Here is a 288,358-nt window from a genome sequence, read left to right on the forward strand (position 1 = left end):
GAGGCTCAAGCCTCTGAACTCCTCCTGTAGATAGATTGTTCTGTGGATTGCAGTTAGTTGCCTCATGTAAGCTGTCCACTCTGTTCGCACCTGCTCAAGTGGGAACTGAGGTGCCGGCCTGGGTCGATTCAATTCACTTTCACTTTCCAGGTTCCTTTGATCCTCTCAACCATCCCTTGACTCTGTGGATGATAAACGGCCCCACAGCGCTGCTTGATTCGCAGCTGCTGCAGAATGCCTCTTGCACTTTTATAAACAAACACTTAACCATTATTTGAGCTAATCTCTGATGGAAAGACAAACAGATGAATCAATTCTCTTACCAAAAAAAATTTACGACTATTTATCCAATATGTATGACCAATATCCTTGTGATGGCGCGACCTCTGGCTCCAGTAACACCATTGGTGCCAAAACAGCAAGCTGGCACTTTGATGCTACTTTCGCTACTTCATCAGCCGCGCTGGACTTCCGTCTGACCTCCTGAACCCTCTCTGCTTCAAAACTGCTTCAAACAAATAGCAAATATCATGAGCATATGCAGAATCTGTGTACACATTCGTAACCTTACCTTTCACCAGTCAACATGCTTCCGTTAGTGCCTTCAGTTCAGCCAACTGTGCCGAACATGGCCGTTCACACTTCTCAGCTTTCACCGTCACAAAGTTTTCCACCGTCCTGTTTCACAACTGCAAAACCTCATGATTACCCAAATGATCTCACAACATGAACCATGCACAACATAAGTGACATCAGCCTGCACCAGTGGAGTTGCTCCTAAGTCAGGTCTCATTTTAATGTATCTCACAGCTTCTGACACACGCTCATGTGGTTCTCCTTCAAACTCACGTGGAATGACATCTGCAGGATCCGATGTAGTACACTTCTGTATTCTCACATCTGGACGTGTCAAAAGATGCACAACCTGCAAACATCCTGTCCGAGTCACAACATACCTACTCTGATTTATTAGTTCTGAAATCTTATGGTTTTTATTGGAGACATATAAGAAAAATGGCTTCTCATAGACTAGTGTTGGCCGTTTTGGATGACTTTTGCTAATTTCGTTTCAAATTTTCAAAGGCTAACTTAGCCTCGGTTGTCCTCTCCAGTTGTGCTTTCAACCTTTGATCTTTGGATTTTTCATGATTCCTTCCAGAGGAAGCGCATTTTATTGCATAATCCTCCCAAAAGAAGATCATACTTGTTGTATTTTAATCTTACTTATTTATTCATTAGTTATTTATTCATTTATTTTGGACATGGCGCTTTTCTTACTCCCTCCAAGTGGGATGGAGAGATATCAGTAATTCCCTATGGGCTAAATAGATACTCTAATTCAGACTATCAATGCTAAAATTTAAATTAGAAACTTTGTTCCGTTCAAATTTTAGAACTTCATTATAGTGGCACATTTAAATTTTAAATTCAGAAACTTTGTTTTGTTCTGTCCTAGTAACAGTGACCTATTTACATTCAAGTTTTAGAAACTTAGTAGTCGTGACACATTTAACTTAAAAACTTTGTTTTGTTTTGTAATGATGACACACCTGAGGGCGGTTTTTAAACCCTTTTGAGTACGTCCGATGTAAGTGTACTTCTTACCTCTATATGTCAATGTAAACCAATACTGGGATTCCTCTGCCAGAGGAACGCCTTGGACCTGCCGGGCCACTTGCTCCGCCCCGCAGGGACTGGCCACGGTCCTGCCGAACACTCGGGTTTCTCGGTGCTCTCGGACAGCTGTAAACAAAGTGTCCCCTCTCGCCACAGGCCCAACATGCCCCCGAGGACCTTCGTCCTCCAGGTGCACCTCTTCTTGACCTTTGACAGGGTCGACGATGGACTTGCCCCTGTAATGGCTGTTCAGCGGCCCCCGCTGTCATGGCCTCATTTCGTACTTCTTGCTTCGCTTGCAGTTCTTCTAACTGCAACCGTGCAAGTTCCCTTTGCATATCCTCCTCCTGCTCCTCCCGTTTCAGTTCTTTTCTGTATTTGTTTACTGCATGCACCACGTGGTCTCGGAATTGTCCATGTGACATTGAATTCAACCCCACCACATCCTCCAGCCTCCCCTGAACTGGGGCAGGCAGAGCCTCTTTGATGGAAACTCTGAACAATGTCACCCAAGCTGGGCTCTTCTCGATTTCTCCCTCAGACTCTTTTCTTCATTTCTTCAATTGTTGTGCAATGTACACAGCTGGACTCTCTGTTCCTGACAGTGGCTCCCCCTTTAATGCTTCGAGGTCCACTCCCACAGGAAACTCACCTCGTAACGCTCTCCAGAGTGCAGCTCGATATGCATTAAAATCAGTTCCATCAGCTCGGTGGCTCAACATCCAGTCATTCTCACTGTGTCTCAAAATGCCCTCCATGGTAGAAGTTCCCAAACACAGTGCCCACACTGCCTTAATGTGTCCCACAGACAACAGTTTATGCACAGTCTCTTGTTCAAAAGCTCTTATCCATCTACTTGCACCTGTGTGAATGTCCGGCAATCGAGCAACCAGCCCCCCTAGGACGAGCGTCTGCCACGGCACATACTGTCCCCGCGTCATTTCTATCAAACTCGGTGCTGACGCTGTTGGACTCTTATGTTCTTCAGAAGATGCCTTTTGAACTGGAGATGCCAGTTCGGGTGATTTTTGGTATTGTGGGAGCTGTCCCCTTGCCTGATCTGAATTACAGACGGCGTCTGGCTCAGGAGCTCCATGACTGCTTGATGTAGCTATTTGTGGTTCTGGACGTTCATGAGATATTTTATAATCTTTTATTTCAGAATCTCCTTGTATGTTTGCTGCTCCTGGCAGTGTTGGATATAGCTCTGCATTTGCAAAGAAATGTAAAACTTTTAATTCAAGTTCTCTCTTTTCCTATCTCTTTTTGCTTTTGTCCTTTGGTTTGTAAGCTTTAATCCTTTGTTCCATAATCTTACAGGTAGTTTCATTGAAAGTGCCACCTTTTGGCCAGGGTGAGACGTTATTTTTTGTTCGTTTTTCCCATTTTAGAGATATCTTTTTAATATCTTTGGAATGTTCAGGATGTTTGGCGCTGATGATTATTGTTGGTGTTCCATCCATTGTTTCACCTAGTTAGTTCCCTTCTATTGACTTTTGACTTTTCCTTTTTATTTACTTATCTATTTTCTAAATTTTCCTTATTTATTATTCGTATTCCCCCTTTTTTTTTTTTTTTTTGAAAGTCAATTTAAATTAACTAATTATTTAACTCTAATCAATGCTAATTTAATGCTCGGCTAAATTTAGCTTAGATGCAGCTAATTATTGGATTGGATGTTGTCAATGCTAATGTTAAGGTTAGCCTACGTTAGCTTTGAAAGCTTATGCTCTAGGTTGTTTTTTTTTAAATTAAACCAATGTTAATTCAATGTTAGGCTAATTTAGCTTTTTGACTTCTAATCAATGCCAATTGATGTTAGCTTCCTATCTGTTGCTAATAAATACTAACCTATTGCTAATTAAGATTCAAACCAATATTTGCCTTATTGCTATTGCTAATCAATGCTAATTGTCTTTCTGATCAATGCTGATTATGGCTAACGAAATGCTAACAAATGCTACTAATGCTAACCAATGCTAACTATTGCTAATCAATGCTAATTGTATTTCTGATCAATGCTAATTATGGCTAACGAAATGCTAACAAATGCTACTAATGCTAACCAATGCTAACTATTGCTAATCAATGCTACTTATTGCTAATCAATACTAGCTTCCTTGTTGACCAATGCTAATTGAATGCTAATTATGCTATTCAACGCTAGTGATTGCTAATCAATGCTAGTTATTGCTAATCAATACTTGCTGTATTGCTAATGCTACCCAATGTTAATTTATTGCTAATCGAAAGCTCAGTTAATGCTTACTCTGTTTGAAGTGACTCAGGCTGAAGGCGTTGCCCCAACTTTTGCTCACATCCGGATGTTGCCGATCCAATCCACACACAACGTCCTCCACCAATCCAGATGATCCAATGTACGTCACAGCTACGTCAATTCTGACCAATGAAATAAAACTTTTTTTTTTTTTTTTTTGAAAGTCAATGAAATCTGAACACACCTCTAAATCTATCTCCAATGAAACACGTCTGAGACACGTAACTTCTAACCAATAAAATATGAACACACCTCTAAGCCTGCCTCCAATGAACCACGTGAATTTCTAACCAACCAAATATGAACACACCATTACATCTACTTCCTAGACTGTTATTAACTCCTCCCAAGCATAACAATTGAACCAGACATAACAATTGAACCACACCCCAACTAAAAATGGCGTTTGTCACACTTTTTGTTACAAGTTGAGAAAAAGGAGGAAATACAAACTTTCAGCTGGACAGAGAAGAAATACAATTTAACACAGAAATAACAGTTGCACTATTCTTCACCTCGAAATGGCATTTGTTAAGAAAGAGAAAGAAATACAATTTAACATGCTGTGGACAGGGAAACTACAAATCAAAAGATACAGAAACAATGCATAAGTGAAAAACTTTCTTTATCAGGAATGTCACATTCAACTTGACTAGAGACAGAAACTCTCCTCTAGAATTGCGAAACCCTCATTACTCGACTGATAACAACTCCGCAATTAGCACATTACCTAAAGAAAACTAATAATTATTACAGTTCAACCATAAATTGCCCCTGGAAGACACAAGGAAAGAAAATGTGATCACACACGAACATTTGCAGCAGCAGGAAACTCTCAAGGACAGAGCACGCGCCTTCACACCGGCCTCGTGAACGCGCAGCACCCTCTGTCCCCCTGAAAGCCAAAACACCTTCACTCGCCTGTTGAGAATAGAACTTTAGAAACTTAACACCAATCACAGCAGTATTCAATAATTCAATAATAACAAGATGCACGCAACGAAAATACAGAATCTTAAAGAAATAAACACTCAGCGTTTAAAAGTCATAGCACATTACTGCAACAACTCCTTATCTCCTCAAGTTATTAATGTGGCAACTATAACAATGAAGCAAATTATAACAATGAAGCAAATTATAACAATGAAGCAAATCTGAGTTTAACTTAAAATGCTACGAATACTCAAAAGTCAAGGGATGATATGAGTCAGAACCTTTTTTCTTTTCTTCTCTTTCTTGATTCACACAAACCAGCAGGACTCCACACACATTGACACACACATTGACACACACATTGACACACACATTGACACACACATTGACACACACATTGACACACAAACAGAGACCGGTCCCACGCACCCACACCAAGTCAGTCGATCACCAAGTCGGTCAATCAAAGTTTTGTCAGTCACCGTTCAAATCTTCACATTTTTAAATTATCAATTTCTTTCATTTAGACTTTTAATTTTTCAGGAGATGTGGGTGTCGGCAATATATGGAATACAAAATGTGTTTTCCCTACAAGCCTTGTGATATGGTTTCTTGACCAAAGCAACAGATGCTGACGTGTACTTTACCAGCTTCGCTGTGACCTCTCAATAATAATCTCCTGTGGCCAATTTCATAAACGAATTTGAATTTTCTTCTCAAAATGTCTTTATACTGAGGTCTCGGATAACTCCAAAGAGTTCTAGGCAGATATATAAAATGATATAAACATATATACTTAAAATGTGCCCGTATAGAACTGGAATTGACTTTTTATGAGTTTTCTTGAACTGCTCTTTTGATTCCACCTTCAAACTTTTATGTTCGCAAGTCAATCAATTACCAGCATTCGTCTACTCCTTGACTAGTGAAAATAATTTTCACATATATTAATGACTAATGCGAACCATAGTCCCACGGTAGCCCGAACCCTCCATGCATAAAAGGTCGGCCGTTGGCTCTATGACATCACTATGAACGAGTGATAACCACTCTGCCCGCTCTAAAAGCGTATCCACTATTCCAGTTTAAACTCATCGATTTATTCCCTGCCCGAGCATTAGCGACTAGCCCTTCTTAATTACCACAAAAAAAATACAACCACACAAGCCAGACCAACTGCTCACAGCTGTCTGCTTTACAACTCTCACAAGCTGCTGTTTACCCAATTTTATCTTAATTCACACATATGGCACCTCTTGGCCCAAAATTTCAACAATTACAATTTCAGCAGCCCCCCTGCGCAGAGGAAAGCAATGGAAGAGCTTACCGAATACAGGATCCGTCTCTCTCCTGTGTTCTTTTAAATTTGGGTAAGCCGGAAGAAGCCGTCAGCTGTGCTCCACTAACAGAGATCAACTGTAATGGTAGGAACAAAATCCCACCTGCCGGCTTATTACAGCTGATGTCGGTTGTCGGGGCACAGAGGACACGCTCCGCCGGGATCCCGATGCAAACTCTCACGAATTCGGGGTCACCATTATGTTGTGGAGAAATTAGAGTCGAATCCCGCGTTGGTCAGCCGTCCATTGGGGAGTTTATTGAACAAACCGTCACAGCAAATGTGCATACAGAATGTACAAAATGTCCGCCGTCTTCATACTGTGAACCAACTTTATACTGGTTTAATCATAACATGCATGCGTCATCCGGACTCAATCTCTTTCTGCGACGCCGAGCGTCTGCCCTAAATGTAAACAGCCCATACTACCTTTTACCCATATTCATATGAACCAGTCAACAAGGCCCAGGATGTAACTAGGCCAGAAGTCATGAGCATGTCATGACATCCTTCTCCCACATCATTACATAAGAAAGATTTCCTTTGCCAAAACCTTTCTCTAACCACTGTATTCCTGACCTGTATTGGCTGCTGTGAAGGCTGTTTAGCAACAGTAAGATAAAGGCATGAACAGCTTTGATGAATGAGAATTCATCAGTGTTTGGCAAAACAACACAGATTTGCTGACAAAAGAAATCATACAGTTTGGATGAAAACTGCTCCATGTTTGTTTGCTTTTCATGGTCAAGTAAAATGTTCTTTGAGCCAATGTCAATGGAGTTGGTGTCACCAATTAAAATGACCCTGAGCTCAGGCATCGCTGAAAAAACTAAACAAATCGAAACAAGTGGTTAAACTTTGGAATTGATCGTAACTTCACTGTATAACACTGATGTTACAACTCGTGATTCAAATTATTGCTTCCAACCTTGCTTCTCAAATTCCTGTCACTACCCTTATGTAACATGAGACTAGATGCTTGCTGTTTTAGTACTTGTTCAACCGGCTTATAGCTTGCTTTTTTTAAACTCCTCCCACTGTTTGGGCAATGAAATGCACTTTTTTCTTTTTTTTAAATGAGAAAAGTGAAAGTAAAATAAATACAGCTTGTTTTCCCTGAACCATGTGACTTGAATAAAACAGTAGTTAATGCTACTGGATGCATCAGAAAATATAAAAACAAACATATGTGAAAAAGTATATCGGCTTTGAGTCTTAAGAGGAAGAACAGTCCCTGCATTGGAACCACCTTTAGTGCAGTAACTTTAAGTAATGTTTGACATCACCAGTCTGGCACATCATTGTGGAGGAAAACTGGTCCACTCTTTCAAAGTTTATTCAGTTCTCTGAGGTTTACAGTATTTCCTTATGCACAAATCTCTGAAGGTTCTACCACACCATTTCAATCAGGTTGAGGTCTCGACTTTGACTGGACTATTGCAACATCTTGAATCTTTTCTTTTTCAGATATTCTGATGTAGATTTGATCATTCTCCTTTTGCATGACCCAGTTTCAGCCAAACTTTAACGCTCAGACAGATGGCCTCACATTTAAATATAGAACATTATGGTACACAGAGGAGTTCATGGATGACTCATGACATCCCAGATTATGAATCTGGGAAAGTTCAATCGGTGCAGATGTAATTGTAGTTTCAGAGACGAAGCTTACAAAATCTATTCAAGATAATGATGTGGCATTAACAGGCTTTAATATCTATCGTTCAGACCAGCAGAGGAGAGGTGGTGGTGTGGCAGTGTATGTTAGCTCTAGCCTTACTGCACACAGTCTGCTCAGTGAGTCTGTTTCTAAGAATTTTGAAATTTTAGTTTTCGATATTGATTTGCCAGATGGTCAAACTATAACTTATTCCTTGTTGTGCTACCTCTGACACGTTAGCATATTTTGTGCAACTTTTATCTATGCTTCAGTTTAAGGAACTCATCGTTGTTATTTTAACTGGAACCGGCTCTCACCTGTGTCAGATGATTTTTGAAGTATTCCGCCTGTCTTTCCAACTTTCCTAAATATACATGAATACTCAGCAAATGGAGGTTTTGCTAACGACCTAAGTGATCACTGTGTAATTGTTGCAATCAGAGATATAAAAATTTCTCAATTTAAGCCTTGAGTGCCAAAAGGAGCCTGATGCAATTTTATGAGCAGGCCTTCTATCAGGATCATTCTAACTGGCACGATCACTGTTTTGCTGTGGTTTCTGAGTCTGAGGCTGAGCAGGTTTCCTGGAATGCCGGGGTGGAGTCTGGATTGTCCTGCTTTACCACTGTGAAACATACTGCAAATGGAAAATATTTGCAGAATATCATTTGGAAATATTTCCATGCAAGCTTTAGTTCCCTTGTGGACAAACATGTCCCTTTTTGTAAGTTCAAAGATAAGGGCTAGAACACTGGTTCACTGCTGAGCTGAAAGCCTTGTGCACAGAAGGAATGAGCTGTGGGCAACTGCAAGAAAATCAGACACTGAGACTGGCTGGCACCATTTTAGCCAATCTCAGAACCTTTGCATTGCTGCTATCAAAAAAGTGCTTCCCCCTCCCAGACCACTAAGGTCTTGAATAACCCCAGGATTTTCTGGCAAACCATTAAGTCCTCTGGTAGCTCTCCTTCAGAGTTATGTTCAAGTGTAGGAACTGTTTGAAGAGCCTGTTTGAGCTGACTTAGCTTCAGAAGTCCATTGAATGTGATCAGCTAATAGTAGCTAATAGTTTAGCCTCTTCAACAAGCTGTGAAAATGGAGAGGTGGGGAGTTTCCACTCATAAGCATATGTGAGACCTGATGAGTCAAACTGCACTGCTGAGAGAACAGAGTCAGACTGACATGACTCTAACACCTTCTGGTGTTGAAATGAGAGTAATGCCTCACTTACACATTAAGGCCCCATCCACACGTAGCCGGGTATCTGCTAAAACGAATATATTTTTCTACGTTTGGACCTGTCATCCACATGAAAACGCATAAAAACGCACCGTAAACAAATGTTTTTAAAAACTCTGGGCAAAGTGAAGATTTTTGAAAACTCCGTTTATGCAGCTGCGTGTAGACAGAGATAACCGGAGATTTGCGTTTTCGAGCGTCACAATATGCGCCAAAACAACAACAAATCTGCTTAAAAGTCTAAAGTGCGACCTTTGTTTACTGAAGAAGCATGGATGTCTTGAGAACTGTGGTGGTTATTATTGTGCAGGCGCTGTTTACAGCCTTGATTTTACACGCCCAAGTCGTACTCCTCACTCCTGTCGCTGTCGGAATTATTACGTCCTCATATCGAGGGGCAGTCCACTGTCATACGATCACCTGTCCGTGTGCTCAAAAAAGTGGCGTGCACACTTTATTATTTAGCTGACGAGGGCAGATTGCGCAAAACAGCAAATGCATTTGGGTTGTCAAGACAGGTGAAAACGCAGATGTTCGGTTATGTGTGGAAGGTGTTTTTTTCGAAAACGAGGTAATGTGGATACAGATTTTTTTATAAACGGAGGGGGGGAAACATTCGGTTTTAAAAATACCCGGCTACGTGTGGACAAGGCCTAAGTCACGGCCCATGAGATTAATGGGACACAGTTCTGACAACGAAAATTAATGTTTGAAGGAGAACCTACACAAGCAATACGGGTGGAAAAAGTAAAAAATTCCTCTGCTTTTAGAAAAGACGATGTGGCCCCAGAATTTACCATGAAAGTAACCTGTTTTCCTAAAATTATTAACTGAAAGGTGGGAAAAGCTTTGTAAGCCTCAGACGTTAAGTGAGCATAAGTTCCTGTCTGTATGGAGGAGAATTTCTCTTCTAACACAGAAATGGCATATAAAACTTTGTTACGTGAGTTAGAGTCAGGAAGCATTTCTTTATTGCAGATAGCAGAAAAATGTGTGTCAGCAAGCTGACCGCTCTGCTTGTAAAACTACAAGTTAAAGAGGGGCCCCTTATTTTTCTATCAAGGTCTTTTACCTGATTCCAAAGAAATCTCAGCTCGCTGACCTATCATTCCCAGAGTAGAAAATATTTTCACCTTTATATCTGACTTTAGGTATTTTACCGAATTAGTGCCTCACTGGATTACAGTGGTCTTATTGAGTTTGTGGATTGGCCAAGACAGTGGTTCGTCGACATCCTCGGAGACCAGCCGAGGGATCCTACCAACAACGCCAAATTGGAACCGGAACATCTTGTGACTGAGAAAAAAAGACCAACTCTCACTAATAATGTAATCATGATAAGACACAAGCACAAGGCTAACTAAAAAACAAAATGGCTGCAAAAATTCTTGTTTTTGGGTAGAATATGTTAGAAAGTACCCCTTTTCCGTGGAAATAAATGTTTTCTAACACAATTAAAGTACCCTGAATTCAGCTAGCCCAGTATTTTGAGTGTTTGACGATGAAATGACCAAAAACAAAATGGCCGCCAAAATTCTTGATTTTGGGAAGAATATGTTAGAAAGTACCCCTTTTCCATGGAAATAAATGGTCCCATGTTTGCATTTTACATGTATTCCTACACCAAGAAATCAAATCAAAGGCAAAATGTCATGGCAAAAAGATTAAATGACTATAATTATGCCTTTTTAATGTTGTGATATCCTCGTAAGCTGGCATTCAATAGCAATAGCCTCTGTAAAGTACATCATCATACACAATTGTCATTCAATAAGCTTTGGAAAGAGAAAGAGAGAGTAAGAAGATAGTATTATCTAAAAGACTGTAGATAAAAAAACCCTAATCAAAGGCAGATGAAAATAAAGCATAAATTGAATGACCTGAATGACTTGAATGAACTAAATACCAACAAACTATGTACAAAGATGGATTTCAAGGATCAAGTGACTTGAATGAACTAAATACCAACGAACTATGTACAAGGTGGATTTCAAGAACACATTTAAAGCATTTTTTAATTAATTACAGTTGCTCGTAATTATTAGAGTACCGGTATAAGAACACCCCCACCCCCATCCCCCCAACCCCCCCAACACAGGTAGGCCTTAGGCCTATATGAACTGACTAGGCCTATAGGATAAGTGACAAACGCAAACAGAAAATGGGAAACCAGAACAGGCCAACAGAAGACAGACAGAATGCATCACACAACATAGATTAATAGTTTTTTTTTGTTCATGTTGTTTTTCATTTTATTTATTTATTTTTTTGCATTTTTTTTTGTATTTTTTGTATTTATGCATATACATATCAAATCAAATCAAATTTATTTATATAGCACATTTCATGTACAAACAGTTCAAAGTGCTTTACATAAAATAAAAGCATTGCAGCAGGGAGTGTAAGAAGCATTAAAAATACATATAAGAATATAAAGAGAAACAAATAAAATTATTTAAATTAGTTTAAAAACAAGCAACAGTCTAGATAAGTTAAAAGATATTTTATGCATAGAAATGTCTTTAACCTGGATTTAAAAATGTCTACATTCTGTGAAAGTTTAATCTCCACTGGCAGTTTGTTCCACTTGTTTGCAGCATAACAGCTAAATGCTGCTTCTCCATGTTTAGTCTGGACTCTGGACTGGACCAGCTGACCTGAGTTCTTGGATCTAAGAGCTCTGCTGGGTTTATATTCTCTGAACATATCACAGATGTATTTTGGGCCTAAACCGTTCTGGGATTTGTAAACCATCAGCAGGCTTTTAAAATCTATTCTATGACTGACTGGAAGCCAGTGTAAAGATTTCAAAACTGGTGTGATGTGTTCAGATCTCTTAGTCCGGGTTAAAACTCTAGCAGCAGCGTTCTGGATGAGCTGCAGATGTTTAATGCTCTTTTTGGGAAGTCCAGTTAAAAGAGCGTTAAAGTAATCGAGTCTACTGGAGATGAATGCACGGATGAGTTTCTCCTGGTCTTTTTGGGAGAGGAAACCTTTAATTCTGCTGATGTTTCTGAGATGGTAAAAAGCTGCCTTGGTGACAGCTTTGATGTGGCTGCTGAAAGTCAGATCTGAGTCTATCAACACTCCTGACAAAAGTGTGCACATTATACTATACTATACTATGTTGAGAGAGAGAGAGAACTTTTAACCATCACTAAACTGTTGTATTCAGGCAGTGTGTCTGGTCATCAGTGCTGTCTGCATGCACACATAGCTGTGCATTTTAACCCTGATTCGAGGCATCTACAGCGTCTACTCCTGCATTGCTTCTGGCATTTACACGTTATCATCTCAAGGCAACTTTCTGGAATTGGACTCAATGACATTAATGTTGGCTGTAGTACTGACTCCTCATGTCTCCATCCCATTTCAGAGGGTGCAGGAAGCTCAGGTGTGGAGCAGTTGGCATTCCTCCAAATCATGGTTTGATAATGTGCCCTCATCACATGGAAACGGAATGAATCACTTGTTGGGGGCATGGCTTCTGGTTTCCCCTTTTTAAAGAACAGCAGATGACGAGCTTTGTCAACAGAATCTGTTGTATGCACATTGTACATTCTGCAGATAAATGTTTCAGAAGATTGGATGGTGTCCTCTGTCAGTTCACCAATGCCCATGTTCTTCAGCAATGCATGGTGCTCCTTGAAGATCTTCCATGATGACCGCTTGGTGTGATTAGATATGTAAGAAGTGGTGTCACATCCAGTTAATGTATGGAAAGGTAGCAAGGATTCTGTTGAGCCTTTTGGCAAGTTGTCGAAAACATCCTTAATGGGTATGTATCGTCGTTTCTTAGACATGCCTGACATCAACCAGAGATGCCTACATTGCATGTGTGGAAAGTGAGATACCAGAAGGAGGAGCACATCAGTGTCCCTGGAAGAGACAACGACCGTGTCAAACTGACAATAGATGGCATGCAGAACCAATCTTGTGTCTGCTTCTTCATGTGTGGATTTCAGAGGTGCCAAATCAGTCACACTCTTCGATGATTTTACCATACATTCCTCTCTGAATCCCCCAGCAACAACAACTTCTTTATCGTCAGGTGCCTGCAAGCATAGTTCATCAGACAAAAGGTGTGCTAAGTCTGCTTTGTTTTTAGAGTGCTCTCAGCTAAGGAAGTGTCTACTTGGAGGACCTGGTCATAACTCAGACAATGACCTGCCTGGTTGAATAGTGCAAGCAAGACCGACATGTTTCGGAGTCCATTTTTTGCCACCACTGAAACAATAAACAAGGTCTTGAGCCACGCTCAGAACTCTGCTTTGAACAAGTTTTTCATTGCTCCCAATTCCATCATCCTCAAGAGATGTCTGGCCACCAACAATCAGGCTGAGTAGCATGTATAGACTGTGTCTGGAATGCATGCAATAGCATCTGCTTCACTGACAGAGAAACCTTTGTGTCCTGCAGTTTCCATCATATCTCCACGGATCTTAAAAGCTACATTAACAAGAGAAAGGAAAATGTCATCATGGGGCTCATACTTGGGGATGGCCAAGTTTTCCTCACTGTCATGTTTGTCAATCAGTTTCACAACTGCAGCTGGCTGGTACTTTGTTGGAATCAATAAGGTTTTTCTCTCTGATACACACCTGTCAAGTGGTTGAAAGAAGGTGAAAGTGTCACCAAGGTTTGACTGTAACTTTTATTTGAATGTTCCTCTTCTGCTTTGATAGCATGATGGAATGGTGGTTGAGGACTCCTCAGCTAGCTCCTTGTACCTTTCCCATACATCATCTAGAAGTACCACATGGCCTTTCACAGAGAATTGACTCAACTCTTGGCAAAGCCAGATCATGGCCAGATCTGTGGTAGTGGCATCCTGCTTTGTTTTTAAGATTGACCTGTTAAAGGCACTAAGGCAGGGCAGATGGTATTTACCTTCAGATGCAATAAGGTCAATGACTCCCGCCAGTCTTAAACCCACAGTGTGGTCCAGCTTAGAACCTTCAAGGATCTGATCACTCATTTGAGTAGTCATTATGGAGATCAGACGCTGTTTGTTTTTGGAAGCCTGGCAAAAGATACAATGGTTCCAGTTCATAGGATGCACACCTTTTCTAAGCGAACGGCCTTTAACACCATTTGGTTCGCTACTATCTGTCGACTGACGTGAACACTCTAATTGAAATTTCTTTGTTTCACGTTCTAGTTTTGTTTTGTCTGTGAAATGTGCATAACATGTTTTGTGCCATACAAGCGATGACGCAGGGGCAGAATCTAGTGCACATTCAACCTGATCTACGTCTACATTTTTGCAACCCAGACTTTTCCTGATAAGGACTGCATTCCTGACAGTCGTCAGGCCATGCTCGGTAGCTGCACTGACTTTTGTTCGTGTGTGCTTTTGACAGAAAAGGCAAGTGTTATTACCACGGGATCCATTGGAAACTCAAATCACACACAGTTCATTTGAGGATGACTGAAAGAGCAAAATAAAAAAGTTCCACACGTAAACATACGTTCCACATGTTTTTCAACAATTAAACTGTCACTTTATATTAATTTTAAATCACAAATAGCAATTATCAAGTAAAAAAATATGTAATGATTATCATACAAAAGGTCAATGAACATACAGCAAAAAATATTGCTCCCGGTAAAGCGGGTACAAGAAGAGTTATGAAGACCAAACTGTCAATAATCTCATTACATTTGAGCCTACAACCATTCAGACTGTCTGCTTACATAACACACCAATACTGTATGACAGGGTTTTCTATAACACATTGGGCCTCATGCAAGAACCGTTCGTACGCACAGATTTGTTCTTAAATCGTCCGTACGAGTGATTTAAGAGAATTTGCGCATTCACCAGTCTTTTCGTATCTTACGTTTTCTTTCAGGTACGAATAGAATTTACGAGTGATCCAGACCTGTTGTAGGAGTTTCGTAAAATAGTCCGCTGTTATTCAAATCAAGTTTGCTTGACTAATGGATTGTATATTTAATTACTTTGAAGAAAACATAAATAAATATACATTATACCCCATAATTATGCTGACATTATTCTGTTTGACTTAAATTGTGCACTAATTGAAGGTTCATTTGAATCTGTATATAACGGGAAGCGTAACCAGCGGCTGTCTTGCTGCTTTTGGATGCCTTAGCGCGTCAGGCTCTTGGAAGAGACCGTGTGGAGACAAACGAATGACTGACATCGCAAATAAGATTCCCAAGGACTGTGCTGCTACAAATATGCATCTTGCTAGAGCCACGACTCCAGAGAAACAAGCCTATCAAACCCAATTCCACCACACGTCTAGGTCCTCACCACCCTTGGATTTTTGGCCACGGGAACCTTTCAGAGCGAGATTGGAGACAGATCGGGGGTGTCCCAGTCCTCTGTGAGTCGTGCGTTCCCCTTGGTCATCAAAGCTCTCATCAGTTTATCACCCATGGTACATCAGATTCCCACACACCGCTGTCCAACAAGTACAAATTAAGAGGGACTTTCATCCCGTGGCTGGACTGCCAATCATAATAGGAGCACGAGACACATATACGCATCAAAGCACCCGTGCTGTCGGGAGCGCACTGAGCTGAAGGCCAGGTGGGTGTGTCTCGATACCTCGTTCATGGCACAATATTGTCATGAACGAGGGTCTCCACCTGAACCAGCCCAGGCAGACCAGAAGGTGTGGTGCCAGAAGACCCCCCTCATGGACCACCCCATCAAAGTGCCATCATGATGAGGCAGCAACTGATCAAGGCCTAATTAACTATATGGGCCTGCGGCACAGTGCCCAGGGGCACCAACCATTCACAGCCAGTGGGGGGCACCACACGACAAACTTTAAAAATATTTTTTTCACGAATTTTTTTACACTTAAAATGGTTACACTTGACACTTGACATAAATATTCATATAAAATTCATTATTAAAACTAATGTGATAAGAACAGCAACGATATATCATCATTCTGAGCAATAGTGGCCTAATGTGAACAATAACCCCCCTCCCACCCTCAACCTGTCAGTTGAGCCAGTCCACCTATGGTGAAATGCATCAAGTTTTTTAAAAAGCGCGGTAAAAATAAAAAATAAAATGGATAGACATCAGTTGAGTGGTTGTGCGAAGAGAAAAATAAAAAAAGAGAAAGACTCCAAACGTTTAGCTGCAATTCAAAATGTTCCACTGTTAGATCGTTTCTTTCAAAAAACATCGACAACTGCTGTCACAACCAGCGCTGAAGTGGAAGCTAGTGGAATCAGCGATGCTAGTGAGGGAGATGGCCCTGCCACTGCCAGCACTAGCCGGGGAGATGCTACAATGCTACAAGGGATGCTGATATCACAGCCAGGGGTCGGTGGCGACGATGAGGATGATGGTCCCCTTCAGGAAGATGGGATCGAAGGAGAGGAGGAGGGATGTGAGGAGGATATGTGCAAAGCCACCTTAAGCCAGACACACCGTTGTGACGAGAAGGAAGAAGAGGATGTCATGGATGTCAACCCAGCGCAGCCGATGGATGCCTGTACCGATAGAACACTTTGCAACTGATCCTGCGCTATGGGGAGAGCTAACGGAGTGGAAAAAAGAACTGGCTATTGCTAACGGTCCCACCATCTACCACAACCGGGCGGCTAAATATGCAGCATCAGCACGGCACGACGGTAAGAAAACCAGGTTTCTTACAAACGATCTCTTCCAATGCCAGCTGCCAAACAAACAGTCAGTGTCTAGAAATTGGCTAATCTATTCCCCTTCAACCGGCATGGTGTACTGTTTTACGTGTAAATGCCTGGCCGGGCAGCAAAATGCTTTCACCGAGGGGTACAGTGACTGGAAACACCCGGACAGAGTCACAGCCCATGAGAAGAGCGCAAGCCACCGCGAGTGTCTGCTCGCACTTCTCAGGAGGTCACGGAATGCGGGTACAGTTGATGTTGTTCTCAGACAACAAAAAGAGGATGCGGCGAAATATTGGAGAGAGGTGTTGCGACGCATTGTGGCCGTGATTAAATTTTTAAGTGTGCGTGGTTTGGCATTCCGGGGAGACAACGAGCTGCTGGGGTCGTCTGGCAATGGCAATTACCTTGGGCTGATTGAACTACTGGCAGAGTTCGACCCATTTCTGAAAGATCATCTGGACAAGCATGGCCAGAAGGGAAGAGGACACGCGTCTTACCTGTCATCTACAGTGTGCGATGAGTTGATCTGCTTGATGAGCGAGAAAGTGAAGCGGAAGATAGCATCCAAAATTCAGCATGCAAAGTACTTCTCCATCATTACAGATTCAACACCCGACATGTCGCACACTGATCAGCTGACTTTCATCTTCAGGTGTGTGAGTGAAGGAGAAATACTTGAGCGGTTCATTGGCTTCGAGCCCATCTACAGCCACACAGGAGCGAGCCTCGCTGGGTGTGTCATGAAAATGATAGCCAATCTCGGCTTAGATCTTTCAAACTGCAGAGGCCAAAGTTACGATAACGCCAGCAATATGTCCGGGAAATACAATGGCCTCCAGGCTCACCTGAAAAAAATCAACCCCTTAATTCATTACGTACCCTGCGCAGCCCATTCCCTCAATCTCGTGGGGGTCAACAGCATTGAGGACAGCTGCCAAACTGCAAGGAATTACTTCGACTTTCTTCAGTCACTTTATGTGTTCTGTGCAAAGTCCACCCACCGCTGGGATAAGATGTTCCACAATACTGATGTGACGAGGACTCTAAAGCCACTTTCCAATACGAGGTGGACCTGCAGAGCGGATTCCACGAAGGCACTGCGAGAAAACTACAAGGCCATCAGAGAGGCTTTGGGGAGATTTTCGACCGACCCGGAGGAGAGGGGGGAAGCCAGGCGTGAGGCCTCATCACTATGCGCACATCTCGACAAGTTGGAGACAGCGGTCCTGACACATGTGTGGGATAAAATACTGGCAAGATTCAAGACCACCACAGAGGCGTTGCAAAACCCTAGCATCACACTGGACACCGCAGAACGCCTTTTGCAGTCACTGCGTGCATATGTGGCATCAGAGAGAGATGAGTTTGAAAAATACGAGAATGCTGCTCGTGACATTGAAGGAGTTAGTCATCTGTACAAGGAGGAGATTAAACGGGTCAAAAAAAGAAAACGTTTTCCAGATGAATCGGGAGACAGCGATGTCCTGCTTGGCCTGCACGGCAGCAGAAGATTCCAGGTGGAAACCTACTATGTGATCTTAGACAAGTTGCTGTCTTGTCTTGACAAACGCATCGGTGCATACACGGAGTTGAACGAATTGTTCAGTGTTTTGTTTAACATGGATACTGACTGTGATAACGTGCGTAAATGTGCTTCTACCCTCTCCACCGTGTATCCGGATGATCTAGACAAAGACTTCGGGGAAGACCTCATCCAATTGAAGACCTTCGTCCGAGAAGAGAAAAAACATTCTCCAGCAACACTGCTGCAGCTTCTTCACACACACGGACTCCAAAGCACCTTTCCAAACGTCTACGTGGGACTCAGACTCTTCTTAACCCTGCCCGTTACCAATGCAGAAGGCGAGAGGTCGTTCTCCCGGTTGAAGCGGGTGAAGAATGAACTGAGAACTACAATGACACAGAAGCGTCTCACAGCACTCTCACTGCTCACCATTGAATCGGAGTTGGTGAAAGAGTTGGACTTTAAGGATGTAGTCGACACCCTTTCTTGCGCAAAATCAAGAAAGAAGCAGCTCTGTTAAAGGTAAGAAAGCTTATTTATTTATCTCTGTTTTTTAGACGTCAATTGACGCGGTCAATTTACTGGTTTTCTTTGCCTGATTCCTGCCGACCATAACTTATGGTGCTCTGGGACGTCCCCCTGGATGATAAGAGTGTTGTTAGTGCTGCATAGGTGGATGCTCTTTGAATTGATAATATATTTCAATACAGACAAATGCTCTTCGAATTGATACACATTTTGAATCTGTACATTTTAATGTATGGATGCTGTTTGGATTGATAGTGAATTGAATTGATTGGTTTTAAATGGAGATATTTGAATAATCCTACATACTGTATATAGATGGATGCTGCTTTAATTGTTACTGATTTTGAATGAATACGTTTGAGAATGTAGCCTAGATGATTACTGTTATGTTGCTTCCTTATAGTGTAAGTAAACTATTTTGCCCGAGACACAACAGGGAGGACATGTTGCTGGTTCAGTCCTTTTATTCTGCTGTAGAACTCGTGGTTACAAAGTATGCCCCCAGTGGCGGTCTGCTATCTACTGGTGATAATTGATATGTCTAGGTTCATACAGGACAGATACTTTTTGAATTTATGCACATATGTAAATAATTGTACATCTGAATATGCTGTACTGGATGATATTTGAATTTATATTTCGAATTTTCAATTAATTTCAATATGCGTATCCTTGGTTGTTTTCAGTGCATTTGATGGGCTGGTGTAGCCTACTTAATTAAATTTCAATGAGGAATGTGTACTCTTGCTTATGTACATGCTACTATTTCAGCAAAGGTCAAAGTTTGTGAGTGCAGTAGGTTACTGAAGGCGCGCGCAAGGTGTGTGTATGTGTGTGGGGGGGTGGGGCACTTGAGGTTTAGTGCCCAGGGGCACCACATTGACTTAATACTGGCCTGCAACTGATTGCACGGCTTTAGTTGCAGTCATCGAGCGCCTGCCCAGGGCGAGACGTTTTATTTAAGCCATTTTCATATCAAACCATTTATTTTTTTTATTTCGGTGACATTACGAACTACAGGTGACATGGTATTAACAGCACTCGTAATTGCTTCCCATTTCTTCGCTTTAGCAGGCCCCGTAATTCCATTGCTGACACTGCTAAAAATGACAGATTTTCCTTTTTGGATCACTGAAAGCAGAACTTCAATCTAAGAGCCCGTAAAGTTGTTATTTCTGCACCTTGATGCTTTTCTCATGACTCGACACTCAACACATTTCCTGGCACAGGAGCGAGGAAGCCCAGCCTTATATGGTATAATTTAGGGCGTGGAGTATGCAAATCTACTATCCACGTGCACGTGAACTTAGATACGCACGAGTGTGATTCATCATTTACGCAGGTCGTTTACACACTTTTTCCGAAGTTAAGAGCACTTGTTGAATCTGACGTGGAGTGTTCATACGAGACCTTCTTACGAAAAAAGTAAGAGAAATTTAGAATAAAAATACGAAAATTTTCTTGCATGAGGCCCAATGTTTGTCAGATAAATCCTAATTTGTCTCCACCCACCCAAGAGCCCAAAAGTTCCAAAACACTTAAATAAATTCATTTTACTATTTCTATATATGTTAAAATCATCTTAGATGTGAGATATGTCTGAACATTTAAAAAAATACTAAAAATCATGACACTGTATAAAAAATGAAAATATGTTCTCACAACCAACTAAAAATCTCATCCAGCTACTTTAGCGACTTTTTGGCGATTTAATGTTAGCTCAGCTGTCTAAAAAGTAGGTAGCAGCACTACCCTTTTACATTATGAACCTAGCCATTGACACAGGTTTTCTGATGTCTGAAAATTTTTCAAAATGACACAAAATAATATGTAAGATCATGGCGTCATCTATCGACTTCTGGCCAGTTTTAAGAGCCAATAGCGACTTTTGCTGATTTTTTTTTGGCAACACTAAATACTTCACCTTGATAAGTATTCTTAAATCTTAGATTTACATCTTAGATGTAAAAAATGTCTGAACATTTTTCAAAATGACACAAAATAATAACTTATGTTATATAACTTATGTAATAACATATGTAAGATCATGGTGTCATCTAGCTACTTATAGACAGTTTTCAGAGAGTCACTAGCAACTTTCAGCGATTTTTTTTTTTTTTTTTTTCTTTTTTTTTTTTGATGCATTCCTCAAGAAACATTAATGGGACACAAAATGTTTATTTATTATTTATGTTTATGCATTTATTTCCAAGTACAGCAATACAGCAATGCTCTGTCAAAAATCGCATATTTTGGCAGCCATTTTGTTTTTCAAATTTAACTGTCAAAAACTCAAAATGCAGCTTGGGAACCGGTCTAGTTGAATTCAGCACACTTAAACTATGTTAGGTACATAGGTTCCCAACTTTTACTAAAAAATGCTTCTAACATTCACAAATATCAAAAATGTGTCTAGACTATTATCTTTTGCAAGAAATCTTATGCATTTTTCTCTATTTGTAGCTTTCTGAGTTGAATGGTACCCTTTTTTCACCAGCCAACAATAATAATATAAATTGTTATAATAATAACAAAAACTCAGAGGCTTGGCTCTAGGACACTGTACGAATGAACTCATTTCAAGGTAAGAGTGGGTCCCTGGGAAGAGAGGTTGAGTTAGTTCCCTCCAGGGTAAAAGGTAATCCAAGCAAAGGACCAGAACAGAGATTGAAAAACTGAAGACTCTCCTGTGACACGGGGGCTGGGGCTGTGGGGAATGGTGGCTGAGACAAAGCTGCAGCTGGCAATGGTGCACTTACCAAATGCTGTGGCACGGTACAGAGAAGCCAGAGATCATTTGGTTGGCATAAAGCAGCTCTGAGCAGTAAGTCTTCTGTGAACAAAGGTACAGATACTTTAAGCATAGATTTGGGCAAGAAAAAAGACTTGATTTTACTATGAAATGACCTGGTTGTACCACAAGGGTGAAAACAACGATCTGGCGATGAGCAGCCAGGCCCCTGATCAGCACAGGTGAGTGGAGTCAGTAATTAGAGTCACATCAGCTAACCATCCACCCTGCCCACAGGAGAGCAGGGGACCACATGAAAAATAAAATAAAAACAAAACTAACAGTAAATTACAGATCCTGACAAATCAGGCATAACAGCTGCCAAAAAAGTCTTTCACTAGACCCCTGAAAGTGTTCTGTGGTATCTCCCAAGGTGTTAACCAGATCCTTTAAGTCCTGTAAATTGAGAGGTGATGCTCACATGTCCAATGCTGGCACTTTCAGCTGTGGACAGGGGTCAGGATGGGCACCCTGACTGGTCTGAAGCTATGCAGCCCCAGGCACGACAAACTGCGATTCACTGTGTATTTCAACACCTATCAGAATTAGCATTAACCTCTTCAGCAATTTGAGCTACAGTAGCTTGTCTGTTGAATCAGACCACACAGTCTGGCCTTCACTCCCCACGTGCATTAATGAGCCTTGGTTAATCCTGGCCCTACTCAGCCAGTTCACCACTGTTCCTTCCTTGGACCACTTTTGATAGACCACTGCAGACCAGGAACACCCCACAAGAGCTGCAGTTTTGGAGATCCTCTGATCCAGTCATCTAGCCATAACAATTTGTCCCTTGTCAAACTCGTTTGCTAATTTTCCTGCTTGTAACGCATCAACTTGGAGGACAAAATATTCACAAAACATTCATGAAATTCACTTGCTGCCTAATGTATCCCACCCACTAACAAGTACCATGATGAAGAGATAATCAGTTATTCACTTCACCTGTCAGTGGGCATAATGTTATGTCTGATCGATGTATAAATGCATTTAAATCAAATAAAACAACTACACAACTAATCAAATCAACAAATGTAACTAAGCAGAAAACTAGTCTTTATCACTTCAGTGTTGGAATGTTTTCTCAGACTTGATGTTTCATGGGTTGACACGGCAGTACCAGAAGATATTATAAATAGTGTTCTCACTATTGAATTAGATAATCCTCGATATGGGCCACCATTCCTTCGATAAAGGAAAAAAAAGTCATTCATTAATGTTAATCAGTCTCACAGTGCTACTTCATGAGTTCTTGTTTTTATTGACTGAAATGACATAAAGAAGCGTTCAACAATGACTAATTACATATATATTAACTATTTATTGAATCATGAAACCAAAAACATGAACCTTAAAGTACAAACAGGAGAAATGTGTGGACAATGTATGATTGTATATGGAACACTTTATGGTTTGGAAAAGGGGCAAGAGAATGGAGAAATGTACCGGAATTGCTAAACCTTGGTCTTAATTTTAGTCACTATTTACGGTTAAAGTCTTTGGATTCATTTTTAACAGTGAATTCTCTCGACACCTTTGTACTGTCTGAAAAAGAGAAGAAGACAGTAGACCTTACTTTGATTGTCCCTTATCCCATTTAGTCAGCTATGAACTCTCTCGGGTCTGCTGTCTCTGGACCTTTCTTGGTAGTCAGCTGGTTGTGGGTGAATTTCTGTGGACCTTTAAGGCGCCTGGCAAGTTGTGGTAGGTCTCGCTTCTCCACTGGGGGGCTTCTCATTGCCAAGTAGATGGAGGTTTAATATCAAGACTTCACCATCAAAAATTACACAATTCTAGATCACCTGAGTGTGGGGGGTTGGTTTGTTTGTTTGAAGATATTGCTTTATTTGTCACATACCCAATCATACACAATGTACAATGTGAAGGGAAATTTTGTTTGGTCAAATAGCCAACTCTGGTGAGGTGAACTTCCCTTTTCAAAAAAACAAACAAAAAGTGTGACAGACATGTGGAGTGGAGAGATGTCACTCTTGCCTGTTTGCAAAACTGTTTCCGAGTTTGATTCCCGAAGGCGGGGCATGACGCAGGCTTAGGCTCAACTTTCAGCCAATAATATGCCTGACAACACAATGACGTTTGCCTCGGCGTGTAAAGTAGAAGTTTTAATTCTAGTGTTAAGAGTTTGGTAAAACAAAGAATCAATTTCTCCATTCTTTCGTCTTAACACACGTTTGTTCAGAGAGTCCTGAAAATGCCACACCTTATTAGGATATAAGAATAAAGACACGGAATAAATAAATAAAATATTCTGAACTAAAATAACATACGTTATAGTGTGGATCTCGAATAACTCTCAAATTCAGATGGCTATCTGTAAAGTTTCAACATATGAACAAAAACACAAACAATTTTATCTTCCTGTGTTTAACAGTGGAGCACAGAAAGAAACAACAGGGAATATCAGTTAGCAAATGTCTAATTATTTTAGGTACAGATCTCAGTGCTAAAGACCACTAGGGGGCAATGAGGCTCCATGGAAAAGTCAGTGATATTTCTAAATAATAATTTCTTCCTTCTTCTTATACCACGTACAACCTTGAGAAAGGTACCAAAATGGAGCTAGATGTCAATGAAACCTTAAAGAACTTGAACAAAGGTATGGAAAACATATTTACACAAAAAAAAACATAGAGAGTCCTCAAAATCGTCACCAAAGGACAAAGGTTTTGGTAAATAAGGTGATGTTTGTCTATTCCTGGTGTGGAAATCCCTCATCTGTATCTTTGAACCAATGTTACCACACAGGAATGTTGATGGGGCCTCCCAGAGATTAAGTTTCATATTAAATGCACCAACATATTTAACAGCTTTCATTTAAAAACAGGTTGAAACTATAAATTGCTTACCAGGCAGGTTTATTATGAGGATTCTTTAAGATTAGTCTTTGCTTCTCTATTATGTGACACAGAATCTATTCATTACATTAAAAAGAAAAATATCTTTTCAGAAAGAGATTTCTTTGGATTTAACTTTATTAAGTCAAAATATGCTGATTATTACATGGGCGATATATCATTTAAAAGGTATCAAGTACATAACTGCTGAATATAACATGAGAAAGAAGCCATTCATCAACTGAACAAAAAACTAAACATTCAGTGAACAAAACTTGATCAAAACAAAAGATTCACAAAAAAAGAAAAATAAACTTTAAAATGTTGAAATAAGAAGTTTGCTGCTGTGGGGCCAAATACTTTCTTACATGAAAGCTCACAAAAATGCCACAATTCAGAAATGCATGTTCTATTAAACTCTGTAATGAGACCAATACTATAAGAAACAAAATGTAAAAACTCCAACAAACTGTAGTTAACATGTCCTCTTTCAAATGAAGTAAATCAAACACTTGAGACACCAACTCCCAACATGACATCCTGCATTCTTTCCATTTCAACCTGGAGGGATGACATTCTGCTTCTTGAATTTTGTTCTATTTTCAAACTCAACTTTGATGACATGCTGATGAGATTAGAAAGATTTAATAAAAAATTAAACAATAAAAGAAATATACAGTAATAGTAAAAAAAAAAAAAAAAACAAGAGTCCAGTCACAGCCAACAGCCTGGTTTCATCAGAATCTGTCCATGTGATGAACTCAGAAATTCTCTTTTCATTTCTTCTTTAAATTGACTCCTGATGAATTTTCATAAAGAAAGTGAAAAACATTGTATGAACTAGAACTTCTTATTCTGATCTCTTAACCATGACTCAAAACCAAAAAGAACTTGGTACATATATTCATTCAGACGGGAAGAAAGAGATGAATGAATTCTAGAAAGCAAAATGAACTCTGCACACAGTCTGAACTTGCATAAAGCATGGATCTGTTATATTTAAGTGTCAGACCTTCACAAAAAAATCTTCATTCTGATCTGTGCCATCATTTTTATCATCATCTTAAAATGAATCACTGATAATCAGACGGACCACATGTTGAAGTTCCCTTCAAGCCATATCCACAGATCCTTACACATCACAATCTAGCATAACTAACTCTGTTTAGAACTGAATTAAACTCAACCAGATAATATGTGGTTTATTCTCGGCTTCATCCTGAATATTTCCATCTGCTTAATCGAAGGAGAAAGAGCTGCAATCTGCTGCAGTTTTATCACAATCTGCACATTTCATCCAGACTTTTAATAGCCTCTTTTTTAGTGTAGTTTCTCCATTCACTGGGAATTTCTCCTCTGCCCTGGAATTTCAAGTCATAGTGGTCTTCCAGTTCCTTTTGAAAGTGACAGACAAACCATTTCCAGTATGCCAGCATAGATGCATCCGCTGTAATGCTCCATGATGCAAACCTCTCCCCAGCAGTTGGATACTGTTTGTAAGGGACAGACTTCCTTGAGTCATGATTGGGGTAGAAACGTCTGTTACTTCCTACTAATGTGGTGCAGAAATCAATGACCAGATCCACTCTGTCTCTTACGTGGATTCCATTAACTGCAGAGGGTCGATGAAAAGGAACACTGTGTTTTTCAGGACTGTGATCCTTAAGGGTGTTGATGCAAACGGCTGCACAGAATGGACATCGTTCCCAGCAGCAGTTACACAGCTGATCAATGAGAATTTGGTCGGGCTTCTGCCTGCACTCCTGAACCATCTCCAGAGAGAGGCGGCTCATCTCTTTAACGATACACACAAGGCCTTTCTCTATCTCTTCTTTAAGAAAATCAAAATTGTTGATGTCTCTAAAGTTTTTACAACAAATGGTATCAAATGCCAGCTTGTTCTTCAATAAAGCAGAAAATTCCTTCATCCACATGTCTACATCTCCTGACTTCTTTTTGACTTTCTCCGTTGCTTCATATAAAGCTTGACTGGCGAGCTTGCTGATGTCGTCTGCGTTTTTCTTGAGTATCTTCAGTCCTTTGTCTTTGTGATCTGTGAACATGTATTTCTTTACTTCTTCTTTTATAAAAGCCTCTACTTGCCTTCTTGGATTTTGTATGTAGGTGATGTATCTACTGAACTCCGCTTTCTCTGCTAGAGACTTCAACACGTGTTTCTCCAGGTTCAACCTGTTCCCACTGAATGCTGGGTAATTGCACCTCATTTCTCCTGCGAGATCAACAGCAGTCATGTTGCAGACAGCCTCGTGGACAGAAACCTTCAGTTTTTCACAGATCATTTCTCCAAACACCACAGCAGATGAGTTACCTTTGCAATAGCTTCTGAAAATGTTGTAATACTCCTTTTTCTTGCTGTCCAAATATGTGAGAGCATCATTGTTGCGTTTGTATGTGTTGTGAGACTGTAGAAGCCAACTTGCTGTCCTGTCAAAAACATACAGTGAGAGATCAACTGTAAACTTTTTCTTAAATGTGAATTTCTTGCCTGATTCAAATTCTGTCACTTTCTTTTGAACATGTTTGGCCACTTCTTGCAGATAAGTTGAACTGTAGCCTCTTGTTGCAACAGGTTTGCTCTTGATGATCTCCAGGGATTGCTGTTCTACATCATTAATGAAGGATCTGATCTGCTCCTGTTCTTCATGTGGAAAAGGATTCCTGGATTCATTTTGTCCCACATTTTGTTGTGCTGGCGAGGCAATTCCTATCATTTGTTTGAAATAACCGAATGCAGATGCAATGACACCTTTGCCTTGTCTGCTTGTATCCTTGGTTTCCCTCTTACTTTCTTGATATTGTTGGCTTTCACTATCAAGTTCTTGGCACTTCTTTTGGGTTGTATAATCACAGTAATTCCCAACTTCTGACAGCTTTTTGTATCTCCCATTCCTTTTTGACTCATTGATGAGAGACCATTCAGTCCCAAGGTCTTGAAGGACAACTGACTGATCTTCTTCCATGTTGATGTCCTCAAAGGGTTTCGTATCTGAGGTTAATTCAGCAACCAAGTGACTCCAAACAGAGTCAAACTGTGCTTTGAGTTCTTCTTCATCTTTTACCACATCTTTTAATGTGTGTGCAAGTTCTTTGCTCTTTTGCAGCAGCTTGGTCTCAAACTCCACCTTCTTATTGTCCATCTTTTTACGAGCATTCTTCTGCTGAATAACTTCATCCAGTTTTCTTTTCACTCCTCTGAAATGCTCCTCGTGAAACTCCTTGATTTTGTTCTCAAATCGGCCCCGCCACTGAACCAGGATTTCTTTGTCACTGTGATCCTCAAAGTATGCCGTCATATTTTTCTGAATTTCCTCATATGTTTTGCTCATTTCTTTGGAAAGATAACTGAGCTCAACCTTGTCAAGTTGTCCCTTTTCAATTCTGGGATAAAGCTGGTTTTCAATGGTCAGCATCTCTTTCCTCAGGTCCCAGGTCCAGTTCCCATACTGGACCTCAAGTTTTCTGTACACTGCAATTTCTTGCGTGTTTTTGAAGCTGAAAACAAATTGTTCATTCATCAATGCCTTCCACAGGTCCTGAATTTTGCTGCTTAAATGGGACAAAGTGATCCCAGCAGACTTTGAGGCCTTAGATAGGATGGTTTTCTTCAGTTCTTGGACACTTTCACTGTAACCAGGATTTGGAGGTGCCATGGGTGGACTTCCCTCCCATAACTGGGCAAAGTATTTCACATCTTCTTGCACATCAAAAGCAATGACATCACTGAAGCACTCAACATCACACACCTCCTCTTTGGCAGCTAGTTGAGCCATCTTGTCCAGTTTTTCTTGCAACCGTCTCTTTCCATCCATGTTTTTCTCTGCAGCTGCGATATCTGTAACATTCTGGTGAACAAACACACAACTTGGAGAAAGCTTAACTTTCTTCATCCTCATGAAAGCCTGAACAACAATCTGCAGGACATCTTGCATGTCAGCTGGATTCTCACCAAAGATGTTGATCAATGTCATGTTTCCCAAGCCAACAACAAAAGTTGCCAGCTCGTTGTCATGGTGAAGAGTGGCGTTACCGGCCAACTCAAGAGCACGCAGTCCTTCAGTGTCAACTACTAGGACATAGTCAAACTGGAAACCTTTGAGTTCCTCTGACAGTTTGACCAGCTGCATGTAGGCACCTTTGGTGCACCTGCCAGCACTCACTGCAAACTGCAATCCAAACATGGCATTCAGCATGGTTGATTTTCCACTGCTTTGTACACCCAAAACTGACAACACAAACACTCTCTTGTCACCCAGTTTCTTGATGACTTCTTGTAAAAGACTAGAGATCCACATCAAAGGTACCTGACCAGCATCGCCATCCATCAGCTCCATCGGGTGTCCTGATATCATCAGATCTGCAGCCAGCTCAGGGTATTTAACCCAGTCAGCCTGTTTTCTGTGCGTTTGTTCCTTCTGAGATTTATGGGCTTCGTAGATCTGTCCCATTTCTCTAAAGATGTGCTCCAAGCCAAATGTTGCTGACTGCAGCTTTTTTGATAACTGTTCAAGCTCAGTTTGTTTGTCCTTTAGCAGAGCAGATTTGTCATGATTCTTCTTCAAAGTTAAAACCTCAGACCACGTTTCGTCATAGTTTTGGAGAATTGAAGAAAGATCATCTGTGGAGAGGCCATCTATTAGGATCTGAGTCCACTTAAGAAAGTATTCTTTGTCTGTTGGTGGCAAACCCACGAGGCTTTCAGTGAATGACTTCATCAGTTTACTGTTAGAAACAGCACATTGTTCCTGTCGAATGTCCATGAGTTGCTTTTCTTTCTGACCTTTTTCCTTCTCAATGTGACCTTTCAGGTGATACAGTTCTTTGTTTATTCTGCACCACTCATGCCAAAGTTGGCCTTGACAAGGAAGAAATTCATCTTTGATCTTGGAAACATCCATCCCCTGAATCAGTTTTACTATTTGCATTGCAGCAGATTTCCCTTCCTGGCAGTCTGTGCCATCTTCATCCACTCTGATTCCAGACACCTCGGCCATAGATTCAAGCTGGAAGGATTTATGAGGTGCAGACAAAATTTTTCTGATTATGTCTTTCAGCTCTTCAGAAACATCTGACTGGCTTCTGTCTTTCAGCCCCAGTTTGTATTTTTGTGCTTTCATCTGAGATGCACCACAGTCACTGTCAGCAATGAGAATAATTAGAGGCTTTGGAGACCTGTAAAGTGTTGATATGACTGCACTACTTCCATGGATTTTTTCCAGAGTTGGTACCAGAACAACAATGACAGAAGATTTTTCTGTAAGTATTTCACGCTGCTTTTCAGTTGATAGAGAATCTCCGTGAAGATTACAGAAGGAAATGCAGTCATTGAATGACTCATTGGGTGTTCCAGCAGGGCAGTACCAGGCTATCTCTGCCACACCATCCATCAAATGACGAGACTTGGTGCTACCTGGACAGTTTCTGTGGAAGAAGGCGCTGTGGCGGTTGTTGATCAAAGTGTTCATGAGCTGAGATTTAGACTGAGACAGTGAACCCAGGCGGAAAAATGACACCAGGGGTGTCTCAGCTTTGCAGATCGGCATGCTCTTCATGATTGGCTTGGAATCTTCTTTGCCTTGATTGGATGTTATCTTCCATGTTTTTGTTAGTTGCCTGAACGTCCACAGAGGACACTTAATGTCCATTGTGATGGGGTCAGGAACAAGTAAAGGTAAGGCATACTGGCACTGTGACACCTTTGTGATCATGTTTTGCTTCAGGAAGCTGTTTGAGCAGTGAAATACTGCCATTTGAACATCCATAGGGTGCACGTGAGCCTGTTTTGACTGATCAATGTCTACACTGGTTGCAAAGAGAGCATCTAAGTCACCATCATCTGCATCAACAGTGTCAGATGTTGGAAAAGACTCTGAATGGCTCACCTCAGAACCATCTTGCAGTACAGGGATATATCTCGCTCTGTGATCTAATGTCATTAACCTCTGAAGAAAAGTATGAGCCAGATCTTTTTCAAGTGTATCATTGCTCTGCCTCACAGGTGGACCTATTTTAAGAAAGTCTGCTGGGGACATCTTGTGTGGACATTTGTCCTGAAGGTGAAGTCTGCTGAGCAGCATTTCAGTTTCTTTATGCCGTTTCTTTCTGTTTTCTTCAGAAATGTCCCGTGTCTGCTGAAAATAATAAATTAATAATTTATATTTTACCGTCTATAAAAAAAACCCTAATAGATTATCCAAAAGATCATGTGAAATAATTAAGTGACTGACCTTTAATTCCTTTCCACTTATATCCATGTTGAAAGTACCTGCAGAAAAGAAATGATTTACCAGATTACCAGGACAGATCAGTGTGATGTGGAATTAGACAGTAATAGTAAAAAACTGTTGACACATCTATACTAAAATATGCTAAACTCGACCTAAAAGACCAACAGTGAACAACAACAACAAAAGAACTTTTAAACACAACTAGGTTTCATATCAAAGGGATATTCTTTATTCTTTCTTTCTTTTTTTTTTTCTTTTAATTAGATGGCATTTGGTACCCTCTCAGTTTGGAAAAGCAGGGAGGAAATCTATCAGGGGAACAGAGCTAACAGCTAATCAGAATAGGATCTTCAAAAGAGCTCATTTCTAACCGTCTGAAACAACTCAAACCGTAAAATTTCCTGTACTGGAGAAACTATCTTCACTACTTAATGCTTAATGCTAATAAGTGTTATTTCCCAGCACCGTTCTAGAATGTGGAATGTATAACAATAGTAGTTTGATCTTGTACCAATTGTACAATTCAAATCTTTCTGGAAATGCTACCTTTCTCCTTTGTTTCATGTGGAACAGATTTGATTTCAGACTGTCCTGGTGTGTTGTCGTCATTCTTCTCTGAGCGTTCAGCACCATCATGTTCCTGTAATGGATCACAGGAAGAAATGTACACATTTAACTTTACTTATGAAGAATGACTGTCAGGAATAATCACATCCGCAAAATAAAACAATTATTAGACAAGCAGTTAATATCGAAGTTCAGTACTTTGTTATTGCCTAGGCTAAAGAATAAAAGAGATTTGTAAATCTTTTTTTTTATATATATTCTTTCTGAAACAACATTTTTGGAATTGAGGTTACAGATGTGTGGCTGTTTAGTTCAGTAAATTGTGAAGAGTGCTTTTAGGTGAAGGTTAACAGAATTCCAAAGTAAGAAAGTTCTATTTACATCGCCAATAATTCTGAAATCTGGGCAAAATGTAAATTTTTGATGAAAGCATTAAAATAGACTTATACTCTACTAAGATTTCACCTCTGAACCAAATTCATCCCAATTTTAGCCAAGATGTCTGTGGACCTTAAAGATGTTTTTAAGACACATTTTCAGTTGAAAAAATAAATAAATAAAAAAGACTTGGTTTAAATCATCTAAACTGCAACATAAAATCAATTTATTCAATTGTGTCTGGAAACAATTAATTGGCAGTTTTTTTATATTGGGTTAACATACCAAAGATTAGCATAAAAGATTAAATAAAAGTCTGAAAAACACTGTGAACTAAAATTATATAAATGAATTCCTACATAAGTTAAACTTACCTTTGACTTGATTTCAGTGCCCGTCTTCATTTCTTCTGCTGCACGATGATGAAGGAAAAAAAGCTGATTGCATTAGTTCAATATTTGAAAAGTGACAATTCAAAGCGCAGCATCCTACAATCCACAAGTATCTGTTCTTCCTGAATTCATTTTACTCCATTTTATTATGATTTTGCTTCCTTGAAAAGTTGAGCTATTTGCAATACACAGGTCTGCATGTGGTGTGGTAGTTAGCAGATTAATAGTTGATTCTAAATTGTCCGTAGGAGAGAGCGTGCTCTGTGTGGCCCTGTGATGAACTTGCAACCTGCCCAGGTTATACCCCACCTCTCCCACAATGGTAGCTGGGATAGGCTCCAGTGAGCAGAACTCCCTTTAGTGTTGATCTTATCTTTTGTAATATTGCAAACATTTTACATGCTTAGAAGCTATGTGAATACAAAGGGCAAAATGTGGTATTTTTAAGCAGAAACTGTGCATTGAAACATGTTAATTCTTCAGTGCTTCTCCATTTTTTTGTGTGTCACAGTGTCACAGTATTAATCTATACTCATGCTAATAGAATTGTCAAATGATATATGTATTTTGGCCATCAGGAAAACCAGATTCACTTAAAAGTTGCTACGACATTGTGAATGAAGTGGATGCTGTAAACTTTGTGCCTGGTTCTGTTTCTTACAACTTAATAGGATTTTTTATTCAAAGCTCAAAATTTGACTGGCAGAGTATTGATGGAACCCTGCAGCTGATTAAAAGCAGGCCTGCTTGTTTGTGATCCAGGTTAATTTGTGTTAGTCTTGGTAGATTGTTTTGGTCATTTCTGAAGTCAGATAACTGCATTTATATTAACAGATAAGCACAATATTATTTGATCCCACACATTACTGGACACACCCATTAGGCATTTTTTTCTGTATTTTGTTCAACTTGGTAGAAAGTAAATCAAAGTTCTGTCCACACTGGAATCTTACCTGTTGTCACTCTTTCCTCTTTGTGGTTTTTGGGATCCAGCTGTTCTTTCTGCTCTTCAACATTTTCAAAAATCTGTCTGTTGTAGCATTGTGGGTTGTTTTCAGAGACCATGAGATCTATTTTTTCCAAAAGAGCAATTATCTTGTTTTCATCCATCATACGTCTTGTACATGTGTGGTATCTTTTTTCAGAAAAACTGCTCTCAGCTTTCAGGTCTGCCAGTGCACTTTCACAGCTTTCATCTGACTTGTGAATCACAACTGTCATTACATAAGAAAGATTTCCTTTGCCAAAACCTTTTTCTAACCACTGTATTCCTGACCTGTATTGGCTGCTGTGAAGGCCGTTTGGCAGCAGTAAGATAAAGGCATGGACTGCCTGAATGGATGGGATTTGGTCAGCATTTGGAAGACCAAGCATGTTAATAACACAGATGTGCTGACCACACAAATCATACAGTTTGGATGAAAACTGCTCCATGTTTGTTTGCTTGTCATGGTCAATTAAGATATTTTTTTATCCAATCTCAATAGAGTTGGTGTCACCAATTAACACAAGTTTGAGTTTGGGTATTACTGAAAAAGAAAAGGAAAAAAAAGAGCTTCGGTAGTTAATCCACAGAGTTCATTATAATCTGCTGAGACAGCCCAAGTATGAGTTGTAAAATAAGCCTTCCAACCAATCATCCTAAAGTATTACCTTTCTCATCGCTTGCCTCAGATGCAGTTTTGGTTTCAGCCTCCCCTTCTGTGCTACTTTCACTCTTTCCTGAGTCCTGAGCATCATGAGGATCATTCACTGGATCACTCTAAGAAAAATGGGATTTTATTTGTTGATTAGTTTCAGTTTTGAACAAATTGGGAATATGATGTGTAAAATAGAAGCACAGTCAAACAACAAATAATCACATGGAAATGTATTTTTTAAAAATTCAGGATTGCACATGTATGTTGTGCAATAATCCTGACCTGATAGAGAAGAAGTCATCACTTAAAAGCTATGGAAATATTTTGTGTTGTAAAACTGCTGTAAGGATATCTAAAAGAGGGAGAAAATATCTTGTTCTCACCTTGGTGTCATCATTACTCTCCAGGTGGACTGCAGGGCCATAAAAGAAAGCAAAGTACACATAGGATTAGTCTAATATTTGAAAAGTGACAATTCAAAGCGCAGCATCCTACAATCAGTGCATCTACAAGTATCTGTTCTTTAATTCCACAACTCTCAACCTCCCCGCATAACACTCATCCCACACATTTCTGTTGATACAAGTCAGCACAAAATATAATATATATATAATATAATTTATTTATCCTGAATTATTTTTATTACATTTCATTCTTATTTTGCTACCTTGAAAAGTTGAGCTATTTGTAATACACATTTCACTGCTGGTGTACGTGCACAGCTGCAGGGGACAAATAAAGATTCTGGATTCTTCTTGATAAAGTTTCTTGAGTATGACATCTGCTCTGATGTGGAAACAGTGTTTCCTTTCATGCCCTGTAGGGGGCAGTAGTGCATAGGGCACCATTATGAGTCATATTTAGGGGAATCAACAAATGACACATGATTCCTAATAACTGGAAGACATATTGGGGGAAAGTGCTTTAGAAATTAAGATTTTCTCCTTTTTCGTTCACCCAACCACAGTACATAGTTACAGTTACAAAGACTATAAATTAGAATTAAAAATTATTGTAATTAGAATTGGCCTCATAGTCCATAACTAGTTAGCTTCTTGTAATGTTAGATTGGATGTGGTGTGCATTGTTGGAGGAATATGAAACCCTTGCAGTTCCAGGATGTTGATTACACTTTGCATCAAGTCGTGATAAAATATCAGACAAAACAAAATATATAATTTGTTTATTCTCCAAGAGGAGCTTTCTGCCCGTACATGATCACAGCAAAAAACATCCAAAATTATTTGGGGAAGGTTAAAGTGAGATTGCTGTTTTATCCCCACAATTAGACAGGTCTGCATGTGGTGTGGTATGTAGCAGTCACAGTGCCGTGTGGATTAAGAGGCTTTGAAGCCTCTGACACACCAACATTCCTATCGGGGGAATGTTTACCAATGTGGATAAAACCCAGATCTGCAATTCTTCTCCACCAAGGAAAAAGAGACAGAAACTGGCTAATTTACAACAACCTTCGGCCCTTTAAAAGCTTTTGGGAATGGAAAAATAGCAACAGACGCTTGCCATAAAATTGGAATAAAACTCGAATGAACACAGAATCTTTCTGTTGGAGAAGTTGGAGACTTACTATCTTATCTTGACCATAAATCGAAGTTGACACCTTAAACCCCTCTTCCACCAGAGAAAGAGACCAGATGGCTACACACGAACTGAGAATACTCACTAAAGACTCAATTTTAGTCGAATCTTAAACTGTATTAAATATGTTTGATTACCATATACAATTTCTTTCAGGTTTCCAGCTTGATCACAAGACGCATATAGAGACAATTTGTACGATTCTGGCTTAAATATTAACAAAGAACTGATCGTGGTGGAAAATGCCCAACCTGCCTGATGGAACCACATTGCCCCCTAGTGGTCTGCAGTGTTGATTAGTTGAACATTTAAATCCCAGAGGACTCAGTAAAATGGACGAGATATATGCAACAATTTAACTTTTAACGATGTCCCTTCGGTATCTATTTGTTATTTATTTGGCATCGCCATTGTTAACAGAAAATTAACATTGTGTGGTTCCCAGTGATGCCAGTAACGCGTTAATTAGTAACGCGTTACTGTAGTCGGACTACTTTTTTCAGTAACGAGTAGTCTAACGCAACTACTATTTCAAAACTAGTAGTCAGATTGAAGTTACTTATCTAAAACATCGTGCGTTACTATTTCTGCATTTCAGGGGAACATATATTTGACTTTTGTCAACATATATTCACGATTATTACAACCATACATTTGTATTGAAATAATTTGGGATAATTTTGTTTTCTTATGAGTTATATCAGTGTCCGCGACGGGAGCGGGGTTCGCCTGAAGTCACTCGTTATTTTACATGATCTGTCCCACTAAAATGTTGAACACCAGCGATATCATTTGTTACATTTTACTCACTTTCCCTAATCATTTTAAATAAATACACCAATCTAAACCACAGTTTTCATCAGTGCCTGTCACAGACGATAGTTGATAGGTTTAGCCATTCGTGCTAACTTTATAACATATAGCCTACGTTTCAGGCAGTGCTATGGAGAGGGCTAGCTAGCTGTTTATCTTACCTGATCGCAATTGATGACTCAAAGATGACTTGTTAACGTCTTTGTACTGTATTACATCTTCTACGATATCTGAATGAGTGTACGGATGTTTATCTATATGTATACTTCGTCAGGTGTAGCTTTGGGTAATCCAGTAACAGCTGCAGTTGTAGGCGACTAGCATACAAACATTTCTGCAAAGCGACGGGTCTGACGATCAATCAGGTTTGTTTAAACTTTTATTGGTCAACGAGTAGATACAGCAAGATAAACGTGACATTTTTCGGTCAAAAACTTGACTGTCATACTGGCTTGGGCCCATAATTATCAGCAGGTTACGTGTTATGACCGTCCGTTTGTCTTTGTTTTTTTATACTGTTTTTGTTTCATAAAACCACTTCTTGCTGCTCTAATGTTAGACAACTACAGGTTCAAGGGATGTTCAATATAGGTATTATGTATTACTTTTTTTCGTAAGAGGTTTTTTATATTTTAAGTAAAGTCAAGAAAGACTGTCTTATTTTTTTTTTATTTAAAAAACATGTAAGCCTATTTCAAGAAAAAGTTTGCAAATGCCAGTGTCATTTTTGATGTTCCGGTTAAAATACATGTCAATAAAGTGAGTATTGGCAGAACTGGTAGTCATTTTCATGTTATAGGGGCGGGGGATAAGCCTCTGCTGAAAGTAACTAAAAGTAATCTAACTTAGTTACTTTTGAAAGCAAGTAGTCAGTAACTTAACTAAGTTACTTTTTAAAGAAGTAGTCAGTAGTCAGTAGTCGGATTACTGTTTCAAAGTAACTATGGCAACACTGGTGGTTCCCCTATTCATATGTCATGACTCTACAGATATTCATCTGAATTTTGAAACTCATAATTGTCTGTATTATGTTGTGTGTTATTTTGATGTCTTTATATCACAAGTCTATGTTATATCTTTAATCTGCATATCTTAACAAGTTGTGGTGTTTTCAGAATCACCGAGACAAATGTTCTATGAGACGGAGTAATGGAGAAATAAGAATTTCTTTGTCTCATCCAGAAATCCCCCATAAAAGCTGAGTAGATCGGCTTACAGAGACACACAGGCAGACATCACCACAGTCCAGGCATATCATTGGCTGAAAGAGTAGTGTAAGCTTACGTCATGCCCCGCCTCCGAGAGTCAAACCGCGGACCCCGCGAAAACACACTCAGTTTCAACGCAGTTTTTCAACACAGAGTTTCAGAACAGAGAACACAGTTGCTCAGAGAGATTTGGAGATGACTTAAGAAGAAAAGAAGAGCTCACCAGAGTTTGGGAGTTTCCCGAGTCTCAGGAGAGAGCGGAAAGACGAGAGGATGAGCGATGCAGAAGACGACAGGAAGAAGCCCTCCATGAACCAAGGGAGACCCCGGAGACGAGAAAGAAAGACCCGAACAAAGATAGGAACAGGATGAAGTTTTCCTACCAAGAAAGCCAACTCCAAGCAACCTTTTATTAATCTTCTGTGAACTTAAGTTCGCTTCATCAGAGAAAGCAGCAACGGACCAACTCTGACACTCGGAGGATTTGATCATCTAACATCACAGCCCTCGGCACCATCGTTCCCGTTTCCCGGTGAAGAGAAGCAACTACAAAGTCCGCTTAAACCAGCCACAACCAGGCCCTGAGAGCAGAACCCAGAGGGAATCCACTCGGGCTGCGTGGCTACCTGCTGTGTTCCGATCTGACAAAAAGGGAACTTCAGTACAGTAAGACCGACCCGTTTTCACCTTAAAGTGGGTTTGATGGATGTCTCGAGGTTTTCACAGAATGATAAATGAATCCAAAATGTCAGTGTTTAGCGTCAAATAATCAGCCAACCTGAACTATTTGAATGAATCCAGTATCTCTCCATTCCCATATTTTATTTTCCATTCACTAAGTGTTTTATATAATCACCCATATTCAATGCATCTCCTGTTTGTTTAAGGTTCATGTCCTTGGTCATACCATTTTAATAAATAGTTCATATATCTATATATATATGTTATAATCACAGATTGTGTCGTATGCATTCTTTACGTAATGTCTGTCCAACCAAACGAGAACTTTCACGAAAGTCGCGAGATATGAGACTGATTATTAATTGATTATTAATTGATTATTAAATTGATTATTAATTTAACATACCAGGATCGTAAGATTTTAACAGTTTCCCTCCCTGCTGTAACTTAAAACAAGTTAAAATAAAGGAGGTGGTGCCCTTATATTCGAGGTTTAAGGTTTATTGAGACTGTGCAGGACATCTTATAAATCCTTATATTTAATACATATATAAATACCCAATAACGCTACATGTAGTTAGCAGATTGATAGTTGAATCTAAATTGTTTGTAGGAGAGAGCGTGCAATGGTAGCTGGGATAAGCTCCAGTGAGCAGAACTCCCTTTAGTGTTGATCTTATCTTTTGTAACATTGCAAACATTTTACATGCTTAGAAGCTATGTGAATACAAAGGGCATAATGTCGTATTTTTAAGCAGAAACTGTGCGTTGAAACATGTTAATTTGTCAGTGCTCCTCAATTTTTTTTGTTTTTTCCTCATTTGCAGCAATACGTGTCACAGTATTAATCTATACTCATGCTAATATAATTGTGAAATGATGTGTGTGTATTTTGGTCATCAGGACACCAAATTCACTTAGAAGTGACAACAACATTGTGAATGAAGTGGATGCTGTAAACTTTTTGCCTGGTTCTGTTACTTACAACTTTAAAGGATTTTCAATTCAAAGCTCAAAATTTGGGATCCAGGTGTTCTTTCTGCTCTTCAACATTTTCAAAAATCTGTCTGCTGTAGCATTGTGGGTTGTTTTCAGAGACCATGGCATCTATTTTTTCCAGAAGAGAAATGATCTCGTTTTCATCCACCATACGTCTTGTACATGTGTGGTATCTTTTTTCAGAAAAACTACTCTCAGCTTTCAGGTCTGCCAGTGCACTTTCACAGCTTTCATCTGACTTGTGAGTCACAACTGTCATTACATAAGAAAGATTTCCTTTGCCGAAACCTTTCTCTAACCACTGTATTCCTGACCTGTATTGGCTGCTGTGAAGGCCGTTTGGCAGCAGTAAGATAAAGGCATGGACTGCCTGAATGGATGAGAATTCATCAGTGTTTGAAAGACCAAGTACATTAATAAAACAGATTTGCTGACCACACAAATCATACAGTTTGGATGAAAACTGCTCCATGTTTTTCTACTTTTCATGGTCAAGTAAAATGTTCTTTGAGCCAATGTCAATGGAGTTGGTGTCACCAATTAAAATGACCCTGAGCTCAGGCATCGTTGAATGCAGGGAATGTTCTTCCTCTTAAGATTCAAAGCCGATGTACTTTTGCACATATGTTTGTTTTTATATTTTCTGATGCATCCATTAACATTAACTACTGTTTTATTCAAGTCACATGGTTTCAGGGAAAACGAGCTGTATTTATTTTACTTTCCCTTTTCTCATTTAAAAAAAAAGAAAAAACTGCATTTCATTGCCCAAACAGTGGGAGGAGTTTAAAAAAGCAAGCTATACCTTACCTTTGTCATTTGTCACAGAAGTAACAGATTTGGTTTCAGATTCTCCCTCTTTGTTCTCCTCCATCTTATCTGCTCTTCATACAACTGCAGAAATAAAAAATACATTTTACAAAACTTTTTAATGCTTCAACATTAAGATCAATATCAACATTCACAGTATTTTGTGTGATATTGTAATGAGGTAATGATCATTTAGAAATATAAAGTCCATTTGAAAACCACTGAAATTTCCTTCTTCCTGGTTTATTTAGCATTACATACCGAGGAAGTATGTCACGCTCATATAGTTTATGGGTGTGACATTAAAAGTTCTTTTAAAATATTTACATTGTATTCAAAGGAACTGCCATAAAATACATGTGGTGTGTTCTGTGTGTTTGTCCAAAAAAGATGATCATGATCAGGGCAGACGGCCCAAATGTTTCAAAAAGTCCAATTAAGAAAAAATACAACTTTATGTTTATCAACTTGCACTGAGACATCCCATTTAGGCTATGAGACACATAATGAATGTAATTAGTGGAATAAAACATATATAGAAGTATATCAATAATTTGCCTCTCATTATAAGTTAAATGTGTATAAACTAATTGTTAAATCAATCTGAATCCTATTCTTACGTTATCTTGGTCTGTAAAAGTAGTTTTCCTGTATGATGCACGGCATCAAATGCTTTCTCTAAAAATCACATGACATTCACTCTAAATGAACAGACAAAAGACCACAGCAAATGTGCGTCTGGGAACAGGAATCATATCAATACAAATCACAAGCAAGACTTAAAATGAACATTTGGTTTGCAACACAAACTGCACACACTCCAAAATCTATCTGAAAGAAAAAACAGAATATTGTTACTCACCTTGCATAATATGTGTGTGTGGTTTTCTTTTTTGTCTTGGCTCTATCTTCCCTTCTCAAGTTCTGCTTCTCAAATTCCTGTCAGTACCTTTATGTAACATGAGACCAGAAGATTGCTGTTTTAATACTTGTTCAACCGGCTTATAGCTTGCTTTTTTTAAACTCCTCCCGCTGTTTGGGCAATGAATAGGAAATAAAATGCACTTTTTTCTTTTTTTAAATGAGAAAAGTGAAAGTAAAATAAATACAGCTCTTTTTCCCTGAAACCATGTGACTTGAATAAAACAGTAGTTAATGTTACTGGATGCATCAGAAAATATAAAAACAAACATATGTGAAAAAGTATATCGGCTTTGAATCTTAAGAGGAAGAGCATTCCCTGCATTGGAACCACCTTTAGTGCAGTAACTTTAAGTAATGTTTGACATCACCAGTCTGGCACATCATTGTGGAGGAAAACTGGTCCACTCTTTCACATATATTCAGCTCTATCTTCCCTTCTCAAGTTCTGACAAGTCGTCATAAAATATAAGACATAACAAAATATGATTTGTTATTCTCCAAGTGGAGCTTTCTGCCCCTATATGATCACAGCAAAAAATATCCAAAATTATTGCTGTTTTATCCCCACAATTAGACAGGTCTGCATGTGGTGTGGTAGTTAGCAGATTAATAGTTGATTCTAAATTGTCTGTAGGAGAGAACGTGCTCTGTGTGGCCCTGTGAGGAACTTTCAACCTGCCCAGGTTATACCCCACCTCTCCCACATTCTCCTGAATACAAAGGGCATAATGTGGTATTTTTAAGCAGAAACTGTCATGGTTTTTCCAGATTTGTGTGACCCAAACGCAGAGAACTTCCAGGAGACCAAAGAATGTTTTTAGGAGGTTTATTGTACGAATAAAGGTGAGCTTAGTTGCGTCTATCTGTCAAGGTTTGCTTGGTCAGGAATCCGGACGGGAACTGGAACTCTGAGGGAAACACAGGTTAGTATGGGTTTTGAGGTTGGATGAAGATCAGCTGTAAAACGTTCAGCTTACAGGAATCTCGGTGACTTTCGGCTGGGGAGTTGATGGGGTGATCCAGGAGGTGCGAAGGTTTCAGGAAACCTTTGGCGTCTTTTCCTTAGGGAGCACAGTGGAGAGCGGACAGGGTTCGGCCTCAGCCACGGAACAAAGATAGGACACAGGACTGCCAGTCAGAGACTTGAACAGGGTTTCAACGGGAACTGTGATAAGTAATCTTCGCCACACTAGTGGCCAGGCAGGATCAGGATATCGATTTCATGCGATAACTCTGTCTCTCCAAGTCCAGCGCTGATACTTGAAGAGACAGAGTTATTGCATGAAATCCGTCCGACCAAGTCCCGAGATCCGGAAACATTTCATATTTATGTTCACCCTTATCTCAGAGGTTGTACCTACATTTGACGACGCATCATTGAATATTTACTCATGATGTGAGCAGGCCATCCACCGTCTTTGTCATGTTCTTTGGATGTGATAAGCGATGTGTGTGTGTGTGTGTGCTTTAGGCGTGCATCTGCACCAGACCTATCTGTCCTAAGAGACGCTTTATCTGACCCAGTTATTTTATCCCGCTACGTCATCTTAAAGTGTTGGACATACATTGCGTTGTATGAGCAGAGTGTAACGTACAAACTAGGAAGATAGATTATCTAGAGAACTACAGAATATGAATACATAAAGTCTAAGAATAAAGCCAATTTATAACACTTGGTACGGGTGTTTCCTTGAAGGCAAAAAAAAACACTCTGGTAAGTTGACAAGAGTTTTCGCAGGAATTACAAGGATTCAAAAACTTGGAGGCTTGACGTTTACCACGAATGGCTAACACTCAGGCACTGAAGGACAGCGTGCTCCTTATATGCTCCTACCCAGATGAGGGATAATGGATTACAGGTGTGTGTAATTTGATGGATGGCTCAGCCCACCGTACTCCCTGGCCCCATCTGTTGTAAGAAAAGGTTGAACCACACCACCTCCCGAAAACCCCAACAGAAACTGTACATTGAAACATGTTAGTTTGTCAGTGCTCCTCCATTTTTTGTGTGTTTTTTCTTATTGTTAGCAATAAGTGTCACAGTATGAATCTATACTCATGCTAATATGATTGTGAAATGATGTGTGTAATTTGGTCATCAGGACACCAGATTCACTTAGAAGTCACAACAACATTGTGAATGAAGTGGATGCTGTAAATGTTTTGCCTGGTTCTGTTACAACTTTAAAGGATTTTCCATTCAAAGCTCAAAATTTGGGATCCAGCTGATCTTTCTGCTCTTCAACATTCTCAAAAATCAGTCTGTTGTAGCATTGTGTTTTTTTTTCAGAGACCATGGCATCTTATTTTCTCCAAAAGAGCAATGATCTGGTTTTCATCCATCATACGTCTTGCACATGTGTGATATCTTTTTTCAGGTCTGCCAGTGCACTTTCACAGCTTTCATCTGACTTGTGAGTCACAACTGTCATTACATAAGAAAGATTTCCTTTGCCAAAACCTTTCTCTAACCACTGTATTCCTGACCTGTATTGGCTGCTGTGAAGGCCGTTTAGCAACAGTAAGATAAAGGCATGAACAGCTTTGATGAATGAGAATTCATCAGTGTTTGGCAAAACAACACAGATTTGCTGACCAAAGAAATCATACAGTTTGGATGAAAACTGCTCCATGTTTGTTTGCTTTTCATGGTCAAGTAAAATGTTCTTTGAGCCAATGTCAATGGAGTTGGTGTCACCAATTAAAATGACCCTGAGCTCAGGCATCGCTGAAAAAACTAAACAAATCGAAACAAGTGGTTAAACTACGGATTTGATCGTAACTTCACTGTATAACACTGATGTTACAACTCGTGATCCAAATTATTGCTTCCAACCTTGCTTCCCAAATTCCTGTCACTACCCTTATGTAACATGAGACTAGATGCTTGCTGTTTTAGTACTTGTTCAACCGGCTTATAGCTTGCTTTTTTTAAACTCCTCCCACTGTTTGGGCAATGAAATGCATTTTTTTCTTTTTTTAAATGAGAAAAGTGAAAGTAAAATAAATACAGCTTGTTTTCCCTGAAACCATGTGACTTGAATAAAACATTAGTTAATGTTACTGGATGCATCAGAAAATATAAAAAACATATGTGAAAAAGTATATCGGCTTTGAATCTTAAGAGGAAGAACAGTCCATGATTCGGAACCACCTTTAGTGCAGTAACTTTAAGTAAGCTTTGACATCACCAGTCTGTCACATCATTGTGGAGGAAAACTGGTCCACTCTTTTAAAGTTTATTCAGTTCTTTGAGGTTTACAGTATTTGCTTATGCACAAATCTCTGAAGGTTCTACCACACCATTTCAATCAGGTTGAGGTCTCGACTTTGACTGGACTATTGCAACATCTTGAATCTTTTCTTTTTCAGATATTCTGATGTAGATTTGATCATTCTCCTGTTGCATGACCCAATTTCAGCCAAACTTTAACGCTCAGACAGATGGCCTCACATTTAAATATAGAACATTATGGTACACAGAGGAGTTCATGGATGACTCATGACATCCCAGATTATGAATCTGGGAAAGTTCAATCGGTGCAGATGTAATTGTAGTTTCAGAGACGAAGCTTACAAAATCTATTCAAGATAATGATGTGGCATTAACAGGCTTTAATATCTATCGTTCAGACCAGCAGAGGAGAGGTGGTGGTGTGGCAGTGTAGGTTAGCTCTAGCCTTACTACACACAGTCTGCTCAGTGAGTCTGTTTCTAAGAATTTTGAAATTTTAGTTTTCGATATTGATTTGCCAGATGGTCAAACTATAACTTATTCCTTGTTGTGCTACCTCTGACACGTTAGCATATTTTGTGCAACTTTTATCTTTGCTTCAGTTTAAGGAACTCATCGTTGTTATTTTAACTGGAACCGGCTCTCACCTGTGTCAGATGATTTTTGAAGTATTCTGCCTGTCTTTCCAACTTTCCTAAATATACATAAATACTCAGCAAATGGAGGTTTTGCTAACGACCTAAGTGATTACTGTGTAATTGTTGCAATCAGAGATATAAAAATTTCTCAATTTAAGCCTTGAGTGCCAAAAGGACCCTGAAGCAATTTTATGAGCAGGCCTTCAATCAGGATCATTCTAACTGGGACCACAAACTGTCAAGATCAGTGTTTTGCTGTGGTTTCTGAGTCTGAGGCTGAGCAGGTTTCCTGGAATGCCGGGGTGGAGTCTGGATTGTCCTGATCTCCCACCGTGAAACATACTGCCAATGGAAAATATTTGCAGAATATCATTTGGAAATATTTCCATGCAAGCTTTAGTTCCCTTGTGGACAAACATGTCCCTTTTTGTAAGTTCAAAGATAAGGGCTAGAACACTGGTTCACTGCTGAGCTGAAAGCCTTGTGCACAGAAGGAATGAGCTGTGGGCAACTGCAAGAAAATCAGACACTGAGACTGGCTGGCACCATTTTAGCCAATCTCAGAACCTTTGCATTGCTGCTATCAAAAAAGTGCTTCCCCCTCCCAGACCACTAAGGTCTTGAATAACCCCAGGATTTTCTGGCAAACCATTAAGTCCTCTGGTAGCTCTCCTTCAGAGTTATGTTCAAGTGTAGGAACTGTTTGAAGAGCCTGTTTGAGCTGACTTAGCTTCAGAAGTCCATTGAATGTGATCAGCTAATAGTAGCGAATAGTTTAGCCTCTTCAACAAGCTGTGAAAATGGAGAGGTGGGGAGTTTCCACTCATAAGCATATGCTGATGAGTCAAACTGCACTGCTGAGAGAACAGAGTCAGACTGACACGACTCGAACACCTTCTGGTGTTGAAATGAGAGTAATGCCTCACTTACACATTAAGTCACGGCCCATGAAATTAATGGGACACAGTTCTGACAACGAAAATTAATGTTTGAAGGAGAACCTACAGAAGCAATGCGGGTGGTAAAAGTAAAAAATTCCCCTGCTTTTAGAAAAGACGATGTGGCCCCAGAATTTACCATGAAAGTAACCTGTTTTCCTAAAATTATTAACTGAAAGGTGGGAAAAGCTTTGTAAGCCTCAGACGTTAAGTGAGCATAAGTTCCTGTCTGTATGGAGGAGAATTTCTCTTCTAACACAGAAATGGCATATAAAACTTTGTTACGTGAGTTAGAGTCAGGAAGCATTTCTTTATTGCAGATAGCATAAAAATGTGTGTCAGCAAGCTGACCGCTCTGCTTGTAAAACTACAAGTTAAAGAGGGGCCCCTTATTTTTCTATAAAAGTCTTTTACCTGATTCCAAAGAAATCTCAGCTCGCTGACCTATCATTCCCAGAGTAGAAAATATTTTCACCTTTATATCTGACTTTAGGTATTTTACCGAATTAGTGCCTCACTGGATTACAGTGGTCTTATTGAGTTTGTGGATTGGCCAAGACAGTGGTTCGTCGACATCCTCGGAGACCAGCCGAGGGATCCTACCAACAACGCCAAATTGGAACTGGAACATCTTGTGACTGAGAAAAAAAGACCAACTCTCACTAATAATGTAATCATGATAAGACACAGGCACAAGGCTAAGTAAAATGTTCAACTACAGGTGTCTAAGGCTTAAAAAAGCCCAGACACTAAAAAAAATCTGGTGGTCCAGACAACATTTCCCTGGACCAGTCTCACACTTTTTCAGTCTCCCTATCCAAAGCAATCATATCCCTGAAGTCTGGAAAACGGCTCATGTACTCCCATTACTGAAAGGAAGGTATCCCACAGTATCAATAAATGATCAGTCACTTTATGTCAAAGACTTATATAGGCTTTTCCAAAAATGCCATTAGTTGGTTTCTTTGGTCAACTGGACATCCTTATCCACACACAGACATTTTCATTGGATCAATTTGGTATCTATATAAATCTTGGATTGTTACCACCATACTTTCAACTTTCACCTTGGTTATATGTAGCTGGTAGGTAACAAAAGATAAATATATGTTTGTTCCTGAGCAAATTGCTGAAGGTAAATGACTTGTATTTATATAAATATCCACACTCAGGCAGCTTCTGAATTTGGTCATTGGTATTGGTTTGCCACAATCAATCTCACAGTTTCTTTTTTTCTTGAAGCAATATACCCAGACTACAGGCAGTTTTTGAGGTTTGCATTCAACATCTAGGTTACTTACAGACCACAACACGAACTTCCACACATTCATCTAAACGCACTAGAGTACACCTTACACACACACCTGTCATTGTCTGTTTTATGTCTATTGTCTGTATCTGTCATGTCCTTTTGTGTTCCACTGTTGTCAATTCTACACTCTAAAAAAGAATTCAAAGACCCAGTAAATCTGACAGTAATATATAGGTATGCATGATTGATATAACTGCTGAATAACATTATGATGAGTATTTGATTTGACTACATTAAAATTCATTAGTAGAACTCCAAAAGGAACCTTTTGTGAAATATACACATGTAAATTAAGTTTATTTCTTTGAAATAAATTACTATTTGACTGACAGATTACATAGTTTAAATATTTGTAATAATCACTGTATGTTTCAACAACATTTTTGAGAATATACTACTAACAGCAATTAGTTTTAATAAGTGCAATTGTTATCGAATTCAACTCAATTTTATTTGAGACGTAACTTAACAACTTAAAAAAATCAAGTAAACAGAGCGGAAGTGACGGAAGATTCTTCAACGGTTCTGGGACAGAGCTCAGAAGGACGGTTGCAGTCAGGCTTGGCGGGCACAGCGGATTGAATTTCAACCTGACTCGATGGTAAGTCATTTTGAACAAATTTATAGTTTCTGTATAAATTCTGTAAGCCAGACATGAGCATGAAATATCATTTGACAAACATTAGTATCGCGACGAGCTAGCTTAACTCATTAATTTGCCGTGTTAGCACCTGAACAACTCGAGGCGACACATCGTGTAGCTCGAACATTTAATGTGTGAAACTGCAACATGTTGCACATTTTAAGGTGGAGACAGGTTTGGAAATAAAACTTCTCGCCCTGCCAAGCTAGCCATAGCACCTATTTATAACCGTATCAAAGATGCTTCGCAGACTAGCTTTGCAGACCGCGCAAAGTATGTTGTCTCTCTATTCGCGCCTTGAGTGGAGCCGAAGTCGTGGCGTGGAGTAGCACCCCCCTCTCCCCCACCACCTTTCAAAAGGTGCCATATGAGGCGTCTCGGCTCTCGGCTCTTTCAGTTTTTAATGTCATATGCTTTATCGGCATGCATGGAAGGTAAACAATATTTCTAAGGTGTAAAGAATACGATAAAATTTGAGTTGTAAGTAATTGAGATTAGACACGAACAAGGAAATGGCAAAAATAAGTTGCCATATACCTGAACGTCTCAGACTGGGCTCTTTCTGAATTTCCAGTGCAGGTCTCTCGTCTCACTCACTGGAGCGACAGAGTGCGTGTATCTCTAGTAGCCTTATTTTAAAAGTTCACAGGAAAAAAGACCATATCAACTAAAGAATCAATTATCCGAGCTAAGCCTGGTTTGTATTCAGCGAGATATAAAAGCATGCAATTCATAGTGATTTGTTTGTTAGTTTCTTATGGAAAGAAATACCATAAGCTTGATGGTTTTATCATGCATTCAATATATGTTAAAAATTTGCTTTTCAGCATGGGAATTTCAACAACTGATCAAGAAAAGAGGGGAGGTAAGTTGTTTCTGTTTAATATTAGCAAAGCATACCCCACATTTATTCCAAATTTATTGTGGGAATATGGACTATAGTGTCTTAACTTGCTGTGGCAACAGAGGCTTTTATTGTGCTCTCGTTTTGAAAATGTTGTCCCTATGTTACAGAATGAGTTTGGGAGCCACAGGAATGCTCGTGTAAAGGAGAAAGACATAGGGAGGACGAGCAGCAAAGGCCAGCAGGCCACACTTGAACCCAGATCACCAAGGGAAAAAGAGAGCCTTACGGCATAATCACAGGCCTGTGAGCCACTGGTGCACCCCTTTTAACCCACAGTAAGGTAAAAGTGTATGGAATGGCACTGTAAGCTCTGCACATTTGTGGCATCATCGAAGGGGGGACTTCTTAAACACTATCGACTGAAACATGGACATTTTGGTCGTGGACATTTTCTGCCTTGTATTCATTTGAACTGTCCATGTTCCTTTAAAACTTGGGGTGGCTTGCGTACACACTTGTATAGAGCTCACAAATCAGAGGAAACTGAAAATCAAAGAGATGGGATAGCTTTTAAATGTAAAATTTGTGACTCATGCTTTCCAAATACAAAAGATTATTTTCAACACATTAACTCTCATCTGAAAAGACTAGAAACAATAGTTTGTGTTTTTGATGGTTGTGAGTTCAAAACAAACATATATGGCACTTATGCTACTCACAAAAGTCGAAAGCACCAATCTTACTCATGTGATGACTTTAAGACTGATGTGATTGTAAAACTTCCTATTTCTACCAGTGTTCAACAGAATGAAAGCCATTTTTCATCAGTGGAATCAATTGAAGATGTGGAATTGGATACTACTGTAGATTTGGATTGCGAAGGACATACAAGTGCGATTGTGGAAGTAATTGGTTCTCTCTTGTTGAGGTTACAGAGCATTTATAATGTCACAGGTAAATGTTTAGATGACTTGGTGGAACAGCTCCAGTTTATTTGCGCATCATCATCGCAGTACATTCCAAATTTAGTGAAAGACATTTTTACACAGAATAACTGCACTGTTGACGAAAATGTTATCAGTGAGTTAGTTGAAAAATTACAACTCTGTAATCCTCTAACTAAAGCTTTTGGTCCTGATGGTCCTTTTCATTGTAAGTATAAGAGGGATAAATACTTTAAAGAAAACTTCCATTTTATCGAGCCAGTTGAATATATATTTGATCCACTGGACAGTTGTTGTTTTCAATACGTACCCATCCTACGAACCTTACAGCAACTGTTAAACAATAAAGACGTTGTAAGTAAAATACTGACAAGACATTCAGGCAATCCGTCACAGCTTTCATCCTTTCGAGATGGCAAATATTTTAAGTTAAATGAGTTTCACACGGATGGGGAGCTAAGAATTTCACTTATACTTTATGTGGATGATTTTGAAATTTGTAATCCCCTTGGAACCTCACGCAAAAAACATAAAGTGACAGCCGTTTATTGGGTACTTGCAGATGTGCCATCAGAATTGAGATCCCAATTAACATCAATTAATTTGGCACTTCTTTGCAAAGCTAATGATGTTAAGAAATTTGGCTATGAAACTGTCCTGGAGCCTCTCTTGAACGACCTTATTACATTGGAGGAAGAAGGCATTTTTTTCCCTGCCATTGGCAAAAATATCAGAGGAACAGTTTTTTGTGTTTCAGCGGATAATCTTGGTGCTCATTCTTTGAGTGGCCTGGTGGAAAGTTTTACTGGGCATTACATATGTAGATTTTGTATTGGGGACCATTCAGACTACCAGCAAAAAGAGGTGCATTCTGGTTTTTTTCCACCAAGAACAAAGGAGAATTATACTTTACAAGTTCAATCTGTATTGGAAAACCCTGATCTGGTACATTGTTACGGTGTTAGGAAGGTTTGTCCCTTAACAGAAAAATTGAAGCATTTCCATTTTGTGACAGGGTACCCACCAGATGTGCTCCACGACCTCTTGGAAGGAATAATACCTTTGGAGTTGGCACTATGTTTTAAACTGTTTTTAAAAAAACAGTATTTCACTTTGTTACAACTGAACAATTTAATTATTGAGTTTCCATATAATTGGACCGATAAAACTGACCGCCCCCAACCCATCCCACTAAATCTTTCTTCTCGCAGATCTATCGGTGGAAACGCACACGAGAATTGGACACTACTGAGATTATTACCATTTATAATTGGTTCGAAGGTGCCATTCAGTGATCCCGCATGGCAAGCTCTCATGACATTAAAAGATATTACTGAACTTGTGGTATCACCTATTCATACCGAGGACAGTATAAGTTATCTCGATACATTGATATCTGAACATCGCCATAGACTGTTGGAAGTTTTTCCTGACTTTAAATTAACTCCTAAGTTCCATTTCTTGGAACATTATCCAGAGATGATAAAATGCTTTGGACCTCTGGTTTGTGTCTGGACTATGCGCTTTGAGGCAAAGCATAGTTTTTTCAAGCGTATTGTTAGACACACAAACAGTTTCAGAAACATTCTACTCAGTCTCGCCACAAAGCACCAAATGATGATGTCATATCATTTACATGGTGATGGTTTGAAACCTGCATTATGTGTGAGTAAAGTAACTAGTATTCCATTGGCATTGCTGCATGAGGAAATACAGGAGTCTTTTAAAAAACGATATCCAACACAAACCACAGTGGAGCTGACAAATGCACTGTCATATCATGGAACCAGATATGCAGTTGGGATGATTTTGCCTCATGGATCTACCGGTGGTCTACCCGATTTTGTGGAAATTTCACAAATTGTGATTGTAGGCAGTGATCTAAATTTCATTGTTAAGTTGCTTAACAGTTGGTATTATGAGCATTTTAGGGGGTTTGTTTTGGAGCACTCTGGGAAGGTGACTCTGCTGCACATACAGCAACTTAGTGATACATACCCCCTGGCAGCGTACTGTGTGGGAGGGAAACGCATGGTCAGTTTAAAAAGACACATTATTGTTGAGTAGTAGGTGAAAAAGCTAAGCATCAACTGTACAGCAATCCTGCTCTGATATCCAGTTGTTAATTGTTTTCATACAGATGGACCCTGTTGTTGTGAAGGTGATTATAGATCATCATAGTGAGAAGCTCACACTGTCATCAGGGATGCCAGACACAGTGGATCAATTGCATAAGACTGTGAAGGATACTTTCCATATCCATGAGAAATTCACCCTCCATTATTTTGACGAGGACTTTGGGGATTTCTTCACAATTCATTCTACAAACGAGGTTAAACATAAGGGGACAATCAAGGTGGTCATTGTTCCATCCATTGTGCTCTCATTAGCAACACCAGAGACTGAAAATGTGGCAGATGCAGACAATATGAGTGACACCTCCAGTTTGACTTCAAAAACACAGTCATCCTCTACTTCTGCAGACTACCAGTCAGATGGCACATCATCAGTGTCATCACAAGGCACTGTCTTATTAAGCCCCGAAAGAGCATTGTGGCCAAGTGAAATTGAAATTCCACGTTTTTCAGTTGCAACAGAAGCAGTACTGGGGAATGCGAATGAACAGTTTTTGAAAAATGGAACTGTCCTCAACAGCCCCGGGGTCAAGTCTGAAATTATGGAAAGGATGGCAGATTACATGTACAGTTACACTGCCTATCCCACAGGCCTTCAGGTTGGACAGGTTGCAGAAGCCTTAGTCCAAAAACACCCATGTCTAACGGAACCTGGAAGTCGCAACGGATGGATTGGATGGATGTACAGCCTAAAATACAAGATGGGGAATTATAGGTCCAAGTTAAGAAATCTTGGATTTCCTGAAGTTACGTGCAATTCTCTCAAAAACAAGCGTCCTGGTGAGAGGAAACCAGCCCAAAATGTTAAAAAAGCACGCAAAGGGGAAGTGCTGTATCTCCCACATTATCCTTCAGGAGAAAGCAGTGAACACCAAGAGCAACAGCGGCTAAAAATTCTGTCTGAATTAAAGAAGAGAGACAGGGCAGCCATCACTGAATTGATGTCCAACACTTTTGCTCATCGAAGACAGGATGTTGTTAGTCTTCAACTGAGCATCAAAGAGATCAAGGAAAGGTGGCCTGCCTTGTTCGATATGTCACAGGTGAGAAAATCAAATTTCTTCAACACAAATACATCTTGGGCAGAAGAGGCTGAAATTCAGAAATTGTAGTTTAAATCTAAGTTTGTTAATTGGGCCCAGTCATTTTTTGTCTTTTTCTTCTTTTTTTTTTCCAGGTCAGCGCTGAGTTCCATCGAATTACCACCGTAAATCTTGAGTCCAAATTCATGTTCATGTTAGACCACTACACCCCTAAACTGCTTGCCATCTTCCAAGCCAAGAAAGGTGCTGCTGGACAGAGACATCGTACAGAAATGAATATTCTACTCCAGGTATTTCAGTTTACTCCTCTGTTGAGATGCTTCTTTCCCTCACCTGTCTTGTCACCACTCTTGTCTCTTCTAAACCTAATTTACTTCTCAAATAACTGACTCTTCTGTACTCTTGCATTCAATACAAGATCATATGCCTCATGTAGCCTTTATTCCACCACAGTGTTTCTCATTGTCCTCTAACCATCTGTCTTCTTCATATGCAACATATACTCTCCACATTATTGCTCCTCTACCCATCTGCCTACCACACTGTTTTATCTTTCATTCCTTTTTCCTCTGTTTCAGTGTGAGTATATTCTGAGTAGACTTTTAAAGAATATATCACATGGCAAACATGACTTCAAGGTTGACGTGATCACTCCAGATAAGGGCTGAATGATATAATTTTAATAGAAATTGCAATGTTTTATCCACTGCTTCACTAAATTTTGTTTCATTTTTTCAGTGTAGTCAAATCTGTTTATTGAAATATTAAATATTTAAAGTAAAAGGGCCAAAATGTGCTCTGAGGAGAGTGACTTCTGAATCTTGTCAGCTGTTTAAATACATTTTCTCCTTAACAGAGTGGAATTCCCATAGAGAAAACCAGAGAAGTTGTCATCCGATGTCTCATTGATCACCTTGCTGAAGATGTGTGTGCCTTAATCAAGGACTTTGAGGTGAGTGCAATAGATGACTTTCAGTATTCTTCCTACAGTAATCTGTAAATTTGAAAGTGTTTCCGCTGAATACATAGTCAGCTATAACAACTATTAATTGGCACTTTGACTTTTTGTGTCTATTGGAAAGACTGCAACATTAGTCTTGTGGCTTATATCCAAATCAGTTTGGATTTTGCAAACATAATACACCAAATATTATCTAAATTAAAAGTAATTCCATATTGGCGTGACTATCAATTCATATCTATTTTATTTATATAGTGCCACTTAACAACAGATGTAATCTGCAGAGAGGACTTATCTTCACAGATAATGTTTCATTTCAATAGTTTCTATTGGTTAAAAAACACTGCCACACTGACATTGTCAAAAAACTATTTGCTTCCCCTCTGATACACCTGCTGGTCATCTCCTGTGCCGTTTGCTATCATAATGCCCCACCAAGTTTATGGCCCCCCACTACATTATGGCACCAACAGACATATTGCTAAGTCCAGTTATGACCTGGATGAATGAGAATATGTATGGATACCTTAATTAGTGGTGAAGTCAGTATTATTATTGTTATTATTGTTGTTATTTGCATGTGTCTGTTCACATCATTCAAATTTGTCATATATGCTAGTTAAAATAATAGACAACTTACAACATGTTTGTATAGCTGATTTATATAGTTAGTTTGGTCATTTTTTTATGTTGGTGACATCCTGCCTGCTATAACCAGTTTCCTTTACAATATCTACAGAATTTTGATGATTCAGCCGTCAATGTGGAAGAAGAGCTGGCAGCAGAGACGATGGCTCTGTACCTTGTGCGTAATGAAGATGGACAAGTCAGGGATGTAGGGATTGTCATTGAGGGTTCCATCGTACTCAACCACCTTGGGGATCTCAGCAGAGCCTGCTGCTACTTGCTTGGACTAACTTATGCCTTGGACCTCAAATACCCCAAAACTCTGAAATATATTTTTGAAGTATTTCAAAAAATGCTCGTTGAAGTGGATGCTGGAAACCTGTCAACAAAGGTGCAACGACTGAAAAACAATGTAATGATATAGTTGTCTGTGGGGTAGATGAGCACAGATGAGACTCATACATAACTGACCCATGCGTGTAAGGCAAAAAACAGTCTGTAACCTAGGTAATTAGTGAGGTTCTTTTGGACAATTTATGGCTTTATTTTGTGGGGCATCCAATTTTCGAGTTAAGAGGCAGTTTCACCAGAATGACTTAATGTTGTACTTCTCAAGGAGAAAGTAGTTTTTGTATTTTCAGTTTGGAGTATCTGTAATTGTGAGAAATGCAGGTGATTAAAAAAAGGATAAGAGATGACCAATGTATTGGCAAATCTAAATGTGAAGCCAAATATGCAGAGGAAATTATTTTGCCCTTGTGTCACAGATTGTGATAGGTCCAGCTACTATTCATCATTTGTTTAATGTGAAGATTACCTCTTGCATTAATATGCATCTTTAATATGTATCTTTTTTTTTCATGGCCATTTGGCAAGAAGCATTTTAGTTCATTTGGTCATTTGGTCTTGGGTATCCTGAATTGCCTTTCCTGTAACAGCTTTGAATATGCTGCTGTATGTTGTGTCCACATAACTTGAGTGGTAAGACAGAAGGACATGTTGATAAGTTAAATATTAGTTGGTGATGGTTCAGATGAAAACACAGTTGAACCCCTCTGTTGTCATGATATAGCTCCAGTTCTTGTGGAGAAGTTGCCAAGCTAAGTATTCTAAAAAAATCATTATCCTATACTGGAAAAAATAAAATTTTCTGTGGGAAAATGTTTTGTGAGATCTTGGTCATATTTGTATATAGTACTGAATATCCTCAAATCAAAAACAGCATATTGAGAATTAAGTTTAAAAAAAATCAATTAGTACAACAGATTTTTTTAGTAAGTCATAAGCAAATTTCCAATTATCTCCTACAAATGTTTTCAATTATATTTACTCAGTTTCTTTTGTGCTTTCTACTCACGTTTTCTATATGGTTTACACAGTATTTCAGTTATATTTACTCAATTTATGTGGTATTTGTGCAAAGTCAAATCATTCAGACGTAATTGAAAATATTAATTAGATTTACTCATTACTCATGTTTTGTTTTAACAGATTTGAAAGCTTTCAAATCAACTCAATATTTTTAAGTGTAAAAATGTTTCACTAATTGAATTAAGTATTATGCAGTATTATTTTTTTCAGTGTAGTCCTCTCTGACTAAACCCAGGTTTTTTAATCAATAAAGCTTTTTAGATTAGATTTGAAAATAATTATAATTACAATGAATATGACTCCAATTGGCTTGAATTGGACTTTACTATTTAAGTGCCTTGAGATGACATTTTGTTGTAATTTGGCGCTATATAAATAAACTGAATTGAATTGAATAGATTAGATAGTCAAAGAGGACTGGTGAAGGACACACTCACCATCACTTTCACCTATGCACAAGAAAAAAATGTAAGATTAAATTGCATATATAAGAAAAATTGTTTCTTGCCAGACCTTGGCATAAACCATTGATATATATGCAGACAGTGGAGAAAAAAACAAAAAACAAAACATCATTACCAATGAATACATGGCATTGCCCTTTGGTGTGACACGTGCTCCCTGTACCTTTACCAAATATATAACTAAGGAGAATTGGCATCTCTTAAGGAAAGTGGCATTTGTGTTTTAGCCTATCTGGATCCTTGGGCAGCAGTTGCTACCTCGCTCAGTTTCATGCAGACTACATAATTTCTGTATGATGATTTCTGTCTTTTAGCCATGATGGCTATAATATTTCAGTCACGGGTGACATTAACCACCTCTTTCATGTTGGCTCTCCATCCATGGAGGTAGCCCAGATAACTTTATCAAGTTTCTAAAATAGGAATGGTGGTGCCTTTCAACAAGGTTGCATCCGTAGACGTCTCTGGGGACCTTTTTTAAAATTCTAGTGTGCTAAGGTGATATTGCTGCCTGTCCTGTTGGTTTTGATGGAGTGATGAAAGGCTTTCCTCATCTGGCCATAACTTTTTTTTTCTTTGTTCTCAGACTGCATCAGAATGTTTTTGGTACCTTTTAGCCCATGTGCAGCATATTAGTCTAAGACAGGGGTGTCCGACTCAAATACACAGAGGGTCAAAATTAAGAACTTGGACAAAGTCATGGGCCAGCCTTGATTTATTGAAAAATGTCCACTATTGAGGAAGGTTTTCCTTCTCTTTAGATATAATGATGAACCTTTTTATATGGAAACAAATTTAGGTTATGCTTAAACATTGCATCTGGAGCAAGCAAAGCTTGATATTATAAACAAACATAAATAGTATTAAAAATCAAAAGTCAAATAAAAGACTTATAGACAAGATGCATTTCCAGAAAAAGTCCCTTTATAAGGGTGTTAGAAGCATTTTTTAGTAAAAGTTGGGAACATAGTTTTCTAACACAATTAAAGTACCCTGAATTCAGCTAGCCCAGTTCCCAAGCTGAATTTTGAGTGTTTGACGATGAAATGAGCAAAAAACAAAATGGCCGCCAAAATTCTTGATTTTGGGAAGAATATTTTAGAAAGTACCCCTTTTCCATGGAAATAAATGGTCCCATGTTTGCATTTTACATGTATTCCTACACCAAGAAATCAAATCAAAGGCAAAATGTCATGGCAAAAAGATTAAATGACTATAGTTATGCCTTTTTAATGTTGTGATATCCTCGTAAGCTGGCATTCAATAGCAATAGCCTCTGTAAAGTACATCATCATACACAATTGTCATTCAATAAGCTTTGGAAAGAGAAAGAGAGAGTAAGAAGATAGTATTATCTAAAAGACTGTAGATAAAAAAACCCTAATCAAAGGCAGATGAAAATAAAGCATAAATTGAATGACCTGAATGACTTGAATGAACTAAATACCAACGAACTATGTACAAAGATGGATTTCAAGGATCAAGTGACTTGAATGAACTAAATACCAACGAACTATGTACAAGATGGATTTCAAGAACATATTTAAAGCATTTTTTAATTAATTACAGTTGCTCGTAATTATTAGAGTACCGGTATAAGAACACCCCCACCCCCATCCCCCCAACCCCCCCAACACAGGTAGGCCTTAGGCCTATATGAACTGACTAGGCCTATAGGATAAGTGACAAACGCAAACAGAAAATGGGAAACCAGAACAGGCCAACAGAAGACAGACAGAATGCATCACACAACATAGATTAATAGGTTTTTTTTTTGTTCATGTTGTTTTTCATTTTATTTATTTATTTTTTTGCATTTTTTTGTATTTTTTGTATTTATGCATATACATATCAAATCAAATCAAATTTATTTATATAGCACATTTCATGTACAAACAGTTCAAAGTGCTTTACATAAAATAAAAGCATTGCAGCAGGGAGTGTAAGAAGCATTAAAAATACATAAAAGAATATAAAGAGAAACAAATAAAATTATTTAAATTAATTTAAAAACAAGCAACAGTCTAGATAAGTTAAAAGATATTTCATGCATAGAAATGTCTTTAACCTGGATTTAATCTCCACTGGCAGTTTGTTCCACTTGTTTGCAGCATAACAGCTAAATGCTGCTTCTCCATGTTTAGTCTGGACTCTGGACTGGACCAGCTGACCTGAGTCCTTGGATCTAAGAGCTCTGCTGGGTTTATATTCTCTGAACATATCACAGATGTATTTTGGGCCTAAACCGTTCTGGGATTTGTAAACCATCAGCAGGCTTTTAAAATCTATTCTGTGACTGACTGGAAGCCAGTGTAAAGATTTCAAAACTGGTGTGATGTGTTCAGATCTCTTAGTCCGGGTTAAAACTCGAGCAGCAGCGTTCTGGATGAGCTGCAGATATTTAATGCTCTTTTTGGGAAGTCCAGTTAAAAGAGCGTTAAAGTAATCGAGTCTACTGGAGATGAATGCACGGATGAGTTTCTCCTGGTCTTTTTGGGAGAGGAAACCTTTAATTCTGCTGATTTTTCTGAGATGGTAAAAAGCTGCCTTGGTGACAGCTTTGATGTGGCTGCTGAAAGTCAGATCTGAGTCTATCAACACTCCTGACAAAAGTGTGCACATTATACTATACTATACTATACTATGTTGAGAGAGAGAGAGAACTTTTAACTATCACTAAACTGTTGTATTCAGGCAGTGTGTCTGGTCATCAGTATGCTGTCTGCATGCACACATAGCTGTGCATTTTAACCCTAATTTGAGGCATCTACAGCATCTACTCCTGCATTGCTTCTGGCATTTATACGTTATCATCTCAAGGCAACTTTCTGGAATTGGACTCAATGACATTAATGTTGGCTGTAGTACTGACTCCTCATGTCTCCATCCCATTTCAGAGGGTGCAGGAAGCTCAGGTGTGGAGCAGTTGGCATTCTTCCAAATCATGGTTTGATAATGTGCCCTCATCACATGGAAACGGAATGAATCACTTGTTGGGGGCATGGCCTCTGGTTTCCCCTTTTTAAAGAACAGCAGATGACGAGCTTTGTCAACAGAATCTGTTGTATGCACATTGTACATTCTGCAGATAAATGTTTCAGAAGATTGGATGGTGTCCTCTGTCAGTTCACCAATGCCCATGTTCTTCAGCAATGCATGGTGCTCCTTGAAGATCTTCCATGATGACCGCTTGGTGTGATTAGATATGTAAGAAGTGGTGTCACATCCAGTTAATGTATGGAAAGGTAGCAAGGATTCTGTTGAGCCTTTTGGCAAGTTGTCGAAAACATCCTTAATGGGTATGTATCGTCGTTTCTTAGACATGCCTGACATCAACCAGAGATGCCTACATTGCATGTGTGGAAAGTGAGATACCAGAAGGAGGAGCACATCAGTGTCCCTGGAAGAGACAACGACCGTGTCAAACTGACAATAGATGGCATGCAGCACCAATCTTGTGTCTGCTTCTTCATGTGTGGATTTCAGAGGTGCCAAATCAGTCACACTCTTCGATGATTTTACCATACATTCCTCTCTGAATCCCCCAGCAACAACAACTTCTTTATCGTCAGGTGCCTGCAAGCATAGTTCATCAGACAAAAGGTGTGCTAAGTCTGCTTTGTTTTTAGAGTGCTCTCAGCTAAGGAAGTGTCTACTTGGAGGACCTGGTCATAACTCAGACAATGACCTGCCTGGTTGAATAGTGCAAGCAAGACCGACATGTTTCGGAGTCCATTTTTTGCCACCACTGAAACAATAAACAAGGTCTTGAGCCGCGCTCAGAACTCTGCTTTGAACAAGTTTTTCATTGCTCCCAATTCCATCATCCTCAAGAGATGTCTGGCCACCAACAATCAGGCTGAGTAGCATGTATAGACTGTGTCTGGAATGCATGCAATAGCATCTGCTTCACTGACAGAGAAACCTTTGTGTCCTGCAGTTTCCATCATATCTCCACGGATCTTAAAAGCTACATTAACAAGAGAAAGGAAAAGGTCATCATGGGGCTCATACTTGGGGATGGCCAAGTTTTCCTCACTGTCATGTTTGTCAATCAGTTTCACAACTGCAGCTGGCTGGTACTTTGTTGGAATCAATAAGGTTTTTCTCTCTGATACACACCTGTCAAGTGGTTGAAAGAAGGTGAAAGTGTCACCAAGGTTTGACTGTAACTTTTATTTGAATGCTCCTCTTCTGCTTTGATAGCATGATGGAATGGTGGTTGAGGACTCCTCAGCTAGCTCCTTGTACCTTTCCCATACATCATCTAGAAGTACCACATGGCCTTTCACAGAGAATTGACTCAACTCTTGGCAAAGCCAGATCATGGCCAGATCTGTGGTAGTGGCATCCTGCTTTGTTTTTAAGATTGACCTGTTAAAGGCACTAAGGCAGGGCAGATGGTATTTACCTTCAGATGCAATAAGGTCAATGACTCCCGCCAGTCTTAAACCCACAGTGTGGTCCAGCTTAGAACCTTCAAGGATCTGATCACTCATTTGAGTAGTCATTATGGAGATCAGACGCTGTTTGTTTTTGGAAGCCTGGCAAAAGATACAATGGTTCCAGTTCATAGGATGCACACCTTTTCTAAGCGAACGGCCTTTAACACCATTTGGTTCGCTACTATCTGTCGACTGACGTGAACACTCTAATTGAAATTTCTTTGTTTCACGTTCTAGTTTTGTTTTGTCTGTGAAATGTGCATAACATGTTTTGTGCCATACAAGCGATGACGCAGGGGCAGAATCTAGTGCACATTCAACCTGATCTACGTCTACATTTTTGCAACCCAGACTTTTCCTGATAAGGATTGCATTCCTGACAGTCGTCAGGCCATGCTCGGTAGCTGCACTGACTTTTGTTCGTGTGTGCTTTTGACAGAAAAGGCAAGTGTTATTACCACGGGATCCATTGGAAACTCAAATCACACACAGTTCATTTGAGGATGACTGAAAGAGCAAAATAAAAAAGTTCCACACGTAAACATACGTTCCACACGTTTTTCAACAATTAAACTGTCACTTTATATTCATTTGAAATCACAAATAGCAATTATCAAGTAAAAAAATATGTGAATGATTATCATACAAAAGGTCAATGAACATACAGCAAAAAATATTGCTCCCGGTAAAGCGGGTACAAGAAGAGTTATGAAGACCAAACTGTCAATAATCTCATTACATTTGAGCCTACAACCATTCAGACTGTCTGCTTACATAACACACCAATACTGTATGATAGGGTTTTCTATAACACATTGGGCCTCATGCAAGAACCGTTCGTACGCACAGATTTGTTCTGAAATCGTCCGTACGAGTGATTTAAGAGAATTTGCGCATTCACCAATCTTTTCGTAATTTACGTTTTCTTTCAGGTACGAACAGAATTTACGAGTGATCCAGACCTGTCGTAGGAGTTTCGTAAAATAGTCCGCTGTTATTCAAATCAAGTTTGCTTGACTAATGGATTGTATATTTAATTACTTTGAAGAAAACATAAATAAATATACATTATACCCCATAATTATGCTGACATTATTCTGTTTGACTTAAATTGTGCACTAATTGAAGGTTCATTTGAATCTGTATATAACGGGAAGCGTAACCAGCGGCTGTCTTGCTACTTTTGGATGCCTTAGTGCGTCAGGCTCTTGGAAGAGACCGTGTGGAGACAAACGAATGGCTGACATCGCAAATAAGATTCCCAAGGACTGTGCTGCTACAAATATGCATATTGCTAGAGCCACGACTCCAGAGAAACATGCCGATCAAACCCAATTCCACCACACGTCCAGGTCCTCACCATCCTTGGATTTTTGGCCACTGGAACCTTTCAGAGCGAGATTGGAGACAGATCGGGGGTGTCCCAGTCCTCTGTGAGTCGTGCGTTCCCCTTGGTCATCAAAGCTCTCATCAGTTTATCACCCATGGTACATCAGATTCCCACACACCGCTGTCCAACAAGTACAAATTAAGAGGGACTTTCATCCCGTTGCTGGACTGCCAATCATAATTGGAGCACGAGACACATATACGCATCAAAGCACCCGTGCTGTCGGGAGCGCACTGAGCTGAAGGCCAGGTGGGTGTGTCTCGATACCTCGTTCATGGCGGAATATTGTCATGAACGAGGGTCTCCACCTGAACCAGCCCAGGCAGACCAGAAGGTGTGGTGCCAGAAGACCCCCCTCATGGACCACCCCATCAAAGTGCCATCATGATGAGGCAGCAACTGATCAAGGCCTGATTAACTATATGGGCCTGCGGCACAGTGCCCAGGGGCACCAACCATTCACAGCCAGGGGGGGGCCCCACACGACAAACTTTAAAAATATTTTTTTCACGAATTTTTTTACACTTAAAATGGTTACACTTGACACTTGACATAAATATTCATATAAAATTCATTATTAAAACTAATGTGATAAGAACAGCAACGATATATCATCTTTCTGAGCAATAGTGGCCTAATGTGAACATTAACCCCCCTCCCACCCTCAACCTGTCAGTTGAGCCAGTCCACCTATGGTGAAATGCATCAAGTTTTTTAAAAAGCGCAGTAAAAATAAAAAATAAAATGGATAGACATCAGTTGAGTGGTTGTGCGAAGAGAAAAATAAAAAAAGAGAAAGACTCCAAACGTTTAGCTGCAATTCAAAATGTTCCACTGTTAGATCGTTTCTTTAAAAAAACATCGACAACTGCTGTCACAACCAGCGCTGAAGTGGAAGCTAGTGGAATCAGCGATGCTAGTGAGGGAGATGGCCCTGCCACTGCCAGCACTAGCCGGGGAGATGCTACAATGCTAAAAGGGATGCTGATATCACAGCCAGGGGTCGGCGGCGACGATGAGGATGATGGTCCCCTTCAGGAAGATGGGATCGAAGGAGAGGAGGGATGTGAGGAGGATATGTGCAAAGCCACCTTAAGCCAGACACACCGTTGTGACGAGAAGGAAGATGAGGATGTCATGGATGTCAACCCAGCGCAGCCGATGGATGCCTGTTCCGATAGAACACTTTGCAACTGATCCTGCGCTATGGGGAGAGCTAACGGAGTGGAAAAAAGAACTGGCTATTGCTAACGGTCCCACCATCTACCACAACCGGGCGGCTAAATATGTAGCATCAGCACGGCACGACGGTAAGAAAACCAGGTTTCTTACAAACGATCTCTTCCAATGCCAGCTGCCAAACAAACAGTCAGTGTCTAGAAATTGGCTAATCTATTCCCCTTCAACCGGCATGGTGTACTGTTTTGCGTGTAAATGCCTGGCCGGGCAGCAAAATGCTTTCACCGAGGGGTACAGTGACTGGAAACACCCGGACAGAGTCACAGCCCATGAGAAGAGCGCAGGCCACCGCGAGTGTCTGCTCGCACTTCTCAGGAGGTCACGGAATGCGGGTACAGTTGATGTTGTTCTCAGACAACAAAAAGAGGATGCGGCGAAATATTGGAGAGAGGTGTTGCGACGCATTGTGGCCGTGATTAAATTTTTAAGTGTGCGTGGTTTGGCATTCCGGGGAGACAACAAGCTGCTGGGGTCGTCTGGCAATGGCAATTACCTTGGGCTGATTGAACTACTGGCAGAGTTCGACCCATTTCTGAAAGATCATCTGGACAAGCATGGCCAGAAGGGAAGAGGACACGCGTCTTACCTGTCATCTACAGTGTGCGATGAGTTGATCTGCTTGATGAGCGAGAAAGTGAAGCGGAAGATAGCATCCAAAATTCAGCATGCAAAGTACTTCTCCATCATTACAGATTCAACACCCGACATGTCGCACACTGATCAGCTGACTTTCATCTTCAGGTGCGTGAGTGAAGGAGAAATACTTGAGCGGTTCATTGGCTTCGAGCCCATCTACAGCCACACAGGAGCGAGCCTCGCTGGGTGTGTCATGAAAATGATAGCCAATCTCGGCTTAGATCTTTCAAACTGCAGAGGCCAAAGTTACGATAACGCCAGCAATATGTCCGGGAAATACAATGGCCTCCAGGCTCACCTGAAAAAAATCAACCCCTTAATTCATTACGTACCCTGCGCAGCCCATTCCCTCAATCTCGTGGGGGTCAACAGCATTGAGGACTGCTGCCAAACTGCAAGGAATTACTTCGACTTTCTTCAGTCACTTTATGTGTTCTGTGCAAAGTCCACCCACCGCTGGGATAAGATGTTCCACAATACTGATGTGACGAGGACTCTAAAGCCACTTTCCAATACGAGGTGGACCTGCAGAGCGGATTCCACGAAGGCACTGCGAGAAAACTACAAGGCCATCAGAGAGGCTTTGGGGAGATTTTCGACCGACCCGGAGGAGAGGGGGGAAGCCAGGCGTGAGGCCTCATCACTATGCGCACATCTCGACAAGTTGGAGACAGCGGTCCTGACACATGTGTGGGATAAAATACTGGCAAGATTCAAGACCACCACAGAGGCGTTGCAAAACCCTAGCATCACACTGGACGCCGCAGAACGCCTTTTGCAGTCACTGCGTGCATATGTGGCATCAGAGAGAGATGAGTTTGAAAAATACGAGAATGCTGCTCGTGACATTGAAGGAGTTAGTCATCTGTACAAGGAGGAGATTAAACGGGTCAAAAAAAGAAAACGTTTTCCAGATGAATCGGGAGACAGCGATGTCCTGCTTGGCCTGCACGGCAGCAGAAGATTCCAGGTGGAAACCTACTATGTGATCTTAGACAAGTTGCTGTCTTGTCTTGACAAACGCATCGGTGCATACACGGAGTTGAACGAATTGTTCAGTGTTTTGTTTAACATGGATACTGACTGTGATAACGTGCGTAAATGTGCTTCTACCCTCTCCACCGTGTATCCGGATGATCTAGACAAAGACTTCGGGGAAGAACTCATCCAATTGAAGACCTTCGTCCGAGGAAAGAAAAAACATTCTCCAGCAACACTGCTGCAGCTTCTTCACACACACGGACTCCAAAGCACCTTTCCAAACGTCTACGTGGGACTCAGACTCTTCTTAACCCTGCCCGTTACCAATGCAGAAGGCGAGAGGTCGTTCTCCCGGTTGAAGCGGGTGAAGAATGAACTGAGAACTACAATGACACAGAAGCGTCTCACAGCACTCTCACTGCTCACCATTGAATCGGAGTTGGTGAAAGAGTTGGACTTTAAGGATGTAGTCGACACCTTTGCTTGCGCAAAATCAAGAAAGAAGCAGCTCTGCTAAAGGTAAGAAAGCTTATTTATTTATCTCTGTTTTTTAGACGTCAATTGACGCGGTCAATTTACTGGTTTTCTTTGCCTGATTCCTGCCGACCATAACTTATGGTGCTCTGGGACGTCCCCCTGGATGATAAGAGTGTTGTTAGTGCTGCATAGGTTGATGCTCTTTGAATTGATAATATATTTCAATACAGACAAATGCTCTTCGAATTGATACACATTTTGAATCTGTACATTTTAATGTATGGATGCTGTTTGGATTGATAGTGAATTGAATTGATTGGTTTTAAATGGAGATATTTGAATAATCCTACATACTGTATATAGATGGATGCTGCTTTAATTGTTACTGATTTTGAATGAATACGTTTGAGAATGTAGCCTAGATGATTACTGTTATGTTGCTTCCTTATAGTGTAAGTAAACTATTTTGCCTGAGACACAACAGGGAGGACATGTTGCTGGTTCAGTCCTTTTATTCTGCTGTAGAACTCGTGGTTACAAAGTATGCCCCCAGTGGCGGTCTGCTATCTACTGGTGATAATTGATATGTCTAGGTTCATACAGGACAGATACTTTTTGAATTTATGCACATATGTAAATAATTGTACATCTGAATATGCTGTACTGGATGATATTTGAATTTATATTTCGAATTTTCAATTAATTTCAATATGCGTATCCTTGGTTGTTTTCAGTGCATTTGATGGGCTGGTGTAGCCTACTTAATTAAATTTCAATGAGGAATGTGTACTCTTGCTTATGTACATGCTACTATTTCAGCAAAGGTCAAAGTTTGTGAGTGCAGTAGGTTACTGAAGGCGTGCGCAAGGTGTGTGTATGTGTGTGGGGGGGTGGGGCACTTGAGGTTTAGTGCCCAGGGGCACCACATTGACTTATTGGCCTGCAACTGATTGCACGGCTTTAGTTTCAGTCATCGAGCGCCTGCCCAGGGCGAGACGTTTTATTTAAGCCATTTTCATATCAAACCATTTATTTTTTTTATTTCGGTGACATTACGAACTACAGGTGACATGGTATTAACAGCACTCGTAATTGCTTCCCATTTCTTCGCTTTAGCAGGTCCCGTAATTCCACTGCTGACACTGCTAAAAATGACAGATTTTCCTTTATGGATCTTTGAAAGCAGAACTTCAATCTAAGAGCCCGTAAAGTTGTTATTTCTGCACCTTGATGCTTTTCTCATGACTCGACACTCAACACATTTCCTGGCACAGGAGCGAGGAAGCCCAGCCTTATATGGTATAATTTAGGGCGTGGAGTATGCAAATCTACTATCCACGTGCACGTGAACTTAGATACGCACGAGTGTGATTCATCATTTACGCAGGTCGTTTACACACTTTTTCCGAAGTTAAGAGCGCTTGTTGAATCTGACGTGGCGTGTTCGTACAAGACCTTCTTACGAAAAAAGTAAGAGAAATTTAGAATAAAAATACGAAAATGTTCTTGCATGAGGCCCAATGTTTGTCAGATAAATCCTAATTTGTCTCCACCCACCCAAGAGCCCAAAAGTTCCAAAACACTTAAATAAATTCATTTTACTATTTCTATACATGTTAAAATCATCTTAGATGTGAGATATGTCTGAACATTTTAAAAAAATACTAAAAATCATGACACTGTATAAAAAATGAAAATATGTTCACACAACCAACTAAAAATCTCATCCAGCTACTTTAGCGACTTTTTGGCGATTTAATGTTAGCTCAGCTGTCTAAAAAGTAGGTAGCAGCACTACCCTTTTACATTATGAACCTAGCCATTGACACAGGTTTTCTGATGTCTGAAAATTTTTCAAAATGACACAAAATAATAAGCTATGTTATGTAAGATCATGGCGTCATCTATCGACTTCTGGCCAGTTTTAAGAGCCAATAGCGACTTTTGCTGATTTTTCTTTGGCAACACTAAATACTTCACCTTGATAAGTATTCTTAAATCTTAGATTTACATCTTAGATGTAAAATATGTCTGAACATTTTTCAAAATGACACAAAATAATAACTTATGTTATATAACTTATGTTAATAACATATGTAAGATCATGGCGTCATCTAGTGACTTCTGGAAAGTTTTCAGAGCCAATAGCGACTTTTGCTGATTTTTTGGCAACACTAAATACTTCACCTTGATAAGTATTCTTAAATCTTAGATTTACATCTTAGATGTAAAATATGTCTGAATATTTTTCAAAATGACACAAAATAATAACTTGTGTTATATAACTTATGTAATAACATATGTAAGATCATGGTGTCATCTAGCTACTTATAGACAGTTTTCAGAGAGTCACTAGCAACTTTCAGCGATTTTTTTTTTTTTTGGGAACACTAAATACTTCACATTATGGTAAGTATTCCTAAAATACTTAAATCAATTTTCTTAACCATATAAACACACATACAAACATCTTATTAGTAAAACTTGTCTAAATATTTGAAACGTTTAGGCTAACACCTATACTATTAGCATTATTAGTATTCTAGAAGCTATTTGATACTTTTTTTAATCCTCTGTTTTTGATGCATTCCTCAAGAAACATTAATGGGACACAAAATGTTTATTTATTATTTATGTTTATGCATTTATTTCCAAGTACAGCAATACAGCAATGCTCTGTCAAAAATCGTATATTTTGGCAGCCATTTTGTTTTTCAAATTTAACTGTCAAAAACTCAAAATGCAGCTTGGGAACCGGTCTAGTTGAATTCAGCACACTTAAACTATGTTAGGTACATAGGTTCCCAACTTTTACTAAAAAATGCTTCTAACATTCACAAATATCAAAAATGTGTCTAGACTATTATCTTTTGCAAGAAATCTTATGCATTTTTCTCTATTTGTAGCTTTCTGAGTTGAATGGTACCCTTTTTTCACCAGCCAACAATAATAATATAAATTGTTATAATAATAACAAAAACTCAGAGGTTTGGCTCTAGGACACTGTACGAATGAACTCATTTCAAGGTAAGAGTGGGTCCCTGGGAAGAGAGGTTGAGTTAGTTCCCTCTACGGGAAAATGTAATCCAAGCAAAGGACCAGAACAGAGATTGAAAAACTGAAGACTCTCCTGTGACACGGGGGCTGGGGCTGTGGGGAATGGTGGCTGAGACAAAGCTGCAGCTGGCAATGGTGCGCTTACCAAATGCTGTGGCACGGTACAGAGAAGCCAGAGATCATTTGGTTGGCAAAAAGCAGCTCAGGGCAGTAAGTCTTCTGTGAACAAAGGTACAGATACTTTAAGGATTGATTTGGGCAAGAAAAAAGACTTGATTTTACTATGAAATGACCTGGTTGTACCACAAGTGTGAAAACAACGATCTGGCGATGAGCAGCCAGGCCCAAGATCAGCACAGGTGAGTGGAGTCAGTAATTAGAGTCACAGCAGCTAACCATCCACCCTGCCCACAGGAGAGCAGGGGCCCACATGAAAAATGAAAACAAAACTAACAGTAAATTACAGATCCTGACAAATCAGGCATAACAGTTGCCAAAAAAGTCTTTCACTAGACCCCTGAAAGTGTTCTGTGGTATCTCCCAAGGTGTTAACCAGATCCTTTAAGTCCTGTAAATTGAGAGGTGATGCTCACGTGTCCAATGCTGGCACTTTCAGCTGTGGACAGGGGTCAGCATGGGCACCCTGACTGGTCTGAAGCTATGCAGCCCCAGGCACGACAAACTGCGATTCACTGTGTATTTCAACACCTATCAGAATTAGCATTAACCTCTTCAGCAATTTGAGCTACAGTAGCTCGTCTGTTGAATCGGACCACACAGTCTAGCCTTCACTCCCCATGTGCATTAATGAGCCTTGGTTAATTCTGGCCCTACTCAACCAGACAGGACCGGCCCGAGGCATAAGCGAACTATGCGGTGGCTTGAAGGGAGGTCGGCAAACTTAGCCATCATGTCACAAAAAAGAAAGTATCCCTCTGGCGCTGAGAAAAGAAAAAAGAAGAAGCAGGAAGATGAGAAAAAACAGCAAGACAAAGGTATGTTTGAATGTTCAATGACTATTTTGTATTGTCATTCAAGCCTTTGGTTCGTTTATGTCCTGGACAAGTTAGCTAGCTAGCCAGCAGCTAGCCATGTGCACACCCACTACTACCTAGCATCAGATAGGCAGAGATCTTTCGAAATGTGTTTGCTTGTAAACTCTGTTTCCAATCGAGATTTCCAAATTTCCCCACGCCTGTTGAATGTTAATCCCGATTTGCGAGCTCAGCGTGAGCTGCCATTTATCCCCTCGCTCCAACTTTCAGTGTCGTGCAGCCTCCATGCTTGTAGTACAACCAGCTAGCTACACGTGAAACCCCATGGATGGCTGGTATATTATATCGATAGGACTTCGTCACTTTTTGTAGTTGTTGGAAGATTTTTAGAACTACGTGTGTCGATACACAACAGTTCATGATTATGGCAAGGGTAAGAGAATAACGTGTTACGGTTAGATTTTGACAAAATAAGCGTTGTTTCAGGACGTTAGAAAGCCACCACTTAGCTAAATTTGTTTGTTATTAGCACGCTAATTTGAACAAACTGATATGCCGACATCATGCTCGGTGGTATTTGGCTGTCACTTGCTAACAAGTAACAACCACCTTAATATCATAACTGATGTTAGTTCATGTAAACAACGAGTACATATTTGTTAAAATTGGATCTGTTTGTTGTTCCATTTAAGGTAGCTCCAAATCAAAAATTCAAATTCAATTCAAATTCAAAAATACTTTATTTATCCCAGAGGGAAATTAAATGTTGATGTAGCTCAATTAAATCAAAGAGTTATTATAGATGCTGATGGCTGTGGGCAGGAAAGATTTCCTGTAGCGGTCCGTTTTGCATCCAAACTGAAGAAGCCTTTGACTGAAGAGACTCTGTTTTCTGATAACAGTCTCATACTTACATGTTCATACATGTTCAGGGTTGTCCATAATTCTCTTGATTTTATGCAAAATCCTTCTTTGCATTATTGTCTCCAGAGGTTCCACAGTCGTCCCCAGAACAGAACCAGCCTTCCTTATCAGGTTGTTGAGTCTTTTTAGGTCCCTGGTTCTGATGCTGCTGCCCCAACAGATGACGCAAGAGGAAATGACGCTCTCAACAATCACAATCCCATTCCCATCTAAATTAGGCTGCACGTTTGTTGGGGATATAACTGTTTGTTTTGACACGTTTTAAACCACATTAACATCTCAAAAAGCCTCATCATTGAGAGTTGCGGGGAGATCGCCAACAATGGTTGATTGCATGTTAGTTTGACAACCTGTCAATGTGCTGCTGTTGCTTGCAGGCAGCAGCAGACCTATCGTCTATACACGACTGCTCTCTAGTGGACAGATTTAAAAACAAACTTCGAAGATGATTTTTAAGAAAAGCTGTTCTTGCAGTCAGGTTCACAGAATAAGAAAAGAGATACAAAATGACTGTCAATTTTTAAATAATTACATCATGTTATCTAGGCTTCTGACAGATGTTCATTGCAATCAATATTTTCCCTATAAACCAGATTAGTACTACCTGACACAGGATTGTTTTGTAGGCTTATAAAATGTGACTTTTGGGGAAAGTATGCAGCTCCCTGTCTGTGTGAATAAGGATAGTAAATGAAAGTAATTTACTGTATCTCTGTACTTGTGTAAAATTTTGCAGGGGCTTTGCTGAAGTTTCTTGGAGCAAAAACAACTTCACCTTCCCAACCCACCGGTGCCTCCTCAGTTGATGATGATGATGCTGCAAGTGAGTACTGGTCAAAGGTTGCCTCCAGTTCATGGATGAAGCGTGTTTTTTTTTAGTTTTTTTTTAGATTTGGGTGGTTGTATGGTTGTAAAACCTATAGTTTTATTTTAAATGTAACATGACACATTTAACATGGTGAGCTTGGTCTATTTATTTTCTCACAACAGGTTCATCCTCTGTACAACCACCAGAACCTGAAAAATTTCATTCCCAAATCTTTGGATAGCTCTCAGGATAGCCTGTACACTCCCCGTTACAGTGGCGTCAGCAGAAAGGAGTTTTTCAAAACTAAAACTTATAAAAACCTACTTAAGATCTACAATGGCACAAGAAAGGCTCAGTGGGCTTGCACTCATCAGTATCAACCACAAAGTTAGCCATACCATCTCTTACAATGATGTCATAAATGACTTTGCCTCCAGAAAAGCGAGGAAACAAAGGTTCTAGATACAGATTAGGTTTGTGTAGAGTTGATGCAGTGTCTTCACGGGACAAAATAAAAACATGTAAACATGTTTGAAACAGCAGTGGATTATTTTAAGATTTCATACTGTACATAGTTTTCAGAAAAGCATTGTTCATTGCACTTGTTAAAATGCTGTTCTGTTGTACAACTCGATTGATTTTGTGACATTACCTTATCTATTTGTTTTAAGCATTTTATTTATTTATTTATTTATTTGTATTTGAACTATTATTATGCAACAAGACAATGTCAATGTCATTTGGTTTATTTAAGTTGTGAGAAATTGCACATTTTGCACATTTGTTGTGAATTTAAAAGAAATTAAACGGGTAAACTTTTAAATACAGTGTCTTGTCTGCTGATTTTTACTTTCAAATGGTGAAATTAATATGCCACGCATGTTCACTCCAGTGTACATTTTTGTTTTAGTTCAATCCACAAGTAAGATTAAAACCAGTCAGAATGACACTGGTATGTTTTAAGCAATTAAGCATAAGGCATTATGCATGAAGCATTATGGTAATGAAAGTGGATATGTTACACGCATTGTGTAGCCTATAGGATGATGACACATCTGATGATGATATGGGGGGCCCCCTAATGAAATTTTGCTTAGGGCCCCATAAAGGCTTGGGCCGGCCCTGCAACCAGTTCACCACTGTTCCTTCCTTGGACCACTTTTGATAGACCCCTGCAGACCAGGAACACCCCACAAGAGCTGCACTTTTGGAGATCCTCTGATCCAGTCATCTAGCCATAACAATTGGTCCCTTGTCAAACTCGTTTGCTAATTTTCCTGCTTGTAACGCATCAACTTGGATGACAAAATATTCACAAAACATTCATGAAATTCACTTGCTGCCTAATGTATTCCACCCACTAACAAGTACCATGATGAAAATCAGTTATTCACTTCACCTGTCAGTGGTCATAATGTTATGTCTGATCGATGTATAAATGCATTTAAATCAAATAAAACAACTACACAACTAATCAAATCAACAAATGTAACTAAGCAGAAAACTAGTCTTTATCACTTCAGTGTTCGAATGTTTGTTTGAAGATATTGCTTTATTTGTCACATACACAATCATACACAATGTACAATGTGAAGTGAAATTTTGTTTGGTCAAATAGCCAACTCTGGTGAGGTGAACTTCCCTTTTCAATAAAACAAACAAAAAGTGTGACAGACATGTGGAGTGGAGAGATGTCACTCTTGCCTGTTTGCAAAACTGTTTTCAACCATGTTTCCGAGTTTGATTCCCGAAGGCGGGGCATGACGCAGGCTTAGGCTCAACTTTCAGCCAATAATATGCCTGACAACACAATGACGTTTGCCTCGGCGTGTAAAGTAGAAGTTTTAATTCTAGTGTTAAGAGTTTAATAAAACAAACAAAACTCCATTTTTCCATTCTTTCGTCTTAACACACATTTGTTCAGAGGATCCTGAAAATGCCACACCTTATTAAGATATAAGAATAAAGACACGGAATAAATAAATAAAATATTCTGAACTAAAATAACTCTCAAATTCAGATGGCTATCTGTAAAGTTTCGACATATGAATAAAAACCCAAACAATTTTATCTTCCTGTGTTTAACAATGGAGCACAGAAAGAAACAACAGGGAATATTGGTTAGCAGTTGAGTTACTTCATGAAAATGTCTAATTATTTTAGGTACAGCTCTCAGTGCTAAAGACCACTAGGGGGCAATGAGGCTCCATGGAAAAGTCAGTGATATTTCTAAATAATAATTTCTTCTTTCTTCTTATACCACGTACAACCTTGAGAAAGGTACCAAAATGGAGCTAGATGCCAATGAAACCTTAAAGAACTTGTACAAAGGTATAGAAAACATATTTAACACAGTTTAAAAAATCTAACTGAATGTGAATCAGAAAAATATACAGTGGTGTGGGAGGTCTGTTTCTTGTCTTGCTAGGTAAAAGGTGTCACCTTTGATTTACATGTCCAGATAATGAGGAAGAAAAACTTTGGTCTGGATTCTCCCCCAACTTAAAGGGGTTCCTTTGTTTGTTTACGGGAAGCTTTTTTGCTAGCTGACATTTTAATGTCCTCCATATAAGTTATGTACAAGTCTGGTGGGAGAGAGTCCCCAAAATCGTCACCAAAGGACAAAGGTTTTGGTAAATAAGGTGATGTTTGTCTCTTCCTGGTGTGGAAATCCCTCATCTGTATCTTTGAACCAATATTACCACACAGGAATGTTGATGGGGCCTCCCAGAGATTAAGTTTCATATTAAATCCACACTTGAGTTTGTTACATGGGTCAGTGGTTCCATACTAATACATATATATTATTCCTTAGATTTATGTCAAAACTGCAAAAATAAACAAGATTAACCACATCATTTATACATTGACAGTTCACCATATAGAGGACTAGATCTCCTCAGTCGCTGAGGCATTTTATACCCAACTTAAAGGCCTACAGAAAGCTGACACTACACCCAATACATAATGATAATACATACACAGAGGAACAATAATGATCATTGGACTCTACACCAAAACATTTCATAAACGCATGAAATTTGCGATTTTGAATTTGCCGCTAGGAAACCTTCCTGGAATTCCAGACTGGGGGCAGGGCTTCCGTGCGACGTCACAAGTGCCATGGTTTTTCCTGGCTGCCTCAGTGTTGCCAATTTAGCGACTTTTGGCCATTTCTGGCGACAAAAAAAATAATCTAGCGACTTAGCGACTTTCGGGCTCAATCTGGCTGAATCTAGCGAGAATTTAACTTGTTTGTGACAAATCAGTTGCCCCGCGACACCATACAAGCCCAGACAGAAGCACTGCAGGACGGCAGCAACCCGGCATACCGTCATTTCCTGTCAAAACCGCAGTTTCAAGCTAGTTACAACGAGGGTAGGTTCACTTCCTGTTTTCAAAACAACAGCACGTAATGGCTTTCCCTATGATAAAAGGCAACGGATATTTTATTTTGTCAAAATAACCGGAAGTGCGTTGCTCACTGCGGTCGGAGCGATCATCAAGAGCCCCGACGTGGACATGATCGCTCTGCCGGCTGATTTCGCCTCTCCACCTGAGTGTCCGCACCGCAGGGAGCTGAACACGGCGGGATGCGCTCCGGCTGATTTCACCAGAGAGGAGGCAGGCGGACAGAGAGACACAGACACAAGACCGCAGGTCTCTCTGCTTCCTCTGTCCCCGGTGGTGTGAGCTGCTGGTGCTGATGGCAACACACGCACTTCGTACATCTACTCGCAATAAAAACTGCACTGAACCCAACGTTTTATATTTCCAAGCGACGTCCCGCGGCACACATTGAAATTTGCCGTGAGAAGCTGTCCAGGTCTGGCAAACTGCTGCTAGAACTACTGGGGGTTGTTCCAGCAGCTGGCACTCGTGACGTCACGCACCTGTCGTTCCAGTTTACCAAATTCGAGTCAAATGTGGTGATAGTTTATTGGGCCTAATCAGGACTATCCAGGGGCCTAAAATTATTTTAAAATCATAAAAAAATTCCATGGTATATAAGGAATCGATCTGCTATTTCAGTTTTGTGCAAAAAAAAAATCACCTTTCTGTAGGCCTTTAAATGCAGAGGTGCTTTACGCCTGTAGGATGTGTGCACACCTAATCTGAGGTGACAGAAGACAAAGAGTTGATAGTTTTTAGTAACATGTTGTAACAGACATCACCATCCACAACCCTGACATTAAACATTATGACACAAATACATTATATTATATGCTTGTAGGCTTTGTTATAGCATTGTGTCCACCAACACCAATGTATTTATATTTGTTAAAGCACAAAAGTATTTGTAATGGCATTTGTATTTTTGTCCATCCATTTTCTATACCGGCTTAATCCAATTCAGGGTCGCGGGGGGCTTCAGCCAATCCCAGCTACCACTGGACGAGAGGCGGGGTACAGGTCGGCAGTCCATCACAGGGGGGCCACACAGAGACAAACAACCACCCACGCTCACATTTACTCCGAGGGTCCATTTAGAGACTTTATACATGAATGTTAAGAATAAATTATTATCACAACTAATGGCACATTAATCTGAATTTTCACAGCTCAAATTATTTATTTTTTTAAACTGTCATGGTGAGTTAAATTTCTTCAAAGTTTAATATTCAAATGCTTCTCAAAATGTAGCTGATGTTAAAAGCCGTCAACATCCTCACATCCAATGGACAGATGGCAATTTAACCATTTTCTTTTACAGGAGATCATATGTTAACCCCGAGGAACAGAAGGATAAGGCCGAGTCAGCTCAGGAGAGGAATTGGGATTTAGAATAAATAAAGTCTCTCAGAATAGGATGCCTTTTGTGTCTTGTATGAATGTAAACGATGTACATCCTTCTGTTACTGGGCTTATTCTCATTTTATACCGAAACAAGGTCACGTTTGAACTACTTTTCCCTGTTTTTTACTCCTTATTATCGTTTCTTCAGTTTAGTGACGCCACCATGGCAGACAGATGTTCCGCTGCTGGACTGCGGTCACGCCATCTGCGCTTCAGAGAGGCACGGTCGTGCGATCTACACTTGAAAATCGAGTGCCTGTTAACATCGCGTCGTACGGTAAAGCGTTTGAGCCCAATGCACGATGTATATAGCCAGATTAAAATATAACAAATAACAAATTGTTTTCTGTAAAATCCACCAGATTCTTGTTCTACGTTCCCCTGCTACCTTTGTTGGGATTTTCAAGTTATTTCACTGCATCATTGTTTAATAATCTGATGCATAAATCATACCCAATGAATGATGTATATGGCTAGATTAAAAAATTCATAAAAAAAATAAATTCTAATTGTTTTCTGCAAACTCCAGCAGATTTATGATCTACATGTCCCCAGATACCTCTGTGGTGATTTTCAAGTCATTCCACTGCATCATTTTGTGATTATTTGATGCTGAAATCATCGGTGACATCCCCCCATCTCTTTATATCACTCTTCTTCTTTCCTTTTTCATAATGTGGTTTCATTTCACCATTTTTGCCTTTTACTTGCCTGATGTCCTTGTATGTGTGTGTGTGTGTGTGTGTGTGTGTGTGACCATATTCCTTATTGGACATCCAGCCCTACCTGCACCAGCCCAAATCAACTGGTCATCTCTACCTTGTCTGCACCTCTCATCAGTGCACTACAGCCAAACAGGAAAGAGACAGAACCAAACTTAAATTATCACCACAACACCTCACAGTGAGCAGTTTAAAAAATAAGCAAGCTAACTCAAAACTGTATCAAGGAGGCCCAGGCATGACCTGATTCTTGACTTGGAATGATGTGCCGTTGTGGAGCTTTAGCACCATGGACTGGCAATTCCAGAGCTCAGAGCAACAGTGGATGTGACAAATATATATGCAGCATGTAATCTACAACACATCTCCAGATACTCCTATCCTGGCTTTCATGTTGCTTTACTGCTGCATATTCCTAAATATTGAGATTTCAAACACAAGGTTCACGGCTACTTCTGACATAGCTTTTAATTTTGCTTTACTGCAGGAATTTCCTATAAAGACTTGTTAGAATTAAAAAATACACTGTTAAATAAACAAAACAAACAATTTGTCCTTTTTTTTCAGCTGTTGCCCAGATGTTCCTGTGTAATACCATGTATTTTATCGAGATGTGGTTTTATGGGGTTAAATATACCATATCTCTCCATTATTTATCTGCACTCCTTCATTTTTTGACTTATTTCCCTTTTTTAAGTTTCACATCTCCATGTTAAACTTAATTTTCCAGCTTTTTTGACTGAAGGAATTCATTTTATAGCAAAAATACCAATTTGGCCTTAAAGCAATACAATGTAACTTCTCAAAAAGCCCACTATGGAGCTCCCCCTACAGGCTTGGAGGTAATGTACGGTTACACTGTCCCTTGTGGGACACCACAGGAGACACAGACAGTCTGGGACTTGGCGTTGCCAAGACTAACACATTCCAGCCTATTGGAGAGGAAGGATTTAAACCAGTCCAGAACCGTGTCACAGAGACCGACCTCCTCATGAAGACGGTGGAGGAGGATATTATGGTCCACAGTGTCAAAGGCTGCAGTGAGGTCAAAGAGGACAAGGAGAGAAGTAGAGCCAGTGTCAGCTGCCATGAGGACATCGTTGGTAACTCTCAGCAATGCGGTCTCAGTACTGTGAGCTGGACGGAAACCAGACTGAAATTTCTCGTACAGAGAGTGTTGTTGTAGGTGAAGCTGCAGCTGAGCAGCAACAGCTTTTTCCAGCAATTTTGACAGAAATGGGAGGTGGGAAATTGGGCGGTAATTGGAAAGAATGTCTGGATCCAAGTTGGATTTTTTCAGAAGAGGTTTGATGATAGCAGTTTTAAGAGGCAATGGAACATGACCAGATTTCAGTGACTTGTTTATTATTTGTGTGATTAATGGGCGTATTGCAGCGTGATTGGATTTTATGAGTGACGAGGGGAAGGGATCCAAGGCGCAGGATGAAGGCTTCATTTTCTTGATGATAGTCTCCACTTCACTCTGAGCAACGTCGTCAAAGTAGCTCAGAGACCCAGAATGCACACGGGTAGATGCCAGCCGAAGATCATGAAGGCTATGGAGCTGAGATCGGATAGAGCTAACTTTGTTTTTGAAAAAAGAAAGAAACAGGTTGCATTTTTGAGCCGAGTCCTCAGCATGAGTTTGTTCAGTGGGATTAAGGAGATGGTTTATTGTAGAGAAAAGCTGTTTAGAATTTCCCGGGCAGCTGTTGATGATGTTGGAATAATACTTAGACCGCGCTTCTTTAAGAGAAAAGGCGTACGCTTTCTGATGTTCCTTATATGCCTGCTTGTGTACAGAAAGACCAGATGATTTTACACGTCTCTCAATAGCATGGCCTGCTGCTTTCATGTTCCGCAGTTCATCAGTGTACCAAGGGGCTGAGCGGGGGAATGACACCAGCTTCGATTTAAGAGGAGCATGGAGCTCCAGAAGCTCCTGAAGAGATTGATTATAGTAATCCACAGAGTCATTTACAGATGAATGATTGACAGCAGTCAGGGAGTGGAGATCAGAGGACAAAGCCTCAAGGGAGATGTTTTCACGGAACTGAATAAGACGTTTAGGATTTGGAGCAGACAAAGTTGAAGGCACTTCTAGAGAGATGACACTGTGGTCCGAGACACCGAGGTCATATACAGATAAGTCGTTGATAGTTACAGTGTCTGTAATCACCAAATCCAGCGTATGCCCCCTGTTGTGTGTAGGGGCGTCAACATGTTGAGTAAGATTAAGAGAGTCCAGAAGAGACTTAAAATCTGCTGCCAGAGGGGAAGAAGGATGATCAATATGGATATTTAAGGGCGTATTCAGACCAGGAAAGTCCGATAGTTCACTTGCTTTGATCCGAACCTTTTTTTTTTCATTTTGGTGCGGTTCGCTTTCAGACTGTACATTTCGTGCGTTATTGGCTAAACCTAAACGGGAAGTGACAAAGTTCCATACTAATGTGTTGTGTTTACATGTGAACAAGACCACAAGTAAAATGAACACTACTTGTATGTGCGTCTCTAAGTGATTATGGTACAGAGAGGCCAGTTATTTCAAAGTGAAGGCTTAAAATCTGTCATATTTAGGAGCACTTTCACATGTGACTGTGTGTGGGTTTTTCCTGTGATCAGCTATCACAGTCTTGAAAAGCAGGTGTCCTGCCCAACAACGGGGTCAGCCCCACTTCCTCATAAGATGTGTTTTTTTTTTATCTTTCTTTGCTCAGAGGTGCTGTGATATTCAGGCTCAATAATTACTCTTAAACTATGATTCCGAGCTGCAGGACTTTCAGGTTCAGTTTGCAGCTCCGTGAGAGGATTCTTTTCTTTCTGGCCACAGCCCAGAGGAATTCCATGATCGCCATGGTTCCCTCCTCAGAAGCATCATCGCAGCATCATTTAAAAACAAACATAAACACCATCAGTCTACACAACTATTTTTCTTCACATTTCACTCCACCAGTTCTAGAAAATTCTAACTTCTGCTGAGGACTTGTTGCATCCCAACATGAAGAAAACACTCTCAGAAACCCAGAAAAGTGGAACAACATACTTCCAACAGGAAAAAAATCAGGTTTGAGAAAAGTCAAAGTCTGCACTCTTTTCTAAAGTTTCCACTGAGAAGATTTTAAAAAAGTTCATAGTCACTCATATTCAAATGACCAAAAACCTCTGAAATAAACACTTCCCACCTTCAGCTTAAAGGCAAAGTATGCTGAAGTCAGGTTTAAACTTGTTTAAAAAGAAAAAACAGCATCCAAACATTAGCTCTTCTCAAATTGGACTAAGTGTAGAACAGGGTCATTTTTTTTATAAATCAATCTTTTTTTATAGTTACACATAGAAATTGGTATGAAGAGTTGAACATTAAATCATATATATTCATTTATACAGCTGATAAAACTATTCACAGGACAGAAGTCCTCAGCTTCCTGCTGGGACACATAGTCACATGCAAAGGTAATATGTAAATTGTGGAAAAGCAATAACTGTAATGTTATCTTTTTCAATTTGGGATTAGAAAGGCATTCTTTCCTGTTTGAATTAAATTGAATCCTAACTCAAAGACTGTCCTTTATCCAAAAAGGTACCAACTCCCTGTTAAAAGATTACATTTGACCCCTAACCATGATCATTTCCTAACCCTCACTAATAAGTCTGGATTTTTAAAGTCCCAACCCTGCGTTATTGGCTAAACCTAAACAGGAAGCAACAAAGTTCCATCCTAATGTGTTGTGTTTACATGTGAACAAGACCACAAGTAAAATGAACACTTGTATGTGCTTCTGTAAGTGATTTTGGTACAGAGAGGCCAGTTATTTCAAAGTAAAAGCTTCAAATCTGTCATATTTAGGAGCACTTTCACATGTGACTGTGTGTGGGTTTTTCCTGTGATCAGCTATCACAGTCTTGAAAAGCAGAGTGGTGTTCCTAGAAGGTAGCTAAAGAAAGCCAGGCTATAGCCGGTAAGCGTCGCTTGAACTAGCGCCATCTCCCATTTAAGCCTCAAGTCGTTCCTCGAAGACATTTTAGCTGCATCTCGGTGAGGCTAATCCAAGCGAGGCTTACATAGCGAGGAACGTAAGAAGCCCTGACGAGTGGATGATGGAAAAACGGAGATCTGTGTGAAAAGGAGAGCAAGACAAGCGCTGTTATTTTTTTGGCAGCTGAACAAATAATGTTTATGGAGCTGTTTGAGGGTTTTAAAAGTGCCATCACCAGAAATGGTAATACAGCTGTGATCAATAAAGCGAAGAAACGGCATGGCAAACAACTGCAGACAGACTAAATGTTATGAAACTTTCATACCATTGACATTTTTTTCACTGTCCTCATGTATTTATGCTCTTTGTGTTATAATTTGTTTACATAAAGCATGCTGAATTGTCTCTGTATGAGATGTACAGCACAAATATACTGCCCCTGCTCACTTTATTAATAACCCAATAATCGACATGCATCATCATACTGTATAGACTATATTATCGTGTGTGTGACCCAGATATTATTTTTTCACCGTTACATCTCAACAGGAGCAATCTTAACAGCCAAAAGCGTACCTGGCAGCAGGTGAAGGTAAAGTACAGGAACATATTTCAGAGTGATAAGTAGCCTTTGAAGAAATGTGTTTGTCCAATAAAGAGAGCACCAAACTAGATATGGAAGAAACTGAAAATAAAAAAGATCAAGCTAGAGATTATGAAACTGGAGAGGGATGTTAGTATAAATTCAGATAAAGGAGAATTTCGTGTTGTGAACTGTATTTAATTCTGTTTTCTCTCCACAGCTTGAGAAACATGTAATAATAATTAAACAATTCAACACAACTTGAACTCAAACTTGTCATTATTGTACGGTTCATGCAAAGTGTTAGCAATGTGTTTTTTACATTTATATTCACAGTGGGGTGCCATGACCTAAATGTGTGTGGAAAGTTATAAATCATCTCTGTCCATTTAGCCTTCTTACACTTGCTCTGACTTAAACTGCTACTGTGTCAATGCTAAATTATGAAAAGAAGTTCTAACTCAAAGGTCACAACAATAAGGATCAAAGGAAATATGTGTCCCTGTACAGGTCCCTCATTGTGTCAGGAGAAACTGAGTCCTTTCAGGCACTAGAACTCAACGAAGAAAAGACTTGAGCCTGAAAAGTTGTCCACAAGACAAAATGTATAAAATATGAAGTATACTATTAATTTAAGATGGCTCTGTCAGAAGTCAGCCATGGTGCATGAGAACTTTAAGCAATGAACCTGTATTTAATTTGGCCAAAGGTAATTTCTATCCGTGCCCTTGTTTTAGCATGTGCATGGTGGAATGCCCTCTCTGCCCTTGTTCCTGGATCAGGATATGGCGTGAGGAGGTATGGCCAGCATGCATAGCCTCTGTTCCCAAGCAGGACACCATTGAACTCTCCTGCAGAATAAGAGAAATGTTGGATGGATATACATGTGTTAAGACTTGGCAATTTGATGCAATATGTGCCTTATATGGCTATCTATAATAAAGTATGACAAGCACTTTAAATTCCTTAAAGGGGAAGTGCGGTATTTTCAACATTAAGCCTCTTTTATGAGTCGTCTGCAATGTTTTAGAACCCCCCTCACCGCTTTTTTGATGTTTACTGCTGTCTCTGGTATTTGCCTAATTTTGATTCTTCTCAACCTGCTTCAGAACTGCAAGTCATGCGCATGTCTAGAAAGGTCCGTAAAAGCACAATAGACGTCCGTTTTCAAAATAATCAACTCACCGGAGTGGTTACTGGTGTGCACTGGTAATCCATATCAAATTTCGTGGCGAAAAGTTGCTTCTGAAGCCTGGGAGATATATATATATATATATATATATATATATATATATATATATATATATATAATTAATTGGCTTATGTTGAAAAAAGTTTAAAAAAAAATCTGTGCAGTCATCTACGTGCATTTGTGACTCCGGTTGATTGACGGGTGAACGGACGGTGTTAAAGCTGCAGTCTGCAGGATTTGTTGTTGTCATACGTAAAGTCCTAATTTTTGGCATTTTAAGAGTTTACATGATCTATCAGAACGCTTGAAGTTGAAAACGGTGACCTCCGTAGTCGCAAAATGCAAGAAATGCTTATTTTTTAACCGAAAAATAAAAAGTTATTCAACTTCCTGTCCCGCCCCATCAAAACACATGAGAACTCGTGCACGTCTACGTGCACGCCAGATGCAGGTACACGACTCCTCATTCATCAACTCACCTGTCATTTGCGATCATGGAAGACACAGTAAGTAGACAAGCCCGTAATGAAGTTCAATAGTCTAGATCAGGGGTCTTCAACGTTTTTCAGGCCAGGGACCCCCAAACTGATGGAGAGTTGGAGCAGGGACCCCCCTACTATTTATATGGCATACAATTGTGTTTTATATTTAACGGGGCCTAGTGCCGTGTATAAATATAGCTACTCTGTTATTGTACATTCAATACTAAGCTATTCAAATAATACACATGTTAATATATTCATGTTTTTATTTTAAACATGTGCAAGGTACAGGGTGGCCGTGCCACTGCCATTTATAAACAAACATCTTGCATACAACACTGAGCTATTCAAATAATCCACAGATTTTAACTTTAAACATGCATGTAGATGGGACAATGAATCCTCAAACCATCTGTGGATGGCACACGTTTGCACACAATTTGTGAGAAAAAACTGTTTGAAAAACTGTTTTTTTTTAAATGTTAAAAATCGTCTAATCAACCAAAGATTTCGCGACCCCCCCTGCAGTACCTCCGCGGACCCCCTGTTGAAGACCTCTGGTCTAGATAAATAAGCGTGGGGGCGAGCCTACCTTGTATCGCGCGTGCACAATCCGTGATTGACAGGCAGCAGAGCCCAGCTCGTAACCTGATTGGTTACCTTTTACCGGTCCGGTCTGCAATTTTGTAAACAAACCTGCTGGCTTTGGAGGGACCTAGCGGGACATATAGGGGACCTAGAGAACTCTTTTTTTTTTGTATTGGGGTATTTAATGTACTACTTTCAGAATCCCCGGACAGTTCCAGGCATTATGCTTGAAAAAGAGTTGCAGACTGCAGCTTTAATGGGAAAAGCAAAGGTAATAATGTCGAGTCATCATGGATCATCATCGTGGTAAAAGACCAAAGAAGCCATCAGGTGCCCAGTTATGAAAGAGAAGAAGAGGAGAAACAGGCAAGAGATAAAGGTATGCAGATTTCTATGAGTGACGTGAGTGACGTGAGTGACGTAGGCCAAGGGTCCCCAACCACCGAGACATTCCAAACTGGGCCGTGAGATTGGGAAAAAAAAAAATATTATAATTTTTATTTTTTTATTTAAAAAAGACAACATTTCAGAAACCGGAAGTTACCGAGAGTGGCAGTTCTCTTCCATTAGACATTCTCTGTAGAGACTCTCTGATATTACAAATGACTGACACCTCCGGTGGTACCTTTCAGAATAAAATAATATTAACAGACGTAATATAAAGCTATTTGATCTGAGAACAGCGTAGACTTGTTTTATTTACGAGTGACTGAATGTAAATAAATACTGCTTAGATGTTGTCCATGAACTGAACTGACAGATTAAAAAATGTCAAGTCAAGTCATGTCAAGTCTTTTATTGTCAGATACACAGAACAACAGAGTCGGACTGGGCACTGAAATTCTTGGGACAGGACACCGTACAGCAGCTACCATAACAAGACAGGACATAACATGCCGTAACATGCCGTAACATGTCATGTCATAAGTACTCTACTAAAACTATTTACAATACAGTAGAATAGATAGGTAATGTGGATATTACAATATGCAATATACATTTTTAACGCTAATTACAAGAGCTGTACTGTACATATAATACACATAATAGCATATGCTAATCAGAGACCTATACTAACTATGATATAAGGAAAATAAAAAAAGAAATACAATGTTGTGCAATATTTAAGGTTGCAGTGCAATCAGCAGTGGAGGTCGGCATGTGTAAGTATAAAGTGTGTAAAGTATAAGTGTAAGTGTAAGTATAAGTGTTGAGTGTGAAAGTGATGAGAGTGCATTATAGTCCATTTAGGAGCCTGATGGCCTTAAAAAAACTGTTTCTTCGGAGAAACGAACTGTCCTTGTGGATCTGAGCGTATGACGGACATCTCAAGAGGAGCTGCTGAGGTTTCATATGAATCAGTTCCCGTTAGTTTTTGTACATTTGGTCTGCAGACCTGCCTGTGCTCATATTAACTCTACAAATGTTGTAGTCGTATTAAACTCAGTATTGTTTCTGTTTTGTTCTCTGATGTGGAATTAAACTGAAGTTCAACGGCAGACACAGACACAGGATTCAAGGTAAGAGTGGGTCCCTGGAAAGAGAGGTTGAGTTAGTTCCCTCCAGGGTAAAAGGTAATCCAAGCAAAGGACCAGAACAGAGATTGAAAAACTGAAGACTCTCCTGTGACACGGGGGCTGGGGCTGTGGGGAATGGTGGCTGAGACAAAGCTGCAGCTGGCAATGGTGCGCTTACCAAATGCTGTGGCACGGTACAGAGAAGCCAGAGATCATTTGGTTGGCATAAAGCAGCTCAGGACAGTAAGTCTTCTGTGAACAAAGGTACAGATACTTTAAGCATAGATTTGGGCAGGAAAAAAGACTTGATTTTACTATGAAATGACCTGGTTGTACCACAAGGGTGAAAACAACGATCTGGCGATGAGCAGCCAGGCCCCTGATCAGCACAGGTGAGTGGAGTCAGTAATTAGAGTCACAGCAGCTAACCATCCACCACGCCCACAGGAGAGCAGGGGCCCACATGAAAAATAAAATAAAAACAAAACTAACAGTAAATTACAGATCCTGACAAATCAGGCATAACAGCTGCCAAAAAAGTCTTTCACTAGACCCCTGAAAGTGTTCTGTGGTATATCCCAAGATGTTAACCAGATCCTTTAAGTCCTGTAAATTGAGAGGTGATGCTCACATGTCCAATGCTGGCACTTTCAGCTGTGGACAGGGGTCAGCATGGGCACCCTGACTGGTCTGAAGCTATGCAGCCCCAGGCACGACAAACTGCGATTCACTGTGTATTTCAACACCTATCAGAATTAGCATTAACCTCTTCAGCAATTTGAGCTACAGTAGCTTGTCTGTTGAATCAGACGTGCATTAATGAGCCTTGCTTAACCCTGGCCCTACTCAGCCAGTTCACCACGGTTCCTTCCTTGGACCACTTTTGATAGACCACTGCAGACCAGGAACACCCCACAAGAGCTGCAGTTTTGGAGATCCTCTGATCCAGTCATCTAGCCATAACAATTTGTCCCTTGTCAAACTCGTTTGCTAATTTTCCTGCTTGTAACGCATCAACTTGGAGGACAAAATATTCACAAAACATTCATGAAATTCACTTGCCGCCTAATGTATCCCACCCACTAACAAGTACCATGATGAAGAGATAATCAGTTATTCACTTCACCTGTCAGTGTTCATAATGTTATGTCTGATCGATGTATAAATGCATTTAAATCAAATAAAACAACTACACAACTAATCAAATCAACAAATGTAACTAAGCAGAAAACTAGTCTTTATCACTTCAGTGTTCTAATGTTTTCTCAGACTTGATGTTTCATGGGTTGACACGGCAGTACCAGAAGATATTATAAATAGTGTTCTCACTATTGAATTAGATAATCCTCGATATGGGCCACCATTCCTTCGATTAAGGAAAAAAAAGTAATTAATTAATGTTAATCAGTCTCACAGTGCTACTTCATGAGTTCTTGTTTTTATTGACTGAAATTACATAAAGAAGCGTTCAACAATGACTAATTACATATATATTAACTATTTATTGAATCATGAAACCAAAAACATGAACCTTAAAGTACAAACAGGAGAAATGTGTGGACAATGTATGATTGTATATGGAACACTTTATGGTTTGGAAAAGGGGCAAGAGAATGGAGAAATGTACCGGAATTGCTAAACATTGGTCTTAATTTTAGTCACTATTTACGGTTAAAGGCTTTGGATTCATTTTTAACAGTGAATTCTCTCGACACCACTGTACTGTCTGAAAGAAGAGAAGAAGACGGTAGAAGAAGACGGTAGACCTTACTTTGATTGGCCCTTATCCCATTTAGTCAGCTATGAACTCTCTCGGGTCTGCTGTCTCTGGGCCTTTCTTGGTAGTCAGCTGGTTGTGGGTGAATTTCTGTGGACCTTTAAGGCGCCTGGCAAGTTGTGGTAGGTCTCGCTTCTCCACAGGGGGTCTTCTCATTGCCAAGTAGATGGAGGTTTAATATCAAGACTTCACCATCAAAAATTACACAATTGTAGATCACCTGAGTGTGGGGGGTTGGTTTGTTTGTTTGAAGATATTGCTTTATTTGTCACATACACAATCATACACAATGTACAATGTGAAGTGAAATTTTGTTTGGTCAAATAGCCAACTCTGGTGAGGAGAACTTCCCTTTTCAAAAAAACAAACAAAAAGTGTGACAGAGATGTCTCTCTTGCCTGTTTGCAAAACTGTTTTCAACCCTGTTTCCGAGTTTGATTCCCGAAGGCGGGGCATGACGCAGGCTTAGGCTCAACTTTCAGCCAATAATATGCCTGACAACACAATGGCGTTCGCCTCGGCATGTAAAGTAGAAGTTTTAATTCTAGTGTTAAGAGTTTGGTAAAACAAAGAAAACTCCATTTCTCCATTATTTCGTCTTAACACACATTTGTTCAGAGGGTCCTGAAAATGCCACACCTTTATTAAGATGTAAAAATAAAGACACGGAATATCCATCCATCCATCCATTATCTGCCGCTTGTCCGGGGATCGGGTCGCGGGGGCAGCAGCTTGAGCAGAGAAACCCAGACGTCCCTGTCCCCGGCCACTTCCTCCAGCTCTTCTGGGGGGACCCCGAGGCGTTCCCAGGCCAGCAAAGAAACATAGTCTCTCCAACGTGTCCTGGGTCTTCCCCGGAGCCTCCTTCCAGTGGGCCGGGCCCGGAACACCTCACCAGGGAGGCGTCCAGGAGGCATCCTAACCAGATGCCCGAGCCACCTCATCTGACTCCTCTCAATGCGGAGGAGCAGCGGTTCTACTCCGAGCCCCTCCCGGATGACCGAGCTTCTCACCCTATCTCTAAGGGAGAGCCCAGACACCCTGCGGAGGAAACTCATTTTGGCCGCTTGTATTCGCGATCTCGTTCTTTCGGTCACTACCCACAGCTCGTGACCATAGGTGAGGGTAGGAACATAGATTGACAGGTAAATCGAGAGCTTCGTCTTCTGGCTCAGCTCCTTCTTCACCACGACGGGCCGGTGCAGAGCCCGCATCACTGCAGACGCCGCACCGATCCGTCTGTCAATCTCCTGCTCCATTCGTCCCTCACTCGTGAACAAGACCCCGAGATACTTGAACTCCTCCACTTGGGGAAGGATCTCATTCCCGACCCGGAGAGGGCATTCCACCCTTTTCCGGCTGAAGACCATGGTCTCGGATTTGGAGGTGCTGATTCTCATCCCAGCCGCTTCACACTCGGCTGCGAACCGCTCCAGTGAGAGCTGAAGGTCACGGCCCAACGACGCCAACAGAACCGCATCGTCCACAAAAAGCAGAGACCCGATTCTGAGGTCGCCAAAACGGACCCCCTCAACGCCCTGGCTGCGCCTCGAAATTCTGTCCATAAAAATTATGAACAAAATCGGTGACAAAGGGCAGCCCTGACGGAGTCCAACCCTCACAGGAAACATGTCCGACTTACTGCCGGCAATGCGGACCAAACTCTGACACCGGTCATACAGAGACCGAACAGCCCATATCAAGGAGTCCGGCACTCCATACTCCCGGAGCACCCCCCACAAGAATCCCCGAGGGACACGGTCGAACGCCTTCTCCAAGTCCACAAAACACATGTAGACCGGTTGGGCGAACTCCCATGCACCCTCCAGGATCCTGCCGAGGGTATAGAGCTGGTCCACTGTTCCACGGCCAGGACGAAAACCACACTGCACCTCCTGAACCCGAGATTCGACTATCCGGCGGATCCTCCTCTCCAGTACCCCCGAATAGACCTTACCAGGGAGGCTGAGGAGTGTGATCCCCCTATGGTTGGAACACACCCTCCGGTCCCCCTTTTTAAAGAGGGGGACCACCACCCCGATCTGCCAGTCCAGAGGCACTGCCCCCGATGTCCACGCGATGCTGCAGAGGCGTGTCAACCAAGACAGCCCTACAACATCCAGAGCCTTGAGGAACTCAGGACGGACCTCATCCACCCCCGGGGCCTTGCCACCGAGGAGTTTTTTAACCACCTCGGCAACCTCAGCCCCAGAAATGGGAGGCCCCACGTCCGAGCTCCCCAACTCTGCTTCCTCATCGGAAGGCGTGTTGGTAGGATTGAGGAGGACCTCGAAGTATTCCCCCCACCGACTCACGACGTCCCTAGTTGAGGTCAGCAGAGCCCCGCCCTCACCATACACGGTGTTGACGGTGCACCGCTTCCCCCCCCTGAGCCGCCGGATGGTGGACCAGAAACTCCTCGAGGCCGTCCGGAAATCATTCTCCATGGCCTCCCCGAACTCCTCCCAAGCCCGAGTTTTTGCCTCAGCAACCGTCGACGCCGCGTTCCGCTTGGCCTGTCGGTACCCATCAGCTGCTTCCAGAGTCCCACTGGCCAAAAAGGCCCGATAGGACTCCTTCTTCAGCTTGACGGCTTCCTTCACCACTGGTGTCCACCAGCGGGTTCGGGGGTTGCCGCCACAACAGGCACCGACCACCTTACGGCCACAGCTCCGGTCGGCCGCCTCAACAATGGAGGCACGGAACATGGCCCATTCGGGCTCAATGTCCCCCACCTCCCCCGGGACATGGTTGAAGCTCTGCCGGAGGTGGGAGTTGAAACTCCTCCTTACAGAGGATTCCGCCAGCCGTTCCCAACAGACCCTCACAATACGTTTGGGCCTGCCAGGTCTGAGCGGCTTCCTCCCCCACCAGCGGAGCCAACTCACCACCAGGTGGTGATCAGTTGACAGCTCCGCCCCTCTCTTCACCCGAGTGTCCAGGACATACGGCCGCAAGTCCGACGATACGACCACAAAGTCGATCATCGAGCTGCAGCCTAGGGTGTCCTGGTGCCAAGTGCACATATGGACACCCTTATGCCTGAATATGGTGTTCGTTATGGACAGTCCGTGACGAGCACAGAAGTCCAACAACAAAACACCACTCTGATTCAGATCGGGGGGGCCGTTCCTCCCAATCACGCCCCTCCAGGTCTCACTGTCATTGCCCACGTGAGCATTGAAGTCCCCCAGCAGGACGAGGGAGTCTCCCGGAGGAGCACTCTCCAGTGCCTCCTCCAAGGACTCCAAAAAGGGTGGGTACTCTGAACTGCTGTTCGGTGCATAAGCACAAACAACAGTCAGGACCCGTCCCCCCACCCTAAGCCGGAGGGAGGCTACCCTCTTGTCTACCGGGGTAAACCCCAATGTACAGGCGCACAGTCGGGGGGCAATAAGTATGCCCACACCTGCTCTACGCCTCTCACCGCGGGCAACTCCAGAGTGGAAGAGAGTCCAACCCCTCTCGAGGAGGCTAGTTCCGGAGCCCAAGCCATGCGTCGAGGTGAGTCCAACTATATCTAGCCGGAACCGCTCAGCCTCGCGCACCAGCTCAGGCTCCTTCCCCAGCAGAGAGGTGACGTTCCACGTCCCAAGAGCCAGCTTCAGTAGCCGAGGATCAGACCGCCAAGGTCTCTGCCTTCGGCTGCCGCCCAGCTTACACTGCACCCTCATGGCCCCTCCCACGGGTGGTGAGCCCGTCAGAAGGGGGACCCGTGTAATTTCTTCGGGCTGTGCCCGACCGAGCCCCACGGGCACAGACCCGGCCACCAGGCGCTCGCCGGCGGGCCCCACCCCTGGGCCTGGCTCCAGGGGGAGGCCCAGGACGTGTGACCCGCGTCCGGGCAAGGGCACACGGTGTCCAACATTGTCCATCATCATAGGGGTTTTATGAGCTGTTCTTTGTATGGTCCCTCATCTAGGATCTGTTTGCCATGGGTGACCCTACCAGGGGCTTAAAGCCCCAGACAACATAGCTCCCAGACTCATTGGGGCACGCAAACCCCCCCACCACGGTAAGGTGACAGCTCATGGGGAGGACACGGAATAAATGAATAAAATATTCTGAACTAAAATAACATAGATTATAGTGTGGATCTCGAATACCTCTCAAATTCAGATGGCTATCTGTAAAGTTTCAACATATGAACAAAAACCCAAACAATTTTTCCTGTGTTTAACAGTGGAGCACAGAAAGAAACAACAGGGAATATCAGTTAGCAGTTGAGTTACTTCATGAAAATGTCTAATTATTTTAGGTACAAATCTCTAATCGCTAAAGACCACTAGGGGGCAATGAGGCTCCATGGAAAAGTATTTCCAAATAATAATTTCTTCCTTCTTCTTATACCACATACAACCTTGAGAAAGGTACCAAAATGGAGCTAGATGTCAATGAAACCTTGAAGAACATGAAAAAAGGTATAGAAAACATATTTAACACAGTTTAAAAAATCCAACTAAATGTGAATCATAAAAATATACAGTGGTGTGGGAGGTCTGTTTCTTGTCTTGCTTGGTAAAAGGTGTCACCTTTGATTTACATGTCCAGATAATGAGGAAGAAAAACTTGGTCTGGATTCTCCCCCAACTTAAAGGGGTTCCTTTGTTTGTTTACGGGAAGCTTTTTTGCTAGCTGACATTTTAATGTCCTCCATATAAGTTATGTACAAGTCTGGTGGGAGAGAGTCCCCAAAATCGTCACCAAAGGACAAAGGTTTTGGTAAATAAGGTGATGTTTGTCTCTTCCTGGTGTGGAAATCCCTCATCTGTATCTTTGAACCAATATTACCACACAGGAATGTTGATGGGGCCTCCCAGAGATTAAGTTTCATATTAAATCCACACTTGAGTTTGTTACATGGGTCAGTGGTTCCATACTAATGTATATTGATATTCCTTAGATTTATGTCAAAACTGCTAAAATAAACAAGATTAACCACATTTATACATTGACAGTTCACTATATAGAGGACTAGATCTCCTCAGTCGCTGAGGCATTTTATACCCAACTTAAATGCAGAGGTGCTTTATGCCTGCAGGATGTGTGCACACCTAATCTGAGGTGACAGAAAACAAAACGTTGATAGTTTTTAGTAACATGTTGTAATAGACATCACCATCCACAACACTGACATTAAACATTATGACACAAATACATTATATGCACACTTATAGGCTTTGTTATAGCACTGTGTCCACCAACACCAATGTATTTATATTTGTTAAAGCACAAAAGTATTTGTAATGGCATTTGTATTTTTGTCCATCCATTTTCTATACCGGCTTAATCCAATTCAGGGTCGCGGGGGAATGCAGCCAATCCCAGCTACCACTGGACGAGAGGCGGGGTACAGGTCGGCAGTCCATCACAGGGCCACACAGAGACAAACAACCACCCACGCTCACATGTACTCCGAGGGTCAATTTATAGACTTTATACATTAATGTTCAAAATAAATTATTATCAAAACTAATGGCACATTTTCTGAATTTTCACAGCTCAAATCTTTTTTTTTTTTTAAACTGTCATGGTGAGTTACTTTTTTCTCAAAGTCAAGATTAAATGTTTAAATTTTGAATATTTAGTGGGGATATTCAAATGTTTCTCAAAATGTAGCTGATGTTAAAAGCCGTCAACATCCTCACATCCAATGAACAGATGGCAATTTAATCATTTTCTTTTACAGGAGATCATGTTTGTGGACAACAGAGCGTTCCTCAACTTACAACTGCACATTTCTGGGAAGCATTGATTCTATGAAACTTTACCAATGATAGTGTACAGCGTGTAATCTATGGTGAAGCCATCAGCTGCAGCTGAAAACAACTGCATATGCCTTAAGCACACAGCACAACATACTGAGACATAAGACAGAGCCTTTCTCTGTGCACCAACATATTTAACAGCTTTCATTTAAAAACAGGTTGAAACTATAAATTGCTTACCAGGCAGGTTTTATTATGAGGATTTTTTAAGATTTGTCTTTGCTTCTCTATTATGTGACACAGAATCTATTCATTACATTAAAAAGAAAAAAATCTTTTCAAAAAGAGATTTCTTTGGATTTAACTTTATTAAGTCAAAATATGCTGATTATAACATGGGCGATATATCATTTAAAAGGATATCAAGTACATAACTGCTGAATATAACATGAAAAAAAGCCATTCATCAACTGAACAAAAAACTAAACATTCAGTGAACAAAACTTGATCAAAACAAAAGATTCAAAAAAAAAAGAAAAAGAAACTTTAAAATGTTGAAATAAGAAGTTTGCTGCTGTGGGGCCAAATACTTTCTTACATGAAAGCTCACAAAAATGCCACAATTCAGATATGCATGTTCTATTAAACTCTGTAATGAGACCAATACTATAAGAAACAAAATGGAAAAACTCCATCAAACTGTAGTTAACATGTCCTCTTTCAAATTAAGTAAATCAAACACTTGAGACACCAACTCCCAACATGACATCCTGCATTCTTTCCATTTCAACCTGGATGGATGACATTCTGCTGAATTTTAGAATTTTATTCTATTTTCAAACTTAAAATAAACCTCCAACTTTGATGACATGCTGATGAGATTAGAAAGATTTAATAAAAAATGAAACAATAAAAGAAATATACAGTAATAGTAAAAATAGTAAAAAAAAAAAACAAGAGTCCAGTCACAGCCAACAGCCTGGTTTCATCAGAATCTGTCCATGTGATGAACTCAGAAATTCTCTTTTCATTTCTTCTTTAAATTGACTCCTGATGAATTTTCATAAAGAAAGTGAAAAACATTGTATGAACTAGAACTTCTTATTCTGATCTCTTAAACATGACTCAAAACCAAAAAGAACTTGGTACATATATTCATTCAGACGGGAAGAGAGAGATGAATGAATTCTAGAAAGCAAAATGAACTCTGCACACAGTCTGAACTTGCATAAAGCATGGATCTGTCATATTGAAGTGTCAGACCTTCAGACAAAATCTTCATTCTGATCTGTGCCATCTTTTTTATCATCATCTTAAAATGAATCACTGATAATCAGAAGGACCACATGTTGAAGTTCCCTTCAATTCATATCCACAGATGCTTACACATCACAATCTAGCATAACTAACTCTGTTTAGAACTGAATTAAATTTAACCAGATAATATGTGGTTTATTCTAGGCTTCATCCTGAATATTTCCATCTGCTTAATCGAAGCAGAAAGAGCTACAATTTTCTGCAGTTTTATCACAATCTGCACATTTCATCCAGACTTTCAATAGCCTCTTCTTTAGTGTAGTTTCTCCATTCACTGGGAATTTCTCCTCCGTTTTGGAATTTCATAACATAGTGGGCTTCCAGTTCCTTTTGAAAGTGACAGACAAACCATTTCCAGTATGCCAGCATTGATGCATCCGGTGTAATGCTCCATGATGCATACCTCTCCCCAGCAGTTGGATACTGTTTGTAAGCGATTCTCTCCTCTGAGTCATGATTGGGGCGGAAATATCTGTCACTTCCCACTAATGTGGTGCAGAAATCAATGACCAGATCCACTGTGCCTCTTGTGTGCCATCCTTCAACTCCAGAGGGTCGATGAAAAGGAACATTGTGTTTTTCAGGACTGTGATTCTTAATGGTGTTCGTGCAAACGGCTGCACAGAATGGACATCGTTCCCAGCAGCAGTTACACAGCTGATCAATGAGAATTTGGTCGGGCTTCTGCCTGCACTCCAGAACCATCTCCAGAGAGAGGCGGCTCATCTCTTTAATGATACACACAAGGCCTTTCTCTATCTCTTCTTTAAGAAAATCAAAATTGTTGATGTCTCTGAAGTTTTTACAACAAATGGTATCAAATGCCAGCTTGTTCAGTAAAGCAGAAAATTCCTTCATCCACATGTCTACATCTCCTGACTTCTTTTTGACTTTCTCCGTTGCTTCATATAAAGCTTGACTGGCGAGCTTGCTGATGTCGTCTGCGTTTTTCTTCAGTATCTTCAGTCCTTTGTCTTTGTGATCTGTGAACATGTATTTCTTTACTTCTTCTTTTATAAAAGCCTCTACTTGCCTTCTTGGATTTTGTATGTAGGTGATGAATCTACTGAACTCCGCTTTCTCTGCTAGAGACTTCAACACGTGTTTCTCCAGGTTCAACCTGTTCCCACTGAATGCTGGGTAATTGCTCCTCATTTCTGCTGTGAGATCAAGAGCAGTCATGTTGCAGACAGCCTCGTGGACAGAAACCTTCAGTTTTTCACAGATCATTTCTCCAAACACCACAGCAGATGAGTTACCTTTGCAATAGCTTCTGAAAATGTTGTAATACTCCTTTTTCTTGCTGTCCAAATATGTGAGAGCATCATTGTTGCGTTTGTATGTGTTGTGAGACTGTAGAAGCAAATTTGCTGTCCTGTCAAAAACATACAGTGAGAGATCAACTGTAAACTCTTTCTTAAATGTGAATTTCTTGCCTGATTCAAATTCTGTCACTTTCTTTTGAACATGTTTGGCCACTTCTTGCAGATAAGTTGATCTGTAGCCTCTTGTTGCAACAGGTTTGTTCTTGATGGTCTCCAGGGATTGCTGTTCTACATCATTAATGAAGGATCTGATCAATTTCTGTTCTTCATGTGGAAAAGGATTCCTGGATTCATTTTGTCCCACATTTTGTTGTGCTGGCGAGGCAATTCCTATCATTTGTTGGAAAAAACCGAATGCAGATGCAATGACACCTTTGCCTTGTCTGCTTGTATCCTTGGTTTCCCTCTTACTTTCTTGAGATTTTTGACTTTCACTGTGGAGTTTTTGATACTTCTTTTGGGTTATATAACCAAAGTAATTCCCAGCTTCTGACAGCTTTTTGTATCTCCCATTCCTTTTTGACTCATTGATAAGAGACCATTCAGTCCCAAGGTCTTGAAGGACAACTGACTGATCTTCTTCCACGTTGATGTCCTCAATGGGTTTCGTATCTGAGGTTAATTCTTTAACCCAGTGACTCCAAACAGAGTCAAACTGTGCTTTGAGTCCTTCTTCATCTTTTACCACATCTTTTAATGTGTGTGCAAGTTCTTTGCTCTTTTGCAGCAGCTTGGTCTCAAACTCCACCTTCTTATTGTCCATCTTTTTACGAGCATTCTTCTGCTGAATAACTTCATCCAGTTTTCTTTTCACTCCTCTGATATGCTCCTCGTGAAACTCCTTGATTTTGTTCTCAAATCGGCCCCGCCACTGAACCAGGATTTCTTTGTCACTGTGATCCTCAAAGTAAGCCGTCATATTTTTCTGAATTTCCTCATATGTTTTGTTCATTTCTTTGGAAAGATAACTGAGCTCAACCTTGTCAAGTTGTCCCTTTTCAATTCTGGGATAAAGCTGGTTTTCAATGGTCAGCATCTCTTTCCTCAGGTCCCAGGTCCAGTTCCCATACTGGACCTCAAGTTTTCTGTACACTGCAATTTCTTGCGTGTTTTTGAAACTGAAAACAAAGTGTTCATTCATCAATGCCTTCCACAGGTCCTGAATTTTGCTGCTTAAATGGGACAAAGTGATCCCAGCAGACTTTGAGGCCTTAGATAGGATGGTTTTCTTCAGTTCTTGGACACTTTCACTGTAATCAGGATTTGGAGGTGCCATGGGTGGACTTCCCTCCCATAACTGGGCAAAGTATTTCACATCTTCTTGCACATCAAAAGCAATGACATCACTGAAGCACTCAACATCACACACCTCCTCTTTGGCAGCTAGTTGAGCCATCTTGTCCAGTTTTTCTTGTAACCGTCTCTTTCCATCCATGTTTTTCTCTGCAGCTGCGATATCTGTAACATTCTGGTGAACAAACACACAACTTGGAGAAAGCTCAACTTTCTTCATCCTCATGAAAGCCTGAACAACAATCTGCAGGACATCTTGCATGTCAGCTGGATTCTCACCAAAGATGTTGATCAATGTCATGTTTCCCAAGCCAACAACAAAAGTTGCCAGCTCGTTGTCATGGTGAAGAGTGGCGTTACCGGCCAACTCAAGAGCACGCAGTCCTTCAGTGTCAACTACTAGGACATAGTCAAACTGGAAACCTTTGAGTTCCTCTGACAGTTTGACCAGCTGCATGTAGGCACCTTTGGTGCACCTGCCAGCACTCACTGCAAACTGCAATCCAAACATAGCATTCAGCATGGTTGATTTTCCACTGCTTTGTACACCCAAAACTGACAACACAAACACTCTCTTGTCACCCAGTTTCTTGATGACTTCTTGTAAAAGACTAGAGATCCACATCAAAGGTACCTGACCAGCATCGCCATCCATCAGCTCCATCGGGTGTCCTGATATCATCAGATCTGCAGCCAGCTCAGGGTATTTAACCCAGTCAGCCTGTTTTCTGTGCGTTTGTTCCTTCTGAGATTTATGGGCTTCGTAGATCTGTCCCATTTCTCTAAAGATGTGCTCCAAGCCAAATGTTGCTGACTGCAGCTTTTTTGATAACTGTTCAAGCTCAGTTTGTTTGTCCTTTAGCAGAGCAGATTTATCATGTTTCTTTTTCAAAGTTAAAACCTCAGACCACGTTTCGTCATAGTTTTGGAGAATTGAAGAAAGATCATCTGTGGAGAGGCCATCTATTAGGATCTGAGTCCACTTAAGAAAGTATTTTTTGTCTGTTGGTGGCAAACCCACGAGGCTTTCAGTGAATGACTTCATCAGTTCACTGTTGGAAGCAGCACATTGTTTCTGTCGAATGTCCATGAGTTGCTTTTCTTTCTGACCTTTTTCCTTCTCAATGTGACCTTTCAGGTGATACAGTTCTTTGTTTATTCTGCACCACTCATGCCAAAGTTGGCCTTGACAAGGAAGAAATTCATCTTTGATCTTGGAAACATCCATCCCCTGAATCAGTTTTACTATTTCCATTGCTGCAGATTTCCCTTTCTGGCACTCTGTGCCATCTTCATCCACTCTGATTCCAGACACCTCGGCCATAGATTCAAGCTGGAAGGATTTATGAGGTGCAGACAAAATTTTTCTGATTATGCCTTTCAGCTCTTCAGAAACATCTGACTGGCTTCTGTCTTTCAGGCCCAGTTTGTATTTTTGTGTTTTCATCTGAGATGCACCACAGTCACTGTCAGCAATGAGAATAATTAGAGGCTTTGGAGACCTGTAAAGCGTTGATATGACTGCACTACTTCCATGGCTTTTTTCCAGAGTTGGTACCAGAACAACAATGACAGAAGATTTTTCTGTCAGTATTTCACGCTGCTTTTCAATTGACAGAGAATCTCCGTGAAGATTACAGAAGGCAATGCAGTCATTGAATGACTCATTGGGTTTTCCTGCAGGGCAGTACCAGGCGATCTCTGTCACACCATCCATCAAATGACGAGACTTGGTGCTACCTGGACAGTTTCTGTGGAAGAAGGCGCTGTGGCGGTTGTTGATCAAAGTGTTCATGAGCTGAGATTTAGACTGAGACAGTGAACCCAGGCGGAAAAATGACACCAGGGGTGTCTCAGCTTTGCAGATCGGCATGCTCTTCATGATTGGCTTGGAATCTTCTTTGCCTTGATTGGATGCTATCTTCCATGTTTTTGTTATTTGTCTGAACGTCCACAGAGGACACTCAATGTCCATTGTGATGGGGTCAGGAACAAGTAAAGGTAAGGCATACTGGCACTGTGACACCTTTGTGATCATATTTTGCTTCAGGAAGCTGTTTGAGCAGTGAAATACTGCCATTTGAACATCCATAGGGTGCACGTGAGCCTGTTTTGATTGATCAATGTCTACACTGGTGCTAAAGAGAGCATCTAAGTCACCATCATCTGCATCAACAGTGTCAGATGTTGGAAAAGACTCTGAATGGCTCGCCTCAGAACCATCTTGCAGTACATGGATATATCTGGCTCTGTGATCTAATGTCATTAACCTCTGAAGAAAAGTATGAGCCAGATCTTTTTCAAGTGTATCATTGCTCTGCCTCACAGGTGGACCTATTTTAAGAAAGTCTGCTGGTGACATCTTGTGTGGACATTTGTCCTGAAGGTGAAGTCTGCTGAGCAGCATTTCAGTTGCTTTTTGCTGTTTCTTTCTGTTTTCTTCAGAAATGTCCAGCGTCTGCTGAAAATAATAAATTAATAATTTATATTTTACTGTTTTCTAAATAATAAATGAGAGATTATCCAAAATATCATGTGAAATAATTAAGTGACTGACCTTTATTTCCTTTCCACTTATATCCATGTTGAAAGTACCTGCAGAAAAGAAATGATTTACCAGATTACCAGGACAGATCAGTGTGATGTGGAATTAGACAGTAATAGTAAAAAACTGTTGACACACCTATACTAAAATATGCTAAACTCGACCTAAAACACCAACAGTGAACAACAACAACAAAAGAACTTTTAAACACAACTATGTTTCATGTCAAAGGGATATTCTTTTTCTTTCTTTCTTTCTTTTTTAAAAAATTAGATGGCAATTGGTACCCTCTCAGTTTGGAAAAGCAGGGAGGAAATCTATCAGGGGAACAGAGCTAACAGCTAATCAGAATAGGACCTTCAAAAGAGCTCATTTCTAACCGTCTGAAACAACTCAAACCGTAAATATTTCCTGTACTGGAGAAACTATCTTCACTACTTAATGCTTAATGCTAATAAGTGTTATTTCCCAGCACCGTTCTAGAATGTGCAATGTATAACAATAGTAGTTTGATCTTGTACCAATTGTACAATTCAAATCTTTCTGGAAATGCTACCTTTCTCCTTTGTTTCATGTGGAACAGATTTGATTTCAGACTGTCCTGGTGTGTTGTCGTCATTCTTCTCTGAGCGTTCAGCACCATCATGTTCCTGTAATGGATCACAGGAAGAAATGTACACATTTAACTTTACTTATGAAGAATGACTGTCAGGAATAATCACATCAGCAAAATAAAACAATTATTAGACAAGCAGGCAATATCGAAGTTCAGTCCTTTGATATTGCCTAGGCTAAAGAATAAAAGAGATTTGTAAATCTTTTTTTTTTTAAATATTCTTTCTGAAACAACATTTTTGGAATTGAGGTTACAGATGTGTGGCTGTTTAGTTCAGTAAATTGTGAGGAGTGCTTTTAGGTGAAGGTTAACAGAATTCCCAAGTAAGAAAGTTCTATTTACGTCGCCAATAATTCTGAAATCTGGGCAAAATGTAAATTTTTGATGAAAGCATTAAAATAGACTTATGCTCTACTAAGATTTCACCTCTGAACCAAATTCATCCCAATTTTAGCCAAGATGTCTGTGGACCTTAAAGATGTTTTTAAGACACATTTTCAGTTGAAAAAATAAATAAATAAAAAAGACTTGGTGTGAAACATCTAAACTGGAACACAAAATCAATTTATTCAATTGTGTCTAGAAACAAATAATTGTCTTTTTTTTCATGTAACTGAAGGTTAACCTACCAAAGATTAGATAAAATAAATAAAAACGTGACAAACTCTGTACTAAGATTATATGAATGAATCACGACATAAGTTAAACTTACGTTTGACTTGATTTCAGTGCCCGTCTTCATTTCTTCTGCTGCACGATGATGAAGGAAAAAAAGCTGATTGCATTAGTCTAATTCTTGAAAAGTGACAATTCAAAGCGCAGCATCCTACAATCAGTGCATCTACAAGTATCTGTTCTTTAATTCCACAACTCTCAACCTCCCTGCATAACACTCATCCCACATATTTCTGTTGATACTACTGTGTATAGCCCTCTCACCCTCGATGTTTACTTATATATTTTTATTTATCCTGAATTAATTTTACTCCATTTTATTCTTATTTTGCTACCTTGAAAAGTTGAGCTATTTGCAATACACATTTCACTGCTGGTGTACGTGCACAGCTGCAGGAGACAAATAAAGATTCTGGATTATTCTTGATAAAGTTTCTTGAGTATGACATCTGCTCTGATGTGGAAACAGTGTTTCCCTTCAATCCCCTGTAGGGGGCAGTAGTGCATAGGGCACCATTATGGGTCATATTTAGGGGAATCAACAAATGACACATGATTCCTAATAACTGGAGGATATATTGTGCTCCAGAAATTGAGGATTTCTTTTTTTCCTCCTTTTTCGTTCACCCAACCACAGTACATAGTTACAGTTACAAAGACTAAAAATTTGAATTATAAATTATTGTAATTAGAATTGGCCTCATAGTCCATCACTAGTTAGTTTCTTGTAATGTTAGATTGGATGTGGTGTGCATTGTTGGAGGAATATGAAACCCTTGCAGTTCCAGGATGTTGATTACACTTTGCATCAAGTTGTCATAAAATATAAGACATAACAAAATATATGATTTGTTATTCTCCAAGAGGAGCTTTCTGCCCGTATATGATCACAGCAAAAAATATCCCAAATTATTTGGGGAAGGTTAAAGGGAGATTACTGTTTTATCCCCACAATTAGACAGGTCTGCATGTGGTGTGGTAGTTAGCAGATTAATAGTTGATTCTAAACTGTCCGTAGGAGAGAGCGTGCTCTGTGTGGCCCTGTGATGAACTTGCAACCTGCCCAGGTTATACCCCACCTCTCCCACAATGGTAGCTGGGATAGGTTCCAGTGAGCAGAACTCCCTTTAGTGTTGATCTTACTTTTTGTAATATTATAAACATTTTACATGCTTAGAAGCTATGTGAATACAAAGGGCATAATGTGGTATTTTTAAGCAGAAACTGTGCATTGAAACATGTTAGTTTGTCAGTACTCCTCCATCTTTTTCTGTATTTTTCCCTTTTAGTAAGTTGTTAAACTTGGTAGAAAGTAAATTAAAGTTCTGTCCACACTGGAATCTTACCTGTTGTCACTCTTCCCTCTTTGTGGTTTTTGGGATCCAGCTGTTCTTTCTGCTCTTCAACATTTTCAAAAATCTGTCTGCTGTAGCATTGTGGGTTGTTTTCAGAGACCATGGCATCTATTTTTTCCAGAAGAGAAATGATCTCGTTTTCATCCATCATACATCTTGTACATGTGTGGTATCTTTTTTCAGAAAAACTACTCTCAGCTTTCAGGTCTGCCAGTGCACTTTCACAGCTTTCATCTGACTTGTGAGTCACAACTGTCATTACATAAGAAAGATTTCCTTTGCCAAAACCTTTTTCTAACCACTGTATTCCTGACCTGTATTGGCTGCTGTGAAGGCCGTTTGGCAGCAGTAAGATAAAGGCATGGACTGCCTGAATGGATGGGATTTGGTCAGCATTAGGAAGACCAAGCATGTTAATAACACAGATGTGCTGACCACACAAATCATACAGTTTGGATGAAAACTGCTCCATGTTTGTTTGCTTGTCATGGTCAATTAAGATATTTTTTGATCCAATCTCAATGGAGTTGGTGTCACCAATTAACACAAGTTTGAGTTTAGGTATTACTGAAAAAAAAATGAAAAAAAAGGAGCTTCAGTAGTTAAACCACAGTGTTCATTATAATTTAATGAGTATGAGTTGTAAAATAAGCCTTCCAACCAATCATCCTAAAGTATTACCTTTGTCATCGCTTGCCTCAGATGCAGTTTTGGTTTCAGCCTCCCCTTCTGTGCTACTTTCATTCTTTTCTGAGTGCTGAGCATCATGAGGATCATTTACTGGATCACTCTAAGAAAAATGGGATTTTATCTGGTGATTAGTTTCAGTTTTTAACAAATTGAGAATATGATGTATAAAATAGAAAATATCTAAAAGAGGGAGAAAATATCTTGTTCTCACCTTGGTGTCATCATTACTCTCCACGTGGACTGCAGGGCCATAAGAGAAAGCAAAGTACACACAGGTTTAGTCTTTGAAACAAAATACCTGAAAAATGATTTTCAAATGTTTAGATTACCTTCATCATTTGTCACAGAGCAAACCAGTTTGGTTTCAGATTCTCCCTCCCCTCCTGCTGGTGTGCTGTCTTTGTTTTCCTCCATCTTATCTGCTTTTCATCTTTAAAATACAACACAAAGTTTCTAATGAAACTGCCACAATACTTCAACACTGCAAATGTTCAACACCATTCAAAGTGTAGCCCTGATGAATCCTGCCTGCTGATATTGGTAGGGAAATGTTCCAAATGCTGCTTTTCAAAGAGTTTTATTTGGCATGAACAGAGAGGATGCATTTCAAACAACAGTGCACAAAACCGTCAGTGGGTCCACTTTAAATACGTAAATTGTATTTGGAGGAAAATCTTTTTGCTGAAAGGTGGATATCTGTTTTTGTTTTCTATGTCTGATTTACTGTATCAAAATCACTTGGAGGTTTGCTGAAGGCTGGATTGTACTTAACTTCAGAGGAGTGTTTGTTTCATGTTAATCTAAAAGGACATTCTATAAAAACTCTACCTTTGGACTGAGTCCCTTGGAAGGGCTCAACTCTGCTGCTGTTTAAAGAGGAAGTCCGGCTCAAAAGCAGCCCATTTATAGGGCGCATGCTTACGCAGGTGTTCAGATTTGTTTAGTTAGTACATATGGGATCAAATGAAAGGTAATTAAGACAAATACTGATCAATGTACAAACAAAATGTACATTTGAGTTAGATAGAAAAAATTGACCAAAATCAAATGTATTTGCTGATAACTTGTTACCTTTGATCTGTAGGTGTGACCTGATAAGCCAAGTTTAACTGTGAAGAGAGGACTATGCACTGCCAGTCAGAGGGGCAGTTTTCTGTGGAAACCACAGCTCAGTGTAATAAAGTGAGTTAGCACAGATTTGTGATGCAAAAGGGTGTTTTAAAAGAACATACAAATCTTTTATTTGTTAGCATTAAATTAGAAGTGTTTAAATGTATTATTCTATTATTATCTGAGAGATGGGAAGTTTCCCAACACAATATCTCAATACCCCCCCCCCCCCCCCCCCCCCCCCCACCCCATACATTTGACACGAATCACTTTATATGGAGACAGTGAACTGTATTGCACTATCATTTTTTTTTATTTTATCCTTTATTTCTGTAAATAAGTCATGTATTTTTATTCTGTTTCTATTTCTTTTATATTTTTATTCTACTTTATAGCTATACTGTTTTACTGTCTTCTGTTTCTCGGAGCCTTGCAAAGGAATCTCATTCACATTGCAAATGTGTTTTTGAATGACAATAAAGTCTGTCTAAGTCTAATATCACAATATACAGTATCAAATGATTTCTGTGTAAATTCCAAAATGTTCACATTAAACTAAACAGTTTATAAAATGAAGGAGCATGACAAAAATGTGTATATGCAGAGTTTTAAAGAACATCTTAACACAAGTCTATACGGCCAAGAGTTTAAAAAAAAATGCAAACTCACCCTCGCTTGTATATTTTCTCAGCTCTTCCTGAGCTGTGTAGCTGTAGCTGCTTTGTCAGAAATGGCCCACTGGCTTTCAGATGTGAGTAATGTTAGATCAGATGCCCGTTAGAGATTATAAGGAACACCTTTAGTCACAAAAAGATTTATGGGGGGTACTAAAGTGTGATTTATGACAGGTGACCTTTTGACCTCCGTATGTCCTGTCACATCAAAGGGTTAGCTCACATCAAAGGGTTAGCGATAACAAGTGGCTGGTGGTAGGGGTTAGGGGGGTTCAATATGTTTGAGTAGTAACAGTATTGACAATCAATTTAAATTTATTTGTATAACACATTTCGTGTACAAAACGATTCTAAGTACTTCACGTAAAATAAAAGCAAATCAAGTAAAGTCTTTTATTGTCAGATACACAGAACAACAGAGTCGGGCACTGAAATTCATGACGTAAGTACGCTAACAATAAATAGGCAAGGCAAGGCAAGGCAATTTTATTTATAGAGCACAATTCATACACAGGGCAATTCAAAGTGCTTTACAGCTACATAAAATCACAAGAAGGCAATAAAACCATTAAAAAGGAATAAAAAAAAAATAAATAAAAAAAATAAAATAAAATAAAAGAAAGAAATTAAAAAAGAAAGAAATTTAAAACCCATTAAAATAATCATTAAGTAATTAAAAAGTGAAGAGTGCAGATAAAATACTTTCAGGTGTCATATGCACAGCTAAACAGAACTGTTTTCAGCCTGGATTTAAACATTGTCAGAGTTGAGGCCTGTCTCACATCTTCTGGAAGACTGTTCCAGATTTTAGGGGCATAAAACTGAAACGCAGCCTCACCTTATTTAGTCCTGACTCTGGGCACCAGCAGGAGACCCCTCCCTGAGGTTCTCAGAGCCCGAGTTGGTTCATATGGCTCTAACATGTCAGAGATGTACTTTGGCGCTTGACCGTGAAGAGACTTGTACACAAGCAGAGCTGTTTTAAAGTCTATTCTCTGAGCGACAGGAAGCCAGTGCAGAGACCTGAGCACTGGACTAATATGGTCGTATTTCCTGGTTCTAGTCAGGACTCGAGCAGCAGCGTTCTGGATGTACTGCAGCTGTCTTACAGCCCGTTTAGAGAGCCCAGTGAGCAGGCCGTTACAGCAGTCTAACCTGCTGGAGACAAACGCATGGATCAGTCTCTCTAAGTCTGGTTTAGACACTATTCCTTTGATTCTGGCAATGTTTTTTAGATGGTAAAAAGCTGCTGATGTTACAGATTTAATGTGGCTGTTAAAGTTCAGGTCTGAGTCCAATATTACCCCGAGATTTCTAACTTGATAGTTAGGTTTTAGAGAGAGAGTCTCAAGGTGACTGATAACACTTTCTCTTTGTTTCTGTGGGCCACAGACAATGATTTCAGTTTTGTCTGAGTTTAGCTGGAGGAAATTGTTTTGCATCCACACACTGATCTGTTCGATGCAGCGACACAGTGTATCTACAGGCCCGTGTTCTCCTGCCGTCAGTGACACGTAGATCTGAGTGTCATCTGCATAATTGTGGTAGGACACATTATAGCTGCGTATTAGCTGGCCTAGTGGAAGCATGTACAGATTGAACAATACGGGTCCCAGGATTGACCCCTGGGGAACCCCACAGGTCATAGCCATTTGGTCTGAGACAATATAGATACTATAAAATATACATTTTACGTTAATTACTAGTGCTAGAGTTTAATCTCCACTGGTAGTTTGTTCCACTTGTTTGCAGCATAACAGCTAAATGCTGCTTCTCTGTGTTTTATAAATAAAAAGGTTTATTGGTTAATAGGAACGGTCTAAGTTTAAGTAGGTAAACTGTCAAGATTTAAAATGTATGTAGACAGGCTGTAGATAGTTTAAATGCTAATATGTTAAAGTTTACACGAGACTGTCAGACGATTCAAATCGCATTGTGGCAAATCAAGGTGTGAGTTTCCACAGCAGGGGTCCACGGGAACCTGTCAAAATGGGTGGTTTCAGGGTAAGTGATGAATACAGTAAACAGGCTGAGTTTTCAGTCTCATCCCGTAAGGTGACTTGGGGGATGTTGGAGGTGTGATAAGAATCCAGGGACAGTCAGTTGATAATTAACATATCAGGAAGAGACCGTGGCAGAACCCCCCCCATACATCTCGGGCTGTGACTTTCCAGCTGGCATGGCGAGAACCTAACGAAATGGGTGGTTCAGTGTTAGTCATGACTACCCTATTTCTCTCAGTTCAAGTAAACAAGGTGAATAATCACTAATTATCCCTAGGAAAACAGTGAACATTGTCAGGAAAACATTGTTAACGCAAACAGACTACGGTATTCCTTCAAATTTCAATTTACCAATGACATACAAAGTGATTTGGTAAAAGAACAATGATAGCTACTTACAGATCTGATCAGTGATGCGAAGGTAAGTTGTCAGTTAGGAAGGGTCACAGTGTTTCCTTTACACTTTTTTTTCTTTACAACTTTTCCCCTTCTTAAACTATGTGCATGCTTGTGTGTCTCTCTGTGTGTGTTTTTATATGCATATTTGCGTGTTTGTATGCGTGTGGGTGTGTTTGTGCATGAATGAATGTACGTTTTTATGTGTGTGTGTGTGTGTGTGTGTGTGTGTGCGTTTATAATAATAATTTATAATAACGAGTAACGATGCAGCACATAAAAATGTATCGGAGTAAAAGTACTAAACTCGTTGAAAATATGTACTGAAGTAAAAGTAGGAGAAAAAAATAATACTCCAGTAGAGTATGGAGAGCAGATTTTTCTAAAATATCAACCAAGCACATCAGTTGCTTAAAAGATTATAGAGATCAATAAATGCAAAGAAAATGAATTAATGCAATAAGTGAGCGTGAATGGTTTTTTGTCCTATTTGTCTCTGGGTGGCCCTGTGATGGGCTGGTGACCTCTGCAGAATGTACGCTGCCACTCTTTGGTTTAACTGTGGGACGTTGGCTCGGATGCTGAATACCAGTCTAACAGTTTGTGTGTAATTTCATTGCATTTCAAACTTTCCACATCATGTTACACTATTTTGAGTCCAGGTGTGGGATGGTCAGATATTAAGAACAACGGGGAAAAACTAGGATTCTTTTATCTTAGTCGACCCTCAACACGTAAATTAACTGATTTATATCCATTGTTGCTCCCTCCAGATAGCAAATTGATATTCTTTATTGGAAAGTCTCCCTATACCCAACTTCTGAAATTAATCTATCATCTCTTTGATTGCTGTTTTAGACTGCAATTGGTGAACGTGCAAATTTGTATCCAGTCTAGTTTTTAAATTTGTTGAAAGGCATAGTTTTTCTTTGGTTATAAAATAATGGTAATGGTAATAAAAAGTAGAATAAGATTGAAACACTGGTTATTGCTGCCTTCACCTACAGTAAATGGAATTTTCATGTTGGTTGGATATACAATTTAGGATACATTTTCTGTGTCATGAAATGTTTGCAAGAATCAGGCTAGCGCCTTCAGCTTAAGTTGATTTAAGATCTACAAATTACTAGCACATAAGATCAAGAAAAGTTGTTCATGTTCAAAATATTTTACAAATAAACTTAAGAATAATATTAGTATTGGTTTTAAGGTTACATTCATGTAAAATCTAAGAGCATACAAGAGTTTGGTGGGCATAAAGTGTACATTTATAAGGTCTTTATGCAAAACTAAAGCATGGAGTTTTAATTTCAGCTTAATCAATTATTTCATGGGCTTAAACTATCAGAAAAACAACACAAAACAGAGGTGAAGCAGTAACCAATGTTTTAAACAATTCAAGAAAGATTAGACTTTGATCATTTTTTATTATATTTAATTCTGAGTCTCCAGGAGATCAGTATGTTTTCTTTGCATGCTCAAAGATTTAGTTCACATTTGAGTTAACTTTGTAACAGTAAATGCAGGATATGACTTGTACATCTAACTATCTGTTACACATATCTGATATAAATGTTAAACTGGAAATTCACAAGATCTCAGAATAAAAGATAGAACAGACGTTAAAGGCTGAGTTATACTTCTTTTTACTGCCCTTGCGCTTTCTTCTTGCGCGTATGTTAATGGCTCGAGACGTTTATACTTCATTTTGCTTTGTCGGCGCTTGCGTGTGCTGCATGGCGATTCACCGCCAGGACAGTAGGTGGAGTAGCGGGTTTTTTCAATGACAAGCCTACTACGATGAAAGGAAATTCACCGCCAGGACCTCTTCGAGTGATTCATGCTTCTTCTTCTTGTAAATAGCCGGTATTTTGTCAGATTTTCAACACCTTGGGGGTCTAAACGACTACTTTCTCGCCTGAAAATGTTTCAAATGTTGCTAAAGTTATATATTTACAAAGTTTATAGCTTAAGGGAAATCAGCTTTTCAGGCCGGCTGATTTGGGCTCGGGCAGGAGTGAAGTGCACTGTGTGTAAACGCTCTGCTTACTGTCTGATCGATGAGTATGTCGTTTTCAAGTAGTAGGCTTGCGTCTTTTCTTGCGTGAAGTTTAGAAAATTGAGGTGACACACGCAAGCTCGCAATGGGGGGCTTGCAACCGCGCAAGGGCTTGCGTTTCTTCTTGCGTCTTGGTTTTCGTCTTGCGTTACCGACTATAAACCAGGCTTTAGTCGGATTCAGGTCCATTATTTTGGAATGTTGCAATATTAACATTATTTTATCAGGAATATATGTGAATTGACTTTTGAAGCTTTTGAAGAGCAGAGTCTATTGTTATACACTTTCACCTTTGACTTATCGCGCTAAATATGTTTGTACAGTGCAGCATTATACTTGTAAAAATACTTTACACTGGTGCCGCTTAGGTGTAATTCACCATAAAGCTGGGTTATTTTCTACAGTTCCTGGTTGGACAATTGCATTGCACGCTTAAAAGGTTGAAGATTTAGTTCACATTTGAGTTAACTTTGTAACAGTAAATGCAGGATATGACTTGTAAATCTAACTATATGTTACACATATCTGATATAAATGTTTAACTGGAAATTCACAAGATCTCAGAATAAAAGATAGAATACTTAGTTTATTGTCTTTGGTCATGTGTGATTACCTTTATTAATAATGAATTGCAACGAATACAACAGATCATATTGAATATAGCTAATTAAATGTTGCGTGAATGTTCTTTACACTGCTCAACTGGAGATAAATAAATCTTTTAGCAGCAAAGTAATATAAAGTATGAGGGGTAACATAAGCCAGTTTATTGAGTTATTCTTGTCCGGTGCGGATGCAGATATACTGTTGGTGTGAGATTACAATAACAGCTTTTCTTGAATAATCTTTTTTTTTTTTTTTCTTTTTTCGACAGTTTTACATAATTACTTTGTTTCTGTAAGAAACAGGGTGAAATTATCACATTGTTCTGTCATATCAGTGAGTTTTTTTTGTTGTTTGTTTTTTCTCACTATGTTCCTTATCTCATATGAACCAATATATGCTGAAGTGTAAAGGAAACACTGTGACCCTTCCTAACTGACAACTTACCTTCGCATCACTGATCAGATCTGTAAGTAGCTATCATTGTTCTTTTACCAAATCACTTTGTATGTCATTGGTAAATTGAAATTTGAAGGAATACCGTAGTCTGTTTGCATTAACAATGTTTTCCTGACAATGTTCACTGTTTTCCTAGGGATAATTAGTGATTATTCACCTTGTTTACTTGAACTGAGAGAAATAGGGTATTCATGACTAACACTGAACCACCCATTTCGTTAGGTTCTCGCCATGCCAGCTGGAAAGTCACAGCCCGAGATGTATGGGGGGGGTTCTGCCACGGTCTCTTCCTGATATGTTAATTATCAACTGACTGTCCCTGGATTCTTATCACACCTCCAACATCCCCCAAGTCACCTTACGGGATGAGACTGAAAACTCAGCCTGTTTACTGTATTCATCACTTACCCTGAAACCACCCATTTTGACAGGTTCCTGTGGACCCCTGCTGTGGAAACTCACACCTTGATTTGCCACAATGCGATTTGAATCGTCTGACAGTCTCGTGTAAACTTTAACATATTAGCATTTAAACTATCTACAGCCTGTCTACATACATTTTAAATCTTGACAGTTTACCTACTTAAACTTAGACCGTTCCTATTAACCAATAAACCTTTTTATTCATAAAACACAAAGAAGCAGCATTTAGCTGTTATGCTGCAAACAAGTGGAACAAACTACCAGTGGAGATTAAACTCTCACCAAATGGAGACATTTTTAAATCCAGGTTAAAAACATTACTTTTCTCATGTGTCTATGCATGGAATCTGCACGATATATTTTAATTTATCTGGACAGTTGCTTGTTTTTAAATTAATTTAAATTATTTTATTTGTTTCTCTTTATGTTCTTTTATATATTTTTATGCCTACCTCCACTGCTGTTTGCACTACAACATGCAATATTGCACAATATTGTATTTTTATCTTGGGTTTCTAGGTTAGTATAGGTCTTAGATTAGCATAGGCTATTATGTGTATTATATGTTCAGTATAGCACTAGTAATTAACGTAAAATGTATATTTTATAGTATCTATATTGCCTATTTATTGTTAGCGTACTTATGTCATGAATTTCAGTGCCCGACTCTGTTGTTCTGTGTATCTGACAATAAAAGACTTTACTTGATTTGCTTTTATTTCATGTGAAGTACTTAGAATCGTTTTGTACACGAAATGTGTTATACAAATACATTTAAATTGATTGTCAATACTGTTACTACTCAAACATATTGAACCCCCCTAACCCCTACCACCAGCCACTTGTTATCGCTAACCCTTTGATGTGACCGGACATACGGAGGTCAAAAGGTCACCTGTCATAAATCACACTTTAGTACCCCCCATAAATCTTTTTGTGACTAAAGGTGTTCCTTATAATCTCTCCCGTTGGTTTAAATATATCTACCCCTTATAAACTCCTCCTGTGGTCTGTGATAGGCTGTGGGACTCTAAATGCACACCACTTATGATTTGATAAACTTTATGATATGTTTGAAGTGAAAGTAAGAGCCATTTCCCTAAAACCATGTCATTTAAAAGCAACTGAGATAACTCAATATAGTGGACTATAGTACAGCTTATAAAACTGTAACACTTTATGGTGGTTCAGTATGTACCCAATAGTGCTGAGGAGATAAGTTTTTCAGATAACAGACACAGGTGAATCCTACTGATCTGCATCCTATAATAATTTCACTCTATATCTCAGTGTAATTTTTCTTCCTCAACTCTCTGGACTGCTTCCTAACATGGCACCAACAGACAAATTTCATAGGGCCCATAATTCATTCAACTTAATGGAGCAAAACAGATTAAATGGATATTTTCAAAAGATTGTGAAGTTCTGGACAAGCCAGCTAATGATGCATTTATCTGAATCAGGTGATCTGAAGCAGGGAACCATCTAAAACATGCAAGACAGCGGCCCTCGAGGACCGGATGCGAGTATCCCTGCCTTACATGCTGTATGTGAATGTTGGATGATATGTACATGATCTTGAAGCTGACTTCACAGATCTATCAGAGCCAGATCCCCCGAGTTTTCAAGGACTTTTAACAGCACATATTCTTACTCAGCTACAGGCAGAGATTACATATTGAAATAATCAACCTGACTAATGAAGACATCTAAGCTCTTTCTGAGACTAGACTGGTTTACTTTCATCTACTCGTCAGAGAAGGAGAGGGTGACTATTCTATGGTGGAAATTAATGCCGTCATTCTTGGAAAAACAACTGTACCCCCTCCTCCAGAGTCTTTGCTGGAAGTTGATCTCAATCAGTGATCGATTACAACTTGAGGCATTACTGTTGTGTACTGCTGTACTGTGATTGTACACTTAGTCTGCCAGTTGTCATTCGAGGGCAGTGGTTCAGACTTCCATTTGGGGCAGAGAGGGACACTTAGAAAAATTAGTCAGACTCAGAAAACAGATGACCAGACGTTTTTGACCAAAGATGATAAAATTCCAAAATTCTATAATGCAAAGAATTCTTAAGCTATTGAATTGTTGGATCTTTCACAATGAGGTTTCCTTCTTATCTTTAGTTCTGACACACTGAACCTCTCTGGGATGTTGTTGTTTTACCCAGTTATGTTACTGACATGTTGCCAATTAACCTCATTATCTCATCTGCTTCAACATTCAATATCTTCTTTTGCTGTTTTCCATTAAATATGGAGTTGAAATGATTTGCCAGACATTTTATCCAGTTCTTATTGCTATTTGACATTTTATTTACATTTTACAAAAAAGGGTGTGGGTATGAAATTGTTTGGCTTTGTGGGGATGCGCTGAAGTACAGAGGAAGAAAAAGTTTATGGGTGTAAACTTCCTGTATAGTCATGCTGAGCTCAGCTATCAAATATTAAGATTTTATCGAGGAACCAGAGGAAACAAACAAATAATAGCTGCGTTTATAAGAAAGAGGAAGTGTGATTGAATCTATTTTGTAATCCAACATCAATATTTGAAATGATACAGACTATCACATAGTCCTCAGATTAATATTAGAAATGTACACAACCGTTGAAAAAAAAAGTTAACTTATTAACATGAAATAATCAGTGTAATACTCCAACCACAATGTAGCACGGCAGGGGAAAGTGTAGGGCCAGGATGGACACCAAACCTCCTTCCTCAAGAAACTCAACACGGACCAGTATCTTGTAGTTGAGCTGTGGCCATGTGAGGCGGCGACAAGGTAAACAACAAGGCCCAGGTCCAGGAACAATGCTCATCATTCCTGACTACAGCCTTGGCTGTAGAAAGGGAGGAAACAAGATAGATAACAAATGCTTGAACGTATCAAAGGAACGATAACCTGTATATTAACTGACTTGTTTTCGCCTAAGAAGCTCAGAGTAACTCTGTATTCTGATCTGTGTTGTTCTCTCTTGCAAGATATTGTTAAAAGCATCTTATCTCCTCTGTGCCTTACTAAAATTTCCGCAACAATCTTGGCGTCACGAACAGGATCCCTCGACTGGTTAACCTGGACCGGACCGCAGTGCAAGGCCAGCCTCGACTGAAGCTCCAGCCTCATACCTCCAAGGCCTTTCGGAGAGAGAGGGCTGACGGGTCCGTTTCCTGGATATCAGCGCTGGGGTCATCTTTTGAAACACAGTAATCTGGGGCGGTAAGAGTGCTTTCTGTTATTATTTGGAAAAGAGGGTTTGCCTGGTTGTGTCATTAGCGAGACAGAGATTTCACGGGTAGCCTAAGTGAATCTTAAATCAGTCCGAAGAAGTGTGACTGAAGAACTCCGAAGAAGTGTGAGTACAGATTAAGGTCCTCATTGGAGACGTCCTTTGAGTGAAGGAATATATTCCCCCATTCCAAGTCCGAGAATGGGAAACAGTATGTCTCGGGCTTCTGACCCTCCCGGGGGACCCAAGTATGATGAAATGATTAAAAAAATATGGTCCGGAGAGTGTAAAATGGACTACTTATTGGATAAAAAATTGGGGTTTTCCCCCTGAAGGTTCTTTTAAAATGTCAAAAATAAGAAAATTAGAAGAGAAGGTTTGCAAATGTGAGAAATAAATGAAGCAGAAAAAAAACAGTGAAGGTTAAACAGTGGGAACAATTGGAAGAATGTAAGAAAGGTATAGAATGCTGGAAAAAGGAAAGTGAAGTGAGAGAAAGAAAGAAAAATGCTAAACAAATGCCAGGACGGTGTAGCGTTACCGGGTATTTATATACCTATTAAATATAAGGATTTATGAGATGTTCTTACAATCTCAAATAAACCTTACCTCGAATTCAGGGCACCACCTACCTAGGGTTTTAACTTAATTTAAGTCACAGTCAGGTAGGAAAACTGTTCGAAATCTTACGATCCTGGTGTTAAATTAATATTCAATTAATATTCAGTCTCATATCTCGCTACTTTCGTGAAGTTCTCGTTTGGTTGGACAGACATTACGTAAAGAAAGCATACGACACAATCTGTGATTATAACATATATATAGATATATGAGCTGTTTATTACAATGATATGATCTTAGACATGAACCTTTAAACAAACAGGAGATGCATTGAATATGGGTGATTATATAAAACACTTAGTGAATGGAAAATAAAATATGGGGAATGGGGAAATACTGGATGTATTCAAATAGTTTGGGTTGGCTGACTATTTGAAGCTAAATACTGACATTTCGGATTAATTTATCATTCTGTGAAAGCCTCGAGACATCCATCAAACCCACTTTAAGGTGAAAACGGGTCGGTCTTACTGTGCTTAGCCGGTTCGGACCACGGCAGCGGCCACGCGGGTCCGAGGGGATTTCTCTTCCGCTCTCTGGGCCTTCCTGGCTGTGGTGGCTGACTTTAGCGGACTTCTCAGTTGCTTCTTTCACCGGGAAACCGAAACGATGGTGCCGAGGACTGGGGTTAGATGGTCGAATCTTCTTAGTGTCAGTGGGTCCGTTGCTTCTCTGATGAAGTGAACTTAAGTTCACAGAAGATTAATAAAAGGTTGCTTGGAGTTGGCTTTCTTGGTAGGAAAAGGTGATGATGGCGTGAAACAGCGGAGGTTAGGACGTGCGACGTAGAAGGACGTGGATGGCGAGGGACGAACAAAAACACGTAAAACGTGCATCTTCAGAGTATTTCAATCTGTTTCTTTGTTCGGGTCTTTCTTTCTCGTCTCCGAGGTCTCACTGGGTTCTGGAGGGTCTCCTCCGGTCGTCCGCTGCATCGTTATCCACACGTCCTTCCGCTCTCTCCTGAGATTATGGGAAAACTCCCAAACTCCGGCGAGCTCTTCTCTTCTGCTTAAACCATCTCTAAAAGTCTCTGAGCAGCTGTTCTCTGCTCAAATCTCCTTCTGAAACTCTGGGTTGGAACTCTTCTGGAACAAGAGGCAAGAAGCAAGAGAGCAGACGCCTCAAGCGAGCCAGCAAACGAGAGAACTAGAGAGAGACAGAGAGCGTGTGTTTTCCGCGGGTTCCGGGTTTTGACTCTCGGAGGCGGGGCTTACACTACTTTTTCAGCCAATGACATGCTTGAACTGTGTGCATGTCTCTGTAAGGTGATCTGTGCTATAGGGGGATTTCTGGATGAGACAAAGAACTCTGTGTTTCTCCATTACTCCCATCTCATAGAACATTTGTCTCGGTGATTCTGAAAACACCACATCTTGTTAAGATATGCAGATTAAAGATATAACATAGACTTGTAATATAAAGACATCAAAATAACACACATGATAAAGACAATTATGACTTTCAAAATTCAGATGAATATCTATGAAATCGTGACATATGAATAGTGAGTCACACAATGCTAATTTCTGTGTTAACAATGGGGACACTAAACAAATACCAAATAGATACCGAAGGGACATCGTTAAAAGTTAAATTGTTGCATATACATTGTCCATTTTACTGAGTCCTCTGGGATTTAAATGTTCAACTAATCAACACTGCAGACCACTAGGGGGCAATGTGGTTCCATCAGGCAGGTTGGGCATTTTCCACCAAAATCAGTTCTTTGTCAATATTTAAGCCAGAATCGTACAAATTGTCTCTATATGCGTCTTGTGATCAAGCTGGAAACCTGAAAGAAATTGTACACGGTTATCAAACACATTTAATATAGTTTTAAGATTCGACTAAAAGTGAGTCTTCTCAGTTCGTGTGTAGCCATCTGGTCGGTTTGCTGGTGAAAAGGGGTGTTAAAGTGTCAACTTTCGAGTTATGGTCTAGATAAGATAGTAAGTGTCCCACTTTTCCAAGAGTGAGTTCGACTCCCCAAAAGCTCTTAAGGGTGTTGTAAATTAGGCAGTTTCTGTCTCTTTTTCCTTTGTGGAAAGAAAATGAAGATCTGGTTTATATCCACATACGTAAACATCCCCCACAGGAATGTTGGTTTTGTCAAAGTTTGAAAAACTCTTAATCCACACGGCACTGTGACTGCTACATTCCCCCATTCGAATCGGATCTGAACTCGTGGCTGATCCGAATCGCAGGTGAAGAAGTCCAGTGTGTCCGAGTCTGGTGGTTGCTAGGACTCTCAAGAGGGTTATGGTGGGTGTCTCGAGACAGCCTAATACAATTCTGACACAACAATGGCTATAAACGTAATTTTGTTAAGCTTACTTAACCTACGTAGTAAATGTCTAATAGCTAAAGATAATGTTCATAAGTAAAGGTTTCTAAGCCTATATAATTTCAAATGGAAAATCCTAGTAAAAAGCATGCCGATTTCTTTTGGAAAAAGATCAATGTTAGGGGAGAATTTTACTCATTGTTAGAGTCATGATCTAGGAATGGTATTTCTTAATAGTTAGGAAATGAGAACGTTTACTACCTGAGTGTGAGCATATTCGCAGGACTTATACGATCAGTAATGTGTAACATATTTGTCGCGGCGGCGGTCCTGGACAGGGCTTCACTGTACAGCAGTAACGAGTGATATTCTAACTAAAGGATCCATGGTGAAAGCTGTTGTCAGTATTTCACTGCTAATTTTGCTTTTAATTCAGTTATAGACCAGTTTCCCCCATTTGTAGATGTCACATGGGTGAAATAAGGTAAGTTGAGTGTGTCACCAGATGATGATAGACTTGAAAATTGAAGTTTTGAACACTGAGGTGTCCTGGATTCAATCTTGAGGCATCATGATACTACGGAGTAGTTTTATCGTGATTAGGTAAGTGATATTTTGAGGGTAAGCTTCTTTGCTTCCTTTAAGAGTTAGCTATGGTTAAAGGTTTGGTATTCGGGGTTACTAGAATGTTTGTTGGAGTGTATGGTCCTACCTCCAGGAACAGGCTAGCATTTCTAAGTCTCTGTTAGCACGGTTGGGTTCTGAACTTTTTCTTTTCTTTTAGTAGCACACTTTTCAGGCTATCAATATCGTCTTGACTGATGGCACTTATTTCACTAGACCATTGCTGAGATTTGATGTGGTCCTTGTCGATGACTCTGCTCATCTCAGTTGTTTTCTGATCTGGTGATGGTTGTGACCATGCAGTGTGTGATGGTTTATAGCGAGACCGAAGTCTATAATTGCAGTTGCGGTTTCGAGCGGATTGCTGGTCATGTCGATTTTGAAAAGACATGTCTTGTTGCGGGTTTGAATGAACACTGTGGTTTTCACTGTGGCAGTGAGTTGGTTCATGGCTGGGCCATGAGGATTTGGAATAGTTGTGTTTGGAGCCTTTCTTAGGCCGTTGAGAATGTGGCCAGTGGGGGACCTCTGCTGGAGGTCTGCCACTTTGTCCCACTTCTAACTCTGGGGACCAAGAACCAGGGTTCTGGGTCTGTGTGGTGATGGGTTCTGGCTGTTTAGCTTGTCTATGTTTTTGGAAACCTAGACTGGCCCATTCACGTAGCTGCTGAATGGTAGCAGTGTGAGGGTTAGCTATAACTCCTAAGTGATAGCTGGTAGTTGGATGGAGGTTTTGAAGGAAAAGAGTTTTGAAACTCATGTCTTCTTCCATTCCTACCTTGTTGCTGAAACCAAAATAAGCTTTGAGGAGGCGGTAATAATACTGCTGAGGCAGCTCATTCCGTCCTTGTTTAACCATCATGGCAGCGGTTAAGCCAGATGGGGTCAGCTCGTCTGAAAACTCGCGTTCGAGTGTTTGGCAGAGGAGTGTATAGTCGTTCCGGATGTAATCGGGTTGACGTTCAATGAATCTACTGACTTCGCGGCTAGATGTAACCTTAATCAAGTAGAATTTGTTGTTAACTGATGCGTTTGGAAACCTTCGCAGGAAGAAATCAATGTCGTCCAAATATGCTCGGGTGTCATGTGGCGTCCCAAGAGTCGGTTCGAATCTGGGCACATGGCGAGCAATTTTGTCAAGCTCTTCGTCAGAAGGAGCTTGTGGAACTTGGGGTTTTAGAGTGGGAAATGATTGATCCGGTTTACCTGGATCATAAACGATCTTTTCAGATCTGAAAGAATTTGTTGTCGTTGAAGACGGGGGTGAAATAATTGAGCTCTTGTAGGCTGTTTTCACTTCAGGAAAAGGGTCCCCTCTGTCTTCCTGGGGGAAACCATGTGTTTCCTGTTCATGTCCCGTCTCCAAAGACTGACGTAGGTCTATCTCAACACCTTCTGGTTTATCTGATAGGTGTTCCTGCTGTGGATGAGCGGCGTTTTGCTCATCCTTAGCTTTGCTTAGCTGTTCTGTCAACAGCTGCATTTGTTCCTGCTCAACATTAAGATGCTTGTCATCAGCTGGCACTTTGGCTGTTAAATCCTGCACTTTCTGCAGAACCACGTGTAGAGATTGCTGGGACTGTTTTTGTGCTTGGTCCACCTTCTTCAGTTGGACTTGGGTTGAAATCAACTCTTGTTGGCAGTTTTGAAGTAGCTGTTCAAGCTTTTTGTTGTTTTCATTGAGTTGAATAATTTGTTGGTTTGAGTTTTCAACCTGTGTTGTTAACTCTGTTACTTGGGCATTAGCTTGGCAGGATGCCCTCTCAGTGGCTTTAAGTTGGTGTTGGAGGAATTTGGTTTCCTCCTGAAACTGTGGCTTTTTCTGTGACCGAGTTTTAAGTTTGTCAGCGGCTTGTTCCATCACTTGGTGTGCATGTTTAACGAACACCACAGCTAGACTACTTAACATTTTGGTCAGAGATTCTTCTTTGGGCTTTTTAGCTTTTGTCTCAGCCGATGGCTTTAAACTGATTCGCTCTGTTTCAGGTGTTTTAATGCATCTTTTCTTTAAGGCATAACCCAGTATCAACTTTTTTGTTAAGTCCATCATCTTGTTTTTCACTTGACTCAGAAAGGGTTCTTTCTGAAAATAAGTTTGAGTTTGGAACAAGGGAAAATAGTTGGGTTAATGTGAAGGTAGTTGGGAATAAGGATTGTTCTCCTGAAATTAATTTCTTCCTTTTGAATTTGTTCACTTGAGAAACAAATAAGGAAGGATGTTAAAATAAACACGACTGTGTTATTTTACTCAAAACTGGAAGAAATGCATTTAATTTAGAAGCTTATCATTAACCATTATGGTAAAAAAAATGGAAAACATTAATGCTAACACAAAAGGGAACATACAAGCTCTTGGCTGTTGTTTTCTTTAAGCCTTAGTGTCTTATAATCAGTTCCTGTTAAGGTAATCTGATTTGGTGAAAGACACACATTTGAGATAAATTAGCTTCAATTAATGTTTCCAAATAACAAAGTTGATATTGTTTATGTCAAACAATTGATTCAAATGCATTAAAGAATATTCAAATATAGCTGGTATTCGTTAGTACCAAGCAAAATGATCAGCTTTCTTTGTGATCCTATTTAATGTGATCGGGCGGCTCACATGTCAAAAAGCTTCAAGTGGGCGGGTTTGAGAGAAGGGAGGAAGGAGTGACGTCACTGGTGACGATTTCTAGCACCGCCCACCAATAGTCCTTCAAGGATTCAGTGAATTCGCCTCATTTCCCCTGGGGAATGAGAGGGTTAACTTCTCTCACAGACAGTGCACAAGCGATGTTGTAGTTTGCTCACAAACTTTTAAACACAGCTTTGCCAAACTCACAATGCTTGAGACACGGCCGTCTCAGTTCAGAGTTCTTCTAAAAGTCACCAACTTTGATAATAACAACGAATAGAGTCACCAACTCAATTTTTCTGCAGCAAAATTGGTCTGTCCACTACTGCCGTATATTATTTTAGTTAGGGCTTGTAAGCATTTTAAAAACAAACACACCCTCAGTTTTTTTCTTTCAACTGGGTTCAACAGACACGGCGTTCCGGTCGTTTATTTAATAATACAAAAACAATTGACTGTTTAAGTCATTCATGCGATCACGTTTTGTGACCGTGTGTATTTTATTTATTTATTTTATTCATTTATTTTATCAGGAGCGACGGCTCTGACTCATTCAGTTAAGCTCAGCAGCTTTAACTTTCAATAAGTAATCTGTATTACTTTATTTTAGGCGTCACAACGCTCCGTTAAACAACGTTTAAACTCGCTCCCCCACTTCATGGGGTTTCAATATAGCACCTTGATGCTTTTTTTATGTCCGGCTGCAAGATTACAGCGGATCAAAACTCCTGTGTTTGAGGAGGCTCTGAGTTGACTAAATCCACCGGGACTCGCGGCTGAATTTGTGATACTCATAAAAATCAAATCAACTGTGTTGGAAACTCGCAACTACGGCCAGGCCTTTAAATTCAGCGTTCTTGCGCTGTGCATGCAATCTTTATTCTGGGAGGAAACAGCGACAGCGGGCTGCTGGCTGCTCTTCTGCGGTGTGCAATTAATATTGCGCACCCACGGATTTGGAGAGTTATCATGCGTCCACGATTACTCTGATAAAGTGCTTTTAGTCATTCTAAGTTTATAAAGACAGACACAGCCACTGCTTGCATTGCTCACACACAGATAATGAACCAGCCAATATCATGTTTATGCTTTCCTTCACGTAAGTCAGTCTACCGTAAAACGCCTCGCACGGCGCACCAAAAATATGTAGCGTTACCGGGTATTTATATACCTATTAAATATAAGGATTTATGAGATGTTCTTACAATCTCAAATAAACCTTACCTCGAATTCAGGGCACCACCTACCTAGGGTTTTAACTTAATTTAAGTCACAGTCAGGTAGGAAAACTGTTCGAAATCTTACGATCCTGGTGTTAAATTAATATTCAATTAATATTCAGTCTCATATCTCGCTACTTTCGTGAAGTTCTCGTTTGGTTGGACAGACATTACGTAAAGAAAGCATACGACACAATCTGTGATTATAACATATATATAGATATATGAGCTGTTTATTACAATGATATGATCTTAGACATGAACCTTTAAACAAACAGGAGATGCATTGAATATGGGTGATTATATAAAACACTTAGTGAATGGAAAATAAAATATGGGGAATGGGGAAATACTGGATGTATTCAAATAGTTTGGGTTGGCTGACTATTTGAAGCTAAATACTGACATTTCGGATTAATTTATCATTCTGTGAAAGCCTCGAGACATCCATCAAACCCACTTTAAGGTGAAAACGGGTCGGTCTTACTGTGCTTAGCCGGTTCGGACCACGGCAGCGGCCACGCGGGTCCGAGGGGATTTCTCTTCCGCTCTCTGGGCCTTCCTGGCTGTGGTGGCTGACTTTAGCGGACTTCTCAGTTGCTTCTTTCACCGGGAAACCGAAACGATGGTGCCGAGGACTGGGGTTAGATGGTCGAATCTTCTTAGTGTCAGTGGGTCCGTTGCTTCTCTGATGAAGTGAACTTAAGTTCACAGAAGATTAATAAAAGGTTGCTTGGAGTTGGCTTTCTTGGTAGGAAAAGGTGATGATGGCGTGAAACAGCGGAGGTTAGGACGTGCGACGTAGAAGGACGTGGATGGCGAGGGACGAACAAAAACACGTAAAACGTGCATCTTCAGAGTATTTCAATCTGTTTCTTTGTTCGGGTCTTTCTTTCTCGTCTCCGAGGTCTCACTGGGTTCTGGAGGGTCTCCTCCGGTCGTCCGCTGCATCGTTATCCACACGTCCTTCCGCTCTCTCCTGAGATTATGGGAAAACTCCCAAACTCCGGCGAGCTCTTCTCTTCTGCTTAAACCATCTCTAAAAGTCTCTGAGCAGCTGTTCTCTGCTCAAATCTCCTTCTGAAACTCTGGGTTGGAACTCTTCTGGAACAAGAGGCAAGAAGCAAGAGAGCAGACGCCTCAAGCGAGCCAGCAAACGAGAGAACTAGAGAGAGACAGAGAGCGTGTGTTTTCCGCGGGTTCCGGGTTTTGACTCTCGGAGGCGGGGCTTACACTACTTTTTCAGCCAATGACATGCTTGAACTGTGTGCATGTCTCTGTAAGGTGATCTATGCTATAGGGGGATTTCTGGATGAGACAAAGAACTCTGTGTTTCTCCATTACTCCCATCTCATAGAACATTTGTCTCGGTGATTCTGAAAACACCACATCTTGTTAAGATATGCAGATTAAAGATATAACATAGACTTGTAATATAAAGACATCAAAATAACACACATGATAAAGACAATTATGACTTTCAAAATTCAGATGAATATCTATGAAATCGTGACATATGAATAGTGAGTCACACAATGCTAATTTCTGTGTTAACAATGGGGACACTAAACAAATACCAAATAGATACCGAAGGGACATCGTTAAAAGTTAAATTGTTGCATATACATTGTCCATTTTACTGAGTCCTCTGGGATTTAAATGTTCAACTAATCAACACTGCAGACCACTAGGGGGCAATGTGGTTCCATCAGGCAGGTTGGGCATTTTCCACCAAAATCAGTTCTTTGTCAATATTTAAGCCAGAATCGTACAAATTGTCTCTATATGCGTCTTGTGATCAAGCTGGAAACCTGAAAGAAATTGTACACGGTTATCAAACACATTTAATATAGTTTTAAGATTCGACTAAAAGTGAGTCTTCTCAGTTCGTGTGTAGCCATCTGGTCGGTTTGCTGGTGAAAAGGGGTGTTAAAGTGTCAACTTTCGAGTTATGGTCTAGATAAGATAGTAAGTGTCCCACTTTTCCAAGAGTGAGTTCGACTCCCCAAAAGCTCTTAAGGGTGTTGTAAATTAGGCAGTTTCTGTCTCTTTTTCCTTTGTGGAAAGAAAATGAAGATCTGGTTTATATCCACATACGTAAACATCCCCCACAGGAATGTTGGTTTTGTCAAAGTTTGAAAAACTCTTAATCCACACGGCACTGTGACTGCTACAACGGAATGATGATGATAATGCAGTATGTGGACGAAAAGATAATTTATCTCTGACTAAGACTGAATCTCCTTTTAAGCCACCACCATATTCTACTGATAACACTTTTTCTTCTCCCTTTTCATCCGCACCTCTTTACCCTGGCCTACACTGAGTGCTCTCGCTGTGCCGGATCCGGACCTGGACTCCTGTTCTCCATGACGCCTACAACAACAACAACGACAGCCAGACACACCACAAGCATCTGGTTTATGGGAAGAGGGAAATTCTCCAAACTTCACTCCAGGAGAAATCTCTCCTCACCCACAACAACATCTGTCACACCAGTCTGAAGATGAAGAAAAGGAAGAAGTTGAAGTGAATTCAACCTTTTAACGCAAGTGACAAAACTCCTCTCCCCACAATCTGGACTTCGGAGAACTCAACGTGATATGCCTGCCATGCTCAGAACCAAGCTGAGACCTGTAAGACTGAAAAGGAGCTGCATTTGGCAGCCATGACCATGTATTACGCAGTTGGTGATATGACAGGTCACCCCGGAAACAGAGGACAAGGACGTGGACGTGGACGTGGACGTGGACGTGGACGTGGACGTGGACGTGGACGTGGACGTGGACGTGGACGTGGATGTGGACGTGGACGTGGACGTGGACGTGGACGTGGACGTGGACGTGGATGTGGACGTGGACGTGGACGTGGACGTGGACGTGGAAGTGGAAGGGGAGGTCGACGTGGACCACACCTTAATTATGACCCGAATGTTTGTTTTTACTGTGGCCAGACTGGACAGTGGAAGAAGGACTGTCCACAGCTGAGAAGTGATGAAACTAAGCAAAAGGCTGACTAAGGGTGGGAGGCGGGTTCCGTACGTCACACGCCAGCGGAGCCTCAACCAATGGGTGATAACACAACACGCACACATACTGTGTAATGAAGAGACGCTTGCTGACTGTGACTCACGTAGTAAAGTTTTGCATGCTATTTCTGTCCTAGAGCAAAGATGTTCACCTTAGATGATAGGAACTTATGCTCACTTGACATCTGAAGCCCACAAGGCTTTTCCAACTTTTCAGCTTAGTATTTTGGGGAAACAAGTAACATTTATGGTTGACTCTGGGGCTACATCATCAGTAGTGAAGTCAGGGGAATTTGATTGTCCTCCAAAGCTAAGTGGAAACTACGTCTATTCCATGTCTGCATCAGGTCAGGTTGTGAAGGAGAAAATGACAACGCCCATTGCGTGTGTCACTCCCAATGGGCTCTCCTTCAAGCACTCATTTTTGTTATCAGAGCTGTGTCCCATTAACCTGATGGGCTGTGATCTCATGTGTAAACTGGGCATTATTTTAACTTCCACACCAGAGGGTGTTAAGGTTATGTCGCAGCCTGAGAAAGTTTTCACAGCGGTGCAGTTTGACTCATCAGCACTTACATATGCTTATGAGTGGAAACTTCCCAGCTCTCCTTCCTCACAACAGCTCGTGGAGGAAGCAAAAGCTTTAGTTTCACCCCTTTCTGATTTCATGCAACCTGCTGATCTGCACTGCACAATTAGAGTTTTTTAATGTTTGTGGTACTCGCCCTCACATCTCCTTGGCCAAACCTACACATTGGCACTGGCAGGGTGTGGGAGAGTTTGTTGCAACCTGTAAAAAAGAAACTGATTGGACAGTTTCACCTGCTGATCCAAATTTGATGTTTTCTGAACGATTGTCAGCATACAAGAAAACCTTTTTGAGCACAATGCATTGTCAAAGAACTGTGGAATTAGTTCCCACTACAGAATCACATTTTGAAGCATGTTTTTTTATCTGAAACAGATCTGTCTTCATTACCCATGTTGACTGAAGTGCCCTATGATCTTTGGGCTAAAAGCAAAAACGATGTGGGGTTGATAAAAGGCTGTGAACCGGTAATTGTCACCCCTCAATCGGACTTTCGCCCGTGTAAAAAACAATACCCTTTGAAGCCTGAAGCAATCAAAGGGATCAAGCCTGTTTTTCAATCTTTTCAGAAAACAGGCGTCATTGTTCCCTGTGAAAATTCACCTGTGCGCACTCCAATATTTCCTGTTAGAAAGATTAGAGATGCTGGCCAGCCAGATGAATGGCGTTTTGTACAGGACCTCCAAGCCGTGAATGCTGCAGTTCAGCAACGTGCTCCAACTGTGCCCAACCCACACACTATTTTGTCTCAAATTCCATCAGATGCACAGTTTTTCGCAGTTGTTGACTTGTCTAACGCATTTTTCTCTGTCCCTGTGCATCCTGATAGCCATTTTTGGTTTGCTTTTGAATTTGAAGGGAAATCTTGGACTTTTACCGGTTATGCCAGGGATATTGTGAAAGTCCCACTATTTACAATGCTGCCCTCAAAGCTAGTCTGGAACCACTCCAACTAACCCAAGGCTCTGCTCTTTTGCAGTACGTGGATGACATCCTTTTATGCAGCCCATCTAAGCAACAGTGTGAATAAGACACAGTGACCCTGCTGAAGCATCTTCATTCTTGTGGCCACAAAGCCAGCCTTTCTAAATTGCAGTTTGTTCAGGACAAAGTCACCTTTTTGGGCCATGTGATTTCCAAAGAGGGACGCTCACTTTCTCCTAAACGCGTTGCTGCAGTTCAGAACATTCCTAAACCAGTTACTAAAAAACAGCTCATGTCCTTTTTAGGCATAACATCTTACTGCAGGAATTTATTCCTAAGTACTCTTCTCTCGAAGCTCCTTTAGGTGCTCTTATCCATGGGAAAGGCCTCCAGTCAGCTGATCGTGTTCCATGGACTTCTGAGGCTGAATCAGCCTTCACTCAGCTTAAGCTGGCTCTTCAAACAGCTCCTATGCTTGGTATCCCAGATCCTCATAAACCTTTCACACAGGCAGTTGATGAGAAGCGTGGTTGTATGACATCTGTTCTTATGCAGGAACATGGGGGAAGGCAAAGGCCAGTGGCTTATTTCTCCGCAAAGTTGGACCCTGTGGCTGCTGGTCTGCCTGGTTGTCTTCGTGCTGTTGCAGCTGCAGAGAAAGCTGTCCTGGCCTCCCCAGATATTGTAGGCTACAGTAATTTGACTGTTTTGGTTCCTCATTCTGTTGCCATTATTCTTCTTGAGCAGAAAACCTCACATCTTTCAGCTGCTCGCTGGCTCAGATACACCTCTGTGCTCCTTGACATGCCAAATGTCACTGTTAAACGTTGTACTGTTCTGAATCCGGCTACGTTGCTTCCCACTACTAATGACGGGGAGCCGCATGACTGCGTAGTTGTTCTGGAACAGGTTTGTACACCCAGACCTGATCTTTCTGACATTCCTCTTCCCAACTCTGACATGATTCTTTTTGTAGATGGATCAGCTTTGCATGATCCAGCCACAGGTACTAACTGTGTTGGGTTTGCAGTATGTTCTTCACATGACACTTTGCTGTCTGGTTCCCTTCCTAAACACTTCTCTGCCCAAACTGCTGAACTCATTGCACTTACTGAAGCGTGTAAGCTGGCAGCTGGTAAGTCTGTCACCATTTACACAGATTCCAGATATGCTTTTGGTGTTGTTCATGACTTTGGTGCGCTGTGGAAACACAGACATTTCCTTAAATCAGATGGCAAACCCATTCTGAACTCCTCACAGGTTTCTGATCTTCTTGATGCGATCCTTTTGCCTACAGCAATTTCGGTCTGTAAGTGTGCGGCTTACACTAGCTCAGATGATCCTGTTGCTCGTGGCAATGCTAGAGCTGATGCTGCAGCTAAGCAGGCAGCTAACTCTTTTCCTGTTTTCACTTCCCTCTTTTTGCAAGCGGCAGACACGCCCACAGATTTCCATGCTTTGCAAAGTTTTGCTTCTGCAGATGAAAAGAGCATTTGGTCCTCAGTGGGTGCAACTCATACAGATGGTGTTTGGCTGGGACCTGATGGTAAACCCTGTCTTCCTAAACATTTTTTTCCTCACTTTGCTAAATTGACACACGGGTTGGACCATGTGTCAAAAGGGGGGATGCTGAATGGTCTCACTGCTCATTGGTTCACAAAAGGGTTCAGCTCATATGCACAAAAATACTGTCAGTCATGTATGGTTTGTGCTACACACAATGTAGGGAAAGCAACACACACTTCACAAGCTGCACATCCTCCACCAGAAAGACCTTTTGAACATTTAATGATGGACTTTGTTGAACTCACACCAGCTGAAGGAAAGAAATATGCACTCGTAGTAGTGGACATGTTTAGTAAATGGGTTGAAGTTTTTCCTGCAAAACATGCAAACAGTCATGCAGTAACTAAAGCACTGCTGACAGAAATCATTCTAAGGTGGGGCATTCCAGAGAAGATCAGCAGTGATAATGGCAGACACTTTGTAAACACAGCATTGATCGAGGTTGGTAAGTTCCTGGGAATAAGCTTTCGTACACATTGTGCTTATCATCCACAGAGCGGAGGTGCTGTGGAGAGAGAAAATGGTACTTTAAAGTCCAAGCTAGCCAAATGCTGTGAAGAAACGGGTCTGCCATGGACAAAAGCATTACCTATTGTGCTCACCTATATGAGGATGAGAATTAGAGCTCGAGTGAACCTCAGCCCATTTGAAGTTTTATTTGGCAGACCTCCTAACTTGGGAGTGGGACCTGTAACCAGACCCCTCCCCTCCACAACTGTTTGTGATGATGCAATGTTGTCTTACTGTCAAAACCTTTCCACTGTCCTCTCTCAAGTTTCACAGACAGTGAAAGCAGCACTTCCAGCCTCAGCAGACACACCCCTGAACCCACTCCAACCAGGTGATTGGATAGTGGTGAAGGAATTTCGCAGGAAACACTGGAAGTCCAAACGCTGGCAAGGCCCGTTCCAGGTGCTACTGGTCACTCACACAGCTGTTAAAGTCGCAGAAAGAGCAACCTGGATTCACGCCAGTCACTGTAAGGTGCCAGAACCAGTAGATGACTTCCACCCTGACATACATCAGCCTAACCAACTCGCCCTGTTGGACGAAGAAAAGAGTCACAATGGCATGTGAACAATGGCAGAAACTGTTTGTTGTTTGTATTTTACTGTTTGTAACCTGACATGTGTAATGTTACTGTCCCTGTCACATGGGGAAGGAGTAGTACTCAGAATTCAGTAGCTTTTCATTGTATTTTTTACTTATTGCCTATTTGATTCTCCCTCCATGTCTCATTGGATTTTTAATGATACTTTGCATTCCACTCGCCCTGTCCCTGACATGTTTTGGCTGTGTGGCCGTCAAAGTAAGCTACATTCTAGTCTGCCTGCCAATTGGACTGGTAGGTGTGCCCATGTGATGTTGGTATATTATGTCCGTATTGCTATTGATCCTTTTGCTCCTCAACCCACCCGCTCAGTACGCAAACGCTCTATTCCTGGCAGTTTTGATGATCGTGTCTATGTTGATGCAATTGGAGTTCCCAGAGGTGTCCCTGACGAATACAAAGCCAGAAATCAGATAGCTGCTGGTTTTGAGTCCATTTTCTTATGGCCTACTATTAACAAAAATGTGGACTGGATCAATTATCTTTTTTATAACCAACAGCGTTTTATTAATTACACTCATGATGCTATTGAAGGACTAGCTGAAGAGCTAGCTCCCACTTCTCTTATGGCTTGGCAAAACAGAATGGCTTTAGATATGTTGCTAGCTGAACGCGGAGGGGTGTGTGCTTTGATGGGTGATTCATGTTGCACTTTTATTCCTAATAATACGGCTCCGGATGGCTCTGTAACCAGAGCTCTGGATGGCCTCCGCTCCCCTAGAGAAGAACTGGCTGAAAACTCTGGTGTTGACACCTCCCTTACTGGTTGGCTTGATTCAATGTTTGGCAAATGGAAGACTCTTATTCTCTCCCTCCTCACAGGGTTAATTATTGGATTGTGTCTATTGGCTTTTTGTGGATGTTGTATTATTCCTTGTGTGCAAGGCCTCATTGTGCGCGCCATTGATAAGTCTGTGTCTTACCAAATGATTCAACTGACTCAGCAAACTCCTTTGCTTTCAGGTTGTCCTTTTAGTGACTCTGATTTGGACATGGAGGATGATTTTTCTGTTTAATTGTTGATGTTTTGATTGTTTATCATTGGACCCTTTATCACTATGATGCCTGCGTTTTAAACTCACGTTGTGTGCGAATACAGGCTGATGTTTACTGATAAAGTTATTATTTTTCTTGCTTCTTTTGGGTTGATTAATATAATGGTATTATTATAATCAAAAGGGTGGAGTGTAAGGGAAAAATTAATTCACATATACATTGTACGAGTGTTACTCTGTATCACCCGGTAATAACTCATTTAAGACACTTGTTTTTCTCTTTTCTCCCTCTTTCAATGAGAGTATTGTGCTCTTATGATTTAACAACTTTAAGGAGTTTGACAAGGAAGATGGCACGATACAGAGGCGCCTTGGCTGTGGAAAGGGAGGAAAGATAGATAACAAAGTCTTGAACATATCAAAGGAGTGACTACGTATTAACCTGTATATTAACTGACTTGTTTTCGCCTAAAAGTCAGAGCAACTCTGAACTCTGTTCTGTGTTGTTCTCTCTTGCAAGATATTATTAAAAGCATCGTATCTCCTCAGAAAATAACTGACTCTGTGCCTTACTAAAATTTCCACAACAGTAACCAGTGAATTAAGCAGATTAAGTTGAAATTTGATCTAAACTCTGAGCTGAATTAAAAGACGGCAGACAATATTTATCCCAAACAGGTTGATCAGTTATTCATTGAGAGGAAATGGCTGCTTTCTTGATGCTGTGCTGCTCCCAAAATAATATGTAACCACAAACATTTCTGTCCTGCAGCAGACAGCAACACAGGAGGAGAGGCTGCAGTGGCAGAGTTTGGCAGAATTAATATACAGACGAGTCTTGTCAGGGGGGTGGATGATGAAACAATTAATCACGGTTTACAAAAACTTCTCAAGTCTTCCCAAATATTCTGTTTGAGTCTTTGTCTTCTTTTGTCTCGTCAGTTTTGACTTGTGTTTTGTCTCTGTGTTGATGTGTTCTCTACATGGTTTGAAGTTTTTCCACCGCAAAATAACTTGATATTACTGCATTTCTAATAATGCTTTATAGCAAGCTGGTGAGTATTTTGGTATTGTCCTAAAACATTTATCTCAACTGACCAGTTGTTTTATATTTGCCTTGTTTTAGACGTGGCTTTCCCTGATTGGTCCTTGGTCCCATCTCTGCTGCATTCACATGTCTTCTGCCTGTGTGGGAAAACTTCTCCCCATCTCCCTGTGTCTGGTACTTTTCATCTAAAGGCCTCATCGCACCTGTTTTACCTCTCCCTGTAAGCATGTAGCAGTTCCTCTCAACACTCAACTCAGTCTCTGTCCTGTTTTAACCCTTCACACCAACGCTTGTTCCCTTCAAAAAGGAGTGTATCAACCAGTGTTGTTTTCGTCAACGATGACGAAATCATTTCGTTGACGCCACTTTTTTTCATGACGATAACGAGACGGTGACAAGATAAACATAGCTTTCTGATGACGAAGACATGATGAGACGTGTGTGAGTTTTCGTTGACGAGACGAAAATGGACGAAAATGTTAGTGGGTGATCTGTCAGACGTTTAAAATGCATGACATTTCTGCTTATTGTGTGTGTCAATTAAAACCTAAAAAGTATCTGCTGCTGCCTACAGTGAGGCTGCTGCATTCTATCCTTGTTTGGTCAAGCCCACCACCTGGCGTACAGCGCTCAATGTGCTACACATCACACTGTTTTTACTCATCAGACAATGGACCATAACCACAGATTCTATAATAGTACAGATTCGCCACTCACGGTGCATTTCCGGTTTCCAACGAGGCGATTTTGGTTGCAGTTCCACCCTCTTTCCACGTGGGGCGCTCAATTTTGGAGACCAGAATGAATGGAGTCCTATGGAGCTATACGCCCTATCGTGCCCTTATCTCAAGATATAATTTTTCTCTAGTAATTCGAATGTTGTTTTCGAAAGAGGATGTTTAGAAAATACCCGTGGCTGAGTTTTAGATTTTTAGAGCCACTCATTTGCTTAAAAAAAGGATTTGAAGTGTATATGACGTCATACATAGCTTACGACCGGAGATGCCGCTTTACGGCAACAATCCTGCTTGTTGTTGGTCTCAAAGGCAGCAGCGTTTTGAAGGAAGAGCTGTAGTAAGAGAGAATCTGTGGTAATATCACAGATTCTTAGGCTGTGGTAACATAAGCGGAAAAAGTCCATCTTAATTCTGTTGTCGCTTGGTATGGAGCAAGCCGTCAAGCGGTGCCTCTGGTCGTAATTCTGGTCGACCAGCTGTCATTAGCACAATGCTAGCGCGTTGTGGACAACAAGAAGCCAACCTGTAAGAAATCAAAGGGATATATGTACTCGTTCCGTAGATTTTTGACTTGAAACCCATGTTGAGCTCTCAGAAACTACATTCAAATCTGAGCGCTCTTGAGGAGACTTAGGTGAAACTGACCATTTGTAGCATCTAGCTCCATTGGGCCCCATTCATTCTGGTCTCCACCGACGCCCCCAGTGGAATTCTGGTGGAACTGCAGCCAAAAAGCCAGTACAATGGGGGTTAATAGAGAGTGGCAAGGCTGTTAGTTATAATGGCTGTGCCATAACACCGGCGGCAGTTTCAACACAGGGGCTCGGAGGTCACAAACGCAGAGACACATATGGGTGTATTTTAAATATAACCCAGCAGATAATAAAACAGAGTGTATTGTGAAGGAAGACGGTGACAAATGTTGCCAAAAAGTAGGCGGAAAAAATACGACCAACCTTAAGCGGCACTTTAAGGCTCGCCACAAGGATATTTTTTCGAAGGTAAGTTACAAATGCTGTTAACATAATCGATCAATTTCATAGTAGGCTAATACACTAGAACCTTTTCCACATACTCCTGGCGCAAATGGGCTGCTTCAGGCTAAAGTTACCTTTTGTTACGCTAAAGTCAATTCATTATGTGTGTGTTACTTTAGCAGCATGTTTAGCCATGTTCATTCAGTGACGGTGTGGTTATCTCTTTGTGTGTACGTTCTGTCAGCACGTAACTTGATATGTTAAACAGGTCGAGTTACTGTTATACGTAGAGTCTGCTAGCTTCTGCCTAAAAGGCACAAGTGACGTTGTGCAGCCTTAACCAGGGGGGTATTCCTAGAAAGTAGCTAAAGAAAGCCAGGCTATAGCCGGAAAGCGTCGCTTGAATTAGCGCCATCTCCCATTTAAGCCTCAAGTCGTTCCTCGAAGACATTTTAGCTGCATCTCGGTGAGGCTAATCCAAGCGAGGCTTACATAGCCTAGCTTAGTGCGAGTGCACGAGGAACGTAAGAAGCCCTGACAAGTGGATGGTGGAAAAAACGGAGATCTGTAGTGTTGCCAAAAAAAAATCATAAGAAGTCGCTATAGACAACTTTACACGACAAACCCTGGGCGGCGCCATTACTCTCCACAATGCACTTCATTTCCGCCGGAAGTAGTTTGCGCAGCGTTTGCCAATGTAAACAGATGATGCTAGCTTTGACAGCCCACTCGTAGATCGCTAATAATGTCCTTATGTAACGGGTTGGCTGTTGATTCCACTTCCACAGTGACAGCCAATCATATTTATCTTTATTCGTGTATCATGGACGCTCACTGGTTGGCAGGGCTCTCCTCAGCACGTAAATATGGGCTGTGATGTAGGCGCAGCCAGTGCACGAGGATTGAGCCCATGGTAGGTTTGTTACACAAAGCAAAGCGTTATACTGAAACTGTATTTAATGTAATAATGCGGTTAGCATTATTATTATTATATATTATGCTCAATAAGATGACGACAGCATTGCATTTGACTAAATGTGTTTTTATTTTGTAATGTTAATGTAATGGTTGTTAGCGATCTTGGCTCGAAGGCTAAGCTAAACTTGCTAACTTTCTCTCATGAAGCTGTGCCGAACGAGTGCTGCGCTGTGACCGTGAGCTGACCAGTCGTATTTCTTATCGTTATTCAGGCAATAAAAGTCCAGCCCTGTTTACATAATGTAATATAATGTTGAATATATTGTTGTACAAAATTGAAAATAAAGGTTGATGTAATTTCATTTCATTATTGCACTGAACTACGATCATGAGTGCCCTATCTTCCTTAGAGTGTGTTAAAATTGGCTTTGTTCTTAGACATTATGAATGAAATAGGGCTCAGTACTTTTCCATATGACCTAAAGTGATCCAGAAGTAGAAAGACAAAACAATTAGGAAAGCCTGGGAAAGCAAGGGCAGATTCACACACACACATTGTTTTGGGCTGATCCAGAGAATATGACGAAGCATGTTGAACCTACTCATGTCCAATCATACTCGGTCGAATGTGAGTCCAACCTATGACACTATAAATAAACATGATAACCGGAAATCATGGCCAGTCTGACAGACTTCCTGCGGGAGCTCTGTTCCACTGAGCCCAGCGCTGATATGCTTTGATGTGTGACTACCAATAAACACTTCATTTTCACTTGAATTACTGCGGTCCGTTCTTAAGCCTCCTACTAAAAGAACCGAATCTAATAAATGTTACAATTTCAACACAGTTCATTCATAGTAAACTCATACTTTACATTAATAACACTGGAATAATTCATTGTTTTGAGGAAATGAAACAAATGGCTTCAGATTTGGTGTTGCTAACTGCTTAGCTGCGAGCATACACGCCCCCTCCTGAAGCCGGGCAGTCCTCAGCTCGGAAGCCTGGCTGACAGTGGCGGCTTCATAACATGATTTCCTCAGTGAACGGCGGCGATTTCAGAACAAATCACTTCATTAAGCTACAGGACAACATGTTGTAGTTATGAAAGTAAATGCAGTATTGAGCATATCTTGTGTTTTGTGAATAACTGTTTTATCGTCAATTTAACATTGAAGATGTAGCAATTTCGCCAGAGAATGGGAGAGGCTGCCCGGTGAGGCTGATTTCAGCTCTAAACTCTGTAAACTTTAGCAACATTTGAAACTTTTCAGGCCAGAAAGTAGTCGTTTAGATCCCCAACGTGTTAAAAACCTGCAAAATTACCGGCTATTTATGATTTTGTTCCGACGAATTCGGCGCTACTAAAGCTAGCCACAGTGAGCAACGCACTTCCGGTTATTTTGACAAAATAAAATACCCGTTGCCTTTTATCATAGGGAAAGCCATTACGATAAAAAGGTGCTTTTGTTTTGAAAACAGGAAGTGAACCTACCCTGGTTGTAGCTAGCAGAGAGTCTCTATCACAGCCCTTTTACAGAAGCCCCTTTCACACTGCGACCCGCTACCTTAGCGGGTCCAAATTGCACCTTCGACCCGCGTCGAGCAATGTGAACGCTTGGCGTGTCAGGGTGACCCGTGTCGCCTGAAGCCGAGTTCAGGGGGAGTTGCCTAGTGGCAGAGCGTCACACGAAACACATAAAATGCTGGGCGTGTACAATGACGTAGGCACAAGCCATGCGTCGGAGGTAGGGTTAAATACACCTGTCTGCATCAAATTTTTCAAACAAACGATGGCGGGACACCTTGAGAACTCGTTTTTGCAATGCAGTTCATGGAGATGTTACTTTACGGTGCGTGGGAAACCGCGTTCTCCCATCTTTCTCGCCAGCCCTTCCAGCAGAGGTCCATGCTTCACCGTCCCCGAAATGTGGCGGTAAATAACGTCCTCTGCTCGGAGGCTGAGGAGCTCGCGGACCTCCTTGTCTCCCCAGTTGGCCATATTAAAAAATGTCTCAAACTTGATGTAGGCTAAAACAGAGTAAAACTTGTCCTCACCTGTCGCTGTTGTTCTGAATCAGCTGTCCATTCTGTCTTTTAAACTCCTCACGTCACGCCCACGTCCGACCCGCGTCGATTGCGTTCACATCAAACTCGGCTCGGCAAAAAGACTAGGGTCCGACGCGGGTCGAAAGGAGAGTCGAGTTGACGCGGCAGCCCGGGTCGGCAGTGTGAACACAACAGCGGACACGCTAAATTCGCGAATTAAACGCGGGTTATTCGGCAGTGTGAAAGGGGCTAGAGACTCTCTGGTCTCTATTATGAGGAGAGGGAAAGCTGGCGGCTTTTTCCGGGTGGTACTGCACTCTAGGGGCGCCAACAAAGCAGTGCAGAGCAGGCAGAACTCTCTGGTGATACTATGAAATCCACCTTAGATGCAGCCATTGCTTTGGATAAAATTTTTTATATTTTTTTATTTTAATTTTCCTAAAGGCAGGATAAATTATCCTTTCAAACGGCACTTGTTTTGATTTTTTAGACTCACTAGATTTGTTTAAAATACACATTTATTGTCAGTAATGCATCCCGAGTGACGTCACGCATGTGGCATCCCTTTACGGCATGGTCAGTCCTAGCGCTGAGCTAGCAGAGAGGTGTTAGCTCAAATAGTTACAGATTTCAGCACAGCCCTTTTACATACTCTCAGACTAGCCTCTGGTTTAGCTTTGGTTGTTGTTAGCAGCACCAGGTTAGCACTCTGGCACAGTGGACGAGTGCCGTAAAGCAGCCGGTCGTAATCAGCCGTGCGTTCTTCAGATTCCGTTAGCCAGATGCTAGCAGAGACTGACTCGCAAATGCCAGACCTGTAAGAAAACAGAAAGCTATAACTCCCAGGTTATTGTACTTTCGATATAAATCCACATCCCTCTGTCAGAAATCACAGTAATATTTTCAGGTTTCATCCGCTAGCGGGGACATTTTTTGAGTTATTAGCGCCAGCCCTATGGCCAATGGTCATTCTGCACTTGCTCGCCAGCGACCCCAGACAAAATCAACTGAACTGCAGCCAATTTTTTTTTTAATGGGGCAAATAGGAAGTGGAACGGCTGTCTGTAAAAGGGCATTGTAGCTAGCTTGAAACTGCCGTTTTGACAAGAGGCGTCTGGCTGCAGACCTGCACTGTCAGGACCCATGACCTGCACTGTCAGGACCCTTAGTTGGAGACATGGGCTGTGTTCGAAACCGCCTACTTCTCCTACTATTCCTACTAGTCATACTTTTTTAAGTTCCCGGATGTACAGTAGATGCATACTAGATTCGCCGAAATGTTGAGTATTCATCATGAGGTTACTTGTCACACTCAAACTACCCAAGATGCAACGTAACGTGACGTTGCCCATCGCCATTTGAACGGTCAAATTCCGTTAACGGGACGAGAGCAGTCAAAACGGCATAACCGGAAGTGCGTTGCTCACTGCGGCTAGCTTTACTAGCGCCGAATTCGTGGGAACAAACTTGTAAATAGCCGGTATTTTGTCAGATTTTCAACACATTGGGGGTCTAAATGACTACTTTCTCGCCTGAAAATGTTTCAAATGTTGCTAAAGTTATATATTTACAGAGTTTATAGCTTAAGCGAAATCAGCTTTTCAGGCCGGCTGATTTCATCTCGGGCAGGAGTGAAGTGCACTGTGTGTAAACGCTCTGCATGCTGTCTGATCAATGAGTATGCCGTTTTCAAGTATGTAGTATGTAGTAGGCGGTTTCGAACACAGCCATGCACTGTGACGTCACCTGCACTGTGAGGACCCGAAGCGACAAGCGAGGAGCACGTATTTTTCGTTCCCCATTTGAACTGTGGAGACGACGAGGTGAGTAAAAGTCGAGTGAAAACAACTTTCTTTCATACGAAGAAACAGAAACAGTCTTTATTCACCTTAACGTTACATTGCACACTATATACTCTAAAGTTATATTAATTTTAAAGAATCAGGGTTTTTTTAAACTTTTGGCTAGTCTTCAGCGTTGTAATCGTATCGATAGTGCTCACTTAAATGTGCCATTTTTCGTATCGATAGTGCTGACTTGTTTAATTTTGTTTGACTTATTACGACATTATTTGTCTCTTACAGATGCATATTTCAATAACTATATACTGTAAAGTTATATTAATTTTAAAGAATCAGGTTTTTTTACTTTTGGCTAGTCTTTAGCGTTGTTATCGTATCGATAGTGCTCACTTAAATGCGCCATTTATATATATATATATATATATATATATATATATGTAAATTTAGTTTTACTTATTACGACATTATTTGTCTCTTACAGATGCATATTTCAATAACAACCGCCGGCACTACGCCCAAAATCGAACGCTGCACGTCATGTTGCAAACTGTTTCACTGCCCTCTGTGCCTACAATTTAAACCAGCAAAATTGTCCAAGCTGCAGAGCCACTTAGAGGCACATACAAAAGGTGGCATTTTATTTAAAGGTAAGCATAATGTATTTGTCTGTTTGTTTGTACTCATAAGTATTAGCCAACGCTACTAACTTCTGGCAGGTTGTGGTTTGGTTTGTAAAAGGGTAAAAGGAAAATGAAGGGAATGTAGGTTGCAGTGAAGAACATCTGACACCTCACTTTCTGTCTTTTAGAAACCTATCCCAGTCACTAAATCCTGGCAACTGGACAGAGAAAACTGGACTACAAATTCAGGTAAGAGTATGAAGTATGTATAATGCATGTATTCATATTAATAGTTGAGTACTCAGGAAGAAGAGCAGCAGGCAGAGGTCTCCAAGAGAGCCAGACTTGCTGATGTGGACACACCAGTGGAAGGCGTAAGCTTTTGCACAGTATCTATTGGTCAGATACTGTTGGTGTGGCAGCTATAGTACAGACATCTTTCTTTCTGTCTTTTCCATAGGACTCGGTTGAAGATCGCATTCTTCAAAATTGCAGACATGCAGCAGAGTGGGCTGAGGCCAACAAACCACTGTTGTCTGCCAGATTGGACCTGCCTGTCGTTCTGGGCATGGGGGAAGAGGAACAGGCAGAGGCTGCTCTACAGTATGGGAGGTTGTGGAACGAAGAACTGGACGAGGATGAAAGAGAAGCGATCCTGGAGCCTTTCAAAATGATATTTCACAATATTAACGACATGTTGATATTTTGTGAACAGGTAGTCGACAAAAACAAAGAATTTTTGTCATATTGTGAATGTTTGACTGAATAAACACTACAGAACATTTGATCATGTTGTGACTTGGTGTGCTTTTTATGTTTTCTCATTGATCCCTTAATAATTTGACTAAGATTATACTGTAGATATCAAGAGTTAGGGTACTATTTAGTGGTACTAAGGTGTTCCAGCAGCCCTCTCTCTATCTCTTACTTTTTCTCTCTCTCTCTCTGCCCCATTTTCTTGTATGCTTATGTGTTTGTCTATGCGTCAACTGTCTAGTGTCATTTGTGTATATTTGTGTGAAAAAAAAAAAAAAAAAGTTTATATGGTGGTATGTTGAAATATAATGGAAAATAACTGTAGTCGTGTATGGGCATACACTGTGAACTGGAGGAAGAGAAAGAAGAAAGGGAAAAAAATATATTTTTATATATATATATATATATATTTTTTGATGATGATGATGATGAAATTGTATATGTTGTACAAGTCTACCAATAAACAAAGTAACAAAAAAAAAAGAACATAATTGGCATAGACATAGAACCAAACATGAAATTTATGGTGGTTAAGGATAAAAATACAGAATACAACAGAAAAACTAATTGAAACAAATATATATATAAAGACCAGTGAGATAAAGTCAAAATGAAATGATAATGAAATAGCAGTGACTTACTCTATAGTACACAATAAAATGTACAGTAAAGGCCTATGGCATCTTGTGAGATGTTGGCTTATGAATATGAGCCTAAGAGAAAATGTGTGCAGTGACCAAACAAAAGTTTACAATACAAATAAAAACAATAGACCGGGAATTGATAGATTTTATGTCGTACTGTTAACTAATTAATTCATTTGTGAGGACCTCTTGAAAAATATAGCGTTTAAAATCGTTTAAAAATACGTGCTTCCGATACACACGCTTTTATTTTGAAAGGCTTCGAATCAACTTCCGGTCCTCACAGTGCAGGTGACGGTCTGCAACAGGGTCCTGACAGTGCAGGTCTGCAGCCAGACTCTCTTGCTTAAATGTGCCATTTTTCGTATCGATAGTGCTGACTTGTATAATTTTGTTTGACTTATTACGACATTATTTGTCTCTTACAGATGCATATTTCAATAACTATATACTGTAAAGTTATATTAATTTTAAAGAATCAGGTTTATTTACTTTTGGCTAGTCTTTAGCGTTGTTATCGTATCGATAGTGCTCACTTAAATGCGCCATTTATATATATATATATATATATAATTTAGTTTTACTTATTACGACATTATTTGTCTCTTACAGATGCATATTTCAATAACAACCGCCGGCACTACGCCAAAAATCGAACGCTGCACGTCATGTTGCAAACTGTTTCACTGCCCTCTGTGCCTACAATTTAAACCAACAAAATTGTCCAAGCTGCAGAGCCACTTAGAGGCACATACAAAAGGTGGCATTTTATTTAAAGGTAAGCATAATGTATTTGTCTGTTTGTTTGTACTCATAAGTATTAGCCAACGCTTCTAACTTCTGGCAGGTTGTGGTTTGGTTTGTAAAAGGGTAAAAGGAAAATGAAGGGAATGTAGGTTGCAGTGAAGAACATCTGACACCTCACTTTCTGTCTTTTAGAAACCTATCCCAGTCACTAAATCCTGGCAACTGGACAGAGAAAACTGGACTACAAATTCAGGTAAGAGTATAGGGCTCGGGCACACGCGTTGCATTCTGGGATATGGTCGCCATATTGGAGGCACAATCTCGTAAACAAACCCTGAGGCAAGACGGAGATCAAGGAAAAAACAGTGAGAGAAAAGTGAGAGAAAAGCATGTTAAAGTCGAAGAAAGGATGTGGGATATACCGGGATACATTACAGAAGGAAGCCAGAGATCGGTACATACAGAAGATTGGCGTTATAAACGGACTGGACCCTTATGAAATACCGAGCAAGGAATGGATTGTCGACGAAGATTTACTGCCGAAGTTCACCCTTTCGGACATAATTGCGTATATAGTATGTGGTGTCAGTGCTTATACTTTGCAACAGTTTCAATTATAATGACACTTTACACTTTTGTCATGTTACTCTACTTGTAAATAAATAATGAAACACACACACTTGGCTGTATCTCAAAGCATATTTATTTCAGACGACTTCAACTTTGCACAACACTCCTGCTCATGGTGGTCAGAGTACAACATACAGACACAATCTTGTCAAAGAATGTTTTGTCTTCACCTTCGCATGGCAAAACTATGTTAATAGGTACTTTTGCTGACAAAAAGGTGTATTGTTTCTGACAGTTCCAATCGCCCTTTCCATGTGAATTTGGAGATGGGCAATTTTCCTTGTATTTTCCACATTAAATTAAGATTAAGATTAAGATCAGATTTATTGTCATGCATACACACGAAATTTGTCCTCCGCTTTTAACCCATTGAGACATCCCTTGCTTCCAACTGACAGTGTCCTCTTGTGAAGGCGGGGATCTTTACCTCAGGACACAAAAGTCTGTAACTTACCAGAATGAAAATGCTGAGAACACACTCTCATCGACACCGGGATTGAGTGGAAAGTTATGCTTGGTCGTCTTACAGCAGCGATCCATGCTAGTCGACGACACTTTGTTATCTCGGACACTTGGTCTCCGTGGGTGCGCCTCCAAGCAGGAAACCGTTAAAAAGATAAACCATTTACGATTCCCCCCCCCCCATTCCTGTCACGGCTTACGCTATTGCACCCCACGACACAGCAACGTGCGACCATAGTGGCAAAGACAATAAGTAAAATAGATAAACCAACGAAGAAAGTTCCGAGACCAGGCGGGAGTACGTCTGAGCGCAGTGGAAAACAATGTAAACAAAACAGTTCTGAGCCTCCAGTATGGCCGCCGCTCACGTAGTGTACTCAGGAAGAAGAGCAGCAGGCAGAGGTCTCCAAGAGAGCCAGACTTGCTGATGTGGACACACCAGTGGAAGGCGTAAGCTTTTGCACAGTATCTATTGGTCAGATACTGTTGGTGTGGCAGCTATAGGACAGACATCTTTCTTTCTGTCTTTTCCATAGGACTCGGTTGAAGATCGCATTCTTCAAAATTGCAGACATGCAGCAGAGTGGGCTGAGGCCAACAAACCACTGTTGTCTGCCCGAGTGGACCTGCCTGACGTTCTGGGCATGGGGGAAGAGGAACAGGCAGAGGCTGCTCTACAGTATGGGAGGTTGTGGAACGAAGAACTGGACGAGGATGAAAGAGAAGCGATCCTGGAGCCTTTCAAAATGATATTTCACAATATTAACGACATGTTGATATTTTGTGAACAGGTAGTCGACAAAAACAAAGATTTTTTGTCATATTGTGAATGTTTGACTGAATAAACACTACAGAACATTTGATCATGTTGTGACTTGGTGTGCTTTTTATGTTTTCTCATTGATCCCTTAATAATTTGACTAAGATTATACTGTAGATATCAAGAGTTAGGGTACTATTTAGTGGTACTAAGGTGTTCCAGCAGCACAAGAACATAATTGGCATAGACATAGAACCAAACATGAAATTTATGGTGGTTAAGGATAAAAATACAGAATAATACAACAGAAAAACTAATTGAAACAAATACATATATATATATAAAGAGCAGTGCGATAAAGTCAAAATGAAATGATAATGAAATAGCAGTGACTTACTCTATAGTATACAATAAAATGTACAGTATAGGCCTATGGCGTCTTGTGAGATGTTGGCTTATGAATATGAGCCTAAGAGAAAATGTGTGCAGTGACCAAACAAAAGTTTACAATACAAATAAAAACAATAGACCGGGAATACTGTTAACTAATTAATTCATTTGTGAGGACCTCTTGAAAAATATAGCGTTTAAAATAGTTTAAAAATACGTGCTTCCGATACACACGCTTTTATTTTGAAAGGCTTCGAATCAACTTCCGGTCCTCACAGTGCAGGTGACGGTCTGCAACAGGGTCCTGACAGTGCAGGTCTGTGGGTCCTGACAGTGCAGGTCTGCAGCCAGACTCTCTTGAAAAAACTTGGAGTCGGCGGCTCTTCTGATTCACTACAAAGAGCCGGCTCTCAGAGCCGATGCTTGTGCGCATGACCCATCACTTGATATGAACGTAAGAGCCGCATGAAACCAGACAAAGAGCCGGCTCTCAGAGCTGATGCTTGTGCGCATGACCCATCACTTGATATGAACGTAAGAGCCGCATGAAACCAGACAAAGAGCCGCATGCGGCTCGGGAGCCGCGGGTTGGCCACCCCTGTGCTACTGTGTTAATGCTAAATTATGAAAAGAAGTTCTAACTCAAAGGTCACAACAATAAGGATCAAAGGAAATATGTGTCCCTGTATAGGTCCCTCACTGTGTCAGGAGACACTGAGTCCTTTCAGGCACTAGAAGCTCCAGGGAATCAGACTTCAGCCTGAAAAGTTGTCCACAAGACAAAATGTATAAAATATGAAGTATACTATTAATTTAAGATGGCTCTGTCAGAAGTCAGCCATGGTGCCTGAGAACTTTAAGCAATGAACCTGTATTTAATTTGGCCAAAGGTCATTTCTATCCGTGCCCTTGTTTTAGCATGTGCATGGTGGAACGCCCTCTCTGCCCTTGTTCCTGGATCAGGATATGGTGTGAGGAGGTATGGCCAGCATGCATAGCCTCTGTTCCCAAGCAGGACACCATTGAACTCTCCTGCAGAATAAGAGAAATGTTGGATGGATATACATGTGTTAAGACTTGGCAATTTGATGCAATATGTGCCTCATATGGCTATCTATAATAAAGTATGACGAGCACTTTAAATTCCTTAAGATGACCTCTACACCTGACCTCTCATTAGATTACCAAAATTCTGCCTATGCTACACCTTACTTGAAAAGTCCTTCAGGTAAGTAAAATTCTTGCGCCTTGTGCAAATCTGTGCCAGTGAGGATGCTCGGAAGATCCTAGAATCATGAACTGATCCCGGCCATTTAGCCTCAATGTTGGAAATGAAATGACCTCCATCACAGATCATCTGTATGCTCGGAGGATAGGAGTCAATGATGAGGTTTCACAGGGCATAAATGTAACATTGCTCAGCATTACTCAAAGGGGTTGATGTGGTATTTTTCAAAATGAGAAATCCAGTTCAGAGTCTATGGAAAATTATCCCCAAGTGTACCTGTACATTTAGGATATGGAAAAATGTTCGGTTTACATAGTCAGCCTCCACGGGTCCAGCAGGGGCCTGGACAATGTGACAATGTTTAAATCCAGACTGAAAACAGTTCTATTTAGATGTGCATATGACACCTGAAAGTATTTTATCTGCACTCTTAACTTTTAAATTAGTTAATTAATGATTTTTTTGGACTGATTTTATTGCCTTCTTGTGGTTTTATGTAGCTGTAAAGCACTTTGAATTGCCTTGTGTACGAATTGTGCTCTACAAATAAAATTGCCTTGCCTTGGATGCGTACATGGGTACAGTGTAGTGCACCGATAACATTAGGGAAGCCTGGGAGATGATGAACTTAATGCAAATACTTCAGCCAGTAGGTTGTTTTACATTATCGGCTACTGTAAATGTGGAGCAGCAGCCTGAAAGGACAGAGGTCATATTTTTAATATGGTAAGATGTTTTAATTCCTGCGTTTTATCTAATATCTTCTTTGTACAGTGTCTTTGACTGTTTTGAAAGGAGCTTTCAATAATTTGTATCATTAACATTATTACCTGTCCCCCATTTTTCTGAGTCTGGTCCTACGTGGGTGTAGATCGGATGGGTATTGATTAGTTTTAATGAATACCATGTTCTCTCTCATTTCATTTCATTCTCAATACGTGTGTATAGTTGCGTTTCTTTAGTTGCACTGGCACCGACTGATTGATTTTTCGAGACAGTGAAAGTGGTGATATGATAACCACAGTTTTTGTTTCGTTTTTTAGAAAAGACATGAGTTGCGGGAGCGCAGAATTCTTGGTGAACATTTCTTTCCGGAGTCCGTTTCAGCCGGTCGGACATTTTTTGAGTTGCAGCTAAGCTAAGCTTCAACTTTAGCCTGCCCGGGACCAGGCTAGTTCAGCAGCATAAATTACCATCGTTACTCAGCTGGCGTTCAAATAAGCCACCTTTATGGAACGGAACTCTCGCTAAATTTAGCCAGAAGTAGCAAAATAAGCCAGGCTTTCCGCTAAGCCAGCTTCTAGGAATACCCCCCTGTGTGTTTAGTGCGCTTACAGTAAAGTTGGGACACACGCGCACAGTACAGAATGAAAAATCAGAAAGCTTTAGTAAAGGGGGAGTTAATAAGCTATGTATTTTTGTTCTGCTTGTTTGATAGTTAAGACCATACTATTTTCTTAACACGGTAGTATTTTGAGTATTTTTATGGTATACATTTGATTGTTTTGTATTCACCTGTAAATCTTTACAGGAGGTTTACGTTGTATACAGAGAAAGAGTAATTGTATCCCTTCCTTGTTTTTTCCTCAACCAGATCCCAGAGACCAAAACTACTAAAGAGAAACCTGGTGGTCCAAATAACAACAGCGCACAGTCATCTATCCCAGCATATTTACATCTATCCTCATTTTTTTGGGGCATGTGTATGTTCAGTGTACTTTAATTCTGAGAAATAAAGCCACAATTGCTTGAAGTAGAATTTTTTTATTTTTTGGCTTTTTTGGAGTAATGAACTTTGATTCCACTGTTACCACTTTATCTGTGTGTAATACACAATCCTTAGATCAGAAATTTGCCGTTGGGTGGAAATCTTATATGTCTAAAACCATTCCTTTATTATTGTTATTATTTGTGAAAATAGCAGATTTGCAAGCTTACAATGTGTTGAACTTATAGATCTGCTGCTATTTTCACAACTTATGTGTGACACTGCCCAACAGCAATCTCCAATACTTATTGACCTAAATTAATTTGTTAAAAGACTATACTTAGTTTTTTCTTTTTTTTTGACTAAAACTAGACTAAAACCTTTTTGACTTTTCGTCGACTAAAACTGGACTAAAACTATCACATATAGGAGTGACTAAATTGTGACTAAAACTAATAAGCATTTTAGTCCAAAAGACTAAGACTAAATCTAAGATGGTTGTCAAAAACAACACTGGTATCAACTCTCTATAAGCACAATGCATAAATGTGTACAATAAAAGGTAATATTAAACCCTCAATAGTACATCAGAGATTAATCTGACTGCAGGTATATTCCAAGTAAGCTCAAATTTAGGATACATTTATTTTTCACTAGCGTACCCTCTACAATATTTCTAAAGGGATATTATAAGCTATTTTAGCATCTTTTAATCACCAAAGTGCAATTATGGTTCCCAGTTTGAGATTGAAATAGTGTTTCTATATCAAAAATCTTTGATTTCATTCAAAAACATTACCTCTCATTCAGTACTTTGCACTAATTGGAATACCTTTAGAATAGCAAGAACTCAGTTTTTTTTTACCTGCCATAAAGGGATTACTGCTCCCAGCTTTGGACAGAAAGAGCCTCTGTGTCTTTAAATGTCAAGATGTCATATATGAGGACTGTATTTTAAAAATGAGTTTCCACTTTGTCCTTTGCACATTCAAACACTTTTCAATTTCCATGTGTATCTAAAATATTAACAGCAGGCGTATTAGTCCAAGCTTAAGAGATAATGTTGCTGAACCAACTTGAAAGCAGAGGCATTAATATCAGTGAGGTTCAGAACAGATCAGACACATTGGGAGGACTGACAGAAGTTGTCATATTGTCCTAAAATAAATCAGAAAAATAACAACCTTTTGGCACCGTACACAGTGGGAAGATTCAACACAAGTGTGCTTTACTTTCAGGAGAGAAACAACTTCTCTAGTCGATTCAGGAAGCGTTGTTATAGAACAAAAACGTCACCATTAAAATGTTGCCTTTGGTTGAGGAAAAAAAAAAAGGAAAACCACAAGATTCAGTGAGCAACACTGTTAAACAGATGAATATAGCTTGTTTCTCACAAAGAAAGCAGGAAGAGCATGAATATTTCACATGTGATCCTCCCAGAAATAAAGTTAACTTTGGCTCAACTACAACAGCTACAAAGATTATATGCACTATTGTTCAGGTCAAAATGATAAAACACCCAATGACGTGCTTAGTTTGTGCACTTTTATTCTGGGAGCTCTGCTGTACCCTCAAGTCACACTAATCAGGAGCGATTACATGGAAGTACACAAAGTCATCCCAGGTCACAAAGCCAGAGAGCAGGCAGAAATATGATCTGTGTCAAGGTTGTTTCCTCACTGGAACAATCTGTTCCCCTTTTCGACTTCTGTAAAACTACTTCTGATGTTCCTTTAAGTGTATTGCAGAAGGTGGAAACAACCTGTTGTTGTTCGTGAGTGAAATCAAAGCATTTTTAAGGAAACTGTCGTACAGTCACAAGGAAGGAGCAGCAATCACCTTTTCATAAGTGAGAAAACCTTATTGTATGGATTGTGCTGCCACTCGGACAATATCACAACATTAAAAATGGCATAAGTCCTAATAATTGAGATACAGAGCAGTTAAATAATGAGTCATGAATAGCCAGTTTCGTAACGTTTAAAAAAAAAAAAAAAAAAAAAAAAGTGCTTCAATATGCGTGCACGTGCTGAGCCAGAGAGCCTGGTTGGTCGAGGTTGGGGGAGGGAGGCGCACGGCAGTTCGTTGAACTTTGGTGCCCGGTTCTTTTTTCAAAGTTAGATAGACAGTTTTAAGCTGTCAATATTTTATATATGAGGACTAAATTTTAGAATCTCATGTAGAATCTCACATGTAAACTGTGATATTCAGAATTCAGAATATAATTTAAGATTCTTCTCCTTACATATAAAGCTCTTAATGACCGAGCTCCATCATATCTTAAAGATCTCATTGTAAGATATTTTCCTAACAGAGCACTTCGTTCCCAAACTGCAGGTTTACTTGAGGTTCCCAGAGTTTCTAAAAGTAGAATGGGAGGCAGAGCCTTCAGTTATCAGGCCCCTCTCTTGTGGAATAAGCTGCCAGTAAATGTCTGGGAAGCAGACACCCTTTCCATTTTTAAGACCAGGCTTAAAACTTTCCTTTTTGATAAAGCTTATAGTTAGGGATGGCTCAGGTGATCCTGAAACATCCCATAGTTAAGCTGCTATAGGCCTAGACTGCTGGGGGGCCTCATCTGTCACACCTTTCCTCACTTTACTCTCTTTATGTACATGTGACATTATTGTGGTCATTAAGTCGTGTTTCCCTGTTCCAACAGATATCCTTTGAATGGTGTTACAGTGCCCCCCCCCCCCCCCCCCTTTCTGTCTTCTCAAGCCCCAGCTGGTCGAGGCGGATGGCCACCCTTCCTGAGTCTGGTTCTGCCAGAGGTTTCTTCCTGTTAAAAGGGAGTCGTTTCTCTCCACAGTCGCCTCAGGCACGCCGCTCAGGCCGGGAGATTGGACCGAAAAACAAAAAGTTTTCAGTGCAATCTGTTGGTTTCCTTAGCTAGGACATTGTTTTTGAATTGGCTCTATATGAACGAATTGGATTATTTTATGAATAATTATGATTACAATTAATTGAATTCCAATTGGCTTGAATTGGACTTTATTATCTAAGTGCCTTGAGATGACATTTGTTGTATTTGGCGCTATATAAATAAAAATGAATTTGAATTGATATTGTATAACTTCATAACATCTGCCTTTAACCTTTACAGCATGTTTTATATATATATATATATATACACATACACACACACACACAACTTAAGGTTCCATTTACCCACATTATTGTGATCATTTTAGACAAACAAAAGGAGCAGCTTCCCAACTGTGGCTACCACTGTCCCTTCGAATGTGTTGTTTTATCACACAGCGCCCCCTGCTGGATTACAGTTTATGAACCTGAGATTAATGTTTGTTATCGTTTTCATCATTTTCTTTGTATTGATCTTCTTACTACTCCATTTCCCACGGTGTCTTTGTGTTGCGTGTGCACATTTTGCGCATACGTGCATGAAGGCTGTATTAGCGTTCCCATGATCCTCAGCGACAGTTACCATGGTGAAAGATGCAACAGACCGGTCCTCGCACCAAAAGTGGAAGCCACAGAAAGTTCCACGGTATGGTCCAGAGCACGTTATAATGGCCTCACACATAAATATAATCAATGATATGTTCATGAATGAGAGACATATCATGAGATCTCACAGAAATGGCAAGAAATGGGTGTCCAGTGGGGAAGCTCTGAGAGCAGTGTCCGGAGACTGCTTGCAAAAAACAGCATTCTTGAACCGGTCATCCTACCTATAGACACCCATAGAGTACTCAAGGTGCCAGAGCACTGTATTCCTGTGCAAATCGGCAGAAGATTGGGATGGGGTCGGGGGATTACTTTTCACAAGTAAGATTCAACATTATTATTGGTTGTATTTTGTGAACAGAATATTATTGTAGGCTACTTATTTCCGCCAGCTAAATCGTAGCCAGAAAATGTTAATCCAGGCTATGTTTATAGCCGGTGTTCCATTTTTTTGGTTAAACAGAAAAACAGAAAAACTAATGATTGACTCGTTTTTTCGTTTTTCTGTTTGCCAGATTGAATGGAATAATTGAATGAACGGATGATACACGGACCCTTGTCCTCGATGATGTAGACACAGCACCGGGTAAAACAGAATGATACGAGGACTGTGATCTGCACGCCACACAGAGTCAAACAACCACACACGCTCACACTTACACCTAAGGACAATTTTAGAGACACCAATTAACCTGACATGCATGTTTTTGGACAGTGGGAGGAAGCCAGAGTGTGTCGACAGACGTTCAGGGGCTAATTTAACATTTTGTAATATTATTAATGGCGCAAACACAATGTAAGGCCTGACAGGCTAACACGTGACATGACGTGTCAAGAACTGACTGTTTTGGAGCATGAATATTTCACATGTGATCCTCCCAGAAATAAAGTTAACTTTGGCTCAACTACAATAGCTACAAAAATTATGTGCAGTATTGTTCAGGTCAAAATAATAAAACACTCAATGACGTGCTTAGTCTGTGCACTTTTATTCTGGGAGCTCTGCAGCACCCTGAAGTCACACTTTTTTTAAACAGTGATTAAAAACAAGGAGCGATTACATGGAAGTACACAAAGTCATCCCAGGTCACAAAGCCAGAGAGCACGAAGAAACATGATCTGTGTCAAGGTTGCTCCCTCCCTGGAACAATCTGTTCCCCTTATGTCATACTTCAACATTATGATAAGAGTAAAACTAATCATAATTGATGAAATATATTCATAATGATTTTCTACAACAAATGTAAAAGGATCCAAGTCAAAACCTTTTTCTGGGTCTCTTCAGGCAGCTTCTGTGGTATTAAAGAGCACACACTGTCTGTATGAGTCATACAATGAAGGTTGAATTGATTTAAGGCAGAGTCAACATTTCTTTGACAAGTTGAGACCTGTAATCCCTTTTCGACTCTGTAAAACTACTTCTGATATTCCTTTAAGTGTATTGCAGAAGGTGGAAACAACCCGTTGTTGTTCGTGAATGAAATCAAACCATTTTTAAGGCAGAAACTGTCGTGCAGTCACAAGGAAGGAGGAGCGATCACCTTTTGATAAGTAAGAAAACCTTATTGTATGGATTGTGCTGCCACTTGGACAATATCACAACATTAAAAATGGCATTAGTCCTAACAATCGAAACACGGAGCAGTTAAATGATGTTCGTCCCCGAGTCATGAATAGTGAGTTTCGTAACAACGTTTAATAAAAAGAAAAGTGCTTAAGTGTGGGTGCTTGTGCTGGGCCAGGGAGTCGAGGTCGGGGGAGGGAGGCGCACGACAGTGCGGGGAACTTTGGTGCCTGGTTCTTTTTTTTAAGTTAGATAGATTGTTAGATAGTTAGACAATCTTAAGATGTTAATATTTTATATATGAGGACTATATTTTAGAACTGATATGTTTTAAGAATCTCAGCAGTGTCAGCATCATGTAAACTGTGATACTCTACAACTTCATAACATCTGCCTTTAACCTTTACAGCATGTTTCATATATATATATATATACATACACACACACAAGTTCAGATTCCATTTATCCACATTATTGTGATTATTTTAGACAGAACAAAAGGAAAGAGCAGCTTCCCAACTGTGGCTACCACTGTCCCTTCGAATGTGTTGTTTTATCACACAGCGCCCCCTGCTGGATGACAATGTATGACCCTGAGATAACGTTTGTTATCGTTTTCATTATTTTCTTTGTATTCATCTTCTTACTGCTCATAGAGGAAGCCTCAGCCTTAAAATCAGCCTGTAAATATACACTGCAGGTACTTTCATGAAGCCCCCAAAGCGAACCATACTTATTACTGACTTTTGTCCAAGAAATATGGTCAATCAACACCAGTTGATAATCTTGATAAAGGATTTATCCCTTACAAACAACAGGGCACAGTTAAAAAATAATAATTTCACAGTCATTTTATGATCCTGGAAGACACTAAACATGTTTTGAAATGACAAAAGTAACAAAAATGATCCAAAATCCATGATGAAAATCAAAGTTTTGATACTTTATTTTTTTTAAAAGGACAGAAGAGAGGAGGGTGGTCCAGAGAGAGACCTTGCGAACACATTTTGAAGTGAAAGAGTGAATCTTTGGCTTCAGAAGGAAAAAGAAACAGGTCATTTTTCCAGCGTTAACAGGGAGGTTTCAGTCAGAAAAGCCTTGCTCCCAACACTGCACTTATCTTCCTCATTTCCCTCAGTTAGTTTGTGGGATCAAAGATGCACAAAAAACTAAAAACATTTCAGCTTTCATCAAACATGTCAACCCGCAGTTGTTCTCCCTTTTTTTCTTTTCTGTTTTTATTGGGATCAGGTGGATAACTGATTGATGTTAAGAAGTTTTCAGGTTCTGAGATCACTGAGCAGAAGCTGAGATGTTGAAGCTCCAAGCTTTGTTTCCATATCAAACAAGTATATATTTCTGTTTTCCATAATACATATTCATCCTTAAACGTGATGATCTAAAACATTTGAACCTATACTATGACTGACCTGTGGGCTGAGCCTATGCAAGCAGGTCCCTGGTTAATCTCTTTTTGGTGTTATGGCTCGAGTTGCTGTGGCCCCCAGCTTCTGTCATGTCCGAGGATCTAATGACAAGACAGAAAGGGACATCAGCAAACTGAAATATCTCACTGCCAGAAGCTAATTTAGGGGGAGATTACAAGCTTAAAAAAACTCTAAGATTGTGAAACTACTTTGTCAAAAACAACAAAAAGAAGTTGCAAAACCTCTTAAAAATCAGCGAGTTAAAAAAACTGAAACAATAAAGAGACGAAGTCCTTCAGCAGAAATGATGGGGATATAAAAGTATATATAACAGTTGGCTGCAAGCAGTTTTATGGATGATACGCAGCATGAACATTACAGAATGCAATGATGCATTCACACGCACGAGCTGCTGTCAGAACAACAAACTACGTTTAACTGCTCAGTGGGGGTACGAATGCGGAAACCTGAACTGGTCTGATAATAACATGCTGTGATAATGTAGGGACGTGTACTAATATCTGTACCATACATGTTATTGTTTTTTTACAAATCTTTTTAGTAGATTTTTCGTTCATATACAGCAATATTTGACACATATAATGTACCTAGGTAGACTTATTAAAAGGTTGTAAGAGGATTGTCTTACCGCGTATGCTGAAAAACAACAACCAAGTTGACTTAAGCCAGAACGGCTTCAATGACTGAACTTTAGTTACCCATTATCCCTTCCCACCCACTGTTAGTTGAGGAAAAGAAAGTAAAACAAAGAAAAAGGAGAAAGAAAAACTGAAAATTTGATACATGAAGAAGTTTAAAAACAGACACTTGCTTGTCATCTTCGAGACTCACATTGTGCAGTTGGAGCTGTTTTCACCACCCAGGTTGACAAAATGCTTCAGAGCCTTGAAGACACTGGAAGCTGTCTGCACAGGGTAAAATATCAATTTGGAGTATAGTGCTGCTTTTAGGAGCTCTAGCAAAATCTTATAGTTTTATATCAACAGAAACACAGAACACGTCAGCTGCACAAATGTCAAAGAATCAGATCTAATCACCGTAACTTCCAGGAAAATGTCTAGAAAACACTCAAATGTGTCCGAGACTGTTATGCAGTTTAAACATTCACTGAAAAAGATGAGAAAATGCGAGGTTACGTTGTACAGTGAAGCTGTGAAATATGAACATGTGTCTCCACACAGAAGTGTGAAAAAACAGAAAACAAATCAACATTAAAAACTTACCTCGGGACCTGAGGTACCCGCCAAATACTTGATGGATGAGAGTGGCTGTCTGGGTTTCTCTGTCCAATCTGTCACCAAGAAAGATGGAGATGAAAATCAACTTGAGTCATAACACAACTCATTATGTCAGAGGCAGTAATTCTCACTGCTTGTGAATAAAAAGCTCCCTTCAGTCAAATACCTTTGACCCTGTAAGGGTCGTGTCCCTGCTCATATCCTGCACCCTTTTCTCACACTAACGAGTACAGATTTTTTCCAGGTGTGGAAAATGGCGGCTTTTAACAACCCTATCGAGCCACCTCTGATCTTTTTGAGGCTGATCACCTAAATAATATGGCATGCCTGCTGTAAGAACACTTTCCATTTTGGAAAACCCCTCTAAAGTTTGCCTCGTTATCAGTCCTGGTAAAACAGGAAAAAAACTGCATTCCTAAATATATTCTCACCAACTGTGCTCTTAATATTTAAGATTCAGTGATAGATGTTGTTCTTTCTCAAACACAACATTCAGCATTAGTCCCAGAAGTCTTTGGCTAAATAAATCTTCATGATCTTCAACAGTCACGACTTCATGAAGTTTAAAATCACACTTACATGGTTCCAGGTAAACAGGACCTTTGCATAGCATCCACTGTGTACGTGCATCCTCCTGGCTTCCAGGAAGTGGCTTAAATAAATAATGTTAATGTGTAGACTGAGCCATGTAGAAAAGACGAGGGAACTACTGAGCAAAGTTGGAAATGAATATTTCGGAGTGGCTTCAAAATTCCTATAATAGCTCAAACCACGGGAATTTCTTTTTTAGACAGCGTGGGGCTTTGGTGATTAAACAATTTGTCGTGTGTTGGCGTTCAGCATCGGACTGTAATGAACAGTGATGGCTGGTGGTGGTACTGACTGGATGGGTAATTTCAATTCAATTCATTTTTATTTATATAGCGCCAAATACAACAAATGTCATCTCAAGGCACTTAGATAATAAAGTCCAATTCATAGTTATGAATTATTATAGTTATGAATGAATTATAAAGCAGTTATGATACACATTATGAAATCCAACTGATTACATTTCAACAACAGAAGTATCAAAGGATACAAACTTTAGGAAAAATGTTACGTACTATTTTACAGTATTGTTCATAAAAGCACAACTGCAAAAAACTGATTTTTCTGTTTTTTTCTTATTCTGCTTCGTTGCACCAAACATACAGCATGTGTTCATTAAAACAACATGTAACCACAGTAAAGTAAGAGTTCATGTTCAAAGAGACAGATAGGTAAAATAATAAAGGTCAAGGAGACATTTGTGTTGTTTTTTAAGAAGTACACAAGCTTGGGCCTTTCTTATTGAAGAGAGGTTCACACCAATAACTTTCCTGTGAGGCAAACAGGTTCATCACAATTTCATTGAAGGTGGGTATTTTTTGGCTGAAATCCTTCTTAGTAGAGTACACAGACAGTTCAGTCTGACCCGTCCCATATGAAGACATTAAAGGTATGATTTGATGTCCTTTTGTGTTATTTCAATATATGTTGGTTATGTGTCCTCCTTCTCTTCACTTCATGTTTTCCCTCTAAAGATGTTGAAGAAAATGGATGAGAAAAAAACAAAAGTGTACTTCATTCAAGCTAACACCTGCCATTGCAATGTGTCTTGTCCCACACAAACCAGCATCAATAATGGCTCACTTTACCTCCCCGGTCATTGGCCAACAATCTGTGGTCTCTGGACTGGACAAGTTTAACCCAGCAGAGCAGCAAATCAAGGGGGGAAAGGCGTGAATGAGTTCATGAGGTTTATGAGTTTTTGTCATAAGTATTTGCTGTTGAAATATACTCTTCTTAAAGTAAGGCCTTAATCCTTGTAGCCTATTTAATGCCAGCCATACCAGATTATCATCCATTTGGAATTTCATGCTGATTGCATGTTTGAGACAGCTATGTGTACTTCTTCATCCAAAGTCATTTACTTTTATGAAATTATAAATAAAAAAATAATTCACGAGACCCAAGAGGATGTACGCAAAATTTTGTGAGTTTTTGAGCACGTTCAGGCCCCCCCAAAAAAATTAATTAATTTAGGAACGGAATAAGAAGATGAAAAATAAAAAACACTACAGATACAATAGCTCCTTGCAGCTCCTGTAGTATTTGAGCCAAGCAAACTTCCCTCCAAAAATAAAAAGGTAAACAGTCACACAGCGCCTCCTGCCTCTCATTTCCAGTAGACCTTTCGAACAGGGCACAGTTTCAGCTTTGTAGACAAACAGATGTCTGCTTATGAAGATATCCATGGGATAAATGACATCTCCAGATTTGGCGAAAACCTGAATGAAGTGATTTTCCATCAAACAAATGTGCATAAGATAAATAAGTATTACCACATTCAGGCAAGAAAGACGCTAAGCTATACAGCCAGACTATCCAAGAATGTGTAGATATTTACTGCATGACTATCAGTGAATTCAATTTAATTCATTTTTATTTATACAGCGCCAAATACAACAAATGTCATCTCAAGGCACTTAAATAATAAAGTCCATTTCAAGCCAATTGGAATTCAATTAATTGTAATCATAATTATTTACAAAATAATCCAATTCATTCATATAGAGCCAATTCAAAAACAATTTCCCAGCTAAGGAAACCAACAGATTGCACCAAAACTTTTCTTCAGTCCAATCTCCCGTCCTGAGCGTGCCTGAGGCAACTGTGGAGAGAAACGACTCCCTTTTAACAGGAAGAAACCTCTGGCAGAACCAGACTCAGGAAGGGTGGCCATCCGCCTCGACCAGCTGGGGTTTGAGAAGACAGAGAGGAGGCCGCGGCGGCACTGTAACACCATTCAAAGGATATCTGTTGGAACAGGGAAACACGAGTTAATGACCACAATAATATCACATATACATAAAGAGAGTAAAGTGAGGAAAGGTGTGACAGATGAGGCCCCCCAGCAGCCTAGGCCTATAGCAGCTTAACTATGGGATGTTTCAGGATCACCTGAGCCATCCCTAACTATAAGCTTTATAAAAAGGAAAGTTTTAAGCCTGGTCTTAAAAGTGGAAAGGGTGTCTGCTTCCCAGACATTTACTGGCAGCTTATTCCACAAGAGAGGGGCCTGATAACTGAAGGCTCTGCCTCCCATTCTACTTTTAGAAACTCTGGGAACCTCAAGTAAACCTGCAGTTTGGAAACGAAGTGCTCTGTTAGGAAAATATCTTACAATGAGATCTTTAAGATATGATGGAGCTCGGTCATTAAGAGCTTTATATGTCCATCCATCCATCCATCCATCCATCCATCCATCCATCCATCCATCATCTTCAGCTGGTCCGGGGATCGGGTCGCGGGGGCAGCAGCTTGAGCAAAGAGACCCAGACGTCCCTGTCCCCAGCCACTTCCTCCAGCTCTTCCGGGGGGACCCCGAGGCGTTCCCAGGCCAGCCGAGAAACATAGTCTCTCCAACGTGTCCTGGGTCTTCCCCGGGGCCTCCTCCCAGTGGGACGGGCCCGGAACACCTCACCAGGGAGGCGTCCAGGAGGCATTCTCACTAGATGCCCGAGCCACCTCATCTGACTCCTCTCGATGCGGAGGAGCAGCGGTTCTACTCCGAGCCCCTCCCGGATGACCGAGCTTCTCACCCTATCTCTAAGGGAGAGCCCAGACACCCTGCGGAGGAAACTCATTTCGGCCGCTTGTATTCGCGATCTCGTTCTTTCGGTCACTACCCACAGCTCGTGACCATAGGTGAGGATAGGAACATAGATTGACCGGTAAATCGAGAGCTTCGCCTTCTGGCTCAGCTCCTTCTTCACCACGACGGGCCGGTGCAGAGCCCGCATCACTGCAGACGCCGCACCGATCCGTCTGTCAATCTCCTGCTCCATTCATCCCTCACTCGTGAACAAGACCCCGAGATACTTGAACTCCTCCACTTGGGGAAGGATCTCATTCCCGACCCGGAGAGAGCATTCCACCCTTTTCCGGCCGAGGACCATGGTCTCGGATTTGGAGGTGCTGATTCTCATCCCAGCCGCTTCACACTCGGCTGCAAACCGCTCCAGTGAGAGCTGAAGGTCACGGCCTGAGGACGCCAGCAGAACCAAATCGTCCGCAAAAAGCAGAGACCCGATTCTGAGGTCGCCAAACCGGACCCCCTCAACGCCCTGGCTGCGCCTAGAAATTCTGTCCATAAAAATTATGAACAGAATCGGTGACAAAGGGCAGCCCTGACGGAGTCCAACCCTCACAGGAAACTTGTCCGACTTACTGCCGGCAATGCGGACCAAACTCTGACACCGGTCATACAGGGACCGAACAGCCTGTATCAGGGAGTCTGGCACTCCATACTCCCGGAGCACCCCCCACAAGAGTCCCCGAGGGACACGGTCGAACGCCTTCTCCAAGTCCACAAAACACATGTAGACCGGTTGGGCGAACTCCCATGCACCCTCCAGGATCCTGCGGAGGGTATAGAGCTGGTCCACTGTTCCACGGCCAGGACGAAAACCACACTGCACCTCCTGAATCCGAGATTCGACTATCCGTCGGATCCTCCTCTCCAGTACCCCCGAAAAGACCTTACCAGGGAGGCTGAGGAGTGTGATCCCCCTATAGTTGGAACACACCCTCCGGTCCCCCTTTTTAAAGAGGGGGACCACCACCCCAATCTGCCAGTCCAGAGGCACTGCCCCCGATGTCCACGCGATGCTGCAGAGGCGTGTCAACCAAGACAGCCCCACAACATCCAGAGCCTTGAGGAACTCAGGACGGACCTCATCCACCCCCGGGGCCTTGCCACCGAGGAGTTTTTTGACCACCTCGGCGACCTCAGCCCCAGAGATGGGAGGTCCCATGTCCGAGCTCCCCAACTCTGCTTCCTCATCGGAAGGCGTGTCGGTAGGATTGAGGAGGCCCTCGAAGTATTCCCCCCACCGACTCACGACGTCCCTAGTAGAAGTCAGCAGAGCCCCGCCCTCACCATACACGGTGTTGACGGTGCACCGCTTCCCCTCCCTGAGCCGCCGGATGGCGGACCAGAATCTCCTCAAGGCCGTTCGGAAGTCGTTCTCCATGGCCTCCCCGAACTCCTCCCAAGCCCAAGTTTTTGCCTCAGCAACCGCCGAGGCCGCGTTCTGCTTGGCCTGTCGGTACCCATCAGCTGCTTCCAGAGTCCCACTGGCCAAAAAGGTCCGATAGGACTCCTTCTTCAGCTTGACGGCTTCCCTCACCACTGGTGTCCACCAGCAGGTTCGGGGATTGCCGCCACGACAGGCACCGACCACCTTACGGCCACAGCTCCGGTCGGCCGCCTCAACAATGGAGGCACGGAACATGGCCCATTCGGGCTCAATGTCCCCCACCTCCCTCGGGACATGGTTGAAGCTCTGCCGGAGGTGGGAGTTGAAACTCCTCCTTACAGGGGATTCCGCCAGCCGTTCCCAACAGACCCTCACAATACGTTTGGGCCTGCCAGGTCTGACCGGCTTCCTCCCCCACCAGCGGAGCCAACTCACCACCAGGTGGTGATCAGTTGACAGCTCCGCCCCTCTCTTCACCCGAGTGTCCAGGACATACGGCCGCAAGTCAGACGATACAACCACAAAGTCGATCATCGAGCTGCGGCCTAGGGTGTCCTGGTGCCAAGTGCACATATGGACACCCTTATGCCTGAACATGGTGTTCGTTATGGACAGTCCGTGACGAGCACAGAAGTCCAACAACAAAACACCACTCTGATTCAGATCGGGGGGGCCGTTCCTCCCAATCACGCCCCTCCAGGTCTCACTGTCATTGCCCACGTGAGCATTGAAGTCTCCCAGCAGGACGAGGGAGTCTCCCGGAGGAGCACTCTCCAGTGCCTCCTCCAGGGACTCCAAAAAGGGTGGGTACTCTGAACTGCCGTTCGGTGCATAAGCACAAACAACGGTCAGGACCCGTCCCCCCACCCTAAGGCGGAGGGAGGCTACCCTCTCGTCTACCGGGGTGAACCCTAATGTACAGGCGCACAGCCGGGGGGCAATAAGTATGCCCACACCTGCTCTACGCCTCTCACCGCGGGCAACTCCAGAGTGGAAGAGAGTCCAACCCCTCTCGAGGAGGCTGGTTCCGGAGCCCAAGCCATGTGTCGAGGTGAGTCCGACTATATCTAGCCGGAACCGCTCAGCCTCGCGCACCAGCTCAGGCTCCTTCCCCAGCAGAGAGGTGACGTTCCACGTCCCAAGAGCCAGCTTCAGTAGCCGAGGATCAGACCGCCAAGGTCCCCGCCTTCGGCTGCCGCCCAGCTCACACTGCACCCGACCCCATGGCCCCTCCCACGGGTGGTGAGCCTGTCGGAAGGGGGATCCGTGTCCTTTCTTCGGGCTGTGCCCGACCGAGCCCCACGGGCACAGACCCGGCCACCAGGCGCTCGCCGGCGAGCCCCACCCCTGGGCCTGGCTCCAGGGGGGGGCCCCGGTGACCCGCGTCCGGGCAAGGGAACACGGTGTCCAAACATAGTGTTCATCATAAGGGTTTTGTGAGCTGTTCTTTGTCTGGTCCCTCATCTAGGATCTGTTTGCCATGGGTGACCCTACCAGGGGCTTAAAGCCCCAGACAACATAGCTCCCAGACTCATTGGGGCACGCAAACCCCCCCACCACGGTAAGGTGACAGCTCACGGGGGGGCAGCTTTGTATGTAAGGAGAAGAATCTTAAATTCTATTCTGAATTTAAGCTATAACTTTGAATTATTAATGAAATGGCCAGCTAAAACCTCTCAGTTTACTCAACATACTCTCACTGGGTATGTTGGGACCCACTGCCAAACTGCTAGAACAACTGCCGTCTACCCCCACATCTCTACTGGTGAAGGAGGATCGCTTAAATCTGACTGATTTATGGTCAGACTTTTCAGAACGTCGGTCTGCTACGGTCATTGTTCAGCTACATTATGAACACAGAGCAGTACATGACTTTATGAGTTGCAGAAAAGACAAGCAATTCTATGGTATAACTTGCCTAACTTCAGTTTGAGTGAAATACACAAATGAAAATTAAACGCAGACAATAATAACCAACCACTGTTTTGGATGACATGAAAATATGTTTAGATTACAGCAAAATAAAACCTTAATTTCAGTAAAATCGTTGCATGCATTCAAATACTTTGATGTATTTATGTATTGTATGTAAATATGCATTTTCAACAGATTTAAAGTCAATACTTTAACAGAGTTCAAAGACTTTAAACACTAGATCAGTGGTTCCCAAAATGTGGTACGCGTACCCCTAGTGGTACGCGGAGGTACTGCAGGGGGTACACACGGGTTTGTTTTTTTAATTTTTTTATTAAGGCGTCACACTTTTATGGAGGACTGTTTATGAAGGAGACTCCAGTTTTGTGATGAATGTTACATGAGTTAGGCCTGTTAATGTATTCTTAAAAAGAGAGAGAAATGAGTTATGTTCATGAAATGTTACTTGTTTAAGTTAGATAACAAAGGAAGATTATTTTGATTTAGTATTTATGCTATTTTGGTTAATTAATTATATTTCAAGAAACTGTTTTTTATTCTTATGTTGAATTCAACTGAGGTTTAAAAAAAGAGAGAGAAAGCCTGAGAATTTTATATTCAAGTTAAAGCGGTGCTATGCAACTTTTTATGGTCATAAAATTGCTTGGCAATCATCAGTTTGCTTGTGTGGCATACAGAGCCATAGTTAATTTGATTTCCCATTTTGGACAGCTCATGTTCAGGGTGGTGAAAATAGTCTGGGTGTTTTGTGATAAGATAGGAGATTAGTTTATTGTTGTTATTATTTAGTGTAAAATATGGTCATCAAGCAATCGGGATGCAGTGTCTAACCCTTACTAGCAGAGGGCTCGTTCGCTACACTGTGTGTTCAGGGACAAAGGGAAGTCTCGCGGGAATACGTTCCGCGAACGAGAACACACCTGTGAATGCGAAAGAAGCTGTGTGTGGCGAACGGGAATAAATAAGTTTACCTACTTTTGCTCTTTGCAGGTAAGAAGGGAGGGTTAGAAGGGTGTAATTGATGTGTGAATATGTTATGTGGTATTTTATAATCCCGGTTGGACTTAATGTGATTTTGGTTATAAACGTTACTTGTTCAGCGAACGTAATGTACTGAGGAAGGCTGGCCAGTGGTTAGTGTTGGTTGCCTAGCAACCTCGAGCGCCCGTTAAGCTGGAGAATAGCAGTCGATCTGCGCTGCTCATGTGTAGTTTATGATTTTAGAAATAAATAACTTAAAATAGATATACAATTAATTTGGTTAATATGACAATGTTATGTGGTACTTTATAATCCCAGTTGGACTTTGTGATTTTGGTTATGAACGTTACTTGTTCAGCGAACGTAACGTATTGAGAATGGCTAGCCAGTGGTTAGTGTTGGTTGCCTAGCAACCTCGAGCGCCTGTTAAGCTGGAGAGGAATAGAAGTTGATCTTAAAAGCTCGCGCTGCTCATGTTTAGTTCATGGTTTTAGAAATAGATACATGATTAATTTGGTTAATATGACAATGTTTGGGAGACGTGATTGACTGAATGTGTATTTCAGAAATAAGTTGATATTGAATGTACTTGATGAAACTGGTTTTTGAATAGTGATGTAAAATACATAATTATTTGTTTTGATGTTGGTGCTGATGTTATTAGAGAACGAGAACACACCTGTGAATGCGAAAGAAGCTGTGTGTGGCGAACGGGAATAAATAAGTTTACCTACTTTTGCTCTTTGCAGAACAAAAATCATTACAACAAATTAAATGTGTAGTGGAGGCAGTCTTCACTCTGCACCACGCTACACTTGGCTGACCCGTTCTGATGAAAACGGTGACATTTCCATCTCCATCTGGTGGCCCTAGACCGAAACAGTGCTTGCAACTTTGCCTGTGGCGCCGCGTGCTTTGTTTACCTCTGGAAGTCTCGCGACACACGAGAGCCGAGAACTACTGCTTCACGGCAGGTCGTAAAGGGCTCTGAGCCGAGCCAGGTAGCCTGATAAGACACACCCTCTCTCCATTAGCTGTCGACGGCTCTCCAACTCTCTGCCAGTGTCTTGAAAAATAAACCGTAAACTTTAGTTGAATGCATTAATCAAAAAGAGCTTATGGAAACAATGAAACAAGGGGTAATAAAATTGATTCCAAAACCTGGAAAAGATAAAAAAAATTTAAACAACCTTAGACCTATAACACTATTAAATACGGACTACAAGATATTTACAAAAGTTTTGGCTACAAGCAGGCCTGGAATTTCGTCATTTTAGGGGCAAGGCCACTTGGCCTTTTGAGTTGTCAATTTTTTAAGGGCACAAAGGCCAAAAGCCAGGGCACCAAGGCCATAAATTAAAACAATGATTTAACATATGATATGAAGTGACTACGATTGTATATGCATTTACAATACTTTTATATATACTTATTAAGCATTTAATGGACACCAAATTGCAATTAAACAATTTTTTTATTAAAACTACACTGGATTCTTATAGCACAGACATGTTTGGCTCACTGTGAGACTGTGGTAGTGGGCCTACATTGAAAGGACGTCACTTACAATGTAAGTGAATGGCAGTTGCTATGCTAAGCTAACTAAGCTAGTTCTGGCCAGTGGGTGTAATGTATTTTTTTTGTGGACAGTTTAGGCATGCCACAAGACATGTGAATGGGTATTTTGATTGCGTTTTGAAAATGGGGCGATATCATTTATATCCACTAGCCACAGACAGATGAGACCCACTGAATTCATTTGATCAATTTATTAACTAAAGCTTTAAATTCATTTTACAGTGAAATTGGGAATGTACATCCAATTAAAATAATTACAATAATTAAACTTATGTACATACAAAACTTATTCTAACATTTCATTACTCCTCAACCCTCACAGACTATTCAGGGTCACATTTTTTGTACATAAAAAAAATAACTTTAAAACTGACCTATATTCATGTGAACCCTGAATCTACAAAAATGGAAATATTTAACAACTTTCTAACCATGTTTTAGTGCAGATAATGCACACAATTAAACACAAAACTATGTGCAGAGACTAATTATGGAATTATGGATACTGTGAAATGCTTAAACATCGTCCGAGCTCTCTGAACTGTCTTAGGATCCATCTAAATCAGTTCCATTTTTCCCTTTTCTCACAAAGTGTGGCCGGCGTGTGCGCAAACTGTCACCATGCCAGATTCAATATATTCAAAATATCATCCTCCTCCCCTCCTTTGGCAGGCATATCTTTTCTCTTCACGGCCGGCTGTCCCAACCATCGCCACATTTTGTTAGTGTTTGCGTCTGTATTTGTACCAATAACGCAATGCATTCATTTACAATGATGGAGCAGAGTCACCTAAATAAAGACAGAAGTGTCCCAAATACAAAAATCAATTGGTGAATGACACCCTATTTGTGCATGATAAGCTAACTGCAAGTTAGCTAACTGCAACTGATAAGTGTTTTATTACTTTGCATGTCTTCCAAAAGAGAAAATAATCAGACGCAGGGTAGCAAAACATTATGGGCGTGAAAACGAAACTTAGAAAATCGGCTTGGCGCATGCACAAAGTAGTAATTCTCGACAAGTAGGAGAAATCGGCTGAACACCGGCGTATTTCCAAACCAAGAGTGACCCACTCCCCTAGTACGGCAGCCTCGGCAGATGCGTTCCCATAGAAACTGCGCTCGCGCGTCCCGCGAAATAGATGGTAAAGTTCCTCATTTATCATCGGCCAAGCTGGCTAGTGAGTTTTTTTATAATACACGCCAAAAATAACTTTCACCCGCATTTGGCGGGTTGGCGGGTGTTAATTTAGAGTTTATATCATATAAACGAGCAGCAAACGAACCTAGTCTGCACAGAGGTCTTTGACAGCTAACAACACAGCGCTAACTGCCTAGTTGTTAGCTAACTGCCTAGCACTAGATAAAAATAAAAGAACACAACTGCAATGTAACTTATCCAAGTAGTAACAAAAGCACTTCAAAATATTATAATTATGTATTACCATACGAGCAAGAAATAGTAATGTTATCCATAAAATTACACTTAAAGCTGGACAAATGAAAAACTTAAGGCAAACAGGATCATCACAAAACCTTACCTCACCTCAGCCTTTTCTTGAGCGGAGAATCAGCTGGCTACGCACACGGACGCGTGAGGGGGTGGGCGGAGATACACTGATGTCAACTGTCATCATAGACCGTCCGAGCGGTGTAAATCCAGGCTCGAATCAAGCGCACCGCTGATTTTTTTTTTTTTTTTCTCCACCAGATGCTCATTGATCATTGAAGCCGTGTCAGAAAAGAGGCAGACTGCTAAACCGCAAAACTTAGTCAGAGAGGGCATCAAGGCCACTGTGGCCTTATGGCAGATATAATTTTCAAGGGCACAAGGCCAAAGTGGGAGGGCACGAGGGCCATGGCCCTCGTGGCCCTCGTGAAATTCCTGCCTTGGCTACAAGATTAAAAACCGGTATCTCTAAAATAATTAGCCCAACACAATCAGGATTCCTCAAAGGAAGGTCGATCCATAATAATATCCGTCTGGTTCTGGATCTTATTGATTACAATCATCTAATTAAGGATGATGGTTTTATGATGTTCCTGGACTTCCGCAAAGCATTTGACTCAATTGAACATGCTTTCATTATTAACACACTTAAACATTTTGGGTTTGGTAAAGTATTTCTTGATATGATTACAATGTTACACACTGATGTTAACAGCTGTGTTTCTCTCTCAGAAGGTACATGTTCCAGATTCAGGGTAGAAAGAGGCATCAGGCAGGGTTGCAGCATTTCACCTCTTTTATTCATTATAGCCACTGAACTACTAGCTATTACTGTTTTAAATTCAAATATTGAAGGGTTAGACATAAACAACCACAAATTGATTATAAGTCAGCTTGCTGATGATACAACTATATTTTTAAGAAATAAGGATCAAATCCCATTAGCCTTAGAAACAATAAAGTTTTTTTCTCAGGCCTCAGGTTTGCACCTGAATCTGGACAAATGTGAACTCATGAGTATCCATGACTGTTCTGATTCTTCGTTGTATGATATGCCTGTCAAAAAGGAGACCAGATATCTAGGGATTTGGATAACTAAATGTGAAGAAGTTAGTGAAAAAAAGAATATTCAAAATACTATTGACAAGTGCAAAAAAACTTTAAATAATTGGCTACAAAGAGACTTAACGCTATTCGGTAGAACCATGTTAACCAAGGTTGAATCATTATCCAGATTAATTTATCCAGCATACTCCCTCGCCATCCCACCTAGAATTATAAAAGAAATCAATAGAATGAACTTTAATTTCATATGGAAAAATAAGCATCACTACATCAAAAATGGAGATTTGATAAAGGATTATGAGGATGGTGGCTTAAAAGCAATTGATTTTGAAATTATGAATGGTATATTGAAGATCAAATGGCTTCGTTCTTTTTTAAGAAATCATGATGAGATATGGTTCTCGCTACCTTCTCTTGTTTTTAAGAAAGTTGGAGGCATTGATTTTCTCTTAGTCTGTGATTTTGAAATTTCAAAACTGCCCATAAAATTATCCAAATTTCATCAACAGCTTTTGTTAAATTGGAAACTGATGTTCAAGCATAATTTCAGCCCTCATAATGTACCATTGTGGAATAATCGGGTAATATTGAGTGGAAGGAAGTCTGTGTTTATGGAAGACTGGATGACTAAACAAATTTGGTCTGTTAGACACATAATGGATGATAATGGAAACATTCTTGAATTGAATTATTTTAATGCTAAATATAGCTTGTGTTGTTCCAGTGCGACTTATAGGAAAGTTATACATAATATCCCACAAGCCCTTATCCAATCCGTAAAGAACAATATCTTGATCATTCCAACTCCAAATTTACATAAAATAAAATTAGATGATTTGGACCTAGTAAGTGATAAATGTAATAATAAATTTTTAAGACAGTATTCAGTAAACACCTTATACCCAGGTATAGCAAGAAGCTCATTCATTCTTAGAAATTATAACAAATGTGAAAAATCAAATATTCGGACAAAATACTTAAAATTCCCAGTTCCTCCAAAATGTAAAGAAGTTCATTTCAAAAGTATAAACAACATCTATCCCTCAAATGAATTTTTAAAAAGAAGATTTAAATTTGTTGTAGAAAACTGTTATAACTGCAAAATAAATTTGGAAACAACAGAACACCTATTTTATGAATGTGAGACTGTCCAAAATTTGTGGAAATCTCTACATGACTTATTATCATCCAGTTCCATGAGCACAGATTTTTGGTCTTTTCAAGATATCCAAGTAGGCGTAATCCTCAAAGATAAGAAAACAGAGTTCTTAATAAATAACCTCATCATCATCACAAAATTTTATATTCACAAGTGTCGATATGCCAAATCCCCACCTTCATGGCTTGCATTAAAAAATAATATATCCTCATTACAAAAATGTTTGAAACATATAAATAATCCCCATGCAAATAAATTATACACACTCATAGAAGATCTTAACCTGTCCTGACCTCTTGTGACTGTTTAGAAGTTATTTATTTTATTCATTTATTTTTTATTATCCCCCTTTTTATTTTATTTATTTATTTTTTATCTTGGGCATTTAAGATCCTTCAAGTTGTTTTTCTATATGTGGAGGTGTAAATATGTAAAGTTAAAAATTATAATTGTTTACTTCTGAGTATGTCATTGTTTTGTCTATGTGACATTTGAATAAAAAAAAAAAATAAATAAAAAAAATAAAAAAAAATAAATAAACCGTAAATTGCCTCTGGTGGGTTTACTGTCGCCTCATTTTCTATGGAGCTCCCCCAACAGCTTTGGGGTGTGTATTGCATGGTAAACAAACCCCGTATTACTGAAAGTTGCATAGCGCCGCTTTAAGGATATTAAAAAAATGATTTTCATGTAATAACCACTGTGTTGCTCTACTTTTGGAGAATCATCGCACACGTTGTATGTGTGAGGGGGTACTCGTGGTTTTACAAGAAGGCCCAGGGGGTACTCAGGCCAAAAAAGTTTGGGAACCACTGCACTGGATGAACTTCTCTTTTGGTGACAGATACTTGTTGGTATGACTGAGTTAAAACTATCAAATATCAAATGAAAGGTTGTTTATTTATTTATTTTTTACTATAACAAAGAAGCTTTGTGCCCTTTAAGAACAAAGCTGTTGACAATAGTAACACATAAAGTTATTCTTGGAATGTGGTTTCTTACCACCCCCAATGTCCACTTTGTTAATACCAGTTAAGCTGTAGGATTTTCCCTCTCCAAACCGAGGCTTTCCAACAGTCACCTTTGACCTGGATGGATCCTGGTGAGCAGCTAAATAGCGCTCTGCCAAATCTGCAGCTTCTTCTCCTGTCTTTGGATTATGTTCTTTCACCCATGCGCGGACATCTGGATGGAGCACACGAAAATATTGCTCTAGCACAATTGTTTCTCCAATCTGTTCCTTACTGCAGCTCTCTGGTCTCATCCACCCATCCATCCTTGAATGAGCTCAAATTATTTTAAACAGATGTACTTACCGACCTCTACTACCTTTCACATCAGAAAATCCTTTATGTGAAAAATAACAGTTTCAAAACATCCTTTAACGTGTTAAATTATGACCAAATCAATGACTTTTCAGGACTAAACTGGCCAAATAAGATGTTCTTGTAAGAATGTAAGCATCTGTTATGGAGTTAGTCTGTCACCTATTGGATATTTGCTGAACCTGCAACTGCAGGCTTGTCCTGTCAGTTTTCAGTTTTATTTACCAAACCACTAATCTCAACAAGTTTTATCTCTAAAATATAGTCCAATTCAAGCCTATTTTAATCCAGTTCACTGTAATAGAATACTATTTAAATTCATTATTACACAGATTAGAGCAATTTATAAACTGCCAGTTAAAAAAAATTGCCCATCTAAGGAAGCCAACAGATTTAATTGAAACGTCTCTTTGATCCAATCTCCCATCCTTAGCATGCATGAGGCGACTGTGGAAAGAAAAAACTCAGGAAAGAACATGAAGAAGGGGACGACAAGTACCTCAATATCTGGCCTGGATAAGATAAACACAAATTGGAGACAATCATAACTTGTGGAAATGGAGACTAAATAGATTAGTGAAGAAAGGTGCATTATGGGAGATCCAGCAGTCTAGGCCTATAGCAGCTTAACCATGGGAAAACTAGAGTTTTTAATGACCTTCTTTTAACGGTTGATTAGGGATGCTCTGCCTTGGTGCTTTTAGACATCAGCGCAGCATTTGACACTGTTGACCACCAGATCCTTCTGGCACATTTTGAGCAGTGTGTAGGCAGCAGATATTATTGTAACAATTCTGTCAGACATCCTGGTCATGGTAGTTTTGCCACAGCTGAAATACTGTTCAAAGCTACAAAAACACGAGCAGAGCATGTGAAAACCTACACAAAAGACTGGATCTGCAACACGAACACTTCCTCCAATACTCGTTTGGTATAAATTTGACAACAGTGCCTCCAAGTGACCTTGATGTAGAATTACGTTACCTTTAGCCACCCCTGCTACAAACATCTGCGCAGTTGGTTGCAGGTGAATACATCATATCAGTGTCACCATGCCAGTGCATCTTTATCTGCAAAATCCTGTGTTATTCCCACATCAGATCTACCAAACTTGATAATAAGGCAGAACTAACACAGCACGGTCTCGCCAAATTGCTCACTATGGTACTAACATATGTCCCATTCTATGAAAAAAACAAAGATAAAAAATTCCATTGATCGTTTGCTTTGACAAGTCTTGCTTTCAGTTTGCTGTAGACCAGGGGTGGGCCATTCATTTTTTACAAGTGGCCAAATGAGAAACCTGAATTGTCAGAGGGCCACACTAACGATAACTTGAACTTGATTCTACTCAACTCCCACTGTAAAATTCGCAAAATTGGAGGAAAGGAAAATATTACTTTAGATGTAATAAAAAGAAACAAAGATCAGTGAAATTTATTTTTAACTTGGTAATCTTCACAGACACTGAAAAACCTAATAACAACTTTATACAAAAAAAACAACAACTTTTAACGTTTTTCATTTCATTCATTCACTTCAGTGAGAATAATCCAAGGGCGTTGAAATCTGGCTGAACGTCTGAGGTGGCTATGCTGAGAGGTGCTCATTAGTGATAGAGGATTGGACTGGGATCCAATAGAGTTCTCCTCTTTGAGGGAAGAGTAAAAATCCAGCAGTGAGACTGACATGAAGCGCTCTGCCAGAAGTGTGTCAGTCTGCAGGTCAATGAGTTCCATCTGAACATCACTGGGCGCATTATCCACACTGCAGTTGAAGGGAGAAAAAAACCATGTGCATTTCACTCTCAACTGTTTAAAATCTTGAAATCGCCTTGAAAACTCTCCATGCAGAGCTTCTAACATGGATGAGTACTTGTGGAGGTGATCAGCTGATCTTGTGGCTTCCTTTAGTGTTGGCAAGTGGGTAAGAATGTTTTCCTCCACTTGGCTTGAGAGAAGCTGCAAAGTTCTCATGAAAGCCTTCACTGCACTGTACATTTCATGCACAAAAAGGCCCATGCATGGCAGTTTAACATTTAGGTCGTTCATTCGTGCAGTCACACAGCAAATCAGAGGTCTGCCAGCCAGTCTTCATCTGAAAGCTGTGGGATGTCATGTTCTCTCTCACATTTAGTCTACTGTAGAATAAACCCATTTTTGTTATGATAAACAATATAGCTTATTAATAACTACATGATGAATATAAAAGTTTTTTTGCTTGGGTCATTTTTAGAGAGAGAGAGAGAGAGAGTATTCAACTTTGTATTTTTATTGAACTTCTGTACCACCTCGGGATTCCCTTAATGCGAACAATCAGCATCAAGAAATGGTTAAGAGAGACTAGCTTGGTAAAGCTAGGTTACTGAGGCTCTAGATCCCCTCCAGTTTGTCTACCAGAAACACATAGGAGTGGAAGACACAATTCTGTATATGTTGCATCGGGCATATGCTTATCTGGATGTGCCTGGTTCATATGTGAGAGTCATGGTCTTTGACTTCTCCGGCGCTTTCAACACCATACAGCCTCCCATACTGAAAGACAAGCTTCTAGGTATGGGTGTGGCCCCCTCCCTGACATCATGGATTATAGACTATTTGTCTGCCAGACCACAGTATGCAAGGGCATAATTTTGGGTAGGGACGCTAGGGTCACGTCCCTACCAATATTCAGCCCCCAGGGGAATACGTTTAAAATGTCCATACCAATTTTGAATGGGAAATTACACAGCGTTCGGGAAACAAAGGGTTAATTTTCCCCTTCTGCGGTTCCTTCTCTCAAAGACGGCGTGTCATTGGTGGGGACAGCCTTGCTATCTGTGGTTGGCTCACTTTCTGTAGCGCTATGCCTGGCTTGTTGTTGCTAGGTTGGTTGCTAAGCGGTGATAGCGGGAAAACAGCTCGTCAACAGAGGCTGAGCGAAGTTCCAGTGCTCTGAGGAGGTTGAAAACATGGCTCGGGATAACAATGACGCAGGCACGGTTGAACCATGCTGCTGTCTGCCATATCCACCAGGACAGGTTGGATAGTATTAACATAAAACAAATATGCCAGCAGTTTGTCTGCGTCAATGACCGGAGGCGCCATGCATTTGGCTCATTCACACAAGATTTGGCTAGTTAATAGGCTGAAAGCTACAAACTTAATAGTTTTTCAGGAAAAAGTGAGCCGTGGAAAAGTGTTTTTCATGTGACAGTTTATGTCTTTATTTTTAATAAATGTTTGCTGGACCTTAATCTTTTAAATGCTGGTGTTTTATTTTTGTGGGAACTGTGCAGAGCTAATAAATGATTGTTGGTAATGCTAAGTAGTCATCCGACTACATTTTTAAAAAATTTGTACATTTCCACTTTTATTGTTCACACTTTTCACACTTATATTTGCAGTGTGCACTTTCAAAACTTCATCAGTTAATAATTTATACAAAATGCACCAAACTCATCAACTTCCCCTTGGGAATGAATAAAGTATAATTGATTGATTACAGATCCTGAAATTTCAGAAACGCGTGTAATAATAAAACATTTTATTGTGGCAATGTCTGCCTGGGCCTGTGATAATGTTTAAGTCACTAGAAACCTGAGTGACTTGCATAAAAAAATCAATTCTCAATCTTGCCATAATGGTTTACATTAAAAAAAAAAAAGAAAATTGCATCTATGAAATACAAAATTTTATGAGGGAGGACCCCCAGACCCCCCCACAAATGAGGTGTCCCTCAACCTTAGGTGGTGGTGGAGTGGCAAATTATGTCTCCACCAATATCAACACCATTATTACGCCCTTGACAGTATGTCAGGATTATAAAAGGACACAGGAAATGTGTTTCTGGAACACTGGAATGCAGTAATGGGGCTTTGCAGGGTACTGTTTTGGCTCCTTTTCTTTTCACTCTGTACACATCAAACTTCAGGTACAGCTCAGAGTCCTGCCACATACAGAAGTATTCTGATGATACGGCTGTTGTGGCATGTGTGCATGATGGACAGGAGGAACCTTGTGGAGGCCTTTACTGATCGGACCAAAAAGAACTGTCTGCTCCTGAATACCACCAAGACCAAAGAGCTGGTGGTGGACTTCAGGAGACCTAAAACTCCATACCAGTCAGTCTGCATTGATAGAGACTGTTCAGACCTGTAAATACCTGGGGGTGGTGCTGGATAATAAACTGGAGTGGTCTGCCAACATAGATGCAGTGTACAGGAGGGGCCAGAGCCGTCTCTTCTTCCTGAGACGGTTCAGGTCCTTCAATGTTTGCAGTGATATGATGTGCATGTTTTATCACACTATCATTGAGAGTGCACTGTTCTATGCTGTCGTCTGCTGGGGGAGTTGCACTACAGACACAAAGTGTAGGCGCCTGGACAAACTGGTGAGAAAGGCCAGTTCTGTTGTAGGCAGAAGGCTGGACCCTCTCAGTGCTGTGGTGGAGCAACGGATGAGGAGGAAATTGTATTCTGTTTTGGAGAATAATAAACATCCTCTCCACGGCATCCTGGCAGGACAGAGGAGCAGCTGCAGTGAGAGGCTCATCTCTCTGCGCTGCAGGACTGAGAGTTTCAGGAGGTCCTTTGTTCCCACAGCCATAAGGCTTTTTAACAGTGACTGCTGAGTTCTTCTCAAAGTGATTGATTGATTTTTATTTATTTAGTCATTTATTATTATTGTTATCATTATTAGTTAGTAGTGGTATTTTTTATTAGAATTGGTATTATTATTGTTGTTGTAGATAGACAATCATTGTAAATATCAATAATTTTTTGATCTACTTGACTAATTTGAATTTCCCCCATTGGGGGATGAATAAAGAATTTTTCTATTCTTTTCTATTCTATTCTATTCTAAATTAGGAGTTCAATGAATTAAGAGTTCAAGCACATTTCCACCCTCCCTTTGCAGTACCATGTCCCGCAGGTGTCTGTGAACACACACAGGAAGCTGACCACCAATGGTAAAAATGATCAAATAAACAAACAACGTTTCAAAGACGGCTTCTTTCTTCAGGCTCTGGTATGTGGATATTTTTCAGGCGTTGCTCACTGTTAATTTTGGAGCTCAATTGCAAAATAGGGTACAGAATGTGATCGAGGCTCTTTATGACACCGATTGGCGAGAAGCAGGGGCGTCGAGAGACCTGGTCATTCGGGGCTTCAGCCCCAAATCTCCGTGGTTCAGCCCCGAATCTCTCTGGACTGACATAAATAAAATATGTATAATAATAAGAAGAAGAAGAAAAAGAAGAGCTCCATGGCAGGGGCGCATCTACCGGGGTGGCATAGGGTGGCAAATGCCACCCTAAACGATAGCCTTGCCACCCCTAATGCCACCCCAGTTGGGAGCAACAAATTAAAAGAAACGTTTTGGCCGATTTGATATTTACGAGCGCAAATCTCCAATGTCCGACTGTCGTGAATGCAGCACGTGATGACGCCAGTGCGGCAAGAGACTGCTTTGTTTGGAAAACTGAGTGGCGCGAACCGAGAGAACACCGGGAGTCGCGAGGAAAGGAGACACGGAAGGAAAGAGGTACTGATTATTAATTATCTAACTATCTATCTATCAAGAAGTTAAATTATAATGAAAGCACAGTGCTAGTATAGTTGCGATTCTGATTTTGAGATGATAAAAATCCGGTGAAGGACGTTATTTCGCTAACTATACATGTAATGTTAGCTAGCTGACCTAGCCTAGGTCTGAGCCGAGCCTAGGTAAAGTACAACAGCTAATATTCATTCAACATCTGTCAAGGGAAACATTGTAAATTTACATCTTACAAAAGTTAAGAGGAAAGGGAGCATATGCAGTTTTTTCTCACCAAAGAAAAAGGCAAGAGAAGTAGAAAATGAACAACTTGGAGGTGATGAGGTAGAAGGAGAGCGAGAAAACGAAGAAGAGGTAGAAGGAGAGAGAGAAAATGAAGAAGAGGTAGAAGGAGAGAGAGAAAATGAAGAAGAGGTAGAAGGAGAGAGAGAAAACAAAGGAGAAGTAGGAGAGAGAGAAAACGAAGAAGAGGGAGAAGGGCAACAGAAACGTGACAGAGATAGAATACAAGGCCAATGCGACCAGAGACAGGAGTAGGTGGGAGAACATCACAGCAGTGAAGATATGGAGGAGGGAGAGCATCACCAAGAGGAGGGAGAAAGCAATGGACAATATAACGTGCAGGGCTCAGACTACGAAAGGGAAAGGAGAGTGCCTGAGCCATCACCAACCATCTCCAGTCGAGCTGGTCCACATGGTATGGAAATTTTCATTTTAACACCCCCTTTTCTAATTTTTTTTCCCGGGGGAGAAACCCCCGGACCCCCCTTAAAAATTATTTTCATGTCTGGGCTACAGCCCCGAATGTTTGCTCAAGCTACAGACGCCCCTGCTCTCTTCCAAACGTATTCACCTTTGTTACACTGATTTAGACAATATAATGTTCATAACAGACAATAATGTTGCATGACAGCAGGCATAAACACAAATATAGGCATGAAACGGTCATCAACACAGAATACTTCACATTATCATAATGAAAATGGTATGACAACTTTTGGGGATTCTTGTTAATGAAGGCAAATGCAGCTTTTGGTTAATACCTGTAGAATTCAAACCATTGGATTAGGCATTGCAATAATGAAAATATTAAAACATACATGATATTTCAACTGTCTGACACAGTGAAAAGTGTCCGTTATTCATGTTCTCTGGGTGGCACTGTGGCTCCACGGGAGGATTTCTATAAAAATGATGTTTTGTAACTTCTTGGATACTCCTTGTAGAAGAATGTGGAAAGTCTTGAAATGACCTGTGGACTCATCCAGTCCCGATTTTCACACTTTTAGTCCAAGAAAGCCGTAGCTTCTAGTGGATTTTCACTCTCTGGGAAATCGAGAACTGAGCATTCCTTTGGTTGAAACAAGGCAAAAGGAGTAGACCGCAACTGGCTTTCTTATCAGGAGGTGTCGATGGATAATTTATTATGCATAGATAGCATGGGGGTATCCTGTTGGGGGAGAAACTCGAACAAAGGACCCCATTTGAGCCAGGCTCACATCTGGCATTCTTATCCTTTAGGTAATCCGTTAAAAGGTTTTTTCCTTGGTCGTAAAGAAGTAAAATGTCTTTGCGTGTCAAGAAGGGAGGATTTTCAGGTAAACACCCCCCCCCCCTCTCTAAGCACGCTACAAGCGGCACCATCAGAATTTTGTTGGGAGAAAAGAAAAAAAAAGACATAAAAGACAAATAAATATTTTTATGAATAGGCTTAAAAAAGACAAATATAGGCCTATTATATTTTATAAAGACACTTATATCTTGGGGGTGGATTCCCTCAGCCACTGCCCTCCCGTTAGAGGTGGCGGTGCTGGGCACCACCCGTATTACGGGCATCTGCCTTCTTTCTGTTGGCTCAGTAGAAGTCTGTGTTAGTTTAAATAGGCATAAGTATTTAACAGAACATGATATAGATGGGAAGACATAGTTTATGTGTGTGAAAACAGCATTATGTTGGGAATAAAATAACTGCACAGTCAAATAGCCACTTAATATTTATTTTACAGTGTAAAACATGATCAAAATGAGGTACCTCCATGTCGAGGTCTCACCTGTTTGAACAATGTTTTTATATTTCATCTTCAACTGATGCCCAATGCGCTTCTCCCCCGCGGGATTGCACCTAAATGAAATAAATGAATGGGCTACCATTCAAGCAGTTTCCCCTGTAATATTATTGTGATAGCAAAGGACTACATTTGAACTTACACTTTTGCTGCTGCAGCGGTGTAGCACTTCTTTCTAAAAACGTATTGACACTCGCCGTATGAGCGCATTAAGATTTCCAATTCGAGGTTGGTGAAAAACGTAGCCCCTCCTCTTCCCCGTTATCATGGTGACTCGTCAAATCGGGGCTCCATTGATGCTGGCTTTTTAAAGTTGTGGCGCACACGCAAAACTCAAGATTAACCTACTCAGAGTTGATTAAACTCACTCAAATCAGCATTTTTGGAACCAAAAACTCAGAGTTTTCTATCTCAGAGTAGATCAACTCAGAGATCAGGAATAGACTCAGAGTTGGTTGAACCTGCTTTGTGAAATGGACCCCAGGTTATACCCCACCTCTCCCACAATGGTAGCTGGGATAGGCTCCAGTGAGCAGAACTCCCTTTAGTGTTGATCTTACTTTTTGTAATATTGCAAACTTTTTACATGATTAGAAGCTATGTGAATACAAAGGGCATAATGTGGGATTTTTAAGCAGAAACTGTGCATTGAAACAGGTTAATTCGTCAGTGCTCCTCCAATTTTTTGTTTTTTCCTCATTTGCAGCAATAAGTTACACAGTATTAATCTATACTCATGCTAATATAATTGTAAAATTATATGGATTTTGGCCATCAGGAAAACCAGATTCACTTAAAAGTTGCAACGAAATTGTGAATGAAGTGGATGCTGTAAACTTTGTGCCTGGTTCTGTTACTTATAACTTCATGGGATTTTCAATTCAAAGCTCAAAATTTGACTGGCAGAGTATTGATAGAACCCTGCAGCTGATTAAAAGCAGGTCTGCTTGTTTGTAATCGTAGTTCATTTGTGTTAGTCTTGGTAGATTGTTTTGGTCATTGCTGAAGTCGCATAAATGGAGCATCGCGGTAGTTCTGGCAGACCACGTAGTCAACCCGCCCTTGCCTATTGGCTGACGCTGACCCAACCCCTATGGCTCCACAACCAGCTGCGCTCAATGGGTAATCAGCTCCTGCTCGCAATTGGATGATGGCATTTGGGGCACTTCATTTAAACTTGGTTTGCTGTCACTGCTTTTTTTTGCTTTCTGCTTGCAGCCTTCCACAGCAGCTCCCCGCGTAGGGGCAAAAAGTTTTGCTTCTGCTTACAAGACGTAGCTCCGATTAGCATACACGCCGATGCTAGTATTATTATTGTGCTGTCGTCCGGCATGGATCCCCGCTGCCGGCGGAGTCGGAGATTCGGCTGAGATGGACGCGTGGAGGACATCCAGCCGAGCCAAGACGCGACACCGGGCGAGCTGTCACAGCGCGCCGCGGTCAGAGTCAAGGTAGGCCGCGGCGGGCTCCTGTACATGGCAAGGCTTGCCGCGGTTAGACACACGGCTTATTTTACACTGATTCACATGATTTTGCGTGACTATTGGTCCGTGGATCCTCGCGGTGTTGCTTCTAAGGTGGAGGGCGCGCCTCAGGCGCTACACGCTGTGATTGGTATGTCTGCATTACAGTCTGATGGGTGCGGCGCCACCTGTCGTGTCGGGGTGTGAGTGCTTGTGCCTATGGATACAGTGGGAGGTGATGTGAGTCAGAGGGGTCAATGTTGGAAACATTGTTTGGACTAGTTCCTCCTCTCAGTTGCTAGCTACAGCATTGCTCATTTATCCACCAGCAAACAAGTCTATTTTATTTTTATTTTTTCCCACCGTATTGAATGCAAAGCTGCCAGGTATAGTGAAGTGAGTGCTTTTTATAATAAAATCAGAGATTCATTGACAAGTTTTCAGGGTTTCACTGTGAACTCGGTGGAGGGAGAATCAATTCTGTGCATGGAGAATGCAAAGTCAGAGCAGTTCTGCTGCTAAAATGACCACGGTGTCATGAACTCCCATGCTCAATGGATGAATACAAAGCATTTTGTGAATGAAGCCCAACTGTGGCTGTGGTCGAATTGATCTCATCACGTAGATCCACTGAGATTATTATTGCTCATGTATGTTCTGCTTGTATTAATTCGGCTCATCGTTGATAGGCCCTGAACGGTTTGATCCTGAAGAGAGAACGTCAGGATGCTACCCTGTTTGATATAGAAATGCACTTCGTCGTGTAACAACCTCCAGAGACCTACAGTGAACTTCACTACTTAGCTGCATTTTTGCTTAACAAAAGCAGCAGTAAGAGGCTGATTAGCTAAGCTATCGTTAAACAATGGAGCCTAAGTGTACTTGGCTGACTGAACTACCTTTGAATATTTATTCAACTGGTAAATGAGCTCTGGGAATTATAAATTTTAAATAGTGGAGGTCTCTACAGACGCTCATATAGAGCGATTTAAAGAGACTTGTCCAGTAATACACAGCTATTGCCTCTAACGGGAATCCTTTATTTAACGCTCTATAACTGACAATAAGAGAGCTAGTCTTATGCTCTATTAAGCCAGTCCTTTAAGCTACAAATAACACCATATCATAAGGATATATACTGCTCTCCTGAGCACTGCTGTGTGAGCTGCGATGCTCGTATTCTAAGAGAATCATTCGTACTGGCCAACTGGCTTTTGTGCTTCCCGTCCAAACAATCCCTGCCATCCTCACTCGTTTCTTTGGGGCCATTTAGGGGACAATTTCAAGCACAATGCGTCCAACAGTTTTTGTGTTTAAAGGCTTGAGCATAAACACAAGATGGCACTTGAGATCAGTGATGCACTCGATGATTTAAAGGATCTGACATCTGTAGCAGTTCTACAGCATATGTTGTGATGCTTTGTGGACAAGCGTCCGGCCACTTCGTGTAACACCAGCCTGTTTGTGATTGGCTCTTGCACAGCAAATGGCATGCTAATTTGCATGACATCAAAACATTTCAACCATCGTCCCCACGGTTGAGGTCACAACTAATCCCTTCAGGAGGAGCGTTGTCCTTTTTCCTTCTGTTGAGAAGCAGCCTGTAAAAGCTGATTTCAGCTGTGAGCTGATAAAAGAGCAAACTGTCCAGATAAGTACTGGTGCAGGATGAACCTCTGAGAAACATATGTTGCAGGTAACACTGGAGGCTTTTCTTTCTTCCCTTTAGTTTCTTGCTTGCAAATACTGAGTGTTGCTTTCTGGCTATTTGTATACGACTGCATGTGATGTGCTCGTGTTAGGAAGCACTTGCCTGTTCTCATTCTGTGTCATTTTGGAGGCTGCTGGTCTTCTTGGAAGTTTGAAATGAATGGCATCCTGTTTCTCTGCTTACTCAAGCCATTGTGATGCCCTGTTGATGCCAAGTTGCCATGCTACGTGTCATCTTGCACAGCTAGATTTTCAGTATTATTTTTACTTAAACCTGCTATAAGCTGATGTTTCAGCTAGCTGGAGTTTGTGCTGTTGGGAAGGTAGTTTTCAATGGGTCATTGAAAGATTTTTCCACTTAGAATAGCTGCCTACTGGAGTAAAAAACAAAAGAAAAATAGTTTTATTGTGCAGCTGTGCCTCTGTTTAAATAAAACAAGAGCCACTGGTAGGGCTTAACTTTGCATGAAAGGTGCTGATTAAGATCGGAAATAAATTTGGGATGAAGTCAAATCATTAAAACCGCTCCCGGAATTGATGGCACGAACAGCATTGACAGAGGTCATTTGTGTTATGCTTTATGGCTTTTAATTGTGTGGATAGCAAATATGCAAGCTCACGGTGACTTTAACTTCCTAGGTGGTCAGGTGAAGTGTGTTAAGGCTCTGCTTGGTTGGATGTTGCTTTGCTTTGCTTGGATGTTTTGCTTTGCTTGGATGTTGCTCTGCTCGGCATGGATGTTGCTCTGCTTTGCTTGGATCTCGTTTTGCTGTTCTTGGATCGGATCTTGTTCTGCTTTGCTTGGATGTTGCTCTGCTTTGCTTGGATGTGCTCTGCTCTGCTTGGATGTTGCTCTGCTTGCTTGGATCCTGTTCTGCTTGCTTGGATCTTGCTGCTTTGCTTGGATCTTGCTCTGCTTTGCCCTATCGCAAAGCGCTGTCGCTGCTGTGGAGACCGAACATATTTTTATGGTGTACCTAAGTGGTTGAGTTCAATGCCTGCCCCAAATAAATCATCACATCACATTTCAGTCTGTGTTAATGTGGGCCTACGGCAGTTCCACCTTTTAACGTCAAGCCTAGTCGCGGTTAATAATTATTTTTGTAATACTACTACTAATCATAATGGTGACACACGTTGGTAGCTAATAAATCGTTGGGGGGGTAGATACCCTGGTTCCAACTTATCAATTGGCTGGCTGCGTTCCGGTATGGTCTGTTGGGGGGTTTGTTGCCTTTACAGCAAATGGAAGGCACTCCACCTGAGGATGCTGCTGTTCCCTGTCTGGCTTCCATGGAGCTCATGGAAAAGTCGGGAACTTCCTCCGAACAGAGCCATACCGCCAAACACAAATTGTATGCATTCAGAATAAGCTTCTGAAATTCATCTCTGTTTCTCGTCTCGTTTTGACGAGAGTGGTTCTGACAGAAATGTAGCACCGCGGTAGTTCTGGCAGACCACGTAGTTGTCAGGCCCAGAGAATGGAGGACGCAGATGCAGGAGGTTTAAATCCAAGATTTTTATTTTGAGGCAGCAGAGCGACCAGTCCCTCGTGAGAGAAGCTAAGGAAGGCTATGAAATATTATTCTAAGATTATATAAAAATGATCAAAACTCAAAATCACTCCACTAGTGGAGGAAAAACAAAAGACTATGAAACTTTTACAATTAACTATAAGTCTCTCCTACTAAGGAGGAAAAGAAAAACCTCTCCTAAAAATTGGAGGAAATAAACTATGAACGTATTTACCAAACAAAAGAACCACTCCACCCAGGAGGGAAAACAAAAGACTATAAGCAAACTTAACTATGTATTTCTTACAGGATCTATAATATAAAACTTATTCTAGGAAAAAGAAAATCACTCTCACGAGGATAATTACCACTGGGAACCAGGAACTCGGAAACAGGCTAAGGAAACAGGTTTGGAAGGTACGCGAGGATGATGCACTATACGGGGACAGATACAACACACTGGCACAAGACAGGGGGAGACGCAGACTCTTAAGCACACGGGGGTAATGGGAAACAGGTGGAATCACTCATACGACAATCAGACTGGAACACGAGAGGAAGGGAAAGTGACCTGGAACGAGAGGGAAGTTAGTCTTTCAAAATAAAACAGGAAATGACGAGACAGGACAAAAACCCAACTTAACCTCACCACGGTGTGACAGAGCCCCCCCTTCTAGGACCGGACCCCGGACGGTCCAGGGAGTTCAGGGTGGGCCTTATGAAAGTCCGAGATGAGGGATGGGTCGTCTATGTAACTTCTGGGAACCCATTGTCTCTCTTCTGGGCCGTAACCCTCCCAGTCCACCAAGTACTGCTTACCCCTCCCTCGATTACGTACGGCTAAAAGTTTCTTTACTCTGTATAAAACTCCCCCGTCGGCCGACTCCAGAGGCGGCGGGGGCTTGGAGGTCGGGACCATGGGGCTTTCCTTGGCGGGCTTGACTTGGCTGACGTGGAAGGTGGGATGGACTCTGAGGGATCGGGGTAAGCGGAGACGGATGGCGGCTGGATTGATGATTTTGGAGATGCTGAAGGGACCCACGAAGCGCGGAGCCAGCTTCTTGCTGGGGACCTTGAGGTGGAGGTCTCGGGCCGAGAGCCAGACCTTCTGCCCAGGCTGGTAATCGGGTGCAGGGCGACGCTTCCGATCGGCGGCTCTTTTGACGTGATCCCCCTGGCGGGTCAGAATCTGACGGGCTGCAGCCCAGATGCGCCGACAGCAGCGAACCAGAGCATGGGCGGAGGGAACGGAGACCTCCCGCTCAGCGTCAGGGAACATGGGAGTCTGGTATCCGTAGACGCACTTGAAGGGTGAGAGACCGGTGGCGGAGGTGGGCAGAGAGTTGTGGGCAAACTCTACCCAGACCAGGTGGGCGCTCCACGTTGTCGGGTTCTGGGAAACCAGGCACCGGAGGCCGGTTTCCAGCTGTTGATTGAGGCGCTCGGTCTGGCCGTTTGCCTCCGGATGGTAACCTGAGGTCAGGCTGGCTGAAGCACCGATCAGCCGACAGAACTCCCTCCAGAACCGCGAGACGAACTGGGGCCCCCGGTCTGAAACAATGTCTTTGGGGAAGCCATGGATTCTGAAAACATGTCTCATCATAATACTGGCCGTTTCTTTGGCCGTAGGCAACTTAGGCAAAGCTATAAAATGTGTCATTTTAGAGAAACGATCCACCACGGTCAGTACCGTGGTGTTACCTTCAGAGACCGGGAGCCCCGTGACAAAATCCAGCGAGATGTCCGACCACGGTCTGGAGGGGATCGGCAGTGGGTGCAGCAGTCCCCTGCGTGCTCCGGAGGAAGTCTTATTACGGGCGCAGACCGAGCAAGCCTCGATGTACTCCCGGACCTCCGGCTCCATGGAAGGCCACCAGAACCGCTGGGAGATGGCGAACATGGTTCTCCGGACTCCCGGATGGCAGGTGAGTAGCGAGGTGTGGGCCCAATGAATCACCTGTGGACGCAGATTAGCCGGGACAAATAAACATTGCTCCGGGCATCCACTAGGTGGAGGGGTCTCACCGTTGGCTTCCTTCACCTCCTTTTCTATTTGCCAATTTACCGCTCCAACCACACAGTTCAGTGGAAGGATGGGCTCAGGTTCCTTGGCAACAGGCGCAGGATCATAAATACGGGACAGGGCGTCGGGCTTGATGTTTCGGGATCCTGGCCTGTAAGACAACGTGAAACGAAAACGGTTAAAAAACAGAGTCCACCTGGCCTGGCGAGAATTAAGCCTCTTGGCTTTCCTAATGTATTCTAGATTTTTATGGTCGGTCCAGACAATAAAAGGATGAGCTGCCCCCTCCAACCAGTGTCTCCACTCCTCCAAGGCGATCTTAACAGCCAGCAGCTCCCGGTTCCCCACGTCGTAGTTCCTCTCCGCCGAGCTCAGGCGCCGGGAGAGGAAAGCGCATGGGTGCATCTTACCGTCAGACTCTGCCCTCTGGGAGAGAACGCCCCCGATGCCCTCGCTGGAAGCGTCCACCTCAACCACGAACTGGCGCTGTGGGTCAGGCAAGGTGAGGATGGGTGCGGTGGTGAAGAGATGTTTGAGGCGGCGGAACGCCTCTTCTTGTTTCGGCCCCCAGAGAAAACGAACCTGAGGCGAGGTGAGGGTATGGAGCGGAGCGGCGATGGCGCTGAAACCCCTGATGAACCGCCTGTAAAAGTTGGCGAAGCCCAGGAACTGTTGAACCTTTTTGCGGTTATCTGGGGTCGGCCACTCCGCCACAGCACTGATCTTGGCGGGGTCCATCTGAACTTTGCCGGGGGAAATAATAAAACCTAGAAACGTAGTAGTGGTTACATGGAATTCACTTTTTTCAGCTTTCACATACAAATGGTTTTCAAGCAGTCTTTTCAAAACTCTATTAACATGGGACTTGTGTGTGTCCAGATCAGGTGAATAAATCAGAATGTCATCCAAATACACATAAACAAAATGATCCAAAAAGTCTCTGAGGACGTCGTTTATCATGGCCTGAAAGACAGCAGGAGCGTTGGTGAGGCCGAAGGGCATCACCAGATATTCGTAGTGGCCACTGGGGGTGTTAAAACCGGTCTTCCACTTGTCTCCCTCCTTAATGCGGACGAGGTGATAAGCGTTACGCAAGTCCAGTTTTGTGAAGACGGCGGCCTGTTGGAGTTGGTCGAATACAGAAGACATCAGAGGAAGTGGGTAACGGTTCTTTATTGCGATGTCGTTTAGTGGACTGTAATCGATACAGGGCCGTAGGGAGCCGTCCTTCTTGGCCACGAAGAAAAATCCCGCCCCAGCCGGGGAGGAAGAAGGGCGGATGAGCCCCGCTTTGAGAGATGTCTCAATATAGTCCTTCATGGACTGTTGCTCCGGCCGTGATAGGGAGTAGAGGCGCCCCTTGGGAATAGTGGATCCTGGGATGAGATCCACGGCGCAGTCGTATGGCCGATGTGGGGGAAGAGACGTAGCTCTGTCTTTGCTGAAGACTTCTCTGAGGTGGTGGTAGCAGACAGGGATTGAAGTCAAGTCGGGCGGCTGGAACTCTGTGACAGGGACAGAAATATTTTTAACGGCAGTGTGAGCCGGTTTACCAGACTTTGTTGACAGACATGTTCCCTCGCAGGTTCTTCCCCATCCCAGTATTTTGCCCGAAGGCCAGTCAATGTGCGGGTTATGTCTGGTGAGCCAAGAGTGACCCAAAACCAGAGCATGAGATGGAGAGTGGAACAGGAAAAATCTAATTTTTTCATGATGATGGGCTGTTGTCATGGCGACGGGTTCCGTGATGTGGGTTATGGAAAACAGGGGCTGCCCATTCAAAGCGTTGGCGTTTATGGGATGTGTAAGTCGTTCCGTCTTAACGCCCAGTTTTTTAGCTACACCCCAGTCCATGAGACTTTCGTCTGCCCCGGAATCAATTAAAATGTCAAGCTTGAGAGTGGTGTTTCTGTGCGTTACCTTGATGTGGAAAGGTTTTCGTGGCGTGGAGCTTGTAATCACAGAGTCTCTCTTTACCTGGGGTGGTCGGATTGGGCATGTGGAGATGAAGTGTCCGATCTCCCCGCAGTAAAGGCATCTCCCTTCTCGGATTCGGCGTTCTCTTTCCGCCTGTGTGAGCCGAGCTCTGCCCAGCTCCATGGGTTCCTCTCCTCCGGCAGGAGGCGGAGTGAGGGGATGAGTGAGTGGAGATCCGTGTGCGGGTGACCGTGGGAAGGGACGAGAGGGTTGGAAAAAGGCGGGCGAGCGTTGGTGTTCTCCCCGATGGGCCTTTAACTCCCGCTGCCGGTTATCCGTCCGAACCGCGAGGGAGATTAGCGAATCCACATCCGCAGGGAGGTCCAGCGGGAGGAGAAGTTCCTGGATGGGGACAGCCAGTCCCTTCAGGAAGACGTCATACAGCGCCCGATCGTTCCAGCCGCTCTCCACCGCCAGAGTTCGGAAACGGATGGCGAAGTCGCAAACAGTCTCCCGGCCCTGTTTGAAACCGCTTAGCTCCCTCGCCTTCTGTCGCTCCGCGGTAACAGGGTCGAATACCTTGCGTAGAGCTTCGGTAAATGCCTGGTGGGAGCTACAAAGTGGGGATTTTCTGTCCCACTCTGCTCGGGCCCATACCTTAGCCCTCCCGGTCAGGTGCGAGATCATGTAGCCGACCTTGTGGAGATCGGTGGGATACTGGAGCGGGTTGAGAGCAAAATGCAACTCACAGTCACTGATGAATGCTCTGCTCAAGCCGACCTCTCCAGAGAATCGCTCCGGGGAAGCCAGCCGAATACTGGCACCGTAGTTGGGAGGAGAGGGCTGAGGCGCAGGCGCAGGCGCGGGTGCGGGTGCGGCTGGGGCTGCTGCAGGTGCATCTCTGTCGAGGCGCCCCAGAACTTGGTGCAGCTGGCTGGCAAGTTGGGTCATTTGGCCGGAGACCGTGGTCTGGAAGGCCATCTGACTCTGGGCGAGATTGTCGACCCCTTGGCCAAGCGTAGCCATCTGCTCCTCCTGCCGAGTAAGGCGATTGCTCTGGGAGGAGAGAGCCTCGGTCAAAAGCTCGGAACATGCTGCGTCCATTCTGGCCAGTGTGTACTGTCAGGCCCAGAGAATGGAGGACGCAGATGCAGGAGGTTTAAATCCAAGATTTTTATTTTGAGGCAGCAGAGTGACCAGTCCCTCGTGAGAGAAGCTAAGGAAGGCTATGAAATATTATTCTAAGATTATATAAAAATGATCAAAACTCAAAATCACTCCACTAGTGGAGGAAAAACAAAAGACTATGAAACTTTTACAATTAACTATAAGTCTCTCCTACTAAGGAGGAAAAGAAAAACCTCTCCTAAAAATTGGAGGAAATAAACTATGAACGTATTTACCAAACAAAAGAACCACTCCACCCAGGAGGGAAAACAAAAGACTATAAGCAAACTTAACTATGTATTTCTTACAGGATCTATAATATAAAACTTATTCTAGGAAAAAGAAAATCACTCTCACGAGGATAATTACCACTGGGAACCAGGAACTCGGAAACAGGCTAAGGAAACAGGTTTGGAAGGTACGCGAGGATGATGCACTATACGGGGACAGATACAACACACTGGCACAAGACAGGGGGAGACGCAGACTCTTAAGCACACGGGGGTAATGGGAAACAGGTGGAATCACTCATACGACAATCAGACTGGAACACGAGAGGAAGGGAAAGTGACCTGGAACGAGAGGGAAGTTAGTCTTTCAAAATAAAACAGGAAATGACGAGACAGGACAAAAACCCAACTTAACCTCACCACGGTGTGACAGTAGTCAACCCGCCCTTGCCTATTGGCTGACGCTGACCCAACCCCTATGGCTCCACAGCCAGCTGCGCTCAATGGGTAATCAGCTCCTGCTCGCAATTGGATGCTGGCATTTGGGGCACTTCATTTAAACTTGGTTTGCTGTCACTGCTTTTTTTTGCTTTCTGCTTGCACCCACCACCTCCACTGCTCCACCGATTTTTCATTGCCAACAATGTCATACTGTTGTTCATTGTTGCTTGCTCTGTTCTAGGGGGTTTGTTGCCTTTACAGGAAATGAAAGGCACTCCACCTGAGGATGCTGCTGTTCCCTGTCTTGGCTTCCATGGAACTCATGGAAAAGTCGGGAACTTCCTCCGAACAGAGCCATACCGCCAAACACAAATTGTATGCATTCAGAATAAGCTTCTGAAATTTATCTCTGTTTCTCGTCTCGTTTTGACGAGAGTGGTTCTGACAGAACTGCATCTATATTAACAGATCAGCACAATATTATTTAATTATTTGATCTGTTAGAAATTAAAGTTCTGTCCACACTGGAATCTTACCTGTTATCACTCTTTCCTCTTTGTGGTTTTTGGGATCCAGCTGTTCTTTCTGCTCTTCAACATTTTCAAAAATCTGTCTGCTGTAGCATTGTGGGTTGTTTTCAGAGACCATGACATCTATTTTTTCCAGAAGAGAAATGATCTCGTTTTCATCCATCATACGTCTTGTACATGTGTGGTATCTTTTTTTCAGAAAAACTACTCTCAGCTTTCAGGTCTGCCAGTGCACTTTCACAGCTTTCATCTGACTTGTGAGTCACAACTGTCATTACATAAGAAAGATTTCCTTTGCCAAAACCTTTCTCTAACCACTGTATTCCTGACCTGTATTGGCTGCTATGCAGGCCGTTTGGCAGCAGTAAGATAAAGGCATGGACTGCCTCAATGGATGGGATTTGGTCAGCATTTGGAAGACCAAGCATGTTAATAACACAGATGTGCTGACCACACAAATCATACAGTTTGGATGAAAACTGCTCCATGTTTGTTTGCTTGTCATGGTCAATTAAGATATTTTTTGATCCAATCTCAGTGGAGTTGGTGTCACCAATTAACACAAGTTTGAGTTGAGGTATTACTGAAAAAGAAAAGGAAAAAAGGAGCTTCAGTAGTTAAACCACAGAGTTCATTATAATTTAATGAGTATGAGTTGTAAAATAAGCCTTCCAACCAATCATCCTAAAGTATTACCTTTGTCATCGCTTGCCTCAGATGCAGTTTTGGTTTCAGCCTCCCCTTCTGTGCTTCTTTCACTCTTTCCTGAGTGCTGAGCATCATGAGGATCATTCACTGGATCACTCTAAGATAAATGAGATTTTATCTGGTGATTAGTTTCAGTTTTGAACAAATTGAGAATATGATGTATAAAATAGAAAATATCTAAAAGAGGGAGAAAATATCTTGTTCTCACCTTGGTGTCATCATTACTCTCCACGTGGACTGCAGGGCCATAACAGAAAGCAAAGTACACACAGGTTTAGTCTATGAAACAAAATACCTGAAAAATTATTTTCAAATGTTTAGATTACCTTCATCATTTGTCACAGAGCAAACCAGTTTGGTTTCAGATTCTCCCTCCCCTCCTCCTGGTGTGTCGTCTTTGTTTTCCTCCATCTTATCTGCTTTTCATCTTTAAAATACAACACAAAGTTTCTAATGAAACTGCCACAATACTTCAACACTGCAAATGTTCAACACCATTCAAAGTGTAACCCTGATGAATCCTGCCTGCTGATATTGGTAGGGAAATGTTCCAAATGCTGCTGTTCAAAGAGTTGCAGACTTGTCTTTTTTCCTGTTTTATTTGGCATGAACAGAGAGGATGCATTTCAAACAACAGTGCACAAAACCGTCAGTGGGTCCACTTTAAATACGTAAATTGTATTTGGAGGAAAATCTTTTTGCTGAAAGGTGGATATCTGTTTTTGTTTTCTATGTCTGATTTACTGTATCAAAATCACTTGGAGGTTTGCTGAAGGCTGGATTGTACTTAACTTCAGAGGAGTGTTTGTTTCATGTTAATCTAAAAGGACATTCTATAAAAACTCTACCTTTGGACTGAGTCCCTTGGAAGGGCTCAACTGTGCTGCTGTTTAAAGAGGAAGTCCGGCTCAAAAGCAGCCCATTTATAGGGCGCATGCTTACGCAGGTGTTCAGATTTGTTTAGTTAGTACATATGGGATAAAATGAAAGGTAATTAAGACAAATACTGATCAATGTACAAATAAAATGTATATTTGCGTTAGATAGAAAAAATTGACCAAAATCAAATGTATTTGCTGATAACTTGTTACCTTTGATCTGTAGGTGTGACCTGATAAGCCAAGTTTAACTGTGAAGAGAGGACTATGCACTGCCAGTCAGAGGGGCAGTTTTCTGTGGAAACCACAGCTCAGTATAATAAAGTGAGTTAGCACAGATTTGTGATGCAAAAGGTTTGTTTTAAAAGAACATACAAATCTTTTATTTGTTAGCATTAAATTAGAAGTGTTTAAATGTATTATTCTATTATTATCTGAGAGATGGGAAGTTTCCCAACACAATATCTCAATAACCCCCCCCATACATTTGACACTAATCACTTTATATGGAGACAGTGAACTGTATTGCACTACCATTTATTTTTTTATTTTATCTTTTATTTCTGAAAATAAGTCATGTATTTTTATTCTGTTTCTATTTCTTTTATATTTTTATTCTACTTTATCTTTATACTGTTTTACTGTCTTCTGTTTCTCGGAGCCTTGCAAAGGAATCTCGTTCAAATGTGCATTGCAAATGTGTTTTTTAATGACAATAAAGTCTGTCTAAGTTTAATATATATATATATATATATGTATATATCACAATATACAGTATCAAATGATTTCTATGTAAATTCCAAAATGTTCATAATGAACTAAACGGTTTATAAAATGAAGGAGCATGACAAAAATGTGTATATGCACAGTTTTAAAGAACATCTTAACACAAGTCTTTACAGCCAAGAGTTTAAAAAAAAATGCAAACTCACCCTCGATTGTATATTTTCTCAGCTCTGCCTGAGCTGTGTAGCTGTAGCTGCTTTGTCAGAAATGGCCCACTGGCTTTCAGATGTGTGTCATGTTAGATCAGATGCCCGTTGGTTTAAATATATCTACCCCTTATAAACTCCTCCTGTGGTCTGTGATAGGCTGTGGGACTCTAAATGCACACCACTTATGATTTGATGAATTTTATGATATGTTTGTAAAAAGTAAGAGCCATTTCCCTGAAACCATGTCATTTACAAGCAACTGAGATTACTCAATATAGTGGACTATAGCTTATATAACTTTAACACTTTATGGTGGTTCAGTATGTACTCAATAGTGCTGAGGAGATACGTTTTTCAGATAACAGACACAGGTGAATCCTACTGATCTGCATCCTATAATAATTTCACACTATGTCTCAGTTTAATTTTTCTTCCTTAACTCTCTGGACTGCTTCCTAACATGGCACCAACAGACAAATTTCATAGACCCCATAATTCATTCAACTTAATGGAGCAAAACAGATAAAATGGATATTTTCAAAAGATTGTGAAGTTCTGGACAAGCCAGCTAATGATGCATTTATCTGAATCAGGTGATCTGAAGCAGGGAACCATCTAAAACATGCAGGACTTGAACTGGGTAATACCTCTGGAGCTGGAAAGGGGCTTTCCAGTCACTACACACTGCTGCCTGACAAGCTCTGATTGGTGAGCAAATTCAACAAATAGTGTGTTTATGCTTTTTCATTTATACGGATGCATACAGAGATGCTACCTGATGTGCATGTGTGTGGTATATCAGTGGGTTGTCCTGTTCAAATGAAAGTCAGATCCAAAACAATTGCAGTTTTGGTGGCAAACTGTCAAATCTGATCAGCATTAAATCTGAACACAATCAGAACTGAAAATGCGGCGAATAATAAGAATGTAACCAAAGGCTCTATTTGATCATGGAAAATATTAGATCATCCATCCATCCATTTTCTATACCCGCTGAATCCGTCGGTCGGGTCGCGGGGGGGCTGGAGCCTATCCCGAAATTGCTACATCTTCAATGTTAAATTGACGATAAAACAGTTATTCACAAAACACAAGATATGCCCAATACTGCATTTACTTTCATAACTACAACATGTTGTCCTGTAGCTTAATGAAGTGATTTGTTCTGAAATCGCCGCCGTTCACTGAGGAAATCATGTTATGAAGCCGCCACTAACAGCCAGGCTTCCGAGCCGAGGGCTGCCCGGCTTCAGGAGGGGGCGGGAGAGTCAAGTTTTTTTTCTACAATTCTAGGTCATCATTGGCTAAATCGACAAAAACTCATCACTTCCAAGGCTGCTCGGCATCTCTGGGGATAGATTAGACGTGGGCGTGTCAATATGAGGGGCTGTGTCGTGATGATTGGAGTCAGTGTTTGTCCATCATGAGCGATCTTGTGGCAGCCGAATTTTTAAGCGGGGAGAAGCACGCTGGAACTTCAGTCCCAAAGCGGATACGAAAGAGACTGGTTGTCTGTGAAAGTGCTGTCGGAGTTTCACTCATTTCCCATCATTTCCATTTCCATTAAAGGTGCACTGTGTAATACTTTGTTGTTTCTTTCCAGAATTCATGCCCATTCACAAATGTTACCTTTTTTAAGAATACTTACCACCACCATCAAACTCTAACTATTCATTATGACAGGGAAAAATGCTTCACAGATTCTTATCCAGCCACAGATCCAGCCATTTACAGGCCTTAGATTCGATCATACTTGACCACAAGAGATCATATTCATGAAAAAAAAAATCAAATAGAATAAAAACACAATGTAGAGGAGATCTGGTAATCAGCACTGAATGAACCTGCCTGTAAGACCATGTCTGTAACCCACAGTGAGAGAAGAGGGACATAAGATCAGCTGAGAAGTCCAAAAATGTTTTGGCCAGACTTTTTGACGCAGTATGTGTCATATTGAATTATGAATTATAAATTTCTTTAATTTAACTGTACAGCATTACTGGCACATGTATTGCTCTCTAATATGACATATATATATACACAAACAGACACAAACAGTGAATTAATCTGTGACAGTGATGGTCATGATCTACTGTCTACTAAATAACAGAATGAGAATCAGAATTCCTTTATTGTCATCATACGTGGTATAACGAAATTCAAAGCCACCAAAAAAAAGTGCAAAGAGAGCAAATATAAAAAATATAAAATATAAAAATATGTAAGTAATGTAACAAAAGGGAGGATGTAAGGTGCACAGCTTTTTTTTCGGTACTAAAATAAATAGAATCAAATATGGTGTTAGTGGTAACAAATAAAATAAAATAAGGTGTTAGTAGGTTCAAGTATGTGGATGTGGATATATTGCACACAACAGAGTCTGGCCATAATTTGAATATTGCACAAGAATTGGGATTGTCCAAGGGATGATGGAAATAAACCATCACGTTTGACTACAATCATCACTACTACATTTTCTCTGCTCACTTTTAATGAAGAAATTTATACATGAACCCCATGCTGGGAGTGATTACCTGTATTATCTCACCATATGTGCAGAAGGAATCATCTGTTGGGGCTGGGGAGCAGCACCCTCTGTAGGCACCCATTGGCAGAGTCTACGTTCAGCTGAGTCAGGCGTTTGTCTGTTTCTTTACTCATGAAAGAAGAAAATCATCTGACAACCAATGGCACATTAGTCAGAATTTTCACAGCTCAAATGAATAAAACTAATTTTCAGAAAGAGATGTCTTTGGATTTAACTTTATTAAGTCAAAATATGCTGAATATAACATGGGTGATATATCATTTAAAAGGTATCAAGTACATAACTGCTGAATATAACATGAGAAAGAAGCCATTCATCAACTGAACAAAAAACTAAACATTCAGTGAACAAAACTTGATCAAAACAAAAGATTCACAGAAAAAAAAGAAAAATGAAACTTTAAAATGTTGAAATAAGAAGTTTGCTGCTGTGGGGCCAAATACTTTCTTACATGAAAGCTCACAAAAATGCCACAATTCGGATATGCATGTTCTTTGTTATGAGACCAATACTATAAGAAACAAAATGGAAAAACTCCAACAAACTGTGGCTCACGTATCCTCTTTCAAATGAAGTAAATGTGATGAACTCAGAAATTATCTTTTCATTTCTTCTTTGAATTCACTGGTCGATGATTTTTCATAATGTTTGAAACAAAGAAAGTGAAAAACATTGTATGAACTCAAACTTCTTATTCTGATCTCTAAAACACAACTCAAAACCAAAAAGAACGTGGTACATATATTCATTCAGACAGGGGAAGAGAGAGATGAATGAATTCTAGAAAGCAAAATGAACTCTGCACACAGTCTAAACTTGCATTAAGCATGGATCTGTTATATTTAAGTGTTAGACCTTCAGATAAAATCTTCATTCTGATCTGTGCCATCATTTTTATCATCATCTTAAAATGAATCATAATCAGATGGACCACATGTTGAAGTTCCCTTCAAGCCATATTCACAGATACTTACACATCATAATCTAGCATAACTAACTCTGTTTAGAACTGAATTAAACTAGAGCAGATAATATGTGGTTTATTCTAGGCTTCATCCTGAATATTTCCATCTGCTTAATCGAAGCAGAAAGAGCTGCTATTTGCTGCAGTTTTATCACAATCTGCACATTTCATCCAGACTTTCAATAGCCTCTTTTTTAGTGTAGTTTCTCCATTCACTGGGAATTTCTCCTCTGCCCTGGAATTTCAAGTCATAGTGGTCTTCCAGTTCCTTTTGAAAGTGACAGACAAACCATTTCCAGTATGCCAGCATAGATGCATCCGCTGTAATCCTCCATGATGCAAACCTCTCCCCAGCAGTTGGATACTGTTTGAAAGCGACAGTCTCCTCTGAGTCATGATTGGGGCGGAAATATCCGTCACTTCCTACTAATGTGGTGCAGAAATCAATGACCAGATCCACTCTGTCTCTTACGTGGATTCCATTAACTGCAGAGGGTCGATGAAAAGGAACATTGTGTTTTTCAGGACTGTGATCCTTAAGGGTGTTGATGCAAACGGCTGCACAGAATGGACATCGTTCCCAGCAGCAGTTACACAGCTGATCAATGAGAATTTGGTCGGGCATCTGCCTGCACTCCAGAACCATCTCCAGAGAGAGGCTGCTCATCTCTTTAACGATACACACAAGGCCTTTCTCTATCTCTTCTTTAAGAAAATCAAAATTGTTGATGTCTTTGAAGTTTTTACAACAAATGGATTCAAATGCCAGCTTGTTCAGTAAAGCAGAAAATTCCTTCATCCACATGTCTACATCTCCTGACTTCTTTTTGACTTTCTCCGTTGCTTCATATAAAGCTTGACTGGCGAGCTTGCTGATGTCGTCTGCGTTTTTCTTCAGTATCTTCAGTCCTTTGTCTTTGTGATCTGTGAACATGTATTTCTTTACTTCTTCTTTTATAAAAGCCTCTACTTGCCTTCTTGGATTTTGTATGTAGGTGATGAATCCACTGAAATCTTGTTTCTCTGCTAGAGACTTCAACACGTGTTTCTCCAGGTTCAACCTGTTCCCACTGAATGCTGGGTAATTGCACCTCATTTCTCCTGCGAGATCAACAGCAGTCTTGTTGCAGACAGCCTCGTGGACAGAAACCTTCAGTTTTTCACAGATCATTTCTCCAAACACCACAGCAGATGAGTTACCTTTGCAATAGCTTCTGAAAATGTTGTAATACTCCTTTTTCTTGCTGTCCAAATATGTGAGAGCATCATTGTTGCGTTTGTATGTGTTGTGAGACTGTAGAAGCCAACTTGCTGTCCTGTCAAAAACATACAGTGAGAGATCAACTGTAAACTCTTTCTTAAATGTGAATTTCTTGCCTGATTCAAATTCTGTCACTTTCTTTTGAACATGTTTGGCCACTTCTTGCAGATAAGTTGATCTGTAGCCTCTTGTTGCAACAGGTTTGTTCTTGATGGTCTCCAGGGATTGCTGTTCTACATCATTAATGAAGGATCTGATCAATTTCTGTTCTTCATGTGGAAAAGGATTCCTGGATTCATTTTGTCCCACATGTTGTTGTGCTGGCGAGGGAATTCCTGTCATTTGTTGGAAATAACCGAATGCAGATGCCATGACACCTTTGCCTTGTCTGCTTGTATCCTTGGTTTCCCTCTTACTTTCTTGATATTGTTGACTTTCACTGTGGAGTTTTTGATACTTCTTTTGGGTTATATAACCAAAGTAATTCCCAGCTTCTGACAGCTTTTTGTATCTCCCATTCCTTTTTGACTCATTGATGAGAGACCATTCAGTCCCAAGGTCTTGAAGGACAACTGATTGATCTTCTTCCACGTTGATGTCCTCAATGGGTTTCGTATCTGAGGTTAATTCAGTAACCCAGTGACTCCAAACAGAGTCAAACTGTGCTTTGAGTTCTTCTTCATCTTTTACCACATCTTTTAATGTGTGTGCAAGTTCTTTGCTCTTTTGCAGCAGCTTGGTCTCAAACTCCACCTTCTTATTGTCCATCTTTTTACGAGCATTCTTCTGCTGAATAACTTCATCCAGTTTTCTTTTCACTCCTCTAATATGCTCCTCGTGAAACTCCTTGATTTTGTTCTCAAATCGGCCCCGCCACTGAATCAGGATTTCTTTGTCACTGTGATCCTCAAAGTAAGCCGTCATATTTTTCTGAATTTCCTCATATGTTTTGCTAATTTCTTTGGAAAGATAACTGAGCTCAACCTTGTCAAGTTGTCCCTTTTCAATTCTGGGATAAAGCTGGTTTTCAATGGTCAGCATCTCTTTCCTCAGGTCCCAGGTCCAGTTCCCATACTGGACCTCAACTTTTCTGTACACTGCAATTTCTTGCGTGTTTTTGAAGCTGAAAACAAAGTGTTCATTCATCAATGCCTTCCACAGGTCCTGAATTTTGCTGTTTAAATGGGACAAAGTGATCCCAGCAGACTTTGAGGCCTTAGATAGGATGGTTTTCTTCAGTTCTTGGACACTTTCACTGTAATCAGGATTTGGAGGTGCCATCGGTGGACTTCCCTCCCATAACTGGGCAAAGTATTTCACATCTTCTTGCACATCAAAAGCAATGACATCACTGAAGCACTCAACATCACACGCCTCCTCTTTGGCAGCTAGTTGAGCCATTTTGTCCAGTTTTTCTTGCAACCGTCTCTTTCCATCCATGTTTTTCTTTGCAGCTGCGATATCTGTAACATTCTGGTGAACAAACACACAACTTGGAGAAAGCTCAACTTCCTTCATCCTCATGAAAGCCTGAACAACAATCTGCAGGACATCTTGCATGTCAGCTGGATTCTCACCAAAGATGTTGATCAATGTCATGTTTCCCAAGCCAACAACAAAAGTTGCCAGCTCGTTGTCATGGTGAAGAGTGACGTTACCTTCCAACTCAAGAGCACGCAATCCTTCAGTGTCAACTACTAGGACATAGTCAAACTGGAAACCTTTGAGTTCCTCTGACACTTTGACCAGCTGCATGTCGGCACCTTTGGTGCACCTGCCAGCACTCACTGCAAACTGCAATCCAAACATGGCATTCAGCATGGTTGATTTTCCACTGCTTTGTACACCCAAAACTGACAACACAAACACTCTCTTGTCACCCAGTTTCTTGATGACTTCTTGTAAAAGACTAGAGATCCACATCAAAGGTACCTGACCAGCATCGCCATCCATCAGCTCCATCGGGTGTCCTGATATCATCAGATCTGCAGCCAGCTCAGGGTATTTAACCCAGTCAGCCTGTTGGCTGTGCGTTTGTTCCTTCTGAGATTTATGGGCTTCGTAGATCTGTCCCATTTCTCTAAAGAAGTGCTCCAAGCCAAATGTTGCTGACTGCAGCTTTTTTGATAACTGTTCAAGCTCAGTTTGTTTGTCCTTTAGCAGAGCAGATTTATCATGTTTCTTCTTCAAAGTCAAAACCTCAGACCACGTTTCGTCATAGCTTTGGAGAATTGAAGAAAGATCATCTGTGGAGAGGCCATCAATTAGGATCTGAGTCCACTTAAGAAAGTATTCTCTGTCTGTTAGTGTCAAACCCAGGAGGCTTTCAGTGAATGACTTAATCAGTTTACTGTTGGAAGCAGCACATTGTTTCTGTCGAATGTGCATGAGTTGCTTTTCCTTCTGAGCTTTTTCCTTCTCAATGTGACCTTTCAGGTGATACAGTTCTTTGTTTATTCTGCACCACTCATGCCAAAGTTGGCCTTGACAAGGAAGAAATTCATCTTTGATCTTGGAAACATCCATCCCCTGAATCAGTTTTACTATTTCCATTGCTGCAGATTTCCCTTTCTGGCAGTCTGTGCCATCTTCATCCACTCTGATTCCAGACACCTCGGCCATAGATTCAAGCTGGAAGGATTTATGAGGTGCAGACAAAATTTTTCTGATTATGCCTTTCAGCTCTTCAGAAACATCTGACTGGCTTCTGTCTTTCAGGCCCAGTTTGTATTTTTGTGCTTTCGTCTGAGATGCACCACAGTCACTGTCAGCAATGAGAATAATTAGAGGCTTTGGAGACCTGTAAAGCGTTGATATGACTGCACTACTTCCATGGCTTTTTTCCAGAGTTGGTACCAGAACAACAATGACCGAAGATTTTTCTGTCAGTATTTCACGCTGCTTTTCAATTGATAGAGAATCTCCGTGAAGATTACAGAAGGCAATGCAGTCATTGAATGACTCATTGGGTGTTCCAGCAGGGCAGTACCAGGCTATCTCTGCCACACCATCCATCAAATGACGAGACTTGGTGCTACCTGGACAGTTTCTGTGGAAGAAGGCGCTGTGGCGGTTGTTGATCAAAGTGTTCATGAGCTGAGATTTAGACTGAGACAGTGAACCCAGGCGGAAAAATGACACCAGGGGTGTCTCAGCTTTGCAGATCGGCATGCTCTTCATGGTGCCAGTGTTTGGGTCATCTTGAGTTATTTTCCATGTTTTTGTTATTTGTCTGAACGTCCACAGAGGACACTCAATGTCCATTGTGATGGGGTCAGGAACAAGTAAAGGTAAGGCATACTGGCACTGTGACACCTTTGTGATCATGTTTTGCTTCAGGAAGCTGTTTGAGCAGTGAAATACTGCCATTTGAACATCCATGGGGTGCACGTGAGCCTGTTTTGACTGATCAATGTCTACACCGGTGCTAAAGAGAGAATCTAATTCACCATCATCTGCATCAACAGTGTCAGATGTTGGAAAAGACTCTGAATGGCTCACCTCAGAACCATCTTGCAGTACAGGGATATATCTGGCTCTGTGATCTAATGTCATTAACCTCTGAAGAAAAGTATGAGCCAGATCTTTTTCAAGTGTATCATTGCTCTGCCTCACAGGTGGACCTATTTTAAGAAAGTCTGCTGGTGACATCTTGTGTGGACATTTGTCCTGAAGGTGAAGTCTGCCGAGCAGCATTTCAGTTTCTTTTTGCTGTTTCTTTCTGTTTTCTTCAGAAATGTCCTGTGTCTGCTGAAAATAATAAATCAATAAATTCTATTTTACTGTTTTCTAAATAATAAATGATAGATTATCCAAAAGATCACGTGCAATAAATAAGTGACTGACCTTTATTTCCTTTCCACTTATATCCATGTTGAAAGTATCTGCAGAAAAGAAATGATTTACCAGATTACCAGGACAGATCAGTGTGATGTGGAATTAGACAGTAATAGTAAAAAACTGTTGACACACCTATACTAAAATATGCTAAACTCGACCTAAAAGACCAACAGTGAACAACAACAACAAAAGAACTTTTAAACACAACTATGTTTCATATCAAAGGGATATTCTTTATTCTTTCTTTCTTTTTTAAAAAATTAGATGGCATTTGGTACCCTCTCAGTTTGGAAAAGCAGGGAGGAAATCTAACAGGGGAACAGAGCTAAACAGCTAATCAGAATAGGACCTTCAAAAGAGCTCATTTCTAACCGTCTGAAACAACTCAAACCGTAAATTTTCCTGTACTCGAGAAACTTTCTTCACTACTTAATGCTTAATGCTAATAAGTGTTATTTCCCAGCACCGTTCTAGAATGTGGAATGTATAACAATAGTAGTTTGATCTTGTACCAATTGTACAATTAAAATCTTTCTGGAAATGCTACCTTTCTCCTTTGTTTCATGTGGAACAGATTTGATTTCAGACTGTCCTGGTGTGTTGTCGTCATTCTTCTCTGAGCGTTCAGCACCATCATGTTCCTGTAATGGATCACAGGAAGAAATGTACACATTTAACTTTACTTATGAAGAATGACTGTCAGGAATAATCACATCAGCAAAATAAAACAATTATTAGACAAGCAGGCAATATCGAAGTTCAGTCCTTTGATATTGCCTAGGCTAAAGAATAAAAGAGATTTGTAAATCTTTTTTTTTTTTTAAATATTCTTTCTGAAACAACATTTTTGGAATTGAGGTTACAGATGTGTGGCTGTTTAGTTCAGTAAATTGTGAAGAGTGCTTTTAGGTGAAAGTTAACAAAATTCCCAAGTAAGAAAGTTCTATTTACATCGCCAATAATTCTGAAATCTGGATAAAATGTAAATGTTTGATGAAAGCATTAAAATAGACTCCTACTCTACTAAGATTTCCCCTCTGAACCAAATCAGATTTTAACAAAGATGTCTGTGGACCTTAAAGATGTTTTTTAGACACATTTTCAATTGAAAAAATAAATAAATAAAAAAGACTTGGTGTAAAACATCTAAACTGCAACATAAAATCAATTTATTCAATTGTGTCTGGAAACAAATAATTGGCAGTTTTTTTTTATATTAGGTTAACCTACCAAAGATTAGCATAAAAGATTTAATAAAAGCCTGAAAAACACTGTGAACTAAAATTATATGAGTGAATCCCTACATAAGTTAAACTTACCTTTGACTTGATTTCAGTGGCCGTCTTCATTTCTTCTGCTGCACGATGATGAAGGAAAAAAAGCAGATTGCATTAGTTGAATATTTGAAAAGTGACAATTCAGAGTGAAACATCCTATAATCAGTGCATCTACAAGTATCTGTTCTTCCTGAATTAATTTTACTCCATTTTATTCTGATTTTGCTACCTTGAAATGTTGAGCTATTTGCAATACACATTTCACTGCTGTTATACGTGCACAGCTGCAGGGGACAAATAAAGATTCTGGATTCTTCCTTATAAAGTTTCTTGAGTATGACATCTGCTCTGATGTGGAAACAGTGTTTCCTTTCATCTCCTGTAGGGGGCAGTAGTGCATAGGGCACCATTATGGGTCATATTTAGGGGAATCAACAAATGACACATGATTCATAATAACTGGAGGACATATTGTGCTCCAGAAATTGAGGATTTCTTTTTTTCCTCCTTTTTCGTTCACCCAACCACAGTACATAGTTACAGTTACAAAGACTAAAAATTAGAATTAAAAATGATTGTAATCAGAATTGGCCTCATAGTCCATCACTAGTTAGTTTCTTGTAATGTTAGATTGGATGTGGTGTGCATTGTTGGAGGAATATGAAACCCTTGCAGTTCCAGGATGTTGATTACACTTTGCATCAAGTCGTCATAAAATATAAGACAAAATAAAATATATAATTTGTTATCCTCCAAGAGGAGCTTTCTGCCCGTATATGATCACAGCAAAAAATATCCAAAATTATTTGGGGAAGGTTTAAGGGAGATTTATTTTTTTTACTGTCACAATTATACAGGTCTGCATGTGGTGTGGTCGTTAGCAGATTAATAGTTGATTCTAAACTGTCCGTAGGAGAGAGCGTGCTCTGTGTGGCCCTGTGATGAACTTGCAACCTGCCCAGGTTATACCCCACCTCTCCCACAATGGTAGCTGGGATAGACTCCAGTGAGCAGAACTCCCTTTAGTGTTGATCTTATATTTTGTAATATTATTAACATTTTACATGCTTAGAAGCTATGTGAATACAAAGGGCATAATGTGGTATTTTAAAGCAGAAACTGTGCATTGAAACATGTTAATTTGTCAGTGCTCCTCAATTTTTTTTGTGTGTCACAGTATTAATTTATACTCATGCTAATAGAATTGTCAAATGATATATGTGTTTGGCCATCAGGAAAACCAGATTCACTTAAAAGTTGCAACGACATTGTGAATGAAGTGGATGCTGTAAACTTTGTGCCGTTCTGTTACTTATAACTTAGAAGGATTTTTGATTCAAAACTCAAAATTTGACTGGCAGAGTATTGATAGAACCCTGCAGCTGATTAAAAGCAGGCCTGCTTGTTTGTGATAACGGTTCATTTGTGTTAGTCTTGGTAGATTGTTTTGGTCATTGCTGAAGTCACATAACTGCATCTATATTAACAGATCAGCACAATATTATTTGATCCCACACATTACTGGACACACCCATTTGGCATTTTTTTCTGTATTTTGTTAAACTTGGTAGAAAGTAAATTAAAGTTCTGTCCACACTGGAATCTTACCTGTTGTCACTCTTTCCTCTTTGTGGTTTTCTGGATCCAGCTGTTCTTTCTGCTCTTCAACATTTTCAAAAATCTGTCTGTTGTAGCATTGTGGGTTGTTTTCAGAGACCATGACATCTATTTTTTCCAGAAGAGAAATGATCTGGTTTTCATCCATCATACATCTTGTACATGTGTGGTATCTTTTTTCAGAAAAACTACTCTCAGCTTTCAGGTCTGCCAGTGCACTTTCACAGCTTTCATCTGACTTGTGAGTCACAACTGTCATTACATAAGAAAGATTTCTTTTGCCAAAACCTTTCTCTAACCACTGTATTCCTGACCTGTATTGGCTGCTGTGAAGGCCGTTTGGCAGCAGTAAGATAAAGGCATGGACTGCCTGAATGGATGGGATTTGGTCAGCATTTGGAAGACCGAGCATGTTAATAACACAGATGTGCTGACCACACAAATCATACAGTTTGGATGAAAACTGCTCCATGTTTGTTTGCTTGTCATGGTCAATTAAGATATTTTTTGATCCAATCTCAATAGAGTTGGTGTCACCAATTAACACAAGTTTGAGTTCAGGCATTACTGAAAAAGAAAAGGAAAAAAGAGCTTCAGTAGTTAAACCACAGAGTTCATTATAATCTGCTGAGACTACAGCCCACGTATGAGTTGTAAAATAAGCCTTCCAACCAATCATCCTAAAGTATTACCTTTGTCATCGCTTGCCTCAGATGCAGTTTTGGTTTCAGCCTCCCCTTCTGTGCTACTTTCACTCTTTTCTGAGTGCTGAGCATCATGAGGATCATTCACTGGATCACTCTAAGAAAAATGGGATTTTATTTGGTGATTAGTTTCAGTTTTGAACAAATTGGGAATATGATGTGTAAAATAGAAGCACAGTCAAACAAAAAAATACCACATGGAAATGTATTTAAAAAAAAATTCAGGATTGCACATGTATGTTGTGCAATAATCCTGACCTGATAGAGAAGAAGTCATCACTTAAAAGCTATGGAAATATTGTGGGTTGTAAAACTGCTGTAAGGATATCTAAAAGATTTAGAAAATATCTTGTTCTCACCTCGGTGTCATCATTTCTCTCCAGGTGGACTGCAGGGCCATAAGAGAAAGCAAAGTACACACAGGATTAGTCTAATTTTTGAAAAGTGACAATTCAAAGCGCAGCATCCTACAATCAGTGCATCTACAAGTATCTGTTCTTTAATTCCACAACTCTCAACCTCCCCGCATAACACTCATCCCACATATTTCTGTTGATACAAGTCAGCACAAAATATAATATATATAATATAATTTATTTATCCTGAATTATTTTCATTCCATTTCATTCTCATTTTGATACTTTGAAAAGTTGAGCTATTTGCAATACACATTTCACTGCTGGTATATTTGCACAGCTGCAGGAGACAAATAAAGATTCTGGATTCTTCTCGATAAAGTTTCTTGAGTATGACATCTGCTCTGATGTGGAAACAGTGTTTCCCTTCAAACCCCTGTAGGGGGCAGTAGTGCATAGAGCACCATTATGGGTCATATTTAGGGGAATCAACAAATGACACATGATTCATAATAACTGGAGGACATATTGTGCTCCAGAAATTGAGGATTTCTTTTTTTCCTCCTTTTTCGTTCACCCAACCACAGTACATAGTTACAGTTACAAAGACTAAAAATAAGAATTAAAAATGATTGTTATTAGAATTGGCCTCATAGTCTATAACTAGTTAGCTTCTTGTAATGTTAGATTGGGTGTGGTGTGCATTGTTGGGGGAATATGAAACCCTTGCAGTTCCAGGATGTTGATTACACTTTGCATCAAGTTGTCATAAAATATAAGACATAACAAAATATATGATTTGTTATTCTCCAAGAGGAGCTTTCTGCCCGTATATGATCACAGCAAAAAATATCCAAAATTATTTGGGGAAGGTTAAAGGGAGATTGCTGTTTTATCCCCACAATTAGACAGGTCTGCATGTGGTGTGGTAGTTAGCAGATTAATAGTTGATTCTAAATTGTCCGTAGGAGACAGCGTGCTCTGTGGCCCTGTGATGAACTTTCAACCAGCCCAGGTTATACCCCACCTCTCCCACATTGTCCTGAATACAAAGGGCATAATGTATATTTTTAAGCAGAAACTGTGCATTGAAACATGTTAGTTTGTCAGTACTCCTCCATTTTTTTTGTACTTTTTCTTATTGTTAGCAATAAGAGTCACAGTATTAATCTATACTCATGCTAATATAATTGTGAAATGATGTGTGTGTATTTTGATCATCAGGACACCAGATACACTTAAAAGTGACAACGACATTGTGAATGAAGTGGATGCTGTAAACTTTGTGCCTGGTTCTCTTACTTAAAACTTTAAAGGATTTTCAATTCAAAGCTCAAAATTTGGGATCCAGGTGTTCTTTCTGCTCTTCAACATTTTCAAAAATCTGTCTGTTGTAGCATTGTGGGTTGTTTTCAGAGACCATGGCATCTTTTTTCTCCAAAAGAGCAATGATCTCGTTTTCATCCATCATACGTCTTGTACATGTGTGATATCTTTTTTCTGAAAAACTACTCTCAGCTTTCAGGTCTGCCAGTGCACTTTCACAGCTTTCATCTGACTTGTGAGTCACAACTGTCATTAATTACATAAGAAAGATTTCCTTTGCCAAAACCTTTCTCTAACCACTGTATTCCTGACCTGTATTGGCTGCTGTGAAGGCCGTTTGGCAGCAGTAAGATAAAGGCATGGACTGCCTGAATGGATGGGATTTGGTCAGCATTTAGAAGACCAAGCATGTTAATAACACAGATGTGCTGACCACACAAATCATACAGTTTGGATGAAAACTGCTCCATGTTTGTCTACTTTTCATAGTGAAGTAAAATGTTCTTTGACCCAATGTCAATGGAGTTGGTGTCACCAATTAACATGACCCTGAGCTCAGGCATCGCTGAATGCAGGGAATGTTCTTCCTCTTAAGATTCAAAGCCGATATACTTTTGCACATATGTTTGTTTTTAAATTTTCTGGTGCATCCAGTAGCATTAACTACTGTTTTATTCATGTCACATGGTTTCAGGGAAAACGAGCTGTATTTATTTTACTTTCCCTTTTCTCATTTAAAAAAAGAAAAAAGTGCATTTCATTGCCCAAACAATGGAAGGAGTTGAAAAAAGCAAGCTATAAGCCGGTTGAACACGTACTAAAACAGCAAGCATCTAGTCTCATGTTACATAAGGGTAGTGACAGGAATTTGAGAAGCAAATTCCAGAGCCGGTTCCAGTTAAAATAACAACGATGAGTTCCTTAAACTGAAGCAAAGATAAAAGTTGCACAAAATATGCTAACGTGTCAGAGGTAGCACAACGAGGAATAAGTTATAGTTTTTAGGAACAGACTCACTGAGCAGACGGTGTGTAGTAAGGCAAGAGCTAACATACACTGCCACACCACCACCTCTCCTCTGCTGGTCTGAACGATAGATATTAAAGCCTATTAATGCCACATCATTATCTTGAATAGATTTTGTAAGCTTCGTCTCTGAAACTACAATTTAGTGTCAGCTGTAGTTTCCTCCCTCTGAGCTGCCGAGTCATAAAAGAAAGTAGAATTCAGGATCAGCCTGCAAAACAATTCTCTCTCCTGCAAGACATCCTTATAGCTTACTAAATGTTATGTGATCATTTCAGATTACCTTTGTCATTTGTCACAGAAGTAACAGATTTGGTTTCAGATTCTCCCCCTTTGTTCTCCTCCATCTCATCTGCTCTTCATACAACTGCAGAAATAAAAAAGTACAATTTACAAAACTTTATAATACTTCATCATTAAGATCAATATCAACATTCACAGTATTTTGTGTGATATTGTAATGAGGTTCATTTAGAAATATAAAGTTCATTTGAAAACCACTGAATCTTCCTTCTTTCTGGTTTATTTAGCATTACGTATCGAAGAAATATGTCACGCTCATATAGTTTATGGGTGTGACTTTAAAAGTTAATTTAAAATATTTACATTGTATTCAAAGGAACTGCCATAAAATACATGTGGTGTGTTCTGTGTGTTTGTCCAAAAAAGATGATCATCATCAGGGCAGACGGCCCAAATGTTTCAAAAAGTCCAATTAAGAAAAAAATACGACTTTATGTTTATCAACTTGCACTGAGACATCCCATTTAGGCTATGAGACACATAATGAATGTAATTAGTGGAATAAAACATATATAGAAGTATATAAATAATTTGCCTCTTATTATAAGTTAAATGTGTATAAGCTAATTGTTAAATCAATCTGAATCCTACTCTAACTTTATCTTGGTCTGTAAAAGTAGTTTTCCTGTATGATGCACGGCATCACAGAATATTGTTACTCACCTTGCATAATGTGTGTGTGGCTTTCTTTTTTGTCTTGGCTCTATCTTCCCTTCTCAAGTTCTGCTTCTCAAATTCCTTTATGTACCTTTATATAACATGAGACCAGAAGCTTGTTGTTTTAATACTTGTTCAACCGGCTTATAGCTTGCTTTTTTAAAACTCCTCCCACTGTTTGGACAATGAATAGACAATGAAAATCACTTTTTTTAAATGAGAAAAGTGAAAGTAAAATAAATACAGCTATTTTTACCTGAAACCATGTAACTTGAATAAAACAGTAGTTAATGTTAATGGATGCATCAGAAAATATAAAAACAAACATATGTGGAAAAAGTATATACATTTTTCAAAATGTATATATGCTCAAAATGCTCAAATTTTGGGATCCAGGTGTTCTTTCTGCTCTTCAACATTCTCAGTCTGTTGTAGCATTGTGGGTTGTTGTCAGAGACCATGGCATCTATTTTCTCCAAAAGAGAAATTATCTCGTTTTCATCCATCATACGTCTTGTACATGTGTGGTATCTTTTTTCAGAAAAACTACTCTCAGCTTTCATCTGTCATTACATAAGAAAGGTTTCCTTTGCCAAAACTTTTCTCTAACCACTGTATTCCTGACCTGTATTGGCTGCTGTGAAGGCCGTTTGGCAGCAGTAAGATAAAGGCATGAACAGCTTTAATGAATGAGAATTCATCAGTGTTTGAAAGACCAAGTACATTAATAACACAGATTTGCTGACCAAACAAATCATACAGTTTGGATGAAAACTGCTCCATGTTTGTCTACTTTTCATAGTGAAGTAAAATGTTCTTTGACCCAATGTCAATGGAGTTGGTGTCACCAATTAAAATGACCCTGAGCTCAGGCATCGCTGAAAAAACTAAACAAATGGAAACAAGTGGTCAAACTACGGATTCGATCGTAACTTTACTGTATAACACTGATGTTACAACTCGTGATCCAAATTATTGCTTCCAACCCTGCTTCTCAAATTCCTGTCACTACCCTTATGTAACATGAGACTAGACGCTTGCAGTTTTAGTACTTGTTCAACAGGCTTATAGCTTGCTTTTTTTAAACTCCTCACACTGTTTGGGCAATGAAATGCACTTTTTTCTTTTTTTAAATGAGAAAAGGGAAAGTAAAATAAATACAGCTTGTTTTCCCTGAAACCATGTGACTTGAATAAAAGAGTAGTTAATAGCCGCTTTCGGACAGAGCCGTTCTAAGAACGCAGTTATCAGAACTGTCCAACTCGAATTTTGTTCTGATAACTGTCCTTCCCCAGCGGAACTGTTTCAGTCTGCATTCGCACATGAGTCGGGACCAGGTCGGGACTGATGCGCCGCGCACAGCCGTCTGCGTCAGTGACGTGTTGCGTTAGCCGCTTAGCGCCACATTCAACAACAAAACAAAACAAAACCCGGTAAAAGTAAGGAGAGTAGAAAAAACACCACCAAGAAGCTAATATGGAGAGTGGGGAGGCCACCGTGTTCATGGTCTGCATGATGGTGATATTAATCATGGACGATCACATCAGGCGTCTAATATTGAGGCTGGAAGAGCTCACAGAGAGTCAGGAGAAGAACGAGCTCAGGCCATACTTTTTCATTTCATGAAGGAAGAAAGGAGAGCAGAGCGCTGCAGACAAAGGAGACAACGTGTAAGTTTAACTTATTAAACACCCGCCGGTTGTGTCCGTGTCGTATGAGTAAACATTTCAGCTGTGATGCCATTACAAGGGGCGGAGCTACCAACCACCAAACACCTCCGTCAGATGCATTCTATGGAACCATGAAAAGACCCGACCTCGGAGAAGGAGCTGAAATGGTTATAGGAACTAAGGGAGATAGCCCCGAGTTCCTGTATGTCCGAACACGGAAGAAAACGGCCCCGCGGATTAAAAGGTTATTAGAACTGCCAATGGTTCCCACAGTCCGAAAGCGGCTAACGCTACTGGATACATCAGAAAATATAGAAACAAACATATGTGAAGAAGTACATCAGCTTTGAATCTTAAGAGGAAGAACATTCTGTAGCGTTGACACGTTATTAATTAATATTTACCTCGAAAATAGTAGGGCACCACCTCTTTTATTTTAATTTGTTACGTTACAGTCCAAAGAGGAAGACTGTTTAAAATCTTGCAATCCTAGTATGTTATTTTAAGAATCAGTCTCATTCTGAGTCGTGCGTCCTATTTGGATTGGTAACCGGCTTTAGTAACTGTCTGTGACACTCTTAAGTGGCTTAACATAAACATTTATTCAACATTGCACAGGTATATAGGGGTATAAACAATTGATAAAGAGACAGAAATTAGAATTATTGGGGAAACCAAAAAAAGGGTAATAGGGAAGAAAGGAGCAGGCCATTAACAGGGTTACCTATCAAAAATGTGACTAAATCTGGTTCATAACACGGATATTGTGCCAACAGTCTTCTGCCCGCGTAGGTCTGTTCATTCGTCGCTTCCAGAGAAAGTTTTCACTTTATCCACGGTTTCAAAAGATCTCAAACCAGCACCTTACTTTGTCGTAGAGTATCGTGGTTATTTACAAGGTGAGCGTCAGTCCTTGGAGACCACGTTTCCTTGGTTACCAGCGGCTGGGCGTCGTTGTTGGAGACCACGTTTCCTTGGTGACCGGCTGGGTGACGTTTAGTCGGCTGTTCTTCTTGGGCCGGGCGGTGTGATTTAGCAAACACTCGCGTGTATCGGACCAGACTTTATAAAAAAAAGGAAGTCTAAAAAAAATGGGAATTAATAGTTACGGAGTAAAATAGAGAGAGGACAGAAGACTTGAGCTAAGAGCAAGCGATAAGACAAGAGAGAGGTCAAAAATTGTAAGCATAAGCTTAGGGGACAAAGGGAGTGGTCAAGGCTTGGAGGACCACAGGGAGGTCCCAGAGTTGCGGATTTTGAGAGTAAGCAGTAAGAGCGAGCTAAGAGGGGGAAGATGGTAGATATGAGAGAGAGAATCTCTGGTGCGCTCGGGTTTTAAACTCGAGGTCACATGTCAGCTTTCGTCCAATCAGAGTTCAGCTGGCTTTTGACCCAAGGGAAAAAGGGGGTTGACCATGCTGAATTCATGAGACAAAAAGGGGGGATTCTGCTCCTTTCTTATACCGTATTTAACCCATATGACAGTGATTTTAGACAATATAGTGTTCTTAACAGACAATAATGTCACATAAAAGCAGGCATAAACACAAATATGAGCATGAAACACTTATTAGCATACAATACTTCATATTATCATGACAAAAATGGTAATGACAACTTTGCTTGCTGTTAATTTAGAATGATCTGCAGCTGTTTGAGTAATACCTGTGGAATTAAACCCTATTAGGTTATGCATTGCACATAATGAGAACATTAAACATCCGTAGTTGAAATTGTCCATGGTTGTTTAGGCTGACATATTGAAAAGTGTCCGTTATCCATGTCCTTTGGGGGGCACTGTGGCTCCACGAGAGGGATCCCTTTTAAATCCAATTTTCATAATTTGCTAATTGAAGAAGGTACAAGAATGGCGAATGTTTCAAAATGATCTGTAGGTTTGTCCAGTAATGATTTTCACACTTTCAGTCTACGGAAAGCGAGGTTTATAGTGGAATTTTCACTCTCTGAAAATAGGGAAGTGTGGCATTCCTTCAGGTTGGACCAGCAGGACAGTTGAGGCTACATCTGCTCTCTTATCAGGAGGTGTCCTACATAATTTATTATTCGTAGCTGGTCTGGGGGAGAGAAGACTCGGAAACAAAGAACCCCATTTAGTCGGAATTCACATCTGGGTCCTTATCTTCTTTAGGTAATCCGTTGAAAGGGTCATAAACAGTGAAATGTTTTCGATGTCAAGACATTTGAAAAAAGGGGGGAAGGTTAATGTAAACATCTCCGTTCTCTGTCTTTCCTGAGAGCACGCTACAATTCCCTGCATTGGAACCAACTTTAGTGCAGTAACTTTAAGTAATGTTTGACACGAGGTCTTCCAGTCCGGTTTTAAAACACTGGATAGCACAGCGTCAGAGTCAGCTTTATTAAGAGTAATAATATCCTCCTGGCAAATGACTCTGGAGACTATGTGACTCTTATCCTCTTGGACTTAACTGCGGCCTTCGATACTGTGGACCACAACATTTTGGTGCTTCGGTTGTAGCACCTAGTGGGCATCTCTGGTATCGCCCTGGACTGGTTCAAGTCCTACCTGGCAGACAGAACCATGTGTGTAAGCCTTGGTTCTTCTGAGTCCCGCTCTGCTCCGCTGTTATATGGAGTTCCGCAGGGTTCAATTTTAGGGCCCCTGCTTTTTTCTCTGTACTTGCTGCCCCTGGGTTCCATCCTGAGAAAGCATGGTATCTCTTTCCATTGCTATGCTGATGACAGCCACATCTATGTGCCCCTAAAGAAGAAGAATGCTTTCTCTATTAAACCACTTCTGTTCTGTCTTAAAGACATTAAAGCCTGGATGTCCTTAAACTTTTTCAAATTCAATGAGAAGAAGACAGAAGTGATGGTATTTGGTCCCAGTGGCTCTGTCAAATCCCCTCCTGTTGACTTGGGCCCCTTGGTGCAATACAGGAAGCCAACAGTCACAAACTTGGGTTTTAAGATGGACAGTGATTTTAAATTGGACCGGCAAATTTGTGCAGTAGTGAAGTCCAGCTTTTTTTTATCTTAGGCAGCTGGCAAAGGCGAAGCCCTTCCTTGCACGCACGCACTTTGAAACAGTAATCCACACCTTCATCACATCTCGGCTGGATTACTGCCATGTACTTTCTCTTGGAGTCAGCCAGTCCTCCCTCACACGTCTCCAGTTAGTCCAAAATGCTTCCGCTCGCCTCCTAACTGGAACTCCTAAGAGGGAGCACATCACTCCCATTTTAGCCTCCCTCCACTGGCTGCCTGTGCATTTTAGAATCCATTTTAAGATTCTTTTATTTGTTTTTAAATCTTTAAATGGACTCGCCCCGCCTTACCTCTCTGAGCTGCTCCATCCATAAGCTCCTGCCCAGTACCTCAGGTCAGCTGATCAGCTGCTCCTGGAGGTACCGAGGGCTAAACGGAAGCTCAGAGTAGACAGAGCCTTTTCCGCTGCCGGTCCGAAACTTTGGAACGACCTCCCATTTTTTATCAGACAAGCCCCTTCACTGCCCATTTGTGAAACTCATCTTAAAACCCATTTTTTTTCCTGGCTTTTAACCCAGTATGAGACTCTGTTTATGTTATTGTTTGATCAATTTTATTATTTTAATATTGTTGTTGTTTATTGTTGTTTTTACATTGTTCTTGTGTTTTATGCCTTGTTTTATTTTGTGTTGTACAGCACTTTGTTTCAGCCACGGCTGTGTTAAAAGGCTATATAAATAAAGTTGCTGATGATGAATAAAGTTGATGACATCAAGAGTCTCGCACATCATTGTGGAGGGAAAATGGTCCACTCTTTCAAAGTTTATTCAGTTCTCTGAGGTTTACAGTATTTGCTTATGCACAAATCTCTGAAGGTTCTACCACACCATTTCAATCAGGTTGAGGTCTCGACTTTGACTGGACTATTGCAACATCTTGAATCTTTTCTTTTTCAGATATTCTGATGTAGATTTGATCATTCTCCTGTTACATGACCCAGTTTCAGCCAAACTTTAACGCTCAGACAGATGGCCTCACATTTAAATATAGAACATTATGGTACACAGAGGAGTTCATGGATGACTCATGACATCCCAGATTATGAATCTGGACAAGCTCAATCGGTGCAGATTATAGTTTCAGAGAAGAAGCTTACAAAATCTATTCAAGATAATGATGTCGCATTAACAGGCTTTAATATCTATCGTTCAGACCAGCAGAAGAGAGGTGGTGGTGTGGCAGTGTATGTTAGCTGTAGCCTTACTACACACTGTCTGCTCAGTGAGTCTGTTCCTAAGAATTTTGAAATTTTAGTTTTAGATATTGATTTGCCGGATGGTCTAACTTATTCCTCGTTGTGCTACCTCTGACACGTTAGCATATTTTGTGCAACTTTTATCTATGCTTCAGTTTAAGGAACTCATCGTTGTTATTTTAACTGGAACCGGCTCTGGAATTTGCTTCTCAAATTCCTGTCACTACCCTTATGTAACATGAGACTAGATGCTCACTGTTTTAGCACTTGTTCAACCGGCTTATAGTTTGCTTTTTTTAAACTCCTCCCACTGTTTGGGCAATGAAATGCACTTTTTTCTTTTTTTAAATGAGAAAAGTGAAAGTAAAATAAATACAGTGTAGTGACTATAATGTACATAATTCACCAACATCTACATAAGCAGCATATTTCACATTCTTTACTTGTGATACTTGGTGGTCTTGGCCCCTTTAAGTGGCCGCAATGTTCGATGACGTTTTGTGTTTGGTTTTCGTCAGGATTTTTGGAATGTTTCTTACCTGTTCTGGAGCTTGAATAAACAGCACGTTCGAGCGTGTATATTCTGTGGGAAATCACACCTTTCTGGTCTTTTCAATTCCCACAACAACTTGTTTTCCCTGAAACCATGTGACTTGAATAAAACTGTAGGTAATGCTACTGGATGCATCAGAAAATATAAAAACAAACATATGTGAAAAAGTATATTGGCTTTGAATCTTAAGAGGAAGAACATTCCATGATTTGGAACCACGTTTATTGCAGTAACATTAAGTAAGCTTTGACATCACCAGTCTCACACATCATTGTGGAGGGAAAATGGTCCACTCTTTCAAAGTTTATTCAGTTCTCTGAGGTTTACAGTATTTGCTTATGCACAAATCTCTGAAGGTTCTACCACACCATTTCAATCAGGTTGAGGTCTCGACTTTGACTGGGCTATTGCAACATCTTGAATCTTTTCTTTTTCAGATATTCTGATGTAGATTTGATCATTCTCCTGTGGCATGACCCAATTTCAGCCAAACTTTAACCCTCAGACAGATGGCCTCACATTTAAATATAGAACATTATGGTACACAGAGGAGTTCATGGATGACTCATGACACCCCAGATTATGAATCTGGACAAGCTCAATCTGTGCAGATGTAATTATAGTTTCAGAGACGTAGCTTACAAAATCTATTCAAGATAATGATGTGGCATTAACAGGCTTTAATATCTATCGTTCAGACCAGCCAAGGAGAGGTGGTGGTGTGGCAGTGTATGTTAGCTCTAGCCTTACTACACACTGTCTGCTCAGTGAGTCTGTTCCTAAGAATTTTGAAATTTTAGTTTTAGATATTGATTTGCCAGATGGTCGATAACTTATTCCTCGTTGTGCTACCTCTGACACGTTAGCATATTTTGTGCAACTTTTATCTATGCTTCAGTTTAAGGAACTCATCGTTGTTATTTTAACTGGAACCGGCTCTGGAATTTGCTTCTCAAATTCCTGTCACTACCCTTATGTAACACGAGACTAGATGCTTGCTGTTTTAGTACGTGTTCAACCGGCTTATAGTTTGCTTTTTTTAAACTCCTCCCACTGTTTGGGCAATGAAATGCACCTTTTTCTTTTTGACTGCCTTAATGGATGGGATTTCGTCAGCATTTGGAAGACCAAGCATGTTAATAACACAGATGTGCTGACCACACAAATCATACAGTTTGGATGAAAACGGCTCCGTGTTTGTTTGCTTGTCATGGTCAGTGAAGATATTTTTTGATCCAATCTCAATGGAGTTGTTGTCACCAATTAACACAAGTTTGAGTTTAGGCATTACTGATTAAAGAGCCTCAGTAGTTAAACTACAGAGCATTATAATTTGCTGAGACTCCAGCCCAAATATGAGTTGTAAAATAGGTCTTCCAACCAATGATCGTAAAGTATTATGTAACCTGCCTCAGCTCTTACTGCGTAGTAAAGGTTGGGTGATACAGATATGGTTTCGTCAAGGTTAATATTCGTGCAGACCAGTCAATCAGAAGTCTCGTTTCGCTATAGGAGAAGGGGGTATTAGCAATTTGCATTGAGTGTAAGAGTAAAGAATTTACACAACTAACAGGTAAGTTTTGGTTTTAGAAGACAAAATTAAACAAAATATACAAATGAATGAAGAAAAGAATACAAAATTGAATGAGTGTCAATAAGCACCTGAGATTTCAAACAATTCATAAATGAATTCACTGACAAAGCCACATTTCTGTTTTTTTCCCTTTATTTTTCTAATTTGGATGGCTCACAGCAACCACTGAGTTCTCATCCACCTTACAGAATAGGAAGAGTCTCAGCAGAATAATTTTCCATGCAGATCTTGAACCCAGGAAATCAAACAGGAAAAAGACCCGGCCTATAAGGGCCAAAAAGAGGGTTACTATAATGATTCTTGTAACAAAATATACTTCTACTTATAAACATATGTACATAAACAAATATATACATATTTATTCATTAATAACCACTTTTACTGTCCATCAATGAACTGGTATTTTTCATTATTAAAGCTATGGTTGGTAATCCTGTTCAGAAACACATTTTGTAATACTGGGTGAAATGGTCCGTCTATCCTGAGAAAAATCTATACAAGATGTATTTAGAAAAAGGGACGAAAATAATCAGACCTCTGTGGCAGCTGCAGGACTGAGAAAAAGCTGACCAATCCAAGATCAGCGGGGCGCTGATCTCGGATTGGGGCGCCTACAAAAAACCAATCAGATGCCTCTGCGCTTTCTGCCTACGCCCCCCTCTGTCGGCTCCCTCCTCCGCGCACGCACCCGGTTCTACCGGCTTTGGATGAAGCACTGACGGAATGGGGAGGAGGGGGGGGGTGGAGCTTAGAGGAGGGGCCACTTTCGAATCTTGCTAGCTCTCTTGCGAGCTCTCTAGGATTACCTACCAAAGCTTTAACATGAAATAAAATGGCTGAGCCATCACTCTTCTGCTCATTCTTCCCTTTTTACCGCCACTCACTCTCACAGAAAACACATGAGGCGAGGGCAATGTAATTAATACCATAACATTTGAACAGATATTAATTAATTTAACGTTTTTAAACAAAACATACATGAAATTAACGCCTCTTTACCTCATATTACCAATAGCATATGCACATTCTTTTCATCCATCTATGAGACTAACATTAACAAAGTTTACTCACCAGAGGCTCAATCATTACACACACAATCTCCAGCACAATGCAGGTCAAACAGCTCTCATCAGTCCAGGTTACACGGGACACGGGAGTTCAGCAATGTGTATTTTCCCAAAACGAATTTAGCAAAGCAAATGTGGCTAATGGACACACACTTATCCTATCTTTCCAGATCTAAATGAACATATGTACATTATTTATTTTACTATTTATTGACACATTTAAAGCAATACAATGTAACTTCTCAAAAAGGCCATTATGGAGCTCCCCCTACAGGCTTGGAGGTAATGTACGGTTACACTGTCGTAAATACAACACCCTTTCGCTTTCACGTTTCACATTTGTTGACGTACCGGCGAGGAGTCAGAAGGTGCAAGCTATGTCGACCGAGAAAGTAAGAGTAATCAAATGTACCTGGGAGGGTGAGAGAGGTCTATTTGTTTTTGTGGTTGGTGTGCCAGAAAGCAAGTCGAAGTACTTCCGCTCAGCTCCCGGGCCGGTCCAGCAAAGTTACATAGCGCAGTTATTCCAACTCAGACCCCCGAAGGGCATAGGAGACAGGCCAATCGTAATATTAATACTCATTCTAGCCGCACAATTTTTTTCAAGCTGTTATTTTAAGGTAGAAATGTTACATAGTATTACTTTAAGATTTTAATCCTAAATCATATGTATTTATTTCACCAATAAACGGATGATGGTAACTTGGGTTATACCCTCCCCTCTTAAAGCGATACTCCGGAATTTTCGACATTGGACCTCATTTCCGAGTCAACCAGAGTGTAAGAAATGTGTACAGATGTTTTGTTTTTGTTTTTTTTTTAAATTCCATGCAGCCCTTGTGAAACCACTGGTCGCTGTTGCTAAGCAGCGCAAGTGATCGACTTTTGGTAGCCTGCCACAAGAAAACAGTCTTGCCCAATTCAATAAACACTCAAAGCACATCAATTGTCTTGCTAGGCTATCAATGCAAATATCTACGTTGATAGAGAGATTTAGGGAGTAAAACCAACCTTACAATTATATGTTATTACCCGCAGCCATTCGTGATTCCTGGTTTGAAAGTTTGGCAGCCGCGGACTAATATCTAGCACCAATCTTATCGACTCTCGCTGCCAATAGTTTGTTTTGTGAAGAATGATGCTGTCACAACTTGAGCATACAAAAACTTGATCAAAGAGTGCTTTTGATGACGAGGACGAGCCATTTAATTTTTCCAATGAAGCATACCTGTACAAGCCGGAATATACTGAGGAAGAGTTGAGAGAGATGGAACGAGAGAGGGCCGAACGAGCGCGTCTGTAGAGACAGCCGCAGCTAGAATAACCGGGGATTGGTGGTGTCGGTGCCGAAATTGCAAAGCAATGGAGATGGAGGAAGAATGCTTTTGCTGCCGATAGTGGGACTTAGTTATCCCACAGATGGAAGAGCCTTGGAAGAGTGACTGGACTATAGACAGTAAGGTAGGGGTGGGCGATATGGAAAAAATGTTGTATCACGATTTTTTTGCATAAAATCACAATTTCGATTTTTTATCACGATCTTCCATCCAAAAAAAAAAAAAGAAAGACCAATTACAGTAGAGTTAAGTCGACGTGCTGAACCACAGAAGAGCTAAGGAGTAAAAGAAAGAATTTGGCAATCAACACATTGTAATTCAACTGTAAGCCAATTCAAGATGAAAAATAATGATCTAATTAATAACGTCTGACACAGTGAGAGTGAAGCAACCGGAACTAGAAAAACGAACTACTGATGACGACTTGACTCCACCTGTTAGAAAGCCCATGTTGTTTGGTTATTTTCAGTTAAATACATTAATAACCTCCGCCAAGGAGGTTATGTGATCGCCCGAGTCTGTTGGTTGTCTGTCTGGATGTTCGTCTGTTTGTGCTGCAATCTTGCGACTTGCCACAAGGTGGCGCGACCTGGCGGAGGTCTGCACTCTCTGAGTACATTTCTAGTTATATTGGCCCTCATTTATCAAACTTGCGTAAGATGAAAAACGTGCGTAGGTCGTGTGTACGTTCTTTTCTGCGCAAAGGTTGGCATTTATCAAATCCATCGTGAGCGCAGGAAAGATGAAATCGCCACGACAGGTCTGAGGCCGGTGTACGCACTTTTCCATTTTGACTTGCGGTGACTGCAACTCAGCAGCGTCACTAGTGCGTGCCTCAGGAGTCGCAACAAATCCCTAGGTTAAAATTACAGACTTATCACTTCAAAGAAGGTCCATGTTTTATTTGACTTCAACATAAATATAAACATAAACGCAAATTAAATAAATTAAACAAGTACAACTCCGTAATTGGAAGAGTGATGGCTCATTATTCAACCGCGCACCCTCACACCGAACAGGAGAGGCGCTTTAACACTGCGCATACGCGCACGCGTGCCACTGTGGAGAGGTGGGCTCCTAAAGCTGGATCTGTCTCTGAATGACAAACCCTATACGCCCGAAAAGGTATGCAATATTATTATTGCATGCGGGGATCTCCATAACATTGCCCAAAAAAATGGAGTGCCATTTCCAGATGAACATCCAGAGGACCCCGCACCCAGAGATCCCTACCACCTGCCTGCACAGCCAAGAGCGCTCAGGAGGAGAGAGGAACTTAAGGCGGTAGCATGGTTGCCGCGTCTGTCACGGCGCTGTTGCAGCGTGACGTCAAAATGACGTTTCAGGCCTGGCGCTTCCCTTGAAAAGACGGCGCAGCGCGTTGTCGTGCACCAGTCGATTTTTGTAACTTGGCGGCGCCGAGCACAACGAACTGGATGGACCGATGTGAGACCAGGCTCAGTGAGGAGGTGCGTTTGTACAGGCAGCTGTACGAAACTGCAGGGAAACAGCACAGGGACCACGTAAACTCCCCAAACTGGTGCACAGAGATTGGCAGAACTTTGGGGAAAGAGGGAGAGTTCTGTAAGAATGTGTGGAAGAAGCTACGGGACAGATACGTGAAGGCAAAGAAGAGGGCAGAGACTCTGTTGATGCCGGGGGCTTCAAACTTTCACCTCTATTAACTGAATTAAAAAATTAAAATGATCCGAAAACTGCAGCAGTATCATTAATTAGCCTACAGTATTCTTGCTCTTGACAGCGGCATTGTTTTCTTCTCCACTTTCGTGGTTGTAGAGTAGAGGTAACCTTCACGTAGCAGCGCCACCTCTGTGACGGAGAAAATTGCAACTACTGGCGCGCAACGACTTGCGCCACTATATAGGGTCCTATGGCGGGCACCAACTCGTGACGTCATCAACACCACTCGCGCGAGCAGATGCGGCAACCATGCTAGAGCCTTTATTCAGCGATTCTGACTTTTGGTAAGCATTCTGTTATTCAAGGAAAAAAGAAAGGAGAACAACGATTTCTTTCAGCATTTATTCTGTGACTTCAGTGTTTCATTTATGTCTTTCAATGTACTGTCGATAGATTGCATGGTGTGTGTTAAAGCCATCATCCACTTCACGATCTCTGTTTGTCTTTCTAGGACCCCTGTGGTCAACACGGCTGGCCGGTGTGACGCTGCAGACCGGGGGGCAGAGGCAGAGGCTTCGGATGTTGACGGGGCCTCGTATTCGTCGCGCGGGTCAGGTTGCCCGGATGCCACTTCGGATTCATCTGTGAATGAAAAATATTAGTTTGATTAGGAACCTCATTTGTGTTGAATATTAAAGCAACTGTGTTATTTAAACGTCTTGGGTGTGCAGTCATTCTTACCATTCTCGAGCTCTGACATGGGCGCATCAGTGTCAAGTTTCCCTGGCACGCCCGATGAGGACGTAGCTCCGATCAGGCCAGCCACCCTCTCCTCCAAGGCACTCAAATCCAAACCTGGATCGGACACCCCCCAACCCCCCTCTTTTTTCGGCCAATTTCATATCGGACCACTTCTTCCTGATCTTATTGGAGAAAAAGTAAAACATCGTTCAATTTTAGATTTCATTTAATCTGGAGTTTATCACATTTTATTGACCATCACAGTAGGGGAAAATACATAACTCGTCCGGTCTGCGATTTACATCGCCAACGCTGTTGTGTTCACAGACCGACTCACTGCCTTAATCACACCCTTGATCTTGTGCTGACTTATGGCATTGAGAGTGAACAGTTAACAGTGTTCCCTCATAAACCTGTCTTATCTGACCATTTTCTTATAACCTTTGAGTTTACATTACTTGACTATACAGTTTCTGAGAAGAAATTTACGTATAGAAAGTGTCTATCAGAGGATGCTGTAACCAGATTTAAAGAATTAATTCCATCATCCTTTTCTTCACTGCCATGTGCAGATATGACAGAGGACGACTACCTAAACTTTACTCCAGCAGCACTTGACTCTCTTGTTGACAGCACTATAGTTTCAATGCGTACAGCACTGGACAATGTTGCCCCTCTGAAAAGGAAGGTAATCAGTCAGAAGAGGTTGGCTCCTTGGTATAATTCACAGCTGCGTGCTTTAAAGCAGACTGCAAGAAAGCTGGCGTTCCTCTAATTTAGAAGAGTCTCAGTTAGTCTGGAAAGATAGTTTAACAATGTATAAGAAAGCCCTTCGTAAAGCTAGAACTGCTTATTATTCATCATTGATAGAAGAGAATAAAAATAATCCCAGGTTTCTTTTCAGCACTGTAGCCAGTCTGACTAAGAGTCCGAGCTCTGCTGAGCCAGTTATTCCTTTAACTCTCAGCAGTGATGATTTCATGAGCTTTTTTATTAATAAAATTGTTTCTATCAGAGAGAAGATTAATGGAGTCCTTCCCACTATTATCAGTGATGTATCATCAAGTACAGCAGCTTTAGAAGTATCTTTAGAACCTGATTTGTATTTAGACAGCTTCTGTCCAGTTGATCTCTCTGAGCTAACAACAGCAATAGTCTCTTCTAAACCATCAACTTGTGTTTTAGACCCAATCCCAACCAGACTGTTCAAGGAGGTTTTCCCATTAATTGACACTTCCATATTGGATTTGATCAATCTGTCTTTGTTGACAGGATATGTACCTCAGCCTTTTAAGGTTGCTGTAATTAAACCTTTACTTAAAAAACCTACTCTTGATTCAGAAGTGTTGGCTCATTATAGACCTATATCCAATCTTCCTTTTATGTCTAAAGTTCTTGAAAAAATAGTTGCAGCTCAGCTTTGTGATCACTTACACAGAAATAATCTGTTTGAAGAGTTTCAGTCAGGATTCAGAGTGCATCATAGCACAGAAACTGCACTGCTGAAAGTTACCAATGATCTCCTCTTAGCCTCTGATAGCGGACTTGTGTCTGTGCTTGTCCTGTTGGATCTCAGTGCTGCATTTGATACGGTCGATCACAGTATCTTATTACACAGACTTGAAAATGTTATTGGGATTAAAGGAACTGCATTAGGCTGGTTTAAGTCATATTTATCTGATAGATTTCAGTTTGTTCTTGTAAATGAGGAATCTTCCTCACACACCAGAGTAAGTCATGGAGTTCCCCAGGGTTCTGTGCTTGGACCGATTCTTTTCACTTTATACATGCTTCTGTAAAGGGTTAAACTGTGGGAAACAGACACTCATATCATTTTTTATTGTGTCATAAGCAGTGGCTAAAGATAAGTTTCATTTTGATACAAGATTGGATGGTAGATGCAATTCTCAATTGAGCCGCCAGAGGGCGCATTGCACTTGACGGGTATAGAATTGTACCACTACACACACGGAGGAAGAATAAATCCTTCCGTCGTGAAGTTAACAGCAGACGAACGTGTGTGTCTCTTCAATTCTGTATCACAGGTTAGTAGATGTCTTGTATGTAGTGCACACGCTACAATTTAAGAGTGGAACGTGCACCTAATGTGGTTGTTGGCGCACGTCGGTCAGAGAAATGTTTTGTTAGACGATCGTCGGAAAATAGAGAGAAAAGGCAGCATGCTAACTTGCTAATGATAGTGGACTGCTGGAGTATGGAGTAATGTGTGAGATAAGCTAACTCCAAAAACACTGTGGACTAACTAAATACAATTAATTCAGTATATATATATGTATTTTTCAGGCCAGAAAGCATTTCCTTGTAAGTGTTTTTTGCAGTAAAATGATTGAACAACGTGTGTTATGCAAAATAGAAAATAGCATTGTTCAAGGAGCAGATGTAGTTTGAATTGTGTTGTTAAGAGTTGAAGCTAAAGTGAATATCTGTTCTTTATGAACAAATGGGAATGTTTGATTTTTGTTAAAGGGATATAACCAGAACAAAAGCGGGTTATATGTAAGTGTGTGTTAATTGAATGTGTTTTCTGATTATTATCAACTAATGGGAATGTGTTGAATAGGTCCTAGTAACCTGCATTAAGAGTTATTGTTTGAATTGATTCTCTTAAGAGGCAATGTAATGCACAAAGAATTCCTGTTTTGGTTTACACATGGAGGAAGAATAAATCCTACCGTTGTGAAGTTAACAGCAGACGAACGTGTGTGTCTCTTCAATTCTGTATCACAGATTGTGGTGCAGCAAGTTGTCACCGGCCCAGGTACCCCTAGGCCTGACGCCGGCAACACTTCCATTAGGTAACATTATTAGACAGCATGGCTTAAATTTCCATTGCTATGCTGATGATACTCAGCTGTACTTATCTATAAAACCAGATGAACCCAATAGGTTGGTCAGACTACAAGCATGTCTTAAAGACATAAAGACCTGGATGACTCAGAACTGTCTGCTTCTAAATTCAGACAAAACTGAAGTCGTTATCTTTGGACCTGAGCGTTTCAGAGAGAAATTGTCTAGCTATATAGTTACTCTAGATGGTATTTCCTTGGCTTCTAGTTCTACAGTGAGGAACCTTGGAGTTATTTTTGACCAGAATTTATCATTTGACTCGCATATAAAACAGGTTTCTAGGACTGCCTTCTTTTACCTTCGTAATATTGTTAAAATCAGGAACATCTTGTCTCAGAGTGATGCAGAAAAACTAATTCATGCATTTGTTACTTCAAGATTGGACTACTGTAATTCTTTATTATTGGACTGTCCCACATATTCTCTGAAAAGCCTTCAGTTGATCCAAAATGCTGCAGCCAGAGTTTTGATGAGAACTAACAGGAGAGATCATATTTCTCCAGTTTTAGCTTCTCTTCATTGGCTCCCTGTTAAATTCAGAATAGAATTTAAGATTCTTCTCCTTACATATAAAGCTCTTAATGACCGAGCTCCATCATATCTTAAAGATCTCATTGTAAGATATTTTCCTAACAGAGCACTTCGTTCCCAAACTGCAGGTTTACTTGAGATTCCCAGAGTTTCTAAAAGTAGAATGGGAGGCAGAGCGTTCAGTTATCAGGCCCCTCTCTTGTGGAATAAGCTGCCAGTAAATGTCCGGGAAGCAGACACCCTTTCCACTTTTAAGACCAGGCTTAAAACTTTCCTTTTTTATAAAGCTTATAGTTAGGTCTGTTGAATCTGATAGTGTATCTGCTAGTGTGTCTTGTTCTGCCTCCACCTCTGGCACCCTCTATACTTTCATTACCCCCTACCCGAACCAGGGTTTGAATCCCATTCCCGCTTATCTTACCTCTTTTATTTCTCCCTCTACCCGAACCAGGGTTTGCATCCCCACCCCGCTGTGACTGGTGTGCAGTTGGTGAGAGGCTGAGCTTGTGGCTGTAAAAAGATGGTTGTTGTGGTGTGAGGAGCAGATCTATATAGGGAGTATAGGGAATTACTCACTGAGTCTGGTCCTTTATTTTATTATTTATTTTTTCGTTAGCACAAGTTTCTTGTGTTTACCTTGAATAGGGATGGCTCAGGTAATCCTGAAACATCCCATAGTTAAGCTGCTATAGGCCTAGACTGCTGGGGGGCCTCATCTGTCACACCTTTCCTCACTTTACTCTCTTTATGTATATGTGATATTATTGTGGTCATTAACTCGTGTTTCCCTGTTCCAACAGATATCCTTTGAATGGTGTTACAGTGCCGCCGCCGCTTTGCCGCCTTTCATCTATCCATGTCGCAAACTCTAGAGGTGCGGCCTCTCAACCCCCTTTTGTAGAAGGCGTAGTTAGGATCATTACGATGGATTTCAGCCGCCGGATTTATCAACAGCCGCTCGGTTTTACGATGGGATTGGTGTGGTACGCATGTTCTGTAAATCTCACTTGAGCCTCTGCGTACGACGAGTTCTCCGCTCATATCTACGATGCTTTCCACGACGGCTTGATAAATGAGGGCCATTGTGTTTTACGGTGAGTTTTCATACGTCAAACGTTCTTGAACGCACCATAGACGTTCAGATGTTCCTGAATGTACCGCACCTGTGTGTGAGTAGGGGTGGGCGATATGGGCAAAAAAAATATCTCGATATTTTTTAGGCTTTTCACGATAAAGATATTTTGACGATATTTAAAAAAAAAATTAAAACTTGCGTTAAGATCACAATAAAATGAACACAAGCATGCAAGTCTAAGCACACACGGCCGGTAGGCTACAGTGAAACTGCGAATGGCTCATTAAATCAGTTATGGTTCCTTTGATCGCTCTACCGTTACTTGGATAACTGTGGAAATTCTAGAGCTAAGACATGCAAAACGAGCGCTGACCTTCGGGGATGCGTGCATTTATTAGACCCAAAACCCATGCGGGGTGCCTGTCGGGGTGCCCCGGCCGCTTTGGTGACTGATAACCTCGAGCCGTTTCTCAGGCTTCTTCTTCCTCCGGAGAGGGAGCCTGAGAAACGGCTACCACATCCAAGGAAGGCAGCAGGCACGCAAATTACCCACTCCCGACTCGGGGAGGTAGTGACGAAAAATAACAACACAGGACACTTTAAATCCTTAAACGGGGATCAATTGAAGGGCAAGTCTGGTGCCAGCAGCCGCGGTAATTCCAGCTCCAATAGCGTATCTTAAAGTTGCTGCAATTAAAAAGCTCGTTGTTGGATCTCGGGATCGAGCTGACGGTCCGCCGCGAGGCGAGCTGCCGTCTGTCTCAGCCCCTGCCTCTCGCTGTCCCAGCCCCAGCCTCTCGGCGCCCCCTCGATGCTCTTAGCTGAGTGTCCCGTGGGGTCCGAAGCGTTTACTTTGAAAAAATTAGAGCGTTCAAAGCAGGGCGTGGCGCCGTGGTAAGGGCAGAGGACCACTGGCGCTGCACTTTTTGGCGATTGAAAAAAAAATAAAAAATTATATCTCTCGATATTGAAATTACTCTTCGTCAAAACAACATTCACGATAATTTCGCAAACGATACATATCGCCCACCCCTATGCGTGAGACGATGTCGTTGTAAAGTTTCGTTTCTCCTCCCGATGCAGCAGTGAACAGCTTGTAATTTTCCCTTTGCTGTTTTCACCTAACATTAGCCTGTACACCCTGGGTTTATTGTGTGTAAATGCCAGAAGAACCACAGCCAAATAAATCCACCACAAACTGGACATCTGTATCCGTGTCTTTTAACGGGGAGACACACCATACACCAGCATTAAAAAAAAAAAAAAAAAAAAATCATTGCGCTGATTGGCAAAGGCGATCTATACGGTTTCTCTAATTTGGTAGATCGCCTGCGATTCTCCACTCTTCCTCGCCAGTCACGATTTTATATCGTCAGATCGCGCACCCCTACAGTAAGGGATTTCCCAGTTGACTATACTGTAGTCGTTCAGGGGTGACGGGTGTCACGTGGGACCGCTGAGGAAGATGGCAGCACGCTAGCTGAGCTCCGAAAACCGACAATCTCTTTTTACACCTATTTTGAATATCCACCTCTCAGTTTATCCAGATATAAATATATCTGCCACGCGAAATCCTAAAGACTGTCAGGTTTGGGTGTGGAAGGGTGGACACGGATGCGGACTTCAAAAATAAGGAAGATTTATTAATTCAAAAACAGAAAAGTCAAAACAAAGCGCGGCTGAGCCGGATTACCAAAACTAAACTGTGACAAAACAAAAACTTGACTATGAAAACCAAAAGGCTTAGCTTGACATGACATGGAATAAATACTTAGTTTTTCTGGCCTCGTGGAACATGGATGGAACCAACAACAACCACAACAACATAACCTAAAACATGAAACTAAAAAACCTGAGTCCATGGGTGTGACAGAGCCCCCCCCCTCAAGGGGTGGATCCCAGACGACCCTTAAGGAATCCGAGGGTGGGAGGGAGGGGCTCGAAGCCGGTCAGGCTGTGGACTAGAAACGGGTATGTGGTACTGGCTTCGGGCAGCAGGAGGCAGTGGTCTGGCGGACGCCCAGACCGCAGACGGCATAGCAGGAACAGGCGGTGGTCTGGCGGACGTCCAGACCGCAGACGGCATAGCAGGAACAGGCGGTGGTCTGGCGGACGCCCAGACCGCAGACGGCATAGCAGGAACAGGCGGTGGTCTGGCGGACGCCCAGACCGCAGACGGCATAGCAGGAACAGGCAGTAGTGTGGCGGACGCCCAGACCGTAGACGGCCTAGCAGGAACAGGCGGTGGTCTGGCGGACGCCCAGACCGTGGGCGGCCTAGCAGGAACAGGCGGTGGTCTGGTTGGCCCCCAGACTTCCGTTAGCGCGGTGGCAGCAGGCGGTGGTCTGGTTGGCACCCAGACGTCCGTTGGCGCGGCGGCAGCAGGCGGTGGTCCGGCGGACGTCCGGACCCCCGGTGACGTGGCAGCAGGCGGTGTTCTGGTTGGCACCCAGACTTCCCTCTGCATGGTGGCAGGAGACGGTCCGAGGGACGCCCGGACCCCCGATGACGTGGCAGCAGGCGGTGGTCTGGTTGGCACCCAGACTTCCCTTTGGGAGACGGCGGTGGTTCGGCGGACGCCCGGACCCCCGATGACGTGGCAGCAGGCGGTGGTCTGGTTGGCACCCAGACTTCCATCTGCGTGGCGGGAGGAGGAGCCGGGGACCGTCCCACGGTTGACCAGACATCCGGCGGGGGGGAGCCCCCCCTTCAAGGGATGGATCCCAGACATCCCCAAAGTCTGGGGGTGGGAGGGAGGGACCCGAAAAGGCGAGTCCATGGGCTCCGAGGCTTCGTCGGCCCCTGTAGCCTCTCCGTCAGGCTCTTGGTCAAGCCCGGAGGCCTCTTGGTCGGGTTCGGGGTCAGGCCCGGAGGCCTCTTGGTCGGGCTCGGGGTCAGGCCCGGAGGCCTCTTGGTCTGGTTCGGGGTCAGGCCCGGAGGCCTCTTGGTCGAGTTCGGGGTCAGGCCCGGAGGCCTCTATTGCTTGACATGACATGGAATAAATACTTAGTTTTTCTGGCCTCGTGGAACATGGATGGAACCAACAACAACCACAACAACATAACCTAAAACATGAAACTAAAAAACGTGAGTCCATGGGTGTGACAAAGACTTCATAAAAGGCCAGATACTAATAACCGACGAAATCTCAAGCAACAACAAAGCTAATTTCTTCAAAGGTGCGGCAACGAGAAGCAAGCTAGCAGCGAGGACCAGCCCCACGCCTGAAAGCACTTCTGCTAATCCATTGACAGACCTGAGCAGCACTCAAGAGAAACATACCGACTCCAACTTAATGGAAGAAATACGGAAAATGAATGCAACACTACAGGTTGTGGCGGCAGATGTTTCATCGATTAAAGAAACGACCAAAGAGCTTAAAGACTCTATGGAAAATGTTCTAATTAGGCTGGGCGACGTTGAACAGCGAGTGTCCGACATTGAAGATGCAAGTGCTCAGATGGAGAAATGTGTGGAGCTGTGTGACAAGAAACTGGCAACTCTTTGGGAACGAGTCGTGGACCTGGAGAACCGGAGTCGGAGGAACAACGTGAGAATGGTGGGACCGAAAGAAGACAAAGAAGAAAGAGGAAACATGCGTCAGTATGTGGAAAAGATTATTGCTCAGGGATTTGGTTTGGCGGGCAGCGAGTTCGAAGTGGAGCGGGCCCATCACTCACTGGCGTCCAAGCCAGATGTCAATAAACCACCCCGAACCATCCTTATACGGTTTTTGCGCACATCGGCCCGGGACAAGGTGCTGCAGATGGCCAAAGAAAAGCGTGGGTTGGACTGGGAAGGCTGCAAACTATCTTTCTTTGAGGACTTGTCGAAGGAGCTCATGGAGAAAAGAAGAGCCTTCAACACTGTAAAGAAACGCCTCCGGGACATGGAGGTGAAACACCGGCTGCTGTTCCCAGCAACGCTCGTCTTCACCTGGAAGGGAGAAAAGAAGACATTCCGGGACAATGCAGAGGCTTAAAGGTTCCTGCAGCAAGCTAAGTGAAAAACAAACGTTACTAGTGGGGGTGTGTATCTATCGAAAACATTATGTGAAACTTACGTCGGTTACGTGTTTCGGAGTTCGGATGGTTGTGTGGCCCAAGGACGATTTTCAACGCGTCTCACGGACCAAGTTTAGATAGAGGGGCTAAGAAAAGGACTAAAAGCGGCAGCATATTCTTTGTTGCTTCGCTGGGTTCTATGTTGTATTTATTTATTTTTTTCTGCACCAGGTCAGTTTATTTAAGTTCGTGAATGATGGCAGTATTAGTTATTTTGTTGTTGTCTATATACCTCGTTAAGTGGCAGATCAAATCACGTAAAGTTTACCAAATAGCAGAAGATGTCTAAGGGATATATCAATATAATATCGTGGAATATTAATGGATGTAGGCACCCAATTAAAAGACAAAAAGTTTTGACTTATCTAAAATCCAAAGGCGCAGATATTGCATTTATCCAGGAATCACATATAACTGGGGATGAAGAAGCTGCTAAGTTCAAAAGAGGTTGGGTGGGTAAAGTGTACCACAGCTCATACTCAAACAAACGAAATGGTGTAATGATTCTTGTAAATAAAAACATAAGTTTTGTTATGCTTAAGCAACATAATGATAAGGAAGGGTGCTTCATATGCGTTGAAGCCTTGCTGAATGGAATAAGGACTGTCCTCTTTAACATTTATGCACCTAATCAGGAAGAACCTGACTTTTTTCATGAAATTAATAGCATATTAGGAAATACTGAGGGCCATATTATTTTGAGAGGTGATTTCAACCAGGTGATGGATGGATTTATTGACAAAAGTGTGATAAGGGGGAAACTAACACCTAAGGACAGGGCTGCAATCCAAATGTTAGCAGAAGATTGGAATCTGGTTGATATATGGAGACTGGTAAACCCACGAGAGAGAGAATATACTTTTTACTCTCACAGCCATAAGGTATATTCTAGAATTGACTTTTTTTTTATATCTAATAAGTTAGTGGAGTCCGTAATGGGGTCTGAAATAGGAGCAATTATCATCAGTGATCATGGCATAGTGGAAGTACATATAGACTTCAATATGGAAAAAGAAAGCAAAGGACGTTGGAGACTTAATACTACGCTACTTGAGAACGAGACATTTAATAACTCTATTTTGGAGGATCTTATCTTTTTTCTCCAAGTAAATACTGGTTCCACAGATAATATGGCCTCTGTGTGGGAAGCATCGAAAGCATACATACGGGGAAAAAGCATTGCGTATGCATCTAAAACTAAAAAAGAAAACGGGAAAGAAAAAATATTGGAGAAAGAAATTTGTCTGTTAGAGAAAAAAATAGCACATAATTACTCAAATCATTTATATCAAACACTTTGTAATCTTAAATATCAGTCACATGAACTATATAATAAAAAAGTTGAATATCAGCACCTCCAAATCTGAGACCATGGTCTTCGGCCGGAAAATGGTGGAATGCTCTCTCTGGGTCGGGAACGAGATCCTTCCCCAAGTGGAGGAGTTCAAGTATCTCGGGGTCTTGTTCACGAGTGAGGGACGAATGGAACAGGAGATTGACAGGCGGATTGGTGCGGCGTCTGCAGTGATGCGGGCTCTGCACCGGCCCGTCGTGGTGAAGAAGGAGCTGAGCCAGAAGGCGAAGCTCTCGATTTACCGGTCAATCTATGTTCCTACCCTCACCTATGGTCACGAGCTGTGGGTAGTGACCGAAAGAACGAGATCGCGAAAACAAGCGGCCGAAATGAGTTTCTTCTGCAGGGTGTCTGGGCTCTCCCTTAGAGATAGGGTGAGAAGCTCGGTCATCCGGGAGGGGCTCGGAGTAGAACCGCTGCTCCTCCGCATCGAGAGGAGTCAGATGAGGTGGCTCGGGCATCTAGTGAGAATGCCTCTTGGACGCCTCCCCGGTGAGGTGTTCCGGGCCCGTCCCACTGGGAGGAGGCCCCGGGGAAGACCCAGGACACGTTGGAGAGACTATGTCTCTCGGCTGGCCTGGGAACGCCTCGGGGTCCCCCCAGAAGAGCTGGAGGAAGTGGCCGGGGACAGGGACGTCTGGGTCTCTTTGCTCAAGCTGCTGCCCCCGCGACCCGATCCCCGGACCAGTGGAAGATAATGAATGGATGGATGGATGGATGGAATATGCCTTATTTAGACTTAAAATTAGATATTATGAAAGTGGAGAAAAAAATGGCAAACTATTGTCAAGACAACTTAAACAACAAGACAACTCCAATAATATCCCACTAATTAAAAAAGATGGCAAAACATTTACTGCAGCCAAAGATATAAATAGGATCTTTGAAGAGTTTTATAGAAACCTCTACACATCCACTAATAAACCCGACATAGAAGAAATGAATGCTTTTCTCTCGTCACTGAAGCTGCCTACCATTTCCAATGAGCAAAGAGAAAAATTGGATTCTCCTATCACTCTAGAAGAAATCAAAACTACGATCTTGTCTATGAAATCTGGTAAATCGCCGGGCTTGGATGGCTTTCCAGTTGAATATTATAGAAAATATATTGATGTCCTAGCCCCAGTACTACATGATGTATACAGAGAAGCCTTTGAGTCAGGTTCCCTGCCTGACACCCTTAATGAGGCTCTGATATCACTTATTCCTAAAAAAGATAGAGATATTTCAGACCCATTAGTCTCATTGGAGTAGACTGAAAAATATTAACAAAAACGCTAGTATCACGATTAGAAAAAGTACTCCCTGATATCATAAATGAAGATCAAGTAGGCTTTATTAAGAATAGATCTTCAATCGACAATATGAGAAGACTTACGCATCTAATACATTTGAATTCTTCTAATCCAATCCCTGTTGCGGCGCTATCTCTGGATGCCAAGAAAGCCTTCGACCGCGTGGAGTGGGGGTTTCTCAAAACAGTACTTCAAAAATTTGGACTTGGATCTATGTTTTGCAAATGGGTGGAGATATTATATTCTAAACCAAAAGCAGCAATTATGACGAATGGTCAGTTGTCCAAATTTTTTCAGCTCTCCAGAGGGACAAGACTTTGCTGTGCTCTGTCCCCATTGCTCTTCACGTTGGTTTTGGAACCATTAGCAGAGGCGATAAGAGTCGACTCAAGAATTAAAGGAATTCATGCAGGAGGAAAAGAGCACAAACTGCTTATGTATGCGGATGATATCTTAGCTGTAATAGCAGACCCAATCACTTCTGTTCCAGTTCTGTTACAAACTGTTGAATCGTATTCCAAATTTTCAGGATATAAGATTAATTGGAACAAATCTGAATGTATGCCCATGTCCCAAGCGTGTTACTCAAATACTGTTACACAATTTAATTTTAAATGGGTTCCCTCAGGTATGAAATATCTGGGTTTACGACTCCACTCGAATCTAGAGGAAATAATGCTACTGAATATGGAACCGCTTCTTCAGAAGATAAAAACTAATCTTAACAAATGGGCAAAATTGAAATTCTCTTTATGGGGAAAGGTGAATGTGATAAAGATGGTTATAGCCCCATTATTCAATTACGTATCCATGATGGTGCCTGTTGACATCCCATCTCAGGTTTATAAACAATATGAGACTTATGTTAAGGACTTCCTCTGGGACAAGAAGAAACCAAGGATTAGCATCAAGCATATGTGGTGTGCAAGGGACGTAGGGGGCATGGCCCTCCCTAACGTAAGGCTATATAACCTCGCATTTGAAATGTCTAGGTTATTCAAATATTTTGAAAAGGGTGAAACAAAGCTGAGTTGGATGAACATTGAAGAAGAATTAGTGAATCCTTTCAGACCGATAGATATCCTCTCACATGGTAGAACGGATAATAGAAAACATCTTCCCACAAACCCAGTGTTAGCACATTCTAAATTAGCATGGAAGGAGATTCATAAAATATGTAGGATATCACATTTAAAACAGTTGTACTCCTCATTGTGGTTTAACCCATCCATCTGTGTTGGAAAGAAAACTGTTTACTGGGAACAATGGCTTGTGAAGGGAATACGTACAGTGAATGATTTGTATACAGATGGGGTTTTTATGTCTTTTTCAGATGTCATGCTGAAATATAATATAAAAAAAGATAGTTTCTGGAAATATTTACAAATTAGAGACTGTATTATTAAAGACAATTTCATACATAATGAAAATCCAATACAGAAATGTATGGGCTCGAGTAGTGTTAAATATAAGGCATCTACATTCTATAAATTATTTAATAGCATGCAAAAAAATGTATGTAAAGGTCTGGGGATTGTCTGGCAGAGGGACCTTGGCTGCACTTTTAATGATGAAGAGTGGTTGAAAATATTATCAGATAATGGGAAATACATTAAAGAATCAAGAGGGAAATTTACACAAGATGGTACATAGATTTTATTTCACCCCATCCAGGCTCTATATAATGGGCATACTCACCAATAACCTATGTTGGAAATGCAAAAATGAATCAGGAACTTTTATACATGCAATCTGGGAATGTAAATGTATTCTCACATTTTGGAAAATAGTACTACAACACATTGGAAAGTGGATAGGTGTGGGTATACCCATGTCACCAAGACTCTGCTTCCTTGGAGATCAAACAGTGATGCCTAATTTGTCAAAACACCAAATCACTGTGGTGCAGGTGGGGACGGTCACGGCTGCCAGAATAATCCTCAGACTATGGAAATCTACAAATGTTCCCAATGTTAAAAGCTGGTTGGAACTAATGTTAGAAATAGTGTCATATGAACAAATGATGGCCAAGCTAAATAATGACATAGAAAACTTCAAGAAATCCTGGAACTGTTTCCTCTCCTGCAATATTGGGACAAGTAAACTATTATGATGAACTGCTGCTTTGGAAAATACTGACGAGAGAGAGACTACTTCTGTTTGATGTGAATAACAAGGATATTCAATCTTTTGTGAAACTTTTATTGATTTGATATGCGCTGACCTGGTTATTATTTATTTTTATTATTATTATTATTATTCCTTTTTTTATTTTATAATTTGTTTTGCTTTGTTTTATTTGTGAATTTTGTCCTGTGAGGGTGTGGGGAGGGCCAGGAAGGGTTATGTGCGTTTATGTTATAAATCAATAAAACCTTTAATAACAACTGTAGTCGTTCAGGTTGTTCTCTATGCCTCTGAGAACGTCTGGGGGCAGAGTAACACTCACTCTCTCCCATGATGACTGGAGAGGTATCTCTTTTCCTCAATGTCCCAGCTGCTGGTCCCTCATTGGTCCTGTCCACTGATACTTCCTTACAAGGTTCAGTGACAAAGCATCCTTCATTTCTGCTGCTGTCACTGAATGACAGGTCTGAAAAAACAGGAAGTCTCTCTGATTTGGGTGGAATGATCTCCACATGTACCCACTGCACTGTCTCTCTTTCAGGTGCACATCTCTTCTCTCTGTCAGGAAGCATATCAACTGAAGACAGGGTTGGTTCTTTTATCTCTCCTTAGTAGGTACTGTCTCTGACCGGGTCAAAAGTCTTGTCTCAATAAAGTCAGGGTTCAATGTCTCACCAGGTGGGTAGTAAGAGTAGACAGTGTCTTCTGACTCTGAATTATCATCTGCCACCTCAGACTCATCTGTGACTTCCATTTTTGACTGTCTCCTTGTTCTAGGTTTGTTGATCGTTTGCCTCAGAGGTTGCTCGGTCTTAGCTACAGGTAAGAAACCACATGGAAGCCAGAGGTGGAAAGAGTACTGAAAAATTCAGAGTAAAAGTAAAATTACCCATCTCAAAATTTACTTGAGTAAAAGTACAAAATTACTTCATTTAAAATGTAATTTGAGTAAAAGTTACTTAATTACTTTCAGTTTCTTAATGCAAAAAAGGATGAGTCATGAATCAAATTCAGTACAAGTTGTTTTAATTGATTTCTAGGTGTATTAAAGAAGTAAGTTTGAAGTCGATGTTCTGAAAGCCGAAAGCTCTGTTTTGGCTGGCAGGAACATCTTGCACTGCATAATTACATTATTGCCTTTCGTGCGTTTGAAAACGAATAATTTTTCTAAATTTGGCCACGGGTTTTTCTGGCTTTCGTCTTCTCCAGAATGTGTATCCTCTTCGTCTTTGGACCTTTCCTACTCCAAAGTCTCCACGTGTAGGTTAGCAACAGCCATCTTCCAAAGCGCAGGTAGCCTACTAGATCCACCACACCAGATTATTTAACAATGGAAAGGGCGCGTGCAAGGCAAGGCCACGCAATTGACTTTCAGGGTGTTTAAATTTCCGCCCGCATTTAATTTTTCACCATCAATATTTGTTTTACTCAGTAACGTGAGGGGTTTCAAATGTAGTGAAGTAAAAGTATTTGGGTCAAAATGTACTCGAGTAAAAGTAAAAATTACACATTTCAAAAACTACTCAGAAAATTACAAATTACTCATAAAAAGTACTCAATTACAGTAACGTGAGTAAATGTAATTCGTTACTTTTCACCCCTGATGGAAGCAAAAGGTCACAGTGTAATGTTCGAAGTGGCCCATCTTTTCCCTCTGGTTTGACTGTATATACCGGTAGATCACCAGCACGTTTGACCACTGTTACGTCCACTTGGTGACCCAGTCAGCAGACAATAACACGACAACCAATGAAATCAAACAAGTCTTAGTGAAAGTGAACAACGTGGTTTATTAAAACAAAAAGACACACTGAAGTGGGGGAGGATGGGATAAAGAGATTGTGCCAAAACAAGTGAAATTAATAAAACAAAAGGAGGCCTACCTAAACTACCTCTGAAGAAAATAAAGTGCAAACAAAATGGCTAACTGGCTTCTCTAGCAAAAGAACATTTAAAAAAATTACAGGAGTGGCACAACCAATAAACCTAGTGAGATAACAATTTTCACCTACGTGCATGAACAAATGAAAAGGGTACCCCAACTTACCTAGACCCAAAACCTCCCACCACACACAGTCCAAATTAAGTCAGAGACACTACTTAGCCAGACGAGGACAGCAACAAGCACAAGCAAAAACCAAAAAGGGCCAAAGGTCTGGGATGTCCTCCATTTTAAGGTCTCTCCCTTGTCACCATAGGCCAGCTGGGGAGGTAGAGAGCCAATGAGCAGCCGAGCCTGCTTGCACAGGTGAACAGCATTTCTGCTGTAAGCACCTAAAAGACACAGGGGAGGGGGGGGAGAGACACAGACAGAACGCACACACTCACACATACATGCCTGGCATGTAACACCCCTACCCATATAAGTCCAAACATGTAAGGTTTGGAACTACATCACTCAATGCTACTAAAAAGCACGCGATAAAGCATTGGCTAGAACATTCTCAGAACCCTTTTTATGATAAATTTCAAGCTTGTAGTGCTGAACGATCAGGGACCAACGCATGAGACGTTGGTTTTGATTTTGCATCCTGGAGAGAAACACAAGAGGATTATGGTCTGTAAACACCTGAATAGGCTTCACACTGGATCCAAGATAAACCTCAAAATGTTGCAGGGCGAATAGCAGTGCAAGAGTTTCCTTTTCTATGGTTGAATACTTAAGTTGGTGTTTATTGAACTTTCGTGAGAAGTAACTCACAGGATGAACGATGCCCTGGTGGTCCTCTTGTAGAAGAACAGCACCAGCACCAACTCCACTGGCATCAACTTCAAGCTTGAAGGGCAGTGAGAAATCCGGTCCGGACAAAACAGGAGTGCAACACAGTAGACTTTTGAGACTCTCAATAGACTGTTGACACTCACTGGACCAACTAAATGGTTTTGAGGGACTGGTTAAGGCAGTCAGCGGAGCAGCTACAGAGGAGAAGTTTTTACAGAAACGTCGATAGTAGCCGGCCATCCCAAGGAAACGGCGCAACTCTCTCCTGGTGGTAGGTACGGGAAACGCAGCAATGGCAGAGATCTTTGCATCCACGGGACGCACCTGTCCTTGACCAACCTGTTGACCAAGATAAAGCACAGTGCCTTTTCCAAATTCACATTTGGCGAGGTTGAGGGTAAGAGAGGCACTGGACAGACGGGTGAAAACTTCTCTCAATGTAGTCATGTGACTAAGCCAGTCATCTGAATACACAACAATGTCGTCCAAGTATGCCCTGCAGTTCGAAACACCTCCCAGTACCTTACTCACTAGCCGCTGAAAAGTAGCGGGTGCATTGCACAGACCAAAGGGCATCACAGTGTACTGGAGGAAGCAGTCAGGGGTTACAAAAGCTGAAATTTCAGAAGCACGTGCAGTTAAAGGAACCTGCCAGTATCCCTTTAACATGTCAAGTTTACTGACAAAGTTTGCTGGACCGATTTCATCAATGCAGTCATCAATAAGAGGTAATGGATGTGCATCCGGAACTGTTACAGCATTTACCTTGCGGAAGTCCGTACAGAATCTCTGACTTCCATCAGACTTTGTATCAAGAAGACAAGGGGAACTCCATGGACTAGAACTTGACACTGCAAATCCATTTTGTAGGAGATAGTTGACCTCTTTCTTCATGATTTCCCTCTTAGTGTGATTAACTCGGTATGCATGCTGTTTAATCGGTGCTGGGTTTGTCAGAACTATATCATGAGCGATGACGGAAGTTTGTGAGGGAATGTCATTAAACAGATTTGGGAAATCACAGAGAAGTTTCTCAACATCACAATGCTGGTCGTCAGAGAGATGAGACAAGTAGTGGGACAAATCAGACAATACCTCAGTATTACTGAGCCTCGCCCCCTGTGGTGTAGCACTATGCATCACCAACTCATCATCATCGTCATCCTCATGAGAGCTCACCTTCGAGACGGAAGCCATAGGTGAGACGGCAGTCTGCATATCTTGAGCTATGGATGACCCATTCTGATTCTCTCTGGAGCAGTACTGTTTCATCATGTTGACATGACACATTCTGGACTGCCGCCTGCAGTCAGGTGTTTTGATGACATAGTTCGTGTCACTGAGTTTTTTCTCTACAACATAAGGACCAGAAAATTTAGTTGAGAGGGTAGAACCAGAAACAGGCAAGAGAATCAGAACTTTGTCACCTGGTTGAAATGAGTGTGCAGTCGCTCTCTGATCATAATGTTTCTTCATCTTGACTTGAGCAGAGGTCAGGGCTTCTCTAGCCAAAGAGCAGGCTAGCTGGAGGCGATCCTTGAGCTTGGTAACATATTCTGTAATATGTGTGACTCCTTTTTCTGGTGTAACCAGATGCTCCTTAAGGACCTTTAAAGGACCCCGGACCTCATGTCTAAACACTAGCTCAGCGGGACTGAAACCTAGTGACTCCTGTACAGCCTCACGGGCGGCAAACAAAACAAATGGGACGCCATCATCCCAATCCTTCTCAGACTCATGACAGTGCTTGCGCAACATGGATTTCATGGTCTGGTGAAATCTTTCAAGTGCTCCTTGACTTTCAGGATGGTATGGAGTAGACGTTACATGGTTAATTCCTAAAGTTTTCAGTGCCTGGGCAAACACCTTGGATTTGAAATTGGTGCCCTGATCTGATTGGACTACCCTTGGCAGACCAAACACTGTGAAAAACTTTACCAAAGCCTTCGTGACAACTGGAGCCGTTATTTTCCAGAGTGGGATGGCTTCTGGGAACCTGGTGGAAGCACACATTACGGTTAGAAGGAACTGATTTCCAGACTTAGTCTTTGGTAATGGTCCCACACAATCAACAATGACTTTCTCAAATGGCTGTCCTATTACAGGAATGGGACAAAGAGGTGCAGGAGGAATAACTTGGTTTGGTTTCCCCGTAACTTGGCACACATGACAAGTACGACAATGATGAACAACATCAGACTTGAGTCCTGGCCAAAAGAAATGTTTAAGGACTCTGTTGTAGGTTTTGGTCACCCCCATGTGTCCTGACCACGGATGGTCATGAGCTAAGGACAGCACCTGCAAACGATAGGCTATTGGCACAACGACCTGGTATGTAGCACTCCAGTTTGCATCTTCCTCTGAAGCATCACCAACCCAGCGACGCATCAACAGGCCATCATTATACACATAGGCCACTTTCTTCATCTTGGCCTCCTCATGGCTGAGAACAGAAGAACAACATGTTGAAAGTGTGCTATCACCTTGCTGTGCTGCAATGAATTCCTCTCGGGTGGCTGGTAAGTCCGTAACTTCCAAACTGGAAGAGGATGATGTTGCCTCAGCAGGTTTGAGTTTTACCTTATTTTCGGACTCAGGTATCACAGCATCAGGATCCTGCTCAACAACCATAAAAGAGTCAGACAAGTCAACATCATATTTTTTTGACTGGGCTCTGGTAACCACACAAGCAGGAAAAATATCAGATTTCTGGGTTGTGTTGTCAGACTCGAGGTTCAGATCTGGTCTGTCTAGTACCTCGGGGGCCGGCACAACCTTGTCTCCAGCTATGTCATTGCCAAGAATGAAATCAACACCTTTAATGGGTAAGGCAGGAAGAACAGCCACTTTAAATAATCCACTGACCAGGGGAGACTGAAGATGAACTTTGTGGAGGGGAGCAAGTACGAAACCCATCTCAACACCTCGAACAACTGCACTTGAGTGACACGACGATTCGGATGTTAAAGGTAAGATGCCCTCGAGAATTATGGACTGGGCGCCTCCTGAATCTCTAAGAACGGTTACCGAGTGTTGATCTGTTGGATCCCCAGTTAGTGAAACGAAGCCTTCTGAAATAAAGGGCCGAAAACAGGGATCAGGTTCATCATCTTCAGCATCGTCTTGTGACACTTCAGTGCCTGGAAGGGAAACGGTCTTAATCAGACCTAGGCCTTTTGGTTGGGAGGAGCTAGAGGGAAACTGTTGTTTCCGCTTTAGAGAAAGACAATCAGCAATAACATGACCCTTCCAGTAGAAGCATTCACGAGTATCAGGGGGAGACTGTGGTGCCTTAGCTTTTTCAAAAGGTGTGTAGCTAGAATCAGGTCTCATGGGGCGAGACATTGAGGCTCTATCAGGACGGTAAGATGACATAAACACATTTTTATGTGTTAGAACAAACTCATCGGCCAAAACGGCTGCTTTGGACAGAGTAGTCACTTTTTGTTCATTTAAGAAAATTACCATCTTTTCAGTCAAAGCATTCTTAAAATCTTCTAACAACTTCAGCTCGCGAAGGGATTCAAAACTGTTCTTGACATCATTAGCACTGCACCATTTGTCAAAAAGAATCCACTTTTCTCGTGCAAATTCCACAAAGGTTTGACCACTTGACCTTTTATGATTTCTAAATTTTTGCCTGTAAGCCTCTGGCACCAGCTCATAGGCACGCAAAATTGACTCCTTCAGCACATCATATTTCAAGCTGTTTTCTAAAGAAAGAGAATACACAACCTCCTGTGCTTTACCGACCAACTTGCATTGAAGGAGGATAGGCCACCTGTCCTTCGGCCATTCTAGTGCAGTTGCAATTCTTTCAAATGCACAGAAATACGAATCAACCTCTGTCTCTCGAAACGTTGGCACCAGGGCAATATTTTTACTGACATCAAAAGGTTTGTGGAAAACTGTTTGTGAAGGTGCCAGATTCTCAGATGTACGTGCCATCCTCTGCGCAGAGGAGATTCTCATGGCCTCTACATCAAGCTGTCGCAACTTGACTTCCTTCTCAGCCTCTATCTCTAACCAGTGGTGTCAAAAGTACACACATTTGTTACTTAAGTAGAAGTATAGATACTGCAGTTTAAAAACACTTTGGTAAAAGTTGAAGTATCAACTTGACCTTTTTACTTAAGTAAAAGTGAAAAAGTATGTGCTCCAAAACCTACTTAAAGTATAAAAGTATAAAGTAACCTTTAAATAATTTTTTTTTTAAAACCCACACACAAAAAGGTAGATGCCACTATATGAATTGCAAGCTCAATTTGAAAACTGATTAGTTCTACATGTGGCCCAAGACAACAATCATAAAACCATTACTGTCAAAGACAAAGTCACTCAAGGAGCATGTTCTTTCTCAAACTTTATTGGAATTCAGTCCCATCAAAAAAACAAAAAAAAAGTCTTACTGCCTGAAAAAATATATAACTATGCCAGTTGTTATTCCGAAAACATCAGAGGCAAGGCTAACGCCTTTGACAATTGTTAGCTGCTAACCGGGCATGTCTTGGCATGTTCCTATGCTAGCCAAGCTGCAGCAAAATATATCAATTATCAGTTCACAGTTCGGTGGTAACAAAGAATAAGCTTATATTTTACCTCTACATGTTTTTTCAAATTGGAGGGAGAGTTCTTAAACGCCAAAATTATGTGGGTCTTGGGTGTGCAGAGTTTACATTGCACATTACATTGAGTCATTTTTGCACCTGACTATTTTGAAAAAGGATAGGGCCAAGGATGAGGAAGGTCTCTTTGGTCTCCGTCTCCATCTCCCGATACGCTCTCGCCTGTGTCCGACCTTTCAGACATTTCGCCATCTTTTTCTGAATCGGACATTTTGCGTGGCAGCTTCGCGTTTGCAGTTAGTTGTAGAACACCTGCTCGCTTCTGACGAATGACGATTTAATTTGACGAATAGCCTAACCAATGAGTGTTTGCGTTATATGATTCATCCAATTACACTCGTTCTCACTAGGTGTGGATGGCGCACATGACGTGAAATACATAAACATTAAACTGAAGCCAAGAGTTAAAAAAAAAAAAAAACTGAAGCCAAGAGTAACGAGGCTGTTTGTTTTGAAAATGTAAGGAATAGAAAGTACAGATACTTGTGTGAAAATGTAATGAGTAGAAGTAAGAAGTAGGCAGAAAAATAAGTAATGGAGTAAAGTACAGATACCTAAAAAGTGTACTTAAGTACAGTAACGAAGTATTTGTACTTCGTTACTTGACACCTCTGTCTCTAACCTGCGAACTTGTAATTTAAGGTCATAATCGGCTCTACGCCTGCTCTCCTTTTCCTGTGCCTCTAGCTGAAGGCGTGCTAAACGAACCTTCAACTTGGAAAGTCCATGACTCTCTGGGGAGAAAGGCTCATAACGAGGCAATGTTGCAGGAGGAGCCTCATGAACGGCCTTATCCCCCAGGGGTGTGGCCTGTGCTACCTGTGGTTCCCTTTCATGATCTAAAACAGGAGAAACACTTGGTCCTGCTGCAGAAACCCTCTCTGGAGGAACCTCAGCCCCCGACTGAACAGAGTCAACAGGATCTGTAAGGATCTGTAACTCAATTAGCTTTTCTAGGACCTTATTTCTGATATCCTTTTTAACAGCATACTTCTGTACAGTAATGTCAAAGTGTGCTGCAACACACAACCAATCCTCTTTTCGACATGAGTCAAGTTTCTCAAAACTGGGATCATCAATAAAGTTCTGCAAATTAAAGCTCATGCTTACTCTTGATGTCACAACCACATAAACTCATCAATTTCGATTGTCATAGCTCAGGGAAAAAGGATCCCGGACGAGCCCCCACTTGTTACGTCCACTTGGTGACCCAGTCAGCAGACAATAACACGACAACCAATGAAATCAAACAAGTCTTAGTAAAAGTGAACAACGTGGTTTATTAAAACAAAAAGACACACTGAAGTGGGGGAGGATGGGATAAAGAGATTGTGCCAAAACAAATGAAATTAATATAACAAAAGGAGGCCTACCTAAACTACCTCTGAAGAAAATAAAGTGCAAACAAAATGGCTAACTGGCTTCTCTAGCAAAAGAACATTTCAAAACATTACAGGAGTGGCACAACCAATAAACCTAGTGAGATAACAATTTTCACCTACGTGCATGAACAAATGAAAAGGGTACCCCAACTTACCTAGACCCAAAACCTCCCACCACACACAGTCCAAATTAAGAGTCAGAGACACTACTTAGCCAGACGAGGACAGCAACAAGCACAAGCAAAAACCAAAAAGGGCCAAAGGTCTGGGATGTCCTCCATTTTAAGGTCTCTCCCTTGTCACCATAGGCCAGCTGGGGAGGTAGAGAGCCAATGAGCAGCCGAGCCTGCTTGCACAGGTGAACAGCATTTCTGCTGTAAGCACCTAAAAGACACAGGGGAGGGGGGGAGAGACACAGACAGAATGCACACACTCACACATACATGCCTGGCATGTAACACCACAATGTGAACGTCTGATTCCCATTTATCGGCCAACTTGTGTTTCCCTCTTATCCGAACATTCCTCACAAGGATACAATCTCCTGCTTCAAAAGTGGACTCAACAACTCTTTTGTCAAAACGTTGTTTGTTAAGCTCAGCTGCCTTTGAGGCATTCACTATGGCGACTCGGTAGCTTTCCTCTAGGCGACCCTGTAAGTCATGCACATACTGGGAGTGTGACTTGGGCTGACTGCTTGTAGGTAGACCAAACGCCAAATCAACTGGCAGCTGAGATTGTCTGCCGAACGTTCGTAGGGACTGAATCTGGTCACATCACTCCGTGTGCAATTATATGCATGCACTAGAGGCTTGACGAATTCTCTCCAATGAGACTTGTCCCTGTTTTACAGAGTGCCGAACATCTGGAGGAGGGTCTGATTGAACCTCTACTGGATTTCCCCTGGTGTGGTAAGGAGTAGTCCTGACCTTCTGAATGCCAGCGATGGAGCACAGTTCTTTTATGGTGCAAGATTCAAAATCCGGACCTTGGTTACTCAGAAGTTTCTCCGGAAATCCATAGTGCACCAGAAAGTTCTCCTATAAGCACTTAGCCACAGTCTGCGCCTTCTGGTTTCGAGTTGGAATCGCGACTGCGTACTTGGTGAAATGGTTTGTCAGCACCAATATATCTTTTGTGTTGCTCCGATCAGGCTCCACCGATAGAAAATCCATGCAGACCAGCTCCAAGGGTCTGCTGGTCTTGATGTTAGACAAGGGAGCTGCTCTCTTTGTTGGAGTCAACGCTCACACATCTTGATCCTCTGCTGACCTTCTAGGCCAATAGAATCGTGACCTCACGAGGTCGAGAGTTTGGTCTATGCCTAGGTGACCGAGGTCATCATGTAGACTTCTCAATGCTGTGGCTCTATGTCCAATTGGTAGTACAAGCTGGAATGTGACTCATCCATGTTCTTGTCGTGCTCTGTATAACATGCCATCTCTTAGCTCTAGGCGCTTCCACTCTCTGAGCCACAAAACAAGATCTGGAAGCTCTTGTCTTAGGGAAGGAGAGGGCATGTCTCCAGACTCCTTGTGTTCAATGACCACTCTAAGATCCGGGTCACCTCTTTGCTTTGCTCTCATCTCCTCTTCAGTCCAGTGACCGATAACAGGAAGTCCATGATCATCTTCCTGCTGGAAACCACTGGGCAGAGCATCAGTATGGATGGCGAGAGACTCGACAAGTGTGACTGATGGATTTGGACATGTGGAGCTTTTACGAGACCACTCAACATCATGCCTCTCGCAGATGGCCCTCACTGCATCTGGAAGAACAACATCTGGAGTCTCCTGATCCTTCAGGTAATGTAAAGTGAATTGCTTAATCCTTTCACACTCTTTCCTTGACACAGCATCATTCTGGAGCTCCCCATGTGGTCGACGAGAAAGTTCGTCTGCGTCTTGATTCTAAGTTCCTGGTCGATACTGGAGCTTGAAGTTGTCGATAGAGCTGACAACTACCTGTAACTTGTGGCATCCAACTTTGCGGACGTTAAGATGTAAGTTAAGGGGTTGCTGTCTGTGACTACAGTGAATTCAGTGCCGTACAATTAGTCACTAAACTTAGCAGTGACAGCCCACTTTAAAGCGAGAAACTCCAATTTATGAGCAGGGTATTTCACTCTTTGTCAATCCTCTGCTTGCAAAGGCGATAGCCCTCATCTGTCCATCCTGTTCTTGATAGAGGGCTGCACCCAGCCCTGTTGTGCTTGCGTCAGTGTGAAGGACATACGGAAGCCTGGGGTTAGCAAACCCTAAGATAGGAGTTGTGGTGACTCAAGGCTCTAGCATGGTTGCCGCGTCTGCTCGCGCGAGCGGTGTTGATGACGTCACGAGTTCGTGCCCGCCATAGGACCCTATATAGTGGCGCAAGTCGTTGCGCGCCAGTGGTTGCAATTTTCTCCGTCACAGAGGTGGCGCTGCTACGTAAAGGTTACCTCTACTCTACAACCACGAAAGTGGAGAAGAAAACAATGCCGCTGTCAAGAGCAAGAATACTGTAATTAATGATACTGCTGCAGTTTTCGGATCATTTTAATTTTTTAATTCAGTTAAAAGAGGTGAAGGTCTGAAGCCCCCGGCATCAACAGAGTCTCTGCCCTCTTCTTTGCCTTCACGTATCTGTCCCGTAGCTTCTTCCACACATTCTTACAGAACTCTCCCTCTTTCCCCAAAGTTCTGCCAATCTCTGTGCACCAGTTTGGGGAGTTTACGTGCTCCCTGTGCTGTTTCACTGCAGTTTCGTACAGCTGCTGTACAAACGCACCTCCTGACTGAGCCTGGTCTCACATCGGTCCATCCGGTTCGTTGTGCTCGGCGCCGCCAAGTTACAAAAATCGACTGGTGCACGACAACGCGCTGCGCCGTCTTTTCAAGGGAAGCGCCAGGCCTGAAACGTCATTTTGACGTCACGGTCCGCCACCACCGTGACAGATGCGGCAACCATGCTACCGCCTTCACTTACTTACTCAGGCCTTTAAATTCCCATAGGAACATAGGCCATTGACGAAACTCCTCCATCCTCTCCTGTGTTGGGCCCTCCGCTCCAGTTGTTGCCATGATAGCCCTTCTTCCCTCATTTCTTGCTCGACAGTTCTTCTCCAGGAGGTTCCTGGTCTGCCTCTTTTTCTTTTTCCCTGTGGGTTCCATGTCAGAGCTTGGTTGGTTATTGCTTCTTTTCGTCTTAGTGTATGACCTATCCACTTCCACTTCCTCCTCCTTATTTGAATTTCTATTGGGTCTTGTTTGGTGAGTTCCCACAGGTTGGCATTAGTGATGGTGTTGGGCCAGAAGATTCCCAGGAGGCGTCTGAGGCATCTGTTGATAAATGTCTGCAGTTTGTTGATTATGGTGGTGGTGATTCTCCAGGTTTCTGAGCCATACAGTAAAGTGGTCTTCACATTTGAGTTGAAGATCTGCAGTTTGGTTTTCAGTGAGATATTTTTTGCCTTCCAGATATTGGATAACATGTTGTAGGTTGCCCTTGCCTTTCCAATCCTGGCTTGGACATCCTCCTCTGTGCCACCTTCTACTGAAATTATGCTGCCAAGGTATGTGAAGGTGTTCACATCCTCTAGTGCCTGATGGTTCATGGTTATGGGCATGGTGTTCTTGTTGTTGATGCGCATGATTTTGGTCTTTAATGAGTTTATTTTTAGTCCAAGCAGTGCAGCAGTTGCCTCTAGATTTTCTGATTTTTCTTGCATGTGTTGGTGAGTGTGAGACAGTAGGGCCAGGTCATCTGCAAAGTCCAGATCTTCGAGTTGTTTAGTCAGGCCCCACTGTATACCGGTGCGGCTATTGTGAGTGGTTTCCTTCATCATCCAGTCGATGCAGAGCAGGAAAAGAAAGGGTGAAAGCAAGCAATTTGGTCTCCACAGGATCGGTTACTCCTGAAGCCAGCCTGGTTTTCCCTCAGCTTCTGGTTGACTGCCTTCTGGAGCCTGTCGAGTAGGATATGGTTGAGAACCTTCCAAGGTGTTGAAAGGAGCATTATTCCCCGATAGTTGTGACACTCCCAGAGATCTCCTTTTTGGGGGATTTTTACAAAATGACCATTTTTCCAGTCAGATGGGACACTTTCTTGTTCCCAGATGGTTTTGCTGAGACGGTGGAGCATATTGGTGGATGTTTCAAAATCAGTTTTAAGGGCTTCAGCTGGAATCCCATCTGGACCCTCTGCTTTCCCTTCTCTCAATGCCTTGATGCCTTTTCTTATTTCTGCTTTGGTGGGGGGGTTACAGTTTATTTCCAAACTGTTTATGGCTGCCGGTATGTCTGTGATCCGTTGAAGAGGCTGCCTGTTGAGCAGATCTCTGAAGTTTTCAGCCCATCTCTTCATCTGGTCTTCTTTGGTTGTGAGGAGTAAGCCCTGCATGTCTTTGAGCTGTGGTGAGCTTGTCAATAATCTACTCAAAAGCTCTTTGACATTCTGGAGTCCACCTTTCCCCAAAGGATTCCTTTGGATGAAAGTAGAGGGAAGGTTTTTCTCTTCCTTGACTGTGTTTCCTGAGGGGTGGGTACCCTGCTGTGAGGTCATTTAGAGGTTTGGTGATCTTTGAATAGTCCCTCACAAACCGTCTGTAGTACCCAGAAAAGCCAAGGGAAGTGCGTAGTTCTTTGAGATTCTTGGGTACTGGCCAGGTCTTTAAGGCTTCAATCTTTTGTGGATCTGTGTCAACACCATGCAGGGAGACGATGTGACCAAGATATTTAACAGGGGTTTGGAATGATTGACATTTTTCTGATGACAGTTTTAATCCAAACTCTTTCAGCCGGTTGAGGACTTGCATTAACCTTGACTCATGTTGCTCCAAGGTGTCAGAGAAGATTGGAGATCTCCCATACATCTCTCCATAAACCGTTGGAACGTACTTGGTGCATTGGTAACCCCTTGTGGCATCCTGTTAAACTCCCAGAAGCCAAGTGGGCACACAAACGCAGTCTTCTGTTTGTCACCCTCTTCCAGTTCGACCTGGTAATAGCCTGATTTTAAATCAAGGACTGAGAACCATTTAGAACCGGTCAAGAAGGAGAACACTTCCTCCAAGTTTGGTAGAGCGTATGCATCTTTTATGGTCTGTAAGTTGAGTCTCCTGAAGTCAATGCACAACCGCACAGAACCATCTTTCTTTCGTACGACGACTATGGGAGATGCAAAGGGGGACTCTGACACACGTATGACACCAGAATCTAGCAGCTCTTGGAGGTGTTTCTTTCCCGCATCTACATCATGTGGATGGATGGGTCTGGCTCGGTGTTTGAAAGGAGTGTTGTCACTCAACTTGATATGGTGTTTCACTTTACTTGTATTGTTGCGGCGAACGCCCCCTTCTCATCAGCTGTTTGAGCATGAGCATGCAGCTCACCTGCGTGCAATCAAGAATAACGAGGGGAGACGAACTTCCTGGTTTGAGTGCAGGGACAGCAGCGCTAAATAAAAAAGTCTGCCATTTTACTCGGGCAGGTAAAAGAGCTGTGCGACGTTTGTATCAAGAAACAAAGAACTGAACATACAGCCGGTAAGCTCACGTTTAAACCTTTGTTGCGAACGCATGGCACTTGCTGCGCTGACGAGGCATGGGGGAAATGTTTGTGTTTGTAGCATGGTTTAGCTTGTAAAAACTCACACGTGTTTTGTGAAAATGTTGGCTGGTGAGAACGGGTTAAAGTGTGCGTCTTTTTTCCCGCATATGGCGGTTGGAATGAACTTGGAGTGTTCCGCTGCTAAAGTGTAGTTTCATGGGTTGGATGGTTGTAGATATGTATATTTGAAACTTGTGGGAATTTACTGATTGGTAATTCATTACTGTTCGGGGATTCATGTAGCCTATTGGATTTAGTAACCTGCTTAATTCATCATGGTTCCCGTGGTTATGTTTTAATATTTTTGGTGCATTTTCATAATTAATTTGAAAAGTAGTTTTTCTTAACTAAGTGCCTTAACTTAAGGTAAAACCATAGTCTATTTTCATACATGTGTTTAATGCTAAATTTGTCAGAACAACCTTTAACAAGAATGTGCAATATAGTAAATGTTGGTTTTTTTTGCTTGGTTTTTAAGGTTTTTCACCTAACTGAATGTTTGGCTGTAAATATCACAAGAGAGGAAAATAAAAGGAAAGAATCGGAACAACAGTCTGGTCATTGAGTGGAACCCAGTTTAATGTTCAGCCTGGTACAACCTTTCAAGTGGGGAAAAAGCACAGTAAAGAAACGAAACACTTGACAGTGAAAAACTGACCGGCTCCAAGGAAGTCAGGAAGTTCCAGCTGTTGGGCAGCCTGGAGGAGAAAGTAGCGAGAGATCTTCGCCTGTCAATATATGGAACGGCGGAGGAGATCTTCCGCGTCCTCAAAAACAGGTTCGGAAATAAGATAGCAATTGCACTGGAAATCATTGAGGAGCTACAGTCGCTGCCACCAGTGAAAGGTCACCAACCCAGGAAGATTGTGGATTTAATACAAATTGTGGAAAAGGGCCTGTATGACCTCAGTGGGCTGGGAAACACTGGCGCTCTGAAAAACCCACTCGTCACAAAGTCCCTGGAAAGATAGCTGCCAGAGGGCCTAAAGAAGGAGTGGCTGGTCCATGTGTCAGAAGGAGAGGAAGACGCCTCCCCTGAAGACAGGTTCGACATGCTCCTCAAGTTCCTGAGAAGTCAGGAGAGGATTTACGAGCAGCTGGACCAACTGAAGGGTGAGGACCCCAGCAGTAGAGAGGCAAGAGTCCCCCAACATCATGCACGCAAAAACCACCAGCTCCCAGAGCTCCCAAGTATCCTGCATTGTCTGTGGAGAGAGGGGCCACAGAAAGAAACTCTACTACTGCAAGAAATTCAAAACCCTCAAAGTACCTGAGAAGAAGGTAGCAGTTGAGAGGATTGGTGCATGTGGGAGGTGTCTCGATGTCCACGATATTTACGCAGAGTGCAAGACCACCTTCCTGTGTACGAACGAGGGGTGTAAGGGCGCTCAAGGCACGGGTCATCACTTCTACCTCTGTCCCAAGGCTGGAAGCAAAGGAGATGGGCCACGGAGACTGAAGCCCAGTCCATCGAGAGGTGGATGGAAAAAGGGCACCGAGACACAGGAAGAGTTCCTGACAAGCCTGCCCCCCGACCTTGCTCAACAGTGTCGGAACGTGTTCTGCAACTCTGTCGCCAAGACATTCAGTTCAGCTGTGCCAGAGTGGAGTCTGCTAGCAGAAAATGGTCTAGAAGAGTTCCCTCTCTTAATGATGATCCTGGAAGTCACTGCAAATGCTGGCCAGAACATTGGGACGTTGATAGACTTGGCGTCCGACACGAACTACATCACCCATGAGGCTGCTGGTGAGCTGAATTTGAGGAGTGAGGATGTGACGCTCATTGTCCATGGAGTCGGTGGGATGCAAGTGACAGTGGAGACCAAGCGCTACCTCCTGAAGATCCGGGTCACAACTTCAAAGGGAACCCTCAGATCCCACCAACTCGTGTGTTACGGGCTGGACAGAATCACAGAGGTCAATCGCCGTGTGTCGCCCAAAACTCTGCAAAAACTATTCCCCGACGTCCCTCTTCATGAGCTGGTCCGTCCCACCAAAATCAAGCTGCTCATCAGCCACAAGGAAGGCCAACTCATCCCTCAGAAGGTGCGATCTGTCGGTGACCTTGTCCTTTGGGATGGTCCCCTTGGGAAAACAGTTGGTGGCTCTCATCCAGATCTCCTGGAAGAGGTTAAAGTCACAGCCCATGGTACCGGAACCCACTTTGCGCGCTCCATGCACACAGCAGCTGTGGAGTACAGAGAAATCATCAGCCGCGTCTCAGTGCAGCCACCTCAACTCACCCAAGCCATTACGTCCGCCGCCATCCGAGACTTCATGGACTGGTGGAAGTGGGACAGCATAGGGGCGACGTGCGAGCCCAGGTGCGGTGGCTGCAGATGTGGAAATTGCCAGCCTGGAGGGAAGGAGATGTCAATCTCTGAAGAGCGGGAACTGGAGCAAATAAAGAGTGGGCTGATGTACACCACTGGAGATCGCCACAGCGAGAAACCACACTAGCATGCCAGATACCCCTGGGTGGAATATCCAGTAACATTGCCGAACAACAGGAGGGCTGTTGAAGCAACATTCCTGAGGGCAGAGAAGCAGTTGGCAAAGGAGCCAAATTGGAAGGCGGCCTACAAAGCGCGAGTACATGAGATGGTCAAGCGGAGAGCTGCTGTTAAACTGTCCAAAGAAGATTTGGCAAACTGGACTGGACCCGTGTGGTACATCAGCCACTTGATTGCCCCGAATCCTCACTCTGTGACTACACCAGTCCGTCTTGTCTAGAACAGTAGTCAGAAATTCAAGGGACAGAGCCTGAATGATTTACTCCTCAAAGGTCCAGACGTCCTCAATAACATTCGTGCTGTCCTCATCCGATTCCGGCAAGGTGTCTTTGCTGCACTTGGGGACATCAAAAATATTTACAATTCTGTATGGCTTGAGGACCAAGAAGTACATCTCCATCAGTTTCTGTGGAGAGACTCTGGGGAGGAGGACATCCAGGAATACGGCGTCACCAGGGTTAACATTGGCGATAAGCCAGCAAGCTGTATCGCACAAGTCGCCATGCGGGAGACAGCTAGTCTGCCCATGTTCAATCATCTTGCAGAGGAGCGTCGAGTGCTGGAGCAAGACGCACATGTTGATGACATCTTGACCTCACATAATGACCTGCACCAGCTCAAGCAAGTAACGGCCAATGTTGAGCATATCCTGGAAGCGGGTGGATTCCACCTGAAGCCATGGGTCTACTCGGGCCAAAGTGGTAGGTCAGAATCAGGTGACTCCCTGGAGAAAGAACCCTCAGTGATGGTCCTCCCAAACCAACTCGCAAAGGAGAACAACAAAGCCCTGGGACTTGGGTATGATCCAGAGAGTGACAAGCTTCACTTGATGGTGGCTGTGAACTTCTCTAAAAAGAAGAAGAAAATGAGGCTTGGAAGAAACCTGTCAAAGGAGGAAGTCAGGGCCCAGTTGCCAAATCCACTCACCCGGCGAGAGCTCCTCAGTCAAGTCTCTGGGCTGTATGATCACCTCGGCCTTGGGACACCGGTCAAACAGAAGGGAGCCATCCTGGTGAGAAGAGCATTTCGGGAAGCAAAGGTCAACTACAGTCCACCAGAGGATACATGGGATGCATCTTTGTCCGAGGGCCTCCGGGAAGACGCCACCTGACCCTTATGCCAAGCCCTGCGGTATCACCTTCTCCGATGGCAGCGAGCGATCTTACGTTGCTGTACTCTACCTGCGGTGGGAAATGCCACATGACGTGACCCTACGACTGGTCGAAGCCAAAGCCAGGTTGACACTTTTAGACCACAGCGACGCTGTCAAGGCTGAGGTCTGCGGGGCTGTCTATGCTGCTCATCTGAAGAAGCACTTCCAGAAGCATTGCAGCATATGCGTGGAGAAGTGGTATCACCTGGTTGACAGCCAGACAGTCCTGGGTGCCATCCAACGTTTTTTGCCAATAGAATTGGAGAAATCCAAGGCAGCACAAATGTCCAAGACTGGTGGTGGATCCCCGGGCCTCTTAATGTTGCAGATATTATCTCATAAGGGGCAAGCCCAAAAGAGTTGAATGAAGGCACGGAATGGCAGCGGGGTCCCAAGTTTCTAAGTCTCCCAGAGAGTGAGTGGCCAATGAAGTCCGCAAAAGATGTTGCTGTGGAAGCCAGAGAGAACCTTATGCGCATCCAGAAGAAGGCATTCGTCGCTGCTCTGACCCGAGCTGGAGCAAAGAAAGATCCCAAACTGCAACCGATCTCAAGTTCCGCCGATCTGCACAGACCTCCTGCTGGAGCTGCAGTCACAAACCTGGTGAAAATCAAGCGATTCAGCAGCCTCCCCACCAAGGTCTGGTCGGACACTGGAACTAACTTTGTCGGTGCAAAGTCTCTGCTGGAGGACTTGTACAGCTTCTTGAGTAGCCAGGGTACATCAAACCCACTTTAAGGTGAAAACGGGTCGGTCTTACTGTGCTGAAGTTCTGTTTAGTCAGCTCGGAACAAGACAGCGGCCACGCGGGGTCCGAGGGGATTTCTCTTCCGCTCTCTGGGCCTTCCTGGCTGTCGTGGCTGACCCTTTTAGTTGCTTCTTTTCACCGGGAGACGGGAACGATGGTGCCGAGGGCTGTGGTTAGATGATCGAATCTTCTGAGTGTCAGTGGGTCCGTTGCTTCTCTGATGAAGTGAACTTAAGTTCACAGAAGATTAATAAAAGGTTGCTTGGAGTTGGCTTTCTTGGTAGGAAAAGGTGATGATGGCGTGAAACAGCGGAGGTTAGGACGTGCGACGTAGAAGGACGTGGATGGCGAGGGACGAACAAAAACACGTAAAACGTGCATCTTCAGAGTATTTCAATCTGTTTCTTTGTTCGGGTCTTTCTTTCTCGTCTCCGGGGTCTCACTGGGTTCTGGAGGGTCTCCTCCGGTCGTCCGCTGCATCGTTATCCACACGTCCTTCCGCTCTCTCCTGAGATTATGGGAAAACTCCCAAACTCTGGTGAGCTCTTCTCTTCTGCTTAAACCATCTCCAAAACTCTCTGAGCAGCTGTTCTCTGCTCAAATCTCCTTCTGAAACTCTGGGTTGGAACCCTTCTGGAACAAGAGGCAAGAAGCAAGAGAGCAGACGCCTGAAGCGAGCCAGCAAACGAGAGAACTAGAGAGCGAGTGTTTTTCGCGGGTTCCGGGATTTGACTCTCGGAGGCGGGGCTTACACTACTTTTTCAGCCAATGATATGTGTGTATGTCTGTGTAAGGCGATCAGCCTTTATGTGGGGATTTCTGGATGAGACAAAGAAATTCTACTCCGTCTCATAGAACATTTGTCTCTGTGATTCTGAAAACACCACATCTTGTTAAGATATGCAGATTAAAGATATAACATAGACTTGCAATATAAAGACATCAAAATAACACACATGATAAAGACAATTATGACTTTCAAAATTCAGATGAATATCTATGAAATCGTGACATATGAATAGTGAACCACACAATGTTAATTTTCTGTGTTAACAATGGGGACACCAAACAAATACCAAATAGATACCGAAGGGACATCGTTAGAAGTTAATAGTTGCATATATCTTGTCCATTTTACTGAGTCCTCTGGGATTTAAATGTTCAACTAATCAACACTGCAGACCACTAGGGGGCAATGTGGTTCCATCAGGGAGGTTGGGCATTTTCCACCAAAATCAGTTCTTTGTCAATATTTAAGCCAGAATCGTACAAATTGTCTCTATATGCGTCTTGTGATCAAGCTGGAAACCTGAAAGAAATTGTACACGGTTATCAAACACATTTAATATAGTTTTAATATTCGACTAAAAGTGAGTCTTATGAAGTCTTCTCAGTTTGTATGTAGCCATCTGGTCGGTTTGCTGGTGAAAAGGGGTGTTAAAGTGTCAACTTTCGAGTTATGGTCCAGATAAGATAGTAAGTGTCCCACTTTTCCAAGAGTGAGTTCTTTGTTCGTTAGAGTCTATCCCAATTTTTATTGCAAGTGTCTGTTGCTTATTTTTTTCACTCCCAAAAGCTCTTAAGAGGGTAGAAGGTGAACGTAAATTAGGCAGTTTCTGTCTCTTTTTCCTTTGTGGAAAGAAAATGAAGATCTGGTTTATATCCACATACGTAAACATCCCCCACAGGAATGTTGGTTTTGTCAAAGTTTGAAAAACTCTTAATCCACACGGCACTGTGACTGCTACACTGTGAAGAACGGGACAAGCTGGTCATGGAAAGTGCTCCCTGCTTATTCACCGCATCGAAATGGAGCTGCGGAAGCTGCCGTAAGGGTCGCCAAGAGAGCTCTTCAAAGTTTGAGTAACTCGACAAACCTCACCTTCAGTTAGTTCCTCTCAGCCCTCCAGATGGCAGCCAACTTGGCCAATCAGCAGCCCATTGACGCAAAAGCGCAAAGTCGGGAGGACTGTGTTCAGTACCTGATGCCAAACTCACTCCTTCTAGGCCGAGCATCCCATAGCGGTGATGTCAAGACCTTTGATTTCCAGAACTACCCCTACAAGTGGCTCCGAGAGATTCAAAACCAGGTCAACGAGTTCTAGAGAGCATGGTGCCAGCTTGCGGGCCCAAACCTGTTCGTCAGGTGCAAGTGGCACAACACGGAAAGAAATGTCTCCATTGGCGATGTTGTTTGGCTTTCTGATCAGAATGCCTTGCGGGGGCAGTTTGGACTTGGCCGAGTCGTGACTGTAGCTCCCGACTCAAAGGCCATTGTTAGAGATGTTGAAGTACTTGTCACCCCAGTCAGCTGTGTCTTGGTCCACCCTCAGCAACCACCGGCCCACTCCTCAGTTTCTGGTGACCGGAAAAAGAGACTCAATGGTGTGATACTGCACAGAGATGTTAGGCGGTTTGTAGTTCTGTTGCCTTTAGAAGAGCAGTGATCCTGGCATTAAAGCTGTTCGCCTTTTCACGTTGCAATCTTCCTGTCCAAATACAGTAAGCTTGAGTCGGAGGTGTTGCGGAAACGCCCCCTTCTCATCAGCTGTTTGAGCATGAGCATGCAGCTCACCTGCGTGCAATCAAGAAAAACGAGGGGAGACGAACTTCCTGGTTTGAGTGCAGGCACAGCAGCGCCAAATAAAAAAGTCTGCCATTCTACTCGGGCAGGTAAAAGAGCTGTGCGACGTTTGTGTGTGTGTTTGGGAAATGTTTGTGTTTGTAGCATGGTTTAGCTTGTGAAAATGTTGGCTGGTGAGAACAGGTTAAAGTGTGCGTCTTTTTTCCCGCATATGGCGGTTGGAATGGACTTGGAGTGTTCCGCTGCTAAAGTGTAGTTTCATGGGTTGGATGGTTGTAGATATGTATATTTGAAACGCGTTGGAATTTACTGACTGGTAATTCATTACTGTTCGGGGATTCATGTAGCCTATTGGATTTAGTAACCTGCTTAATTCATCATGGCTCTCGTGGTTATGTTTTAATATTTTTGGTGCATTTTCATAATTCATTTGAAAAGTAGTTTGTCTTAACTAAGTGCCTTAACTTAAGGTAAAATCATAGTCTATTTTCATACATGTGTTTAATGCTAAATTTGTCAGAACAACCTTTTACAACAATGTGCAATATAGTAAATGTTTTTTTTTTTTGCTTGGTTTTTAAGGTTTTTCACCTAACTGAATGTTTGGCTGTAAATATCACAAGAGAGGAAAATAAAAGGAAAGAATCGGAACAACAGTCTGGTCATTGAGTGGAACCCAGTTTAATGTTCAGCCTGGTACAACCTTTCAAGTGGGGAAAAAGCCCAGTAAAGAAGCAAAACACTTGACAGGAATGACCAAAATCCAAGGCATGCTGGGAAAAGACCTCAGGTGTGCTGTTGAGAAGTCTTGTGATTCGCTCTTTCCACCCCTCTGGTAAAGGGGAATCCCCAAAGTCAAACTCCATTCTTTTGGTTTCAGGAGTGGTCGTATCAGCAGAAGGTTCCTTCCCCATTACTTGTTGAACAGCGTGAATCTCAGCCAACACTGTCCTCAGAGGAATTGTGATGTCGTGTTGAGTCTCATTCCTCAGCAGGATTGACATTGAGCAGGAGCGCTTGGCAGGTAAGGTGCACAGGGAGCTTGCAACCAGCAATCCGCCAGGAAGAGACGACACAGATGTGGGCTACAACAGCCCATTTTCCTGGTGAGCACCCCTCATGTGCACCTGCCCTTCCACGACAATTGTACTGCCTGCTGGCACCACTTCAGGAGCGTTGCTACATGCTTTTATCAACCCAAGATTTCCAGTAGTTGTCTGTACTTGTCTGTAACTTTGTTATACTTCAAGGATTTTACAAACCACACTGTACCCAGGAAGAGATGACTGAGGGTGACAATCGTGTCCTTCAACATAGTTGGAATAGAGAGCATCTAGTGAATTGGTGCCACTGAGGATTTGGAGCACACTGTTCAAATCAGGGACAACCAACACTAATGTAGGGACCTCAGTCTCTTCTCCCAAGATCTCCTCTGGGAACGTCAGGTTGAGTTCTACATACCAATGGTAAGGCACAGCCTCTCCATTGGCTCCTTCTATTTGCAGCTCTACCTCCAAAAGATCATCAATGGGTTTCAAGGAATGATGGGACAGGTGAGTCTGGAAAAATGACAGCGGGATGGTAGTCACCTGAGATCCTGTTTCAAGCAGGCAATTAACTTTGTTACCTTCAATAGAGATTTGAGCAGTAAATTTTGTACCAACCAGCTTCGCTGTCAGTATGGTGGAAACGGTGTTCGCATTACCACACTTACTGGCCACCCTCTTGGTTTTTCTAGGGCATTCTGTCAGTCTCTTAGTCCCTGTTTGCCCTGCAACAGGGGCTCCTAGCAGTTTTACTGCTGGATGCCAGTGCTGTCATTCTGCTGATCCCATTGCCATTGTTTCTCTTTAAGCAGCTGTCTCTTTCCCTCAACCAGAAGAGGATTTGGTTCACTCCTACAGTTGACTGCAAGGTGAGCGTCTTCGCTCAGGTTGCAGCACAGCAACCTGAGCTTGTATCTCGTTAAGCTGTTTTTTCAAGACTTCAGTCTCGGCAACCTCTCTCTCAGGTGTAGCACAACTGCATGCAGCTATCTGTTGAGCTGTAGCTCTCAGCTTTGGGGCAGCAGGGCTTGACTTGTGTAGTCCAAGGTGTTTTTTCATATGATCATGTTTACTTGCCTGTTTATCTTCCTCTGTTCTGATGTGTAGCACCAGTTCAGCAAAGGAGGGCAGTGCAATTGTTTTTTGCTCAAGTTGGAGATCAGCGATCAATCCATCATTCCAGCAGCCTCGACAGAACTGCTTCAAGAGATAGCGGTTTCTTTCACTCTCTGCGATACCACCTCGTCTGACCACAGCACTCAGGGCAACTTGCAAGCGGTTAAGATAGTCAGAAAGCTTCTCCTCGTTGTTCTGCAGCATCCCCATAAACTTGGCCTATAGCTCATCTCCATTTCAACGGAGCCATAAACCGAATCTAGTAGCTGAAGATACACTGATGGTAAAGCCTGAGGGCTAACATGCTTGATAACATCAGTAGCTCGAGGCAATAAGCTGTCTAAGATCTTGCGTGTTCTGTGTAGGTCAGACATGGCGGGATCTGTCAAGAATAAGTCAACATATGCTCTCCAGGTATCATAATCAAGTTCGTTGTGTGGGCGAGGAATCTTCCCAGAGAAAGATCTGAGGCGAAATGAAGAGGGCATAGGAGACATAGCTTCATTAGTTTGCATGACATGCTCAACAACGACCCGCTGTACGGCAGGAGGATTTACATCACTCATTGTAAGTACTCAATGCGTTGTCGAAGTAGTGCCATCATTACCACTGGCTCTGTTTGCCAACGTCTGGGTGAAGGAGATGGTGGGAACACAGCTGGTAAGTTCCTGACTATCTCAGGTAAGACAGAGCCAAGCAGAAGAGAAGGCTGCTGCATGACCTGTGATGGCGCTTTAACCTCCTTGACCTCCCGACCAGTTGCATCATGACTGCTTAATTGAAAGTCTTCGACTGGTGCATTGTCAGCAGGGAGGTTCACACCTTTCCCTGTGTTTATCTTCATCAGTTCTTCCTGGAGCACATTTTCAAATGACCTCTCACTTTTATTTGCAATGGCTTGTAGTTCTTGAAGATACCCCTTGGTGGCGCTGCTGCTAGCAGTGCTAGTGTAAACACTATCCAAGGAGCGCACCTTGAAGGTGATGTTTGCATCAGTTGAGCTCTGATATTCTATTGGCAACATGAGACTTAATGTTTGCATTGCAAAGCTATTTTAAAATTCCACAATGGAGCAGAGATGATACTCTGATTTTGGATCATCAATAACTAGTACTCTGTTGCCTCTCAAGCTCCTCATCTACTTCAGTTTGCGTTAACCCATTGACAATTACTGAGTTACGAACATTTATCCCTTCATCTTTCACTATCTCCATTGTACAATATTGTTGCATACCTTTTTACTCCTGTCACTCAATAATACTCCACCTTCTCCTGGCTGGGTCGCCAAATTTCTGTAACCTGCCTCAGCTCTTACTGCGTACCGTAAATCCTCTAATATTGGCCTGTATTCCATTACTGGCCGGGATTCTAATATTGGCCGGTCTCGCTGTCGGAGGAGGTAAATACTGGCCGGACTCTTATACAGGCCGGGTCTAAAATTAGAACCAACGATTTCTCTGGGCAGCCTCAACATTATACCGGTACTTGTGATCGTAACATACAAGTATTGCAGCTCAATGCGCTTTACAGTCAGATTACCGGTAACAACAAAGTTAAAGCAAAATTAAGTAAAATAAAAAATAAATAAGTAGGCTATATGGTATGTTGAAATTAGCATTCACTTCTATCACTATCGCATTCGAATGCGATCACGATCGTGAGTGAGCCTGTCCACTGTGACTTGCAATAACGGCCAAACTACCGATATCGTTTTTTACAGCCCTGCGCTGCTGCCCGTCTGCGCGAGGAAGAGAACAGACAGGCAGCAGAACATGAGGAGGACGAAGAAGAACTCTACAATAATGAACTTGTTGTAGAGACTGGCGCGAGTGATGAGGAGATTACGGGGAGAGATGAAGAGGAGATGAAATACCGGTAGCCTAATTATCACCATGGTTAAGTGACAATGCACTACTGGTAACTGCGGTCAAGTGAGCCGCGGATGAACGAGTGGCGGCTCACTTGACCGCAGTCTACTGGTACCGGTATGTTTGCTACGTTTCTGTTACCATATTACCGGTACTACACTGGAATTTAGCCTGAATTGCCGGTATTTGTCTATTTTATAGGTTCAAATAGACACAAAATCTCGTTTTTATTCATTCCACTGGTAGTCTGTTTTGCTCAAATAGAAATAGAGGCCTGTCTCTAATTCTGGCCTCCTTCCAATAATGGCCGGGACCAAGATGCACGTGAGTGAATAAAGGCCCCGGCCTATATTAGAGGATTTACGGTAGTAAAGGTTGGGTGATACAGATATGTTTTCATCAGGGTTAATATTCGTGCAGACCAGTAAATCAGAAGTCTAGTTTCGCTATAGGAGAAGGGGGTATTAGCAATTTGCATTAAGTGTAAGTGGAAAGAATTCACACAACTAACAAGTAAGTAGTTACGTGGTATTTTGTATTGGTTTTAGAAGACAAAATGAAACAAAATAAAAAAAATGAATGAATAAAGAATGAATAAAGAATACAAATTAATGAGTGTCAATAAGCATCTGAGATTTCAAACAATTCACAAATGAATTCACTGACAAAGCTACATTTCTGTTTTTTTCCCTTTGTTTTTCTAATTTGGATGGCTCACAGCAACCACTGAGTTCTCATCCATCTTACAGAATAGGAAGAATAATTTTCCATGCAGATCTTGAACCCAGGAAATCATACAGCAAAAAGACCCGGCCTATAAGGGCCAAAAAGAGCGTTACTATAAGATTCTTGTAACAAAATATACCTCTACAGATAAACATATGTATATAAACAAATATATACATATTTATTCATTAATAACCACTTTTACTGTCCATCAATGAACTGGTATTTTTCAATATTAACATGAAACAAAATGGCTGAGCCATAACTCTTCTGCTCATTCTTCCCTTTTTACCACCACTCACTCTCACAGAAAACACGAGGCGAGGGCAATGCAATTAATACCATAACATTTGAACAGATATTAATTAATTTAACGTTTTTAAATAAAACATACATGAAATTAACGCCTCTTTACCTCATATTACCAATAGCATATGCAAATTCTTTTCATCCATCTATGAGACTAACATTAAAGGGGAACTCCGGGGCATTTGAAGCGCATTTCCATTGCTAGAGACAACCTCTAGCAATGGAAATGCGCTTCAAATGCCCCGGAGTTCCCCTTTAACAAAGTTTACTCACCAGAGGCTCAATCATTACACACACAATCTCCAGCACAATGCAGGTCAAACGGCTTAGTCCAGGTTACACTTTTAAAGAAACAGGGACATGGGAGTTCAGCAATGTATATTTTCCCAAAACGAATTTAGCAAAGCTAATGTGGCTAATGCCTAAAGCTAACGCCACGGCAGACATCCCAAGTCTCCCGGAAGTTACGGGAGTCTCTCTGATATTGATAGTTAATCATGGATCTGACGCGAGTCGGATAAAATATCCCGGATTTTAGACTACGCGAGGGAGTGTTTTTTTTTCAATGTGAGTGAGAGCGTGCAGGCAATGAGTGGCAGACTTAGCAATTTGGGGGCTCAAGGTGAATTTAGCTAGGGGACCCATCAACATTAATAGGCCTGATGCCAAGAATTCTGGTTTGGGTAGGGGTGGGGAGGGGCTTGACGAGGATCCTGTTTTGGAGGAGGGTAAGTATTGTAATCATACTGAGGAATCCCCCGTACTTGGTGTGCGTACTGTTGGGCCCGACCTTGTTTGGCCCCATGGCTGTAGCCCCTGCATTGATAGCATCGATCATTACTTCTTCGGGTGGTGGTTTCCTCTTCCCCTATTTCTGAATGGAGGTGGGTATGGGTATGGCCCATAAGAAGCAGGTGGATGGTGTGATTGCATAGCAGGAGGAGGGGCCTGCTGAGATATTTGTTTAACATAAGCCTTGTTATGATTTACCTTTTTTCTTATTTCTTTCAATTGTGATTTTGCCACTTGTACCTGCAAGGAAATTAATTCCTTTTTCTCTTTTTCCCGTTCTTCGATTTCATTATCAATGTATTGAGTGACATGGGCAGCCCATAATGCATATGTCAAGTTTGTTAATCCAACCACTTGTTTCAGCGTAGATTGCACAGAGGGAGACAGTGATCCTTCCACAGCTCCTCTAAATAGCATCTCAATGGTTTCACTTACGGGTGGATCTTCACCAGTTCTATCCTGCCATAGCCCTCTTACCCGGAGTAAATAGGCTGCCCCTCTCTCATCTCCATTCGGTGGTAGTCGACACAGTTCAGCTGACCTCATGTGTACAGGGAACTTTTCTCGAATTAGTGGCCATAACAAGTACACAAGCTGATGTAGGGGCGTACCGTCTAGGGCCATATCAGTTTGGCAGCGTTGCTCAATTTCTTTCAACATGCCCAATGACGTGCATGAGGCAAATACTCGTCTGAAATCACCTAGGGCTGGAACTATTCCAGCACATGCTTCTAGAAATGCCTTAATCCATGGTGTGCCCCCTTTATTTATGTCTGGTAACTGGGATTTAATCATTACAGTGTCCTGCAAGGAAAATGGATTATACGTGGTAGTAGTGCGACCATCACCTGTAGATGCCATTACCAATGGCATCTGATGATGACTGCGGCGGATGTCTGTGCGAGAGTGAACATTACCACTATCTGGTTTCTGAGCAGGGACATGTTCAGTACGATTTGTCCACTCACTCGGTCTGTTTTGCTCAAACACAGAAGTCAGGCTATTTACTGAGGGACCACCATTTGCAGCCCCTGATCTATTCATGTAGATAGGTTCAGATGGTGCTTCCCCTGATTGGGTTTCTTTTGACCGTGATTCAAATGTGTCAGTTATGTTGGACGGAGGCATCTTATCTTCTTGTGTAGTAGGATGTGTCTCTGGAGAAGATAACGTCTTGACTGGCATTTGATGTGGTAGTTGTGCAGAGGACTGTCTCTGAATAGAGAATTTAACTTTTGCCAGAAATTTTTCTGCTTTTTTCTGCCATCTAGTCAAGGTGTCAAATAATGCGGATCCCAAAGAGCGGGATTTACACGTTTTCCACACATTGATCATTTTTTGTGACATATTCCAATGTTTTCAAATGTGTTTATACTTTACATATCAGCATTCAATGTGACCATCAGACAGTAAATTTATACTTTAATTTTTACTGATCAGGGGACATCTTAATTCAGACAACCTAATTTAGCTTGTCCAATGTGCAGAAATTTCACATATATTCATATATAAGAGGTTTTTCTGCTCACCTTTTTTCTCGGGCGCCTCGAATTGTCTGAACAAAGTGACCCCCTCAATCAGCTCCGGCAGTCCTCCCTCGGAGTCAGTCCAATTCACGGGGTCGCGGCACCAGCTGTTAGACCCGATTCTTTATATTGGAAGCCCAAGAACAAGCTGGAGGAATCTTAAGTTAAACAAAGTATTTATTCGTGGTCACATGTGAAGTTTAGCCGTGCTGAACTCGGAGAGACAGAGCCCTCGCAGGGCCTCCATCAGAGAGCGCCCCGATATCTGGACACATTTCATATTTATGTCCACCTTTATCTCACAGAGGTTGTACCTACATTTGACGACGCATCATTGAATACTTACTCATGCTGTGAGCAGGCCATCCACCGTCTTCGTCATGTTCTTTGGATGTGATAAGCGATGTGTGTGTGTGCGTGTTGTTTCAGGCGTGCATCTACTGTACCAGACCTATCTGTCCTAAGAGACGCTTTATCTGACCCAGTTATTTTATCCCGCTACGTCATCTTAAAGTGTTGGACATACATTTGCGTTGTATGAGCAGAGTGTACCGTACAACCTAGGACAATAGATTATCTAGATAACTACAGAATATGAATACATAAAGTCTAAGAATAAAGCCAATTTATAACAGCATCGTCCGCAAAAAGCAGAGACCAGATTCTGAGGTCGCCAAAACGGAAGCCCTCAACGCCCTGGCTGCGCCTAGAAATTCTGTCCATAAAAATTATGAACAGAATCGGTGACAAAGGGCAGCCCTGACGGAGTCCAACCCTCATAGGAAACATGTCCGACACACTGCCGGCAATGCGGACCAAACTCTGACACCGGTCATACAGAGACCGAACAGCCCATATCAAGGAGTTCGGCACTCCATACTCCTGGAGCACCCCCCACAAGAGTCCCCGAGGGACACGGTCAAACGCCTTCTCCAAGTCCCCAAAACACATGTAGACCGAGTTGTGTTCTGTATTAAGACCATGAAGAGAAGTCCAGCATTTTGTTTAAATCCCATTTTATTCTGCCGTGTGACACCTGTTTACAATCAAGTCTTCTTCACTTAAATACATTTTTACTCCACCATGTGACAAAGAGTTATACTGACATCTAGTGGCTAAACATCATATCATTACATCCTCCTTTATTTAAGATATCACAATATACATTTACAATAAACAAATGTCATACTCCATCCATCCATCCATCCATTATCTGCCACTTCTCCGGGGATCGGGTCGCGGGGGCAGCAGCTTGAGCAAAGAGACCCAGACGTCCCTGTCCCCAGCCACTTCCTCCAGCTCTTCTGGGGGGACCCCGAGGCGTTCCCAGGCCAGCCGAGAGACATAGTCTCTCCAACGTGTCCTGGGTCTTCCCCGGGGCCTCCTCCCAGTGGGACGGGCCCGGAACACCTCACCGGGGAGGCGTCCAAGAGGCATTCTCACCAGATGCCCGAGCCACCTCATCTGACTCCTCTCGATGCGGAGGAGCAGCGGTTCTACTCCGAGCCCCTCCCGGATGACCGAGCTTCTCACCCTATCTCTAAGAGAGAGCCCAGACACCCTGTGGAGGAAACTCATTTCGGCCGCTTGTATTCGCGATCTCGTTCTTTCGGTCACTACCCACAGCTCGTGACCATAGGTGAGGGTAGGAACATAGACTGACCGGTAAATCGAGAGCTTCGCCTTCTGGCTCAGCTCCTTCTTCACCATGACGGGCCGGTGCAGAGCCCGCATCACTGCAGACGCCGCACCGATCCGTCTGTCAATCTCCTGCTCCATTCGTCCCTCACTCGTGAACAAGACCCCGAGATACTTGAACTCCTCTACTTGGGGAAGGATCTCATTCCCGACCTGGAGAGAGCATTCCACCCTTTTCCGGCCGAAGACCATGGTCTCAGATGTCATATGTCATACTCATTAACCTTTAAATCACAACAATAGAAAAACACAACATCCCAAACATATACACATATTTTTCTCCCTTATTATTCTTCCTCAAAAAGTCAAGTTCAGTCTTTGAGGTTTTTTGATCTGTCTTATTGATCTTCTTAAGACAGGTTCACTAGAAAGCCCTGTGCTGGTATTTGAAGAAGATGGAGAAATGGATTCAGATGTAGAACCTGATTCGTTGTCTACTCTAACTATATCATCTCCTCCATCACTTTCTTTAACCGCATCTGGTTCTTTAACAGTTCCTTGTATATTAAGCAAACTGCGTCTATTACGTCTGATTCTTTGCCCTTCCTCAGTTCTTACTGTAAAAGATCGAGGTGCAATTTCTTTAAGAACATTAGCTTTAGTCATCCATCTACCAGAAGCTTCAATTCTGACAGTGTCATTTCTGTTGAGAAGCGGAAGCTGCTTGGTTGTTTTGTCATACACATGTTTTGTTTAGCTTTTAAAGATCTTAGCTTTCGATGTAGTTTTGGAATCTTTCTCACTTTAGTGTAACATGGTAATGTAGTAGTTCTCAGTTTTCTATTCATCAACAATTCTCCTGGCGATAATCCACATTCCAGAGGTGACGCTTGATAAATAAGCAAAGCAAGATAAGGATCTGAACCACTATCAACTGCTTTCTTCAGTAGTTGTTTAAGAATATGAACTCCTTTTTTAGCCTTGCCATTTGACTGGGGATACAGGGGGCTTGATATAATGTGTTCAAATCCATAATGATCTACAAACTTCTTCCACTTCTTGCTACTGAAACATTGTCCGTTATCACTTACAACAACATATGGAATACCATGCCTGGCAAAAATGGATTTTACATGTGTAATCACACAATTTGATGATGTACTTGACAACAATGCCATCTCAGGAAAGTTAGAGCGGCACTGTAACACCATTCAAAGGATATCTGTTGGAACAGGGAAACACGAGTTAATGACCACAATAATGTCACATATACATAAAGAGAGTAAAGTGAGGAAAGGTGTGACAGATGAGCTCCCCCAGCAGTCTAGGCCTATAGCAGCTTAACTATGGGATGTTTCAGGATCACCTGAGCTATCCCATATATACTCTGTTTTTGCTATAGATTAAGAGTCTTGAGTTGAAGTGTGCCTTGTTCATTTGTGTTAAGGTCGTAAATTTTATTGTTAGGAATGTGGCCTGGACCAGGTTGTAACTGGATACCCTTCCTTTGGTTGCTTGTTGTACACACCCACTTCTGAATAAAATTAAGGAGGCCTGAGGGGCAGCTTTAGAGTGTGATAAGAAGAAGCTGTGAAAAGCTGTCTCCTCATCAGCTCTCCTCATGAGTTAAAAATCCTAAACGTCTCTCTCTCTCTTCTTTATAAATTTGTAGGTATTTGAACCTGACATTTAATTGGTCCTTCGAGCCAGAATTCCAAGAGATCTGAGGATTCCAGCGGGCGAGGTAGAATCCAGAAAGACCGTGCACGGCTAAAGAACTCTAGTGAGTTTTTTTAAATCCTTTTCCAGGACTGGAGATCGGCCTGCCCACTGGAATCTGAGGATTGACGGAAAATCCGTGGAAGGCGAGAGACAAGGTTGTAGGTGAGTTTGTTTAAACTTAAAAAGAGAAGCGTGAATAAGGGTTCAGTGTGTAAAAAACCCTGTAATCCTAGGCTCTGACAGGTGATCACCTGTTGAGGGAACGGGGCCCGACGAATACCCGTGAGGACAGCGGAGTCCTGCGAAAAACAGGTGCTTAAATTCCGTGATTTGATTTTAAAAAGTATCATCTGTTGAGGGAACGGGGCCCGACGAATACCCGTGAGGACAGCGGGGTCCTACGATAACAGGCGCGAAAAAATTCTGTACGGTGTGAATGTGAATGTGTGTAAGGAGAGTGAAAATATCATTCGATATTTTTCCCCTCATAAAATACAGCACGACTGTAAGCAGAGAGCCTTTTGTGGATGCAAAGGCAAGAATCTTCCACTCGAAAGAGTTGAAAAGAAGATTACCACAAGAGTATTTCTCTCTGCCCTGCTTAATAAATAACCAGTTATTAGAACACCCTAGGTGTTGAAAAGCTGGAATAAATTTTCAAAATGGGAAATGGGGGAAGTAAACAGTAACAAAGAAAGTGTCTATAAAGAAGATAAAGAAGCAAAGAAGATAAATTGTGCAGAGAACAGATATTATGCAAAGATTGAAAATTCATAGAAAAACAGGATCCTGATCAAATTGGATTCCTTCCAAAAAGAGTAAAAATATGGATTTAATGGAAGCTTAAAATACACAAAAATTAGTTGTGCTGCAGGATGAAATTATAACAAAGACAAAAGGTTGCCCAAATGATTAAAAAAACTGGCAAGTCAGAGTGGGTTGGTGCATGTTACTGACTGACTAAATGAGTTCAGAAATAATGCTGATCATTCTAAAAACATTGATACTTGACTTGGATATTTATTTATAATTCTATATTTATTTATAATGCTCCATGATTGACCAGAGGTCCGTTTCACGAAGCAGGTTTAATGAAAACTCTGAGTTGATTAACCCTGAAATGAGGGAAACTGTGAGTTTTCTGTTTCACAAAGGGCAGGGGTGGAAAGTAACGAATTACATTTACTCACGTTACTGTAATTGAGTAGTTTTTATGAGTAATTTGTAATTTTCTGAGTAGTTTTTTAACTAATTTTTTATGTGTAATTTTTACTTTTACTCGAGTACATTTTGACCCAAGTACTTTTACTTTGCTACATTTGAAACCCCTCACGTTACTGAGTAAAACAAATATTTATGGTGAAAAATTAAATGCGGGTGGAAATTTAAACAGCTGTCCCAGAACTGAAAGTCAATAGCTGGGTTTCACTTGACGTCACTTCTGTATTTTCTAAGCGCGCGAACCTAAGTGGTGGGCAACTGGAGCTGGGTCCCATTGAAAACACTGTGTTTTGTCTGCCACTTTTTTGCCCAAAATGCCTCAGTTTTGTGCCGTTTTTGGATGTTGCAATCAGTCTAAAGGGAAAGGGTTACTATCGAGTACCTAAGGTAATCGCCCATAGAGGTGAGAAATGGAAAAAACTCACAGAACAACGCCGTAAAAAGTGGATTGCTAACCTACGTTTACAGACTGGAGGAACTGAATCTGCAAATGCTCGTGTCTGCGGTGACCACTTCGTCAAAGGTATGTGCGAAATCTAACTGTTTTGTAGTAGTGCAGTAAAGTATTATGTTGTTAAATGCCAATCAACAGTAATGTAATACGGGCTACGTTTGGGCTTTGTTTTGAAGGCTGCCCCAGCGCGTTGTTGCCTACTGTGTCAGTGGATTGGGCTCCGACGTCAGTATTTGGATATTTGGATCTCGGCATTTTATCAAAACATAAACATTTTTTATTATTATTCCACAATGAAGTCCCGCAGGTCAGGGGGTTCTGGGGAATTGGAGGGGTACCTTGCCTGTGTGTCGGAGAGCATGGACCTGCTGAACTCCTTCCCAAACATTAAGAAGCTGTCTCTGAAACTCAACACAGGCCTTCCAGCCTCAGCTGCCTGTGAGAGGCTTTTTAGTTCAGCCGGGTTGCTCTTCACAGCAAAGAGAGCAAGACTTACAGCAAAAAACTTCGAAAATCAGCTGCTGCTGAAATTGAACAAGAGCTTTTCCGGTCTAAAGTTGTAGATTATTGACAGATTTGTGGGATCCTGTGGGCACTGTATTTTGTATAGTGGGATCCTGTGAGCGTTTTGTTTTATTTTGAGATGTGGGATCCTGTAGCATTTTATTGTGAATAGTGGGATCCTGTGGGCACTTAATTTTGTGTGCGTTTTGTTTTTTTAATACTTTGATTGTAGTTTAAATTTCTTTATTCTTATCATGGTGTTGTCCATTAGACAATAGGACTGAAAATTGTTTGCACTTTATTCAATTCAATTCAATTCAATTCAAAAGTACTTTATTTATCCCAGAGGGAAATTAAATGTTGATGTAACTCAATTAAATCAAGAAGTTATTATAGATGCTGATGGCTGTGGGCAGGAAAGATTTCCTGTAGCGGTCCGTTTTGCATCCAAACTGAAGAAGCCTTTGACTGAAGAGACTCTGTTTTCCGATAACAGTCTCATGGAGAGTATGTTCAGGGTGGTCCATAATTATGGTACAAGTTGTGACTGTGCTTGTGAGGAAGTATGTTCCTGAGCCCAGTTGATCTTTGGCAAGTGTGGATGTGCACTTTAATACACCTCGAAATAGATTAAAACAACTTGCACTGAATTTGATTCATGACTCATCCTTTTTTGCATTAAGAAACTGAAAGTAATTAAGTAACTTTTACTCAAATTACATTTTAAATGAAGTAATTTTGTACTTTTACTCAAGTAAATTTTGAGATGGGTAATTTTACTTTTACTCTGAGTAGAATTTAGGCAAAGTAAAGATACTTTTACTTAATTACAATTTTTCAGTACTCTTTCCACCTCTGACAAAGGGAGGTAACCCACTCCCGAGAAAGAGGGGTAACTCTAGCCTGTTTCACAAAGAGAGTTACTTAACCTCTTGGTCAGTTACCGTAGTAACAGACTCTGAGAGACTCTCAGACGCGCAAAACTACCAGGGTGGCACGGGGTGGCAGCCGCCACCCCTGAAAAGGGGTCTGCCACCCCACCTGCCACCCCAGTGCGAGGGGGTGTTTTTTTTTTTTCAATGTGAGTGAGAACGTGCAGGCAATACAATAACTCGTGCACCATGCCCGTTTCGACTGCGCAGGCGAGAGCGAGAGGGGTGTGGGGAGAGGTGTGAAACCTGTGCGTATCTGTCCAAAGTGACGCTCTGTTCAACGAGCGTTCAAGGCGACTGTTTGTCAAAGGGCGCGCTTGTGAAACTGTTTGGCAGGCCATAAAGAATTCCTATTTTTTAGAATACATGGGAATTAAATGATGAGAGTAATCTAGCTGATAATATGAGAGCAACGCTAGAATTAAGACAATAAAAAAACTGATTAAAGATTACCAGGTTTTGCTCACCACTCCCACAGCAGTTAAAATAGCTGAAAGAAACACATGTATACACTGGTCTCATTGTAAAAAGGTCATTGAGAGTAAGGATTAGTAGATGGCAGGTCTCTGTTTGAACTAATGACCCACAGGGAAAGTCCAGACTTCAAAGGGGACGATATGAATTAGGATATCATCATCTCAATGACTGGTGAAGATTGACCACAGCCCTGTGACAGTCCTTAGGAGTTTAAGCAGAGATTTTCTAATTTACTACAACCTTAGACCTGTGAAAGCATTTGGGAGTGGTTCTTGAGGAGACATCTGCCATAAGATTGAGAGAACAAACCCAGGAATAAACAAAGACTCCTTTTTGGAGAGAAGGGGAAACAGATCCATTCCCTATCTTATCTGGACCAATAAATCGAAGTTGACAACTTACCCTCATTCCTCACAGAAGACTGAGATTGAGTGCTATCTAGATTTCAATCACAACCAAATCCTAAAACTGTATTCAGTAAGCATGTGGTTAAAGTGGAGTGTATTAATTGTGGGCCTGCTAGGAGCCCAGGCAACAGAAAATCTAGAATGTACAGTAAACAAGACTCAGATGTACTTGACAATTCATTTGGTCTATTTACCTCAAAGAAGGATCTCGGTGATAACTTTTCAACTCAGCCACTTACAAGTTCCAGTTGGGAAGGTGGAGAGAGGCAAGGATTGGAGTGCTTACAAGATTACTGACTATGCTAAACATTATAGATCAATCATAAAAATGCAACAGAAAAGCAATGAGATTATTTTAATTGTTAACTTGACACCCTTTTCCCCCCAAGCTATACACAGAGGGCAGATTGTCCTGTGTCAGCTTGACTGCACCGGTGGGGGCCTCCAGCTCTTCAGGACAGCACGGTGGGGGCTGGTGTGATTGCATGGTGCTGGGGGAGGTCTCTGATGAGAGTGAAGAGAGGTTTTAGGAATAAAGTAGTGACTGGTTTTTAATGACTGAGATTGCGGCTAATAAAACACAACAGGTTGTGTGGTATGTTTGGGTCGTGTGGCTCTAGCATGGTTGCCGCGTCTGCTCGCGCGAGCGGTGTTGATGACGTCACGAGTTCGTGCCCGCCATAGGACCCTATATAGTGGCGCAAGTCGTTGCGCGCCAGTAGTTGCAATTTTCTCCGTCACAGAGGTGGCGCTGCTACATGAAGGTTACCTCTACTCTACAACCAGGAAAGTGGAGAAGAAAACAATGCCGCTGTCAAGAGCAAGAATACTGTAATTAATGATACTGCTGCAGTTTTCAGATCATTTTAATTTTTTAATTCAGTTAAAAGAGGTGAAGGTTTGAAGCCCCCGGCATCAACAGAGTCTCTGCCCTCTTCTTTGCCTTCACGTATCTGTCCCGTAGCTTCTTCCACACATTCTTACAGAACTCTCCCTCTTTCCCCAAAGTTCTGCCAATCTCTGTGCACCAGTTTGGGGAGTTTACGTGGTCCCTGTGCTGTTTCACTGCAGTTTCGTACAGCTGCCTGTACAAACGCACCTCCTGACTGAGCCTGGTCTCACATCGGTCCATCCGGTTCGTTGTGCTCGGCGCCGCCAAGTTACAAAAATCGACTGGTGCACGACAACGCGCTGCGCCGTCTTTTCAAGGGAAGCGCCAGGCCTGAAACGTCATTTTGACGTCACGGTGCGACACCGCCGTGACAGACGCGGCAACCATGCTACCGCCTTTAGACCCATCTCCAAGTTTGTCTCTGGTCTGATTTCACCTGAATGTTTACTAGAAATGAATAAAACTAGGCCTAGCAACGCCAGTTGCACTAAATTACACCGTTTTTCTATTAGCTTCTCCAGATAAAAAGAAAACTTTGTTTTCTAAAAGGATAGCTCAAGGAAATTTTACCTGTATAAATATGACAGCAGGAAAGAATCCGTTAGGTAAAATGTCCACAAATTGGTGTCTCACTATAATAACTATTAATGTTACATTTAAACCTCTAAATGTCCCGTGGCAACATTTGGCGATGGTGTGGTGATGACAAGTTTTTTGACAGACTTCCAAATAATGTGAATGGTGTGTGTAAATGTTGCTTTACTGTTACCTGTTTCGATTCATCCTAATTCAGCTGCAGACCTAGTTCTTAGGTTGAAAACTGTCTTACCTGAATTTTGGAGCGCTAAACAAGAAATGCTTGTTTAAGATTTGACTTATATAGACGCTATAGGGGTTCTAGAGGAGTCCCAGAAGTATCTCTGTTGGTGGTGTACGATAAACAAAAATGAAGACAGAATCAATTACATCCATTACAACGTGCAGAGGTTAGGTAAGATAACACAACATGGGTTTCAAGCAATTGCTGAACAATTGGCTGCATCTTCCCTTATGGCTTTCAGAAGATCGTATGGCTCTGGACATGTTGCTGGCTGAACAGGGAGGTTTGTGTGTGATATTTGACGAGCAATGTTGCACATTTATTCCCAATAATACGGCAAAGGACGGCAGCATCACATTGGGGCCTACGGATTTTGAACTGAAAGAGCACTCTGGAGTCGACACTACAATGTGGGACTCATGGATAGATGCATTTGGGAAGTATAGAACATCAATTTCATCTGTGTTGATATCTATTGCTGTTTTTGAAGCAATTCTGACCTCGTGTTGATGTTGTTGCATTCTCTGTCTTAATAACCACTGTTATTTTACCCTCGGAGCAGCAGCTGACTCAAATGTGCCTTCTCCTTGATTACCAGACTGATGATGAAGAAGAACGAGAAAGGAAATCATTCCTTCTCCTTGATTTGTATTCTGATCCACATGACTATGAGTAATCACTTTTCTCTCTGTGTGTAAGCAGGTATGCGCTCATAAATATGCTCCTGAAACTGGATACCCTTCCTTTGTTTGCTTTTTGTATACACCCATTTTCCTAATAAAATTGAGGTGTGCAGAGATGCTCCAGAGCGGGGTTGGAGATTGTAAGGAAGTGTCTTTTTAACGCTCTCCTCATGAGTTAAAAATCCTAAACGTCTCTCTCTCTCTTCTTTATAAATTTGAAGGTATTTGAACCTGACATTTACCTTACTTAATAAGTGAAGCACCCACAGAGGGACAGAGATTTGTAATGGAAAATTAATTCTCATATGCATTGTATTGAGTGTTACTGTGTTGAACCTGCAGATGACCTCCTGCAAGATACCAACATGTCCTGTTTTCCTCATTCCTCCTCACATTCATTTTTTGACTAAACTTGTGATATTCTGCAGGCTGTATGGGTTTGATTCGAAAGTCAGAAAATACATCACCGACCACTTTGACCCATCTTTGCAGTCACTACACACTGCTGCCTGACAGCCTCTGATTGGTTAACAAATTCAACAAATAGTGTGTTTATGCTTGTTCATTTATACGGGTGCATACAGAGATGCTACCTGGTGTGCATGTGTGTGGTATATCAGTGGGTTGTCCTGTTCAAATGAAAGTCAGATCCAAAACAATTGCAGTTTTGGTGGCAAACTGTCAAATCTGATCAGCATTAAATCTGAACACAATCAGAACTGAAAATGCAGCGAATAATAAGAATGTAACCAAAGGCTCTATTTGATCTATTTGATCATGGAAAACATGAGATCATCCATCCATCCATTTTCTATACCCGCTGAATCCGTCGGTCAGGTCGCGGGGGGGGCTGGAGCCTATCTCAGCGGTCATGGGATGAGAGGCGGGGTGCACCCTGGACAGGCTGCCAGTCCATCACAGGGCCACACAGAGACAAACGAGACACACAACCACACACACGCTCACACTCACTCCTAAGGACAATTTTTAGAGACACCAATTAACCTAACATGCATGTTTTTGGACAGTGGGAGGAAGCCAGAGAACCCGGAGAGAACCCACGCATACACGGGGAGAACATGCAAACTCCACAGAAAGAACCAGCTGGGAGTTGAACCTGGAACCTTCTTGCTGTGAGGCGACGGTGCTAACCACAAGAGATCATATTCATGAAAAAAAAATCAAATAGAATAAAAACACAATGTAGAGGAGATCTAGTAATCAGCACTGAATGAACCTGCCTGTAAGGCCATGTCTGTAACCCACAGTGAGAGAAGAGGGACATAAGATCAGCTGAGAGACTGAGGCCAGACTTTTTGACGCAGTCTTTGTCATGTTCTGAATTATACATTTCTTTAATTTAACTGTACAGCATTACTGGCACATGTTTTACTTCTCTAATATGACTTTTTTATATATATATAAACGCAAACAGACACAAACAGTGAATTAATCTGTGACAGTGATGGTCATGATATACTGTTTGAGTATAATCATCACTACTACATTTTCTCTGCTCACTTTTAATGAAGAAATTTATACATGAACCCCATGCTGGGAGTGATTACCTGTATTATCTCACCACATGTGCAGAAGGAATCATCTGTTGGGGCTGGGGAGCAGCACCCTCTGTAGGCACCCATTGGCAGAGTCTACGTTCAGCTGAGTCAGGCGTTTGTCTGTTTCTTTACTCATGAAAGAAGAAAATCATCTGACAACCAATGGCACATTAGTCGGAATTTTCACAGCTCAAATGAATAAAACTATTTTCAGAAAGAGATGTCTTTGGATTTAACTTTATTAAGTCAAAATATGCTGAATATAACATGGGTGATATATCATTTAAAAGGTGTCAAGAACATAACTGAAGAATATAACATGAGAACAAAGCCATTCATCAACTGAACAAAAAACTAAACATTCAGTGAACAAAACTTGATCAAAACAAAAGATTCACAGAAAAAAAAAAGAAAAATGAAACTTTAAAATGTTGAAATAAGAAGTTTGCTGCTGTGGGGCCAAATACTTTTACATGAAAGCTCACAAAAATGCCACAATTCAGATATGCATGTTCTTTGTTATGAGACCAATACTATAAGAAACAAAATGGAAAAACTCCAAAAAACTGTGGCTCACGTATCCTCTTTCAAATGAAGTAAATGTGATGAACTCAGAAATTATCTTTTCATTTCTTCTTTGAATTCACTGGTTGATGATTTTTCATAATGTTTGAAACAAAGAAAGTGAAAAACATTGTATGAACTCAAAGTTCTTATTCTGATCTCTTAAACATGACTCAAAACCAAAAAGAACTTGGTACATATATTCATTCAGACAGGGGAAGAGAGAGATGAATGAATTCTAGAAAGCAAAATGAACTCTGCACACAGTCTGAACTTGCATAAAGCATGGATCTGTCATATTTAAGTGTCAGACCTTCAGATAAAATCTTCATTCTGATCTGTGCCATCATTTTTATCATCATCTTAAAATGAATCACTGATAATCAGACGGACCACATGTTGAAGTTCCATTCAAGCCATATCCACAGATCCTTACACATCACAATCTAGCATAACTAACTCTGTTTAGAACTGAATTAAACTCAACCAGATAATATGTGGTTTATTCCAGGCTTCATCCTGAATATTTCCATCTGCTTAATCGAAGCAGAAAGAGCTGCTATTTGCTGCAGTTTTATCACAATCTGCACATTTCATCCAGACTTTCAATAGCCTCTTTTTTAGTGTAGTTTCTCCATTCACTGGGAATTTCTCCTCTGCCCTGGAATTTCAAGTCATAGTGGTCTTCCAGTTCCTTTTGAAAGTGACAGACAAACCATTTCCAGTATGCCAGCATAGATGCATCCGCTGTAATGCTCCATGATGCATACCTCTCCCCAGCAGTTGGATACTGTTTGAAAGCGACAGTCTCCTCTGAGTCATGATTGGGGTAGAAACGTCTGTCACTTCCTACTAATGTGGTGCAGAAATCAATGACCAGATCCACTGTGCCTCTTGTGTGCCATCCTTCAACTCCAGAGGGTCGATGAAACAGAACACTGTGTTTTTCAGGACTGTGATCCTTAAGGGTGTTGATGCAAACGGCTGCACAGAATGGACATCGTTCCCAGCAGCAGTTACACAGCTGATCAATGAGAATTTGGTCGGGCATCTGCCTGCACTTCTGAACCATCTCCAGAGAGAGGCGGCTCATCTCTTTAACGATGGATTTAAGGCCTTCCTCTATCTCTTCTTTAAGAAAATCAAAATTGTTGATGTCTCTGAAGTTTTTACAACAAATGGTATCAAATGCCAGCTTGTTCAGTAAAGCAGAAAATTCCTTCATCCACATGTCTACATCTCCTGACTGCTGTGTGACTTTATCCGTTGCTTCATATAAAGCTTGACTGGCGAGCTTGCTGATGTCGTCTGCGTTTTTCTTCAGTATCTTCAGTCCTTTGTCTTTGTGATCTGTGAACATGTATTTCTTTACTTCTTCTTTTATAAAAGCCTCTACTTGCCTTCTTGGATTTTGTATGTAGGTGATGAATCTACTGAACTCCGCTTTCTCTGCTAGAGACTTCAACACGTGTTTCTCCAGGTTCAACCTGTTCCCACTGAATGCTGGGTAATTGCACCTCATTTCTCCTGCGAGATCAACAGCAGTCATGTTGCAGACAGCCTCGTGGACAGAAACCTTCAGTTTTTCACAGATCATTTCTCCAAACACCACAGCAGATGAGTTACCTTTGCAATAGCTTCTGAAAATGTTGTAATACTCCTTTTTCTTGCTGTCCAAATATGTGAGAGCATCATTGTTGCGTTTGTATGTGTTGTGAGACTGTAGAAGCCAACTTGCTGTCCTGTCAAAAACATACAGTGAGAGATCAACTGTAAACTCTTTCTTAAATGTGAATTTCTTGCCTGATTCAAATTCTGTCACTTTCTTTTGAACATGTTTGGCCACTTCTTGCAGATAAGTTGATCTGTAGCCTCTTGTTGCAACAGGTTTGTTCTTGATGGTCTCCAGGGATTGCTGCTCTACATCATTAATGAAGGATCTGATCAATTTCTGTTCTTCATGTGGAAAAGGATTCCTGGATTCATTTTCTCCCACATTTTGTTGTGTTGGCGAGGCAATTCCTATCATTTGTTGGAAATAACCGAATGCAGATGCCATGACACCTTTGCCTTGTCTGCTTGTATCCTTGGTTTCCCTCTGTCAGGTTGGGGGTGTGGAGGGAGGACACGGATGCGGACTTACAAAAACAAGGAAGATTTATTAATAAAAAACAAAGTAACAACATAAAACGCGGCTGAGCCGGAAAAAACGTAACTGTGGACAAAAACAAAACAAAGAACTTAACACGGCATGGATAAATACTTAGCTTGAAAACGACGTGGAACATGGAACATGGAACATGATAGTATCGCATGGGTTTACCAACTTGACATGAAACAAAGATCCGGCAAAACTGAAAGGGGAGGCAGGAAACTAAATAGGGAGTGAGAGTGATTGGGGAGTGAGTGCAGCTGAGGGAAAAAACACAGGTGAAGTGAGTGAAACTGATAAACAGAGTGCAGGGAAACTAAAATGGCAAAAACTAAACATGGAGTGACACAAACATAACCTAAAACATGAAACTAAAAACGTGAGTCCATGGGTGTGACACCCTCTTACTTTCTTGATATTGTTGACTTTCACTGTGGAGTTTTTGATACTTCTTTTGGGTTATATAACCAAAGTAATTCCCAGCTTCTGACAGGATTTTGTGTAGCGCCTCTCTAGTGGGTTGAACTATTAATGAGAGGTGGCTAACCTGAGTTCTTTCAAAACAATAAGATTTGGATTTCAGTAATTCCTAAAATACAACAAAAATACTTGGGAAAGTGGTTTATAAATATTGTGAAACTTCACCTTTAAATCAAGTTATTTTTTACCACAAGGTTTCTCTTTTAACTTACCTATGAAGTCCTCTTTTAGGTAAGTAGCAGGTAAGTAATAAAGTTCACAACACAAGCTTTTAGAAAAGTAGATCTCAATCATTTAATTAATAAAATAAAATAAAAATATGGATATTCTTCCTTAAACCTTTGTTTTTAACTTCAAAATATTCTTAATCACCTTTATGAAATCAGACTATGCACTCAACAGATCCACACTTTCTGTTCAAAACTTTTCAGAATGCAAACCACATCCAATACATGACACTTAAATGGGCCACATGAAAATAAAAAGCCGGCAATGAAATTAAACCACTGTTTCAATATACCGTTCAAAACGTTGCAGGCCTGGATGAAATTCGGGTACGGTGTAGCCTTAAACCAGATGGCTGCTTCGCCACAACCGGGCAATATGAAAGAAAAAAGGTACCTTACCCCCCGAGTGACTTATCCACACCACAGGTGGACTAATGGCTGCAAGATAGACGAAGTGATGAGAAGAGGCTCCGCCTGGAGGACACGCCACTGCCAATGCCGCGGTGCTCGGCTCCGTTCCAGCGCTCTGGCTCTGTTGCTCCGTCTGCGACTCCACACGCAATCCCCACCGTCTCTGCCGTCAGTTAGCTGGTCGCTAGCTTTAGCAAAAGTTTGTGGAAACTTCTAGCTGCTGGGCTAGCTGCTAGCTTCTATGCTTCGTCTTTTCTCAGATTGAGTATTCCACTCAAGCCAACAGGAAAACCTCCACCAAGTTCTTGCAAGAGTTCTGGTCGAACACCTCCACAACTCTGGTGACAGACATTCACTTCACAGTCCTCTAACTCACTTTCTCCCACGCGCTTCTCGGACTTCAGCCATTACTCTCTCTCTCTCTCGATTTCTCCCAACAAAAAAACACAGGGACGTACGAACCCTTTCACAATAAAATACATTCAGAAACAGTTATGCGTATTTCTTACTGTACTTTCAATAATAATGATGTAACGTTTTAACACTTTTATGAACATGAAATAATAACATTAAATGCACTTTTTAATACACAAAACACCATTCATTACCATGAACTTTTACCTTTTTTAATCTGTTTGACTTTTTATTATTCTAGAAGGATATTACTGTTTTTGACCGGGTTACACTTGTATCTCCCATTCCTATTTGACTCATTGATGAGAGACCATTCAGTCCCAAGGTCTTGAAGGACAACTGACTGATCTTCTTCCACGTTGATGTCCTCAATGGGTTTCGTATCTGAGGTTAATTCTTTAACCCAGTGACTCCAAACAGAGTCAAACTGTGCTTTGAGTTCTTCTTCATCTTTTACCACATCTTTTAATGTGTGTGCAAGTTCTTTGCTCTTTTGCAGCAGCTTGGTCTCAAACTCCACCTTCTTATTGTCCATCTTTTTACGAGCATTCTTCTGCTGAATAACTTCATCGAGTTTTCTTTTCACTCCTCTGATATGTTCCTCGTGAAACTCCTTGATTTTGTTCTCAAATCGGCCCCGCCACTGAACCAGGATTTCTTTGTCACTGTGATCCTCAAAGTAAGCCGTCATATTTTTCTGAATTTCCTCATATGTTTTGCTCATTTCTTTGGAAAGATAACTGAGCTCAACCTTGTCAAGTTGTCCCTTTTCAATTCTGGGATAAAGCTGGTTTTCAATGGTCAGCATCTCTTTCCTCAGGTCCCAGGTCCAGTTCCCATACTGGACCTCAAGTTTTCTGTACACTGCAATTTCTTGCGTGTTTTTGAAGCTGAAAACAAAGTGTTCATTCATCAATGCCTTCCACAGGTCCTGAATTTTGCTGTTTAAATGGGACAAAGACATCCCAGCAGACTTTGAGGCCTTAGATAGGATGGTTTTCTTCAGTTCTTGGACACTTTCACTGTAATCATGATTTGGAGGTGCCATCGGTGGACTTCCCTCCCATAACTGGGCAAAGTATTTCACATCTTCTTGCACATCAAAAGCAATGACATCACTGAAGCACTCAACATCACACACCTCCTCTTTGGCAGCTAGTTGAGCCATCTTGTCCAGTTTTTCTTGCAACCGTCTCTTTCCATCCATGTTTTTCTCTGCAGCTGCGATATCTGTAACATTCTGGTGAACAAACACACAACTTGGAGAAAGCTCAACTTTCTTCATCCTCATGAAAGCCTGAACAACAATCTGCAGGACATCTTGCATGTCAGCTGGATTCTCACCAAAGATGTTGATCAATGTCATGTTTCCCAAGCCAACAACAAAAGTTGCCAGCTCGTTGTCATGGTGAAGAGTGGCGTTACCGGCCAACTCAAGAGCACGCAATCCTTCAGTGTCAACTACTAGGACATAGTCAAACTGGAAACCTTTGAGTTCCTCTGACAGTTTGACCAGCTGCATGTAGGCACCTTTGGTGCACCTGCCAGCACTCACTGCAAACTGCAATCCAAACATGGCATTCAGCATGGTTGATTTTCCACTGCTTTGTACACCCAAAACTGACAACACAAACACTCTCTTGTCACCCAGTTTCTTGATGACTTCTTGTAAAAGACTAGAGATCCACATCAAAGGTACCTGACCAGCATCGCCATCCATCAGCTCCATCGGGTGTCCTGATATCATCAGATCTGCAGCCAGCTCAGGGTATTTAACCCAGTCAGCCTGTTGGCTGTGCGTTTGTTCCTTCTGAGATTTATGGGCTTCGTAGATCTGTCCCATTTCTCTAAAGATGTGCTCCAAGCCAAATGTTGCTGACTGCAGCTTTTTTGATAACTGTTCAAGCTTAGTTTGTTTGTCCTTTAGCAGAGCAGATTTGTCATGTTTCTTTTTCAAAGTTAAAACCTCAGACCACGTTTCGTCGTAGTTTTGGAGAATTGAAGAAAGATCATCTGTGGAGAGGCCATCTATTAGGATCTGAGTCCACTTAAGAAAGTATTCTCTGTCTGTTGGTGGCAAACCCACGAGGCTTTCAGTGAATGACTTCATCAGTTCACTGTTGGAAGCAGCACATTGTTTCTGTCGAATGTCCATGAGTTGCTTTTCTTTCTGAGCTTTTTCCTTCTCAATGTGACCTTTCAGGTGATACAGTTCTTTGTTTATTCTGCACCACTCATGCCAAAGTTGGCCTTGACAAGGAAGAAATTCATCTTTGATCTTGGAAACATCCATCCCCTGAATCAGTTTTACTATTTTCATTGCAGCAGATTTCCCTTTCTGGCAGTCTGTGCCATCTTCATCCACTCTGATTCCAGACACCTCGGCCATAGATTCAAGCTGGAAGGATTTATGAGGTGCAGACAAAATTTTTCTGATTATGTCTTTCAGCTCTTCAGAAACATCTGACTGGCTTCTGTCTTTCAGGCCCAGTTTGTATTTTTGTGCTTTCGTCTGAGATGCACCACAGTCACTGTCAGCAATGAGAATAATTAGAGGCTTTGGAGACCTGTAAAGCGTTGATATGACTGCACTACTTCCATGGCTTTTTTCCAGAGTTGGTACCAGAACAACAATGACAGAAGATTTTTCTGTCAGTATTTCACGCTGCTTTTCAATTGATAGAGAATCTCCGTGAAGATTACAGAAGGCAAAGCAGTCATTGAATGACTCATTGGGTTTTCCAGCAGGGCAGTACCAGGCTATCTCTGCCACACCATCCATCAAATGACGAGACTTGGTGCTACCTGGACAGTTTCTGTGGAAGAAGGCGCTGTGGCGGTTGTTGATCAAAGTGTTCATGAGCTGAGATTTAGACTGAGACAGTGAACCCAGGCGGAAAAATGACACCAGGGGTGTCTCAGCTTTGCAGATCGGCATGCTCTTCATGATTGGCTTGGAATCTTCTTTGCCTTGATTGGATGCTATCTTCCATGTTTTTGTTATTTGCCTGAACGTCCACAGAGGACACTCAATGTCCATTGTGATGGGGTCAGGAACAAGTAAAGGTAAGGCATACTGGCACTGTGACACCTTTGTGATCATGTTTTGCTTCAGGAAGCTGTTTGAGCAGTGAAATACTGCCATTTGAACATCCATAGGGTGCATGTGAGCCTGTTTTGATTGATCAATGTCTACACTGGTGCTAAAGAGAGAATCTAAGTCACCATCATCTGCATCAACAGTGTCAGATGTTGGAAAAGACTCTGAATGGCTCGCCTCAGAACCATCTTGCAGTACAGGGATATATCTCGCTCTGTGATCTAATGTCATTAACCTCTGAAGAAAAGTATGAGCCAGATCTTTTTCAAGTGTATCATTGCTCTGCCTCACAGGTGGACCTATTTTAAGAAAGTCTGCTGGTTACATCTTGTGTGGACATTTGTCCTGAAGGTGAAGTCTGCCAAGCAGCATTTCAGTTTCTTTTTGCTGTTTCTTTCTGTTTTCTTCAGAAATGTCCTGTGTCTGCTGAAAATAATAAATTAATAAATTCTATTTTACTGTTTTCTAAATAATAAATGATAGATTATCCAAAAGATTATATGCAATAAATAAGTGACTGACCTTTATTTCCTTTCCACTTATACCCATGTTGAAAGTACCTGCAGAAAAGAAATGATTTACCAGATTACCAGGACAGATCAGTGTGTTGTGGAATTAGACAGTAAAAGTAAAAAACTGTTGACACACCTATACTAAAATATGCTAAACTCGACCTAAAAGACCAACAGTGAACAACAACAACAAAAGAACTTTTAAACACAACTATGTTTCATATCAAAGGGATATTCTTTATTCTTTCTTTCTTTCTTTTTTTAAAATTAGATGGCATTTGGTACCCTCTCAGTTTGGAAAAGCAGGGAGGAAATCTAACAGGGGAACAGAGCTAAACAGCTAATCAGAATAGGACCTTCAAAAGAGCTCATTTCTAACCGTCTGAAACAACTCAAACCGTAAAAATTTCCTGTACTGGAGAAACTATCTTCACTACTTAATGCTTAATGCTAATAAGTGTTATTTCCCAGCACCGTTCTAGAATGTGGAATGTATAACAATAGTAGTTTGATCTTGTACCAATTGTACAATCCAAATCTTTCAGGAAATGCTACCTTTCTCCTTTGTTTCATGTGGAACAGATTTGATTTCAGACTGTCCTGGTGTGTTGTCGTCATTCTTCTCTGAGCGTTCAGCACCATCATGTTCCTGTAATGGATCACAGGAAGAAATGTACACATTTAACTTTACTTATGAAGAATGACTGTCAGGAATAATCACATCAGCAAAATAAAACAATTATTAGACAAGCAGGCAATATCGAAGATCAGTACTTTGATATTGCCTAGGCTAAAGAATAAAAGAGATTCGTAAATCTTTTTTTTTTTTTAAATATTCTTTCTGAAACAACATTTTTGGAATTGAGGTTACAGATGTGTGGCTGTTCAGTTCAGTAAATTGTGAAGAGTGCTTTTAGGTGAAGGTTAACAGAATTCCCAAGTAAGAAAGTTCTATTTACGTCGCCAATAATTCTGAAATCTGGGCAAAATGTAAATGTTTGATGAAAGCATTAAAATAGACTTATACTCTACTAAGATTTCACCTCTGAACCAAATTCATCCCAATTTTAGCCAAGATGTCTGTGGACCTTAAAGATGTTTTTAAGACACATTTTCAGTTGAAAAAATAAATAAATAAAAAAGACTTGGTGTGAAACATCTAAACTGGAACACAAAATCCATTTATTCAATTGTGTCTAGAAACAAATAATTGTCTTTTTTTTTCATGTAACTGAAGGTTAACCTACCAAAGATTAGATAAAATAAATAAAAACGTGACAAACTCTGTACTAAGATTATATGAATGAATCACGACATAAGTTAAACTTACGTTTGACTTGATTTCAGTGCCCGTCTTCATTTCTTCTGCTGCACGATGATGAAGGAAAAAAAGCTGATTGCATTAGTCTAATTCTTGAAAAGTGACAATTCAAAGCGCAGCATCCTACAATCAGTGCATCTACAAGTATCTGTTCTTTAATTCCACAACTATCAACCTCCCCGCATAACACTCATTCCACATATTTCTGTTGATACTACTGTGTATAGCCCTCTCACCCTCGATGTTTACTTATATATTTTTATTTATCCTGAATTAATTTTACTCCATTTTATTCTTATTTTGCTACCTTGAAAAGTTGAGCTATTTTCAATACACATTTCACTGCTGGTGCACGTGCACAGCTGCAGGGGACAAATAAAGATACAAATAAAAATGACACATGATTCCTAATAACTGGAGGACATATTGTGCTCCAGAAATTGAGGATTTTGTTTTTCCTCCTTTTTCGTTCACCCAACCACAGTACATAGTTACAGTTACAAAGACTAAAAATTTGAATTATAAATTATTGTAATTAGAATCGGCCTCATAGTCCATCACCAGTTAGCTTCTTGTAATGTTAGATTGGATGTGGTGTGCATTGTTGGAGGAATATGAAACCCTTGCAGTTCCTGGATGTTGATTACACTTTGCATCAAGTTGTCATAAAATATAAGACATAACAAAATATATTATTTGTTATTCTCCAAGAGGAGCTTTCTGCCCGTATATGATCACAGCAAAACACATCCAAAATTATTTGGGGAAGGTTAAAGGGAGATTGCTGTTTTATCCCCACAATTAGACAGGTCTGCATGCGGTGTGGTAGTTAGCAGATTAATAGTTGAATCTAAACTGTCCGTAGGAGAGAGCGTGCTCTGTGTGGCCCTGTGATGAAATTTCAACCTGCCCAGGTTATACCCCACCTCTCCCACAATGGTAGCTGGGATAAGCTCCAGTGAGCAGAACTCCCTTTAGTGTTGATCTTACTTTTTGTAATATTATAAACATTTTACATGCTTAGAAGCTATGTGAATACAAAGGGCAAAATGTGGTATTTTTAAGCAGAAACTGTGCATTGAAACATGTTAGTTTGTCAGTACTCCTCCATCTTTTTCTGTATTTTTCCCTTTTAGTAATTTGTTAAACTTGGTAGAAAGTAAATTAAAGTTCTGTCCACACTGGAATCTTACCTGTTGTCACTCTTTCCTCTTTGTGGTTTTTGGGATCCAGCTGTTCTTTCTGCTCTTCAACATTTTCAAAAATCTGTCTGTTGTAGCATTGTGGGTTGTTTTCAGAGACCATGACATCTATTTTTTCCAGAAGAGAAATTATCTCGTTTTCATCCATCATACGTCTTGTACATGTGTGGTATCTTTTTTCAGAAAAACTACTCTCAGCTTTCAGGTCTGCCAGTGCACTTTCACAGCTTTCATCTGACTTGTGAGTCACAACTGTCATTACATAAGAAAGATTTCCTTTGCCAAAACCTTTCTCTAACCACTGTATTCCTGACCTGTATTGGCTGCTGTGAAGGCCGTTTGGCAGCAGTAAGATAAAGGCATGGACTGCCTGAATGGATGGGATTTGGTCAGCATTTGGAAGACCAAGCATGTTAATAACACAGATTAGCTGACCACACAAATCATACAGTTTGGATGAAAACTGCTCCATGTTTGTTTGCTTGTCATGGTCAATTAAGATATTTTTTGATCCAATCTCAATGGAGTTGGTGTCACCCATTAACACAAGTTTGAGTTTGGGTATTACTGAAAAAGAGCTTCAGTAGTTAAACCACAGAGTTCATTATAATCTGCTGAGACTACAGCCCAAGTATGAGTTGTAAAATAAGCCTTCCAACCAATCATCCTAAAGTATTACCTTTGTCATCGCTTGCCTCAGATGCAGTTTTAGTTTCAGCCTCCCCTTCTGTGCTACTTTCACTCTTTCCTGAGAGCTGAGCATCATGAGGATCATTCACTGGGTCACTCTAAGAAAAATGAGATTTTATTTGGTAATTAGTTTCAGTTTTGAACAAATTGGGAATATGATGTATAAAATAGAAGCACAGTCAAACAACAAAACATCACATGGAAATGTATTTTTTTAAATTCAGGATTGCACATGTGTGTTGTGCAATAATCCTGACCTGATAGAGAAGAAGTCATCACTTAAAGGTAGGGTAGGAGATCCTGGATTTTGAGTCCAGCGAAGCTGCATTTTGAAAATACACAGGTAAAAAGTCCCAACCCTTTTCTTCACTTTCCCCCCGAAGGCACGCCTCTAGAGTACATGAACGCGCACAAGCACGAAGGTGCACGAGCGCTGTTCTGACAGCAAGCATCGATCGTTGCCGTATTTAGTATTTAGTATTTGGTATATGCTAACTATACGTTTAATAATGCTAGGTGCTAGCCAAGCTGGCTCTAGTTTAGCTTCCTGCCAAGCTTCTGGACGCGTAAAGGGCAGATTATAATTCTGCGTCTATCGTCTTGACGTGTTGCTTTGCTCTGGTCGCGAACCACTTTTCATGTTATGGTTCTGCAACCTTGGTCTGGGGACGCACAGCGGTTTCCCCCCCAAAAGTATTTGAGAACTCGCGAGAATTTCGGTGGGCGGTGACGAGAACTTCGGCGGCGCCGGCGGAAGTTTTTATCTTTCAAAACAACAATCGCGTGTATGCAAGATATGGATCTGGAGTTGCTCGACATCGAAGAAGAACAGCTTCTTTTATTGGAGTTGGCGAAAATGCAAAGGAGGAAGCCACACAGACAACCAGAAAGGCATACCAAGGACCGATCACAGCCGCTTTTGTCTGCGCACTTCCGTTGGTGGTCTGCGTGCGTCTGTCGCGTAGTCAGGATTTTTCTGAGGTGCACGAGAACGCGCGCAGAGCGTCTGCGTGGGGGAGTGGTCAAGATTTTGACGCTCGCAGAGGCTATGCGTCCGAGCGTCAGAGGCTTTGCGTCTGAAGCATAAATCAGGCTTAATTCGTTCAGGAAGCAGGGTACGCGCACATGGGGAAGGAGGGGGAGGGAGGAGCAGATTGCAGTTTGATAGACAGCATCAGTATCCAATCATTGTGAACGGTCCGTTCACAATGATTGGATACTGTTTTTCCTAGATTGTACGTTCGAGAGGCCACTAAAACTTGTCATATTTGTGCCAAAACTTTTAATTAATTGGTTGCAATGGGGGTGTGAAGAGTATTTCAAGCAATATGTAAAAAAATGTTCCAGAAAAAGATCCCCTACCCTACCTTTAAAAGCTATGGAAATCGTTTGGGTTGTAAAACTGCTGTAAGGATATCTAAAAGAGGGAGAAAATATGTTGTTCTCACCTCGGTGTCATCATTTCTCTCCAGATGGACTGCAGGGCCATAAGAGAAAGCAAAGTACACATAGGATTGGTCTAATTTTTGAAAAGTGACAATTCAAAGTGCAGCATCCTACAATCAGTGCATCTACACGTATCTGTTCTTTAATTCCACAACTATCAATCTCCCCGCATAACACTCATCCCACATATTTCTGTTGATAGTACTGTGTATATTCCCCCACCCCTTAGATGTTTACTTATTTATCTTAAATTTATTTTACTCCATTTCATTCTTATTTTGCTACCTTGAAAAGTTGAGCTATTTGCAATACACATTTCACTGCTGGTGCACGTGCACAGCTGCAGGGGACAAATAAAGATTCTGGATTCTTCTTGATAAAGTTTCTTGAGTATGACATCTGCTCTGATGTGGAAACAGTGTTTCCCTTCAATCCCCTGTAGGGGGCAGTAGTGCATAGAGCACCATTATGGGTCATATTGAGGGGAATCAACAAATGACACATGATTCCTAATAACTGAAGGACATATTGTGCTCCAGAAATTGAGGATTTCTTTTTTTCCTCTTTTTTTGTTCACCCAACCACAGTACATAGTTACAGTTACAAATACTAAAAATTAGAATTAAAAATGATTGTAATCAGAATTGGCCTCATAGTCCATCACTAGTTAGCTTCTTGTAATGTTAGATTGGATGTGGTGTGCATTGTTGGAGGAATATGAAACCCTTGCAGTTCCAGGATGTTGATTACACTTTGCATCAAGTCGTTATTAAATAAGACAAAACAAAATATATAATTTGTTATTCTCCAAGAGGAGCTTTCTGCCCGTATATGATCACAGCAAAAAATATCCAAAATTATTTGGGGAAGGTTAAAGTGAGATTTTTTTTTTACTGTCACAATTATACAGGTCTGCATGCGGTGTGATAGTTAGCAGATTAATAGTTGATTCTAAACTGTCCGTAGGAGAGAGCGTGCTCTGTGTGGCCCTGTGATGAACTTGCAACCTGCCCAGGTTATACCCCACCTCTCCCACAATGGTAGCTGGGATAGGCTCCAGTGAGCAGAACTCCCTTTAGTGTTGATCTTAATTTTTGTAATATTATAAACATTTTACATGCTTAGAAGCTATGTGAATACAAAGGGCATAATGTGGTATTTTTAAACAGAAACTGTGCATTGAAACATGTTAGTTTGTCAGTGCTCCTCAATTTTTTTCTGTATTTTTCCCTTTTAATAATTTGTTCAACTTGGTAGAAAGTAAATTAAAGTTCTGTCCACACTGGAATCTTACCTGTTGTTACTCTTTCCTCTTTGTGGTTTTTGGGATCCAGGTGTTCTTTCTGCTCTTCAACATTTTCAAAAATCTGTCTGTTGTAGCATCGTGGGTTGTTTTCAGAGACCATGACATCTATTTTTTCCAGAAGAGAAATGATCTGGTTTTCATCCATCATACATCTTGTACATGTGTGGTATCTTTTTTCAGAAAAACTACTCTCAGCTTTCAGGTCTGCCAGTGCACTTTCACAGCTTTCATCTGACTTGTGAGTCACAACTGTCATTACATAAGAAAGATTTCTTTTGCCAAAACCTTTCTCTAACCACTGTATTCCTGACCTGTATTGGCTGCTGTGAAGGCCGTTTGGCAGCAGTAAGATAAAGGCATGGACTGCCTGAATGGATGGGATTTGGTCAGCATTTGGAAGACCAAGCATGTTAATAACACAGATGTGCTGACCACACAAATCATACAGTTTGGATGAAAACTGCTCCATGTTTGTTTGCTTGTCATGGTCAATTAAGATATTTTTTGATCCAATCTCAATAGAGTTGGTGTCACCAATTAACACAAGTTTGAGTTTGGGTATTACTGAAAAAGAAAAGGGAAAAAAGGAGCTTCAGTAGTTAATCCACAGTGTTCATTATAATTTAATGAGTATGTGTTGTTAAATAAGCCTTCCAACCAATCATCCTAAAGTATTACCTTTGTCATCGCTTGCCTCAGATGCAGTTTTGGTTTCAGCCTCCCCTTCTGTGCTACTTTCATTCTTTCCTGAGTGCTGAGCATCATGAGGATCATTCACTGGATCACTCTAAGAAAAATGGGATTTTATTTGGTGATTAGTTTCAGTTTTGAACAAATTGGGAATATGATGTATAAAATAGAAAATATCTAAAAGAGGGAGAAAATATCTTGTTCTCACCTTGGTGTCATCATTACTCTCCACGTGGACTGCAGGGCCATAAGAGAAAGCAAAGTACACACAGGTTTAGTCTTTGAAACAAAATACCTGAAAAATTATTTTCAAATGTTTAGATTACCTTCATCATTTGTCACAGAGCAAACCAGTTTGGTTTCAGATTCTCCCTCCCCTCCTCCTGGTGTGTCGTCTTTGTTTTCCTCCATCTTATCTGCTTTTCATCTTTAAAATACAACACAAAGTTTCTAATGAAACTGCCACAATACTTCAACACTGCAAATGTTCAACACCATTCAAAGTGTAACCCTGATGAATCCTGCCTGCTGATATTGGTAAGGAAATGTTCCAAATGCTGCTGTTCAAAGAGTTGCAGACTTGTCTTTTTTCCTGTTTTATTTGGCATGAACAGAGAGGATGCATTTCGAGCAACAGTGCTTAAAATACGAAAATCGTATTTGGAGGAAAATCTTTTTGCTGAAAGGTGGATATCTGTTTTTGTTTTCTATGTCTGATTTACTGTATCAAAATCACTTGGAGGTTTGCTGAAGGCTGGATTGTACTTAACTTCAGAGGAGTGTTTGTTTCATGTTAATCTAAAAGGACATTCTATAAAAACCTTTGGACTGTCCCTTGGAAGGGCTCAACTCTGCTGCTGTTTAAAGAGGAAGTCCGGCTCAAAAGCAGCCCATTTATAGGGCGTATGCTTACGCAGGTGTTCAGATTTGTTTAGTTAGTACATATGGGATAAAATGAAAGGTAATTAAGACAAATACTGATCAATGTACAAATAAAATGTATATTTGAGTTAGATAGAAAAAATTTTACAAAATCAAATGTATTTGCTGATAACTTGTTATCTTTGATCTGTAGGTGTGACCTGATAAGCCAAGTTGAACTGTGAAGAGAGGACTATGCACTGCCAGTCAGAGGGGCAGTTTTCTGTGGAAACCACAGCTCAGTGTAATGAAGTGAGTTAGCACAGATTTGTGATGCAAAAGGTTTGTTTTAAAAGAACATACAAATCTTTTATTTGTTAGCATTAAATTAGAAGTGTTTAAATGTATAATTCTATTATTATCTGAGAGATGGTAAGTTTCCCAACACAATATCTCAATAACCCCCCCATACATTTGACACTAATCACTTTATATGGACACAGTGAACTGTATTGCACTACCTTTTTTTTTTCATTTTATCTTTTATTTCTGTAAATAAGTCATGTATTTTTATTCTGTTTCTACTTTTTTTATATTTTTATTCTACTTTATAGCTATACTGTTTTACTGTCTTCTGTTTCTCGGAGCCTTGCAAAGGAATCTCGTTCAAATGTGCATTGCAAATGTGTTTTTGAATGACAATAAAGTCTGTCTAAGTCTAATATATTCAATATATATATATATGTAGCCTATGTATGTATGTATATATATATATATATATATCACAATATATGTCAACTGGTGGATCAAGGCTTTTTATCGTGTTTTTTATATGATGTATTTTAGAGTGTTGTTTTAAAGCATGCAGCATCTGTGACTTTTAAGATTATTTTGTGTTGCATGATGTGTGATGAACACTTTGCATGCCTTTGATATTTTTATGTTGGACTTTTATTAATTGACTCAAAGCCCTTGATCTGACCACACCCTCACCCCATCTCACTGGCTTGCGCAGAGGAGCGCCAGTAACGAGAAATGGACATCAGGTGCGCTCACAGATTGACAGCATGGATATAAGTGGGGAGGTTGGACACAGAACGAAGGAGAAAACAGGGGAAGAAGGGAAGGAACGGCATGTAGGCCCGGTAGGCCCGGTAGGCCCGGTAGGCCCGGTAGGCCCGGTAGGCCCGGTAAAGGGGGAACTGGCAAGGAGGAAACGGGGAAAAAAAGATAAGAACGGCATGTAGGACGGACAGTGGGACTGGTAAAGGGGGAACCGGGGGAACTGACACAGGGGAACAAGAAAAGAAGAAAGGAAGGACAGCAGTAAGGGGAGCCGATACGAAGAAGGACAGCAGCACGGAACGGCAACGGAACGACAGCAGGACCATGGGAACGACAAGGAGAACGGAGTGAAAGGAAGACGACTAATGATGGCAAAACGAGGCTTCATGAACCAATGAGGCTTTCCAGCCCAAAGGTTCGCCAAAAGGTTCATTACCCGAAGCCTCATTGAAACGGGCTCTCTAGTGACACCTGCTGTGCAAAAGGAATATATGACAGACTAAATTAACCCTGAGTTAGAGCATCCTGCAATATAAAATAAACAATTGTTGTCACTGTGTCTCAATGAAAATAAATGTGTGAAAACTGCATATATGGAAGTATTATTGAGTGCTATGGTGTTGATCACTTAAATGAAATATATCAATGATGTACACTGACTACAGTGCTTATGGAACTGGGAGTATGAAAGTGCTTATGGGACCGGGAGTCAGGAATAAACTGCAACAGAGCAGTATGGGCAACAAGACAAATATAAGTTATTGGTTTTTATTTAAAAAAATGTGTGTCAATAACGTTGCGGTTTAATATGCCCAGAAGAAAAAAGAGCGACAACAACTATGTTCTTCTCTCGAAAAAACACACCTGCACCGCGGGCTTTAGAAGAAAAAACCGCTACAGAGCGGAGTCAGGATGCAGCGGCTCAGTCAGAAGAGCAGTGAAATACACCTGAGTCACTATTTGTCCTACTGTAATTTGTATTTTTTTTCATAATCATTTTTCATTTTCTCCCGTTCTAATCCAATGACTCGGGTCGCGGTGGGGCGGCGCTGATCTCCGCAATTTGAAGCCTTCAGTTCGTATTGATGATTAAAATTATTATTTTACAGTACAGTAGTTATTTGTAAAAAAAAAAAAAAAAAAAGGTTAGGCCTACTACTTCACGGATTTCGCCTATCACGGGTTCTTTTTGGAACGTAACCCCCGCGAAAAACGAGGGTTCATTGTATAGCCTATCCTATAACTATTCACCTAATTACGATATATTCTAATGCAGTATAATAATAATAATAGATGATATGAATGATATAATAACTGAACTTAACCACTAACTCTGATACAACCAACGCACACTATACCTCTCACCAATACCAAACGCCAACTCAAAACCCTCGAAGTGCCGCAAGGTTCAAACCCTTTTTATGCGATAGTGACGCTCAAAATGAATCAGTGACGTGTACACTGAATCCGAGGCCTCGTTTGTCATCAGTCACGTGATTTTTGTTATAAACAGTTTATAAAATGAAGGAGCATGACAAATGTGTATATGTACAGTTCTAAAGAACATCTTAACACAAGTCTGTACAGCCCAGAGTTTTAAAAAAAAATATGAAAACTCACCCTCGCTTGTATATTTTCTCAGCTCTGCCTTAGCTGTGTAGCTGTATCTGCTTTGTCAGAAATGGCCCACTGGCTTTCAGATGTGTGTCATGTTAGATCAGATGCCCCTTGGTTTAAATATATCTGCCCCTTACAAACTCCTCCTGTGGTCTGTGATAGGCTGTGGGACTCTGCATAAACACCACTGATTTGATATTGCCAAAAGTGAAAGTAAGAGTAAGACATGGTTTCATTTCCCATGAAACCATTGACAAGCAACTGAGATTACTCAATATAGTGGACAATAGTACAGCTTATAAAACTGTAACACTTTAAGATGGTTCAGTATGTACCCCATAGTGCTGAGAAGTTTTTCAGGTGAATCCTACTGATCTGCATCCTATAATAATTTCACACTATGTCTCGGTTTCATTTTTCTTCCTCAACTCTCTGGACTGCTTACATGGCACCAACAGACAAATTTCATAGGGCCCATAATTCATTCAACTTAATGGAGTAAAATAGATTAAATGGATATTTTAAGATATCCATTTAATCTACTATTATAAGATTGTGAAGTTCTGCACAAGCCTGCTAATGATGCATTGATCTGAATCAGGTGATCTGAAGCAGGGAACCATCTAAAACATGCAGGACATCGGCCCTCAAGGACCGGATGCGAGTATCCCTGCCTTACATGCTGTATGTGAATGTTGGATGATATGTACATGATCTTGAAGCTGACTTCACAGATCTATCAGAGCCAGATCCCCTGAGTTTTCAAGGACTTTTAACAGCACATATTCTTGCTCAGCTACAGGCAGAGATTACATATTGAAATAATCAACCTGACTAATGAAGACATCTAAGCTCTTTCTGAGACTAGACTGGTTTACTTTCATCTACTAGTCAGAGAAGGAGAGGGTGACTATTCTATGGTGGAAATT

The 288,358-nt window shown here is 41.3% G+C and overlaps 3 protein-coding genes, 1 long non-coding RNA gene and 1 pseudogene across 9 annotated transcripts; 2 read left to right on the forward strand and 3 right to left on the reverse strand.

The window, feature by feature from the left end:
* The first annotated feature begins 16,793 nt into the window (after positions 1–16,793).
* LOC142370707 (zinc finger MYM-type protein 1-like) lies at positions 16,794–18,755 on the forward strand. Its single transcript, XM_075453138.1, has one exon. It carries the CDS (start codon positions 16,794–16,796, stop codon positions 18,753–18,755), a length of 1,962 nt encoding a protein of 653 aa, XP_075309253.1.
* Positions 18,756–22,796: 4,041 nt separating this feature from the next.
* On the reverse strand, positions 22,797–102,357 carry LOC142371740 (interferon-induced very large GTPase 1-like). Of its 4 annotated transcripts, XM_075454473.1 has the most exons (10): positions 102,258–102,357; positions 102,140–102,168; positions 101,920–102,028; positions 34,012–34,040; positions 33,642–33,750; positions 32,942–33,058; positions 31,971–32,008; positions 31,198–31,291; positions 30,652–30,689; positions 22,797–30,555 (listed from the first exon to the last, which is right to left on the reverse strand). In XM_075454473.1, exons 1-10 carry the CDS (start codon positions 102,340–102,342, stop codon positions 25,684–25,686), a joined length of 5,520 nt encoding a protein of 1,839 aa, XP_075310588.1. In that variant the 5' UTR covers positions 102,343–102,357; the 3' UTR covers positions 22,797–25,683. The 4 variants fall into 4 exon arrangements, with proteins under 4 accessions (XP_075310588.1, XP_075310590.1, XP_075310589.1 ...); XM_075454475.1 differs by lacking the exons at positions 101,920–102,028; positions 102,140–102,168; positions 102,258–102,357 and adding exons at positions 39,736–39,819; positions 40,598–40,692; XM_075454474.1 differs by lacking the exons at positions 33,642–33,750; positions 34,012–34,040; positions 101,920–102,028; positions 102,140–102,168; positions 102,258–102,357 and having other exon boundaries at positions 22,797–30,552; positions 32,942–33,446.
* Positions 92,635–203,329, reverse strand: LOC142371738 (interferon-induced very large GTPase 1-like). Of its 3 annotated transcripts, XM_075454471.1 has the most exons (11): positions 203,232–203,329; positions 202,549–202,632; positions 199,917–199,945; positions 199,546–199,654; positions 198,845–198,961; positions 197,279–197,316; positions 196,507–196,600; positions 195,966–196,003; positions 99,149–99,242; positions 98,605–98,642; positions 92,635–98,508 (listed from the first exon to the last, which is right to left on the reverse strand). In XM_075454471.1, exons 2-11 carry the CDS (start codon positions 202,610–202,612, stop codon positions 93,640–93,642), a joined length of 5,490 nt encoding a protein of 1,829 aa, XP_075310586.1. In that variant the 5' UTR covers positions 202,613–202,632; positions 203,232–203,329; the 3' UTR covers positions 92,635–93,639. The 3 variants fall into 3 exon arrangements, with proteins under 3 accessions (XP_075310586.1, XP_075310585.1, XP_075310584.1); XM_075454470.1 differs by lacking the exons at positions 92,635–98,508; positions 98,605–98,642; positions 99,149–99,242 and adding an exon at positions 190,094–195,866 and having other exon boundaries at positions 198,845–199,420; positions 203,232–203,328; XM_075454469.1 differs by lacking the exons at positions 92,635–98,508; positions 98,605–98,642; positions 99,149–99,242 and adding an exon at positions 190,094–195,869 and having other exon boundaries at positions 198,845–199,420; positions 203,232–203,328.
* LOC142371741 (uncharacterized) lies at positions 135,948–137,395 on the forward strand. Its single transcript, XR_012768104.1, has 3 exons — positions 135,948–136,020; positions 136,481–136,646; positions 136,808–137,395. It is a non-coding gene; the product is annotated as an uncharacterized LOC142371741 (long non-coding RNA).
* A 66,523-nt stretch (positions 203,330–269,852) lies between the features above and the next one.
* On the reverse strand, positions 269,853–284,120 carry LOC142370709 (interferon-induced very large GTPase 1-like; annotated as a pseudogene).
* Between the last annotated feature and the right edge of the window lie 4,238 nt (positions 284,121–288,358).

The sequence above is a fragment of the Odontesthes bonariensis genome, chromosome 21 (assembly GCF_027942865.1).
Source record: "Odontesthes bonariensis isolate fOdoBon6 chromosome 21, fOdoBon6.hap1, whole genome shotgun sequence".
In the NCBI taxonomy this organism is placed as follows: domain Eukaryota; kingdom Metazoa; phylum Chordata; class Actinopteri; order Atheriniformes; family Atherinopsidae; genus Odontesthes; species Odontesthes bonariensis.

Excerpts from the sequence above, each read along its gene's own strand:
- LOC142370707 (XM_075453138.1), top strand. The coding sequence starts at position 16,794 with ATGGTGTACTGTTTTACGTGTAAATGCCTGGCCGGGCAGCAAAATGCT.
- LOC142371740 (XM_075454472.1), bottom strand. The coding sequence starts at position 33,422 with ATGGAGCAGTTTTCATCCAAACTGTATGATTTGTGTGGTCAGCACATC. Across the intron at positions 32,009-32,941 it reads AGAGGAAAGAGTGACAACAG|CAGAAGAAATGAAGACGGGC; the intron begins GTAAGATTCCAG and ends ATCATCGTGCAG. Across the intron at positions 31,292-31,970 it reads GCACTGAAATCAAGTCAAAG|GAACATGATGGTGCTGAACG; the intron begins GTAAGTTTAACT and ends GATCCATTACAG.
- LOC142371738 (XM_075454469.1), bottom strand. The coding sequence starts at position 202,612 with ATGGAGGAGAACAAAGGGGGAGAATCTGAAACCAAATCTGTTACTTCT. Across the intron at positions 199,421-199,545 it reads TGAGGCAAGCGATGACAAAG|TAATGCCTGAACTCAAACTT; the intron begins GTAATACTTTAG and ends TTTCTTTTTCAG. Across the intron at positions 197,317-198,844 it reads AGAGGAAAGAGTGACAACAG|CAGAAGAAATGAAGACGGCC; the intron begins GTAAGATTCCAG and ends ATCATCGTGCAG.